Genomic DNA, 288,358 nt, shown 5'->3' on the forward strand with positions numbered 1-288,358 from the left:
TACCCTTTTAAAATGAATTTTGGATAGTAAAACAAGGACGGCATAAAACTTCTTACAGCTCGACCATAATGAAACTTTTACCAAAACTGCAAAATTTCAGACCGTCACAGTGTGCTATGAACTTCGGCTTTTTTCACTCCACCCATTTCTCTCTCAGGCTAACACAGAGAACTGATGCATGCCTTTATCCCCTCTCATTTCGATTTTGGAAATTCCCTGCTCTCCGGTTTCCCCCAAAAGAATTGCAGGCTTGCAGGTATTGTAAAATTATTCAGCACGTGTGCTTACTAGAACCAGGGCGTGGGATCACATTAGACAAGTTTTAAAATTGCTGCATGGGTTCCTGCGGCCCCTCCGACTACCACCTTACATAAGCATCTTTCAAGCACCAGTGTGAGTTGCAGTGGAGACTAAGGGGTGGGCGCATTGATCCAAATATCGACATTAATGATACTGAGCAAGGACTTGGATCAGATCGATACTTATGTCCTTGAATTTGAATTTCACTCTTGTACTTATTTCCTCAAAGAGTTTCTTCTTTATATTTAAGCACAGTCATTCTCTCTGTAACCCATGGCTGTCGGGCTCTCTCAAGGTTTAGGCCTGTTTTTGTGACGGACAGGCACACTTTTAGCACCTCTCCCTACCCATCCTGCTGCATCATTTTGAATGCCAGGCAAAAGAGAAGGCCAAATGTTTTGATGCAAACTTTTTTTGTGGAAAGCCCCATTTGGCTAGACCTCACAGAGACCCTAGCTCTGGCGGTCCCCAGGTGAATTGATTCAGAGACCTCTGCTGTAAACGAATGCCTGTTTAATAATTGATGTCTATTGGCCTCTTTTTTTATCAGATATAATGAATGATTAATGCCTGCCAGAATAACAATGATAATGATGCAACATTTACAGTATTACTGAAATAAAATGTGTGCTCTTGGTGCGTACAATAAAATAAAACTGAACCTGGAATTATTTATTACATGTTTTAAATTTTGGTAAGTTTGGACTTGTGCTTAAATTATTGTTATATCTAGACTAGGGGATTTCACCTTTCACTCTATCACATCTGAGTAAGAAGTTAATATATTTACGGACACGAAAATAGGTCAGGGCTTAAAAAAGTGAAATAGTTGTGGAGGAAATAGCATATTTATTTGGATATGCAGCCATGATTGAAATCATTTATTGACAACTATAAACACAATAACAACATAAAATTTACATTATATTTATTCGGTGTCCTTCAAAGTCTGACTTATCATCAGTTACACCAAATATTTGTTTCCCTCTTGATGCTTTTTTGTGTTCATTATTCTTTCAGGATGACTTTTCGTTTCATCCATTCTCTAACATTTGTCTCTCGTACTGTGAATAAAAATAGTGTGATGATAAAATCCGATGCGTGTTACCCACCAAATAATACAGGTACTACTGCCCATGTGAACCATATTCATTTTAAGTCAACTGTCCAACCTCAGATGCCCCATTCACTCTGGGAGATCTCACGATATCACCCTCCCACCTCAAAACATTTTCAACCCGAGTCTATATAACTCACATAGGTCACTCTTTTTGACTTCAAAACGATAATTTTCTCCCAAAGGTGATAGCTTTAAATGCTTTTATTTTTCAATTACATTTCAAAGTAGCAGTTTAGAGGAAAATAACATTAACTGTTTTTATTAAAAAACATGTTTCACTATATTGCATTGTAATGTGATGGATATGTATACCGGTAGAAATATTTGACACTTTTTTTTTTAAAGTTTTGAATAAAAAACTGATTTTGACATAAATACACCCACCCATAGAGAGCTATTGTATATATGGAAAGGTTTTGGTTGACCCTTGAGCAGCGTTCCTTCTACTGGTAGCTATCTAACACAGAGGGACGGACGGACTGTGAACAACAAGGCTCACATTGTTATGCAGCAAAGCGTTTGCCTTTTGGAAAACTGATCTTCTCCGGGATAGTAATTCTGTACTACAATTCCTTTTCCAGAGTCCACGGAAAGAAAAAACAAATTCTCTTACATTCATACATTCAGGTAAGTTTAACTTGACTCAATCATATTGAACATTTTGAATTGGTGTAATTTTAAGCCACAAAATATTTGATTGTTTAAGTAAATTCTCCTTTTAATTGCAAAATAGAATTTATATAAACCAGTAATAATTCACTTTTCATTTTCGTATTGTCCTGTATACATTCAATGGCTATTACTGTTGCAATGGGATGAAATGAGAAATGCAATGCATGCTGTGTTCTAAGCCAATATATGAGCTCCATTTTAAAGCTGAAATATGGGTATAACTTTGTTAGTAATTTTATGATTAATAAAACGGGCAAAAAACATTTTAAGCACATTTTAAGTTGTATTTATGACCTTCCTGGTGGAACAAGCTTAACAACATAAATGCTTTTGTTTTGGTAATCCCAGAAAACAAAGTCACTACTCGTAGGTGACCTTCACCCTCACATACTTTTTTTTCTTTTTTTGGTAAACTATAAAAAGGTCTCGGTATTGTATAGTAAAGTGTTGTTTTTAACGAGAGAAGTGATCGAATATAAAGTGCTTTGTTAGTTGGAAAAGTGCCCCATAAATCAAGTGTCATTTACCATTTTTGGGTCAGCATCCCTGAGAACTAAAAGATTAAAACAGGACAAATAAATGGTTTGCTTTTCTTGAGGTCATGCAAAAGAATCAATCAAAATGAGTGAGCCTTGCTATAAACACTGCAGCAGAACAGCTCTCTCAACTAGGGTTAGGTGGTTAAAAGCGTCTGCTTCAGCCTACCACCTATGTATCAGGGACTAGGGAAAGTAGTGGCACATTTCAGGCTTCAAACTTAAAGCTAAAAATCAGAAAATACTTTCTAGGAATCGATAACATGTTTTTATAATTATGTCAACATTTTATATTACATTTACAACGAAAAAACTGAAAAGTAGGCACTGCAAATAACAATATTGACTCCCTGTTCTCTCAGATCTGCTAACTTACTCCAGAAGTTCCCTGATCACTTCTAACTGATCAAATGTCGACCTTAAACACTAATTTAGCAACATTTACACACCTCCCGAAACACTCTGCAAGTAATAACGTCAAAATGGAGAGCATAAAACCACTGCATACCTACCAAGACCTGGCCGTCCCTCTAAACTAGCCCTAGCAGGTGAAAAATAATCATAAAAGCATCCAAGAGGCCCTTAACCATAATGGAGGACCTCCACGCATACATAGCTGAGCTCTGAGAGTCTGTGCATGAGATCTGTCATAGTCTTCATACATCTGCCCTTTATGAGAGAAAGGCAAGAAGAAAGCCCTTTCTGAAAAAAAATCAGAAAAAAAAGCCGATTTGGCGTTTGCAAGAAGCCACATGGGAGTCACAAATAATACATGCTCTGGTCAGATGAAACCAAATGGAACTCTTTGGGCTAAATGCAAAACGTTAACACTGCACAACACTCTGAAAACACAATCCCCACTGTCAAACATGGTGGTGGCAGCATCATGCCCTGGATTTTCTTTTCTTCAGGAGGGACTGAGAAGATCGTTAAAGTTGATGGGAAGATAGATGGAGCAAATCCAGGGCGATTCTGGCAGCAAATCTTTCAGAGTCTGTAAGAGACAGGAGAATGGGGTGCAGGTCCACCTTCCAACAGGACAACAACTCTAAGCATAAACCAAAATCTTCAATAGAATGGTTCAATACTAACAGTATACAGGTTCTACAATGGCCAAGTCAAAGCCCAGATCACAGTCCTATTGGGCATTTGTGGCAAGGTCTGAAAAATGCTGTGCATAAAAGATCAAAATCTAATCATAAGTAATGTGAGTTGTTTAGTAAGGAAGCATAGGCAAATATTTCTCTTTCAAGATGTGCAAAACTTATAGAGACACACCCAAAAAGACTTGTGGCTTTGATCGCAGCAAAAGGAGGTTGTAAAATGTCTCATCTCATCTCATCTCATCCGCTTATCCTCAGTAGGGTCGTGGGGGTGCTGGAGCCCATCCCAGTAATCATCGGGCAGTGGGCAGGGGACACCTTGAACTGGTTGCCAGCCAATCGCAGGGCACACGGGGACAGACAACTCACTCGCTCATTCACACCTAGGGTAAATTTGGACAGGCCAATTCACCTGAAATGCATGTTTTTGGAATGTGGGAGGAAACCGAAGTGCCCGGAGGAAACCCACGCAAGCACAGGGAGAACATACAAACTCCGCACAGGAAGTCTGGAGCTGGATTTGAACCCACGCAGGAGGTTCCCAAGACATGAACTGTGCCGCACATGCGCTAACCACTGCCCTGCCGTGCTGCCCTGGTTGTAAAATGTATTAACTCAAAACATTTATTTTTTAGATTGTAAATGTAATATTAATTGTTGAAATATTTTAGTTACACTTCACGAATGTGTCTCTCATGTTGTTGATTCTTTGAAAATATTTTAAGTTTTTTTACTTTAAGTTTGAAGCCTGAATTGTGGCAAAAGGACATATAATACTTTCACTAATTACTCTATATCATTGCATTATATAGCTGTAATTTTGTGAATATTTCAATTAATTAGTGGTTCTGTGTGTGCCTTGCAACCCCCAAAAGCCAAAAACAATTGTTTTGGTTATAGATGGCTTGTATACATTTAAATGTGATTACAATTTGATAAAATAAAACATTTTAGAATGTCTGTGTATCCCGAAAAATAAAATTACATTTGTAGTTAGAGCACGTAATGTGTACACATCCTTTTGATAAATAACTAATTATAATTGTGCTTTAAATTCACTAAAAATATAAATGATTCATTTAACAGTATATTCTGCATCTTTTTTCGAGAACTGTCTTTTCAGCTCTGCTCACAAATGGCTATTCAGATATTTGTAGTTGTTTTAATCGTTATATTAGCAATTATTAAGTAAGATTATGCACAAAAATGACTTAAAAATCAACTAAAATATACTCTTATAGATTTTAATTATAAAAACATTTATTTTTTTCACACTAAGGTGAGCTTTTACTACTTTTTTTTAATCCTGGGAATTTCAGGTCCATAACGTAAGAACTTTGCTCAACTTTGGATCCCTCCACAGGTGCTTCCCCTCACTCGACTGGTAAACATGGTCCCTATTTTACTCTCTAAGTCTAATTTGACTTCACTAGCGGTTGTAGCTAAAGGCGACCCGTAGCCAAAAGTAAAATGTGGCAGGGTTTTCTACATGCTTTGGCAAAAAGTGGAGGACACAGTCTCTTAATGTCAAATAACGGTTTTACTAATTATCCAAATATATAATTAAAACTCGAATAATAAACCACCAGTTAGTTCAAGGCTCAAAAATGTATGTTCTCAACAGAAATCCTTTCTTCTCTGGTAACTGAAGTTATGGAGAGAGATGTTCTTCAGCGTACCCGGGAGGCCTTTTTGAGTGGGAGAACTCGTCTTCTTGAATTCAGGCTGCAGCAGCTTCATGGCCTGAAAAGGATGTTAACTGAGCGGGAGGTGGAAATAACCACAGCTCTCAAGCAGGATATCCACAGGGTGAGTGGTGACACACTTTTCATCTCCATCAATGGCTTTCTGGTTCTGTACTTTATTACGTTATTTTGGATTTCCTATAGAGCCACTATGATACCGTCCTTTTGGAGTTGATTGGAGTTGATAATGAGATAAACCTGGCTCTGAAAAAGTTGAGAGATTGGGCGGCCCCTCAGCTAGTGGAGAAGAATCTCTTAACAATATCAGACGAGGCTTACATCCAACCTGAACCCCTGGGAGTGGTGCTCATAATTGGAGCCTGGAATTATCCGTGGGCTGTAACGTTGATGCCCCTTATAGGAGCCATTGCTGCAGGTACATACACCTTGTAGTTGGACATATGTTGATACCTATTGTTGCTGATTGTAGTGGTATCTTATTCCATCACTTTTTAGTAACGAGCAAATCAATAAGGCATTTCTTTTGCAAATCATACTGAGATGTTTGATGACTGAATTTTCAATTTGACTGCCTTATAATTTCTTTCTTTTGTTCTATTTTGTGTTTACATCAATGGAAAAGCAGTCATTGGGGTGAGGTTAGTGGGAATGATGGAAGTATATCAACTTTACAGTAATCACTCGGTTAAACGTACAGTGCTGTGAAAAAGTATTTACCTCCTTCCTTATTTCTTTGTTTTTTTGCATATTTATCGTTCACAAAGGTTTCAGATCATCAAACCAATTTAATTATCACCAAGAGACAACTCAAGGAAAGACAAAGTGCAGTTTTGAAATGCAGATTTTATTCATAAAGGCACAAATAAATCAAAAATCATCTTGCCCTATGTGAGAAACTAACTGCCCCCCCTTGTCAAATCACAAAGTAACTGTGAATAGAGGTAAAATCTCAAATTTTGGGTCGGGTTTGGACATAAAATGTCAATCATGAAGTCGGGCCGGGCCGGGCCGGGCTTCTCTCTCTCTCTCTTTTAATTGACATACAATACAAGTATGAATATTACCTTCTTCCAATTTCTTCTCTACACAATATAATTGTTTGCCTTCATGCATTAGGCGAAATTTGTGATTTAGAAACTTTTATGTTTTCCTGCAATTAGTATACAATTAAATGATAAATAGAAGATGCGGCCCTCGAGGACCTAGGTTTGCCCTCCTCTGTAAAGAAGCTAACCGAGACTTAGGAATCACGCTTGAATTTTAATATAATGTTTTCAAAGTTTGTAAAGTACTTAGATTTTAAATAGAGTTATTGTAAATGGCTGAGATTGTTGCCAAGATTCTCAGCAGTCTGACTGGATATACCACACTTTCACGTTCATGTATTTTTCCTTTTTTTTTTTTTTTAAATCAATATTGTTTTTTTTCTTAATGAATGTTTACGACCCCTGTCTTACTAAGCTGCACTCATACTGAAATCCACACAATAACTGTGTCAATATGACAAGAATGTTGAATTAAGTTGGTTGTAACACTTTCCTTTTGATACATTTTGTTTCTAACAGTCCACTCATGTACTTCCAGGTATCTACTTGGGGTAGGCGGTACTGAAAATGTTGGTATCCATCCGAAGTAAATACAGGGTCGTATCGATTGATTCCAATACCGATGCTTCTTCTTTGGAAATGTCATGATCATTGAACAATTGAAGAGTCAAATAAAAAGCAGCAATGTAACCAAAATACAAACACTGTAAAACATTGTCAAGAGACTAATATACCTTCCAATGCACAATGTGTTGAAAATAAAGTTTAGTGTAAATGAACTTTACTGTAAACACAATTGGATAGAAATCAAATCAAAATGTGTTTGTAGAGCACGTTTCAGGCAACCATTTGCAACTCTAAGGGCTATAAAAAAACTTGCATTATAAAAGAAAAAAATCCCTTATGTATGTACGTATGTACGTATGCAGGGTTGGGTAGGGTTACTTTAACTTGATTACTTTCAATTACTTTTGGATTACTCCAATACCAAATATGCTAATAAGACAAAAGAAACTAAATATGAATAAAATTACTAAATTTTGTGCAGTCTTGGGGAGTAACGGAATACATGGAACGGCAAAAATGATGTTGGCAAACTGTTTGGATTGATTTTCATTTTGTTTCTGTCGCATTTTATGTTAGTTTTGCCGGAAATCAAAGAGATCAAAGCCAGGAGAGAAAGCTTACCACCTGTTGTGAGTCATAATTTTATTCATATTTAGTCCCTTTTGTCTCTTATTAGCATATTTGGTATTGGAGTGATCCAAAAGTAATTGAAAGTAATCAAGTTAAAGTAACCCTACCCAACCCTGTATGTATGTATGTATGTATGTATGTATGTATGTATGTATGTATGTATGTATGTATGTATGTATGTATGTATGTATGTATGTATGTATGTATGTATGTATGTATGTATAATCTTACGAACAACTTACACAATTATTATAGTGATAGTTAAAGAGGGAAGACAGTATTGATGCCAAGACAATAGTATAGTTTCAAGTACCCCTTGTCACATCGGTTATGTCTGGTTCACTGCTTTGCAGATTTTGAAATTGGATTGTCTTCATTGTTATTTATATCAAAGTACCGTGCATTGCGTTCTGAGCAGACAGCACACAGCAAATACTGTTATGGGTGCAGGTTAGGGAAGGCTTTGTATGTTTAGTGGGCGTGACTGTGCTATGCAAGTGTATGCTGTCAAACAGCAGGATGGGCGCACAAGTTAATGTGTTTGGCCAAAACAAACTGGAAGGGATGGCGACAGCTAGGAGTTTTAGCGTCTCGTTACATTGAAAAGAAACTATCTAATTAAATCTGAGAGTCAGAAGAGCGCTAATAAATGGTGATGGCCAGCAGATACCCCGTTGATTGTTATTGAGTCCGGAAAGCAACTGAGGCTTTGTCAGGAATGGCTGCAGGTCGAGCCTGCTGCTACGGTTAGGCTAAAAACTCTCTCAACCCACCTTTGCCGACTTGTTGCTCACCTATGCCAGATCCATTACCCTTGAAATGGATGACTTAGAGCTACAACAGCCACATTTGGGACGGTTGTACTTGAATCATCGCCAAGACCTGGCTCAATTTTACTTGATGCTAGCGTGCAGCTAACCAGCCGCTCCCTGAAACGCTGTCTTACACTGAAAGGAAAAGCCCTCCAGTTTGGTTGGATTTATGAATTATGACAATAAAGACCATTAAACTGCAATTATATGTTCTGTGTTTTTATTTGTAATTTTGTTACATTCTTATACTTTCAGTTGGTTAGGACATGATCTTGAGGTAAGTTTGACCTTTGGGGGCTTTTATGAAGGTATTTCACGGATTTTCTTTTTCTGTGGGAGGTTCTGGTCCCCATTACCACTGTAACCGAGGGATGGGATAAATGTATCGACATTTGGCTCATTCCGCCCACACTCAGTATACGCTCTCCATTCAGTTATGATATCATTCTCTGAATTACTACTTGTTATTATTTTACAGGCAATGGTGCTGTGGTGAAACCATCTGAGATTAGCGCTAACTCATCTCTTCTCCTCGAAGCACTGCTCCCTCTCTACTTGGATAAGGTCTAAGTATAATTCGATACATTTCTTTTTCCATAAATGTATTCAACATATGAGAGGGAAAAACATGATGATGAAACTTCTCTCATCTTTTATGCCTAAGGGGGGTTATCTGGCCAAACTTGTTCTGGCCTGGGAGTGTGGAATGTCTTTTTGAAGAAAAAAAGAGTGATTTCACGCTCATTCCCAGGTGTTTTTTGTTAGTCTAGCCTGAAAATAGTAAAAGTAAGAAAAGTCCAAATGCAAACCCAAAACCCAAAATAGTTATAATATATATATATATATATATATATATATATATATATATATATATATATATATATATATATATATATATATATATATATATATATATATATATATATATATATATATATATATACTATTTATTTACTCCCAACACTGGTCGCTACCAACTGGTCAACTCTATTTTCAGGATTTGTACCCAGTGGTGACGGGTGGAGTGTCTGAGACACAGCAACTGTTGAAGCAGAGGTTTGACCACATCTTCTTCACCGGAAGTCGAGCGGTTGGAAAATTGGTGTTGGAGGCTGCAGCGCGACATATCACCCCCGTGACTCTGGAGTTGGGAGGGAAGAGTCCTTGCTACATCGATAAGAACTGCAACATCAGAGTTGCCTGCCGGTATAATGTATTTCTTATATATGATGGATTATACAGTCAAGTCACGTTTATTTGTATAGTCCAGGGGTGGCGAACACGTGGCTCCAGAGCAGCATGCGGCTCTTGGCCAATAAGAATGCGGCTCTTTGCCTCATCATATTTTCTATATACTGTGGCTCTTTGCCTTGTTTCTTGTTTTTTCTTTTTGAGTGTATTGAGGATGGACACTTTCCTTGAAATCAACACAAGAACAATACTTGTTGTATTGTAAGGAGAGGAGTGTGTTATGGGAAATCATATGTTTTTAATTGTGTGTGTCTGTCTGTCATGGCAGGTCAGTACATGGTGTGGCTCTTTGACTCTCACAGTTAAAAATTTCGGCTCTCTGTGTCAAACTTGTTCGCCACCCCTGGTATAGTCCCTTAATCACAAAATGTCTACAAAGCCCACAATTACATCATTCCCTGATCTGAAACAGACATGCTGGCAAGGAAAAACTTAAAACCTCAACACGAGGAAAATGAGTAACCTTGAGAAGGGGCCTCACATCTGGTCATCCCCCTTCCAGCATGACCAGATTTAACATTAGGTAACAGTACACAAAACAGAGTGAACATCAATCGGAAAAACATACGTAATATGTAGAAACTGATGGCTCCTCATAGTACCCTTTGTCTGACAAAAATGCTATTAAATCAAAGCAATATGTTGTATTTGCGTAGGTAGCGGGTTAACGGCAGGATGTTGGTGCAATGTTCTTGTAAATTACCGCCCCCTAGCTTGGTGAAAGCAGTAGCGTTTCTTCACGCCTTCATGCAGGCCCATTTGAACCAATTACAAATTTCATTGGCTAAAGTTACAGCGATACCGCAGCTATGTTGCAGGATGCCTGCACATTGAACACTGAAGGCATCTTGGCAGATTTCTGGACCTGGCAACAAATAATCCTGAAATGTGATTGGTTAATTGGTTTAATATGAAAGCACATGTCTGGAAGCAACGCAAGCAGGTGAGAAGCAATGAAAGGAAACTGACGGACAATTTGGAATTACTGTCTTTAAGGTTTACTATCATTTGTGGCGTCATTCAGGCACAGCACAAAAAAAAAACAGCATCAATTACTAACAAACAAGTATTGACAGAAAAAATATAATCAACATCACATGATTGTCACAATCACCTGGATCTGGAACACCTGTGTTCAGGATTTGGCGCCAACAGCCAGGACAGCTGATTGGCGCACCCTGTCCATTTAAATCCTCAGCTTCCGGAAACAAGTTGTCTGATAGTACTATGCTACCTGTTGCCATCTGCTCAGAAAGCCCGTACCTCCGACTCTTTGCCTGCCTCCTGTTTTTCTACTTGATCTCCGTTGCCGACCCGTTTCCGATATTTGCCTACGACCTGCCCTGCCCGTCCGATTCCTGATCACATTTCCGAACACGACGACGCCCTTCTTCTCCAGCCCCAACCAACAACACGACGATTCCGCCTGTCCGCGACCATTCCCGCCAAGCCTTCGCCCGCCTGTCAAGCTTCGTCAATCCGTCAAACAACGGACCGAAGAATCACGCCTTGTCATTCCTTCCTTCCAATAAAACCAAGAAACGAGTGCAAGTGATCTCAGTTTTCCTTCCGTCCCGCTTGACAATGATTCAAATATTTTTTAGGCCAGCAGAGTAGGCCTTGCAGGCCCTCACAGCAAACCACTAATATAATGGCAGTCATGCAAAACTATTCTCAAGTACATGTTTATAGTTTTTGAAGATCACAAATTTGTCACGGAGAATATGTCAGCCTAGCCTGACTCCAAAGTAATGAGGGACATTTTAGGCTCAGGTCAGGCTTGGGCTTAAGACCTTACTTCTGGGCTGAAAGTGGTGGACAAAACGTTTTCCTGTTAGTGAAAGGCTTGCTTGCCTCGGAATTGTATGAAAGATGTCAAGCTTTTCTTGAATAGTCCGCCTTGAAACCATTAAACAATATACTACCTTATGCCACTCGTTCTCAAGTTTAACGGCTATTGATGCAATTTCTTTGGTGGATCGCGAAAGCAGTTAGTCTTCATTTCTTATGTAGTACAGTAGTAACAATACTTAGGCTAGGTTTACACTGCAGAGCCTAATGATCATTTGTTTAATGTTTTAGTGAGATCGTCCACATTTCCAACTAAATGCAACTTGTAAGAGACTTAATCTCCTGTGTGAACGCCACACGTGTCCCGCCTGACGTGATGTCACCTATAATGTGCTCATGTTTGCGGAAGTACACATGGATGTTAACGGCGGAGTGTTGTCCCAGCTTTTAATCAGGAGCACTCTGTAGTCTGTCATTTACGGTATATTGTTTCCACAAAAACAAAAAACCCTACAACACGTAAAATGCACATCATAACTGAACATTTGCGATTGTTATTGAGCAGATGAATAAAAGACCGTTCTAAATATGTAAGAAACAATCATACGATTTGAAAAAGTTGTCTAATAGGAGATGAGTCTCTTTCAAACCTTGGCTTTAAACTGTGATTCCTTTTTCTTCTTTGGGGATTCGAACATTTTGTGAAAAATGGAATCAAATTCAAAGCACAACGTTCTGAATAATGCTAATAATGATGCCTTTCTTTTTCTAGTCGTATAACGTGGGGAAAATTTGTCAACTGTGGACAGACGTGTATTGCTCCTGACTACATATTGTGTGAACCGTGTGTGCAAGGCCGTGTGGTGGAATGCATCCGACAAACTCTTTTGGTATTGTAGAATTTTAAAATACCTCCTACACCAGGGGTGGGCAACTATTTGGAGTCGTGAGCCGCTTTGGGTTAAAAAATGTGGGCCAAAGGAGACCTATACCATTGTTTTCATTCATGAAATCATAAACATGCATCTACATGTTGTATTTCTTTGTTTTTAGAATAGAATAGAATAGAATATACCTTTATTGTCATTGTTACAAAATGGGTTAACAACGAAATTGGGCATGACACTCCAGTTTTACACATTCACAGTGAGGTATGAGCCAGAAGATAAAGGAACAGAGAAGATAAGGTTATAAAACAAGGGGGATAGGGCTATAGTTATAATTTACATGGTATTTACAAATGTCGGCATGTGTTTTAGATAGATAAGTTTAATCGAACTGGTTTAGAAACGTTGACAATTAAAGAAAAATAGGTCCTTGTTTTAAGCATTGCAATTCATATTTAGTTTTGTAGTATTACCGTAGTTTTAATTTTGTTGTATTCTTGCAGTAGTATTTTTTATGTATTTCCACTGTAGTACTTCTGTAATTGTGTAGTATTTTTTGTAGTTTTGTCATGGTAAATTTTTTTGGGTGAATTTGTAGTATTTTTGCAGTATAACTTTGTAGTATTATCTCTTTAGTAGTATTTTTGTCATGCAGTATTTCTGTCATATTTCTATTGTACTTTATTGTATGATAGGATAACTAACGTGGATTTTTGTATTATTTCTGTACTATTTCTGTAATATTTTTGTAACATTACTATAGTTGTATATTTGTTGTTTTTTATTTCTGTTGGAATATTTTTGTAGTAGTTTTTAAAAAATTATAATACTACTGTAGTAGTACCATTTTGTATATTTATTGGGGTTTTTTTTTCCTGAAAGAAAGCAAAATAACAAATAACGTCCCAGTTTTAAGCATTTAATTTTATATTCCGTTTTGTAGCGTTACTACAGTTTTAATTTTGTAGTATTTCTACAGTATTATTTTTTCCTGTATTTTTATAGTAGTATTTCTTATAGTATTTCCATCATAATACTTCTGTAGTAGTGTTTTTTAAATATAGTTTTACTGTAGGGATGTTTTTGTAATGTTTTGTAGTATTTCTATCGTAGTATTCTTGTAGTATGTCTTTAGTATTTTTGTACCATAACTGTAATTGTAATTTTGAAGTACCATATTTCTCTTGTAATATTTCTTCTGTTTCAGTGTTTTTTATTGTAGTATTACAGTGGTAGTATTTTTCTTGTATTCATATTTTATTTTTTTCTTTCCGAATGAAAGCAAAATAATATATTAGGACTCTTTTTTAACACAACCTTCTTAATTAATTTTGTAGTTTTTCTGTCGTAGGGTTTTTGTTTGTAGACACACCAAGGGGCAATAGGGACAAGGTTGACATTCCATTTTTTTAATAGTGGTATTTAATTTAGTATTTTATATATATTGCCATTATATTTTGACGATTTCCTTTTGGCGGGTCAAATGACTAGACAGGCCACAGGTGGCCCGCGGCCTGTAGTTTGCCCACCCCTGCCCTACACACTATGACTCTGTTACATTGAATTGAATGCATAATAATGTTTCAGGAATATTACGGCCCTGATCCCAAATCATCATTAGACTATGGTCGTATTATAAACCACACTCACTTCAAGAGACTTGTGGGTTTGATGGAAGGGTATGCACCAGTTATAGGAGGGCAATGTGATCCCTCTCAGCGGTATATTGGTAAGGCCTATTTTTCATATAAATACACACGATTTTTGTATGTATTCCAGGGTTTACTAATGAAATGATTTTTCTAACAGCCCCAACTATATTGAAAGATGTGCCCCCTCACTCCAGGCTGATGCAAGAAGAAATATTTGGTCCTCTCTTGCCCATAGTGACTGTGAGTGGCTTGGAAGAAGCCATTTGTTTCATCAACGAGAGAGAAAAACCTTTGGCTCTCTATATATTTTCCTCTGACAAGCAGGTGAGAAACTGGATATAAAGAAACAAAGAAAAACGATCTGCAGGTTGAAATATGTCCACTTGATGTTGCCAAAACCAGGTGCCTCTCACAAACTCTGTACCTGTATTTCTCTCTCTCTGTCTCTCTTTCTCCCTCGCTTTCTATCTCTTTCTCTCTCTCTCTGTCTTTTACTCTATATATATCTCTCTGTTACCTTCTTTTGCACTCTCTTTTATCTCTCTCTCTCTCTCTTTTATCTCTATCTCTCTCTCTCTCTCTCTCTCTCTCTCTTGCTATCCTTTTCTCCCTTTCTCCCCTCCTCTTTTTCTCTACTTTTTTCTCCTTCTCTCTTTCTCTCTTTCTGTTTCTCTTTGGATTTACTTCTTTCTCTCTCTTTCTTTCCCCCTCTCTCACTATTTCTCTTTTTAACTCTTTTGTTTCTCACATTCTTTCTATCTTTCTCTCTCTCTCTCTCTCTCTCCCCGTTTCTTTGTCCCACCCTCTCTCTTTTTCTGACCCTCTCTTTCTCATACTTCTTTCTCTCTCTCTCTCTCTCTCTCTCTCTCTCTCTCTCCCCGTTTCTTTGTCCCACCCTCTCTCTTTTTCTCACCCTCTCTTTCTCATACTTCTTTCTCTCGCTCTTTTTCTTTTTCTCTAATCTACTAGTTTGGCCCCCGAGAGAATGTTTGTTCAATCGAGTCAAAATGAGTTTGACACCCTTGGTATAAACATTATTATGTTCTTCCTCTCTAATTTAGTTACCGAATCTTATTGCAATATGTATTCTGTGTAGCACTATTTAGTTATTCTATATAACACGCTACAGTGGGCATTTGCATATTACACTGGGTATTTGTATATTGTATTCTTTTTGCTTTATTATTGTATTGTTCTCAGCTCAGGGATGCTGCTGGAAATGTGAATTTCCCTTCGGGGATGAATAAAGTATCTATCTATCTATCTATCTATCTATCTATCTAGTTTCCCTTTTAATAATTCTTTATCTCTCCTTGTATAAAGGTAGCAGAAAAGATGATTCGAGAGACCACGAGTGGAGGAGTGACCGTCAATGATGTTATGATGCACTACACACTCATTTCACTCCCGTTTGGTGGTGTTGGTAAGATAAGATTTCCACAAATGTTATGCGCTGCGTAGTTGCTCCCTGGTATTTAGCTTGGCCTTTGCCATGATCTTTGATTTTTGCATTCCGGAGATGGAATAAGAGCTTGCTCTGTCCACTCCACGCATCGGCCCGGTATTGCAGTACCTCCGGGAACGGTGCATTCGCAATGATCGCAGCAAGGCTTTAGGGCTAGGACCTTAGCTTGGGCTTTTGGCTGAGAGTAAGTGTCCCTGCTCCTAGGCTTTGTAGCGTATTATGAACTGACCGATAACGGATAATGGATAATGAATAACGAAGATAGATCAATAACCCTTAAAAACCCCAAAACCCCAATCCCAAATGTTTGTACGTTTGTATGTTTATCACCAAGTAGTATTTTAATGGAAACGAAAAAGAAACTTTTTTTTAGCCGGACCCTGATTAAAACAAATGGGCTGCCTGTTTCAATTAATACTAGATAAAACAAATATTGTATAAACATATTTTATTTATTAAATGAGTTGCAAAACAAATAGAATGTATAGTCAAGACATTGTGAAGGTTAGAAATGATGTTTATTTGAAAAAAATAAATGTATCCTTCAAATTTTGTTTACGTCAAAGAATGTACCATTTGAAGCAATTACATTTGGCAATCTAGCCTTTAATTTAGACAAAAACAAAGCGTTCATGTAGACAAACAAATGGTTTATTTTCAACAGTGAATATTCAATCTATGTGAAATAGTGGGTATGGACTCTGGGATACAAATGGTACCGGATTAAAAAATAACATAGGTAATAAAAACGTCCAATCCCTCGGCGGCTGACGTTACCTAGCAGTTTTTAGGGGTACTGCAGGGCAAACACTCTGAGGTTATGCCTCTATGTGTGACTGACAGATGCATTTTTAACACCTTTTCCTGCCCGGCCTGCTGCTGCATCTTGCCTGGTAGGCAAAAGGGAGGACCAAATCTATTCTCTTCTTATCAAAAGCTAAATATAACAGAGGACATTTTTTCAACTACAGAAAAGGACAATGCCAGATGTACTTTGTGCGTTTAGTTCTCTGCTATTGTGACAAATTTTATATAAACACATTAAAAACGTCATGCTATAAAGGGCAAAGAGCTGCAACCAAAAATGTGAACATATCACTGTTCCTGAACAAAAAAAAGTAAATCCGTTGTCACTATGGTAACAGAGCCAAAAGACCTTGTTTGTCACATTGTGGATTTTTCGTTTGACTCACTTGACTTTTTCTCTGTAACAGTTGTTGTAATAGTAGAAATGTGTTTTTTTGTTGTTTAAGGTTTTTAGATTGCACTCACTGACTTTCATGTCAAAATATTGTCCAATAGAAAGTATAGTTGACATGTTGACATTGTTATATGTGTGTTTTCGTTAAATTGCTACTTTTTTATTCAACTATCTTGGCTTTTGTTCAGAAACAGTTTTGATACAAATGTTTCTACGCTGTCCATACCTTTAAAATATTCTACTTGCTGACGCCACCTTCTGGCTAAAATAACCATTGCAGCCTCTGTCAATCTCCTTTTCTTGCGCATGCAAGTATGTAAAATTCTAGAACAGCTCGATTAACCTCTTCGTTTTTCATATTTTTGGGAGTTTGGGTTTGCATTTGGACTGTATATGAAACAGTCATTTTCTTACTTTCACCGTTTTCATCCTAAAATAAAAGATAACTGCAAGCACGCGTGTAAGAGCACTCTCGCCTCCTTTCCTCCAACGTAATGTGCTCAATGGTGGAAACATCAAAGGTCAACGTAAAATAAAATCGGATAGGTGAGGTGAAAAAAGATATACAAAGGCTCTTTGAACTCACGTGGGCATTTTTAACACATACATCATTTCAAATATTTTAAGGACACCTCATCCTACGCAAACCACATTTGGAGTTTGATCTGTAGTTATCTAATGGAAAATAAAACATTTTTAGTGCTGAGTTTAAACGTAAATATAAACCACTTTAAGGGGAAGTTTCAATAATTCAATGATCATGACATCGTATCACCCTTCCCTATTTCATGGATTTTCAGGCACACAGTGCATTATTAGTAGATTTTAGAAAATCAGAATTTTAGCTAATCGTTTTACTGTAGGATTTGATTTTCTGCATTGCTGCTACTTGTATTTTATTTATTTATTCATTTTTCAGGACAGAGTGGTATGGGCTCCTATCACGGCAAACACACCTTTGACCAGTTGAGCCACAAAAAGGCTTGTCTTCTCCGTTCCCTTGGCATGGAAAGTATCAACCTTGCTCGATACCCACCTCAGGACCGTCAACGTCTAAGTAGGGCACGTTTGGCCTTCATGTCCCCTTTGATTGACTTCTCCAAGAAGACTTATATTTGGGCCGTCGGTATGACTGTCCTTTCGTTTGGGCTATTCATCACCTTGCTTGTCATTTTGCTCATTGCGGCTGGTTTGAATTGTACCTGTTGGTATTGGAGGAATTTTTTTAATTAGACGAAGCAAAGTACTAACCGCTGTACTTACATCTAATTGCCAGCTTGAGTTTAGAAAACCCCCAACTGCACCAAATAAATACCCAGAGAAAAGTTATCTTTGACGTGCTTTAAAGTAACCTTATCTTAGTAAAGCAATATTTTTTTAATCATTTTTATTTCAACTTTTAGCCAATTCAGAATGCTACATCTACTTTAAAAAGGACGTGTCCTTCTCCAATCATCTGTCTCTGAGAATTCGAAGTCACTGTTGCAGTTGAAGCACCATCCCTTCCTAATCCACAAAAAAGACTGAGTGTTTTATATAGTGCTAATGATTATTTTAAAAATCAATGCATCGTTCTATTATTTTTTTCAGTTAATCGATAAAAGCGGATATTTATAAATCGTATTTTCAGTTGACTCTTCTTTGTTTAAATATTGAAATATTGAATATTCTACAATATAAAAGTATACAAAAAAAATTAAAAATCCAAGTGTTTGTCAAATAACAATTCAAAGTACATATAAATGTATGCTATACACATGCAAATATGTAAGATACTCTTTTCCTACCTCCTTATTCAAAAGATCATATTACATTTGGACCTGTCATACAAAACATTTTATTTGATTGTATGTTTAGAAAATTTGTATCCACCAAAAAATATCAACCTTCTAAACCCACTATTCCAAATTTTGTCATGATTATCATTGCACTCCCCTGTGCCCACTCGTTTGGCGCCAGCTGCTGCTGGTTGTCTGATTGGTTCCCCCTTCTATTTAAGCTCAGTGCTCTCACTCGCCCTTGGTCGACCCGTCAGCGAACCTCTTTTTTCACAAGGCAAACATTTTTGACTCTGATTCCCGTCGGTCCCGTTTTGTCACCCATTTTCCTCTCGTCCGTTCCTGATTTCCCCGTTTGTCTCCTGCTACGACACGTTTTTTGACCCCGACCATGTTTTGATCTCCCGTCCCGGCTAACGACCCGGTTTTTGACCCCGACCACGTTCTGATCTCCCGTCCCGGCTAACGACCTGTTTTTCCGGCTAACTACGCTGCGATCTCACGCTCCGGAAGATCCACTTCTGCATTCATAACACGCTTGCTCTCTGCGTCCAGTGAGCACCAGATCACTGGCGCTGCCTTTCCTCTATATTTCAATAAACTTGTGAGTAACGTTACGCGATTGGGTCTACCATTTAATCTGGATCCGACAAAGTATTTTGGGGTTGAATCTTTGAATATGCTAAACATTCCAAATGTGTAGTACATACATAAACTGAAAACTAATCTGCCCCTTATGTTGAGTTTAACTTGGCATCATTAATATTTTGGTTTTTACTTAAATTGTTTCATTAATGTATTTTTTGATTTGTTTTCTCTGTATTTCTGCTGCACATTCTGTTCCCTTGAAATTTGTCAACTTGGTAGTGTTTGACCTTTTCATGCCAGTATTGTTTGTAAAGATGCAATGTTCAATAAAAAAAAAAAAATTAAATATCAGATACTTTTTTTTCAATTTTTATAAAACGGTCTTAAAGTAGGGGCAGCACGGCGGCGCAGTGGTTAGCGCGTGTGCGGCACAGTTCTGAGGTCGTGGGAACCTCCTGCGTGGGTTCAAATCCAGCTTCCGGCCTTACTGTGCGGAGTTTGTATGTTCTCCCCGTGCTTGCTTCCTCCGGGCACTCCGGTTTCCTCCCACATTCCAAAAACATGCATTTCAGGTGAATTGGCCGGTCCAAATTGTCCCTAGGTGTGAATGAGCGAGCGAGTTGTCTGTCCCTGTGTGCCCTGCAATTGGCTGGCAACCAGTTCAGGGTGTCCCCTGCCCACTGCCCGAAGATAGCTGGGATGGGCTCCAGCACCCCCGCGACCCTACTGAGGATAAGCGGTAGAGCTAATGGATGGGGTCTTAAAGTAACATCTGCAGGACCAAAGTGGTACTACAACCGGCTTGCTTTGATGTATGTGCTTAGTGGCTCATAAATCGCGTAACACAACAAATAGATAATGAAATTAGTTGCCAACGCATTAAACAATTTTAACGATTCGTTGTTGCAGCCCCTAAGTCATGTATTTATTCTAAATAGTTAATCTTTCAGTTATACCATGATTGATTAATGTGCTTTTTGGTACTGTTTTATTCTACAATGTGTGCTGCCTTTGAATTGTTACATTGTACACCTCCGTCCATCCATCCATTATCTGCACCGCTTATCCTCATTAGGGTTGCAGGGGTGCTGGAGCCCATCCCAGCTATCTTCGGGCAGTGGGCAGGGGACACCCTGAACTGGTTGCCAGCCAGTTGCAGGGCACACAGAGACGGACAACTCACGCGCTCGCTCATTCACACCAAGTGACAATTTGGACCGGCCAATTGACCTGACATGCATGTTTTTGGAATGTGTGAGGAAGCCGGAGTGCCCAGAGGAAACCCACGCAAACACGGGGAGAACATTCAAACTCCACGCAGGAAGGTTCGATCTCATGACCTCAGACCTGTGCCACTGCGTCGCAGTGCTGCCCTACATTGTACCTGTTCAGTAAATTTTAAAAGTGCACGAAACTAACATCTGGTCTTGTCATATGTTTTAAGCTGGGTTCCCCGACTGGTGGATCATGGTCAAGTTCCAGAGCCTGAATCACATTCATCTGGACCTCCACCAAAATGTACTTAAAAGCCCTCGAGTAAAAATATATTTCGTTTTAACCAGTACAGTTAGGGTGACTAGAACCAAACTAACCAGATGTGGGCCAGCAAGTGAGCTTTTGGGGGAATGTGAGACACCAAAAATCCATATAGCACAGCCTACCAACTGTTCAGTAACATATAATACGATTTTAACAAAGTAACAACTATAGATCTCCCCCGTAAAGCACAGAACACAGAATTACTGGTAAAATTATATATATATATATATATATATATATATATATATATATATATATATATATATATATATATGAATAACACTTACTGCTAGTGAAGAGGCCTTGTAGACATTAGCTACCAATAGAAGCTTCCAATAAAGACTGTAATTAGTCAGCCTCATCATATGACCATATGAGATATAGGGACTGAGACAAAAGCCACACCCACACAATAAAGTCTTGAACCTTGTCAAGTCTCAAGTGAACATGTAGAACATAAAGTGCTATAAGAAATTAATACTGAAGCACAGACAGCAAAACCCATTCGAACAGTGCCAGGTTACTACAACTACTGCATTTGAGTTAGACAGCTACAGCAAAAACAAAACAAAACAAAAACAAGTATGACTAAAAATTAGTCCGGAGATAACAATACCAAACTATTCAGTTGTAAACAAACTTGTGCACCATAACAGTACTATGTACTTCCTGAACCGAGGAAAGCACTGATTAAGCACTTTAGATTATGTCCATCACAGCAATAGGAACCCCGGGCAAAACCCAGTCATGCTGTTAGTCAGCACCATGGAAAGCACAGGCAGCCAATGAAACAAAAGAATAGCAGCAAAACATTAAAATCTACCACCACTTTTGCTGGCCTGTGAACTGTGCTACTTAAGCAATTTTTACAGTTCTTCTTACGTTCTTCTCAGGATAATATTCTTTGCCAGATGGAGCCATTTCTAACAAAGGTTTATACAATTCCTATTCAAAGTTGGTCTTGACTTCTATTTACTGTTTTTGTGCGGCATCACAATCATACCAGGTAGTAGACTCTCTGCAATACTGTTTGGGTCCCACAGAGTCAGTTTTATGTTATTAGGGTTTTACACTAATTTTGTTGGAAGTTCAAATAAAAGAGGAATGTGTAAGGCCTTGTTTTGTGACTTTGCTGTTTATTTCTAAGTCATTATTGAAATTGTTTCATTGTGGCGACACGCACGGATGAAGCGGCTCTTGGTTCTCCCATTCAGTTGTCTTTGGACTCTATCTACGGCATTACACCACTATACCCAACAGAAGCTTGTGGATATCGGTTACCGACATCGATACAACATCACCGGCGAATTCTAGAGACCACCCGGTGCTCTGTGGATTGTTATCAAGTCCGGGAAGCGATGGATGCGGCATCGAGAGAGTAATCGAAAGCTACTGCTGTGGGTTTGTAACAACTCTTAACAACTGCAAGCAGAATTGGACCTGTATCTCACCGGGGGCAGGAGCTGGCCTTTGTCTCCTCAAAAGGCTGAGACTCCATGCGGCTCAACCTGAAAGCAGAAGGTCGGTGTCGACTGGTCCGCCATTCTTCTCAACAAACACTTCCAGCAAGAGACTTTTGGGTTCCCGTGAGGTAAAGAAAGAAAATATTTAATATCGGAAATGCTGTGAAAATAAGTCCAGATCATTTAAATAAAATGAGTGTTTTAAAAAGGTTTATGGATCAATGATTTCTGTCATGATTACCGATTCAGAGCACCTGCGACTGCTTAATTGGCAACAACAGCCTGGACAGCTGATTGGCTGATGCACTCTTTTTAAACCCCCGGCTTCCAAGATCGTTATGCGAACTGTTGCCACCAGCTCAGTAAGCCCTTATGTCCAACTCTGTTCCTGCCCTGCTTTTCTCTGCCTGATCTTCGCTGCCAACCTGTTTCCGGACCTGACTTTGCCCCGTCCTGCCTGCCTGTTACCCGATCTGTTTTGCCCCGTTACCTGCCTGTCTCCTGTTGCCGACCTCTTTTCCGAACTTGACACCACCTTTGCTCACCAGCCCCGGCCAGCTACTTGTAATTCTTGCCTGTCTTCGATCCTCCTCGCTAGACACAGAAGTGCCACTTCCGCATCGCCCGTTTCTCTTGTCCGTCAGCCATCGGATCGTTTAAGCAAGCCCTGCTCTCCCTCTTTATTAATAAAAGCTGAGAAAACGAGGGCTATTGGGTCCTGTGTCCGTTTCTGGTCCGTGACAGATTTCATTATTGCTGCTGAACTTCTTTCCCGGTTCACATTTTCTAAGATTGCAAGGGCTTGTGTCCACAATGTCCTTTTATTTTTTTGTGTGATTCAATACTCAGGGTCGGTTCTAAACACGTTAAGCACCTCGGAACCAAAGTTGGTCATGCTTTTGTCTCTCCAGATGAAACGGGACACAAGAAAGCGGCCATGCCACTCGGGTCAAAAGCAGGGCCCGACAGCTTTCACTGGTTTACCCCTGCCGCATCATAGAGGTGCCCTCCCCACCCCGTAGAACGCATCCAAACATCCCACTATCCTTTTACAACACCTCTCCACTCATTCCTATCACCAACAAAAGTTCTTGCTTCAACTACATTTAGACCTCTTTCCTCCAGTGCATTCATAACACCATCCATCCACGTCAATCGCAGCCTTCCTCATGGTCTCCTTCCATTTATTTCGGCTCTGTAGATCCTCTCCATGAGTTCAAACCAACCGAGTACTTTCATCCACAAGCTTGCTCAGTTCCGCTACTACTCCAGTTCTGTCTCTCATTTTCATTTATCAATTTATCTAATATTGTCACTCCTAACATACTCCCCAAACACTTCATCTCAAAAACATTTAATTTCCTTCTCAAATCTGCGTTCAGGCTACGAGTCTCTACACCATACAACGCAGTCGGCACAATCACACTCTCATACAGTCTCCTCTTAACATCCATACTCATACTCTTGTTGCTCATCACTCTCCTCAGAGCACCCAAAACCTTGCTTCCTTGATTCACTCTGTGCAATACCTCGCACTCCATTCCACCAACTGCAGCCACATCACAACCCAAGTACCTAAAGCTTTCAACTTCTTCCAGCACCTGTCCATGTGGCGCAACAAGGGTTGCTGACTAGTTCAAATGTTATATTTTGGGATTTTGCTGTCGTTTTGTAAAGCAGAAAAAGTGAAGTACCAGTATATCACCACTAGATGACATAGTCTCACAGGTCAGAGAAGGGTGTTTTGGGGCAAGTCTCACGGGAACTCACGTGATTTAATGAGACGTGTTCAACAAATCACTCTTAATGTCAACAAGTAAATGGTGTCGTGACAGACTGACATTTACCATCTATTTTGTAGGTGAGATGTTTATACTGGTAACACACTTACAGTGGGAATGATAATATGTGAAAATATGTTTGTGTAACGGGTGTAATAATAACTTTTATTTTATTGAAATTCCTGCTAAAATATGTGTATAGTTTTTGGTAAATGTCCTGCAATGCTGAGTCCAACAGTGCCATCTGCTGGTATGGGGTGGGGTTTGGTTTTGGCTTCTAACATGTGACCAGGAGGCGGGGTTTTGTCAGTTTAACCAGAGTACTACAAAGGTAAGACATATCTTTTGGTGCTCCACAAAATAAGTTAATTTTAAACTTTATAACCCCAGCTGACAAATCTCTCACCATGCATAGTAATGTGATTGATATTGTCAAGCTGTTTAGGTTTATTTTCGTTTTGTTTCTGTTTTACTAAATCTTAATTCCCCTTGTAGAGATCAAAGAGATCAGACCCAGCAGAAAAAGCTAATGTTGTGACTCATCCATTTGCAGGTAAATTGTACCCATTTTTATACTCATTATTGTTTTTATTCCTATTTTTCATATACATTAAAAAAAGGGATGATGTTGGTTAAAATTCAGAGTAAAGAAAAACATGTTGAATTCATTGTAAACGTTAAAAATCCACTATACGATCTCTTGCTAAAAGTATCTTGTTAAAATGCAAAGATTTATACATGTATTGTGATATTCTAAAATGTATTTTCTGTAAAGTGAAAAGAAAGCTCTTTGATATGCTTTGTTGTCAGTTTAACCAGAGTACTACAAAGAGATCAAAGAGATCAGACCCAGCAGAAAAAGCTAATGTTGTGACTCATCCATTTGCAGAAACTGTAATAATAAAAACCTCATCATCCAGTCCAGCGTGAATGTGGATCTTTGGTGGGACACGTACACCGCGGTTACATTGGTGCCGTGACCCGTGACTTCTATCAAACTCTCCGAACCGAGGACTGTCCTACCTGCCACATTGTTTCATGATGCCATCAGCTCACAGTATTTAAAATTGCTATACAGTGACGTGTTACGCAGGCTCCTGATTTATTTTGTGATTTTGACTCATTTACATATTTGAAACATGTTTAATCAGAGCACGAGTGACATTTCTGAGGGTGTAGCTGATCAGATGACAAATGTTATTCAGGAGATAGGACATACATTGGCTGATAGCATTTTCTCACGTATACAGTCACACAATACAGTAGCTCCTAGCGCTGCTGCCACACAAGATGTAGCAAACACATTGAGTAAGCCAGGTTATGTGTCAGATGTAACACAGGTTCAGGTGGTTACACAGAGAAAGGTTAAAGAACCACCATCATTTAATGGGGATGGCTCAGACTCAATAAAATTACATGAGTGGGAAGATCTAATGAAGACATTTATTAAGAAGAGTAATGTGAGACTTGAAGAGCAAGCAGAGGAAATCCAAATGCATTTGAGAGGAAAAGCTAAAGATGTAGTTAGGTTTGGCATTAGAAACAGTAATATAGACGTCTATACCCGCCCTGACATGATTTATAGTCTCCTCAGGAAACACTTTAGCTGTACCAAGTACTCTGCTGTCCCTTTAGCTGACTTTTATTCAACTTTGCCCAAACACCAGGAGGACCCCTATGACTACTGGCTGAGACTAAACAGAGCAGCTGACCTTGCCTCTGAGTGCTTGAGTGAGCAGGGCAAAACATTTGACAACCCTGAAATAGAGGTCACTCGCATGTTTATTAGGAACTGCCCATGCAAGGAACTGGCACTCACTTACAGATCAAAAACCATCGAAAAGTGGTCAGCATGTGAGGTACTAGAGGTGCTGAATGAATACCACGCTGAGAAGAGCTACAAAGCAGATTCCCTACAACAACCTGCGAATAGAGCGGAAATTGCCGTACACAAAGCTGAGGTGAACCATGGTCCAACCCTCATGCACGAGCCACCTCAGACTTCGAGCCCACAGTATGTCTCTCTAATGGACGTTATTAGTATGTTGGAGAAGGTTCTGATACGTGTTACCTCAAACCAGTTTCAAGGGAGAAGGCGAGCTCCAACCAGGCGACCTGGAGACAGAATTAATGGTTTCACTGACAAGCCATGTATCATTTGCAAAGAAGTCGAACACAGTGCTCTCTCTCATTGCCGAGACAAAAACCTTTGCTTTCACTGCCATGCCCCAGGGCATTCTCGACGTGATTGTCCAGTGACGAAAGTTGTCCCACTGCCTCAGGGAAACTAACTGATCTGCGCTTAGGGGAGAACAGTGCAGATCAACTGAGTATACCTCCCACCACTAATGTGATGCCTGACATGCAAGATAATAAATCAATTTATGAGTTGTATAGCAACAAGATACCTCCATCGAAGAAGCTGATCTTTCAGGGGTTTCAGAGAATAGCGGAGACTGACGAACTGTTTTACACACCTGTACTTGTGCAAGAAGGCCCCACTTTCAGAGCGCTATTGGACAGCGGGTCGATGGCTTGTACAGTAAGTGAGGACACAGCTAAGTACCTCCTGCAGCAATTCCCTGATATGATGAGTTACACGGCCGATGATTATGTCATTGTAGGCTGCGGTGGACACCAAGTTTCTCCCAGAGATATGTACGACATTCACGTCACAGTTTATGGGTGCCAAATGATAATACCAGTAATGGTGGTGCCAGGCCAGACAGAACAGATGATCCTTGGCAGCAATGCCATCAAATATATTTTGACTCAATTGAAAAGTACTGATGGCTATTGGAGATTAGTTTCCACTCCTGACAACGGTCTGTCCGATAACCACAGTCAATTCCTGTCAATGCTTTCCAACACAGAGAGATGGAGAGGTGATTGCATTCCAGACAAGGTAGGGACAGTAAAGATCAAGAGTTGCGTGACGCTGAATCCACGGACCGAGTACGTTATTTGGGGCAAGTTACCTGAGTTGGCCGGGGCATCAGCGGGCAGCACAGTGGTCGTTGAGCCAACTCAATCTAAGGCTGCGCCCAGACAAGTCCTTGTCGGACGAGTTGTTACTCCACTCTGGGGAGATGGATGGGTGCCTGTTAAAGTCTTTAATCCCACGGACAGAGTTGTGGTGCTGAGAAGAAACAGGAAAATTGCAGATGTGTCTCCTTGTATCGCAGCGGAAGACCTGCCCAATGCAGAGGAGGTCAAGTGCAACGTGCAGAGTGTACAGAGCAAAGAGGTCCGACCCAGGTCAGAAGAGGACATGATGCGTGCATTGGAAGCTCTGGGACTGCAAGACATTGACCTGAAGTCATGTGAGGTTTCGCTGCAGTGTAAAGACAAGCTCCTTCATATCATCGAACAATTCGAGTCAATCTTTTCTCGCCATAAGATGGACTGTGGAGAGGCCAAAGAGTTTGTACATCGTATCCACCTTGTTGATGATAAGCCGTTCCGTCTACCCTACAGACGTATACCACCAAGTCAGTATGAAAAACTGAGGACGACTCTGAACGAGATGGAAGAGAAAGGAATTATTCAGAAGTCGACTAGCGACTATGCATCTGCGCTTGTTCTCATATGGAAGCGGAATGGAGAACTAAGGGTATGTACTGATTTCAGAAGGCTTAATGCAAGAACCATAAAGGATGCCTACCCACTACCGCATCAAGCTGATGCTTTGGCCGCACTTGGGGGAAATGCCTTTTTCTCCACAATGGATCTGACGTCAGGCTACTACAATGTCCCCTTGCACCCTGACGACAAAAAGTACACGGCATTCTCCTCACCATTCGGCCTTCACGAGTACAACCGGCTCCCTCAGGGACTTTGCAACAGCCCAGCAACATTTATGAGGATGATGATGTCAATATTTGGTGATCAGAATTTCATGAGCCTATTATGTTACCTCGACGATCTGATGGTGTTTGCCCCCACAGAGGAAGTTGCACTCCAACGCCTGCAGATGGTGTTTACTCGCCTTAAGGAACACAACCTCAAGCTCGCACCCAAAAAGTGTTTTTTCCTCAGACGGACTGTGAAATTTCTCGGGCATGTCATCAGTGAGGATGGAATTCGGACTGACCCCGAGAAAGTGAGAGCGATAAATGACGTACAAGTCGCTGATCTAATGGAGTCGGATGGCAAGACGCCATGCCCTAGTAAAATCAGATCTTTTCTAGGCATGGTGATGTATTTCCAAAGCTTCATTGAAGCATGTTCTGCGAAGGCAAAACCTCTGTTCAGGCTCACATCTGAATCTGGTGACAAGCATAAGCGCAAGAGAGCCCGCAAGAAAGGTCAAGTGAAGCTGACGCCTGCAGATTGGTCCGATGCATGCCAGAACGCCTTTGAAACACTGAAGCACGACCTCGTGACAGGTGTCACTCTGGCCCACCCAGATTTTGATGCGCCGTTTATTCTGGCTGTCGACGCATCCTTTGATGGGATTGGAGCAGTCCTGTCACAGCTGCCACCTGGTGGAAAAGTAGCCAGACCAGTCGCCTTTGCAAGTAAGACGCTCTCTCGCTCCCAGCTCAACTACCCTGCACACAGGCTCGAATTTCTTGCCTTGAAATGGGCGGTATGTGATAAATTCAGCCATTGGTTGAAAGGAAGACACTTTACCACGTGGACCGACAATAACCCACTGACATACATTTTGACCAAACCAAGACTTGATGCGTGTGAACAGCGGTGGGTAGCGAAGCTAGCTGCATACAATTTTGACCTGAAGTACATTCCCGGCCCAAAGAACATCGTAGCCGACGCTCTGAGCCGTGAGCCATTTGTACGGTCATGTGTGAGTCATCGCCTTGTTACCGAGCCCTATACTTCGCTCTTGGACCAAGTCAACGGGGTGAACAACAGTACTGTGCAAGAGGTGTTCAGAGTATCCAACAATTGTCACGCTGTTGTAGACGAGAGTGCTGGGACATCAGACGAGTCAGTAAAAAGGGCAATTCCATCAGGCTCCAATGGTTCTGTGACATCAGAAGAAGTTGCTGCTGTCTTCAGTGCTCAGTCCACTGGTGGCGTGGGTCAAGTGATGGGAACAGATGCTAACTTCAATCTTCTGCAGAAGGGAGATCAGTCAACGGCACTCCCACAGAGTCAGCTTGTTGGTTTACAAGAACAGGACAACACAATAAGCAGAACCATGTACTTTGTGCATAGACACAAGAGACCTACCAGGCGTGAGAGAGCTGTCGAGTCGCCTAGTGTGATGAAACTACTGAAGCATTGGAGCAGACTCACCATACAGAATGGCATGCTCTACAAAATAAGGAAAGATCCTCACATGGCCAAGAAAATCTTCCAGTTTGTGGTGCCTGATTCATTGAAACAGAAAGTCCTTCAAGGTTTACATGACTCAGCAGGTCACCAAGGCCAGAACCGTACTTTGTCTCTGGTGAGGCAACGATTCTTCTGGAATGGCATGGAACGTGATGTTGTGAATTATGTTAAATCCTGTCAACGCTGTGTAGTAGGGAAAACACCGGAACCACACAACCGTGCACCACTCAAGAACATAGTCACCTCTGAGCCTATGGAGTTGGTCTGTATAGACTTTTGGACTGCTGAACAAGAGAACAAGTCTGTAGATGTCCTGGTCGTAACTGATCATTTCTCCAAGATGGCGCACGCCTTCCCTTGCAGAAATCAAACCGCCAAACAAGTTGCTCGCCGTCTGTGGCAGGATTTCTTCCTTGTCTATGGTTTCCCACGGCGTATCCACTCTGATCAGGGAGCTAATTTTGAGAGCAAACTGATCAAAGAGCTTCTAGAGATGGCAGGGGTGCAGAAATCCCATACCACTCCGTACCACCCCATGGGAAATGGTATCGCAGAACGATTCAACCGAACATTGGGAGATATGATCAGAACCCTTCCCCCTCAGCCCAAAGCAAAGTGGCCACAAATGCTGCAGCAGCTCACATTCTGCTATAACTGCACAGAGCATGAGACAACAGGGTTTGCACCGTTTTACCTAGTGTTTGGTAGGATCCCTCGTCTCCCTGTCGATGTCATGTTTCAACATGCTAATACCAATGATGCTGTTGTCAGCTACTCTGACTTTGTACGCCATCTGAAGAAAGATCTACATGAAGCTGCTCAAATTGTACAGAGGAATACTCTCAGAGAACAGACTCGTCATGCCAAGCTGTACAACCGTAGGGCCAAAGGATCACCTCTCGTCGTGGGAGACCGGGTGTTGATCGCCAACAGAGGTGTCCCGGGGAAACGCAAAGTTGCAGATAAGTGGGAGTCAACCCCGTATGAAGTCATATCAGTCAAGCCTGATCTCAATGTCTACAGAGTCAAGGATTGTCTGACGGGCAAAGAGAAGGTAGTTCACAGGAATTTGCTGCTCTCTGTTAGCTTCTTGCCCTGTGAGGATGATCTGGCCAGCGAATCTGAACACTCAGAGTCTGACGCTGCTATGCATGGAAGTGATGTATGCCCTGATTTACCTGACGCGGTTGAAGACAGTGATGTCCGTACAGTAAACTGGGTGATACAGGCAGGTGAAGAGCAAGTTCATTCAGAGGTAGAGGATAACTCACTAGACAGCAGATCTGATGCCCAGTCCGACTCTCGCAGTGTTGATACATCCAGTCGAGGAAGTCAGCACATCCCCGAACAAGATGTTGACCATACTTCAAGTGACAATACGGAAAGCCCATCACAGTGCTCTGAAAACATGATCCCTTTGGGTATGGGTCTCCCAGACGAGACCCCATTGAACACTGACCATCTGGACGCAGACTCCCCTGATACTGACTGTTTAGACTTGACTGCCCCAGACCTTCAAGCTCAGGTTATTGGTGCTCAACCTAACCGTTATGGTCTTAGGGTCCGCCAGTCCATCAGGCCTCCTAGTCGTCTTATTTGTCAGATGAATGACCATGTGGTAGGTGACAATCATCTGTCCGCAATATCTGCAAGTTCCTAGTTTAAGTTCAGTAGAGATGCACTTTCAGTTTGAGTAACAAAGCTTGAGTAAGAAACAAGAATTGTGCCTATGTGAGCACTTACAACTACAGGAACAATGTTTGATATTTCAGAGATGTAACAGGCATCTTTGAGTCTGTGCTTAGTTAGGAGTTTGCTCGCCTCCTTTCTTTTCACACTCCTTTTTGGGAGAGTTTTAGAACTGACATGCACTTCAGTTTGTTCCTTGTAATACTGTACCAGTTTTCGTGTCCTCTTTTTCATCAGTATTTGCCTTTTTGGCATGTGATTTTTTTTCTGTTTAGTGTAGCACTCCCATATTTAGCAGAATTTCAGGGGGGTGTATGTAACGGGTGTAATAATAACTTTTATTTTATTGAAATTCCTGCTAAAATATGTGTATAGTTTTTGGTAAATGTCCTGCAATGCTGAGTCCAACAGTGCCATCTGCTGGTATGGGGTGGGGTTTGGTTTTGGCTTCTAACATGTGACCAGGAGGCGGGGTTTTGTCAGTTTAACCAGAGTACTACAAAGGTAAGACATATCTTTTGGTGCTCCACAAAATAAGTTAATTTTAAACTTTATAACCCCAGCTGACAAATCTCTCACCATGCATAGTAATGTGATTGATATTGTCAAGCTGTTTAGGTTTATTTTCGTTTTGTTTCTGTTTTACTAAATCTTAATTCCCCTTGTAGAGATCAAAGAGATCAGACCCAGCAGAAAAAGCTAATGTTGTGACTCATCCATTTGCAGGTAAATTGTACCCATTTTTATACTCATTATTGTTTTTATTCCTATTTTTCATATACATTAAAAAAAGGGATGATGTTGGTTAAAATTCAGAGTAAAGAAAAACATGTTGAATTCATTGTAAACGTTAAAAATCCACTATACGATCTCTTGCTAAAAGTATCTTGTTAAAATGCAAAGATTTATACATGTATTGTGATATTCTAAAATGTATTTTCTGTAAAGTGAAAAGAAAGCTCTTTGATATGCTTTGTTGTCAGTTTAACCAGAGTACTACAAAGAGATCAAAGAGATCAGACCCAGCAGAAAAAGCTAATGTTGTGACTCATCCATTTGCAGAAACTGTAATAATAAAAACCTCATCATCCAGTCCAGCGTGAATGTGGATCTTTGGTGGGACACGTACACCGCGGTTACATTTGTAAATGTTGTTTGTGATGCCTGTAAAGTTTACAAAAAGTGAAATAGTACGAGTGAGTCCTCCGTTAGCATAAGCAACAGAGTGAGGTATGCTACGTTATATTATATGTTAAACGGGAACTCACCTGATTTAATGAGACTTGTTCAATAAATCACTCTTAATGTCAACAAGTAAATGGTGTCGTGTTAGACTGACATTTACCATCTATTTTGCAGATTGGGTAAACAAACAACAAAACCAAAAGAAAAAAAAAGAAAAATATATAAAACAAATGTGTAACGCCAGCTGGAGCTAGACCATCCATCTGTGTCCTGTTACACATACTCATACTCTTTTTGCTCATCACTCTCCCCAGAGCACCCAAAACCTTGCTTGCTTGATTCACTCTGCAATACCTCGCACTCCATTCCACCAACTGCAGCCACATCACAACCCAAGTACCTAAAGCTTTCAACTTCTTCCAGCACCTGTCCCATCTCATCTCATCTCATTAGCTGCACCGCTTATCCTTAGTAGGGTCGCGGGGGTGCTGGAGCCCATCCCAGCAATCATCGGGCAGTGGGCAGGGGACACCCTGAACTGGTTGCCAGCCAATTGCAGGGCACACAGGGACAGACAACTCGCTCGCTCATTCACACCTAGGGGCAATTTGGACCGGCCAATCCACCTGAAATGCACGTCTTTGGAATGTGGGAGGAAACCGGAAAATTGGAACTTTAATACTCATCGTTGCCGTTTCCAGGAAAAACAAGACTGCATACATGGCAACCTTTCGACATTCGATCCGGTAGATTTTTTTGCCTACTCATTAAACACAATCCATCTCTATAATATTGAAAAAACTAACAAGAACTAGTGCTTGCTTAAAACCGGAAATGGCAATCTTTTACCAAAACAAAATATTTAGTCCTATCAAGAATCAAAACAGACAAACATGGTGGCGAACTTAGTGTGGATTCCGCAGTGTAAAATAAAATATAATTGTAATGATAGTTCACGTATTTTTGGCTAGTGTTTATAAATATTTTCTTTTTCACTGAATGAAAGTTATTTTGTAACAGGCACTTAACCATAAGCACAGGAGCTTAAAAGATCTTTTGGAAATCCGGAAAAGGAAAATCAGTGACCCCTAGTGTCCATAAGCTAATACAAACAGTTGCGTGAGCTGCACTGACGCTTATCTCAAGTATAAATTCGATTTTAGCAAATGAAATACCTTTCCCTTAACATTGGCCACGTTTTGAAAATTAATGGGTCAATACACGCCACAAATCACATGATAATATAAACTTTTTGTGCTTTTCATCTCAAGCGTTGGCTTGTTCAAGGCAAGTGCTATTAGAACTAGCTTGCACTCGATTTTATTTAACGACGGAGCAGAATTCAAAATAAAATGTAAGGTTGTTCAGAGGCGCGGTAAACGTATTTCGTATGGATTCATCTCTTATTATTTAAATAATTCTTAATATTTGACACGATTTAAAGATTTTAAAGGCGTTTAAAAACAAACACCGATTTTATTCAATATCCTGTGATTTAAGTTTGAAATGCAAACAAGAAATGGTTGCGCCACACAGATAACTCATGACGTATTCGATACGCAGTTCATAATGTCCGGAATAATACCGTTGTTTTTTGAGACATCCTTGATCCCCAAATTAAGTCGTTTTTTTACTGATTACATTGTATTTCAAGAAGGATCCATGTGGGTATTTGGCTACGGATCGCTCATTTGGAAGGTGGACTTTCCTTACGAGGAGAAACGCATCGGTTACATTAAAGGTTTCAGTCGTCGCTTCTGGCAAGGGAGCACTGACCACCGCGGAGTTCCGGGGAAAGTGAGTGACGTCACGCCCGCCATAATCCATTTACTGTAGTTTACTTTTCATATCATAAACAAGACACAAATATTTCATCGATGTAACCGTTTATCCCTTTAGAATTTCAATATTATTATCATTTCAAATAGTATATGCCGTATGGCAATTAAGTAAGGGATTTTTTTAAATTCTTCAACTCTAGTAGTATTTTGATAGCATTCTTGTGGTATTTCTGCAGTAATAATTCTCTATAGTATTTTTGTACTAAAGTATTTGGATTTTTTGTAGAATTTCTCCAGGAGTATTCTTCAGTATTCTTGTAGTATTTCTACATTATTATTTCTGTATTACTTTTGTACTACTTAGTTTTATTTCTGTCGTGTTGCAGCATTTCTGCTGTAGTATTTTTGTACTACAATATTTGTGGAGTATTTCTGCAGTAACATTTCGTAGTATTTCTGTAGTGGGGGTTTTGTAGTGTATCACCAGGTCGATTTTTTGTAGTAGTATTTTTCAAGAATTTCTATAGTATTTTTGTAGTACTATTTTAGAGTATTCTTGTAGTATTCCTGCAGTATTATTTCTGTATTACTTTTGTACTACTGTAGTTGTATTTCCGTCGTATTTTTTGTACCATTTCAGTAGTAGGATTCTTGCAGTATTTCTGCTGTAGTAGGGTTTTTGTAGTATATCTCCAGGTGTTTTATAGCAGGCTTTTTGTAGTATTTCTGTACAACTGTAGTTGAATTTTTGTTGTTTTTTTCTGTACTATTTCTGTCGTAGGATTTGTGTAGTATTTCTGCAGAAATATTCTGTAGTATTACTGCAGTAGTATTTTGTAGGATTTCGTACTACTGCAGTTGTATTTCGATAGTAGGTATTTTGCAGCATTTTTGCAGTAGTATTTTGTGCTATTTTCGTAGTAGGACTTTTGAAGTATTTCTGCAGCAGTAATTTTCTTTTGGTATTTCCTTAGTATTAAACTAAACATATGTTAAAACAATTATATGTGCTTTTTGGTTGGATCCCTTAACCACTAGTGTCATAGGGGCACCATTTCCTGTGGTGTGTACAGCCTAGTGGTGCCGATCCCTCTCCAGGCCAACATGTGTTTTCACCCGGTCTCGAACCAGGGACCTTTCGTGTGTCAGGCGAATGTGCTAACCCAAAACTTGACACAATGATTGTTGTTTTATTTTACATAGTTTTTCTTGCTGAGAGTAAATAAGATTCAGCATCATGTTTGTAAGGTTTATTTTTGCTTAATAAAGGAAATTGGAATCATAGTTAAGGGGAGCAATTGGTTTAGACAGGTATAATACAATAAGTATACAGTAAATTTGACTGGATTTGTGACTTTTATAACAATAGATTATTTTTACTGGTATGTAACACACACTTTATTTTCTTGCAGCCTGGCCGAGTGGTGACATTAGTTGATGATCCTGAGGTAAGGAAACCTTGTACTGTATTTATTTAAAACTATCAAGAAGGGAATAAATCACATACTTGTGTTTTAATTCCAAGAATGAGCTCTAATTTAGCTGTTAGGGTGGAGGAGGACCACAAAGTAAACACAGTACAGGTGTGGATCAGTGTTTTTCAACTTCTTTTGGAGCCATGGCACAAATGTATTCATTACAAAATTGGAGAGGTGGTTAGAATAGCCCAAAATTTTACTTCCGAATAATATGACTCAAGTAGAAGTGATAAGTAGTCATCCAAAGAATTACTGGAGCAAAAGTAAAAAAGTACTATTTGAGAAAACTGAGTAAGCACAGAGACGTCTTATTTCTTGAATATTTTGAGATCACCAAAGTCCATCAAATAAACAATATAATGTATTTGATTTAAAATAGATTAAAGTAATCGAGGTCATTTCAAGTACTCAGTAAAATAATAATAGTACAAATCAAAGAAATACACAAAGCACAAGGATCACATTTAAAGCCCCAGTCCCTTTTTTTTAAACAGGCTCTGCAGCCAAGATGTTGAAAGAGCCATATTGGACCAAAATATTTTTAGTCGGAAGCCGCAACAAAATTAAAAGCCTTAAAATGAACGCAACACATGCTGTGCGATCTAATATTAGCATATTATCAAAATGACCAGTGTCAGAACCAGAACAGGAGGAGGACCCAGATGTGTAGTGTACTGAGACAGTATTGAACGGATTTTAGCAATGTTGCGAAGATGGAAGAAGGCAGTTCTAGTAATTTGCTTTACATGCATCTCAAAGGATAGATCAGGGTCAAATATGACACCTAAATTTTTAACTGAGTCACTCTGTGTGATGTGACATTTGTCAATGTTCACAGCAGTTTTTGAGAATAAGTCCCGGCATTTAGAAGGACCAATGACTAACATTTCGGTCTTTTCAGAGTTAAGACGCAAGAAATTGAGTGACATCCACTCTTTTATCTCAGTGAGACAGGCCTCCAAATTTCCACAGTTTAGTGTGGAAGATTCCTCCAACGGAAGATATAGTTGAGTGTCGTCTGCGTAGCAGTGGAAGCTGATATTGTACTTGCGAATAATATCACCTAATGGAAGCATGTAAATGTTGAAAAGTAGGGGGCCGAGCACTGAACCCTGCGGAACACCGCAGGTAACATTAAAGGGCTCAGATGTCGTTTGACCATATTTAACACAGTGCGTCCTATCTGAGAGGTAAGATTTGAACCACGAGAGGACGGCTCCTGAGAGACCAATCCATTTTTCCAACCGTTCTAGTAGGATATTGTGGCGCACTGTGTCAAAAGCAGCACTAAGATCCAGCAGCAGCAAAAGTGATGAAGCGCCAGAATCCATTGACATTAGGAGATCATTTGTTACCTTGATCAGAGCTGTCTCAGTAGAGTGGTTAGCCCTGAATCCTGATTGCATGGATTAAAAAAGGTTATTCTCCGATATGAAAGCATTCAGCTGCTGTGCCACTACTCTTTCGAGTACTTTAGAGAGGAAAGGTAGGTTTGACACAGGTCTGTAGTTACTTAATATTTCTGGATCAAGGTTGGGTCGTTTCAGTGTGGGTTTAATAACGGCGGACTTAAAAGCTGCTGGAACTACACCTGAGGAGAGTGATGTATTTATAATATTTAGAACTGAAGGCCCAAGGACGCTAAAAAGACTTTTAATAAGTGAACCTGGGAGAGGGTCGAACTGGCAAGTTGTCGGTTTGGCCGCATTCACCACTTGTTTGAGATCATCAAGTGACAGTTCACTAAAACCGGCCATTTTCCCTGGGCAGCCACCCTGTCGTGCATCTGTAAATTTCAGTCCTTTAATACGTGTGGTACTAACAATATCTTTTGCAATTTCTTCCTGTATGCATTGAATCTTCTTAGTGAAGAAGACCATTAAGTCCTGAGCAGAGTGTGTCGAACTGTCTGCGATAGCCTGTTGCCTTGTAAGCGATGCTACAGTGTCAAAAAGGGCTTTGGGGTTGTTCTTTTGAGACGCAATCACCTTCGAAAGGTAGGCCGATTTTGCAGAGGCAAGGGCCGCTTTATACTTTAACAAGCTGTCACACCAGGTTTGATGGAAAACCTCAAGCTTGGTAGCGCGCCATTTTCTCTCCCATTTCCTGCATTCTTTTTTAAGGGTTCTAGTTTCATCAGTAAACCAAGGTGTGCGTCTTTTAGGACGTGATTTTAGTTTTATGGGCGCTATTGAATCCAGCACACTAGTCAGGGTGGTATTGAACTCATTCATGAGTGAGTCAATCGAGCCATTGTATTTAGGAAAGGACGCAACTGCTCCAGGAAGGAGTTCAAAGAGCTCAGAAACTGTGCCAGTGCTTATATTGCGTCCGCTAAATCCCTCAGCTTTATTAACTCTACATTTAGTTAGCACCTCAAATGTCACTAAATAATGATCAGAGATAACAGTAGTACACGGTAGAACCATAATGTTTGAGGTTAAAACTCCTCGAGTCAGAATCAAGTCTAGCGTGTTCCCATTTTTATGGGTTGGCAAGTCAACCAGTTGAGTAAAACCAAATGCATCAATTAGAGAACTAAACGCAATAGTAAGCGAACTGTGTGGGGAGTTCATATGAATGTTAAAGTCTCTCATAATTATAATTTTGTCTGCATAGGTTACTAGTTCAGACAAAAGTTCAGCAAATTCGTCTAAGAAAGTTGTGTATGGCCCAGGTGCACGATAGATAGTTATTACATCAATTGACAATTGAGGGGACCGCATCACAAGAGCCTCAAACGTTTTGTAATTATTAGAGGTACGTGTATTAAATTTGAGCGATTTTTCAGAGATTAGCGCAACACCACCACCCCTTTTCAGCGTGCGTGCTATATGACTACTCTCGTAGTCTGGGGGAGAGGCATAATTTAGCGCTAAGTGCTCATCCGGGCGTAACCACGTTTCACAAAGACCCATACAGTTAAGTTTATAATCACGAATAATGTTATCAACAAGTAAAGCTTTTGGAGCAAGCGATCTAATATTTAACAGACCAAATTTCAGCTTTGCTGAATCATTTGACTTAGCTGAACTCTTTGTAGTCTTTGTCGAGATCTTCAAAAGCTCCCGGCGTTGTGGCCGTTCGTGAGCGCTGAGTTTAAAGCGTCGGTTGTCCGGCGAGGAATGAATGGTGGAATTAGTTACATCCTCGCGTCCATCCTCGCGTCCATCTTGCTGCTTGGACTTCACACGCTTCACACATCTACCTGCACGGCAACCACGCTTCTGTTTCCTTTCTTTACGGCGCCGCCGCCGTCGTTTATTAAGAGGAATAGCTGTCCACAAGGATGCCGGGTCTCTTTGAAGTTCGCTCGGTATATCATAGGCGGTATAAAAAGTGCCCGAAAAATCGAAATTTAGACGCCCACCCAACCGAATAAGTTCGTCCCTACTGTAAGTGTTTTTGGCCACACATGTGTCCAAAAGTGAAAGCAAAAAAGACAAGAGAACGGCAATAAATAGAAGTAAGATATCAGACAGGAAAAGACAGACGATATCGATACCAGACGCTGGAGACTGGAGTCAGATATCAAACAGGACGAGATAGACGAGATCGATACCCAATACTGGAGACAGATATCAAACAGGACGAGATAGACGGGATCGATACCCTATAGTGGAGACTCGAGTCAGATATCAGACAGGACGAGACAGACGGGATAGATACTGAACTTGATTCACAAGCAGGATACCGGACAGAGTCAAAACACACGTCTTGCGGGTGCATAGGTTGCACTCGGTGCATAGTTGATGGACTGAAAAAAACAACTGTCAAACAAAACAGTTATTTAATATATTTAAAGCTCATGCAAAGTTTGTCTCACAAATTTGTGTAATAAACAGTCAATAGAACTCATTTTCTTAAGTACCGTATTTTCCGTACTATAAGGCGCACCTAAAAGCCTTTATTTTTTTCAAAAGCTGACCATGCGCCTTATAAGGCGCACTGTATTATATGTGTTTCAATATTAAGTCGCAAAGTCTTGCAACTAAAGCAAGCATCCGCTGACTAGATTTTCCCCAGAAGGCGAAGTCGTCCGGGGTGTATGCTGGGTTTTATGTACCGGCGTTTGATTTCCTAACCTAATCATCATTTGAATCAGTCACTATTGGCTAAAGTTATTCGGAGGTAAATGGGGCGGATCCTTTTTATCATTTACAGGCTCACATAGGCTAAAGGGGCGAAACAAAGCCTGAAATTGGCCGAAAAAGATGAATGTGAATCACACGTTGGGTTGCACTACGGCATAGAGAAAACATTTTTTTACTATTCTGTATTTGTAAATATTTTGCTCTCCTGGATTTACTACACTCACGGTTTTAAGAAGACCATGGTTGCGTATCATTATTGAACGTGATGGCTGCAAGAGAACTTAGTTGAGATATGCGGCTTTATATTTTCCCGGTATCTTGTTTTAAAACAATCTTGATGTTTCTGTGATGAGTCTATTTTTAAACTAAATCCAATTCAAAGTGTTTATTGTCATATGCACAGTAAAGAACCCCGTTTCCCTGCACAATAAAATTCTTACTTTGCTGTCCACACAGTTGCCAGCAAAAAATAAAATGCAAACCAAGAAATGTTTGTTTGGTGACATCGTACGGACACCGCATCCGCACGTGTCTACGACACGTATTTGCTTCTTTGCAAGCTTTGGGAATGTTAAGGGGGTAATAAGTTTGACTGAACTATCTGACTGTTTTGTCGACGTTCCCATTGTAGCGCCTTATAATCCGGTGCGCCTTATGTATGGAAAATATAGGACCAAAAACTATTTTTTGGGGGTGTGCCCTATAACCCGGTGCGCCTTATAGTGCGGAAAATACGGTACCTTAAGTTAGATGGCTTAGTGTGTGTGCGCGCGCAATCACATATTGATACCTTATATTCTCCAAAATGGACAATTTCAATCCAAAACACAAGTAAACATTTATTTAGTTTTAAACTAGCCATTTTCCACTGCAGTGTTGTGCAAAAGTAAATCCCACAAAAATTGCCACGGTTGTTAATTGGCCCCGCCTGTTTGGCGCCAGCTGCAATTTTGCAATTGCAATTTCGATGTGATTTTTAATTTGAAAGGAAAAGTACTAGTTTTCTTTTTTGTGAGAACTTAATTATAGCTACATGTGAACTTACCTCGCAATGAGGTCTTTACCGACAGAGTATACGACTTTATCAAAATACCTACTATAGATCCACAAATAAAAACACAGAAATGCAGTTGAATACATGGTCTCTATTATCATTATAAAAAATTTCAAACGAAATCGGAGAGCTTTTCCTTTAAGAGAAAGCAAGCGATTTGGAGAGCGGCCGGCTATCTGCAGACTTTCATCGGGTATCTTCAGGTTGAGCCAGGTCTTTGCGATGATTACAATACAAATGTAATGGTTTCCCTTCAGTTGTAGCTCTAGGTCACTTTTCTCATGGGGAATGGATTTGTTGTCAATGAAATACAGCCTCCGAAGGGGTGGCTTAAGAGAGTTGTTAGCCTAGCTGCAGCAGTAGGCCGGACCTGCACCCTCGTTATTGCTTTCCCTCCCGACTTTGCCCCAGCCGATTCCTATAAGTTATAAAAATACACTGAGCATCTGCTGGCGATCAGCATTTCTTTGTGCTCTTCTGACTTTCTTCAGAGACCAATTTGATCGATGAATTTCATTCAATGAAAACTGCTAAGTTGCTTTTTTTTCAGCTGGCCAATTGTGAGCACGCCCGCCCACGACGCGTGTTTGACAGCATACATTAACAGTCTCGCAAACTTTTCCCAGCCTTTTATTGGCTAATGTCGTTAAAACTTGCCTCTGATTGGTCGGTCCCGTTTAAACCCTTACTGTGACAATATTGATTGGCCAAACTCTCCATTAATCACAAACATGGAACTATAAATCCTTGAAATAGAACGCATTGTCACATTACGTTACATTATCGATATCAATACAATATCGATTAGATTTCAGTTGCCGTAATCGTGCAACCCTAATGTCAACATTCGAACATGTTTTCCGAAGGCGCCGGTTATACTAAGGAGCCTCGTTGTCACACAGGGCCTAGGTCACAGAACGATATTATCTCTTATTCTGCTGAAACCATAGCACAATGACGCCTCGTTTTGCGATCTAGAATGGGAGATAATTTTTTTCCACTCGTTTGGGGGAGGCGATAACTTTTGGGACAAATCTGCATTAAAGAGACCAGTGATGCATATCTGAGAAAAGTTGCGCAAGTCAGCTTCGCTTTGCGCTTCCGGCAAAGTAGTTTTATACTAAAATTGTGTTAGACTTCCGATTGACTTCCACTGTCCCCTTCCTGTATCTGTCCAGGTTCCATCTCCATCCCTCCCTCTCTCGATCTTATGATATTTGGTCACTCACTTCAGGGATCAATTATCTTCCTCACAGCTGAGGTCACATGTCTCGTTTTCTTTCCTATCAGGACTCCCATTCCTCACCATTTAAACAGTTTCCCCATGGCTCTCTGCTAGTTGGTTGCCTTCCTTGTCAAGCCATTTTTTTTTTGTCTCGGCCTTTTTTCTTAATCCAGGGTAACAAACTCTTGCGTCCCCTGCTGGATCACAAGTACCGCCTAACAAACTCTTTGACCGTCCCCTTCGTTGATTGAGTTAACTGGAACACTGACCACTTGCCTGCATCTTGGATCACAACTGTTGCCTCGCTACCCATCCTCCGTGGACCCAACCCTGTCCAAATAAAGAGCTATGTTACAACACTGAACTACCCTGACTGAGTCCCTGACTGGAGGATCTAACCAGATAAAAGCAGCAGATGTGGACAATGTGCTCAACGCCATCCAGGCACAGGCAAAAAGACTATTGGCACATTAACAAATGGTTGCTTCTCTCAACACCAATAATAAGAGGTGCGTTGAACGCCAGAACATGGTTTGGAGTACCCATTCAAGGAAGAATTTCTTCACGGTGTTCAAAGCAGATTTACCTCAATCAACTGAAGCCCATCTACCTTAACCTACATCCATGGTCACCAATCCCATCCAGCTTTCCCCCAAAAAGTTATCCGGAGACAAAGATCTTTATAGGGACAGGGTTCAATCCACAGGAACTGGGGTGGTGGCCCAAGATTAAGGCCGGGGGGGTTGTGGTCCAGTAAATTCAATCAGAGAAGCAGACAGTCAAAGAGTTTGTCAGGCGTGATCCAAAAGGGCAAGCAAGGGTTCAGTACTTTGGAATCAAAATGGCTGAGACCAGAGAGCTTTGGTTGTGACAAGGAGGGCAACAAACTACCACAGAGCCAAGGGGACTGAGTGTTCAAACAGTGACTAGGGAGAGTCATGATAGGAGGAAAATCAGGACAAGTGATAGCAGCAGTGAGGAGGTATATTGAACCCAGAAGTGAGGGACCAAATACAGTAAGTTCGAGAGACGTAGAAGGGAGAAAGAGAGAGGGGGAACCTACAGATAAACAGGAACCAGAGTGCACAAATGTGACATCCAATCATGTATTCAGGGTTGTGTGTGGGGCGTGGCCTACAAGCTACCGACCGGCCGTGAGCAGGAAGTGAAGCGTTACTTGGACTACCGGGAAAAGGGCGGCTACCGCGCGATGGACGTGGCCTTCCACCTGCGTCCTCCGCTAGCACCGCCCCCCAGCCACACCCTGCTTTACATCGGTTCGCAGGACAACCCTGACTACCTGGGTCCCGCCTCCTTGGAGGAGATTGCCAATCAGATTGTGGGCTCAACGGGGCCAAGCGGGCAGAACACGGAGTATCTGTTTGAGCTTGCCGACGCCGTCAGAAGCATCCTTCCCGAGGACAAAGATGCGCACCTGTTTGGTCTGGAGATGCTTGTACGGCAGAGACTAGAAGGCTCGCCAAAATACGAGAAACAATCAGAAGATGAAATATGTAGTTAATACTTTCTTGTGTGATGAATTTGACGTGTCGATGTAAATCCCATGAAGTATTTTAAATCGACATGCTTATTGCGATCATAGGTTGTGCAGTTTGTTATACAAATAATAAATAAAATTAAAAAACTTTTTTAAAGAGAATACTTGTAAGTTAAATCACTCATCTCAGAAACTAAGGTATTTGATCACAAGACTCGGATTTTCTGACTTTGTCGTGATCAGTGAGGTACATTTAAGGGAGGCATTGCCTCACTACAAGATTTGTATAATCAGTTCCGGATAAAAAAATTGGTGTGAAGCAAAAGTAATCCTCCAAAAAATTTGAAGGAAAATAGAGTCGTCACCCTAGTTTCAGAAGCCAAAGCACCATTCTTTTAACCAAAGTACACGTTAACTGAATGTGAACCAGTGACGTGCAGTCAAGAGAGGCAGGTGAGGCACAGCTTCACCTGTCATCATGGAAATACAAAACTAAAATGCATATTAAATGGTTGTTTTTTTCAGGGTTTAAAGTGGGGTGGGCTTAAAAAGTTGAAAATTTCTGCTTTAACTTTTATCATCAATATTCTGGCCACAAAGCACATTACGCTGAAGGGAAGAAAGCGGCGGGGTTGGACGCTTAGAGAGTGATGTCACGCACGTGGTCTTCTTATGTAGGATGAGAATGGTGAAAGAATAGTGGACCGTTTCAAGTACAGTCAGAATGCCAACCCAAATCCCCCAAAAAGATTTAAAAAAATAATAGATTATTGGCACACGTCTAATAATTTCACATACTTTCACGCACACCTAAAGGAGCTGCAATGATGATTTCAGCCAGAAAATCGCGTCAGCAAGTAGAATATTTTTGAAGTTGCATAAACCACCTTTAACATTCTTTCTCATTTACAATTTCGGGATTTTTCTTTTTTTTAAACTTGCTGAATTTTCACGTTATATTATGAATTTTATTACCGGGATCAATGAGTACGTAATGTATTACTGTGCTAAGCAGATGCAGAGTGAGGCACACAATTTCCTTGCCTCATCGCAGAGGGTGATGGTGAGACCAAGGATTCTGATTTGCCACACCTCAGCTACAAACAATAGGTGAATCGTGATATTTTTTCCAAATGCATGGAAGAATTACCCTTCGATACTTATATTAAGAAGGCGCATTGCATAGACTTCCTTTATAAGTCAAGGTAAACAGTTTTTGCATAGCTAGTTTATTTATTCCTCTTTTTCTCTTTCAATCAAACTATGAGTAAAATATTCTCTAGGTGAATTCACTTGTAAATCTGACTGTGCCTCACCAGACACGAGTATCACCGCAAGTTACCGGTTGTGATGACATTTCATGTGCTCAAAGCAAACTTGCAACCTTCTGCATGTGTGAATAAGAACTGTCGTCTAATGAAAACATTTTCAATCTTGTAAAAACACGTTCACCCAAAACAAACTAACAAAGGAAGCTTCTTTGACTTGTAGTGAATAAATTCAAATTTAATTCAATTTCAATTGATCCAAAAAGGAAAACAGATTGATAGATTTCATACATCTTTCACTGAACTAGCAGATTTCATCGTGCCCTTGTTAGTCTTAAACGCACTAGCGAGAACAAAGGTCATTTCGCAAGAGTTGAAGTTTGGTTTGCATTCCAGTCTGGGCACATACTAGTTACATCGTGTAGTTTTGAACTTGAAGACTTCAAAACTTGATGCCAACATATTTTGTGCAACATTGAAGTGAATATGTGTTTTCCAATTTCTCCAGTACCCTTCAAAAAAAAAAACAGTATGAATCATGTATTATGCAGAGCCACAAATATATGTGGGATTTACATTTGAAATTTTTAGTCCTGCGTTGGCATTTATTAAGACGTGATATTTAGATCTTGAGTAAATTATGAATATATTGGTTTTTGAGACAAATCATTCCCTATATTTGTGTTGGGTAAAAAAGTGTAATTACAATTTACCACTGGGAAACGCTTCTTTCTTTTGCATGGCTAGTAATAAATGTCCATAATTTATATATATTCCTTGAATAATGCACGTTTCATAGTGCCCTGTTTAGGTGTAGTCTGCACCTGTCCCCTTGGAAGCGACCCGTCGGCGGAGATGACGATTCACGGGACGATGCTGTACAAACTAATGCCAGCTGCCTTTAATCACGAGGGAAGGAGAAATGCAGTATCAAACCGAAGCCACCATAAAGCAGACTTGTTGAGTAACATGGCAACAATTTCACCCATTTACAAGCAATTCACCCACAATTTAAGCACTTTTCAAGTCATGAAAACACAATATTGAAATTCAAGCATTTTCAATGATTTCAAGCACTCATATGAACCCTGGTACAAATTCTTCTATACAAATTTACAGACTTAAAATACATTACAGATATTACCTATTTGTTAAGTCAAAATACAAAGAATACTAATAATTAAGGATCATTTATTAACGATGCAATGTAGACATGATGCATTTATTTAACTCTATCATACAAATATTTACATGTAGAAATATTTATGCTCCTTGAGGATGTGATAAGTATTAACTTGTTCATGAGGTATAAGTAGGGACTACTATCATTTCATGAATTAACCTTGAAAGGTTACACCCAGACCGGTTTTCCCAGGTGGCTAAAGGCAGCATTTGGAATGAGTTGTTTTCTTTTCAAGCGTAGTAGCACGGCGACACCAGCAAGTCAGTGAGCACCAGCAGCTGGTCGTCTGTGAAGCGCTGCCGATGCTCCTGCCAGTTGTCGTGGTGTGTGCGCCGGAACTCCGACAAGGTCTTCTTTACCGTCATCTTGGAAGAAAACGCGACAAAAAGTCAAAATCGGGATCCACCGCAAAACCCGACAACATTGGACGCATATTCAGACCGCAACTGGAAATTGGAGTGATCTTCAAACCTCCACATTTTGTTTATAAACCAACTACTTCTGCATTCAAACTGTAAAAAGTGGGCTTGTACACCTTTTAATGGCATAATTCAAACACTTCTTAAGCACTCTCAAGGCTAATTTCTCCACTACCATTAAAAGAAGAAATCTGGTGTGAACTAATCCATAGCCCGGTTGTTTAAGGTGACTATGTGCTGCCTTTAGGGAAAACAAACAGAAAAGGTGATAATCATATGCAAAATATTACACCAGCAGCAGAATAGGGCATGGGAAATAAAACGGGGTATTTGTGCCCCATCTCATTCGTGTTTGCTGCAGTCTCTGTTTGGTTTATGTTGTATACATTTTCTTGTTATTTTTATTACGGACAGCACTACATGACGTCAAACTGTACAGATATTGAATAATTAATGCCAGTGTAGCTTGGATTTTGGTTACATGAAGTTCTCACCACTACAATTTACCACTGGGAAATGATTCCTTAATTTTTACATAATTGTTACATAATCCTTGCACTAATACACAGTTCATAGTGCGCTGTTTTGGTGTAGCATGTAGCAAACCATTAGCAAAAAAAAATCTTAGTTAAGCTAGTCATCTCTGTGAGTTACTTTTTTTATGACTTTGCAGCATGCCGTGCGTGGATTTGTTCCATGTTTTAACCCATTGTTTGTATTATCTGTTTTCGGGCAATCATTCATTAAAATGGCAGTCTCCGGGCATCACTGTCTGATGCATCGTTCTTTTTGGGTGCGTCCAGTAGGGGCAGACGACGGTTCACATGACAAACTGCCGGGTTGGCGTCATTTTAAAACGGACTTACTCAGCTTTTATTTTTCTTTGCAAAAAAAAAAAAAAAAGGTTTTGGAGTGGCCAAGTCAAAGTCCGAAAATAAAACAAATTGGGAGGCTGTAGTGTGTCCTTAAACAGGCAAGAAAACTCTCCAATATATATACAATTTTGCAAAGAAGAGTGGGCCAAAATTCCTCTGCAGCGTTGTGAAAAACTCATTGTAGACCACTTTTCTTTGCAAAACTGTTTCAAATCGGCTGTATAGGAGGATTTTCTATCATGAACTGCCCATTTAAGATCACGGTATCTCAATTGGATTTAAATCCAGATTTTGACTTGGCCAATCCAGAATATTTACTTTGTTTTATGAGCCATTCACAGGTGGACTTGCTGGTGTGTTTCGTTGTCCCGCTACATGATCCAAGAGTGGGTGAGGGCACAAACTAATGGCCGGACGTTCTCCTTCAGGATCTTCTGGTAAACACTAGAATTCATTAGCCCATCAACCACAGCAAGTTGTCCTTGTCTTGAGGCAGGAAACCAGGCCCAGACAGTCACACTGTCACCACCATGCTTTAATGTTGGCATCATGTTCTTGTCAAATGCTGTGCTACTCTTTGGCCAGATCTAATGGGTTGCACACCTTCCAAACATTTTTGACTCATTCCACAGAATGTTTCTCCAAAAGACTTGAGGATAATCAAGATGGTTTTTGGCAAATGTGATACGACTCTTTGCGACAGCAGTGTTTTTCCTCTGAACTCTCCAATGGATGCCGTTTTGGTGGGTGTCTTTTTTATAGTGGAGTCATGAACGCTGACCTTAACTGAGGCCAGCGAGGCCTGCAGTTCTTTGGATCTTGATGTAACTTCCTGGGTGAGCTGTCGTTGCACTCGGAGTAATCTTAGTTGGTCAACCGCTCCTGGTAAGGATTGCCACTGTTGCCAGGTTTCTCCATTTGTTGATAATGGCTCTGACAGTGGTTCGCTGGAACCCTACATCCTTAAATGCTTTTGTGACCTTTTCCGGACTGATTTATATCACTTTTTTTCCCATTTCCTCTGGAGTTGCTTTGGATTGTGGCAATTCAATTGTGTTTGTGTAGCCTACTTCACGTTGTCTAACAGATTAAATGTAAGTGATTTCTCCATTCAACAAAGATGGTGGCGATCAATTCTGGGTTTGGCCTGGGGAATTGCACTGCGCTTTCCCAAAATTGTGGTTAGTCACAGTTACTTTGTGATTCAATAAGAAAGGGCAATTACTTTTTCACATAGGGCCAAATGGGTTTTGATTTTTTTTGTGCCGTAATAAATGAAATCAACATTTCAAAAGTGCATTTTGTATCGTCTAGGGTTATTTCTGTGTGATATTAAAATTGTTTTGATGATCTAAAACCTTTGGAAGCGATAAATATCCAAAAAACACAGAATTTGTTAAGGGGGGGAAATCAATTTTCATGGCATTGTACATCTGCAACCTGGGGTGCTAGATTCTTCCAAAGGGTCGGATATTTCTCAGCAGATGTTTTTTTGGGTCATTTATTAAAGCCAGTGAATACCTCAATGGGCTGCGGGTCATTTAGATGGTCGCTCAGATACATCAGAATCTGCGGCATCCATTTTGGGACCTCGTATGGGCTGGACAGGATGCATGCGCTCAGACCAAGCACTCCTGCGTGGCGACGCACCAAATCTGTGCCAGAAACGAACAAAATGGCTGACCGTCAGCTTTTCTCAAGGACATCAGTGTTTTGCTTCTTAATCTAAGGTACAATTTTTGTAGGAATGATTAAAACCACTTTTATAGACTGATATAAATTTGCAAAAACTGGGTAGTCATAGATAAAAATATAAAATAGCCATAACACAAGCAAATATAATTGGCTGGTATCAACAGTAGTATCTGTGTAGATTTTGATACTTGGTATCAGCACTCGCTCTTCTGTACAAGTGAAAATAGTGGGTGGCAGCCAAGACAACAGTATTTTCCAGTCTATAAGGCGCATACCAAACCACAAAATTGGCCAGAAATTTGAACGTGAGCCTTATAATCCAGTGCGCCTTATGTACAGAAACATTTCGATGTGCATACCAAAGTATTAACATATTTGTGCAATTATTGATTAGTCGCTATTCATCACTGACCACAATTGCATGACAAGGAGAATGCACAGAATCCTAACCACCAGGCCACTAGGGAAATACATTAGATGTAATAAGCAATGGGTCTTATCTTATTATCACACTATTTTAGTCGGTGTCAGGTACAAATGTTTGAGAAATGGGAAAACAGAAAGTGATTCAAAATCAGTATAAACTTGTTTCACCTTTTCTTAGCTCAAACAAAGCATTGTACAAACGTTCTCTAATACGTGCAGCCATGCGTTTGTTAATATATTTCAGGTTGGCCGAATTACTTCCCACAATGTATTCTCATTTGGTTCAGAATCTTGTAAGCTTTGTAAAGACTTAGCGAGTCTGCAATATTATACTTTATTTCAGTGGTCCCCAATCTTTTTTGTACCAAGGACCATTATAAGGACATGGAGGTTTCGATCTATTTTGAAAGGCAACACTGCAAGTGCTACTAACAATGAGTAATCAGAGTTGGAACACACAGAAATAGAAGGTTTTTATTCTTGCTTGAATTTTTTTGTAATCATGCAAGTTGAATGTAGCATGTGCATCTTAGCTGGAAAACAGAAGTCACAATAGTTGAAGCCTTGCCTAGTGTCTTGTCAAATTTAATGACAATCTGACAAACTAAATATTGTATTTTACAAATTTTTCTAAGGGCAAGTTAAGGTTTTTCCAAAACTGGCCATTTTGGGACGACCACTTTACTACATTGCAAATTGGTATTTTACTTTGGCCAATTTTTTAGACATTGTGAAAGATTTGTAAATGTTTGACTTCTCTTTCCAGAAGTAAAATCAATGATTGTGCACACTTGCACGTAATAATGGTGCGTAACAATGAATCACGGATTGCATTGTGCACGTTTTAGGCTCTGTTTTGAATACACCCCTGGAAAATGGCATACCATTATATTGGAAATTTCATTGGCTAACCAATGTGTCAATCATCGTTCGATTTGGTTACTACTGGCTGAAGACAATCGGGGCGATATCCATTTTATCAAACAGGCTAACGTGGGCAGCGGACAGTGAAAAAAAAGCCTGTTATTGGCCGAGAAAGGTGTCAATCGAAAAGGGGGAGCTAACTACCGTATTGGGAATAATTTTACGAGCCTGTTTATTTGTAATCGGAAATAATGTGTCAAACGAAGCAAATTGTTTTTAGGCAGATTTCGATTTATCTGTCTATCATATCTTGAATCCTAAGAGTTTAAGCCTTCCAGTATGCAGCATGACGCATTTCAGTGACTGGTGACATTGTAAAGACAGGTATTTGTTTGTTATAAGTCAAGCGTCTCCCCGTCAGAAGGTTGAGGGATTCATTTTGCATTTTTTTGGTAGGTAGGACTTATACTGCAGAGAGACTTATGGTCTGAAAATATGCTACATGCTGTTATTATTTATGTGTACCCGTAGAAGCCAGCTCCCCTCTGGCTTTGGGTATGCAGGTGTGACTCAGTGTCTGCAGTTGCCTCTGCAGGGTGCAATCCAGAGGGAAGAAGTGGCATTGTAGTAAACCGCTAAGGGTGGTGCCCGCCATATCCCTCACCTACACACAAGAGAAAAGCATCAACTTTTTATCTTAAAAAAGGGATTGCGGGTAGAGCTAAAGCTACAAAACTCACTTTTCATATGATATGTAGAAGCACTACTGACATGTATCTTGATGCAGGCATGTACAGTTGTGGTCAAAGGTTTACATACACTTGTGAAGAACTTAATGTCATAGCTCTCTTGAGTTTCCAATTATTTCTACAACTCTTATTTTTCCTTGATAAAGTGATTGTCACAACAAACATTGATGAGGTTTGGTTCTTCTATGACTTTATTATGGGTTAACATAAAAAGTGATCAAATCTGGTGCGTCAAAAATATACATACAGCAACATGAATTAGCAATTTTAGTGACTTAGAAAGTTTTGTCAGTGAAATGAGCTTCATTGCATGGCCTCTTAACTTCTTGTGAGTGATTATGAGTGACTAAGGAGCTCAGCATGGATCTGAAAAAGCAAGTCATTGACTTGAGCTAGTCAGGAAAGTCACATGGAGCCATTTCAAAGCACCTGCATGTCCCAAGATCAACAGTGCAAACAATTGTTTGGAAGTATAAAGTGCATGGAACTGTTTTATCACTGCCACGATCAGAAGGAAAAGGCAAGCTTCCACCTGCTGCTGAGAGAAAATCCATCAGGAGGGTGAAGATTCAACCGAGAATAACCAAAAGGCAGATTTAACAAGAATAAGAATGGTTTGAGATGCTGCCGTGCAAGAAGGAAGCCCTTGCTTCAAAAGCCGCACCTTAAGGCTCGACTGAAGTTTGCTGTTGATCACAAGGACAAAGATAAGACCTTTATGAGGAAAGTTCTGTGGTCAGACAAAACATAGATCAAACTATTTGGCCACAATGCTCAGCAATATGTTTGGAGGAGAAAAGGTGAGGCCTTTAACCCCAAGTACACCATACCTACAGTCAATCACGGTGGTGGTTGTATTATGCTGTGGGGCTGTTTTTCTGCCAATGGAACTGGTGCTTTACAGATAGTAAATGGGATAATGAAGAAGGAGGATTACCTTCAAATTCTTCGAGATAACCTAAAGCCATCGGCCCGAAGATTGGGTCTTGGGAGCAGTAGGGACAGTGACCCCAAACACACATGCCAGCCTAGCTCAAATTGATTTTTTGATGCCATTGTGCATCTCCTTCTGTTATGTACGGACACCAAAGGGCCGTCAAAAGGCTTTACAACACTGAACTGGTGTTTTGTTGTTTTTCCCCATTGACAAAACGTGCAAGTCACAGGCATGACAATGATTCAGCGCAGGCATACCCATATTTGGAAATGGAACACTGACAAACAGTTCGACTCAAAAGGAGGCCAACTGCCAACAAGTACGAACTGCAGCTTTTTTCAGATTGACACAGATTTAGCTGCGGTAGTACAAAGTTCACAGATTGTCAACAGTATTGTCCACCTTGCTAAAAAGAGCAGAAAAGTCCTCAACACATATAGAGAAATTATGTGCTTAAATATAGACTTGGACAGTTTAATGAATGTGAATGAAGTAAAAATACAGTTTTCTCAAGTAAAATCAGGAAAGAGCAGCAATCTATTATGTTTTTAAAAATTCAAACAGATGTGTCTTTGATGTGAGAGTGTTTCTCAAATTTTTTTTTCATTGACGTCCTTGTGGTGAGTTATTTTTTAGCCTAACTAGTGCTTCACTAAGACATCTGACATTTTTTTATTAATGAATGAATGAATGGCTTTCATGGTCATTATACAATTGTACAGTATAACAAAATGTTAAATAAAAACATGTGCAAAAGGATAAAAAACGTTAAAATAAATTAATAACACAATACAGTAAATTAATTATTTATAGTAAATGTGTGCATATTTACAGAAGCAGATGGACAGTACATTGTGGTCAAGATTTCAATGTTATTTTATATTAATTAATATTATTTTATATGTTCTAATATTTTGGTATTTATATTTTACTTTACATTGTTTTACCATACATTTGAAACATATTTTAGGTAAAATAAATTATGAAATAAAAATATGAAACTGAAATTTTTTACTATAATTGTTAACTTAATTTTAAACTTATTTTACGGTAAAAATAATTATTCTACATTATTCTTATTGAATAGTCCTTCTCAAATTTGAGGATTACTCTCCATTTTTTTTTAAATCAATTCAGCAAAAGAAAGCACTTATTTAAACTATCATTATTCTTTCTTAATGACAAAGTTAAAAATTTCGTACTGTTAAAATAATCATTATGAATGTATTTATATTCATTTTCATATTATTATGTAATCAATGAACTTGTCTAGAAAAATAACTACGGAAGCATTATTTTTATTTTACGACATCTTTACCCAAATTAAAAAGCACAATTCCCCAAATTAGTTTATTTTATTCGATAAATGTTTAAAGTATAGTAAAATAAAAATTATACTCAAGGGAGAATATTTTTCTAATAATTTCACTCATTTAAAACATTTTCTTGTTTTGGAGTAAAAATATATAGATAGTTTTGGAGTAAATATGTTAAAAAGGTAATTATAAGTGAGCATCACAATTTGCCAATGGATTTTTTTTTTGCAGTGTAGGTTAAACAAAAGCAAATGATGTGATTTGGGGTATATTCAGCATTTTAAGATTTATTTTATGATGACCTCTTTAAGTACGATCAAGTACATTTGAGAACTGTTGAGAATTGTTTGTGGTGTGTGTCGGACTCATTTTGTTTGCATTGTATGTTTGAGTTTTACTATGTTTTGGATGAAAAGGGAGCTTGGACACTAATCTTCATACAGCACTTTTTCTAAGAGCAGTTAATTTACTGCTAAATTGTGCACTACAAACACATAAGGAGTCTGGAACAATCAGGAATAGATCAGTGGGCTTTAAACTTGTGGACTCCATGTGCGAGGTCCTTGTAGGCTTAAAATCGTCAACAACAGAACCCAATGTGTTCAAACCGCACTAAGATGCATTTTTTGAAAGTCACCTCGAGCTGCTCGTCCAGCAGCAGGCGCATGACCAGCTTGCGGACGCGCTGCACCTCCACAGGAACGCTGAGCAGCGTGAATAAGTTGGAGAAGACGGTGATCTGAAGGTAGGTCAGCACAGAGTAGCGTGCGTGCCATGAGCTGCTGCCGGCCATCTGCAAGGACGCACGTGAATGCGTCAGTTAGCATTTGATATACTTTCCGCCGATCGAGTTACATGTTCGTGGTGACCACCTTCAAATGTCATGTGTTAATATGGGGGAGTGTGAAGAACAGGGCCACCCTTGCCAGCTACGTGATGCATAATTCAAACGCTTATCGGACGGAATCATTTACTGGGATTCGTAAATAATCACACATAATATGGCGAATGGTAACACCATGTGTGAAAAAACCATAAAAACTGGGGTATCAAAAATCCTTTTTTGGTATTTTTTAGAGCAGGGGTATCCAACCTTTTTGAAACTGAGAGCTTCTTTTTGTAAGTAATTTGGGCAAAGGGCACCCAGTTTGATATGCATTTCTTTATTACTAGGTTGTTACTGTTAATCACAGATCCCCCTTAACCACCAGGGTTGTCGGTGCACCGTTTCCTGTGGTGTTTCTTGAGAATGTGGCCAATTCCTCTTCCAGGCTGGTTTTGAGGGAGGGGTTTGCATGAGAAGCCTCCTTAACTGACTCAATAAGCACACATTCATCATCTGGTCGCTTTTGTTTTGTGTGGCGCATCATCCCGCTCCTTAGAGATGAGCCCGATCTCAGCATTGACGGGGAGCGGCATGTAACAATACTGATACTGGGAAAAGAACTTTTTCTTTTTTTCCAGAAATGATAAGTATCACACAAAATATTGTTTTTTAAAATATTGCTAGCCAAAGTATCAGGGGGTGGGGCAGGATTGCAGAAGAAACCATTCAAATGTTAACAAAAAATTAACATTTATTTTGGCAGTTTTAAAAAACAAAACAAAAAACATTCTCATACAAAAGCTTTTGAAAGAGATGCCGTAGCGTAAGATAAAACTACCTAAAAAGGCAAGTGTGTTATTTGATACTGTATGTTATTACAAGGTTAATTATTGGAAGTGGGGTTGAATGGACTCAGTCAACCATTAAAAAACATTTTACTAAAAAAATCACAATGAATGGTGTCCTTGGGGGGGGCACCGCGTTGGAGAGGAGCTATCTCTAAAATGTAATTAATAGGGAAGATGAAGTAGTAGGGAACATAAGCGTCTCTTCTTACCACCACATTATTTTTGTTGTTAAGTCATTGTATTTGTCCTGTTTTTATTTTATAATGTTCGAAAGAAAGTTTTCATTCATTCATTGCAACATCCATTGCAGCCTGGGCATCCTGGAAGGGGGATTACCTCATGTGCGGTCCCTTCTCAAGGTTTCTTCATTTTCCTTATGTTGAGGTTTTGAGTTTTTCCTTGCCCTCATGTAGGTTTTAGATCAGGGGATGGTGTAATAATAGTCTGTAGTCTGTAATAGTCTGTGCTTTGAGACTTATTGTGAGGGCTATACACGTAAACATGACTTGACTTGGTTTGAAAACCAACATTTAATAGACCAGTTTGCAAACTTTTTTGAAATGAAATGATCTGCATTTATGTAGCGCTTTTCAAGTCAATGACTTCCCAAAGCGCTTTACAATGTGCTCCACATTTCCCAATAGTGGCCTTGTAGTGCAGCCATGTAAGACGCTAACCTGTTTATTGGGGGTATTAGGGGTTCAGTGTCTTACCCAAGGACACTTCGACATGTAACACGGACGAGCCGGGATTCGAACTAGGATCCCTTGATCCCAAGACGAGCGCTCTACCTCCTGAGCTACTGCTGCCCCCAAGCCACACTATTTTTCCATTTAAAAAATCTCAAGGTGCACTGTTTAAAATGTTTGAAAATTGTTTCCCAGCACCAATTTCATTTATTTATTTTCTCATTTATATTTTGAATTAATATATTGTCTAAATTTACAGTATAACATTGTGAACCGTGGCTCAGGGGGTAATAGAGGTTATTCATTCTGGTTAATAATCTTTCTGTGATGTAGGATTTTGAGATTTTTTTAACCCGATTTTTAAGGTTTAATATTTTGATAATTTAGTTTTTCTAAAACAAAAATTATTCTTAAAATGAGCAAAATATATTTACCAGTGTGGATAAATATTTTCAGTTTTTTTTAGTTATTAAAATCCGTGTCACCTCTTGATTAGTTTTACTTATGTTGTACTGTGTATGTCGTATATAAATATGAATATAAATCTAATCATTAAGAAAAGGTTGAATTTGACTGACCTCTTCCAGTGCTTCCAAGACGAGAGGGATGTGTTGAGGACAGAGCAGGCCCTGGGACATCAGCGAGAGGCATGTGCGAGCATCCTGTTTCATTTCATCATAACTCTCATCAATCTCCACCGGGGCAATCTGCAGAGGAGGGGGATAGAGCAGGCCAAGAAGGAGAAGAGAACAACAGACAAAAGGAAGGAGAGAGAAGGGGAGGAAATGTAAGGGTGACAGCAGCAAGGCAGTCTTGTGAGTACCGTATTTTTCGAATTATAAATTGCAGTTTTTTTATAGTTTGGCGTGTGACTTAAACTCTGGTGGGACTTATGTGTGAAGTTATTAACACATTATTACTTGGTATATCATTTCACATGGTATTGACACACTAAACCACACGAGGGAGTCTTAGGCCAGTATTGATCTTTTCAACATTTCGTTTATTGTGCAAACAATTCTGAATTATGCATTTTTTGACTGGTGCGATATAATCTGAAAAATACTGTAAATTAAGAGTGAAATAGAATCTAATAGCCAAGTGGGATGGAGCGTGCGTGTGCTTGCCTTGAAGAGAAGAGGCAGGAGTTGAAGTTGCTGCTGAACAGGCGTGGTGAAAGTCCGGCCTGCACTCGCCAGCAGCCATTTTAAGACTGCAACAACACAACGGAATCAATAACACACACAAACACACTAAATGAAAAGCAACTTCATAAAATAAAGCTGCCAGTGTGACTTCACTAGGACACTTTCAGTAGACCTTGGCCAAAAAAGGGTAGAACGAGTTACATTTACTGAAGTGAGTTTTGGGACATTTTGTAGTATTTTTAAATCACTTTACTTTTTAACTTTACTTGAGTAGATTTGTGAAGAAGGGTACTTATACTCCGCTATATTAGGATACATCGAGCCTGTCACTTAAATCCCCTCCCCGTAAGGACGCATTTGTCTGTCTTTGCTAAGGCACATTTATCGTGTAAGAGACCTCGTTTCTTTTATTGAGATATGACCAGAGACCCAAACAACCACCAGATGGCACTTGTGAGCAGAGCTAGGAGTGCTTTTTTTTACTGTACTGCATGGGCAGAGTTTATAGCTGCAGTACTGCATGTATATATTTTTTATAATCTACAGAGGGTTCACTTAAACAAACTCACTCCACAGATTTACAATTAAACATACTGGTAATTTTATTGTTGATTGGATTGACTTTGATGATCTGATTAAAAGCTTGTTCTTAAAAAGAATAGATAAGACTTTGCTACAGTTCGTCAGTACTTGAGTAGGTTTTTTTTTTAATCAGGTACTTTTTTTTTTACGTTTACTCAAATAATTATTCAGATGACTACTTTTTATTTCCACTTGAGTCATAACATCCTGAAGTAACAGTACTTTTACTTAAGTAAAAATTTTGGCTACTCTACCCACCTCTGAGCACGACATACACTGTCATTTGATGAAGTAAGAATTGAGTTAACAGCGACACGGATTTTTAAAAATCTTTGAAAGTAATTTCTCTTCGAGCTTTTCCCATTAATACCAAACAATACTGTCAGGTTTTCAATGTAAATCTCTTGAATTTCTGTCTCAAGGTAATTAGCTTGTTTTTATATTACTAAATATAAAAACAATGTTTCAAACAATGTTTACAAACACACACACATCAAATAACGTTTCAACAATGAATGTAATTATATCTCTTGTACTTTTATCAATCTTGTATTTTATTTTGAAGTCGTGTTCTGGCTCTGTACTCATTCCTCTGACGTCACGAATAAACTTCCTTCTCTTTGTCTTTGGAAACTCAGCCATGGAGCAGCGTAAGTTTTTTTGTCCCCACCATCATGTCGAATTAAACTAAATACATTTATTTTATCTGTGCAAATATGGCCACGAAATAGTCATAATAATGATTGACTTTGACAAATGGTGCCGATTACCCAGTTGTTCCGCGTTTTTTATTCCATTCGGATGGATTGGGGATGTAACAACACAAAGGACCAGACGGTTAGCATACCGAGGTTAGCATCCAAAGTCCTTTGGAATCGAGTAGGAACGGGCTTCAACGAACCGGAGTGGTGTACTTGCAGGGGTAAAATGCGTGTATTTAAATACAAATTTGGAATAATTTTAAGAAAAGCCATAAAATGAAAGAAGAAGTTGATAATTGGGGATTCATTAGCGAATTATTAAATTGGTTCGAGGGTTGTGCCTCACCGAGTCAAATATGATTGTGTATGTCCATATATATATATGATACATATATTTATATGTGTGTATGTGTGATTCATATATTGACGAGCCGATTACTGGATTCGAGGATTCGCCTCATCGCTAACGGTGTCGGTAGCCCTGAAACTAGAGGAATGGCCTCGTTTCAGTTGCTGTTAACGGAAAGTTAGACGGCAGTCTTATGATATTGGAATTTGCCACGTATATCATAGAGAGGAAGAGGGCTTAAAGTGGTTCGCTATTGTGAATATATTAAATCTCTACAGTCGGTAGAGTCCCCGATTTGAAATCGTTTTAAAATGAAAAGATAACAAAATACCCTAAGTAGACTACATGGCTTCACGGTGCACTGTCTAAAACTATCTAAACAAAGCCAATTTTGGTGGGCCTTTGTCTTGTCAAATGTTTTATGTTTGTTCAATGTTGTAAATGTTTGTATACTTTCCTGTATTCTTATTTTTCTTGTCTTATGTTTGTCTTGCGCTGGCTTTTAATCGGCCCACGTAACTGAAAAGAAAAAAATAGAAAAATACGAAGGAAAATTGCCGCAAACGAGAGAGCGCGTGCATTTTTTAAAAAAAGAGAAAAAAAGGAAGCGAATTTAAGTGCACATTGCAACGACAGAAACGTTTTGTTTTTAACAGTAAGACCGTTTAAAAATGTTGTTTTTGGGTGGAACCGAGAGCACATCGCGTTAGGAATCGAAAACGTTCGTTTTTTGGGAAATCGGCGTTTGACGCTAAGGGTGTACAACATAACGCCTGCGGGCCTAAGGGGTCCCAATAAATATTTTTTTCGGTCCAATTTTTGTTTTTGTTTTTTCAATTGGAAAACGATAAATTTAGGAGTGGTAAGTTTAGAAAACTTATGTTTGAGTTATTTTAGATGCGTTAAAAGAAGTTAATGCCAGAATAACACTTACTAAAGATTCAATAATAAAAATAAAGATAGAATATTCCGGTTTTCAGTTCAAAATTAGAAAATTAAGGACTGTAAAGACGGGGGAAATATCAAATAAAGCGAATTGGAATGGATTAATTTGAAGTAAGGGATTTTTATACAAAATTACTGAAAAAGAGCGAATACATACTTCATTTTCAATGAATATGGACAGAAAATTCATTGAGTGGAATAAAATGATAAAATGACTCGTTGTAGATCAATACACGTCATTTTTACATTTAAACTGGTAAGCTAAAAAGAGTGTTGGAAGGTAAAAGGGAAAAGATACTTAAATAAAACAATTTGCTGGAATTTGGGTATGGAAAACTTGCGAAGAAAAGTGAAAAACAACACATTATGTGAGGTTTTTGGAGTTACTCATGGTTTTGAAAAACACTATATAAATGCAAACCATTTATGATAGAATAGAATATACATTTACTGACATAGTTACAAAATGGGTTACAGAAATATTGTTAGGGAACTACCGTGAAAACACTACAAAGGAACTAAAGTAAAGTTTGATTTTACAGCAAAAGTGTTGCACTAACGATGTTTTAAGTTCTAGAATTTTGGTTCTTGTGTCATTTGGACTCAACAACCCGATGAGGAGAAAATGGGATCAGCGAAAGGTAGCACTAATAACATGATGAAGATATTACATGTGATGAACAATGGTAAGTGAAAAACCATTTTTTATGAAATTAAAGGAATATGTCAACAATAAAGGCGTTACAGGTGAGAACCAGAAAAGTTTTGTGTTCATATTCGGCCGGTATGAACCTTAACTATGATAAGTAGATCTCATCTTGTTGGAGTCCATCACAGCGATCATCGAGCAGCGATTGGAGGACACCCTGAACTGGTTGCAAGCCAATTGCAGGGCACACAAAGATAGACAATTCACTAGCTCATTCACACGTAGGGACAATTTGGACCAGCCAGTCCACTAGAAATGCATGTTGTTGAAAGAGGTAAGTAACCGGATAGCCGGAGGAAACTAACGGAAACAATGAGAACATGTAAGCTCCGCACAAGAGCCCAGTGGCTGGCTTGGAACACACACCTGTTCCCAGGTCCTTAGTAATGTAGTACACGTGCTGGCCAATGCGCCACCGTGCTACACACATATATATAATATATATATATATATATGAAACAATTTTAAAACTGAACTATCAATAATGATAATATGATAGGGATTTTGAATTCCCTGTACTAGCTTGCTAAAAGATTTATAGATCTTGGCAAAGTTATGAATCGGTGACAAATATAGTACATATCTGCGTATTCATTCAGTTTTGATCATCGAATTATTAATTTATTTGTTGATGGTAATTGCGGATAACAGGCTTGTCTTTTTCCATTTTTCTACTTTCTGTACTTCTTTCTTTAACATCTTAGTACAACATAATTCGTGATGTCAATCATCAAAGTAAATGAGCCGTAAAAGCAAGCTCTCTTTGATGAATTGAATAAGGAAAAAAGCCGTTTGTCTAATAAAAAGACTGACCGTCACTCGACAAGAATTACCCACAACAATGACGTAATCTCGAAGCGACGAGATCTCGTTAGCTAAGATCGGCGTGCAGGAAAATAAAAACTCGTATAGCAAAACCAAAATAACGATAAGGCTTGTAATGCGTTAAATCTTTGTTAAAGAGTAACTAAATGATAATGACACCTTAAAGGGAAACCGAACTAATCATTTCTTGTTGAATATGCGAATAGCAAAAGGGTAATAACTTAAAGACATGTAGTTTTGCTCCTAATAAAGAAAGGACGATTAAAGCAATGAAGATGACTAAAAACGGTCCATAATTTTAGTGTCAATCTTCTTGTTCATAAATGGACAAATTCAAAAGAGGCGTAATACGTAAAAAGATTATTTCCTTAGTTGTTCTCGTATTACAGAAAAGAAGAATTTGAGACTAGAAATCATTAATAACGTAGCTGAAGCTATTTCAGTCACTGAATGAATTTTTTCCTTTTAAACAGGAAAGAAACTAGTATTAATAGTCAGACCAGATTTGTTTAGCTTTAATCACAAGGGATCTCGAAAGGATGCTTAGAACGAAGACTAGTGCGTAGAAACAAAGATTGTTGCGCAGAATAAAAGATAATGAATAAACAAAATAGATACACTCAACAAGATAATTCATAAGTGACAAGTATGTATTGTTCTATATTGAATCAATAACAAAAGATTGATTATGATTACAGAGATAAGAAAATACAATAAGAAAAGTTATGACATTAAGTTCGATTTGGCATTTTTTGAGAATTTTTTGTTGATCTTTTCAGATTTTAGATGTTTAGTGTGAGGGTTTGGAATTTTGACAAATTTAGCCCAAAGGACAATGAGAAATAGATTGAACAATCTTGAAGGGGGTCATGAGAAATGAAATAACGGATTAGTTGATTTCGAGACGTATCATGCTAATTTAAAAATAATTGCATGGGAAATAAATGGATAGAAATTGATTAAACAAAGATAATGTCTACTAGTACTTAAATTTAGAGAAAAATTTAAGACATTGAATAATCCGGCCAATTTACTAAAAAAATCCCAGTACGTAAGCACAATGGAATTAACGAGACTCTTAAGTGCCAGTGAATTCCACCAAAAGACTCTTTCCTTTCTTTTTGAAAGTCCGTGGACTCTTCAAAGGACATACCAAACTGTCAAAAACAAACCATGGACAAAAATCATTTGCTGAAAGAGCCAAAGACATCAGTCATCCATTATCTGCGCCGCTTATCAACAGCAGGGCCAAGGGAGTGAGATGGAGCACATCCCAGCTACGCTCATCAAAAACGACATCAAGGGAGTGATGGGGGCACATCCCAGCTGCTTTTCAGACAGCAGTCGTTGCCAGTGGAATTGACAGAAAAGTCAATAAAGTCATTTTGTGTTTGACATGGACACATTTTTGAAAAAGTATTTTTGATGGGCCAAAAGCAACATTCAAATGGTGAATGTAATGTGGAATAAGCAAATCAAAAGACTGAAAGACAACAACATTCAAGAATACGTCTGCTTGAAGTTATATAGAGTCTTGTTAATACAAAGTGTAAATGTATTTGAGGAAGATTGATAAATTCATCTAGCAAATTTATAAATGCTGTCTTATTTCACTCGTATTCATAGATAGTGAACTTAGGTTTTAACTTAGGGGGGAAGTTTTGAGACACTCGGTAAAATAAAAGTTAAAACCTAGTTATGTCTGCAATTGATGAAAAATTGTCTTCTGAATAAGCTCTCCATATAACTGTTTTTTGAGATTCAAATTACGAAATTTGGACGGATAGAAAAATATTACACAGAAGAAATGTTGTAATATAACATAATTTACAATGTTTATCAAATTGATTAACAAAAATCAATTAAAATAACCGTTTACCATTAGATTATCGCCCACATTGAGAACATTTTTGGATGGTATTTTTCATTTTTGGCAAAATCATTCACTTTGAGCGTGAATTACCTGCTTTCTTTGCAAAATACTGTTATTTTGAACAAATGTACTTACTGAAAAGATAATACATAGGTTATGATTTTTACAAAAGGAAAAACAAAGAGTGAATCATAACAATAAAAACGTCTTTTCTTGGGTTAAATTGATAATTTAACAATCTATCTGGGTCATCTACCTCGAGGGGAATGGCCAGCAGCAAGATAACACATTGAAAATCAAAATAAAATGCAAATAAAAAGTGCATACAAATTTTTTTTCCGAATATGATCAATCCACAAAAAAGAAAACACTCAATCACTCAAATCAGGGTAAATGATTCTGACAAGGATAATGGTTAAACTGATTCAGTGACTAGATTTAGTGAAAAAGCAAAATTTGAAATTTAGAACTAACAATTTAAAAAATAAATTGTTAATCTGCGAGTTGGAATTTTGGGATAAAATGCTCAAAATGGATGGGGCAACTTATAGTGAGGATTTCGTTTTTCACTTATAACAAATATAAAGACAACTTAAGAAAATATACAAATCTATAAATGAATTTGTTGTTTTTTTAATTTGTTTTGAGCCATAAAGTCTCAATAGGGGGGAAAAAAGGCATAGAATAGACTATTAAAAAAAAAAAAAATTCTTACGTCTATTCTTTTTCCATCTATAGCTTTCCCTGAATATTCAGTTCTATGGTATTGATTTATGCTTCTCATCCATACAGGAGAAGGTGACCCCTGCTGATCAGATGACGGAGTTCTGTCAGCCCACAGGGAGTGTCAAACTTCACTTCTTCCCGAGTTCAGGACTCTGGGGAGTGTGCCAGCACCTTCGCCATCAGCTATGTCTACACACATCCAAATCGAAGCCTCATCATCTACAAGCAACACGTCATCACGCCAGGAGGCGTGGGGATCTTAACGGTGGCCATGCTCATGAAAAATGGCATCAAAGCTTCCAATAGTGACCTAATCTATTCTTCCAAAAGAATAGGTATCGGACTCTTCAATATCTAGAGAGATGGTGGTCGTAAAAGTACCAAAATAAGATGGTTTTGTTGAAAACTTAGGATTTTGCGGACTGCTTTGATACATTGGTATCAGCAACCACACATCACACAATTTCACTGATAATAACCAGATATTCCACAACTATAAACATAGTTACTGGGTTAATCGAAACTAACACTGATTAATTGATTAATTCTTTGAAATTTTTGTTTATTCTCTAACAAATACTTGCTAGGTCAAAGAACTTGACAATTGAGCTAACATAAGAGAATGATGTTTTTTCACACAATGCAACAAGTAGGTCAGATCATAGAATGAACGTATAATGAAAAGAAATATCAAGGTTTTTCTGATGCGTTTCAACATTAGGTCACAAACTTGATGAAGGAACAATCAGGGTAACAGGCAATATAATGTTTTTGATTTTGGGTTTTATTCCTATAGTGAGACATCCACACATCTTAACGATGCTGGTTGTCATATTGCTATAAAATAAAACAATATTTTTCCTAAGGGTTTTAGAGGTTTGTTTATGCATACAATTTTTTGATAAATTGGCACCATGCATTCTAACCTCTTGCCTAACTAGTGATGCTACAGTTTCGAAAATGATTTTGGGGATCTTTTCATTCTGTTTATCTTAATTCTCGCGGTTTCCATTAATAACCTTAGAGTTAGCGATTGCTTAACTGGAGATTTTTTCACTTTTAAACTTTTTCACCTTTTTGTTTTTGTTCGTTTTAGTTGGCCAACTTTTGTATGTTTTTGTCTGTTTTTGTTTTATCCTGTTTTTCCCAGCAAGAGACATTCCTTGGAAGCGACAATTTTTTTCCTTTTTGAAGGTTTTTTGCTTCTCCGTGTGATTACCAATCTTTTTTTTTAATTCTTCGAAATTAACAACAGGGGGGAAATGTCAGGTTTTCAATGTAAATCTCTTGAATTTCTGTCTCAAGGTAATTAGCTTGTTTTTATATTACTAAATATAAAAACAATGTTTCAAACAATGTTTACAAACACACACACATCAAATAACGTTTCAACAATGAATGTAATTATATCTCTTGTACTTTTATCAATCTTGTATTTTATTTTGAAGTCGTGTTCTGGCTCTGTACTCATTCCTCTGATGTCACGAATAAACTTCCTTCTCTTTGTCTTTGGAAACTCAGCCATGGAGCAGCGTAAGTTTTTTTGTCCCCACCATCATGTCGAATTAAACTAAATACATTTATTTTATCTGTGCAAATATGGCCACGAAATAGTCATAATAATGATTGACTTTGACAAATACATTTACGTAAATATCTCTAAATCAAGGGGCACCACGTAGTCGCTAAGAACACCTAAGAATCCCACAACCGGCACAGGTTCTCAAAATTGATCGTTTTTGCATGACGTCGCACACATCCTGAACGAAAGCAGTCGGCCCTGTTAGATGGGTCCGACAGACACAATTTGATGTTGTCACGGGTCTACACCAATTTTGTTGGATGTTCAAATGAAAGAGGAGCGTTTTTTGTGACTGTTAATTTCTAAGTACTTTTACCTGGTGAGTAGAGGCCAGAGCAAGAACCTCACTTGCAATACACCGTTTGAAAATAATGGGCGCACGCCATAAAACCAAGGCGTATATATTGTGCCGTTACCTGGGCAAAATTAGCAACAAAGAAAGCCCCGGTTTTCCCTGAAAGCCTGGCCAAAAAGAGTACAACCCACCAGAGTGGAGGGCAGAGATAGGCCCCGACTTATCGCATTGCAATCCTTAAGGATGGCCTGAGAATGCTAAAACGCCTTGCCCATGATAGTGCGCCATTCGTCGACCGAAACTAGTCCCAGGGCCAGCCCTATTTGAGCCCTTAACCTCTTCACCACACACTTTTCTCTAGCAAGGATGGGTCTTTTTCATCTTTAGTGAACGTTTGTTTTTGTTACTTAGCCCAGAATGTTTAATGACGGACAAATTCGAGCTTTGAAAACCATACTTTCGAATGTCGATCACAATAATAATGACTTGTATGACTTATACCGATCCAGCATTTTATATATATATATATATATATATATATATATATATATATATATATATATATATATATATATATATATGCTGCCACCTAATGATATGATGGATGTTAGTTACTTGGCTAATGGAAGAAAGCAAAGATTGTTCATACGTTTGAGAACATATTTGGAAATATTTTCGATTCCTTAGCCGTTAGAAATAAGGTGAACGAAAAGGTGAAAAGGTGCTGGAAGAAATTGAAAGCTTTAGGTACTTGGGTTGTGATGTGGCTGCAGTTGGTGGAATGAAGTGCGAGGTATTGCACAGAGTGAATCAAGGAAGCAAGGTTTTGGGTGCTTTGAGGAGAGTGATGAGCAACAAGAGTATGAGTATCGATGTTAAGAGGGGACTGTATGAGTGTTATTGTTTCGACTGTGTTGTATGGTGCAGAGGCTTGAAGCCTGAACGCAGATTTGAGAAGGGAATTAAATGTTTTTGAGATGAAGTGTTTGAGGAGTATGTTAGGAGTGACAAGATTGGATAGATTGAGAAATGAAATTGTGAGAGACAGAACTGGAGTAGTAGCGGAGTACTCGGTTGGTTTGGACACATGGAGAGGATGGATGAGGAGCAACTGTTGAAGAGGATCTTGATGGAGTTGTATTTATCCTACAGTTGACATTTAATATGTTATATGTGTTCTCAGCCATTTTTGAAGAGTTCTCAGCCCGTAAACTAAACTCCAGGGCCATGAGTTGTGTTTCGATGTACAGACTGTGTTTTGTTCTCACATACCAACGGATGTACCCTGACCTATGACCTGGCATCCCATAACTCAAGATTGTTCTTCACCAAAGAGCCTGGGAAAAAGGAGTTTCCCAGGACCAAGGTCACCTGTCATCATTGGATGGAAAGCAGACCTTCGAAAGAAGACTAATCAACTCTACGGAGCAAAGGCAAAAACTGAATATTAGAAGGGAGGTTTTTCGAGGAGAGCCAGAGCCAGAGCCAGAGCCGAGCCGAGCCAGAGCGCAGCAAGCAGGGCAGAGCGAGCGAAAAGATGTCTAACAACGGAATGTCGGCAGTTCTCAATATGATGATTAATAAAGTAACTAATTATAAAGAACCGATTCTCTTTGTCCTATATTGCAGAGCGTTTTATTATAAATGTTGGAAACGTGAACCTAACATTTAATTGGTCCTTCGAGCCGGATTGCTGTTGATATGCTACTGGCTGAAAAGGGAGGGGTCTGTTCTATCTTTGGTGACCAATGTTGCACGTTCATACCGAACAACACGGCAGCAGACGGAAGTCTGACAAAGGCCCTGGAAGGCCTCAGGTCACTTAACAACAAGATGAAAGACCACTCAGGAGTTGACACATCAATGTGGGATGGTTTTGGAGATACGTTTGGGAAATATAAAAAATATTAATATATGGCTATAGCCGTTTTTGCGGCAATTCTCACATTGTGTGGATGTTGTTGTATTCCGTGCATAAGAACATTGCTAATGAGACTAATTACAACAGCTCTTGCCCCAATGCAGGCAAAGATGGTACCTTTGTATGCTCTGTTGCCCTCGGACACCGATGCTGATGATGACTCTGGCAATTACCATAAAAATGACGATGGTGAAAATTGTAATGACACAAATGTTGATGATGATTGCCTGTCTCTGCATTTTCCTGATTTTTACTCAGATCCTGGTCATTATGACGACAACCTCTAAGTGTAACAACTGTTGTTGTGTTCATGATTTCTCTGTTGAAAATCGTATTGCGAAGTGACAGTTGAATGAAGTATTAAATCACCGATAGGATAAAGAGGAGGGAATGATGGAGTTGTATTTATCCTACAGTTGACATTTAATATGTTATATGTGTTCTCAGCCATTTTTGAAGAGTTCTCAGCCCGTAAACTAAACTCCAGGGCCATGAGTTGTGTTTCGATGTACAGACTGTGTTTTGTTCTCACATACCAACGGATGTACCCTGACCTATGACCTGGCATCCCATAACTCAAGATTGTTCTTCACCAAAGAGCCTTGGAAAAAGGAGTTTCCCAGGACCAAGGTCACCTGTCATCATTGGATGGAAAGCAGACCTTCGAAAGAAGACTAATCAACTCTACGGAGCAAAGGCAAAAACTGAATATTAGAAGGGAGGTTTTTCGAGGAGAGCCAGAGCCAGAGCCAGAGCCGAGCCGAGCCAGAGCGCAGCAAGCAGGGCAGAGCGAGCGAAAAGATGTCTAACAACGGAATGTCGGCGGTTCTCAATATGATGATTAATAAAGTAACTAATTATAAAGAACCGATTCTCTTTGTCCTATATTGCAGAGCGTTTTATTATAAATGTTGGAAACGTGAACCTAACAGATCTACAGAGCAGAAGTAAATGGAAGGAAACCAAGAGGAAGGCCGCGATTGACGTGGATGGATGGCTTTATGAGTGCACAGCAGGAAAGAAGTGTAGATATAGTGGAAGCAAGAGCTCTTGTTGGTGATAGGAATGAGTGCATAGGTGTTGTAAAAGGATAGTGGGATCTTTAGACGCGTTCTAAGGGATGGGCAGGGCAACCATATGACGCGGCAGGGGTAAACCAGTGAAAGCTGTCGGGCCCTGCTGTTGAACAGAAGAACGTGTTGTGTCACCCTGACCCAAGTGACAAGGCCGCTTTCTTGTGTCCCGTCTCATCTGGAGGGACAAAAGCATGACCAACTTGGGTCTCGAGTTGCTTAACTTGTTTGGGCATTTGGGTTGGCCATGGTCCTAAACATTTTGTGTGTGTTTTTTGCTACTTTTTCCCTTTTTTTATTTTCTTTGTTTTTGTATGCGTTTGTCTTGCTGTCGGTCACCCCTCTCGAGGGATATGACCAAGGTAGATAGATAGATTCCTTAGCCAGATATAATAGTTTAATTTTCTTAGATGTTCCATTAATGTTCACGATGAACATTTCATAAAAAAAATATAAAGAGTAAAATTACTTTTTGAAATAATTCATAGTTAAACATTATGGTGGATGTGGTAAAAGTGCTAATAAAAATTCAGTTTTATCAGCATTAACTCATATCCCAGATGCGAGCTAACAAAACAGACTAATGGAATGTCGCGGACCACTCTTTTCCTCTTGTAGTGAGCGTGATTAATAAAATGTAATACATACTGCAGCATAGGAAAAAGGGCTGAATTTACAGCTGTGACATCGCTTCATAAGCTTCCCACCTAACCTGGTTTTAAGGTTGTTTTTTTTAGTAATTCCCTGCATTATTTTGGTGTCCCACAATGCAACAAGTAGGTCAAAATCAGTATTCAGACCGGTTTTCAGTAGCTTGACAGCCTGAGTGCGCTCGTCGGTCTTCTTCAGGGCGTTCTCCTCGCGCACATGGTTGTGGATCGCTGCCTCGGACGTGAGGGGCTTGAGCCGCTCCAACACGCGGGTGACGAAGTCGGCTACATGGGGCGAGGAGGTGGGCTGCGTGTGGGGCAGGGCCACGTCCATCATGAAGATATAGGTCAGGACACTGGAGGGGTGAAAGGGAAAAAAAAATAAAGAACACAAGTTTTGATGAAAACAACAGAGTGGTTACCAGCTCATTTCTAAATGCAAATAAGCAAAATTTTTAACATAGTTAAATACAGCGCCGTGAAAAAGTATATGCCCCTTTCCTCATTCGTGTTTTTTGCACATTTATAACTCACACAGCTTTTAGATCATTAAAGCATTTTTTTATAATCAAACAAACAGAACACAATGAAATACAAAATGCTTTTTTAAAATGTTGGTTTCCTTTATAAAGGCAAAATAAAAAATCTAAACCTATCCTATATCCAAAACCACCCTATCTGAAAAACTAATTGAGCCATGAACAGACAGTAATTGCGAGTTAGGCCACTTTTTGCAGCGATCAAATATGTATAATGAAATGAGTCTTTCACAACGTTGTAAAGGAATTTTGGCCCACTTTTCTTTGCAAAATTGATTACAATCTGCCACATTGGAGGCTTTTCTAGCATGGACTGCCATTTAAGGTCACACCACAGCATCTCAATGTGTTAAGAATCCGGACTTTGACTCAGGCACTCCAGAACCTCTATTTGTTTTTTTTTTGCACCATTCAGAAATGGGCTTGCTAGTGTGTTTCAGATCGTTTAAATCAGGGGTGTCAAACAGGCGGCCCACGTGCCATATCAGGCCCGCCAAGGGATTGAATCCGGGCCGTGAGACAACGCTGAGAGAAGCGCAAGAGAAATCCAAGCTGCAGGTTGAATTATATCCACTTGATATTGGCAAAGCCAGGTGCCTCTCACAAACGCTGTACTTGTATTTCTTTCTCTTTCTCTCTTTTTCTTTGATGCTCTGTTTCTTTCTCTCTGTGCCTTTTTACCTTATTTTGCTCTTTTTTTTCCTTTTCCCTCTCTTTTTTTTCTCTCCCTCTCTTGCTTTTCCCGTCTCTCTTTCTCTCCATTTTCTCTTTTGATTTCTTTCTTTCTCCGTTTTTCTTTCCCCCTCTGTCACTATTTCTCTTTTTTCCCTTTAGTTTCTCACTTTTTGTATTCTCTCTCTTTCTCTCCTTCTTTATCTCCCTTTTTCTTTCTCCCTAATCTACTAGTCCGGCCCCCGACAGAATGTTAGTTATATCATGTGGCCGCCGAGTTAAAATGAGTATTTATACCCCTGTTTCAGATGACCCGAAACCTCCATCCATTCATTATCTGCACCGCTCATCCTCAGGAGGGTCGCGGGGGATCCAAAACCGACGTGATACAGTTGCAAAAAGCATAGAAATCAAGAAACGGCCAACTAATTTTCCACGGCACTGTATGTAACAACACTATTTGAGTACAGTAAGCATTTATAATCAATACCTGCCAATGCGTTCGCGAACATTCTTATACACATGTGAAAGTTTGGGTTCCAGGTAAGCGAGAAGCCTGTGGAGAAGTTCTGACACTCGCCACTGCTGCTGGGCCAGACCACCTTGGAGCACGTATAACAAACTGTCCCGAAAAGCCCAATGTTACAGATGACCAAAACAGTGCAAATCATTATCAGCACACAATGGAAGACTTACCTGGCGTCTCGGAATGAGGTCCCCTCGCCAAAGAGCTGCGTCTCCATCAGTAGTTCGAACAACCAGTGAAGCTTCCTGGGATCACGACACTCCTATTTGACCACAAACAGTTTGGTGAATTACATCAAATGTTGAAGTTAGTCATTTGAAACCTAAGTCCAGCAGATTTAAAACTATAAATGTTTGTGAACACTCTTTACTGAGACCCTAAAGATAGCAAAAAGTTTACATCCTTTTCCTCATCTGATAACCATATATTACACTTTCATTTGCGAGCTTGACCCAACTTTTAGACATCCAACCATCCATAGTCTTTCGCTTATCCGGGGTCGGGTCGCGGGGGCAGTAGCCTTAAAAGGGAAGCCCAGGCGTCTCCATCCCCAGCCACCTCCTCCAGCTCATCCGACGGGATCCCGAGGCGTTCCCAGGCCAGCCTAGAGACATAGTCTCTCCAGCATGTCCTGGGTCGCCCCCGGGCCTCCTGCCGGTGGGACATGCCCGGAACACCTTCCGAGGGAGACGTCCAGGAGGCATCCTTATCAGATGCCCGAGCCACCTAAACTGGCTCCTCTCAATGCGGAGGAGCAGTGGCTCTACAGAGTCCCTCCCGGATGACTGATCTTCTCACCTTATCTCTCAGGGATCGTGTTCTTTCGGGTATGACCCAAAGTTCATGACCATAGGTGAGGGTAGGAACGTAGATCGACCGGTTGATCGAGAGTTTTGCCTTTCGGCTCAGCTCCCTCTTCACCACGATGGACCGGTACAGGGTCCGAATGACAGCAGACGCTGCACCGACTTTCAGACACCAATTCTTTATTTAAAAAAACTAAACACGACTAATTTTAAACCAAAAAGTTCTAAATTTACATTCTACCCCTTAATCATGAAAACACAAATGTGGGAAAAATAAAAACAACCATATTCCATACAATTTTGTGCCCTCACAAAATGCAAGACAACATTGCGATTCATATTAAAGAAATTATTTTTGTCCACTATCCTTTAAAATTCCCATTTGACACCGCAAATAACCTTTCAGTGGCCAGCAACAACTGAAAAAGAAAAATAATACCGTAATCGAAAAAGGATATTTGGAATGGCCCGCATTGCTAAGTTAACAAGACGAAGTGTGGGCTAAGTCATGTTTTTTTGAAAATATGCGAAATCCTGAATGATTATGACTAAAATATTGGAAAGCAAAGTTCAATTTCAAGCAAAAGTTGCATTTTACACTTTATGCTCAGTTTCAAGGTCTGATCTGTAATCAGCAAACATCTTGGAGACATTTGCTAAAACATTTCACTCACTACAATTTTGAAAATGAAAAATTCAGAAATATTTATACAAGGAGTGTCAAAGTCGAACTAACAGAAGGGCAACTAGAAACTAACAAAATTGGCTGGATTGAACAAATGTTGAAGCATTTTAAAACCACGCAAATGGTCTTGTGAACCTGATTAAACCTAACATATTGCAGGATGATCAGATAGAAATCTCAATATATTCTTGTTGTGCTGTCAACAACATTCAATTTTCAATTGACAAAAAGATGACTTTGTATATCAATCCCTATAATATTAAGATCAAACGAAAGAAGCTGGTATTAACCAGTCACTATCAGTAGTCTTTCTACTTTCGCAAAAGTAAGCTAGGTTTACCTTAAGGAAAAATATAATAATACCAATATTCTATCATTCACTCAACAGAAATTTTGTTTTTTAAAATATAATCGGAATGAAATATAATAAAAGCCCAAAAATCTATGAACCAAAAACAACACTCTTTAAGTAGTAACATACACAAAAAAATACACGATTCTTGGTGTATAATACAATAGTAAATCAAAAATCATATCAGGGGCCCCTTGAAATCCATAGGCCTTGACTAGATATTAGTGATTTAATGCAATTTAGACGTTTATAGCATATTCAAACTGTCCGTTTTTATTATTTTCTTAATAAACTACTACTTGCTTCATTTTTTATAGTTCATAATATTTAAGCCAAAGAATATCAAAGTGCCTCTAGCAAATTTCAATTTTTGTGTAAATACTTTGTCTACTGGTATAAACGTTCTTGTCAGACAATTCCAAAGTGATTCCCCTCCCCAAAATTATTCATGCATGTCTACTTTGGCTCAGTAAATTAAGTGACAGAAATCACATTTTAGGTCGTATATGTAGTCCTCTCCATGTTTGTCAGAGTGCTGAAAAAAGCAGGTCCAAATAAATTTTCCAAATGCACATGATTAATATATTGGAACGGCAATTTTCATTGTGTAAAGCACCGGGCCTATTTGTGTGTTCCTACGCAAGCAGTGGCGATGCAGGTGCCCCAGTCGGTATAGGTTTCCACTGTGATGTTGGCCAATGCTGTCCTGATCAGCGGGCACAAGAGGCGCCACAACTTGTCCACCTAGACACAAAAACAATATTAAATTTTCTTACAAAATGGAGTTGTATTTAGGGTTTGTTGATCTTTTTCATGGCCAAATTCAAGCAGTTTTTAAGCACTTTCGAGGTCAATTTCTTAGTACCGTAAAAACGAAATCCAATGTGAATCATGTACTTTGCAGAACCACAAATGTATCTGCGATATACATATGCGATCTTTAATCTTTAATCCCGTTTCAGATCATGTAAATGGGAACCAATGTTTCGATTTACAACAGTTTCATTATACAACGTCTCGGCTAGAACCAATTAAATTGGTAAAGTGAGGTACCACTGTATAAGCTACAGGTGTGAGCGGGGACCTTGCTGAAACTCCATAGCTTGCTCCCTCTGATGAGCCCGGCTGCGATCTCGCAAACGCAGCGCTGCGAGCTCTCATGCGGGTCGACGGCTAACTGCTCCAAATGCGGCCACAGAAGCGGCAGGAAGACGTCACCGTAGTTACGAAAGAGTCCCTGTAAATCAAAGCGGTCAGCACAGGGTCACTAGGGTTTGAGGATGCTCTAAAACAGGGGTCAGGAACCTATGGCTTGTGAACCACATATGGCTGTTTTCATAACTACATCTGGCTGGTAGATAAAATGTAGCCTTATATATTCTTGTCTGTGTTGTTCGAATTATAGTATATGTTAAGCAAAATCAAAGTTGAATACAATGGGTTCGGTACAGCAAATATTTGACGCACAGTCACTTTGTTACACTTACATACCCTGCTTTTGCTGTACGTCTCTAAGGAATCCTTTAAATGGACACTCATTAAACAATATATGTTCACTCTTGAGACACTTTATGATGGAAACCCACAGAACAATAGTAATACCCCAAAAAATGCCACCCAAGCACCCGGAGCAATTTGATTGGGTGAACGGTAGGGTTGGACAGAGCTATGCACACAGTGTATGCTCCCCTGTCTCGCATGCGTCCACTCTGCTGAAGGGAAATACAACCCTAAACTTTTTGTTTGCAGGATTTTGTAACATTTTTACAAAAGAACTCCGCTTGCACCTTGTTTTGAAACCAATATTTACGACAAAAAAATGATGGTCAAAAAGAGCCTTAACAATCTGAAGTAACTGCGAAAGGGAGACAAGTTTAGAGTGGTAATTTTCCTTATGTGGGACGCAGGCTTTGGCATTACTATTATTTCATAAACTTCAATAAATAATGAAATGTCACAAAGTGAAATAAAATGCGCTTAAAATGTTGCTGTTGTCTGGGGAGCTAGTTTTGCATTTTAACTTTATTTTTTCTTGTAATAAATGGTGTGGCTATCGCTCAAAAATAAATCAAAGTATTTTGCTTTTATGGTCACAAAGGTTCCCAACCACTGCCCTAAAACCAAGAGCTGTACCTTAAAAAAGCAGAAGCGGCGCGGGTTGAAGCTGTCTTTGCCTTTGCGCTCCTCCAGGGAGAGGAACTCCAGGAGCTGCTCGATGAACTCAGGATCGGAGAAATATTCAAAGATGATCTTTTCTGCCTAAAAAAAGTCAAATATACACTGTATAATCCCATTATTCAAAGTTTGTTTTGAAGAGCATGACCTCAGTTTTACTTGAGGTTATTTTAAACATTTGACCTTTTTGGGGGATCGTGTTAAAAAAAATTCTAGTTTTTACCAAATTCCTTTGTTCAAAATAAACTCCTAAAAAACAGAATGCTGTGTTGTTAACTGAAATTAGCTTTTTGGGGGAGTTGATTTGTCCTATATAAAACAATGTCTTGAATTTTGGGAGGTCGTTAAAACAAAATGACACAATTTCTAAATAATTATTTGTAAGAATTAACCAATGTATTAGTGTTGGTTCAAAAAATGATAATTAATTCGTCGAGGTTGTTTTGAACCAGACAATTCCATTTCCTAAATGGTTGATTGAGCAAAAACAAGCGAGTTTAACTCAAAAAGTCAAGTGGATCAGTTTAATCTTGAACCAAATTGGGTTATATTTGCAGCAACTGTATTAAGACAATGTAAGGTATTGTCCTTGCTTTTTGTAGAAGCATGCACATGTTCGCATACCTCATTCATCTCTTCATAGGGCAGGTCATCTTTCACTTTTTGTGAAGGCGCGTAGACCATCATTTCTCTGAAACGGATAGAAACCAAAGCAGTTTCAGTCACATTAGACATTATACAGTGCCATCTCGAGGTCAAATATTACACACTTGGGCATTAAGCCCCAAAAGACCCCAAATCTAGGAAGCCGCTGCCTCTGTCCTCCATACCTGGGCCACGAGTAGTAGCCCACGTGCGTTTTCTCCACATGCAGCTGCGAGTCCCATGCCTCTTCGCTGAGGGGAAGCTCATTTTGGCGGTACTGTAGCCAGCCATTGGCCTGTCGGTCCCCGGCCCACGCGCCATCTGTGTCTGGGCCGCCTGCATACACAAATTAAATGCAGAGTTAAAAAATTACTTCCTACTTCTCCAAGTTTGAAAATGACCACATACACTCGCTTTAAGGGGTGTGGCAGAGTGTAGAAAAGGAGTTTCTTCTTTGGTATTATACATGTGTACTCATCATATATTATTTTTACTGTTCTTGCCTTCTGGATAATAACAGTGGCATTTGGATGTTAATATTGTGCTACTCCACTTGATCAGAAACATCATGCAGAGGGCGCATGTGTGTTTAACATACAGGATAACAAGAGTATTTATCTTCTACTTACTAATGTCTGATGGTTTAACCGCAATTTTCTTTCTTGGTCTTTTGAGCTGTTTTAGGATACCAGCCATTGCCAATATGGCCACCTAAAAGAGAAAAAAAATACTGCATACAACAAGAGAAAATACACCACATATTGAACCTTATTCACAGTTCCTATTATGCGCTTTGTTCAGCAAGAAACTACATCAGCTAGCTACTGACGAATACAATCTCCACGCAACCATATGCCAAGGCCTTACGATATTCCAACAACTGATTTATAATGATGTGTAGAAGATGGCAGACCTTGCGTATGCTTATGGAGTCGTGTATGAGGCTCTGTGTGAAGTATAGAACGGCGTCTGTGGGAAGCGGGTGGTCATCCCTGAGAAGGAGCGATAGCAGGTCTGCTGCTGTGTGCTCAAACTTCCAGGGCCTGCATCAGGGGATGGGAAGTGAGAAAGGAGGATAAATACTCATAAATTCGATTGGCGATATAATGCATTTACCCTACATTAAGAGTTCTGCTATCAGTTAGTTAATGAAAATTTCAGTCTGCTGTAAAATTGGGGTAAAACAAAACTCAGGAATGAGGTAAGTAAAACATCCATCCATACATTACCTGCACCGCTTATCCTCAGTAGGGTCGCGGGGCTGCTGGAGCCAATCTCAGCTGTCCTCGGGCAGTGCGCACACAGAGACCGACAACTCGCTCACTCATTCACACCTAGGGACAATTTGAACTGTCCAATTAACCTGACATGCATGTTTTTGGAACGTGGGAAGAAACCGGAGTGCCCGGACGAAACCCACGCAAGCACGGGGAATCATGCAAACTCCACACAGGAAGGTTTGATCCCATGACCTAATAACTGTGCTGCGGATGCGCCAACTACTCAGCTGCCGTAAGTAAAACACGTTTTAATTAAGTATACAAAAGAAAATGGATGAAATTAAAAATGTTTATATGTCCTGATAAAAGTATACATAGAGTTTGAGAGAAAATGGGACTTTTAGGTTTAACCACCAGCTGATTGAAATTAATCGTATGTTGTTGACGCCATTTTCTCTGTTGCCTTGATTAGAAAAACAGAGTGCGTCAGCGTATGCAAGTTTCTCCATCATCCAATGAAGTCGAGTAAAGCCCAGACTTCCCAGAGAAACTTGAGTTAAACACTATATGATATGGCTACTGCCAGGTTGTTTGGAAACATATCTTGTAGACATTTCTCAAAATATTATCTTTTAAAATCACATATGTAGCAGTATGCACCGTGGTAGCGTTTTCTTTTTTGGTTTTGTATTTTTATATTATCACTTTGGCAATGTGTTGTTTGCAGGGATAAGAACACTAAATTTAGGTGCTTTAGGTGTAAACAGTTTGAAAAACACAGTTTCGAGGCAAACTACCATCTTGGCTTAAATTTGCATACATTACTCACAGGTCTTTGTCTTCAAGGCAGTCCAACAAGTCATTCACCAGCTTCTCATATTTCCTGACCAATCAAAAACATATTGACAAAATGAGATTTGTTTTTGTATTATATCAATAGAAAAAGGAATTGATTTTAATATAACACTCGTTACCGCGCATTGACAACATTTCTGATTCGCTGGCGTTGAAGACCTTCCTTCAGCGTCTCAACAGAGAGTGTCTCCAAAGTCTGCAATGGCACCATTTGTTCGGCTATTTCCACACAACTCTCAGAAACCTAAACATCAACAGGGTACATACATTGGCAAAATCAGAAACTTAGGAAGGCAATCATTGCCATGCGCGTAACCAGACAGTTTTTGAGGGGTGCTCAAGCCCCTCCAATTTCAACCAAAGCAGCCCCAAAAATTAAAGCATTTTTAAAACGACGCTTGTAAATGGACTTTAACATTATTCATAGTAAACATGTTTCTTGGTTTATTAATTCTATTACATAAAGCCATCCCGTTTTTCTTTATTTAGAGCAGACTTAAAATATGCTTTCACTTTTAAGGCGTTTTGCCGAAAGCATGCGTTTCCGATTCTACATCTGCAGTTAGAAAAGTCCGTCAGCACAACCAAACAAAAATTAGCAAACTTTGTGAAGTTAAAAGCGGTCTGCTAATGGAGGAGTCTTTCCCAAGCACAGAGCTGATAAGGGTGGAATGTTTGTTAACTGTTCATTTGTTGAGCAGCGTTAGGATCGAAGTTTTATTCAGTCAATGGATATTGTGATGCGTGTAGGTTATCACCAGCATAAATGCTAATTAGTGTTAGGGAACGAATTAACATAAAGAAAGATCACTATGTATTCCTATTTCTTTCTCATGGCTGTTTATTTAGATACAGTGAAGTTGATGAAAACGGTTCTTAAAATCAAACACTTAATTATCAATTAGGAAGCACGATAATCCAGCCAGGGATGCTACAACTGTAGATAAAACCCCCCAAAAAGTAAAACAAAACAAAAATGTGAACTACGGAGCGTCAGAAATATTCCCCTGCCTTGAAATCGTTCAGTCCATTCAATTCCTAGCACCGCTCCCTTCCCACTCCTCTTTCGTTTAAGGGTGTGTGTACATCGTTTTTCTGCTAAGCACTAAGTAGAATGTGATGTTTACAAATGAGAAGTGAAACTCTTGAACTGTGTTGAATGATACAAAATCTCCAAGTGAAATGAAAAAAAAATGTAACCAGCTAGGTAAACTGGGTGCTCAGCACCCCCAAAAGATCTGAACCTAAAATTGTCACAGGCAATCACACAGATAGTGGCTCACGGTGAAGAAGATGCCGATGGTGTCGTGCTGCCGGTGAATCCGGTCAACTATGTCATCCAGGAGTTGGCCAACAGAGTGTTCATCCAGGTTCATGGCGGGTGACAGTCCACAGCGGACCAATGCCGGCCAAACGGCACCAACGCAATCCCAGTCTCGCATACTTGCCAAACTCATGGTGCTGTGCGCCGCCTGCAGGCAGTACAGCGCGCCCTTAAGGAGAGCTGATGGTTAGTAACAGGAAGCAAGTAACCGAATTCTGTAAACTGGAGATAAACTTTTTCAGAAAGGTTTGTGTGCAGGTTATATTTACCTTGAATTGTTGCTGTGTGCCAGCTGTGTTTTGTGGTGACACCAATTGTACAATTCGGGGAATCAGGTCTCTGTATGAGAAGCTGTACGTTGCCAATGCGGTGGTCAGCACATTCTGGGCCCTACTTCGTACCTGCATGAGAATTTAAAACAAAGCTGTAGTATAAGGTTACTAAATGTTTTGAGTATTCTCCTGTGAGTACATTGTACCTGGCTGTAAGTGCTAGTTGACAACCATAGAAGATCGCAAAGTAGCTCTTGGTGGACTACTTTGTATTCGCTGCCTTCCACCACAAGTTTCCTCATCTTTGAATCAGATATTGAATTCAATTTTAATACATTTTGAATTAGCTCGCTTAACTAACAAGCTAGTTCATTAATTGACATCCGGCAAGCTACAAGTTCAGCCCATTTTGGTTTGTTTGTGTGCCAATATGACATTTTTTTTCTTGTCAAATACCTCGTGCTGTAGCAACACTCTGTCAATGAGAAGCGCTCGGATATGCTGCTTTTTCCCATAAAGCTGGTTCGGCATAAACATCAATAAAAAAAACATTTATTAAATATTAAAGAATTAACACCTATCATTATTTGAGGCTCACCCGGTTCTCCAGTGACTTCTTGACGAGCGTGAAACTCTTCCAGCGGGTGTCAAACTCCTTCTTGTGTATGCCGCGGAAAAATAATAGGTCGCTGATGATCTGTAGTGAAAGCCGCCAAAGGTCGGGTCAGAGTTTCACTTTTTAAATAGGAAATGTTTAAAATAATATGTCAAAATGAGTCAGGGTTTTGCAATGTATAAATAAGAATGGAAAAAAACAACTCATTTTGATTCGTTAATCAGAGGTTATTCTAACTTAATTAATAGTTGGTTATGCCGTTTCATTTTGAGAATTTTTTTTTTCTCTGTATACTGTGTATATGACAAGTTAGTGTGGTTTTCATGTTAATTCATACAAGTATAATATTATATTATACTACAATATTTTTTCTAATTTTGATAAATTCATTAGGTTGAAAAAAAACATGTGCTTTTCAACATTTTAGATTAAAAAATATATGAAAAAAATCCATCACATGTCATATACATTTTCCTGTTAAATTCTATTGAAGCATGTTTAAAACCACCTAAATTCCAAATATAACATATTCCTGAAAGTCACAATAAATATGTCAATCTGTTAATTAAAGAAAGAAAAAACAATACAACTCAGTTTGGATACGACAAAAAAGGATGGTATACACCAGGGGTCTCCAAAATAGTGCCCGCGAGCACCTGGGTGCCCCGACAGCTGAGGTGCCCAAGGACTTGTTCTGAAAGTAACTCACCATTTTCTAGTAAAATTATGTTTTTTGTAGTTGACCGAGTCCATTTGAACCTACTTCCAATAATTAACTTGGTTGTACCATAGTAACAACATAACAAGTTATTTTAGAAGTGCATATCAAACTGGGTGCCCTTTGTTCTAATTAGTAAAAAAAAGTATCTCACAGCTTGAACAAGGTTGGAGACTCCTGGAATACACAGTCTAAGCCTGGGTGGAAGTAATAACAAAGACGAGGCACCTTAATGATGACAAAGAGGGACTTGGTGTCATCCTCTGTGTGCTCCAGGATGTGATCTGATGAAAAATCAAGTCCATAATACAGTAGGATGCTGCCAGTGTGTTGTTTTTGTGCATGTGTTCACTCACGCAATAAGAGCCTCATTGTGCGGCAGATAGATTCTCTGTAGTTCTCGTGTGAAATGTCTGCACAGGCACGGGGATGACAAATGAGCGAGTTGGCAAAGTGGTGCTTGTGCTTATTGTAAACGCTTTCTCACCGTATTCCACACCAGTGTGCAGTTTGAACTCTCCTAGGTTCACCATGGTCGGCACACTGAGGGTAAGTAGAGGGTAAGCAGCATGCATTGAGGGTCTGTGTGCGTTTTTAAGCGGCTGTGTCACGGAGACTCACAGGTCTGTTACGTGCGGTCCATCTAGTGGAGGCAGAAAGCTGCCAGCCCCAAGGAGGCAGTGCTGCACAATGGCAAGACTCTGCAACAACTCCTCCCTGTGAACAAGGAAGCACATTACACCTTAATCCTTATGCATGTTTTATTTAAATAAACATTGTTAAATATAAGCTTTTAGATCAACTAAAGTGAATTAGCTTTGCAGTTATTGTTTGCTGAAGAGCTCACTCAGAGCTATTGCTATTTCTATACCACAGTCTCTTGCTCCTTAAGCCAAACTACAGCCATGAGTCACGTGAAACCCGACTGAACTTTTTACAGCGATATGCCGCGTGTATAATAAATATATTTGCTCCTTAAATAAACAATTAAGTATTCATTCTACTTCCTGAGAATGCTCAGGTGAAACAGGCTCAAGGAGAAGCTGCTGATGAAATTCTACATAGAGAGCATTCAAATGTTCTGCATCACGTCACGGTACGTAGGATGCACTGCAACAGACAGAAAATCCCTACAGAGGATAATAAACACAGCCCAAAAGATCACCGGCTGCTCCCTGCCCAGCATGGAGGACAATGCCAGTTTTGGCTAACTGAGCTGAATTCAACACTCTGAAAGACTCACCCTAGACTACGCCCAAGCAACCACCTTTTTGGCCAACAGTTCAGAATTCACAAGGCTCAAAAGAATAGACTGAGGGATAGCTTCTTTCCCAAAGCTATCAACACACAAAACCACAGTTTTGGAACACAGTTTTAAGTGCAATATCCCAGTAGTGTATAGTTTAATTTGAGATGTGAACACTTAATATTTTTCTTGTGTTTTTTCTTATTCTGTACACTCTGCGAACTGGAGTGCAACTCAAATTTTGTGAAGCAACGCAATGATAGTATAGGTGACTCTGATTATGAAAAATAAAATAAAATGTAAAAAAGCTAAAAACCAAAATCACGAATAATCCAATTTTGGTAAAGAGTTGATAAATCCACTGCTAATAGCAATTTCACCAAACGAGCTGGGTTTTATTTAAAAAAATGAATTAAAGTGAGTCACTTTCTTGAAATGTTTATGATCCATAACAAAAATCAAGTTGGTGGCACAGTCAAAAAAAAGAAAATAAGGGGAATATATTTTCTTTAAAGATGAAACAAAAATATCGTAAGAAAAGGGGAAGAAAACCTCACCGAAATATGTATATTGCCCACCCAATTTATTTCTTTTAGATTAGTTTTAGTTTTTCACGTGTTCTAAGGGATGGGCAGGGCACCCGTATGATGCGGCAGGGGTAAACCAGTGAAAGCTGTCGGGCCCTGCTGTTGAACAGAAGAGTGTGTTGTGTCACCCTGACCAAAGTGACATGGCCGCTTTCTTGTGTCCCGTTTCATCTGGAGGGACAAAAGCATGACCGACTTGGGTGCCAAGGTGCTTAGTTTGTTCGGGTGTTTGGGCATTTGGGTTGGCCATGGTACAAAAGGTTTTGTGTGTGTTTTTTGCTCCTTTTGCCCTTTTTATTTTCTTTGTTTTTGTACGTTTGTCTTGCTGTCGGTCACCCCTCTCGAGGGATATGACAAGGGTAGCTAAATAGTTTAGTTTAAACCCTCTAAAAATGTGGTATGAAACAACCCTCTATTAAATAGGTATTTTGTTGAAAAGTACTCAAAATATTACTTTTCCATTTACACCCAATTTGTGAGTGTAGAAAGCTAGTTGTGTTTCTAAAGCACACAAAAATAACTTGGCAAATTAAAGAAAAGAAGTACAAGTGGACCTTGTGTTTTCGGATACCTCTGTGTTACAGGTTAAGGTTTGAGGTATAATACACAAAATCATTCCTAGACAAAACATTTATATTGTGGCCTAAATAGTAGTTTCCAAAACAACAAACTGATAAAAAAAACTTTTATTTATTCAATTTTTATAATTTACCACTTAATTCAGGGTCTAATCTTCTGTCTGAAATAATGAAAAAAAAAACGGTTACACACCTGCTCATTGCATGATCTCCTGAGACGTGACTACCGATTCGCTCCAACTCTGGCTTCAGAAGATTCGACAGGAGCCGGAAAACCAAGTTCTTCTCCTCTGGGCTTGGGACGTGCCAGCACAACCCCAAAGAAGCTAAGTCGCCAGGCCGGCCCCAATCCTGGGAAAAGTTATTGGAAGGCTCTTAATTACTGATTACATTTAAGCATCAGCACTTGTGAATTGAAGTACATTTCAATTGATCTAATCTAATCTAATTTGAACAATAAACCCAGATTTGTGTGTGTGTGTGTTTTCTGGCTCCAGAACGGTTGTTCTTTAGGTCACAGAGTGTCTTGAGCTATGTTTTGTGGCAAGGAACGCCCAACATATACCAACAAAATTGATAAAAGTGGTGATATGCCACGCCCACACCAAGGCAGGGCACCCTGTTCCTCCTTCTCACCACTGGGAGAGCCTTTCACCTCAGTCAACACGCGTGGGGAGGATCACAAACAGCCGCCTCAAATCGCCGCTGATCAAAACTGCAGCCTTCAAAAGCTGCTGGAAACAAGCGACCAGTGCTTGAAACTTAGTCGAAGCCTATCAAATTTGTATTCTTGATTTCATCTCCCCCTGCCAAAGACCAGCGTCTTCAGCCCTACACTCGCCTCATGTTCAACACCCCTTTCGTCAGATCCTGGAAGACTTACTTCGGACTTTAAATTTCCCATCCATCCTTACACTTGGTATCATTATTTCAACAAATCCTGTCCTGTGACATCCTGGTCTGAGTCGATTTCTTGAGTTCCTGGCACATTTGTCTACTTCTACTATTCAAATCATATCACGTTGACAAGGCATTCTACTCGGGGGGCCTTGGTTTGCTAAAAAGTGTGCGTTACAATTGGCCATTGGACTGAGCTGGTGCGCATATAAGCTTCGCTCATTGGTAGTGAGAGTTGGTGAAGCAGGGCGTCATTTTTTTCCTTAGACATTTGCTCCAGGCGGCACTTCTTTCACAGTGATGTGGCAAGCCGTACTTCTGCAAGCTATTCCTGGGCAGCGGGGGGATAAGAGTGCAAGGCAGGAGGGGTTGTTCAGCTAGCGATTCAGTTACGCCGGGTCTTTTTGGGACGAGCAATTATTGAAGGGAATTCTGGCTCTTTTTCAGGAAGCGGCACTTTCAGCTCCGCTCACTAACAACCCCAACAAACTCGACCAAGAACTATAAGGCGCACCTAAAAACCCCAAATTGGCCAGAAGTGCGCCTTGTAACCCTGTGTGCCTTGTATAAATCAAATTGAAAATACATACAGTATTTATTCGATTATAAGGCAATGCACCTTATATTGCGGAAAATATGGTTAATACACTAGCAACGTTTGGAGAAAAACATTGATTCTAGTCATGAAGTAAATGAGTGAGAAATATTTAAGCAATAAGTGAGTGGGTAACGCACTAATATGGGGAGGTCTTCATGGAAGCCTCCCGCAGTGCTGCGGTACTCGGTGGGGTAGATGAGTGTAAGCGAGCGTAGAATGTGCTCCAGTAACCCAGCAGCCAACGTATACGCCCGTTTGCAGTGCAAACGCACACACGCCCTCAGCACACGCTCCAGCTCATTTCCGTGCCTCAACAGATGCTCGCCGTCCACGCGAGTCACCTGAAATAAAGATGCACACACATACACAAAGTTTATTAAAATAGGAACAGTGCTGTACACTAAGTCACAACGTTTGGCTTGCTCTACTCCCAGGAGTAATAAAACACAACAGAAAACCTATCAATATATTCTGCTTAGCCACAAATTGGCCTGATATTATCGAGCTTGTGAAGCGCTGGGAGGTCACTGCGAGAAATGTTACATGGTCATCATTTTTTCCCCTAACAACAACCTTGCATCTTTCTCAAGCAACATCAGATACTTTTAGCAGAGATGAAATATCACACCAGCGTTACAAATACACACACAGACACACACACATTCTCACCTCTGACAACAGTTGAAGGTTCCACAGAAGTTCTTTATCAAGCTCTTCTTCAGTTTGAAGTTCCTCATCTACACACAGAGATATTTTACTAAGTATTTTTTGTTCTGATTCTTGTTCATCACTTAATATTACATGCTTTATTATTTGATTTATGTATTTTATATGTATATATATATATATATATATATATATATATATATATATATATATATATATATACACACACACACACACAAGTAAAGGAACCTGTAAATACATATTATTTGAATTAACATTGTCTTGAATATGAATTTTTAATATGACATGATGGGTACAAAAAATGAATGCTTTTTCCCCCAAAAGTAGCTGCGCTCAAAAGGACTGAACAAAATTAATTAAACTGTTATACTCTTTTTAATGGTTCATTGTGCAGGGTGTCACATTCAAAATGAGCAAATTTAGCAAAGCAGAAAAAAAAAACGGCCGTTAAAGCAACTACTTAGATTATTGTTACAATTCACTATTCCTTATCATTGCATTATTATAACTTTTATTATAAGTTTTTTTTGTCTATTTATCCCAATATTTCTTTTTCTTTTTTCTATTCAAAACCTTTATTTCATGTTTTACCCTGGAGGGCCATGTCTAATCATACAATGTTTTACAACATGACAATTAAGATGATTGTATTCTATTAAATTGCAGCAGAATTACTTATTTACCCTGCACATGTTGTTTGACAAAGCGCTAATATTAATGAAAACGTTTTATCCAATATACACGAATACACACAAAAACACAATTTCATACTGACTTTCAGTAATTTGTAAAATGAGGCTGCAGCAGTGCGGTACAAAGAGTTTGAGAGACTCGGCAGGGTGACACTGAAAAAGACAACCACACACATATATTCATAAAAGCACAGACACAATGATTATAACCAAGAACACTTGGCAAAATGAAGAAGACAAGAAAATGCGTTGAACTATAGAGAAACTCTATCGTGAACAGTAATTCTCTCTGAAAATGAGATGACTAAGCACCGAAACGTGCAGCAACACCCTCAAGCGCACCTTTGTGGCAGCTCTGCACATGTCGGCCACCATCCTGCCCGACACGCACGTCTCGAAGATGTTCGACGTAGCAAAATTGTACACTTTCTGTAGTGCCACCTAACAACCAAATAGCAAAACATGAGTGTCAGCTATTATTCTGTGTGCAGTTATGTCTATGGTTAAGTTACAATGTAGATTTGTGTGGAGCACTGCATGAGGACTGTGCTGACGGTTGAGGATAGGCCCAGCTCTACCAAGCTCTCCAACTGTGTCTGGGTATCCGTCTCCGTGTCGTCCCGGGTCTGCTCAAGAGTGCTGCTGTCAATCACTGCAAAGCATCTGCGCAAACACAATGAAAACCTACAGTCCACTCGCACATCCACAGACATCCAACAATAAGTATTCAACTTGATGTTACCTGTCCAGAAATTGCAGTACAAAGTCTTCAAACTCAGCAGAAGCAAAACACAACTCTTTTTCCACCTGAAAGGCAGAAAAACAAGAGGAACATATACTTTCTATATCCATTGCAATGGGTGCCTTGTTTGATATGAGACAAAAATTTTGGTGATTAAATACAGCTACGTTTTTTTTAAATCAGCCTCAAAAGAATGTTCAAAGACACAATTATTTAGAAATTTGCTCTACAATTGACACATTTTAATGAATCTATGTTCATAATAAGGGGATGTGCTTAACCACATTTTTTCATATTGATCAAGATACTCAATATACCTATTGAGTAGTCATCGATACAGATACGGGTTATTTAGAGACCACTAGGAAATATACAGCGTCCACAAAAAGGTGAATAACATTTGATTCATTCAATGCCATAACATATAGATATGTCTTCAGAGCATTGTCCCTTAGTGCCAAACCTAAATATATGTTGTTTTTATTTTTATTTTTAAAATGTATTATAAAGGGTTTGGTGCAGCTCATCAGTAAGTATCAAGCCTATGGGAATGGTTTCAGTATGATGAATCACTATCAGATGGCAGAAGTGGCTTTGATCAGATATTTGTTCACATATCGAGGAAGCCCCCGCTTCTTAGTTTTGCTTCCTTTATCCAGCAATTGTAGTGTCTAGCCTGCCCCATATGGCGAGTGAAGTAGTGAAGCAATGTGGTAAGGAAAACGAAGATATGGATAAGTATAGACATTTGCGATCTGTTTAGGGCCATACCACCCTGAGAACACCCGATCTCAGGAAGCTAAGCAGGGTCGGGCCTGTTTTGTACTTGGATGGGAGACGGCCTGGGAATGCCAAGTACTGTAAATCGGTCATTTGGCACACGCTCTGCTGCAACAGCACTGACTGGACCAAATAAAAGATATGATAACGCTTCAACAGAGCTTTTGTTTTGGTGACCGAAACAGTGTGACAACGTCACCAGAAACATTGGGTGAGTTATGCATAAGTTCAGTGTTCTTGCAAAAAATATTATTTTGCAAGCAAGTGCCCTTGTGTTTATGTGAAGCATTGTTTAGACATTGAAGGTATCACAAATCTTCCCATTTGAGAGAAATGTCTGGCATTGAATGAAATAAACAATAGAGAGCTATGAAATGTCTTGGTAAATCCTTTCAAATGTTACATAATGTTATTAAATGTTTTTAAAAATGAGGATAAATAGTATTTAAAACATGAAATATTAATCTAAAAGTAAATGGTTTATTTATGGTAAATTGAAAATATGCCACATTAAAGGTGGTGTATGCAACTTTAAAGATATTCTACTAGTTGATGCAATCCATCATTTCTACCTCCCATCCCCCCACTTCCTTTCCTCCATTGTAATGCGCTCTGTGGATGGAACACCATAGGTTAATGTATGATAAAGAAGATGGATGCAGTGAAAAAATGTGTATAAAAATATAGATAAGATCAGTTGGGCATTGTTAACACACACTTAATCGAGGAGATATTTAATTTTAAGCTTTTTAAGGACACCTTAAACCACGCACCACACCCTTAAAAAACAAAATGTAATGTTTAGAAAGGTATGGTCCTTAAACGGAGATTTTAAAACCCTACTTCCTTTTCAAAAACCCGACCCTCCCGGTACATTTGAAATAACTAATATTTGAGCAAAAAGAGTTTTTGAGCGTCATTGTGAATTCAGGTCATACCTCTGACAGATTCCTGTGTCGAGACGGCGAAGACGAACAGTCAACCAAAGGCACTAGCGTGGTGAATGTTGTGATGAACTGGAACGTGATCTAAAACACAGCCACAGAAATCAATATACCTTTGTTTGATACCAAATTAAATGCTGTGCTCACCATGCACTTGCTGAAGTCATTGGGGTCCACCCCTGGTAGTGAGCCCATGAGCAGAGGCAGCACATGCAAGCGGCCCTCCGGGTAGCTCCCGCTGGGGGCCACCAGGCTCCGCGCCATGCCGATAATGCAGCTGAGTGTGGCGGTGAGCGTGTGCGGCTCCGTGAGAGTCTCCATGGCTGCATACGTTCTGTATGATTGTGGAAGATGTTCATTTGTGGAAACTGACATTTATGACTCTTTTACTTACTTCTCGAGTACAGGTGGGATGGCCAGTTCTGGCGTGAGGAGCGCCAGGTTCTGCAGGGCGAAGGCGGCATCTGTACTGCCAGTTTTACTGCAATTAAAAATATCTGATATTGTCGGGAAAAAATGAATAGCTAATTTTCTATGTAGGTATGACCAAGACTTTACATCAAAGGTGTCCGACACATTTGAGCTTGGGGGCCAAATGGTAGAAAAAGCACTCTGGAGGTGCCAAAAAAGGCACGTTTGGTTTATGAACTAGTGTTTAAAAAATGTCAACCCTGGCTCTCCGGAAATACTCAATTCACTAGAAAAATTTGAGGAAATTGAGCATTTGGACAATCCTTTATTGAAACTACCTGTAAACTATTCCTTTTTAAAATGATAACATCGGGACTGGGGGAAATCTTGTTCCCAAAAGCTATCAACACACCACCAAATGACTTTCCTAAGACAGTTTTAAAGTGCAATGTCCTGGTTTTAAGTGCAATAATCCCGATTGTGTATAATTCATTTGATCTTGGTTCTAAAACAGTTGTTGTAGAAATATTTAATTTTTCGTTCGTTTAAATGTTTTTACATTGTATTATTTACTTTATTCACATTTTGACGTCATTTCCAAACCGTTGTGCAATGGAAGGTATTTCAGTTGTCATGCTTACTTTGTTACAGTTGTAGGTGCAATATCTCGGTTGTGTATAGTTGTTATTTCAGATGTGAATACTTTATATTCGGATAATATCATATACAAATATTTCATATTTCCTATATATTAATCTTTGGATTGTATATTATGCCAAGTGGAGTGCAACGGTAATTTTGTTGTAGCAATAAAATGATAAAGTGATTCTAATTCAGATTGTTTTAAATCTTTAAAAGAAATTATCAATTATAAAATGTAATAATTGATTGACTACCTATAACTTTGCTACTAGAGCAAATTTTATTCTGATTGGTATGTTGAGATAAAAAACTGCGTATTTGATTTTGTTCAAAGAAATATTTTCAATTTTTTTTTTCAATTTTTTCAATCAAAATTAGAGAACAACAATGACTATGGTATGGAAAAAACATTCTAAAAGTTACAACAGTCAGCAATTATTAATAAGTGAACAGGCCACTGCTGTGAATGCCAGAGTATAGCACTAGTCTCTCACATTGCTCTGGTGGGATTTTGGTCCATTCTTCTTCCAGCCTCCTCCACAGTTTTATGATTGTAGTGGGTTTCTTGACGATAACTTTTTCACCAAGGATTTTCCAGAGGTTCTCTATTGAATTGACATCAGGACTCTGGGTACGCTATGCCATTAATTCAATGTTTTCACCTCCAAGGAAATGTTTTACCTGTTTTGCTGTATGACATGAAGCATTGTCCTGCATGAAGACTGCATGTTGAAGGGGCGATAAACGCATGTAAGGAACTATGTGCTGTTGAAGAAAGTTCTGATTCTCATTTGAATTCACTCAGCCATGTAGCTTTACAAGGGGCCCAACTCCAGCTGCATAAAACATGACCCAAACCATGACACTTCCTCCCCTATCTTTGACTGCCTTTTTTACACACTTTGGGTTTGGTCTTTCTCAATTGTCTCACCAAACATGCTTCTTATCAGACCCAAATAATTACATTAAGCTTCATCAATTTAGTGAACTCTGGGCGAGTTATTCTCTGTTCACACAACATGCTCCTTGGCAAAGCTCAGTCTAGCTTTTTGATTAGTTTTTGCCAATGGGGTTTGGTCACTGCAGTGTGGGCTTTCAGTCCAATGCACTTAAACAGTGATACACTGCATGGCGGGACAGATCCTTACCACGTTCAGCACTGAACTGGCAAGCAATTCCACCTAAAGTGTGGACTTAATTACCTATTGACATCCTCCCCAGAGACCGTCCTCTTTTGCATTTTTTTCTCCGTGGGTAACCAGCCTTCTTGGGTGACTTGAATGAGTTTTTTCAGAATTATTCAATTGTTTGTTAATCATTCTCTAATTTTGATCTCCAGTGTGCATAGAAAATATTTGATTGTTGATGGAAAGAAACAACTGAAATCTTAATTAAAGAAAAAAATATCACATTTTGATCTGAACCCAAACCATATTTGACAATACCTGAACATGGCAAGCAACGCAGCACCCATGATGCTGCGTGTGAACTCCTGCAGGTCCTCGTCGCTCAGCCGGCGACTTTCTGGCACTAGCGTGATCCAGCTGGGTGTGGCGTAGCGTTCGCGGTGCACCCGGCGGACCACGCTTGCTGGCAGACGTTGGAGTAGGCGCATGAGGCGAGACTGATTGTGCACACAAACAAACACTCCTTTTCAGCATTATCATGTGGACATTTTGCACGTGACGGCATGTTGCATTCACCGGAATTATGAGTACCGGAGCACCAGATCAGACAGCAGTTAAATATAGTAGTTAAATAAGCAGTTGAGTTGAAACGCATATCAATAAATAAATAAATTATAGAAGAATATAACCACAACATTTTACAATGGTGATTTCTTGCAGTGCGGTGGGCTGTGAGAACACGCAAGGCTCTAAGCCCAATTTGGCATTTTATCGTATCATTTTGATGAAAACGGCGATGGATATCTGCATTCAATCGGAGGGACTGGCAGCCCTCAAAGTACTTCAGGGTTTTCACCAAGCATTTTTTACAAGGTAAATTTGATCAATTTCCGAGCAATTTTATGTCAAGTAAGTATGAGTCAGGTCAAAGACATTCAATGTAGCTACCAATAAGTTAGCTAGTGCTACTGTAGCTAAAAAAAAACCAAAAAAACTCAAATTTACGCTAAGGAAACCAAGTAGCAAACTTAGCAAACGGGTAACGCGAGTCAAACAGCTAACGTTAGGTTCACTAGTAGTGAACTCACTTTGGTGGGGAGTAAATCTAATATGTTCGTGGTTAACGTATGGTATATAGCTATCTACATACAGGTTACTTGACAGGACTCATTGTATGTCTGTAACTATTGGCTGTGGGTGAGTGAGATGAAGGAGGTGAACGAGATGCAAGCACATGCTTCCTTACTTGAAGGAAAATATTGCACAGATCCCTGTGCTATTATCCATTGTGAAAGATAAATGTTCAGAAAATGTATGAAGTGTCAGAAAATATTCTTGCCGAATTAAAGATTTTTATCTTCTATTGACCAATGTAAATAAAGTTATTCTGGTTCTGAATAATAGGCTAGACTAGTATAGCTTTTTTGTTGTTGTCTACCGTTTACTCGCCTGACCCAAGGCGAGTACTGTTTAATACGGTTTACTGTCATCCACCATGGCGTCGGCATTTTCGTCACGTGGTTATGGTTACGTGTGTTCAAAGGGTCCATTGAGGCACACTGCTGGCAAAAGTTGTGTACTGTGTGATGATGCAGAGGATGGGCCAAGTTCCCAGTGGCGTGTTACAAATTAAACGAGTGTTAAAAGCTAAACCAAACGCATGCGTGTGTGTGTGTGGGTACCGAACTATAGATGCTAACCTGCCATCGACCGTGATTGGAAGGATGATAAAAGGAAGCAATGCTGTTAAAGAGCTGGGTCAACTCCTTCTGTGCTGGATTTCTTGGTCCACCCTGCACATAAAAAGAAACATGTGGCACAACTTCAACAAGCTCCACTGCAGGCCAGCTCTCCTTGCCCCCCTTTTTTTTTTACTTAGAAAAAAAATCTTCTGGCATTACAATGTAATTGGTGAATCGTGATGTTTGTATGACTAAAGGATAGAAATCATTTTTTAATTGACAAAGTTATGGGCTATTCGGGTGGATAGAGGAAGATAGAGAAGCGTTCACTGTCAGGCCAGTTAACTCAGGCTACTATGGAATAAAGGGGATTGACATCTTAAGCTGATGATGGCATGGAATTTATAATTGATCTTTGACGTTTAAAACAGTCATTGGCAGTGAGTGAGTAAACATATTGAGCGGTTAAGTAAAACTATCTGGTCAAGTATTTTTAGAAAATCTTGCTTATTGATTTTATTATATTAACCAATTACTCTTCGTGTAACGTAACATAAGATCAAAACGAAAGGAACATCTTCCCACACCATCCCTGTTATACAGTTAACTGATTTTAGATACTTCTTCAATCGAAGCATGTTATCAAATCTTTGGATGGACACAAAAATGATCATAATTGTTGAAGGTGGTGTCCTAGAATTTTGCTACTCTCCGCCAACATCTCCTAGCTAAAATTCATTAACATAGCCTCAGTCAATTCATTCCTCAAGTACTAATAAACTTCTTTTTCAACTTTTGGGGGTTTTGTTTGGTGTTTGGACTGCATTTGAAACAGTATTTTTCTTACTTTTACCATTTTCAGGTTACACTAACAAAAAAAAAAAAAAAAAAAAAAAGAAGTGGGAACGAGCATGAAATCACTCTCCACCCCTCTGCTGTCCTCCCCCCTTTCCTGCTTCCTAATGTATTGCATGTCCCGGAACAGCAGTGCTAAAAGTAAGATAAAAGCAGATGGTCGTAGTGATTTGTCTTTTTAATAAAGGCTGTTTGAACTAAGGTGGGCATTGTTAACACATACCTAATTGAGAAAATATTCTACTATCAACTTTTTAAAGACACCTCAAACAAGGCACCCCACCTTTAGGAGGACACAAGATCAACTCAATGTTTTTTTCCGTAGAAGATCACACAAAATACTGAAATATAAAATGGCTGTGGACTCAATTAAAAACCGTGGATTCCTCTGGACACATTAAAAATAAATTATTCCAATTGTAAAACACAATTACCAGCATGGCCGTGATCCACAATACCAGGTGACCGATGTCGTATGAGTTTGTAAGGTAGCGCAGCGCCACCACGTGGTTGACACCCACAGGGAGGTTCAAACTTCGCAAGATCCTGGTGAAGATCTGAACACACTGACATTTACCACAAGAAAAAAAACAAAGTGACACCACAATTCCAGTGACAACTCACAGTTGGGATGTAAGGGGTCCAGTCCACATAGCCTATGTTGTCGTTGGCGAGGCGAGCAAACAAGTTGACCAAGTGCTGCAAGAAAAACCCAACACAAAAATTTAGAGACAAAACATTCTGAGGAGTAAAGTGTAAGCCGCACACTGCAGGAGATGACTACATCATTTAGAGTAACAAAAAAGGCTGTTTCCCATAGAATAGAATTGAAGATGTTTCCCATAGAACTTTGTGAGACCCCGGTGGTTGGACATTCTAAAGAGGGTCCACGAGCATTTAATTTTTTTCCACGTGCAAAAATTGTTATACGGTGTACACAATTTGAAATGATGAAAAAACGTATCAAATATGGGGAAAACGTATAAGTTGACACGCAAGTTATTGTAAAGCGCCACCTATTTGTGATGGGAATTCCAGTTCTTTTTAGAGAACCGGCTCTTTTAGCTCAGCTCCCAATCAACTCTTCAGATTTTTGTTGTTGCTTTTACCAATATACTACCAAAAATAATGTAAAATTATGCATGAAATAAACAAAATAAAATTAATTATCTATCTATCTATCTATCTATCTATCTATCTATCTATCTATCTATCTATCTATCTATCTATCTATCTATCTATCTATCTATCTATCTATCTATCTATCTATCTATCTATCTACCCTGGTTATATCCCTCGAGAGGGGTGACCGACAGCAAGAAAAACACGGACAAAAACTAAGAAAATGAAAAAAAGGGAAAAAGTAGCAAAAAATACACGAAAAATTATTGGACCATGGCCAACCCAAATGCCCAAACACGTTAAGCACTTGGGCACCTAAGTCGGTCATGCTTTTGTCCCTCCAGATGAAATAGGACACAAGAAAGCGGCCATGTCACTCGGGTCAGGGTGACACAACACACTCTTCTGTTCAACAGCAGGGCCCGGACAGCTTTCACTGGTTTACCCCTGCCACATCATACAGGTGCCCTACCCATCCCTTAGAACATCTAAACATCCCCCTATCCTTCTACAACACCTCTCCACTCATTCCTATCACCAACAACAGCTCTAGCTTCCACTAGATTTAGACCTCTTTCCTGCAGTGCACTCATACCACCATCCATCCAATCTCGGCCTTCCTCTTGGTCTCCTTCCATTTACTTCTACTCTGTAAATCCTCTTCAACATTTGCTCCTCATCCATCCTGTCCATGTGTCCAAACCAACCGAGTACTCTCTTATCCACTACTGCTCTAGTTCTGTCCCTCACAATTTCATTTCTCAATCCATCCAATCTTGTCACTCCTAACATACTCCTCAAACACTTCATCTCAAAAACATTTAATTTCCTTCTGAAATCTGCGTTCAGGCTCCAAGTCTCTGCACCATACAACACAGTCGGCACGATCACACTTTCATTCAGTCCCTTAACATCCATACTCATACTCTTGTAGCTCATCACTCTCCTCAGAGCAACAAAAATATTATAATGGCCTTTATTCTTTTTACTTTATGGTGACCTTTTAACCAATTTAAACTATTTTATACTAATGCAACTTTAAAGTCAAGTAACAGCAAATCCCTGATAAACAAACTACACAACAAAATAAAAATGAAAAATATCAACTCTTCAGTGCTGTTAAAAAACTTTACAAGAACGTTTAACTATTTACAATTCAACGTCTAACCAATGTTGACTGAAACAAGACACGCAACAAATATAAATTAAAATGTGTATACAAAAATAAAAATATTACTAGGTTTCTACCAAATATCGGCATTTGGGAACTCAAAGTGCAAACTTTGAGGGACTGATTCAGATTCTTCTATCAGTGATAGACGAAGCACAATGTTTTGGAGCCATTAATATAATTAAAACGAGTTTTTATACGGTATGGCAAACAATACTTTGTGATTTAAGGTAAAAAAAAACACTAAATATTTGCAGAAACCTCACAGGTTTATGAAGAATAAATGAGCACATAAATCACAGACCATTTGAACATTAGAATCACATTTGCACGCAAAACCAATTCGTTTTGGTCTCACCCCTTCCCAGCTTGGTTGATTTTGCACTGACAACCAAAGATCCATCAATTCATCAAACCATAGCCTGAAACACAAATAAAGAAAAATGAATTAAGCATCCAGGCAAGTTGAGCTACAACGTTTATGAAATCATTTCAACATTTGTCTCCATCTGTGTCCATCATTTCTCTTCTGTTAGGGACGATGGAAAGTGTTGTAGGCCTGACTAGCACATGCTATCATTTTTAAATTAGGGTTAGGGACAGCTTTTTATTTTTGTTACTGTTATAAATCCCAAGGAAGAATTAAATATCTTGCACAAACCCCAAAGATTAGATGCAAACATTTGACCAAACATCCTTAATATAATGTAAAGTTAATTAATTTTGTCTTATTTAAAGGGACAGTGTGTAAAATTTAGTGCCTCTTAGTGGTACTGATGCATCTTTCATTCAGTAAAAAATAAACTCTTTACGACACTAGGCAGAAACGCATGAACCATCATACCAATGTTAATCTTTTTAAAAAAAATCATAGGTCAGGAAATGTGTATTTCTTTGACACAGAGAAATCCTTTTATTAGGTCGCCGCCATGTTTTTACTACATCCAGCCACCACTCTGTTCTCTGTGGCACCGGTCCTCGCAAGCACCAGACAACACAGTGCCATCTAGTGGTCAAATATTACACGCAGGGGCTTTAAGCTATAATAAAGGGTATCAACATTTTGCAAAGTCATCTTTGATATTCTTTGACTTGAATTTTGTTTTTACATCAATAACAAAAACGTCAGACAAATTAAGGACACTGTGTGATACTTGGCCACTAGATGCCGCTGTATTGTGTAGTGCAACTGTCAACGTGTGCTACACAGCACAAGGAAGGTAACAGACAAATGAGACTTAAAATGACTAAATTGGAAAAAAAACCTTCTAAAATCCTTCAGACAAAAATTTCACAAGATTTTTGTTCGGGCTCCGGAAGATAGCAGGCAATCATGTCAGCTCCATCTAGGTGAGCCTCATGTTAGGTAAAAATCAATACATATTTCTTGACCTACAAGTATTTAAAAAAATGCCCTTTAAATGATAGTTCATGTGTTTTTGCTTTTCTTATCACGAAGTAAACTGTTTTATACTATTCTATAGGCGCTAAATAATACACAATGTCCCTTTAAGGTTTTAAAAAAACATTTAGGATGTAAATGTAAATGGTCTGCATTTATATAGTGCTTTTCAAGTCAATGATGACCTCCCAAAGCACTTTACAATGTGCTTTACATGTTTCCCTTTTACACACTAACTCGCCGATAGCAGCGTCAGCCATGCAAGGCTACTACCTGCTATCGGGAGCATTAGGGATTCAGTGTCTTGCCCAAGGACACTTCGACATATAACACGGAGGAGCCGGGAATTGAACCTGGCCAGGGACTTCCGGGACACAATAGATTTGCCCCTTGTGTTGAGTTAAACATGCCATCATTATAATTTTATTTGATTAATTTTGATTTTGTTCTCTGTATTTCTGCAGCACCTTCTTTTCCCCTTGAAAGTTTTTAACTCTATAGAAGAAGAAGGCTCACTTTCTTTCTTTTTAAAAAGAAACTTTTTTTTAAAAAAGGGTCTCAGAGCACTCTCTGCTAAACTAAAGTAGTATTACAAACCTATAACCTCAACAAAATGCAATGCACTTATTTGCATAGATTAAACGGGTTTAGTGGCTCAAAAATTGCTTGACACAAAGAAATCAAAGAGGAAGTAAGTTGCCAACGCTTTTAAAAGTTGATTTTAATCAATTTCATTGATTTATTTGTTTAACCCTTGTAAAATATAATAAAATATGCCTCGTATCTCTATTAGATAGATTTTTATTACACAGCTTTTTGCAAAAATAGACCACACACCCCATTCATTCCCCCAACCCCCGCACATACACACCCTTAGATACCTGGTATTACCAAAAGTTATTTGTATTCATCTAAAATCCCCCAAATGATTAACTGCCTCTCTGTGAACGGTCAAATATGAAACAAAACGTAAAAAGGCCATGTACTGTAGGAAACCAGTCCAAGACTTGGCGCAGACAAACCTCTAACGGCATAACACACTGAAGAAACACATTGCGAGTGCTCACTGCGGCGACGACCTCGAACCTAAATGACCCGCCAAAGAAAAGGCGGGAGACAAGCGGCTCGAGCTATTCCAAAAATATCTAGCTGTCATCCTGACATGACCTCATAAGTTTTGATTCACGGCGAGAAAGCTATTAGGGTACAAAGGCGCTGATGGTTCCTGTGATTTTTGCAAGGCATGATGCATGCTCAGATCTGTTTGAAGGCTTACAAGTCAGGAGTCATAGTCTAATCTTGCCAAATGGGTACTCTTCCAAAATGAAGCAAGTTTATTAAACAGGCTTTAAAAAGGTTTTTTCAAAAAACATTTTTGTTTGTGCTCCCACAAGCTTGGGTGTCTACGGTCAGAGACCCCACCCCACTCAACTACCATCTGTCAATCAGACTATGGGTGTCTGCAATAGATTTTACTGGGTCATTCCAGGGGTTTCGCATACTGTGACAAATTATTCTTTCATTACTAGAGAAAATTGTGGCTCTGTATAGTGAATTTCAGATTTCAGTTGGGAAGTTTGTTCATTTAAAGCTAGTTGCAAGCTTATCTGCTGATATTTTAGAACTCCATTTCCTGAACTCACTCCTCTTAAAGTGGACGTATAGAAGAGCCACCAGAAGGTGACTTCCCTCTTATTTTTCATTTGGTATAGAACACCTACCTATAAAGGATAAATATAATTTTTTTTAAAGATGATTTGCAATTATAAATGCTAGCAAGATTCTAAAATGTTAGATAGTTACATTGATTAAATGAAATAAGAAAAATCACTAAATATTTAATTATAGGGGCGGCAATAGCTAAGGATGGCTTTTAACCTAGAGGTTGCGGGTTCGATTCCGGCTCCTCCGAGTTAAATTCATTGGGCAAGACTCTAAACCCCTTAATGGACCCAATAAGCCGGTAGGCGCCTTGCATGGCTCTCTCCGCTATCGGTGTGTGAGTACATTGTAAAAGCGCTTTGGTAGGTCTTCAGTGACTAACTAGTCAAAAGCACTATAGAATTGTAGTCCCTTTACCATATACCATCTCACAACAATAATACTAAATTGGAAATCACTTATCTAAATGGGGGCAATTGCAATTCCAGCAAAGCAGCACAAAACTCACCGAAAGCCTTGTGCGTGCTCCTCGGGAGGCATGATGGTAGGCAGAAAAAGCTCCATCGTACTAATGGCCTTCTGCATGACCGCGTCAAACACACATAGGAGGGGACGCCACTCGTCCAGCATCTCCTGTGTGGAGGTCGCCGGGAAGTACCTAGCGAATGACATCAACCACTGAAGGCAACACGAACTGATTCTGATGCTAATAATCCTAAATAAAACTTACGGTCTGCAACTTTTCACCAAAGCCTTGAGTATATGTTCTAAAGAACTTGAAACCAAAACAGTCAGAGTGAGTAAAGAAATCCCTTAATTTAAGGGCGAAGCACAGTAATTTATTTCGATATAAGTTAACAAGGCTCACTTGGGGAACCAGACAAGTCCCAAATGTTCCGTTTTGGAGTGGACCACTTTCTCGTAGAGCTGGTGCAGTGGTCGCCATGGCAACTGGAGGTCATCCCTCGAAAGGAGCTCCTTTTTCCTGTATTTGAAGAAATCCTTTTACTCAGTAGTTGGTCTTTCCTTGAAGGGATGATGATGCAAATATGCACATAAAAAGAGCCCTTTCAGTGATGCTTACTCACATATTGTCCAGCTCAGATTGAATGTCATTTGATTTTATTTAACTTTGTTTTTAAGTAACAGATTTTGTACTCCTTACTTTGACTCATGTACTCTCCAACTTATCATTTGTCTCCCGCGATATCGATGAGAGAAGCCGAAAATCGCCCCCTGATTGTTGTCTTCTACTGTCAACGGTTATATCTTTAATTTCATAGGTAAGACGAGACACACCTTCATTTAAAAACATGCTTTTAACTCGATTCCACTATTTCTGATATGCTAGCATGACAGCCCGAACAGTAAGAGAGCACTCAATACACACACAAATACCAGTGTCTCCTAACTGTAAGATTTCAGCTGATGTATACAATTGTCTAAGAGTGTTTTCCTAATTCAATTAAAATTTAAAGAGTGAAACAATTGAGTGAACTTTAAAGGCCTATTCTTACCATGTGCAATTATTTGACAAAAAATTGATTTAGTTCAATACAAAACTCAACAAAACCACTAAACCCTCTCTCTAGACAAAGGCTAATTCTTCAGCTCATTTTAATTCACAGTGTGACGTTTGAAGACTTGATATAATCTGTGAAATAATAATAATGCCAGAGTCTGTGTCCCATATAAATATACCAGTTAAATTTGTCTCTGTCCTGTAAATACTTAAGAGTTTAAAGGCTAATTTCTGTCATAAAATGTTTCAAGGGACAAAGATATTTTGTAAAAATATCCCAAAACTCTGCGAACAAGGATACCGACAGACTTACCTTTGGCGCAGACAGCACTGGGTGAGAGACAGAAAGGAGTTTTTGCGCTCGGTGCATAGCTTCGCCCAACCCTTCTGCTCATAAAACCAAATTGCTTTGCTAGCATTTTGGGATGCTTAAAGTTTGTTCTATGGGTTTTCCTCAGAAAGCGTCAGTAAATATGGGTTATTTAATGAGCTTCCATTTAAAGGATTCCTTAGCGATGTGACACCTCTCTATTATGTATGTGTCAACAATGCCTATCTGAGTTCAAAGAATCTTTACATTTTTTTGAATGCACCTATCTGCTTTTGTCTTACATTTATCATTAGTGTTATGGTCACGGAGCACATTAGGCTGCAGGAGTGATTCGTAGCGCATGCTAGAGGGTTGTTTTAATTCTCGGATTAAAATTTTGAAAGTCAGAAAAACACTGTATCAAATACAGTCCAAATGTCAACTGAAACTCCCAAAAGATAAAAAGAGAAGAGTTTATTTGAGCACCCTACAAGCAACAAGACAGAGGCTGCGGTGAGGATTTCAGCCAAGAGAAGGCATCACCAAGGAGAATATTTTGAAGTTAGGTACACCACCTCTAAAAAGTCATGTTCATCTTTTATTAATAAACTCAAACAAGTAATTTATAAAAAAAAATGAATAAATAAATAAAAACACCCAAGATTTGCGTCCCACCCTTAATAAAAACATAAATAAATTGCTGCCCAATCTAGTAGCTGCATTATAATTTAGGTAAAATTTAGACACAGCCCATGAGACAAATTATTTAAAAACAAATAAAAATATGCGTGTTTAATGTTTTGAATCACACCCAGGGAAAAACTGTGACGAAACATCATACTAAATATGAGAATATTTGGTCTAGATTTAAATTTATTTGCAAATTTGGTTTGGGCATTGTTTTTGTGGGTTATTTATTTATCATTTTGTTTGACACCCACTTGAGGAGCTGAATCAGGAGACGTGCGTAGCTCTGCATCATGTGCGGCTCCAGGCCAGGCAGAGTGACCAACTCATAAAGCAGCTTGATGAAAAGAATGTGGTCGTCTTTGCTGAACTTCCGGCCGTAGAGCTTCAAGAACCTGCGAGGAGATAAGTAAAGGGTCGAGTCACACTTGGAGGGTCAATTAGAGGCTTCCTGTCACTAACTCACACTGCCAGTGAGGATATACTTGCACATTTCCAGGAAGACAACATGATCGCTGCCTCGTTAGCAGCCTTGGGGAGTAACGGAATACATGTAACTGCGTTAATGTACATAATTACGATATTTTGTTACAAAAAAGATGTGATCCAATTACAGGTACAGCTAGTAAAAAAATATATTATTTTGCAGGATTACAATTTCAAAGTATATTTATATATACTGTACAGAATGTGCCGATGAACTAATTGTCCATCCATCCATCCATTATTTGCACCGCTTATCCTCAGTAGGGTCGAGGGTGTGCTGGAGCCCATCCCATCCATCTTCGGGCAGTGGGCAGGGGACACACTGAACGGGTTGCCAACCAGTCGCAGGGCACACAGAGACAGACAATCCACTTGCTCATTCGCACCTAGGGACAATTTGGACCGGCCAATTAACCTGACATGCATGTTTTTGGAATGTGGGAGGAAACCAGAGCGCTCGGAGGAAACCCACGCAAGTAAGGAGAGAACATGCAAACTCCACACAGGAGGTTCGATCTCATGACCTCAGAACTGCGCCTCAGAACTGCGCCGCACACGCGCTAACCACTGCGCCGCCGTGCTACCCTGAACTAATTGTGTTTATCATAATTTCAATCACTGGCACAAGTGACAGAGATAGATGAGGTGCGTAACATCCGCATCTGTTGTTGTGTGCATGTTTGTCACATCGTGTTGCAGGCAAAAGCACTTTTCTTTTTGTCTGTATTTTATTTCTCCTCCTAGCAGTTATTTTGTTGAATTTGCGCAAGGCAAAGCAGTTGCGTGCTAGTGACGCGTTTTAGGAAATTTGAATGTCTGCTATTTGTATTTTTCAGTTTATTGTTCTTCAAAATTCATTGTACGATTGATTCATTGTTATATAGGACACTTATGAAGGACTACAAGAAACTTCCTGACCTTGCTCTCTTTAAAATTATTTGTCAAGGTTACATTGTCTAATTTTAAAGGGACAGTGTGTAATATTTAGTGCAAATAATTTTCAGTAAAAACAGAGTTTGATTTGAATACTAGGCAAAACATGAATTATCATATTATATTTTTTATTTAAGGAAAAAATCATAGGTCAAGAAATTTGTATTCGATACAGTGGAATCACCACTCTGCCGCCATATTTGTCCAGCATCCTGCTGCTACGCTGTGCTCTGTGGCACTGGCCTCCTGTCACACCAGACCACAAGGTGCCATCTTTTGGTCAAATATTACACACTGAGGGTTTAACAAAATTTTGTCGTTTTGTTTATATTACGTTTGATTTTTCTTTTATTAGCATATTTGGTGCTGGAGAAATCCAAAAGTAATTAAATGTAATCGAGCTACATTACTGCAAAATTATGGTATTCAGATGACGTTACATTTTTCAATAGGTAACTAGTAACTGTATAAGATTACAGTTTTAAAGTAACCCTTTACAATCGTTAGATCTCAATGCCTATTTCCTAAAGCAATTCCATTTAAGTTCAATAGTGTTTATATTGACTAGATCATTATTCATTCGAATGTCAATCAAAATAATTATCAATGGAAAAAGTGTGAAGAAGATAAATAGTCAAATGATTTATTTTTTACTTAAATAAAGGGATGCATCGTTTGAGGTGTCCTTAGATGAAAGTAAAGTTTAATATTCTCACTATTAAGTATTTGTTATTGTTTTCAATACCCAACTGAGTTCAACAAATCCTTGTGCTTTATTTTCCACCGCGCCTATCTGCTTTTATCTTACTTTTACCAAAGCTGTTCGGAGCGGAACACATTAGGTAGGAGGAATGGGGGTTAGGAACAGTGCTAAACTAAGGTAAAATTTTAAAAAAAGAGTTGATTTAGGCATGTCAACTGGAAGAAATGCATGAACTTACACACGCATCATAAACAAACTGACTGAGGTTGCAATAATGACAAAGCCAAAAGATGGCGGCTGCGAGTAAAAAAGTTCCAAATTCCGTACAGGAAGGGAAGGTGTGTATTATGTGACCACTAGATGTTGCTGTATTGTAAAAACTCCAACCAAAAATGAATGCTAAAATGCACAAGGAAGAATACAAACCATGGAAGCTCAGTGATCAAACCACACAATTTTTCTTCCAATTTTTTGCATGGACTTTTGCAACATTCTAAGGTACTTGTAGCAGCAAGATGCCAGACAATGATGTCAGCTACCTCTAGGTGAGGCTCATTATAGGAAAAGCAAGTGCAAATTCTTCAACCTACGAGTATTTAAAAAAACAAATGTTTATTCGATAGCTTTTGTATTTTTGCTATTATTTAAATCAATATCGTTTGTTTTGATAAATTAAAGGTCTATTGTGTAATATTTGACCACTAGATAGAACTATATTGTCTAACACGAGCAAAAAACAGTGCTAAATAAGCTCAGAGTAGCAGCAAAATGCCAGACAAACATGGCAGTGACTACTGGTAATGGATTCCGCTATGAGAAACACAAACTTGTCAACCTATGAATATTCATAAAAATGAACATTGGTGTGATAATTAATATATTTTTGCCCATTATTCAAATATATATTTATTTTCTTTACTGAATGAAGGTTTTTTTGTACTACTGGAAGGCACAAAATATTACACACTGTCCCTTTAAGTCTTTTCCTTCCCAATAAGAGGACCTAAATACATACAGTCCCTAAATGTTACTTTTATAGTAGTTGTTCAATTAAAAACAAATATATAGGCTGTAATTGTTCAAATTTCTGTGAATATGAAAACATTTATCAGAAAAATACAAACATATTAAAATAAATTCATGGTTTTATTAATAAAATGAAGATGGTTGGTTTGGCCCTGCACGAAGGTCTAGAGAAAAAAGTGAACACTTTCACAGACATAGGGGGCGGTAATTCACCAATAGGATCTGCCCGGTGTTAATTTTGATGCTTTTTATGTGTCGTAGCCTAAGATAGATAGATAGATAGATACTTTATTCATCCCCGAAGGGAAATTCACTTTTCCAGCAGCATCCCTAAGCTGAGAACAATCGAAAATAACTGAGAACAATCGAAAATAACACGGGAGCTGCTGGAGTGGCTGCCATTCGTGACGGCGCCGGAGAAACGATTCAATTTGAATCATGTACAAACAAACAAACAATTGAATCATGTACAAGAAACGATTCAATCTGAATCATGTACAAACAAACAAACAATTGAATCATGTACAACAAACAAACAAAATATTTATGTTTCAATAAGTGGAGTGTTAATAAAATGGGGGGAAAATAATTTCTGATACTGATATAACCAGGTAAAACTAATTTTAAGTTACCTGTCCAAATGAATGTTGTGCCATCTCACCTTTCCCACTCTCTCTGCTCGCTCCTGAAACTTGATCAAATAGTCCAAAATTTTACCTCATCTTCTCCGCTCACCTCGTCTAAGTAAGTAAAGGTTTTATAAAATCGTTATTGAGGGTTAGATTGATTTAGACCAGTAATTACTTGAAAAAACGGCAAATAAAGAAAAAAATAAACAAAATAAAATATATATATATAAAAAAAGGAAAAAAGTGAAAAGAGAAGAAAAAAGCTGGGAAAAAAGAGAAATCAGGAAAAAAAGACAGGTTATTGGGAGAACTTTTAATCAGTACATTACCAATAAAAATGTACAGAAGGAATTAAGAATCGAGCACAAAACCATCATTTTACTAAATTACAATCGGATTTATTTTTTCACTCTACCACAAGATGTCGCTGTTTTGTGTAACTCATTTAAACTATTTTATACGAAGCTACTTTAATATCAATTTTAAGCAACTCGGAATCTCTAGAAGACAAAACAAATGTTAATTAAAGATATTGACTATTCAGTGCAATTGTTATGCAAAACATGTTGATTTAAAAAAGGAAACAGAAATCCAAACTATTTAAACATGTACCAAAAAAACAACAACAATTTTATACCCAGCAAATTTAAAGTCTACAATACAGATTCTCTGGGGGGCGGGGGGCTATGTCGTTCCTGAACGAACCGGCTAAATCGTTCACAAACGATACATCACTGATTCAGACTCGAGTGAAGGCGTATGTGTATACTGCACGGTCATCAACTGATTAAATTCCACTGTGACAAAAACCCAAGCAAGGACATACCTAGTTCACTTAATTTAGATACCAAACTATAGTAATAACCTCCAGTACTTACGAAAAGAGTTTCTTGCACCAAAAGGCGACCCCTGGCCACAATTCCCGGACGAGGACAGCTCTGGAAAGATTCGACTTGATGTCCGCCAAAAGTTCGGAGGCCTCCTGGTCCAGCCGGTCGCCATAGGGTAGCAGGCCATTATAAACGATCTCCTTTTGAGGAACCGAAGCTGAGGGGCCGCCGGTATATCCAATGCCCACGGTCATATCCGAAGGTTTGTCTCGTCAAGACGCGAGGGAGAAGAGTCGGTGCACTGTCATGGAGGTCCTTCGCTGGCTGCGCGACTTAATCCATTCAGGGCGGAAGACGGGTGATTGTCCGAGGGGGGGAAAGTGTGTCACGGGCTAATTGAGTTAAGTAAAGCCGGTTGGTGAAATCCAGCACTGCTTGAATAGAATTAATGGGAGAGGCCGCCGCTTCCGTTGTGACCCTCAGGCGTTACCGTGTCATGACGCAGGACGCCGGGAGCATGTCCAAAGTTTGGATCCCAAGTTCCTACAAAAATACATGACACTTTGAACAAAATTGGGAATATAGTTGTAAAAATATTAATTGATAGTATGAATATCAAAACCAAAACGAAATCAATATACATGTAAACCTAAGCCAATGGCTCCCCTTATTTAAAGGGATATTGTATACTATCGAGTGCCTACTTGTGGAGCCTAAAACTTTCATCCAGGAAAAAATGAAATAAAATCTGATTTGAATACAGGGCAGCACGGCAGCTGAATGCTTAGCACGTCCGCGGCACAGTTCTGAAGTTAAGGGTTCAAATCCAGCAACCAGCTTTCTTGTGCGGAGTTTGCATGTTCTCCCTGTACTTGCGTGGGTTTTCTCTGGGCACTCCGGTTTCCTCCCACATTCCAAAAACATGCATGTCAGTGTTGAAGAAATATAGGTCGAGAATTCGTCTCGTACGCGTTCGCAGAGAATGCAGGAATCAGACAACGTCAGAGGGAGTTCTTTTTTTATTGGTACATCTTCAGCAAGAAATTCAGAAAATCTCAGATACGCGTGGTTCTTTATAGCTTTCAACACAGCATATGGAACCGGTTTGGCCCACCCCGCTTACGTAACTTCTTCGGAAATGTTTTTCCCTCAGTTTTCTCAGAAAGTATTGGCAAGTCAAACGCTTCCCTTAAGGAGGATTGTTTGTACTAATTCGTCTGCCAAGACTTTCCCGAAAGTCTGATGTCAGCACGTTTCTAATTGTTTGTACTAATTCGTCTGCCAAGACTTTCCCGAAAGTCTGATGTCAGCACGTTTCTATTCCACAACATCAGGTTAATTGGCTGGCCCGTATTGTCCCTACGTGTGAATGAGCGAGTGAGTTGTCTGTCCCTGTGTGCCCTGCGATTGTCTCGCAACCAGTTCAGGGTGTCCCCTGCCCACTGCCTGAAGATAGCTGGGATGGGCTCCAGCACCCCCGCGGCCCTACTGAGGGTGAATGATGCTTATGATTGATGGATGGATCTGAATACAAGACAAAATACCTCAAGTCAAGTCATGTTTGTTTTTTTGTCCGGCAACTCGCAGCTACAATGTGCTCTGTGGCATTTTTGTTCGCATTAGGCAATACAATGCCATCTTGTGGTCAAATATTACTCGCCGGGGTTTTAATGATTGCACTTCCCCTTATTAAGATAATAAACCTTACAAACACAACGCAGCACCTACTTCCAGCAAGATACACTATGTATAATTAAAACAAACATAATTCTGTAAAATAGTTATTTTTATCTACCAATAAATGCTTTATCGAGAAAAATAATGGCTAGTGTACCGCAAAGATTTTAGCAATCTACGATGACGTGGTCATCTCCTACCATTGACCATGATCCGTATTAAAGCTGAAATGGGCAAGACCTGATAAAAAAACAACTTTTTAGAATTAATTTCTAAAGAAAAAGTTTCCGTACAAATATTGTTTTATGGAGTACACAATTTGAAATGATCAAAAATTGTATCCAATACGGGCAGCACGGCGGTCGGGTGGTTAGCGTGTCCGCAGCACAGCTCGGAGGTCATTGGATCAAATCCAGCTACCAACCTTCCTGTGCGGAGTTTGCATATTCTCTCCTAGTTTGTGTGGGTTTCCTCCCACACTCCAAAAACATGCATAACAGGTTAATTGGCCGGTCTAAATTGTCCATAGGTGTGAATGAGCGAGTGGATTGTCTGTCTCTGTGTGCCCTGTGACTGGCTGGCAACCAGTTAAGGGGTCCCCTGGCCACTGCCCGAAAACAGCTGGGATGGGCTCCAGCACCATGCAACCCTACTGAGGATAAGCGGTCAGGGTAATGGATGGATGGATGCATATCTAAAATACGATTAACAGGTATGTTATCCATTCATTCAAATCAACAAGGTGGTTGCAGGGCTAGTAAACAATAGTCCAATTTTACTTTAAGATGCATTTAATAATTCAGTCACCCAGCATTCTGCTTCAAATGGAAATTGTGTATTATTTGACGCCTCCTAGTGGTGAAAAGGGTTCATTTATTAGAAATAGACAATATTGATTTGAATAGGCAAAAGTACATCAACTATCATATTAACATACATTTTTTAAGTAATTGTAGATCCAGCACTGCTTGAATAGAATTAATGGGAGAGGCTGCCGCTTCCGTTGTGACCCTCAGGCGTTACCGTGTTAGAGTCATGACGCAGGACGCCGGAGCACGTCCAAAGTTTGGATCCCAACTCCAAGAAATGAGCATGTATTTCACATTACATGAGCCTCACCTCTCTCTTTTAGCTGACATAATTGCCATCTTGCTGCTACAAGTACTGAAAACCTCAAAAAGACTGGGCATTCAGGTCACTTTATGTCTCCATAGTTTGTATTCTTCCTGGGGCTTTGTAACACGTGTTGCACTTTACGATACGGTGACAACTGGTGGCAAAAAATACGCACTGTCCCTTTGGGTAAAAAAAATAAATAAAAAAATAAAAAAAATAGCAAGCTAAATTATGTCTGACTTTCCAAAAAATATTTGTCTTTCGGGACAAATTCTACTTGCATTGTACCAATAATCCCACTGATGTAAATGTATTGGTCACATTCCTTAATTTCATGTTTTTCAAAATCTTTTAAAGGGACAGTGAGTTCTATTTGACAACTAAAACAACCATAAACGAGTCCTACAAAGGACAAGAAAGATTACAAACTACAAAGACTCAAAGTGAACAAGCTGCATCATATTTTTGTAATTTTCTTGCCTATCCTTTAAGTCAAGTCATTTTTATTTGTATAGCCCTTAATCACAAATAGTCTCAAAGGGCTTCTCAAGTTATTACATATAAGAATTTAGGTTATTCGTATGCTATAGAGTAGAAGTGAGTTTTAAGCTTAGATTTAAACATTTCCACTGAGGTTGCAGATCGGATCTCAGGGGGAAGAGTATTCCACAACACCGGTGCTCGGATGGAGAACGCTCTCGAACCAGCGGAACACTTCTTGGCTCTTGGGATCACCAGGAGACCGGCGCTCTCGGAACGAAGGCTTCGGGCCGGGACATAGGGGGAAATCAGATCTGAAAGATATGAGGGGGAAAGTCCATGTATGATTTTGTATAGTAATAGGAGAACCTTAAAATCGCATCTTAGGCTAACAGGGAGCCAATGCAGGTTAGCCAAAATTGGGGTGATTACTTTAAGAAAAAATGTGGTTAATAGGGTACCTTTAGCAACAAGATTACAAACAATCATGTCAGCTTCCTTTGGGTGAGTCGTGTAATGTAAATTAATATAAATTTCTTTACCTACAAGTATTCAATAAAATGCACGTTTAGATGATAGTTCACGTATTTTGAATTTTGTTCAAATCTAAACAGTTTAATTTATAATATATATATATATTTTTTTTTATGAATTTAGTTTTTTTTTCTACCACTTGAAGGCGCTAAATAGTACACAATGTCCCTTGAAAAATTCTATATACGTGTATACATCCATTATCACAGCTGCTTATCCTCAGCAGGTTCGCGGGGGTGCTTGAGCCCATCCCAGCTATCTTCGGGCAGTGAGAAGGGGGACACCCTGGACTGGTTTCCAGTCAATTGCAGTGCACACGGAGACAGACAACTCACTCGCTCTCCCGTACCCAAAGGACAATTTGGACTGGGCAGAGGAAATTCATGCAAACATGGGGAGAACATGCAAACTCCGCACAGGTAGGCCAGTATAGCTGGGTTTGATCCAATGACCAAAGAACAGTGCAGCGGATGCGCTCGCCACTCAGCCGCCCTGCTGCCTACATATATTATATATATATACACTTGTCAATTATCTTGCTGTCTTTCAGAATAGAAGACAAATTATCTTTTTGTTGTAAATTTTGCTGATGTAAATGTATTGGTAAACATGCCACAAAGTGGCTTGCACAATCCATGTGGTGTAACGATCAAAAGAACAGGTGTTTTTGGGGGGTTGACTTTGACCACTAATATAAAGTCACTATCTTGCTGCTTGCACATACTTAGCGCTTATTTCAGATTTAACGATCTATCAAATTTTATTTTAATCGGCCGGTATTAACTGACATGTATTACGCGGTTCTGCCTCAACAATGCATGCGGAGCTAGGCTACGTCACACTTGTTTACAAACACGGGAAGAGGTCTTTGTATACGGCTTGGCAGATGGCTAGCTGGAGCCCCAGAACTACAAATCCCAGAGTCCCCTTGGGCCTGCGTGTTCGGGTTAATCTGTAAAATATCAGGATCATGGCCCGCTAATCGGATTACTGTCTCTCCGCTGTTTCACTAAACCTGAACTGACTGACTCCATAAACTCATTCAATCACATTCAAACAAAGTATATGAACACCTGGTAGCTGTTATCAGGTATGTGTTTATCAAGCCCTCTATCACAGATGAACTGATTCTCAATTTAGTCTGTCTTTGTCATTGCCAAGTTGCCGCCTCGTCAATCCTTTTACTCTAAACCTGTGTAATTCTCCGACCTCAGCATCCTTAGAGCATTGTGGTGCCACTTTAGTACGGATTTAGTCGTGGGTAACGGGACAATGCCATGGCCTGAGAAGTCTAGTCCAACTGGAGATTAATTAATTAGTTAACAGGCTTTTATTTTGAAACTTTTGTCCCTGTGTTGTGGCACCCCAGTGTGACTTAAAAGTCAAAATATTGCCAGTACAAGGAGGAACTTTCTGCAAGGTTACACACTGTAAATTTATCATTTTGAATTGTTTCAGTGAGTATCTGTTTTTATCTTTTTTTAAGAGAAAGTAGGCAATTGTGGGCACCAGAGCTCATTGATGTTGGCAAACAATGATCATGACACAGTAAATTTGTTCTTATTTGTTAATGTGTGTGTGTTGGCTTTTTTGCATTTGTGCACACATCTGTGCTAATCTTTGCTTGTTGGAGTAATGGAATAAGTGATTAATAATAATAGTAATAGAAATAATAGTAGTAATAATAATAATAATTAAAACAATAATGATGATTAATAATTCCCTAAGCAGGAGACCGAGAGGAGAAAGATGAGACAATGACCTGTCCATACTGCTCCTAAAATATTAAGTCTTATTATGTTGCCATTGGGAAGCCGTGGTCATCCATTTTTGATTAACTTTGGCTTGGCTTGCAAAGCAGAATGATCGTGATTGGCTGCTTGAGTGTCTCGTTCCCTCTTCCCATCTCACTGTCTCTCCTCTATCTTCAACCGTCCCGCCCTTGAAAAAAATAATTGTGATGATTAATACAATCATATAGTTTTACTTCTCACATGGTAACGACGATTTTTAGAAAAAACGTTGTGATAACCAGACAGTTGAAATGAAACACGTTATCATTATTTGAATTTCAAATTACACAGTGAAATCCCATTAATGTCAATGCATCAACTGATAGTTAAATGCTAAGGAGAGCCTATTGGGCAGGACAACTGCCCAGTGGTGTACAACCCTCAGCAGTTCGACAGCGATCAGGACGGTGTAGGAGAACGCTGTAACAACTGTCTCTTTGATTACAACTCGCTGCAGACATACACGGATAGCAACGGCGAGGGGGACGCCTGCATCATTGACATAGACAGCGATGGTATGAAGTTGCATCAGGAGTTTGTATAAACTGATAATTTGGTTCACTGTGAGTTCCCAATAATTACATTTTGCATGTGCAGGTTGCAATTGTTCCCGTATGTGGCAGAAAATGCACAGGTGACGCCATTGATGCAGTGAAAACAATTATTGGCACCTTCCTGATTTCTGTGTTTTTTACATATTTATCACTCACTAAAGGTTTCAGATCATTAAGCCAATTTTAATATCACACAGAGACAACCCAATGAAATACAAAATACAGTTTTGAAATGTTCATTCCATTTTTTGAGGCACAAAAAAATAAATAAATCTAACCCTATGTGAAAAAGGAATTACTCGCTGAACCTTATATCGTGTTGGGCCACCTTTGGCAGAAATAACAGAAATCAAACGTTTCCAATATAGTTTTTCACAGTGCTGTGAATTTTAACCCACTCGTCTTTGCAAAATGGTTTCGAATCTGCCATACTGGAGGGTTTTCTAGCATGATTTGCCCGTTTAGGGTCACACCACAGCATCTCAATTGTATTTAAATCCAGACTTTGACTTGGCCACTCCACAACATTCATTTTGTTTTTGGCCTTTCAGAGGTGGTCATGCTGCTGTGTTTCGGACTGTTGTCCTTCTGCATGATCCAAGAGCGCTGTAGTTTGAAGGACGGACGTTCTTCCTACAGGATCTCCTGGAAAACACCTGAATTCTTTATTCCCCATACCAAAGCAAGTCGTCCTGGTCTTGAGGCAACAAAGCAGTCCTACAGCATCACACTGCCACCACCATGCTTTACTGTGGGCATTGTGTTTTTTTGTTAAATGTTGTGCCATTTTTATGCCAGATGACTATACACCTTCCAAAAACTTGATTCCTTGCCCCACAGAATGTTTCCCCAAAAGTCTTAAGATAATCAAGATGCATTTTGGCAAATGTGAGACTACTCTTTTGTTCTTTTGTGACAGCAGTGGTTTTTGCCTGGGAATTCTCCCATGGATGCCTTTTTAGCCAGTCTCTTTCTTATCGTTGCGTCATGCGTCACTACCCTTAACTGAAGCCAGCATGGCCTGCAGTTCCTTGGATGTTTCTTGAGGTTCTTCTGTAACTTCCTGGTTGAGCCGTCATCGGACTCTTGGAGTAATCTTAGTTGGTCGGCCACTCCTGGGAATATTTGCCAATATTCACAGTTTTCTTCATTTGAGGATATTGGCTCTGACAGTGGTTTACTGGAGCCTTAAAGCCTTGGAAGTGGAAATTACTTTTTCACCTTGGGGCCTTAATAAATGTAAATATTTGAAAACTGCATTTTGTATTTGGGTTTGGCTCTGTGTGATATTAGAATTGGTTTCATGATCCTTTGTGAGTGAGAAATATGCAAAAAAACACAGAATTTAGGAAGGGGGCAAATACTTTTTCACGGCACTGTGTATTCTTACACTTCCATTTTGTGGCGAAACTTGAATTTACATGTGTACAATATAATCAGGGAACTCTTATTAATCAAATTAACCTGGCTTAAGTTCTGTTGTAAAATATTGAAAGAAAGAAAAATGTGCAGAAGTCCCAAATAATCATGACAACTGTGTGTTTGTGTACAACACTGAGCAGAGAGACACCAACATAGATGGTTTTGGGGACCAGTGAGTCAACTGTCCCCTTCTGCACAATCCACTGCAGGTAACAGGGCAGTAAAGACAACAAAAATGGAGGGAAAATATCCAACATTGATGCAAGAATTTGGAGCTCCTTGGCAAAAAAATATATTTAAAAAATGCCAGAATAAATATCTAAAAGTATGAAATTGGCTTCAAGGACATAAGTTTCGTATTTGCATCGATGTGGACATTTATAAAAAAAAAAGAAAAAAAAACACGCGAGAGAGAAGCCTGAGCCAGACTTATTGATTGACATTTGATATTCTGGTTCGGGCCTGGGACCAGGCTCTCACCTCCAATTGATGGGGACAAAAAAAAATTCCCCTTCGTCCTTGCCAAGTTTACACCCTTGATTGGCTTTAATTTTGTAGTTAAACTCCGACAGCGACGTGGTGGGGGACCTAGGTGAAAACAACGAGGACATTGATGAGGACGGACACCAAAACTCGCTGGACAACTGTCCCTACATTGCCAACCGCTACCACCCCGATCATGACGAGACAGCAAAGGTGACGCCTGCGACCACAATAACGATAATGACGGCATACCTGACAACCAGGACAACTGTCGGCTGGTAGCCTACCCCGACCAGTCAGACACAGAAGGTGGGTGACTTTTTGAGCAGGGTGCTTGAAATGCTCGAATCTTTTTTATTGTGTTTTCAAGGATTGAAAAGTATTTGAATTTGAAGTAAAGTGCTTGTTACAGCTGGAAATTGTTGCCATGTTTTTTCACGAGTTGGCTTGAAAAATGATGTTGACACTGCCCTCTGGTGGCTTTGCTTTGCCATTGCGTTTCTTCCCTTGCGATTAACGGCAGCTGGTAGTAGTTTGTATGGCATCGTCCTATGAAGCGTCATCGCCGCCTTCGGGTCCAAGTGTCCAAGAAGACAGGTGCATGCTACACTTAAACAGGCCAATATGAAATGTGTATTAGTGCAAGAATTACGAATCAATTATGGACATTCTAAAAATTAAGTTAGCATTTCCCAGTGGTAAATCTCAACTGAAAATGTAAGCTCATTTCTACGCAGCACCTATATGGGAAGAGATTTGTCTCAAAAAATATTTACAAACTTATTTCAGATCCACAAATATATTCACGGTTTACTCAAGGTCAAACATTGCACATGTAAATCACAGATACAGTGCCAAGCGAATGTATTAGCCCCCGAACCTGTTGAGGGCAATAAAACTAGCATCGGTTGATTGCGGTGCGATCTTCACCCAGGCGACAGTAGCGGTGAGGCCTGCTTCAACGACTTTGACAACGACAGCATCCCCGACGCGCTCGATACGTGTCCTCTCAACCGCTACATCAAGTTCCAGGCGGGCCTGCTGGACCTAAAAGGCAATGCCCAGTCGGACCCAGTTTGGTTGAGCCACAGTCAAGGCACAAAGCTCTTGCAGACCGCCAACTCGGACCCCGGCATCACTTCAGGTGAGGCCGCCGCCTAACAGCATTAGAGTGCATTAACGTGACCAAACCCTTTTAAAATTCTTTGCAAAGGATACGACAAATTCAATGCGGTGGACTTCAGCGTGACATTTTACGTGAACACCGACCGGGACGTCGACTACGACGGCATTGTTTTCACTTATCAGTCCAGTCGACGTTTCTACGTTGTCATGAGGAAATTGGTATGAGCGCCACCTATCATTTTTTAGATATAATCAATAAATCATTTATTTAAAAAAGAAAAAAAAAATTCTACAAACTAATATTGCATAAATGTGAGGCTTACATGACCATATTTACCAGATTAGTGCCATTGTGATGCTTTACTTTAACCGAAACTTAAAAAAAAAAAAAAAAAAAAACACTGCATGCATTTTATTGACTTAATTTGACTCATCTGGGTTGCCATGAAATAGTTTTGTAATCAATGCAACTTTTGCATTGCACTTAATTGAATATTTGCACAAACAATTCATTTGAGACTTCTGGTTAGAGAATTTCTGTTTGTGGAAAAAGTGCTTTGCTAAATGCAGGTAAATGCAGTTTTTCGGATACCTTTTTACACACACACATTTATATATATATATATATATATATATATATATATATATATATATATATGATGCAATGCACCAGCAATGTTTATCATTTATATCATTTTATTTTTTTTATTTTTCAAAATAAGGCAAATACAGTATGTTTGTGTTTTCAAGATAACATAGCCAATGAGACTCACAGATTTGATTTGTCAAAAAAATAAAATATCAAGACAATAATTTTAAAAGTGGTGTCCGACTTCAAAATATTCTACTAGCTGACACCATCTTCTAGCTGAAATCATCATTGCAGCCTCTGGCCAGCTCCCTTTGTTGCGCTTGCAAGTATGAGAAATTCTTACTAAGAATTTAGGAAAGGGGCAATCTTAGATATAGTCGAGTAAACTTTAAAACAATCATCTCCTTTTCCAGCGTTTTGGGGGTTTGAGTTGGCATTTGAGACAGTCCTTTTCTTACTTCCACCATTTTCATCCTAGAATAAAAGAAAACCACAAGCAAGCGCGTGAAATCACTCTCCCCACCCCCCGTCTCCTTTCCTCCAGCATAATATGCCATGTGGCCGAAAGACCGCAGGTAAAAGTAAGATGATGGCAGACAGGTGCGGCGGAAAAAAAAAAAAAAACTTTTTTATATATATGTATATATACGGTATATATATATGGCTCAAATAACAACCCATAGTGGGGCGAAAAATATTGTATCTTTGTACTCAGTTGTGCATTGGTATTTAATTTTGAACTTTTTAGGGACACCGCAAACTATGCACTCCAGATTTAACTCATGTGTGATAGTATTGGCAGAATAAAACCCTGGTTGGTAGAAACGAGGGAAAAGACAGTTGCCAGACAGTTCCGAGGTTACAATGTTTGTTGAATGAAAGTAAACTTTGCAGCCTTTTTTTGAACGGATTATTTTCTTCTCTCTTCTTATTTTTTGTCACCCAAAAAAAAACATCAAGAAAAAATGTCTACTATGCTAAGTTTATGTCATAATATTCTAATCTTGCGAGACAATAATTCTCAAAATAAGAAAACTGCTCGACTATGTGCTATATCAGATGTATTTGCTCATTTCAAGGATGATTATTTCTATTTACTGGAGAAACGTTTGGATGAGAAAACAAAGATTTCTCTTGCGTTTGTCGTCTCTGATCTCTTTAATTTTAAATAATTAGTCATCCCTCAACGAAATAAACCAATCTTTTCCAACAATTTCATCTCTCACTGTTCACTTGTTAAGTTGACTTATGAACTTTCAATTTTTAATCAAAATCTGCATAAAGTAAATTAAAAAGCCGAAGACGAATAGTGCATGTGATTTTAAAAAATTGTGTTTGGAATCGACAAGTCTTACTCTTCAAAAGATCAAAGGAGAAAAATTGTAATCGTTGCACCCCGATCTTAACCAGGTATCTCAGGCCTACTGGAAGAAAAAAAACATCAAAGGCTTTCGGAACAGCGGGGGTCTTTTTTAAACTGGTCAACTCCAGGACGGGACCAGGAGAATTCCTGCGCAATGCCCTGTGGCACACTGGCAACACCCGCAACCAGGCGAGCATCAAATTCCGTCTGGTATTTGTCATTAAAAAGCTCGAAAAAACATGCATGTGCTTTTCTCAAGACAGGTCCGAACACTGTGGCACGATCCCAACAAATGGGGCTGGAAGGACTACACTGCATACGGCATGCATCTCATACACAGACCAAAGACAGGCTTCATCAGGTTTGGAAACGTGATAACAATTATTAATCGAACATTTTTGAGTGTAAACAGCAGAAGCGTCACTCAAATGCGGTACAAGATGCATAATGGGTTCAAGCTTGTCTTGCTTGGCCGCCTTTCTTTCATATTTTCACGGTGAGCTGAGTGAAAAAGGAGTGTGTTATGAGCTGGCCTAGCACAAAAAGAAGCTCCTTATGGTGGACAAAGCGAATATTAAAGGACGTCTCATGTGAAGGACACTAAACATGTTTATGTTTGTGAATGATTGCCACAAAGTGCTGTGATGCCAGCAATGAATACATTCATTGCTCAAGGGTGAAAAAACTGAAATAAAACGATTTTTAAAAGGCCTTCAAATGAAAAACAAACTGTACTGATGTGCTGTTTCTCAAAGGGAAATTGTGTATTATTTAGCGCCTCCTAGTGGTAAACAATAAACCATAATTCATCCATCCATTATTTGTACCGCTTATCCCCAGTAGGGTCGCAGGTGTGCTAGAGCCTATCCCAGCTATCTTCGGGCAGTGGGCAGGTGACACCCTTAACCGGTTGTCAGCTAGTCGCAGGGCATACAGAGAGAGACAACCCTTCATACACTCCTACCTAGGGACAATTTGGACTGGCCAATTAACCTGACATGCATGTTTTGGGGAATGTGGGAGTGCCCGGAGGAAACCCAAGCAGGCACAGAGAGAACATGCAAACTCCACACAGGGAGGCTGCAGTAGTTGGACTTGAACCCTGAACCTCCGCACCGTGGGGCTGCGTGCTAACCAACCAGCTGTGCCGCCCAACCATAATTCATTAAAAAACATATTGATTGGAATACTAAGAAATAAAATCAGATCCCACTATATAATAAAATACACAGACTTGTTTCAAGGCTCGTACGGGTGTGTGAAACCCTTGAAAATGCTTGAATTTTAATGTTGTGTTTTCAAGGATTGAAAAGTGCTTGGATATTGTCAGAAGTGCTAGTAAACGCTTGAAATTGTTGCCATGTTTCTCAAGTCTGCTTAAAAATGACCCGAACACTGCTCTCTGGTGAGTTTGCTTTGCCATCGCATTTCGTCTTCCATTGTGACTAATGGCAGCTGGCATTAGTTTGTACAGCAGTGTCCTATCGGCACTATGGTATGGTAAAATACTATACGTAGCCATAATACAATACAACTTTTACTTATATCTGTACATTCGAGGAAACTGTGCGGGTCAGATGTATCGACATTTCGTTCTGTATACACGTGTACTAGAATGACAATAAAGTAGATCTGAATCTGAATCTGAATCTATGAAGCATCATAACCCCATTTTTCTTGTTGTGTTCTGGGTAAATTGGGAAATTTTCTTCGAAAGTCCTTAAAAAGTGCTTGAATTTGGCCATGAAAAAGGCGTACAACCCTTTAATAGAAATGCCTAGCAAACATGAACAATATTAAGGTGTTGAGAAGGGTAAACCAACTAAAGGGGTCAGCACCAAATGTATATGTCAAATGTTTTCTTTACCAATTCTCAATGTCGTTTTTCCTCGAGCAGGGTGGTAGTGTACGAGGGCAGGGAGATCCTGGGCCCAATTTACGACAACACGTTAGTCGGCAGCCGGCTAGGATTGTTTGTCTTCTCCCAGGAACACATGCTCTTCTCGGACCTCAGATGTGAGTGCAGAGGTACAAAATAAATCATCACAAATCTTAGACAAATAACTGATTGTGTGTGTTTTTATTCATCCTAAGATAACTGATGTTTGCTGGGGACATTAACACATTTTCTTTTAATTAAATCTGTAAATTGTTTATGTCTATTTGTCTGTGGAGGAAGTGCATTTTTTGAGACATGTAACCACTATCACAGTGGCCTTCACTGACATCTAGTGGTAACTAAATGGCTGCATAACAGAAGTTAGATTTTGGGCTCAGGCCAGAACCCGCCTCGAATTTTGGTCCAGGTTCTGGTTTAAAATGTCAATCATCAAGTCGGGCTGAGCTGGGCTATTCTTTTGCTGTTTGTTCGTTTTTTTTCTGTTTTTTTCTTTGTGGAGGATCTGCACAGCATGCACTTACTTTTACTCAAGTAATTATTCAGATGACTACTGTTTACTTGTACTTGACTAATATTTTTCTGAAGTAACAGTACTTTTATTCGAGAAACGCACTCAGGCGCCAAAGTCATATTGCTTATATAACTCGATCATAAAGAGCATGCTTACCAAACTATCACTTTAACTTCAAATCACTCAATCCAAATAAATGTTCCTCTTCGGTTTCTTCTTTCCACCTCTACCCTTACGTCATTTCTGCTTCTCGCCAATAGCATACAAGCGTAAAAAACTTTCAGGCCAATTATTTCACTACTTGCATTCTGTAATCTGCTGAATGGGATTTTCTTTTCGGTGCCATTTCAGTTAGTTTAATTTTGCTGCACTTCGGCAAAATGTGTACTTTGGCGTTGAAGTTTTCATTTCGGAGCTGCACTTCAAACTTGGCCCCAGGTAAACCCGAAACCTACAGTTTGGCGCTGAGTTACGCACGGCGCCGAAGTAAAGCTTTACTTTGGGCTCGGTCCCTCAAATCAGGTTAATTGGTTGGATTTGGGCGGGTCAGATCAGTCGGGTGGATTTATTTCGGCCTGATCCTACCTCTACCATATAGCTACACTTGTACGAGAATCCCATGTATTATTATATACTGTATTTTCAGATGTTAGTCCTCTAATACAGAATGTTTTTTTTTCATTGAACAAATTCGAGGTACACAGTCTGTTGAAAATGTTTATAAATTAATTCCCGACACCATTTTAAAAGTTTTTTATTTTTTGAAAGCTTGAATTATCCATCCATCCATTATCTGCACCGCTTTTTCTCAGTATGGTCGCGGGTATGATGGAGCCCATCCCAGCTATCTTCGGGCAGTGGGCAGGGGACACCCTGAACTGGTTACCAGCCAGGGAGAACATGCAAACTCCACACAGGAAGGTTCGATCTCATGACCTCAGAACCGTGCCACACACGCGCCGACCACTGCGCCGCCGTGCTGCCCGCTTGAATTATCATGTTGCTTAAATTGACAGTATAACATTTTTCACATAATTTGTGGTCACAGTGGTTCAGGAATTAATACAGGTTAATCCAGTGTTTTTCAACCAGGGTGCCGGGGCACACTTGTGTGCCGTGAGACCTTGTCTCGTGTGCCGCTGGAATTTGCCCAATTTTATCTTTCAAAAAATTCAGGCCATTATTCATTTTTTTTTGCTTTCTTCAGACGAGGAACTGTAATAGTCATCCATATCAGTAGGTGGCAGTAGATTTTTATATACTAATTATCTGCTCATGAGGTAGCACAGTACATTTAATAACTTAATTTGTTTAACAAAGCGGTTTTAGATTGCACTGTAAAAAATAAAAACACAAATAAACCACACCATTCTTTTTTATTTAAAGTATTATTTTCTTATTTTTATATACTAATTACCTGCTTATGAGGGAGTATAGTGAAATATTTGACATAACTTTATTTTTAAACATTTTCAACGGACGGGGTGCCTCGGAACTTTTATAACTGAAAGTGTTCTTTGGTTCAAAAAGGGTTGAAAAACACTGGGTTAATCAACAGTTTTGCCTTAATTTAGTATTTTAGTATATTTCAAACCTGTTTTTCAAGTTTTGTTTTTATCGTTTTTTTCTATAAAAACAAAAAAAGTAAAACTTACAATGAGCAAAACAAAAATCTGTGGAATAAAAACCAGATTCTTTTTGCAGGGATCTAGTATTTTCAAAATAATAATAGAAAACAGCTAAATAACGTGCAAGATATTTACTTTTTTAATTTTTCATCTTAGAATCTAAAAAAAAACGATACTTAAAATGAGCAAAAATATCTGTGGAACAAAATATCTTACTACATTCTAACTTTATCCTTCCTTTTTCCACCAGTGAAATAACAAAATCTGCAAAATAACTTGCCTGATTTTTACTTCATTTATTTTTTACCGTTTTTTCTGTCTAAAACCGCTTTATCAAACAATATATATTATTATTGACATTTCCCTGTACCTTATTAGCAGATCATTAGTACTGTCTATGAGGAAAAAAAGAAATAGTAATCTGCTGTCACCTACTGGATATTTTAATAATTAAAAAACAGTGCATATTTGAATACATGTAATGGTTGATGGCACAACTTTTGAGTGGGTGTATTTCTTCGGCATACTTAAATAGCGCAAATGGGAGTTGGTTCATCACTTATAATATTGTTAGCTAGAATTGTTTGCAATTCCACAGCACATTGGTAGCAAACAAATATGCCACTGGGAGCGGCTGGAATTTAAAACAGGAACATTAACGAGCCAAACAGGCGAACAAATTGGTTTGGGTGTTTTTTCAATAGATAAGGTGGTGGCAGTGGATGCACGAATTAAATACAAGGTAGTATCGATCTATACACAACTGATACCGATATTTTTTGTTGAAAATGTCTCTATCATTGAATAATAGAACCCTTTCCCCCTTGAGTTTATAAATACGATACGCAGCACAACGATTTTAGGCACTAAAAATGTTCGATGTCTATTAAAGGAGCTGTACGGAATTTGAAACTTTGTTATTCTCTCCAGGCTTAAAGTCGTGATCGCAGCCTCAGTCAACTCCCTTATTATGCGTGTGCAAGTACATGCATTTCTTAGACATGCTCAAATAAACTGTTCTTTTTCATCATTTTGGGGGGGTGGGTTGGCATTTCGAATGTACTGGTGAAGGTCATTTCTTACTTTCACCATTTTCACTCTACACTGACAAATAGAATTTTAGAAAAACCTACGGAACAAGCATGGCGTCACTCTCCAGCAAACGACCCCCCCCCATTCCTTGAACCTAATGTGTTCTGCCGCGATCAGCAGTGATAAAAGTAAAATAAAAGCATATAAGCACAGTGAAAAATAATGCATGGGGGCTCTTCGGACTCAGTTGGAATTTTTAACACATACTTAACAGATAAAATATTCAACTTTTTGTGGACAACGATACTTTTCAATAACTCCAATAAACACTTTAAAAGTGTAAAAAGTATAAATATTTCGACTGTTTCAGAACAAAAGTTAAGAGTCTAACCAAAAAAGCAGCAATGTAACAAAAATGCAAAGTCATCACGACAACTAAAACAACTTCCATTTGACCGATACTTACAAACTGAAGTCAAAGTGAAAATAGTGTTAACAATACCCAAAAAATAAAATAAACATGACACTTGGTTCAAAACACATTTCAAGAATCAAACAGAAAAAAGAAACAAAAACACAAACACTGTATGACAATGTCAACAGTTCAACCAAAATACAATATTTTGAAAATAAAGTCAGAAGTGCAAATAAATTGGATCAAATATAAAAGTTGTAATGAACGAATAATCTTACAACCCACTAATAACATGTAGTAAGTACTACTTGTTGGTAATATACTTGCATATATTAAAATACTTTATCAATATAGAGAAAAATGACATTTGCTCGGACAATCCTGGTCTACTAGTAATCCAAGAGCCAAGAAGAAATCCGCAGGTTTAAGAGCATACTCGCGCTGCGGCCCCTTCTCAATGTTTCTTCATTTCCTCACATTGAGGCTTCCAGTTTTTCCTTGCCCTCATGTAGGTTTTAGATCAGGGGATGGTGTAATAATAGTCTGTAGTTTGCAATAGTCTGTAGTCTATACAGCCCTTTGAGACTTCTTGTTACTAAGGGCAAATGAACATGACTTGACTTGATAGTTAAAATGGAAAGATGGTATCGATCAGTATTAGATGGTGACCTTAAAAAAGTCCCTTATTTATATAAATTAAAAAATATGTATACTCTTTACATATTTTGGGTGAACACACTAAAAGTAAATGGTCTGTATCTATATAGCGCTATTGAAGTCAATGAAGACCTCCCGAAGCGCTTTACAATGTGCTAAACACTTACCCATATACACACACTCTCACACACCAATGGAGAGTCAGCCATGCAAGGTGCCTACCTGCTTATTGGGGGCATTAGGGATTTAGTGTCTTGCCCAAGGACACTTCAACATATAACACAGAGGAGCCGGGAATTGAACCTGCGACTTCTTGATTCCAAGACGAGCGGTCTACCTCCTGAGCTATAGTAAGAGTTTCTCTGGGTAACATGTGCTATATCTGTCACTAGCGATACTACTATAATTGAAATGTAATTTCCTTGTTTTCTAATTTTCCTTTGTGGAGTAAAGTTCCGTTTCCTTGTTTTGATTATGTTTCCCTGCATAGAAAAAAATTGTAACAGGAGTGGGCAATTTAAAGCTTCGACTCCAGCCCAGGCCGGCACGACGGATGAGTGGTTAGCGTGTCCGCGGCACAGTTCTGAGGTCATGGAATCAAATCCAGCTACCAGCCTTCCTGTGCTGAATTTGCATGTTCTCCCCGTGGTCCCCGGTGTCCTCTCACACTCTAAAATCATGCTTGTCAGGTTGATTGGCCAAGCCGAATTGTCCCTAGGTGTGAATGAGCGAGTGAATTGTCTGTCTTTGTGTGCGCTGCGCAAATAACTGGCAACCAGTTCAGGGTGTCCCCTGCCCACTGCCTGAAAAGAGCTGGGATGGCCTCCAGCACCCCTGCGACCCTACTGAGTATGAACGGTCCAGATCATGGATTGATGGATGTCTTCAGCCCACTCCCTTTGAGCACATGTTTATGGACAAACTTTCAGCCGTTCAGCTGTTTCTTTTAGCGAATACTTCCCTTTTGTCAAATAGTGGTTGGTACCGTTTTTCTTTCTTTTGTGCTGTGCCCAACTAAACTTAAATAACACACACATAAAGTACTGTACTCGCCAAGATTCGATAGTACAGTATCGCTATTTGGATCGATCCACCCACCTTTACTTTTCAGTCCGTTGAAGTGATTCCAAACATCAAACCAGCTCAACCGGTTCAAGTCTTCTGCGTGCGTAATCTCGTGTCCTTAAATCATGCATTTGCCACGATTTCTATCGCGTAAAACCAACAAAACTAAAACAGGGGTAAATTGGAATTAAGTATCCTGGTGGAGATTTAAACTGTGTTTTTAAGGTAGCTGCTTAAAGCGAGCACCTGTTCAGGTGAGTGACGTCATCCTTCCTAGTCCGTGATGTGACAAACAAGGAAGAAGTCACCTCTGCAACTGAACCATCGCTTCCCGTGTTTCATTTTCTTTTTCAGCTTTTTTTCTCCGACGCTATGGGGGCTGCATGCACTCGCTTCAGCGAGAACCACCTGCCGGGGCTCAACTTTGCGCTGCTGGTGGTCAGCTACGCGACGTATCTGCTCATCGGCGCCGGCATCTTCTCCGCCATCGAGCTACCCTACGAAGTCCAGTTGCGCGACGAGCTGGAGGCCAGCCACCGGGATTTCCTCGCCAACAACACCTGCGTGTCGGACGCCAACCTCCGCCAGCTCTTGGCCCGCGCGCTTGAAGCTAACAACTACGGCGTGTCAGTGGTGGGCAAGCGGGGACGCAGAAACTGGGACTTTGTGTCTTCGTTGTTCTTCACCAGCACCGTGCTGACAACTACCGGTGAGGTCAAGTGGCCCTTCTTTGAGGGCTCCATTTTGGAGGTTTCGTGGGCGAGGTTGCTGACGTCACGATACGTATTTACACAGAATGGTGGTTGAAGAAAAATAAACGATAAAATGTATACGTAAACAATTTCAGTAACAATATTGAAGTTTTTTTTAATGTAATCTGATGCCGTTTCTCGTTACCTGTAGAGAAATGTAATTGGAAACTAGGGCCAGAGTGGGCCCCTTTTTCAGCCCGGGAGTTTTCTACCCAAGGCCCACTTAGCTATGGAGGACGAATTTGAATGAATGGACCAGTCGGCAAGCTCTTATGATACATTTGGGGGAGAAATTCAGGTATAAGGTGATAAGTTAACATAAAACACTTTACAACTTTAATTCAAAGGAAAATTATATAAATATTTTCATATAAATGAAAACATATTTACCTATGTAGTTTTAGTCATTTGAAACAACAAATTGTTATGCTTTACACTAAACTCATAACTTATCAAGTATCTTCACTACACCCATTTGATGTAGGCTACTTAAAACATCAAAAGTAAAGCACTAGTCCCTTCAACTGTTTTGATGACAATGCCCGTGTCATTTTTCACTTTGCACTGTACATCAGTATGGAGACTGTGAGCTTCTTAGCCCAGTTTCCACATGTTTTAAAGCAGAGAAGCGCCGCTCACACGCAACCAGAGTACAGGAAAGGCTCAACAGGAATTTATATGCCAGCCAGATGACATGGTAGGCATCTGTGAGGAGGTTATATTGTGAGAGGTATGCTTTTTTCTTATATTAATTTCGTTTTTTCTTTTCTTCTTTTGTTTTATTTTTCCCAAGCTTTCTTCTTATTTTCCAGCATTTTCCTTTTTTTCTTATTTAATATAGTTTTTTTCTTTCCCTTTTCTCATTTTCCTTGTTTTAATAATTCTAGCCTTTTTATTTCTTCTTCCTTTTTGTTCTTTTGTCTCTTTTTGCCTTTATTTGATTTTATTTATCTATTACCACTGATGTCTTTCTTTTTAGCTTTAAAGTATTTTTTGCTTAATGTTACATAAAACAAAATCATATACAGATAAATATAGCAAAAGAGGCTTTGGGAGTGAAAAGAGCTGGCTCTTTTTAGTGATCTGAGCCATTTCTTGAGAAGAGACTGAATTCCCAACACTAAGTATATTTGAGCTACCCGGGAAATGCAGTTGACTGCTAAATTCTGCAAACGCGTAGCACCCCACACATCATGGGACACACATATCACAGGCAAAAAGTGCAGGATTAGTGAAATGAATGATAACAGTACTTTTTAATTTGTCTTTATTTTTCCTGGCTTTTTCGCCTCCACCAAGCACCTTTCTGCCCTTCATCATACCTGACTCATGAAATGTGCGCTGTTCTTTGTTCTTTTTACCGCTGCAGAAAACAAGAGTGGTGGTGGGCCAAACCAACTTCAAATTTGGGAGGGTGGGGAATTCCAGCAGATGGTAAAACTCACCTCATCTGTTGCGCTGAAAGCGGCCAAAAAGCTGACTAGAGAATGAATGCACAAGTAAAGTTAGATAGTGAAAGTGATAGATGGTTGGTTGGTTGGATTTCTTAACCATTTGGGACATGGGGTCACCATTTCCTGTGGTGTGTTTTGTGCAAGTACAGTCTTGTGGCAACCATCCCTCTCCAGGCCAACATATGTTTCCATCTGGTACGTAAATTATTTTTGTCATCCAGCCAGCCCAAACTCGACCTTGACATTCACTGACTCTTCAGGAAATCTTCTGTTCTTCCAGATTGGACACTCTGGCATTGTCATTAACGTAATCTGAATACCTAAACAAGGCAGTAATGTAACTTAATTAGTTTTGATTACTATTGGAATACTCCGATGTACCAAATATGCTAATAAAAGACAAAATAAACATTATATAAACTAAATTACAACCTTTTGTTTAAGATAAATGAACTATGTAACCTTGAAAATGAATTAGAGGAAATCAAGGTCCTACAAAAGGTGCTCAAATCTTAATTATGTAGTATTGTATATTAAGCAAAAATAATTTGGATTTAAAAAAAAACAACACATTTTTAATTTCTTCCTCTCTTCAAATATTAAAGTTTCAGACTACACAAAACAACAATAAAAAAATGTAAGTGTCGTGCTACCTTATCCAAATATTATATTACATTTGGACTTTGGAATAAAACAAGAGTATTAAATTTCATTTTGTGTGTCAAAATTTAAACCCACGTTTCCAAATGTCAATGAATTTGTTTTCTGTGTTGAACCTTTGAATATGCTAAACATTCCCAATGTGCAAATTATAAATAATATGGTTAGGAATCTCCCCCTTGTGTTAAGTTAAACATGTCATCATCATTTCTATTTTATTCTATTAATTTCGTTGCTAATTGTTTTTTGTATTTCTACAGCACTTTCCGTTCCTTTGAAAATGGTTAACTTTATAGTGTTTGATTGTTCCATGTAAATTTAGTATGGAATGATGTAAGTTGGGCAGCACGGCGGAGCAGTGGTTAGCGCGTGTGCGGCACAGTTTTGAGGTCGTGGGAACCTCCTGCGTGGGTTCAAATCCAGCTACCGGCCTTACTGTGCGGAGTTTGTATGTTCTCCCCGTGCTTGCGTGGGTTTCCTCCGGGCACTCCGGTTTCCTCCCACATTCCAAAGACATGCATTTCAGGTTAATTGGCTGGTCCAAATTGTCCCTAGGTGTGACTGAGCGAGTTAGTTGTCTGTCCCCGTGTGCCCTGCGATTGGCTGGCAACCAGTTCAGGGTGTCCCCTGCCCACTGTCCGGAGATGGCTGGGATGGGCTCCAGCCCCCCGCGACCCTAATAAGGATAAGCAGTACAGCTGATGAGATGAGATGATGCAAGTTCAATAAAAAAAATATACTCATAAAAGCGGTCTTGGGGCGCCTTCTGACAGACCAAAGTGGTACTACAACCCAATAACTTCACAACAAAAGGCAATGCACTGATATGCATGTATTTGCTACACAACAAATCGATGGGGGAATATGTTGCCAACGATTATAACTCATTCAGTGCCATAAAGTTTGAATACGTTTTCAGAAGCATTTATCAACCTTTTACAGGCCCCCGGCCTCTGTCATTAAATTAATAATATGTGGCCCTGTAATTTTGACCGCAATATAAAATACATTTATACCAAAAAAAAGAGAAAAAACGCCATTTCCCCTGATGATTGCAGTAGCTCTTTGGCCAACTTCACCTTGAATTTCTGTGAGAATTTTAGCCCACCCCATTTCCTACTGTAAATAGAAAAACGAAAGTTGACTGTGAGGGCAGCTGCTTCCAGGACAAGTAGAAATTTGGGTATTTTTTTCACCGAAACAACTGCTCCTGCCTAATTTGGCAAGATACTGTGGCTGTTTTTAAAGAAAACATTATTAGGAGGCGCTGCCAGACAAAAAATGCTGACTATAAAAATTTGACTGGAAACGAACGCTGTGAAAGTTAAGCACCTGGAAGCTGTTTTAACGGCACAGCAGGGTTTTTTTCACCAGACCCTGCGAGTCAAATGAAAATGCTACAAAGACAAGTTACGAAGCCGCGGTGCTGATCGACAAACAATGCAAACTTTCCACAAAGGGTGAATTTATGACAGAATGTTCAAAAAATGCTAGGCTGAATTATCGACCCTCACACATTTTTAAGCTTCGCAAATCTGGCCTGCTTTCTGAAAGGTTTGGACACCCCTGTTCTAATGAAAGACGAGGGTTCAAGCATTATTTTGATGTGGCCCATGCCTACATAGCTACAGAACAAAATTTTCAGAAGGCCTTCAAAATGAGTCAAAAAACCCCAAAAATGTCTGGCACCAGGACTTCCCATTTGGTCCGGAGCCTTCGCTCTGAAAATGCTGGTCTTTTAGTGATTCCAAGAGCTAAGAAGAGCACCGCAGTTTCGAGAGCGTTCTCCATTCGGGCCCCGGTGCTGTGGAATGCTCTTTCCCCTGGGATTCGATCTGCAACCTCAGTGGAACTGTTTAAATCTAGGCTTAGAACACACTTCTAGTCTATAGCTTATGAATGACCTATATTTCATGTGGACAATATCCGTGTATTATTTGGTATTGCCATCCATTGCAGCCTGGTCTTCCTGGAAGGGGGATTACCTCATGTGAGGTCCTTGTTAAGGTTTCTTCATTTTCCTCATGTTGAGGTTTTTGAGTTTTCCCTTGCCCTCATGTGGGTTTTAGATCAGGGGATGGTGTAATAATAGTATGTGGTTTGCAATAATCTGTGGTCTATGCAGCCCTTTGAGACTCCTTGTGATTAAGGACAAATAACATGAATTGACTGACACTGAATGAGTTAATGATCGATTTTTATCAGTTGTAATCAATTCGTTGTTGCAGCCCTAGAAATGACATCCTTTTTTTTCTCCAGGTTACGGCCACACTGTCCCACTATCGGATGAAGGGAAAGCGTTCTGCATCTTTTACTCTCTAGTGGGGATCCCCTTCACCCTGTTCCTGATTTCGGCATTGGTTCAGAGGATCATGCTGTTGGTCACCCGCCGGCCCCTCGCCCACTTCCCCAGACGATGGGCTGTATCCAAGGCCACGTTTGCCGTCGTCCACGCCGCTGTGCTCGGCGTGCTGGTGGCCCTCTCTGTCCTCATCATCCCGGCGTGGATCTTGTTCACTGTAGAGCAGGACTGGAATTACCTGGAGTCCCTCTACTTCTGTTTTATCTCCTTGACCACCATCGGGCTCGGGGATTACGTCCCAGGGGAGACTGACAGCACGGAGGAAAATCCTCACCAACATTTCTACAAGCTGCTCATTACTTGTAAGGACTAATGTTTTACGGTAAAGTCATTGTTGAAGGTGGGATGCGTAGTTTGAGGTGTCCTGAGAAGGTTTGAAAGCATATATTTTCTCTATTATTAACCATGCCCAACTGAGTTAATTTTCCACTGCGTCTATCTATTTTTATGTTACTTTAACCCTGGGTGATCTGGCCACAGGGGGCATTACGTTTGAGGAAGGGAGGCGGGGAGGATGGGGGGAGTAGAATAAGTTGGCGCGCGTGCTTGTGGTTTTCTCTTATTCTAGGATGAAAATGGTGAAAGTAAGAAAAGGACTGTTTCAAACACAGTCCAAAAGCATACCCAAACCCACCCAAAAAAACGCAAAAAGGAAGTTTATTTGAGCACATCTAAGAATTTTACATACTTGCATGCTCAAGAAAAGGAGCTTGACCCAGGCTGCAATGAATATTTCAACCAAAGATAGCCTCAGCAAGTAGATGGTTTTGAAGTTACTACCACCTTTTAACCCTGAGCGTGTAATATTTGACTACTAAATGGCACACTATCGTCTAATGCGAACGGAAACCAGGGCTAAGCGCACAGAACAGCAGGAAGATGTTCTAATGTTTGTCAGAAGTTGCTGACAAACATGACAGCAACTTCTGGGTAGGGATTCCACTTTGTAAAATAAATACAAATTTCTTTACATATAATTCTTTTTATAATAAAAAGCAAGATTGGTATGATAGTTCATGTATTTTTGCCTTGTATTCAAATCAATGTTTTTGGTCAATTTGGTTGAGGACTGGTCACCTCATCAAATTTATCACCTTTCGTATAAATGTGTTTTTGTGCAACATTTTATATTTCAATATTTTCAATTCCAGTCTTCAAGGTGGCTTAGTGGCCTAGCTTTTTATTAGCTTGGTAAACATATTCACGAGTAATGGAATCATGTCATATATATATATATATATATATATATATATATATATATACAGGGAGTGCAGAATTATTAGGCAAGTTGTATTTTTGAGGATTAATTTTATTATTGAATAACAACCATGTTCTTAATGAACCCAAAAGTCTCATTAATATCAAAGCTGAATATTTTGGAAGTTGGAGTGGGGCTTTTTTAGTTTTAGCTATTTTAGGAGGATATCTGTGTGTGCAGGTGACTATTACTGTGCATAATTATTAGGCAACTTAACAAAAAACAAATGTATACCCATTTCAATTATTTATTTTCATCAGGGAAACCAATATAACAGCTCAACATTCACAAATATACATTTCTGACATTCAAAAACAAAACAAAAACAAATCAGTGACCAATATAGCCACCTTTCTTTGCAAGGACACTCAAAAGCCTGCCATCCATGGATTCTGTCAGTGCTTTGATCTGTTCACGATCAACATTGCGTGCAGCAGGAACCACAGCCTCCCAGACACTGTTCAGAGAGGTGTACTGTTTTCCCTCCTTGTAAATCTCACATTTGATGAGGGACCACAGGTTCTCTATGGGGTTCAGATCAGGTGAACAAGGAGGCCATGTCATTAGTTTTTCTTCTTTTAGACCCTTTCTTGCCAGCCACGCTGTGGAGTACTTGGATGCGTGTGATGGAGCGTTGTCCTGCATGAAAATCATGTTTTTCTTGAAGGATGCGGACTTCTTCCTGTACCACTGCTTGAAGAAGGTGTCTTCCAGAAACTGGCAGTAGGACTGGGAGTTGAGCTTGAGTCCATCCTCAACCCGAAAAGGCCCCACAAGCTCATCTTTGATGATACCAGCCCATACCAGTACCCCACTTCCACCTTGCTGGCGTCTGAGGCGGACTGGAGCTCTCTGCACTTTACCGATCCAGCCACGGGCCCATCCATCTGGCCCATCAAGACTCACTCTCATTTCATCAGTCCATAAAACCTTAGAAAAATCCGTCTTGAGATTTTTCTTGGCCCAGTCTTGACGTTTCAGCTTGTGTGTCTTGTTCAGTGGTGGTCGTTTTTCAGCCTTTCTTACCTTGGCCATGTCTCTGAGTATTGCACACCTTGTGCTTTTGGGCACTCCAGTGATGTTGCAGCTCTGAAATATGGCAAAACTGGTGGCAAGTGGCATCTTGGCAGCTGTACGCTTGACTTTTCTCAGTTCACGGGCAGTTATTTTGCGCCTTGGTTTTTCTACACGCTTCTTGCGACCCTGTTGACTATTTTGAATGTAACGCTTGATTGTTCGATGATCACGCCTCAGAAGCTTGGCAATTTTAAGAGTGCTGCATCCCTCTGCAAGATATCTCACTATTTTTGACTTTTCAGAGCCTGTCAAGTCCCTCTTCTGACCCATTTTGCCAAAGGAAAGGAAGTTGCCTAATAATTATGCACACCTGATATAGGGTGTTGATGTCATTAGACCACACCCTTTCTCATTACAGAGATGCACATCACCTGATATGCTTAATTGGTAGTAGGCTTTTGAGCCTATACAGCTTGGAGTAAGTCAACATGCATAAAGAGGATGATGTGGTCAAAATACTCATTTGCCTAATAATTCTGCACTCCCTGTATATATATATGTATTTGTTTTTTGGGACCAGTGTTTTTCAACCACAGTGCCGCGGAACACCAGTGTGCCGTAATTAATTGTTGTGAAAATGTGTGTGCCTGTGCGGTCAAGCGAAAGCTATCTTTCATTTGGATTTACTTTTACCGGGGATGCAACGGCACGAGGTGGTGGTGTTTTCAATGAAACAAATATGCTGTAGCTCAAAAAAGTTGAAAAACACTGGTTTAGCGTATTGACATTCGTAAATCGTATACATCGTAAGGGGTGATGACCCCTGAATGGGACTGATTGAAATCCCGTGTGATTTTTGCTAAAAGTATAACATTTGAATACAGTACTAATATCAGTATTTGGCCCGTACATTCCATAATTCAAGGGATCAGTACAACAGTTTTTGGTACACATTTCATAGTTGAATTGTCAAGAAAAAGCTAATAATACATTTTCAGATATTCTAAAGCAGGAGTCTCAAACTCAATTTACCTGGCAGCCAACCAAGGGTCTGGGTGAGGCTGGGCCAAATGTTCAACTAGAAAAGCTCTGATAAAAATGTCCTCATAAGAAGGAATTCCTAATTTGTATGGGCTACACTTAGATTAAAGGGACATTGTGTATTATTTGACCACTAGATGTCGCTTTATTGTGTAGTTCAACCAAAAATTAGGGTTAAAAAGCACTAGGAAGAATACAGACTCAAAGTGACCAAATCACAACATTTTCACCTATAGCAGCAAGATGGCCGACAATTAGCTCATGCTATGTAAAATAAATGTAGCTTTTTTTACCTACAAGTATTTCTTAAAAATGCAAGTTTATATCATAATTCATGTATTTTTGCTTATTCTTTAAAGTAATACAGTATTTTCTAAAGAATATATATTTTTAAACTAACAATGTATTTATTTAATGTCCTTCAAAGTGTAATTCATCATCAGATACACCAGAGTTGTTTCCCTCGTGCTTTTTTACTTTCAGAACAACTTTGTTTCCTAACATTCCTCTCTGCTACCATGAATACAAATGGTGTGGTAGTGAGACAAATTTGAATGCATTTTTGCATGTAACCTATATCACTGGTGGTCTAGCGGTTAGGATTTGGCTCTCTCAGTGCCACGACCCAGGTTCAGTTCCTGCTGCAGCCAATGATTTGCCATTGTGCTCGGCAATATTTTTCAATTCATCAATTATTGCAAAAAATACAGTAATATTGTAAAACCTCATGTATAACACACACCCAAAAAAATAGTTCTTTTTCAGCTTCGAAAATGTGCATCATGCACAAATAAATATGGGTAATAAATACAGTAATGCAGAATAACGAAATCAGGATAACAGGTCATATTTATCAAATATTTTTGATTTAAAACACACAAATGGTATTTGCGCTTGGTATCAGTCTCAAAATACTCCTATTCGACATGTCTACTTTTATCAATGGTCAGTCACATTTAGCATATTAGCATGTGCATTTATTTTGTGTCCGTGTGTTTCAGTGTACCTGATCCTGGGTCTGGTGTGCATGCTGGTGCTGATGGAAACCTGCGTGGAGCTGCCGCAAATGAAGCGCATGCGCCAGCGCTTCTACCGGGAAGACTTTCGCGAGCTAGATGCCGAGACCGCCAACATCATCGAGAGCGAACACCCCGCAGACGTGTCCGAAAATGTCATACCGTCCGTATTGGAGCAGGCCGAAACCATGCGCAACGGAGGCCGGCCGGGCGTGCCGTACAAGCTAGCGTCCAGCGTTAACGGGAAGCTCAACTAGCCTGAGGAAAAATACGTGGTTGCTATGGTAAAGTGTGCTGTAAATGAATTTTCTGTTGCTCGCACAAACGGGAATGAGCTTTTATAATACCGTATTTTCCGGAATATAAGGCACTCCTAAAAAAAAAACATATTGGCCGGAAATTTGAAAATGTGCCTAATAACTCAGTGCGACTTGTACTCGGTGGATAAGATTGGAAAATGCATGCAGTATTAATACGTGTGTTACTACACGAGGGTTTGTTATTCAGCTGTTTCTGTGCAATTATTGATCAATCGCAAAACATTCTATGCAATGGGAATTGAAGCAGGGTCGCTGCTGTGAGAGCACTGGCACTTAACCACTGGATACGGGTTTAGGAACCATTTCGACGCAAAGGGCCATAAAAGCAAAATATTAAGATTTTTATTTTTTTGAGAGAGCTATACCATATTTTAAGACAAAATTCAACAAAAATTCCAGCCCAAAGCTAATTTTTCTGCGCATTTCATTGCACTGTGTGACGTTTGACAATTTGATCAAATTTATGAAATAATAACGCCAGAGCCTGTGGTCCATATCAGTATACCACTTTAAAGTGGTCTCCTTCCCGCAGTTACTTAAGATCATTAAGGCTTTTTTTTAATCTTCCTTTTTTTGTAGTGATTTCAAAACAAAGTGCAAGGAGAGTTCTTTTGTAAAAATGTTCCAATATTCTGCAGACAATAAGTTTTCAGATCTAGCTCCCCTCCGTGCGAGTGAGGAGTGAGGGAAGCATGTTGTGTGTGTGCAGATATCAGCCTATATTATCAAACTGCTCTGGCTGGCGTTATTTGGTGATTACAGTTTGTTCTGTGGGTTTTCATCATAAAGTGTCTCAACAGTGAATATACATTCATTAATGAGCTTCCATATAAAGGATTCCTTAGCAATGTACAGCCAAACAGGATCTTTTGGTGTGACATCCAGAACTGTAGTTGAGATTGTGCCATATATATATACTGGACCGAACCATATATTGATAGTGGCTTAGGACATGCCAAAACCCATTACGCTGATGCCATACATGGCCTAACAAGTGAAAATTTGCTAGGGTAAATTTGATCTCCAAGCCATATGGTCTCACGGAAAGATGGCTTGTGAGCCATAGGTGCCTGACTCCTGTACCAGACCACCAGTGATGCAAAAGACCTATGAAAATGCATTATATATAATCTTAGCTCACTATTTTTACTTGCAGTCCCAGAAATGAATGATCGAGAAACTGAAAGCAGTCCTAAAGATTTAGGAAAATGCACAATTCTGCACATATCAGATACACCCAATAGTTGTTTCACCCGTTTCTATCTTTAGGGACGACTTTGTTTTCTCCATTCTCGAACATACGTTTCTGGCACCGTGAGTAAAAACCACCGGGACTCAGATTTGATTACTGTTCCATTCAATATTTTGCGATTTGGGTCAGCGAAATTTTACAACTGAAGAATCATTACACTACATATTGTCTTAAATGTCCAACGGTTATGCCCAAAAAAATAGGTAGCTATTACTGTAGTTTTGATTCGTATGACAGACTATTTTTGGGGGGTTGCGTCCTGTCCAGTGTGCATAACAGGGCAGAAAATAGGGTACTTAGCGGTCAGCTAGAAGGCTAAAGATATCTAACGAACCCAATAAAGAGCTAGAACAAACTGTGATTTATCTTTGTGGAAATATTCACAGCAGATAAGTGCTAGGGCGTAAATCCAAAGGAAGGGTTTGCTGAATTTCCACTTCCCGTCAAAACAGAGGCTTGACAGAGGAAGTGTGTTGTGGTAACACTAGAAATTTTAAAATGACATAACTTAAGTTCGTAACCAAAATATGACGTTATTTCATTTCACAGCTGACCTCTGCCAAGGCCAGAGTGTATGTTACTTGAGAGCTAGGAAAATCCTTCCTTTAAAAACAACACTAAAACCTAATATAGGTTGTTTACTTTTAATGTAGTGCAAACCTTATTCCTTTCAAAAGTACCTTATCATTTAAATCAAATGTACTGTAGTTTCAAATGGAGGTATGCATTGTTCGGGTATTACAAAACGTAACATCCTTGTAGAGCTATATCAGATGTATTAGATGTGCAATATTGGTTTGAACACAAGGAGGGCAGCATTTTCCTACTTCAAACTTGATAGGGCTAGGCATAAGTACTGTATGCTTTTTTATGCAAGTACGTTTTACTCAATAGCGTATCTTTAGCACAATTAAAAAGGAAAGTATGTATTATTAATTGCCTCCTATTGAAAGAAAACTTATTTCTTTAAAGGGACTCTGTAATCTGTAATGTTTGAATACTAGATGCTGCTGTATTATATGATGTCACCGAGAACGAGTGCTAAAAAAGCACTAGTAAGAATACAAACTGAAAATTTTGAGTGACCAATCCGCACCATTTTTCTTTTTCACAAAGATTTTGGAGGTACTCGTAGCAGCAAGATGACAATTATGTCAGCTCCGTCTTTTGGGGGGGCAACCTGAAATATTGAAAAAGCCAATTTGGACCCCCCTAAAAAACACGAAAAAATTAAGGGCTTTACTACTATGGAAAAACTACGGGGATACTAGTATGGAAATACTACAAAGCTATACCAGTAGATACCACACACAAACTTAACAAAAGACAAGGGAGTGGTTGGCTGTGGTGAAGAACAATGTATTTTGGTCACTTTGAATCTCCATGGTTTGTATTCCTGTGCTTTGTAGCACTCGGTTTGTGTTGCATGACACAATAAAGCATCACCTAGTAGTCAAATAATAAAAACGTCCTCTTTAACTGTAGTATGTTAACTGTGCGGCTCATCAATTGTGCTTGAGACAATACCACATTTTTGTTTTTGCATATTTTGTACATTACATGCATATCAACGAAAATACATTAAAAGATATTCGCTCAATCTCGTGTGGATGATGTCAAGGTATTTTATTTGTACAATCATTCATATTGACATCGGTGACTTTTGTGGTTCTTCCAAGTACTTGCAACGTGTGCGCGTCCATGAGTGTCTTCTATATCAGTGTTTTTCAACCAGTGTTCCGGGGCACACTTGTGTGCCGTGAGACCTTGTCTAGTATGCCGCAGGAACTGGCCCAACCTTATCTTCGCTAAAAACAAAAAACACATGCCATTTCTCAATCTTGGTGCTTTCTTTTAGCAATCAGCTGAGTAACTGTAAATAAGTGGCAGCAGATTCCTTTTTTCTTACGAATAATCTGCTCATGAGGTAGCAGAGTATGTTTAATAACCTCTTTTGTTTGATGAAGCAGTTTAAGATTGCAATCACAAAATACATCTCAATTCAAATCAAGTAAAAATCTTGCACATCATTATGCTGACTTATTTTTGAGTAAAAACGTTTTCATAAAAGTTTAAAAACTGTTTAACTGTAAATGTATACGTATTTTTCTAGAAAAACCAAAAAATATAGCAAAACTTGAAAAACGGGTTAAAATATAGTAAAATACAAAATAAATAAAAATAATTTTACCACCTGAACCACAGTGACCACACCTTATATAAAACTTACACTGACAGTTTAGGCGACACAATTTGAATTTAAAAAACATGAAACGGGTGTTGGAAATACATTTTTAAAAATCTTTAATAAATGGTGTGCCTCGAGAGTTTTAATGAAAGAAAAGTGTTCCTTCGTTTCTAAAAGGTTGGAGAACACTGTTCTAGACCAGTGATTCTCAACTGGTAGGTTGCGATCCAAAAATTGACCGTGGACCCATTTTCATTGGGTCAGCAAAATATTGTTAAGAAAACAAAAACCGGATAAATTACAATAGATGGTGATAATGTTCTGCAAATGTAAGTTGACACTCGCCATTTAAAACCACAGAAAAAGACCGGTAAGGTTTGTCTACACAGAAACTGATCCGTTTATCACAGTTAATGGGGACCAGAACCCGTGCGATACGCAAAAATCCACTGGGTATCCCCTCAACACACACATTTCTAACATGTGCTCTGCCAGGCCCTGCTCACAGCAATAGTAGACTGGAGATAATGGACCATGGCTGCACAGGTGCTGTTCATTATGGAGAAAGAGCTGTCATATATGACATAAATTTGCTCTCTCATTTCCTGCTCTCAGCAGAAGTTTATTGGGAATGATGAATAGAGGCCCGAACCATCCCTTTCATTTTTGGGAGTGCTAGAATAGTACACCCCTCGACAAAAGTGCCTTGTGCTGATCCCCCCTCGCAGCAAAATGGGATTGGGGACAATGGATTGCTGCTCAACGAATGCAGTTAATTTTAGACGAAAATACTGTAACTGCTAACAAAGCCGCCAAAAGAGGTGCTCTGCCAGCCCCTGCTCGCGGCGATATGCAATTAGGGATAATGGATCGCGACCAGATGAATCAAAATGGCTGAAGCTACTAAAGTGAAGCATTTTGAATTTGATTTTAAAAAAAAAGTTTTACAGTCGACCCATCTTACAATTGTTTCCAGCCATGGGTCCTGCAAAAAACAGAGAAAAAGGGAGCCAGGGCTCCACTTACGATAGAAAAGAAGCTAAATATTATCCCTAAATTCTGCAACAGTGTTTTATCGAGCCAGATGACGGCAGTAAATGAAGATATGGAAAAGCTTCTTATGATTTGGATACATAAAAAAAGCTCTGTTATTGACGGCAGAAATTATGGGAAAAACTGCTGGCTTTTGTCACAAAAATACATTGATAAAGCCAAAAGTGGACATTCAATGGAGATGTTCGAAGACACTGTCTGAAAAATTTGAAAAGCATTCAAAGTTTTAAAGAAAAAAACAATCGCTGTTTGCGTCCCCCGACCAAACCAGCACAGTGATTGCCAATATATTTAACTGACATTCTAAAATGTACACTTTTAATTCAGTAATTGTTTTGTCCTTCAGATCTCCTTTGTCTTCCACTCAGTCGTTTTACTTCCACATCCTCCCACATTTAGTGACCCTATAACTAGGGTTTGCGGGACCTCTTGTTGGTGATAGGAATGAGTAGAGAGGTGTTTTAAAAGGATAGTGGGATGTTTAGACGTGTTCTAAGGGATGGGCAGGGCACCTGTATGACGCGGCAGCGGTAAACCAGTGAAAGCTGTCGGGCTGTTGAACAGAAGAGTGTGTTGTGTCATCCTGACCCGAGTGACATGGCCGCTTTCTTGTGTCCCGTTTCCATCTGGAGGGACGAAAGTATGACCAACTTGGGTGCCGAGGTGCTTAACTTGTTTGGTTGTTTGGGCATTTGGGTTGGCCACGGTCCAAAACAGTTTGTGTGTTTTTTGCTACTTATTCCCTTCTTTATTTTATTTGTTTTGTATGTTTTCTTTGTTTGTCTTGCTGTCGGTCACCCCTCTCGAGGGATATGACCAGGGTAGATAGATTGTTGTTTTGTGAACTATTCTTGGCTAATAAATCTTTGTCCTGTACAGTAACTTCATCTTTCATTTCTTTAGCCTAATTTCTTGTTTCATTTATACTATGTTGTATATTTATGAACATTGGTGTACCTAAAGGGCAGATGCAGTTGATTTAAAAGGAGGTTTGGTTGCGTTTGATGACCTTGGAAAAAATTAATCGAGTTTCAATTCATTTCAATGGGAAAACGTGTTTTGATTTACAACTGTTTTAATGTGACTGCTGGAACCAATTTAATACGTAGGTAGAGGTACCACTGTATATTCCATCTCTGATATAAACTGCCTTTCAGTTTATACATTTAAAAAGTGGGATTTTTTCTTGATTTGGGGGTGGCCTTTAAACAGGTTGGGATGCTGAGTGGGTCCTAAAGTAAGAGTAATAGATCACTAATTAAAAACTGGTCTAGACGACGTGTGGCCTTTTGGTGCAACTGTGCCTGAGGGCGTTGAGCGCAAGCAGGATGAGAACCAGCAGCAAGAGGACGATGACTGTAATGATGGTCACATAGCCGGCATAAGGCAGCGGCGGCCTGTCTGGTGCTTCAGCCGGAATCATATTGGTTAGGTTGAGCATGTAGCCCAGAGTCCAGCCTGCGTCGCTTCCTTTGATCTGGGGACGACAATGTAAATAAATGTTTTTTTAAGAAGGAAACATTACATAAAAGGTAGGAGTGGCTGTATATTACATTTGATCCAAAAGGACACAAAGGGGAGCAAAAAATACCTTATTTCATACATGTCAACCTTGTAATATTAAAAAGGGGTAAATGTTATCGCAGCTATGCGGTACGGTGTCATACAATTCGCTTCCAGTGGGAGTTGGACTCCACCAAGGCCGCCCTTCATCACCAATTCTGTTTGTAACTTTTAAAAACGTGGTTTAGTTTGAAAGCCTCAGCATTGCATCTCTGATTTTTGCAGATGATGTAATGCGGTAGGCTTTCTCACGCCGTGATAGTCGGCTCTCACTCAAGCAGTTTGCAGTCAAGTATGAAGCGGCGGGATGAAGATCAGCACCTCCAAGTCCGGAACTATAATTCTCAGCCGGAAGGGGTGGCATGCTCTTTAACGTCCTGCCCCAGGTCAAGTTCAAGTATCTTGGGGTCTTGCTCACAAGCGAGGGTAGGATGTAACAGGAAATTTGACAGTTGGATGAGTACAGTGTCTACCATCATGCTGAAAGGCAAAGCTTTCGATTTACCGGTCGATCTACGTTCCTACCCTTACCTGTAGTCAAAAACTGTTACGACCGAAGAGACAAGACCTTGGATAAAAACGGCTGAAATTAGTTTCCTTGGCAGGATGGCTAAGCTCTCCCCTAGAGATTGGGTGAAACACTTTGTCGTCCGGGGACACTCAGTGTTAAGCCGCTGCTACTCTGCGTTGAGAAGGGCCAGTTGAGGTGGCTCAGGCATCTGATAAGGATGCCTCCCTCGGGAGGTGTTCCGGGCATGTCCCGCCAGCATGACTAAGTATATTTCTAGGCTTGCCTGGGAAGGCATTCAGCCTCCCTGCTGAGGCTACTGACCCCGTGATCTGACCCAGCATAAGCGGAAAAGGACAGTGTGTATTATTTGACCAGTAGATGAAGAGAAAAACGAATGCTACACAGCACAAGAAAAACTGCAGAGATTCTAAGTGACCAAAGAGCACCATTTTTCTTGTAAATTCTTTTGCCCAGCTTTTTGCAAGCTTTTTGTTTTTCTGGGGTACCCTCAGTAGCAAGATGGCAAGCAATAATGTCTAATCCTTTTTGGCAAGCCTCATGTTATCTAAAATGAATACAAATTTATTGACGTACAAGTATCTAAATGCGCATCTCATCTCATTAGCTACACCGCTTATCCTCAGTAGGGTCGCGGGGATGCTGGAGCCCATCCCAGCAATCATCGGGCAGTGGGCAGGGGACACCCTGAACTGGTTGCCAACCAATCGCAGGGCACACTGGGACAGACAACTCGCTCACTCGTTCACACCTAGGGACAATTTGGACCGGCCAATTCACCTGAAATGCATGTTTTTGGAATGTGGGAGGAAACCGGAGTGCCCGGAGGAAACCCACGCAAGCACGGGGAGAACATACAAACTCCGCACAGGAAGTCTGGAGCTGGATTCGAACCCACGCAGGAGGTTCCCAAGACATGAACTGTGCCGCACATGCGCTAACCATTGCGCTGCCGTGCTGCCCCTAAATGCGCATTTAGATGACAATTCATGTATTTTCATCGAATGCAGTTTTTTTACCACTAAGAGATAAAAAAATGCACAATGCCACTTAAAGGAGATTAGGAGGAGTGGGGTATAGGTTTCAGTACATAATAGCCCAATACAATACAATAATTTATTAAAAATGTGGCCATGGTAATGAGACATATTTTATCCATTTGGAGACTATGGGCACTAAGAAAACTGTTGCAATCGATTTACTAATAAAAAGAATCATGCTTATGTGATAGAAGAGACTTGGATAGTGTGGAATGCACCAATTTATTAAAAATATATTGCCATGGTAAAAGACAAGTTTTATCCATTTGGAGACTAAGGGACTAAGAAATCAGTCACAATCTAATCCCTATCTTGAGTATCATGCAGATTTCTTGTGCATGTGTCTGTACGCAATGGAAATGGAGTTTTATTTTTATCCAAGAAGATACTGAGGGCATTAGTATGATGGCACCATGTGGAATAAAAACATTTGTAAAAATGTGGCTATAGAACAAAAAATGTTTAATCCACATGGGGTCTAAGGGCAGTAAGAAAATTGTTGGCGTGTCATCACTACTTGGCTATAATGATAGATGTAATTGTGTTTGCCATGGAAAGGACAATTTTTTTCTTCAAGAAAAAAATAGGGCCCTAAAGATAACAGCCCACTGTGAAATACAATGATTTATATTTACTAAAAACATGGAAATGTAATCAATTTGGATAATAAGGACAGCAAAACTTAATTCATGTACACATTAAAATTATGATATAAGAGCCCTAGGCGATGTATTTGTTGAAAGTTACACAATTCAGCCAACAGGAGACTAAGGGCAACACACCTTGTGAATGAAGTTGATGTTGGAGTATGTTTCAGAGGTGAAGTTGTATCCAACAGTCAGCAGCGTGATGAGGTAAGTGCCAGCAAAGCAGTACGCCTTCAAGTACTTTAAGTTTATGCGCGGATTCTCCTGCACCACCTACATAGTACAGTCATTTGAATAAATATATCAATTAGTGTGTAAATAGTAGAAATTAGAGATGGGTGGACACAGATATATCAGGAACAGTGCAGTACTCAAAGTATTTCTATAGAAAAATGGATGGAATGGTATTATTGTAATAATGAAAGTAAGAAAGACTTTCTTCAGTTTGAGGTTTTAATAATAATTTTTTTATTTTTAAAAAAGGAATACAACTGAATATTCTGGACTTGTGAGTACAGAACAATGCTGTAATTTTTCCACAGTTGCCCTATTAAAATGTCGGACAATCATTTATACACCAAAGAGGCAGTACACCGAAGTTAGTGGAAAATTCCCAAGGTACCAGCTTCACACCAGCCCTTTGTGTAGACCAGGGGTCTCCAACATGGTTATAGCCCCCAAAGAACACCTGATTAGCCTGTGGACAGGTTCTAAAAATAGCTCATCAGTGATGGGTCAGTGTGATTCTCTAGTAAACATAATTTTTATGTTTTACTGGTGATGTTTTAGTGGGAGAGTTCTAATAATTACAACCAAGCAACACAGTTGTAACAAAGGTCATGATTTTAGAAATGTGTATCAAAGTTTTAGCACTTTGAGCCTCTCAGCTTCAAAAAGGTTGGTGACTTGTGGTCTAGACTGAATTCTTTAAGTGGTTTGATAAGACTCAAAGTGAATCAGAACAGTACATACAACAATGTAAAAAACCGTATAAGGACTATATAAATGGATACAATGTCGACACAAGTGAATATGATGTTTTCCAATATATAATGGATATTCATAAGGTTCATTACTACTAAATGATTCCCTTGAAAAAATATTGATTTGATGATTAAAAAAAATGAAATTCATATAGAGTGGTACCTCTACTTCAAAATGTCTCTACATAAGAAGGTTTCAGGTTGCTTCCATGTACAAAGGCGTTTCAGGTTACAAAGACAGAAATACAGTACACGCTGCTATTAGCAGCTAGCAGAGTTTCCCGAAGGTAAACAAACGGACTGCGTGTATACCAGCATGCTCTTCATGTCACTGTCAAAGTCTGGAATTTGAGAAAACGAATCACTCTGAAAAGTGTTGACAAGGCAAGCTATCGTTCATTAGGATGTCGGCCTCGCCCATTTCCGACGGATTATCAAAAGCCGGCAAAAGCAGACGTCATTGGAAACGCAAGGCAAAAAAGGTAAATATTTTTATTATTTCCTTTATACTAATCTAATTCTGACGGTAATCTAATTCTGACATGTATTTGTAAATCAATTCAATCAATTGTTATATAATTTCTACATTTTTCAAATTTTGTTTTTAAATGCTGGGGAGAGATGGCCTTGAAGCTCATCGACACCTGACAGACCTAGTCTGGACAAAAGGCTGGTGTTTGGTAGGGTTTTTCCACTAATGTTATGTTTTTGTCATAGGTTGCCTTCTTGGTATGAAAGTTAATGTCTACCATTCTGTGAAACCATATAGCCTTGTTCTGTACTCACATGCTTGGGATATATTCTGTTTAGTGATAGTGTAATTGGGATGAAAACCTCAATGTAACTACTCAACTCCATCTTTTGTTTTTTCTGTATGTGGTATTGGTATCAATGACAACTCATAATGCTGGGTATCAGTCTTAAAGAATGTGGTATGCCCCATTCCTAGTACAAAAAGTATCACAGTATGTCTCAGTGCTCACTTGTTCCCAAGGTGTGGCACAGAATCGTGCTATCCTTTCCTTGACCGTTTCCAAAGGGATGGACGTGTCAGTCAGGTTGAAGAAGCTCATGGCGTAGTAATAGGCTGAGAACGCCTACCACCATCCGGAACAAAAAAATTAAAGATATTTTGCAACATATGGTAACAAGAAATCCACCTAGTGAAGCCTAATAGACAATAACTCAAAGGTTTATAGTGCTCGTCTCTGCAGGGAGCTTACCCCAAACTGTCCCTCAAGAGGTGGCTGGTAGACCCCGTTAAAAGAGCACTGGCTGTATTTGCATTGGCTGAAGTTGAATAGGGCCCTGAGTGCGTCCTGGCATTGTTGGAAGTTTCCTATCCCCGTGTGCTGGAAGGAGACGGGGGCCAGTAGAGGCTTCCTGTCAGACACGCAAGGGCTGTCGTAGAGAGTCGAATAGTTTTTGGTCGCCAGGTAGCCGGGGTTGAAGCAGGGGTCTTGGATTGACAGAGGACCTGACTGGCCCAGAACAAAGGAGAAATGTGGACAAACATTATCAAATTGAAAACATCTAAAATTTCCCAAATAAGCACCATCTCAGTACTCAATTGAAAATTTGCTGCCTGTTGCAATTGTTTTATTCTGAAAAGTATTTATTTTCTCCATAGTTTCAAAGATGAATCCCTCCATAACTTGTGCTTGTTGTTTAGCAAACCGAGCTTTCTGTTTGTCTGGGTGAGTAGAATGTCTTTCTAGGAAAGTTGCTGAGTCCACAAAACCATTTTTCACATCTAGGGTAACCTACCTGTCTGTGAAAGATGCTAGTTATATCTAAACTCACCCCTCCCCCTTTTTTTCTAGTGAACAGAAAAGGGGAAAGAAAAAAAATGGCTGAGTCTGCGAAACAAAGTGCTGAGTCCGTTTTTTACGGCATCTTTACCTCTAGGGTGATCTACCTAATTGGTTGTGAAAGACTGTAATCCTAAACCAAATTTGTTCTAGCATGGTGTTGATATTCAATGTCTATCTGCCTGTGAGAGTGGAATGTCCTTCTGGGGTCAAAGGGTGAGTCAACATACGGCAACCAAAAGGGCTGAGTGAGCTTTTTTGGTATTTTCACATCTAGGGTAACCCACATGACTGCATATGAAAGATGGTGGTCATATCTAAACCCCTGACACCTTTTCCTGGGTGGATAGACACACAAACAACTAAACAGACGGACAGACAGATTTTGTATTATATATATATATATATATATATATATATATATATATTACTTAGATACCCCCAAAAACATTTTCACCACCCTTGGTTTGCCAGTTTTTTTGTCTGATTAGACATTGAAATACCTCAACAACATCGAAAGGGCGTCTACCTGAGTGTGGTGTGCCAACAGCATTCGTAGGGCCTGGTCCTTCCCGTAACACAGGAAGCTGTGCGTGTAAAGGTTGTAGTCGTTTCCGTACAGCCGGAAGGTCACTGAGTTTTCCGGCGACTCGGCGCCGTCGAACGCTTTGGACACAAAGCTGATCTGAGTGGACGCCCCGCCGAGGTCCAGGGCCCCCGTGGTCTTCAGGCCCTGTGTGCGCATCACAAGTGCGTCAGAAACCCAACTAGAAAAAGAAATAACTATTAGAACGCAGCAACATCACTGTTCCAGTGAGCCAGATTTACAAATAAAGGAACTTGAAGTGCAGTAAACCCTTTCACTATTCTGTGTTTTTTTGCATATTCAGATCAGATCATCAAACCAATTTTAATATTACACAGAAGTAACCCGATAACCCATTTCAAAACTGCATTTTCAATTTCCTTGGGTTGTCTCTGCGTAATTCCAACAAACGACAGGGCTAGCTTTCAGACGACCAAAACGTGAGGCAGACGACAGCCCGCGGCTGCCGATTTAGGTCGGCCATCTTTGTACCAACAATGCTCATGCGAACCACACGCTTGTACAGCGTTTTGTCAATAATTTGAGGGAAGCACATAATCTAAACCACTGTTTTGTCCGAACACCATCAAAGAAGTTTTCGCATTCTATATGTGGAGTAAAGCTGTGGGACCGGCTGGGTGCACAGTTCAAACAATGTCCAAGCAAGACTCAGTTCAAAAAGCGGGATAAAAGCATAGTATTCTCGGTGTATGGAGAAAATGAAGGGCTTTGGCGATCCCAATGTGTTTTTCACAGATCATTTATCTACATCTGGTTTAAGTCAAGTCAAGTCACATTTATTTAATGTCTCAAAAGACTGTACAGGTTACAATTACACCATCCTCTGATCTTAAACCAACATGCGGGTAAGGAAAAACTCAAAACCTCAGCACAAGGAAAACAAGAAACCTTGAGAAGTGGCCTCCTTCCTGCATGACAAGGCTGCAACAGATTTAGCTTTAACATAGTGACAATCACTAAAAGAAAACATTAGGTAATATTTTTATTTTTCCCCCTTTGATCTTTTAATATGACGCTATGTAAATCTGAATATTCATGAGGTGGTTGGTTAATGTAAATACTCTGGAGATCTAGCTGTGAGACACAATAAGAAAGTCGAAGGAGTAGTATTAAATGAACATATGCTTCTTCCTAATCCTTTTCAGACATGTGACATTAACAGTGTTTTTGACTTCTTGTTTTGCTTTTTTCGTTTTTTTTTATGTTCATTGATTTATTCATTCCAATCACCAGGATCATTAGCATGCTCCAGCCAGCTAGCTAACAAGCTGATCATTTGTATCACGTGAGTTGAAGAAGAGAAACCTCCAAAAACGTGCAGGACAGGTTGCCCACCTCTGACTTAAAGGTGGTGTACGTGACTTCCAAAATATTGTACTTGCTGACGCCATTTTCTGGCTTGAAATCATCTTTGCAACTTCTGCGTGTGCAGAATGTGGAATTATTGGATGTGCTTGAAGAACTCTTCCATTTTTATCTTGTTTGGAGTTTGGGTTGGCAATTGGATTGTATTTAAAACAGTCCTTTTCTTACTTTCCCCATTTTCATCCTACAGATAAAGGAAACCACAACCACCTCCTTCCCTTCGGCGTGACGCACTCTGTGGCCAGAACACGGATGATAAAAGATAAAAGCAGAAAGGTGCAATGAAAGCTAAAATGTAAAGAATCTTTAAACTCAGTCAGGCAATGTTAACACATTTATAGAGAAAAACTCTTTAAGGACATCTCAAACCACGCACCCCACCTCTAAAGAGACAGTGTGTATTATTTGACCACTAGCTGTCACTGTTTGGTTTAGTTACAATGAAACGAGTGCAAAAAAAGCACACAGAAGAATACAAACTAGGAAAACTCCAAATTACCATATTTTTGCCCACTGTTTTTGAGTAGAGGCAAGATGGCGGACAATGACCTCAGCTCGCTTTAGGTGAGGCTAAAGTCATGTAAAATAAATTGTAATTTCTCAACCTACAACTATTTTTTTTAATTGTGCATTTGTACGATAGCTCATGTCTTGTTGCCTATTATTTTAACCAATATATATATATTTATATATTTTTTTTTTTCCCAAAGAAGGAAGTTGATTTTACCACAGAGAACGCGAAATATTACACAAACGTTCATTTTATCACTAAGAGGCAATAAATAATACAATGTCCTTTAAAAAAAGGCGTAAACCAAATTAATTTGTCAGTAACACAAAACTAACAGGGTTCTGTTTTTCTAGGAAGGTAGTTTGTTTTCTTCCAGGAGTAGCTAAATAATACACACTGTCCCTTTAAATTATGAATGAGTTCCATGTGCTTCTCCTTTTGAATAAAAGGAATGATAGATAGGTAATCCTCTATTACCAAAAAAAACATATGCATGCGAAAACCATTCCCGGATGGTTTGACCTGCTGTTAGCTTGCTAATAATATCACAAATTAAATCGTTTGGGTAGGAGTTGTGTGCCAAATCAAATACTTGATCTCACTATCGCCATCATTCATGAGGCAGGAGAATTGCATGCCTCAATCTGCATCTGCTCTGCACAGTAATACATCACTTTCTAATGGTATTAATAATATAAGCTGAAAATTATGTGATTTTGAAGAAGAAAATCAAAAAAATGAAAATAAAGTGAACAAACTTTAACACAAAAAACATAAGAGTTTAATATATTTGTATTTCTTATTTCAATGATGCCAGGTGAGGCACAGCCTTCCCTGCCTCTCCTGACTGCAGGTCACTAATTCAGTGCCAAAAAAGAAAACAATTTTCTTTTTTATTGGTAAAATACAAAAATAAAATATAAATTGACAAAACAAAAACGTTTATTATTTTAGGGATATATCGATTTTTTTAAAAGGGACAGTGTAATATTTAGTGCCTCTTGGTGGTACAAAAAACGTCACTAAGTAAGAAAGAACATTGATTTGAATTCTAGGCAAAAGTATATCGAACTATCATACCAATGTTAACTTTGGTAAATCATAGGTAGTGAAATTTGCATTTCTTTTACATAGGGGAATCCCAGCTTCAATCGTCGCCGTGTTTGCCTGGCATCCTGCTGCCAAGCTGTGTTCTGTGGCACTAATTTTTGTTCGCATTAGACAATACAGTGCCATCTAGTGGTCAAGTATTGAACACTGGAGCTTTAAAATAATATCTATGTTGCATTGAACTGCTCTGAATGTTTCTTTGAGGGAATTACTGTACTTTGGGTTGTTAGAATGTTAAAACCTGTTGACTTGCACGAGCACCTGTTTGAGCCGGTCATCCAAGTAGTTGACGGTAACCCATCCGAAAGCGCCCTCTTCCTGCCCGCTGAGGATGCGGGCACCCTGGTAAGAGAAGGGGAAGGTCTGAAGTGTGTCCGAAACAGCTCGGAAAACCTCCCCTGATGCTGAGCTGTTCTTCATCCTTCAGGCACAAAGAAACAAACAACAAAAATGTATTAAAACAGACGCAGGGTAGGGAAACCTGTGATGTGCAGCCAGGTTGACGCTGTGCCTCACTTGTCATGGTGGGAATATAAATTGAAAAAAGTTATGTGGAGCTACGCAACTTAGCCAAACAGCTAGGTCTCAAAGCTAACATGAAGGCGGACAAGCTCCGAAAAGCCATCAAACGTCTTCAAAAACAAGAGGAGCAAAACAAGATAGTAGACATGGAGGCTTACTCTGAACCCCAACTGGAGAAAGAGTCCTTCTCGGTGTTAGTCGACACACATCGAGGAAAAGCCAAAAGGCCACACTCGGAATCCATGAGAAGGTAACATGTTTATTTTGCATTTTTCTATTCAAATCGCTCGTATTGAAACTGTTATGCACTCTACCATAAAGCTTATTTCTGCATAATAAGCTTTACGGTAGAGTGCATAACAGTTCTCAAAAGTGATTTGTATACGGCGTGCATTACCGTTCGATTACATTCACAACAAATACAAAGACGGAATGGTTTTGGTTATATGTTCGCCATTACATTCCCGAAAAGTGATATAAAAGAGATAAAAGTGGTTATAGTAGCGAGGGGATGCAAATTTCGGCAGGGATGCATTTCTTGGCATAACACCGAACGCTGGTAAAGGGCAACCCCTCTCACGGCTGCTAAGACGCTGTTCGGCATCCGACTGCTCACAAGTGAGTATGGGTTGTTGTAAAGGTTGCTCCCGCTTCCGTAGGCAAGTAGCCCTTCTAGAGGGACGTGTCCGTGAGCTAGAGCAATTTAAGCTAGAGCTAGTCCGGTTAACACTAGCCCTAAACGGCATGCTAATCGCGGTGAGCCAATTCAGACACAAAATAAGTTCAGCCCCCTAGCTAGTCCTGCTCCACCCCGATCTACTGGCTCCCGCACCCTAGTTATAGGTGACTCCATCACCCGTAACATAAAGCTTAGCACCCCAGCCACGGTTATGTGTATTTCTGGGGCCAGAGCACCCGACAATGAGGCTAATTTGAGGGAGCGGACATGCAAATGTAGACATCAGGACAAGGCTAGCTACACCGATATAGTCATTCACGTCGGCTCTAATGATACTAAAATGAGGCAATCTGCGATTACAATGAAAAATATTGCTAGGACCTGTAATCTCGCCAGAAAGATGAGTCGGCATCGAGTAATTGTCTCTGGCCCCTTGCCTGCGAGAGGCAATGATGAGAGGTTTGGCAGACTAGTCTCGCTAAACCAGTGGCTGGCAAGTTTCTGTAGTCAGCAGGGATTTAGGTATGTGGATAACTGGCCTGCTGTCTGGGGCCGACCTGACCTGCTGAGGACAGACGGCCTTCACCCTAACTGGGAAGGTGCTCTCACTCTTTCTAAAAATATAGATTACTGTTTAAGCCTTCCATGACAGGGTACACTAGTGCAGGCCAGGTCACAGGTAATTAGTGAACCTGTAATCACGGGTGTGGAGTCTAATGCTTGAGCTAAATAGCGCTATGCTAGACTCATGCAACTCACATCGTTTTTGTAGTTTAGAGCGTTCCATTGCCTGCACCACACACCCTGATCTGTACTCTTCTATAGCATCTTCTTCTGTGCTTCTTACCTCTGATTCTCCCTCGTTAGGTGAGGTGGGAGAAGAAATAACATTATTTTCTACCACTAGTCATCCTGCTACTCCACCTGTCAACAATATTCCTGTGGTATGGAATTCAGGCCGCATCTGCCGTCGTGCAAGGCACAAGACCCGGCAGTATATCTCTGTATTATTTTTGATTGAAACATCCTTTGCTGTCTGGTAATCCTGAAAGGGGGACACCACATGTGGGGTCCCTTCTCAAGGTTTCTTCATTTTCCTCATGTTGAGGTTTTTGAGTTTTTCCTTGCCCTCATGTTGGTTCCAGATCAGGGAATGGTGTAATAACAGTCTGAAAAATAGTCTGTGTAATATAGTGTAATAATCTGTGAAGCCCTTTGAGACTCTTTGTGATTAAGGGCTATACAAATAAAAAATTACTTGACTTGACTATATTCCTGTGGAGGTTACCACTAAGGTTGCCATTAAGGTTCAAAACCCTGGAAAGAGTTCAGCTCAGTCCACAGTGCTGAAGCTTGGCCTTCTGAATATTAGATCACTAGCCTCCAAAGTTTTACTTGTCAATGACCTTATTAATGAACACAATCTTAACCTTATTGGCCTTTGTGAGACCTGGTTAAAACCAAATGAGTTTGTAGTGTTAAATGAGACTTCTCCCCCTAACTTTCTAAGTTTGCACTTGGCACGACCATGCAAAAAAGGTGGAGGCGTTGCTCTTATATCGGAAGGTAAGTTGAAATTTACTCCTGGTACCCCTACTGTTTTTAAAACGATTGTAGCACTTGTTATGAGGTCCTTAATGTCAACACCAATTTATGTAGTTGTTGTGTATCGCGCACCTGGACCATACTCAATTTTTTTGGATGAATTTTCGGAACTGTTAACAGACTTAGTAACTTATGCGGACAATGTTGTAATTACTGGTGATTTTAATGTTCACATAAACTCCCCATCAAATTCACTTGCAATTGCTTTAAAGTCACTGATTGATACATTTGGTTTCAATCAAATAGTTGATGTGCCCACAAATAAAGATAGGAACACTCTAGATCTCGTTCTGACCCGTGGCGTAGTAGCCTCAAATGCTACAGTGTTACCGTATCCTAATGCCATCTCTGATCACTATCTTGTTAAGTGTGAGGTGCTGTTTAATGGTTACTGTGATAAGGAAAATTTAGGCTTTAGCAGTCGCAATATCCGCCCAACAAAGGCTTTAAAAGAACTATTACCTACAGTAACTGCAGCCTTCCCTTCGTACACTGGGTCTGTTGACTAGCTTACAAACAACTTTAATACTGCTTTGGTTAATGTTCTTGATTCTGAGGCGCCCCTAAGGCATACATTTCGACCTAAGAAGCATACACCTTGGTTTACTGAAGAAATCAGGTCACTCAAACAAGGTTGCAAAAAAAATGAACGAAAATAGTGTACTACAAAGCTGGAGGTCTTCCGACTGGCCTGGTGTGAAAGCTTGCTTGAATATAAAGTAGCTCTTGCCTCAGCTAAAGCATCGTTTTTCTCTAAGATTATTGTTAAACATAAGAATAATCCGAAATTTTTGTTTGACACAATGGCGAAACTTGCCAGACAACAACTTAACCCAAATAGTTCTACTTATTCTGCTAATGACATTATGGAATCATTTAATAAAAAGATTCAACTAATCGGCAATGACATTTTAAAAGAGCGCTCTGTAACCTCCTCCTATCTCAAAGATGTGGAGGTGTTAGGAAGGACCGTGTCGGCGGTTGTTCAGAAACTAGTTTCAATGATTTGTCCCTTGATAGTTTAACACAGATGATCAGTAGGGCCAAACAAACTACTTGCCTGCTTAAACCGTTTCCAGCTTCACTGGTGAAGGATCTGTTTGGGATCTTAGGACCATCAGTTTTAAATATTATTAATATATCGCTATCCTCAGGTATTATTCCTGTAGCCTTCAAGTTTGCCGTCATTAAACCCACGCTTAAGCGACCTCACCTTGACCCAGAAAGCCTAAATTATAGGTCAGTGTCATATCTGCCATTTTTTGCAAAATTACTTGAAAAGGTCGTTGTACAGCAGCTAAATGACTTCATGTCAGAAAACAACCTCTATAAAACTGTCATTTAGGGCAAATCACTCTACTGAGACAGCCCTGGCTAAGGTAATCAATGATCTCCTTTTAGCAGTAGATTCCGGTGCCTCATCAATGTTACTGCTGCTGGATATCAGTGCTTTTTTGATACTGTCGACCACAACATATTACTTGTTCGTCTGGAATGCATTGGTATCTCAGGAACTGTACTCTCATGGTTTAGGTCCTACCTGTCGGACAGGATGCAATGTGTTAACTATGGCAATCTGACCTCTAAACAATCTAATGTCCCCTCTGGTGTTCCACAGGGCTCTGTACTTGGCCCCCTTCTTTTTAGTATTCATATTATCCTGCTTGGTGACATTATGCGCAAGTATAATATTAGTTTCGATTGCTATGCAGATGACACTCAACTCTATGCGCCACTGGAGACAACTGGACAGTTAAGCTGTAGAAATCTGGAGGCTTGCCTTACTGAGATTCAAAGATGGATGTCACTTAATTTTTTGCGCCTTACCCCAGAAAAAAACTGAAATGTTGATTATTGGTCCAGCTCACTGTCGTGAGTTGTTTTCAAACACTACCCTGAACCTAGACAAATGTAATATCACCCATAGTGACTCGGTCAAATATCTAGGGGTCATATTTGATCCTGATCTGTCGTTTCAGTCACACGTGAAAAATATGACTAGAATAGCTTTCTACCACCTTCGTAATATTGGGAAGATTCGTTCGATGCTGTCCCAATCAGATGCAGAGGTTTTGATTCATGCGTTTATTACTTCTCGGCTTGATTACTGTAATGTATTGCTTTCTGGTCTCCCGATGTCTAGAATCAAAAGTTTGAAGCTGGTTCAAAATGCGGCAGCTAGACTTTTGACTAAGACCAAAAAGTTTGAGCATATTACTCCTGTATTGGCCAACTTGCACTGGCTCCCAGTCCACTTAAGATGTGACTTAAAGGTTCTCTTATTAACATATAAATGTTTGCATGGACTTGCACCCTCTTATCTCTCTGATTTGATTTCCCCCTATGTTCCTGCACGGAGTCTGCGCTCGGAAAATGCCGGTCTACTTGTGACTCCGAGAGCCAAGAAGTCTGCAGGCTAGAGAGCGTTCTCCATCCGGGCCCCGGTGCTATGAAATGCCCTGCCTCTGGAGATAAGATCTGCAACCTCAACGGAAGTTTTTAAATCGAGGCTTAAGACACACTTTTATTCCAAAGCATATGATTGATGCCCACCTCACATTCTGTATTGTCTTGTCTTGTCTTTTTCCGACTGCCTGCCTGGTGGTGATACGAAGGAGATGGATGTTTTGAGATGAGTCAGCGGACCAGCGTTTGACCTGAAGCATGTGATCACCTGCATGGACCAGCTGGCAGACATGGGAAGCTGAGTCGTGGCCGTCAGACTTTCTGGACTAGTTTACAGGTTGGGGGCGTCGCTGCTGTCAAGCACTTTCCGGACAAATTTTCAACATATTACCTAGTGTTTACTATGTTTGTGCACTGTAATGCTGAATGTAATTCACCCTGGTCATCCTGGAAGGGGGATTACCACATGTGAGGTCCTTTCTCAAGGTTTCTCTTTTCTCCTCACGCTGAGGTTTTTGAGTTTTTCCTTGCCCGCATGCTGGTTTAAGATCAGGTAATTGTGTCATTGTAATCCTGTGCAGTCCTTTGAGACATTTTTGTGATTAAGGGGCTATATAAATAATTGTGACTTGACTTGATAAATGATTGTGTTTGTTCAGTGTTAAAGTTCTTTCACATTTAAAATCCCAATTTGTGGATTTTCTTTTTCCAAATTGTTGAATTTCCCCATGAAATTAATATTATTAACACAAATATGCAGGGTGAATACAACCCCTCTTTTCCAGACACAGACTCTGCCAAAAAGAAGAAACCTCAAAAGACTCACCATTCGTACCACAAGACCTTTTCTTTTTCCTTTTTCTTATTTTTGTTTCCGCTTGGATTTTTGGATAACCTAATCCACCTGAGAAACTCATCTATGCCCGTAATGGACAGAACCACACTAGTCTTCCCACGCCTGCGATGAAGTTAACCGCCGACGCCACATCTACGGCAGACTTCAAACCCCAATAGAAGTTTAATCATTTCTCCGTTTTACATCTCCCAGTGTCTGCATTTGGGTCTGTCCGACAACCTGTGAGAGAATAAATCAGCCAAGTAGAATGGGAGACTGGAGTGTTTATAGTAGGGGTTGGCTAATTGGGAGCACTTTGACAGGAGAGTAAGAGGGAGACTAAAAAAAATAGGGTAATGCTGCCATCTCTTGGAAAAGGCGAGGGGCTGCAAGCGCTTAACCATGAAAGCTACTGAAATTACCAGGCATGTAACATTAGCATACTGTTTATTTAGCCTGTTGTTCTGTTGTGCCTTTCAAGATGACACATATGTTTTTGGTGTTTGTTTTTATCAAACAAATTTCCCCCTAAAATGTTTTTCCTTCTTAATGCATTTCTGGCTGGTGAAATTTATAATCCAGAGATATTTAAAATCCCCAAATTACGGTAATTTCGACTAGAGTTGGTGTAAACTAAACGGTCTGCCTCAACTTGGTGCTGATGTAAATGGAAAAGAAAAACAAAAGCTTACTCGAGCAGTCTCATCCCTGCAGTGGCCCCCAGGTAGAGCGGCGTCTGTGCGTGACGTTTCTCAGGAATTTGCTTTTCGGCCTCACGCATGCACTCTATCAATGACTGACCGGCCTTCCACGGCTTTCCGGCGTAGCTGGAGATACCGGGACCTGCCGTGAGGAAAAGGAGGTTTCCATTTATTTACTTAAACACAAATCTATTGCACCCTGGTCATCCTGGAAGGGGGGTTACCACTTGTAAGACCCCTTCTCAAGGTTTTCTTAGTTTTTCCTTGCCCGCATGTTGGTTTAAGATCAGGGGATGGTGTAATTTTAACCCTGTGCAGTCGGGGATGGTGTAATTTTAACCCTGTGCAGTCCTTTAAGACATTTTGTGATTAAGGGCTTTTACAAAAAAAAAAAACATACTTCGACTTGACTAGTTCTACCTACGGCAGGATCGACGCTTCATATTTTGGGGAAGCTTAATAGCAAATGTGTGACCCCGCCCGTCCTACAAATACAGAAAAATGTTTTAAAATAGCTATCATACCGTTGACATTGCAGGCGTGTTTCTGCTCGGCCCGTCCCGTGTTGTTGTCCTTCTCGGCTCGCCATTGGTATATGAAGACGGTCGTGTGCGACGAGCCGGCGTCCAGCACGATGCCGTACTGTCGCCCACCCAAAAAAAACCGTTAGTGTTTACGTGGCAATTTGTTTTAAGAGAGGTGCCGCGTGATGTTTCTAATGCGAGCAGACACGCAGATAAATTGTTTAGTGCAACTGGCAGTGTTTACTCGAGAGATACTAATGTGGAACAGATGGGACGGTCGCGTCGGGACATCATCGGCCAATAAATGCCCTTCTGACAACCCACACGACCAAACTGGGAATGTTCCTTGAAAGCCACGTGGCTCACATGCCGCCAAAAAGACCAAAAGAGAGACTAACTAAAACAGCTTGGCGATATTAATTTACATTCAGCTTCAGCTCCAGTTAAGTTCAGTGCCACGACAAATGATTCCCCCTTTACCTCAATTCTGTGTTTCTTTTGCATATTTATCAATCACAAAGCTTCAGATCATCAAACCAAATTTAACATCACACAAAGATAACCCAAAATGCTGAATACTAAATACAGTTTTGCATTATTGATTCCTTTCATTAGGGCACAAACAAAAAAAATAGGCTTATATGGCCACCCTCTTGTTGAATAACAAAGTAACTGTGACTAACCACATTTTTAAGAAAGCTGAGTTTGATTCCACAGGCCACATCCAAAATTGACTGCCACCGCCTGTGTTCAATCAAGAAATTCCTTAAATTGATTCTGTGAGACAACGAAAAGTAGGCTACAAAATCTCAAGAACACAGTAGGCATGCCATGATACCAAAGACGTCTAAGAAGAAATTAGAAAAATTGTGATTGAAATCTATCAGAAGAGATAGCAAAGCCATTTCCAAGGCTGTAAAGCTGCAGCGAACCACAACCAGAGACATTAGCCACAAATGGAGTTAACTGGAAACAGTGGGAAACCTTTCCAGGAGTGGTTGACCAACTAGGCCTACTCCAACAGTGCAACAAAAGCTCATCCAGGTTGTTACAAAAGAACCTCGAAAAACATCCAAGAAACTGCACGTCTCACTGGCCTCAGTTAAAGTCGGTGTTCATGACTCCACTATAAGAAAGACACTGGCCAAAATATTGCATCCATGGAAGCGTTCCCAGGTAAAACCCACGGCTGTCACAAAAGAACACAAAGAGTTGTAAGACATTTGCCAAAAAGCATCTTGATTATACTCAAGACTTTTGGAAAAACAATGTGGTCCAAAATTGACCCTTTTGGAAGGTGTGAAACCCGTTGCATCTGGCCCAAAAACAGAACATGATGTCAACAGTAAAGCATGGTGGTGGCCCGTGTGATGGTCTGGGGCTACTGTTCAAGGACTGAGTAATTGTATTAATGTCTTATTCATTATTTTTTTTTCAAACGACTATTCAATGAGATCATCAAAGTATATCCAATCAACAATAAATTACAAATCTCTAATTTTAAGTCTGTGTGCTCAGTTATTTTGGGTGAACTATCAGTGGATTCAATATACATATATATATGTGAGTGTGTGTGTGTGTGTGTGTGTGTGTGTGTGTGTGTGTGTGACTGCAGCTACATACACTGGGCATACAGTACAGTAAAAAACGTTTCTAACCCTGCTTACAAGTGCCACCTGGTGATTGTTGGGGTCAGTGGTCAAATCTAAATAAAAGAAACACGGTCTGACAAAATAAATATACCTTGGCAGAGACAGACAGACTTACATGTATGGGAATTAGGTAACGGGTTCATTGTAGCCTAATGCAGCGAGGTAAGTGCACAGTTTCTCCTTCACAATTCTACTCAAGTGAAAGTGAAAAGTATAGTGTTTTAAAAATACTCCAAAAAGTAAAAAATGTCCCAAAACTTACTTAAATAAATGTAACCGAGTAAATGTAACTCGTTACTACCCCCCTGTGATTTAAACGAAAAACAGGTTTTAAATCAATGTTAAATTGTTGGATAAGCTGATTCTGTTTTCAATATAAAACCCCTGCAAAGGAGATTTCATAGAATGCCAGTTCCTTATTTTGACTTATTGTGCACCGTTGTTCACTGTTTTGAGTATTATATCATTGTTGCAATCGGCCAATCATGTTGCTGTTCTTTGATAAACCACACCCCCTTAGGTCTGATCTGCTTTTAGTAACCTTTAAGGTTTAATAAAAGGAGAGGGTTCAGGGGCGGGCATTTATAAAGGGGATGTAATTCCTTATCTTAAGGCTTCTCTCTCCGGGTTCTTTGCAAGTTCAAAATCGGATATCTCCTCTCTTCATTATGAGTGTCTACTAGAGTTTAAACTTTTGAATAACAACTGATAGAGTAGTGATTGAACGACAACCGACCTTGTACTTTTGCTGCAAGGGCATGTTCTGCACCACGGTGACCACCACCAGGGCGACCACGGCGAATACGCCGATCACAGCCAACAGGACCATCCCCGATTTGTGCCATGGGTTCTTCTCTTTCATGTCTGCTGCTGGGGGCAAAAAGACAAGGAATAGAGGCCAGGGGGGCACAAAAAGGGGGAAGGGAAAGAAATAAATAGGGGTTAGCGTAATGCCGGCTTGTGTCCAGATGTGCGCGTGTGCGCAAATGCTAAGCAGGCTAGCAGCCTGTGAATACACAATACCAAGACAATGCGCAGCTTGTATCCCAAGAAATTCAGGCCCAATGTCAAAAAAATACTAGGACCTCAAAATAAAAATGCACAAGAAAAATATTTTATAATCCAATCCCCAATATTTAAAATAGAAAATAAATAAAATCCCCTATATTCCATTATTTTGCCATATAGTAGCTTGATTTTTAGGAAAAACAACTACTTGAAATGAGCCAATGTATCATTTATGATAGACGGCAGATACATTTGTTCATTTCTTTCTTTTTGTTACAATATTAGTAATTTTTTACTAATATATTTTTAAATACATACTCTTAGAAAATATATATTTGTAATAAGCACATTTAACCATCATTATGATAATTTTGCTCATTCTTAATCGTTTCAAGTATATTTTTAGCTTGATAAAAATAGCTTAAAATTAGCTTAAAATTTCCACTTACTGCGGATTTATCTACTGAGATTGATGAAAGAAAATCTCTTTTCTCACAATTGCACAAAACACATAGAAATAACGTAAAAAACACATTTAACACTTACTATATTTTATAAGAAGCATACTTTAAAATATAATAAAAGTAGAAATACACAAGTTGAACGGACTGCTATACAAATAATAAGAGTAATAATAAAAGAAACAATATTCAGGGAAAAAAATATACAGACAGCAGAACACGATTATTTTTAACGTGTTATAAATACATGAAAATGGTTTGAAGTTGCCCATAGACGGCTCGGGAGAGGGATTTCACGCGTCTGCTCACAGTTCCCTTTTATCCTAGGCTGAAAATAGCGAAAGCAAGAAAAGGCCTGCTTCTTGTATAGCCCGAACGCCAATTCCAACCCCCAAAAAGATGAAAAAAGAAGAGTTTATTCAAGCGGGGTCTAAGGATTTCACATACTTGCCCGTGCAACAAAAGGAGCTTGACAGAGGCTGCAAAGATGGTCTCAGCAAGTACAATATTTGGAGGTTTTGGACACCTTTAAAGACACAGTGTTTAATATTTGACCACTAGATGGCACCGTATTGTCTGATGCAAACGAAAACCAGAGCCAGGAGTACAGAGAAGCAGCAAGATACCAGACAATCATTACAGCGACTTCTCGGTTGGGATTCCACTATGTAGAGGAAATACAAATTTCTCTACCTATGCTATTTTATAAAAAATACCATTGGTATGATAGTTCATGTATTTTTGCCCAATATTCAAATCAATTTTGTTTTTTATTGAAGAAGTTTTTGTACCAACAGGAGGCACTAAATATTACACACTTTAAACTATGTACCCCATCTCTAAGGAACCAATGAACACCTAATCAGTCCCACTGAATATTTGACTCCAGGCTGTTAAAGACCCTGTGTGTAATATTTGACCACTAGTTGGCACTGTATAGTCTAATACGAACAAAAAGCAGTGCCAAGAGCACAGCGTAGCACCAAAATGGCGGACAAACATGACGGCAACTTTGAGGTTGGGGTTTCACTGTGTAAAAGAAATCCAAATTTCTCAACATATGTTTTTTAAATAAAAAATGACATCGGTATGACAGGCAAAAATGCATGAACTAGAATTCCAATCAATGTTTTTTTTACTGAATGAAAGTTGTTTTTGTACCACTAAGAGGCACTAAATATTACACACTGTCCCTTTAAGGCAGTGGTTCTCAAATAGTGAGGCTCTGCCAAGGTGGGGTCATTTGAGATCAGGAACGTTTTATTTTTTATGGTCCGAGAATAAAGTGCAATTGCACCTCCGTTGGGGTTGTCCATCGATTCGATGATGACCATCTTCTTTTATTTGTGAGTCTGCTGATGTTTGAACAGTCCTGGATTGTGGTCGGAGACTCAGGTAAAAGAGGATACCTGCGCAATGACGGTTTTTAAAGTGGCGTAAGGGGTGCGCTTTCCCCAACGCCACTATCTTGATTGTAAAGAAGATGGTTCCAGTGGCAAGGGAGACCCTAGACGACCGGCATCTTTCTACAACTGCAGGCGGCTAACGGGATCCAGGTCTGTAGGAAACCACCTCAAAGCGTGCCGCCACCAGCTTTTGGGATCACTCTTAGTCTGGACTCTACCCTTGGACCTGTTCGGCTTGGGTAACCCTACCAGGAGTACGAGACTCCCGCCGACATAGCTCTAGGGGTCATGGAGACGCGCAAAGTGCCCCACCACGATAAGGTGGTGATCCGTGGTGCACCTCCACTACAATAGGGGGCAGCGGCACTCTCATTGGTAGTGTGCGCTCAGGGGTAAAGCATCCGCGCGGAGAGAATGAATATGAACTTTAGGCACCAAGTGTTGCAAACCTTCTAGGTTCCCAATTAGAAAAATTTAACAGGGATGAGAACACAGGCGGAGAGAAACGGGGATAATGAAGAAAATGAAAGTCTCGAGAAAGCTAAGAAGGGGAAGTTTATTGAAGCATATGTAGAAATCAGCTTCACTGCGACCACTGTGTTGGAAGAGGAAGTGCTGGTGTGCGTGCTGTGTTTAAAAATGTTGGCAGCAGACAGCATGAAGCCAAATAAATTAAAGTGTCAATTAATGACAGACCAAAATCACGCTGATAAGGGCGCAAGAGGTTTTCTTCTTCTAAGGGGTAAAGCATGAAATACAATAATTGAGAAGACTGCATTAAGGATACCCTGAATTACGCACACCCCATTTTAAGAACCAGAACACCTAACCAGTCTCTGTTTATTTGGCACTGAACCCGACTGAATATTTGACTTGAAGCCAGGGGTGTCCAAACTTTTCAAAAACTTGGCCAGATATGGTAAGCTGAAAATGTGTGAGGGCCGACTATTCAGTCTGGCATTCTTTCATTGTCCACTCCTCTCAAAAAATCAGTAACTGAGCTGAGTCATCCATGCTTTCATCGTAGCCTATCGAAAAAAGGCCAAACTTGGTCTCCCTTTGCTTGTAATTTTCTCTTAATATCTGATAAAACAACTTCAAATCTCCGTACTACAATGTTACGAGCCAGGCAAATATTGGCAAACTCCCGCATCTTCACAGGACTAATGTTCTCAATAATTTTCGTGACAAAGTCTTCTTAAAATTTACCCTCTGTGAAAAGTTTGCAATGCTTGGCGATCAGGGTCGCGCCCTCGTAGGTCTCCTTTGTAGCATTTTCATTTGACTCGCGGGGTCTCGTGAAAAAAGCGCTGCTGACGCTAAAACAGCTTCCAGTTGCTTCACCTTTTCACGGCATTCATTTTCAGTTATCTTTTGTAGTTAGCATGTTTGGTATGGCAGTGGCTCTTGAGATTATGCATCCATCCATCTATCATCTGCAACGCTTATTTTCAGTACTATCGCGGGGGTGCTGGAGCCCATCCCAGCCATCCTCGGGCAGTGGGCAGGGGACACCCTGAACTGGTTGCCAGCCAGTCGCAGGCCACACAGACAATTTGCTCGCTCACTCACACCTAGGGACAATTTGGACCGGCCAATTAACCTGACATGCATGTTTTTGGAATGTGGGAGGAAACCGGAGTAAACCCCAGAAGCACGGGGAGAACATGCAAACTCCACTCAGGAAGTTCAATCTAATGACCTCAGAACTGTGCTACACACGCGCTAACCACTGCGCTGCCATGCTGCCCCCTCTTAAGATTATATTATTTGAAAACAGCCAGAGTCTCTTGGCAAATCAGGCAGACGCAGTGTTTGGGGGATTTCTGTGAAAAATTACTCCCAGTTCCACTTGTCCTTGAAGCGGCGGACTCACAGTCAACTTTCCTTTTTTTATTTACAGGCACCATGTCAAAAATGGGGCTAAAATGATCAGAGAAAGCCAAGGTGGCCAAACAGCTACTGCCGCCATGGTGCTTTTTTGTGTACAAATGTATTTTATACTGCGATCAAAATTACTCTCAATCCACATATTTTTGATTTTATGACCAAGGCCACGGGCCAGTAAAAATGTGATCACAGGCCGTAAGTGCCCCCCCCCCCCTGGACGGGCTTTGGACATGCCTGCTCTTAGCTGTTAATGATCAACAGAAAAGGTCACCCCAATCCCGCGCGTAAAGCAACAACCCTGACCGATTTCAACACAAAACCTGCACGGCATTTGTCGAAAACACCGTCACTCGTTTTATCTTTTGAAAAAGGAAGCAACCACGCGGATTTCCTCCGTTTCCCCCCGTGTGTTTAAGGTTTTGCGACTGTTTACTGATGGGAAACGCACCGTCGTGCACGACCGCGCGTGGATCCGGCTGCAACAGGTTCCACGTGCAAGCAAATATTTAAAATGGAGAAAGTGTCCCCGGCTTACCTTCCTTGTAGACCCGACTCAAGTCGCCCAAAAAGCCCGGAAAGGACGAAGGAGCGACGGCCGTTCCAAGTGGCCGCTGGCTGAGTTATTAAGTTTGGAACAAACGCTCCTCCGCCCCCCCCCCTGGTTTCCATGGTAACACCTAACCAATGAGGGCAGCCGGGAAGCGGGGGACTCCCTTGTTTGGCTCTGGTTTTAGGTGACGTCATCACTGTGACGGATCGGGATCCCCTGCTTGGATCAGTTTGTGCGCGTGCGCGCGTGCCAGTGACTTGCATGCAAATTTTCACAGCTATTCAAAAAAGATCTCCCTCGTTCTGCACCCCCCAAGTTCTCCTCCACCCCTGTGTTTTTAAACAGAGGCACACTTTGAAAAACCGTCAAAATGACTGTAAAAATGTTAAAAAAATTGATTCTCTGCACCACCAGTTTTGTGTTGTTGTCTTTCATCCATCCATCCATCATCTGCACCGCTTATCCTCTGTAGGGTCGTAGGGGTGCCCAACCCAGCTATCTTCGGGCAGTGGGCAGGGCATAACCAAGTTTTACTACATTTATATATTGTTTTTCTGGTAAAACTGCAAAAATAATACTTAAAATGAGATTAAAAAAAAAAGTTCTTCTCTTTTTGTTCACGTTCTGTTTTCTTGTTTTATTTATTAAAATAATGAAATAACAATTAAGATTAAATGTGGTTTATCTGTACTTTATTTGATTTTGTATATTTTTTTAATACAATCTTAAACTGTGTTGTCAAACAACATAAATTCATCCATCCATTATCTACACCTCTTATCCTCAGTAGGGTCGCAGGGGTGCTGGAGCCCATCCCAGCCATCTTCGGGCAGTGGGCAGAGGACACCCTGAACTGGTTGCCAGCCAGTCGCAGGGCACACGGGGACAGACAATTCGCTCGCTCATTCACACCTAGAGACAATTTTGGAGTGCCCGAAGGAAACCCACGCAAGCACGGGGAGAACATGCAAACTCCGCAAAGGAAGGTTGGTAGCTGGATTTGACCATGACCTCAGAACTGTACCGCACACACGCTAACCACTGCGCCGCCGTGCTGCCCACAACATAAATTATTAAATATAATTTCCAGTACTCACTTATAATTAAAATGGAATATCATTTTATTTCAGTTTAAGAAAGATAAAATTCAGATGGAATACATATAAATGAAACAGAAACATCTAAAAAAAAAAGGAAAAATAACTTGTTTGAAAATGTGAGCGGAAATAAAAACTAAAATTAAAATGTATCCCATTTTCCAAAAAATTACCTGGATTTCAGTTTTTGTATCAGAAAGGTTTGAATACTTAACATTTTAGTACTTTAAATTTAAATATTTAACAATATTTTAATTTAATTTAACATATGTTTACAGAAACATATCACCAAAAATAAGAAGAGAGAAGTAGAATAGAATACAAACAAAGGAAAATACAAACGGAAAATTATAAATCTAACAATTAATAAAAAATACAATGAGTAATTAATTAATAGTTAACGAACAATTAATAACTAATTATTTTATTTAATCACTTTTAAATAACTATTTTACACTTTTAGTCCAGTAAGGAAAACCCAATTATAATTGTAAAATAAAGTTTAAAAACAATAACCAAACAAAAATGCGATGAATAAGTTTGAAAAGATACAAAAAAATGATAATTGTATGATATGTGCAGTGAGGAATAAAATTATTTGAACACCCTGCTATTTTGCTAATTCTTCCACTTAGAAATCATGGAACCGTTTGAAATGTTCATTGTAGGTGCATGTCCACTGTGGGAGAGGCAAACTAAAAAGAAAAATCCAGAAATAAATGTAAATGTCCATTTTTAAAGCACTAAATTTGATAACATGCATTAAAACCTGAAATGCAATCCTGGTAGCTCAGCATGGCAGTGGTTAGCGCGTATGCGGAACAGTTCTGAGGTCATGAGATCGAACCTTCCGTCATGGAGTTTGCGTGTTCTCTCTGCGTGGGTTTCCTCTGGGGACTCCGGTTTCCTCCCACATTCCAAAAACATACATGTTGGGTTAATTGGCTCAAATTGTCCCTAGGTGTGAATGAGTGAGCAAATTGTCTGTCCCTGTGTGCCCTGCGACTGGCTGGGAAACCAGTTCAGTGTGTCCCCTGCCCACTCTCCGAGGAGAGCTGGGATGGGCTGCAGCACCCCCGCGACCCTGCTGAGGATAAGCGGTGCAGATAATGGATGAATCTTGATCAGCCAAACAAATATGTGATAAAAATAGCTAGTTAAGACAAATGTGTCCATCCATTGTTGGGACACTAGGGACAAGTGGCACCAAAACAGCATCGTTATCAGTATTTTTTTTGTTTGTTTGTTCTTAACCATTTGGACACATTATAATTTCTGTTTGGCGGGCCAGATGAAAAAGCCTGACATGTGCCCTGTGAGCCGTAGTTTGCCCACCCCTGACTTAGAACAATGTAGGGACTGAATAACAATAGAAGAATGGATATATTGAAACAAGGTAAATCAGTAAATAACTACGTCAAGGCTCAAAAGAGAAAAGACACAAGCAAAGTTTTATGGACCGTGGACAGAGACAGAAAAGGCAGGACTCCCACTGACTGTGTTAAAGACAGACCAGAAAATTCTAGGGATAAAATTCAATGCCAATGGAGGAGACGGGACCAACTGGAATGATGTGACAGGGAAAGTTAGGCAAAGACTTGGTTTTTGGAGCCTAAGAAAACTGACAATAGAGGGGAAGGTCCTAATCATCAAAGCGATCATCCTCCCTTTACTTTTATCAATCAGTTTAGTTTTTATGCCCAAAAGAAACGTGCTTTTACAACTGGACCGAGCCATCTTTCACTTTATCTGGGGCTCAAAGTGGGAAAGAATAAAGAGAGATACAATGACAAAAAAAAAGAAAAAGGGGGAAAGGGGTGCCTGACCTCCAGCTCTTCCTGGGGAGCAAATATGTCTCCCTCCACTTCCAAAACGCTGTGGGCCCCATCGTTTTTTTGCTGTCAAAAGTGTCAATAAAATTGTTCAAACCAAAAAACACCTCGCTACTTCGCACTTCATTTATGGGTGGTTCACTACTTCGCAGATTTCATCTTGCATTGTGTTCGGCATTCTGATTGGCTAACCAGAGGAAAATGCTTTCTAATGCCAACAAATCGGACCTTTCCACCTGCTGAACCGGCTCACAAGCCACATGCAAGTCTTTGACGCTCCTCAGTGGCTCCATGGTGCTTTTTAAACAAAGTTTGATTACTGTGGGACAGAACGGCCATATGACGGTAACAAAGTATCATGCAAAGTGAAATTGATTGGGTCCTTAATTCCTAACGTTGTGCAATAAAACAGCACAATTATTTTTAACATTATTATTTTACAGTACAAAAGTAATTTATACAGTACAGTACTTTTATTTGATAAACAAATAGTTAAACCAGTAAATTGGGTTTGTTCTTGAGTAATAATTGAATAATTATTAAATAAATAAATAAATAAATGTTTGTACTTTGCGGATTTTAATGTTTCACGGTGGGTTCTGCCTGCCGTTGGCTGTCATAATCGAGGGATTACTGTATATAGATAATCAATTAAATAGGTAAAGGAGCTATAAATGACTGATATAAGAAAAAGGTTTTTGCTGATTATAAATGCACTGACACATTTTAATATAACAATAGTCTCCAGAGGCAGGATTTTTATCAGTTACAAATAAAACGGTTATCGTGCATGTCTAGGAAAAAGTCGCATGTTAGCATGTTGAGCTTATTGACACATGTCAGACGGAGCATGTCGCACATCGTCCGACAAGTTTTTGTCACCATAAACATGTTTAAGTTAATACAAGTTTCAAGTCAACATGAGTAAAAACACCACAGATAACTTGCAGCTGCTGTACAAAGTGGAAGCATGTGTGCGTTTGTGTGAAACGCAACAACACACTTTGTTTGTAATGATGCACTGACAACAGCCCATTTGCATCTGCTGTAAAAGACAATGAGATCATGCGGAACTAATATTTTCATTTGAAGAAAGAAAAAGATGACTCAATATTCTTGATATGATAAAGTGTTTAGTCAAAACATGTGCAGCAATGATGCCATTGATCAAAAACATATTGTAATCGGGATCTTCTTTGAGATCAAGAAAGTTTTTGACGCGGTTGCTCACGATATAGTAATAAATAAGCTCAGAAATTCTGGAACTGGCTACATAGCTGCTCTAAAAAATAGTTTCCCTTGGTCAAATCAGTAATCAATTAAGTGTGGTGTCCTCCAGGGATCTGTCTTAGGACCAAAGCGTTTTCACGATATATTAATGTCATATGTTCAATATCAAAATATAATTATGAGATTAAGATTTACATGAACAAAATTAGAATTGAAAAAGTTACTAAGCACAATGTGCTCAAAATTCTACTTGTTAAAAATCTAAGTTTAAAAGCTCAACGAAACACAATATAAAAAAAAAAAAACGCTGCTAGAAGTATTACCATACCGTTGTTAAAAAAATTAAACCAAAAAGCTTTATATATCATCTATTGCTATATCATACTATCTTACTTAAATGGGGAAACACCTATCCTTCAACAATAACTCTTCTATTTAAATACAAAAATAATAATAATATTTTTTTAAAACAGTTATAGAACACATACACATAATCTATTCATAGAGGCTAATCTAAAGTTACACTTATTTGAAAGTATTTTTAAATATTATATGTTCTTGTATTGAGAAGGGCTCATTAAATGTACTAATTGCATTGGTGTCTTGTATTGGGACTGCTGACTACTTAATAACAGAGTATTGTTAAAGTAAGAAACAAAGATCTCTTTTTTTTTTTAATTATTCAGTTTATTTAAAAAATATATCAAAACTAAATAGAGTGGCTTTTGAAAGTAATTGATCTCCAAGAACTTTTTGTCATATTGCCACATTTCAGGCTTCAAACATCAAGCTAAAAAAACTAAAAACTTTTCTATGACTCAAAAACGTGAAATGGAACAAAATTATTATTATTTTGATAAATATATGTACAACAACAACTAAATGAAAAATATTGCCCCCTACCATATTAGCTCAGCCAACTGACTCCACAAGTTCCTTGATGACTTTTGAATGATCCAATGTCGACCTAAATGATGAACAATGTCAAACAGAATGCAACTGTGTGTCATTAAGTCTCGGTTTATTGGACCTACTCTGTAATGGCCTCAGAGGAAAAGAGACAGCAATTTGAAGACGCAACACATCAGGGTTGTCCGGCATAAAAACTTTAAGGCAGCAATAGGAATCGACAAGATTTCACAACATTTACACATCTCCCAGAGCACTGTGCAATAATATCAAAATGGAGAGCGCTTAAAACCACGGGAAACCTACCAATAGCAGCCACCCCTCAAATTTCCGGCCCAAAAAAAGGAGAAAACTAATCAGACAGGCAACCAAGAGACCCATGATCATATTGAGTGACCTGCAGGCATACACAACTGAGGTGGAACAATCCGTGCATAAGTCAACTAAGAGTCGTACTCTGCAAAAATCTGCCCTTAATGGAAGAGTGGCAAGAAGAAAGCCCTTTCTGAATGTATACCATAAAAAGGCCTTTTTGGCGTTTACAAGAAGCCACATGGGAGACACAAACAACAAGTGGAACAAGGTGATATGGTCAGATGATACCGAATTTGAACTTTTTGGGCTGAATGCAAACCTTTACGTTAGACACATTAAACGTAAGACTGCATATCACCCTTAAAACACCATCGCCACTGTCAAACATGGTGTTGGCAGCATCATTTTCTGGGGTTGCTTGTCTTCAGTAGGGACTGGGAAGATCGTTAGAGTCTATGGTAAAATGGATGAAGCCAGGAAATCTTTTGGAGTCTGCAAAAGACATGGGGCTCAGGTTCACCTTTTAACAGGACAAGGACACTAAACGTAGGGCAAAATCAACAATGGAATGGTGGAAAACTCACAATATAAAGGTCTTGAAATGGCTTAGCCAAAATCCAGACCTCAATCCTAGAGAGCATTTTTGGAAAAATCTGAAAAAACATTAAATATTGGATACATTTTGTTCCTTTTCACGATTCTGTCTCAAATTTTGTTGATTCTTAGAAAATAGTTTGAGTTTTTTACCCATGAGTTTGAATCCTAAAATGTGGCAATATGTCAAAAAGTTTCTGGGGGAACCAATATTTTTGCAAGGCACTGCAGGTTTTAAAGTGCTAAGAGTGTTCGTTGTTTTGGCTCACAGTTGTGTTATTTCGACTATTAGGCACTGTTTATATCATTGTTATTATTGGCCAATCGTGTTGCTTTTCTTAGGTTTCCACACCCTTTTGTGCTGATCTGCTTTGTGTAACCTAAGAGATTTCATAAAAAGAAAAATCTAAGGGGACAGTCTTTACATGTTGGAATTTTTGCAAGCTCATTGATGTCTTCTTTCATTTTTTCAAGTGTTTACTAAACTATTATCAAGAAAAAACGGGGGCGTTGAGGTAAAGTTCTGGATTAAAATGTGATAAGGAAGCAGAACAAATACTTTGCATCACAGAAAGTGTTTTTCCAAGATGAGGAGGGGATGTTAAGAAACAGGAAGTCAAGAGAGCAGGAAGGCAAAAGTGTCTCAAAGTCCCCCACAAGGCAATTCAGACATTGCGGCTTAAAGTTTATGGCAATGCACTGATGTGAAACCACCCAAAAAAACTAAAAGAGGGAAGTTAGACATTACCGAAAGACAACCAGCGAGCTGATTAAGGCATTTTACTCAATGGCCAATGCAAAAAGGAAACAATTATTCAGGGTGATTATGTGTTTACTTTCCTCTTCAACTTAATATAAATGGTCTGCATTTATATAGTGCTTTTCAAGTCACTGAAGACCTCCCAGAGAGCTTTACAATATGCTTCATACTTACCCATTAACACACACTCACATACAAGTACCAACATAAGCCATGCAAGGCAACTATCTGCTTATCAGGGGCATTAGGTATTCAGTGTCTTACCCAAGGGCACTTTAACATATAACACGGAGGAGCCAGGAATCGAACCTATGACCTCTGGATCTCAAGACGAGCGGTTTACCTCCTGCAGAACTCAAAGGGTGCGTAAATTAAGTATGAGTACGAGTTGTGGGGTAAAATTCAAGTCACAACCTTAGGAACGCTCTACCTAGGAATGGGGATCGAGCACCGTGACAGCAGCAGTGCCAAGACCAGCCTTTTTGAAGTATCGCTAAAGGAGCAACTATGCTATGCGAAAGGATCTCGGATAAGATACACTGAGCTCCTGAGGGAAAAAAGAACAATATCAGCCATTTTCGGCAGGAATAATTTCATCTACTTATGGTATCTGTACTTGGTAATAGTTTCAATCTGGTGTATCAATATTGATGTGTTAAAAATGTATGGAATATGTCATGATTGCCGATTCAGGGCACCTGTGACTGCTTAATTGGCGCCAACAGCCCTGAGAGCTGATTGGCTAATGGACTCTTTTTAAACCCCCAGCTTTCAAGAGATCCCTGTCAGATCGTTGCGAACCGTTGCTCCCAGCCCGTCAAGCTCTCACGTTCAGACAATTTTCCTGCCGTTTTTCTCTGCCTGATACCCGTTGCCAACCTGTTTCCGGACCTGACTCTGCCCTGTTCTGCCTTCCCGATGTCCGACCTGCTTTGACCCGCAACCTGCCTGACACCCGTTGCCGACCTTGTTTCTGAACTTGATACCGCCCATGCTCTCCCGTCCCGGCTAACGACTAGTATTCCTGCCAATCTACGACCATCCTCGATCGACACGGAAGTACCACTTCCGCGTCTCCAGCCACCTGCTACCCTTGTCCATCAACCATCGGATCGTGGAAGCAAGCCCTACTCCCCCTCTTTATAAATAAAAAATGAGTAAACGAGCGCTATTAGGTCCTGTGTCTGTTTCTGGTCTGTGACAGAATATCCCTTGTTGGACACATTTCTGGTTTCCAAAATCACTAACACTAGCCAGTTTCCTAGAGGCAAAACCACTTTTGTTTCATATAAATATTGTGTCTGTACCTGGTATCAGTATTAAGGACTACTCAAATGTTAAGTATAGGTATCCAGCTAAAGAAATGTGGTATAGAACATCCTTACTACAAAACATTGCTGGCTTCCCAATATACAACGGGGTCCAGTTTTCTATAGAGGTACACACACTTTTGTTTCATATTGTATTTGAAACTGTTATTAGTATTGATGACTTCTCAAAAGTTGAGAATCTGAATCGATTAAAAAAAACAAAACGTGGTAGGGAAAATCCCAACTAGGGACAAGTTCCAATTTCCCAAAATACTCAAACTAGCCGATTTATTATAGAAGTGTAATCACTTTTGGTATCTTTACCAAGTATTGATATTGATAACAACGCAAATATTAAGTATCGGTATTAAGCTGAAAAAATGTGTATGGAACATCTTTACTACGAAACATTGCTGGCTTCCCAATATACTCACAATACCCAGTTTCGTATCGAGGTGTAATCAGTCTCTTTTCATATACTTATGGTATCGTTTTGATGACTACTCAAAACCTGATTATCAGGATCGATTAAAAAAAGTGTTATAGAACATCCATAATAGGAAACATTGCTGTTTTGTCGAAACATTCACATTTCAGTTTCCTTAAGAGGCACCCTCAGTTTCGTTACATATACTAATGGTATGTCAAGGTTGCCATGGCGCCCAATTGGCCCCGCCCGTGTGGCGCCAGCTACAGCTTGTTGACAGATTGGCTCCCTGTCAGTATTTAAACTCTGTCCTGTCAGTCCCCTTTTGTTGGTCCGTCTGCGAATCTCTGTTTTTACATGGCAAGCCCTTTTTTGCCGGTCCCGTTTTTTGCTCCTGTTTGTCTCCTGCTATGATCTGTTTTGATCTTGACCACGTCTGCTCTCCCATCCTGGCTTTCGACTTGTTTCCGATCCCGACCACGTTTTTGCCTTTCTATCCCGTTTATTCCGGTCCCGACACCGCCATCGCTCGCCACGGAAGTCCCACATCCGCGTTCAGAGCGACCTGCTTCCCGCGTCCAGGAATCCCCGGATCTTGGGCGCAACCCCCTTTCTTTCTTCTGATAAAACTTGTGAGAAACGTTACACGAGTGGGTCCTGTTTCCGTTCTGGTCCTGACATGGTATCTGTACCTGGTATGCGTATTGATGACTACTCGAAAGTTCAATATTGGTTCAGAGCTAAACGTATGTGGCATGGAGCATCCTTACCAGGGACCATTGCTGTTTTCCCAGAATACTCACACTACCTAGTTTCCTAAAGAGGTAAGCACCTTTGTTTAATATACTTATGGCATCTTTACCTAGTATCAATATTCATTATGTGTGGAGAGCTGAGAAGGCTGCAAACCAGCAAGGCAGCTGGTCCAGATGGAGTATCCCCCCGACTGCTGAAAGCCTGTGCGTCTGAGCTGGGAGACCCTCTACAGCGCATCTTCAACCTGAGCCTTGAACAGGGGAGGGTCCCTCAGTTGTGGAAAACATCCTGCATCATCCCAGTCCCAAAGAAATCAAGACCTGAGGAACTCAACGACTTCAGGCCGGTCGCCCTGACATCACATGTGATGAAAACCATGGAACGGTTGCTGCTGCACCACCTGAGGCTACAGGTCCGTCACGCCATCGACCCTCTGCAATTTGCTTACCAGGAGAAGGTGGGAGTGGAGGATGCTATAGTATACATGTTACACCGATCCCTCTCTCACCTGGATAGGGCTAAGGGGGCTGTGAGGATTACATTTTTGGACTTCTCCAGTGCCTTCAATACCATACAGCCTCTGCTACTTAGTAGGAAACTGACAGAGATGGGAGTTAGCTCACACCTTGTAGAATGGATTACTGACTACCTGACAGGCAGACCCCAGTATGTGAAACAGGGGGGCTGTACATCGGACACTGTGGTTAGCAGCACAGGATCTCCGCAGGGGACCGTGCTCTCTCCGTTCCTATTCACTCTGTATACATCGGACTTAAAGTACAACTCTGAGTCCTGAGAGACGGGCACTGGAAAAGCTGCGGTCAATCATGGACAATCCATCGCATCCACTACACAGCATTATCTCCAGACAGAAGAGCAGTTTCAGCGACAGACTGCTGTCACTGTCTTGTACTACGGACAGACTGAAGAAATCTTTTCTTCCTCATGCCATGAGGCTCTTTAACTCTACCCGGCAGAGTAAAAGCCCACAGTAAACCACACCACCTACATTGCATATTACCGAATCTTATTGCAATATGTATTCTGTGTAGCACTATTTAGTTATTCTATATAACATGCTACAGTGGGCATTTGCACGTCACACTGGGTATTTGTATATTGTATTCTTTTTGCTTTATTATTGTATTGTTCTCAGCGAAGGGATGCTGCTGGAAAAAAAGTTGGTATAGAACAACCATACTAGCAAATGCTTGCCAAAATATTCATACTGGTCAATTTCCTTTAAAGGTGTACTCTATTTTGTTTTATATAATAATGGTATCTGAACCTCAGTACCTGGTATGGGTATTGATGAGTATCAACATGGAAGAAATTGCGTAGGGAGCCTCCCTACTGTTTTATATACTTATGGTATGACTTGTTCTCAAAAACTGCTCTGAACATTGACAAATGTAAGATCACCCAGAGTGACTCAGTCAGGTGTCAGGTAGGTGTCATATTTGACCCCAATCTGTCCTTTCAAACACTCGTTAAGAATATTACTAGAACAGCTTTTTTCCATCTTCGCAACATTGCTAATGCTAAAATACTATGCTGTCTCAGTCGGATGCGGAGATTATAATTCATGCGTTTGTTACCTCCTGTCTCGATTACTGTAATGCACTACTCTAAGGTCCCCAGAAATCCAAAATCAAGAGCTTTCAGCTGGTATGAAATGCTGCAGCGAGGCTTTTGACTAATAAGACAAGAAAGTTTGTTTACATTACTCCGATTTTAGCTAACCTGCATTGGCTCCCTGTTAGCTTAAGATGTGATTTTAAGGTTCCCTTGGTATTATACAAAATCATGCATGGACTTGCTCCCTCATATCTTTCAGATTTAATTTCCTCCTATGTTCCGGTCCGGAGCCTTCGCTCTGAAAATGCTGGTCTTCTAGTGATCCCAAGAGCCAAGGAGAGAACCACAGGTTGGAGTGCTTTCTCTATTCGGGCCCCGGTGCTGTGGAATGCTCTTCCCCCTGAGATTCGATCTGGAACCTCAGTGGAAATGTTTAAATCCAGACATAAAACACACTTATATTCCATAGCCTATGAATGACCTAGATTTTATGTTGACAATATTTGTGTATTATTTGTTATATTGCAGTCTCGTCACCCTGGAAGGGGGATTACCTCATGTGCAGTTCCTTCTCAAGGTTTCTTCATTTACTTCAAGTTGAGGTTTTTGAGTTTTTCCTTGCCCTAATGTAGGTTTTAGATCAGAGGATGGTGTAATGTCTGTAATAATCTGTGGTCTGTGCAGCTCTTGGAGACTCTTTGTGATTAAGGGCTATACAAATAACCATGACTTGACATCTTTACCTAGTATCAAAATTGATGACACCTCAAATAGTTGAGTATCAATGTCGATGTTAAGAAAAGTGGTACAGAACATCAATACTAGCAAATATTTTCCAAAATATTCACACTGGTCAGTTTTCCTTAAAGGTGTAGTCAGTTGAGTTTCATATAATAATGGTATCTGTACCCCAGTACCTGGTATAGGTATTGCTGACTAGTCAAAAGTGAAATATCAGCATCAACATGTAAGAAATGAGGTACGGAACATCCCACTTGACATTGCAGGTTACCCAAAATACCAACAATAGCCAGTTTCCAATTGAGTGGTACTCATTTTCGTTGCAGAGGTTCTTGGTTTTCAAAATAGTGTACAATCATTTATATAAATGAAATAAGTTCGGCTACAGTTACAAAGCAGCAAGGGTGTCTGCTTTTACTCAAGTGTTTACTTCCAAAAAATACTAAAAGTCACCCCCAAGTTTGAGCAATTATTCTTCCGGGAATAATGAGAAAAGCTGCGGCGAAGCCTCAGAACAAACGCACCCTGAATATGCACCTGTTTGCAATCTCACACACACAAGCTTGTGTGTTGTTATCAATGCGCTCACCTCTTTGTGCAGACATCTCAGCGACACCACAACGTTGTGTCTTTCTCTCCCCACAACACTATCTTGCCTCTCCTGCGACTTCCTCTTCCTCTGAAGATTTTCGCTTCTCTCGGGCTTCTTATCTTACACTAGCGCTTCTCTCTCTTTCTCTCTCCTCCCCTCTCTCTCTGACACCCCTTTTCTTGATCCTCCTCACCATACACCTTTATCACCCACCTCATTTCCCCAACTTTCCATTTCCCCCACTCCTCACATTGTCGTTTTGGAGAGAAAAAAATGGGTCGTACTGTCACCCTAGTATATAAAAACCTGGAGAGCCGCAATCCTGCCAGCCTCAATAGTGACTTTTAAAAAGAGAGGAGGGGTGGGGTAGGGTGGGGGCATTATGTAACTAAATTCCAGTCCGATGGGAAAACCTTGAGTCCATGGCCACTGCAAAGTCCACTGCCGTGTTCTTCTTTTCAAATAATACAGGGGAGGGTCACAAATAAGTTCTTGATAGAATGGCGTGAAAGAGTATTTGCAATTTTTCTCTTTTCTGTGTTTTTTGCATATTTAGCACTCACAAAGGTTTCAGATCATTGAATCATTAACAATCAGGGTTGGGTAGGGTTAGTTTAACTTGATTACTTTCAATTACTTTTGGATTACTCCAATACCAAATATGCTTATAAAAGACAAAAGAAACTAAATATGAATAGAATTATGACTCACAACACGTGGTAAGTTTTCTCTCCTGGCTTTGATCTCTTTGATCTCCGGAAAAACTAACATAAAATGCGAGAGAAACAAAATGAAAATAATTCCAAACAGCTTGCCAACATCATTTTTGCCGTTCCATGTATTCCGTTACTCCCCAAGCCTGCACAAAATTTAGTCATTTGTCTTTTATTAGCATATTTGGTATTGGAGCAATCCAAAAGTAATTGAAAGTACTCAAGTTAAAGTAACCCTACCCAACCCTGATAACAATATCACTCTCTTGACAACCCAAAGAAAAACAAAAGGGAAAAAAAATCAAATCCTATAATTCTCTTTGTGAAAAAGTAATTTCCCCCACCCCCTTCCCCCCTTGTTAAATCACAAAGTAACTGTGACTAACAACAGTTTTGGGAAGTTAGATTCCACAAGTCACACACAAAATTGATTGCCACCGCCTGTGTTGAATCAAAAAATCACCTAGATTAAATCTCGCAGCCAAACAGAAGTGGACTACAAAATGTCAAGAACAAAATTGACATTTCACGATCCAAAGAAATTACAAAAAAAAGTGCTAAAAGGTCACAAAGCCATTTCCAAGCCTGTAGGGCTCCAGTGAACCACTGTCAGAGCCATTATCCACAAATGGGGAGAAATGGGAACAGTGGCAAACCTTCCCAGGAGTGGTTGACCAAGTAAGATTACTCCCAGAGTGTAAAAATGGCTCGTCAAGGAGGTTACAAGAGAACATATTAATACATCCAAGAACTGCAAGCCTCGCTGGCCTCAGTAAAGATACATGACCAACTATAAGATAGACACGGCCAAAAATGGCATCCATGCAAGAGTTCGATCCATTATCTGCACCGCTTATCCTCAGTAGGGTCACGGGGTGCTGGAGGCGATCACAGCTATCTTCGGGCAGGGGGCAGGGGACACCCTGAACTAGTTGCCAGCCAGTCGCAGGGCATCCATGGGAGAGTTCCCAGGCGAAAACCACTGCTGTCAAAAATGAACACTCGGAGTTGTCTCACCTTTGCCAAAAAGCATGTTAATTATTCTCAAGATCTCTGGAAAAACATTCTGTGAACTGATAAGTCAAAAATTAAACTTTTTGGAAAGTGTGCAGCCCGTAAAAATAGCACAGCATTTGATAAAAAGAACATGACAGCATAGTGGTGGCAGTGTGAATGTCCGGGGCTGCTTTGCTGCCTCAGGACCAGGACAACTTGGTCTGGTTGATGAAAGAATGAATTCGGCTGTTTACCAGAAGATCCTGAAGGCGAACGTCCGGCCATCAGTTTGTGCCCTCATGCGCTCTTGGATCATGCAGCGGGACAACGAAACACAACAGCAAGTCCAGCTCTGAATGGCTCAAAAAAACAAAATAAATATTCTGGAGTGGCCAAGTCAAAGTCTGGATTTAAATCCAATTGAGATGTTGTGCTGTGACGTTAAATGGGCAGTTCACGATAGAAAACCCTCCAATATGGCAGATTTGAAACCATTTTGCAAAGAAGAGTGGGCCAAAATTTCTCCACAGCATTGTGAAAGATTCATTGCCAGTTATCATAAACGTTGGATTTCTGCTATCATTGGAAACTCACTATTAGGTTCAGGGGGCAATTCCTTTTTCACATAGGGCCAGATTTTGATTTTTTTTTGTGCATTAATAAATAAAATCAACATTTCTCAACGGAATTTTGTATTTCCTTGGGTTTTCATTGTGTGATATTATAATTGGTTAGATGATCTGATACCTTTGAGTGATGAATATGCAAAAAAACCACAGGACTCAGGAAGGGGGCAAATACTTTTTCACAACACTGTATTTCCTAGTTTTATTTATTAAAGATCAAAGCGGCGCCGCCACGAGCGGCAGCCTTTCCAGCAGCTCCGCGTTATTTCGCACTTTTTTTGTGATTTATTGTTTTAAGTGTCTTCTATCTTCGGTGGTTTTCGTCCCATTTAACAACTACACTTTGGGTTTTAACGCACAAAAATGCGTTTACTCGAGGAATCAACTCCTTGCCCTGAATAATTTTCGTGCCAACGTGATGAGGGGGCCTTATTGTGGATGGAGAGCCGGAGCTAGCTAAGCGGCTTCGGTACCGTCCGTAATCAGGGTAAATGTGAACTCTCTACCAGATAAGACCGATGAACTAGCTGCGCTGTTGAAAAACATCAAAGCGTACAGGGAGAGGGCTACCCGGAGCTACCCGGAGCTACCCGGAGCTACCCGGAGCTATCCGGCTTCAGCGCTGTTAGACAGAGACAGGAGGTGGACTCGCTAACACGAAGTGGTGTATACCTTGGCAAAAAGATTAAGACAAACTTTTGGACTAGCGTGTGACGTCATCCACTCCGCTGTGGCTAAACTACAACACAGCACCCTGAGGTCATCCTGTTAATCTGTTAATAAACAACACAGGAGACTGCTGGAAGTGTGAATTTCCCTATGTGGATGAATAAAGTATCCATCTATCAATCTATCTATCTATCTATCTATTTTTCTATTAGCGCTAAAGAAAGAAGTGCAAATTGACCAGTAATTCGATTTCTGACTTCTTGATTATATTAGTATAAATGTCATCTTTAAAACTTTATGTAAAAATAATGATTGTCTGTATATACAATTTGGGGTCTGGAAGAAAATCTAAATAAATGGAAAAAAATGAGGCCAAAGAGATTTTCAAAGCTTTACACATAAAGGTGTACCTAATTTTTATTCATTAGTATTAGTCTTTTTTATTAATGATAAGAACGTGAAACTAATAAGAAATACAACCTATATATCATTAGTGTGGTGCTATTACTATTTTAGCATTAAATGTCAGTTTTAATGCAAAATTTACATTGGTATATTGTCTAATTACCAGCTAGCAGCCCTCCAGTGTTACATTGTGTTTGCTAATTGCTTCAGAAGGCTAATGAATGACTAGAAAACCCTTGTGCAATGATGTTCGCACAGCTTAAATCAGTTTAGCTAGTTGAGAAGCTATACAACTGACCTTCCTTTAAACTAGCTGAGTAACTGTGGCATTACATTTGTGGGTGTGGATTCAACCTTTAGAATGACCCGAAAAATGTAATTTTCATGTGAAACTCAACAGTCTGTTTTTTTCTCTCAGAAATGAAAGCTGTTCCATGCGAGAACATGCTAAGAAACTGAAGATCTCCTTCTACAGTGTGTACTTCTCCCTTTACAGAACAGATAAAGTAAGTGGGAGCACAACCAAGCGAGAAAAAAATAATATTAGAGTCTGTAGTTTGAGAAATAGACAATTTACAGGTCCTTAACATGCAGGTTTGCTCAATAACACCCACAAAACACCAGTTTCCCACATTGACAGTAAAGAGGCGACTAAAAGATGCTGGCCTTCAAGGCGGTGGCCAAGGAAAACCCATATCGAAAACTGGCCAAGGAAAGGAAAAGATTCATATGGGCTGTTTTTTGGTGACAAAGAACTATCTGTTCCAATCATTCTATCAGACAAAAATCAGAGTTGTGAAAATAACTGGAAACTCAAGAGAGCCATGACATTATGTTCTTCACAAGTGTATATAAACTTTTGACCACAACTATCTATCTATCTATCTATTTATATATATATATATTTATATATATATATATATATATATATATATATATTATACATGTACATATGGGTGTCCCGAACTTTAGATAACCAAGCGATTTTTCCGTTCCTATTTCAGATTTGTCTTTTCGAGCAAAAAAAGTGTTTTCTGAAAATATTGCAAATTTTGGAAGGGAATCTACACAATCTATGTTATTAAACATACAGTAGTACCTCAGTCCTGAACCATACTGCGTTCCAGGTTGTTGGTTGAGTACCGAATTTTTATTTCCCATAGGAAATAATGGTGAGCATTCTAATCCATTCCACCCATAAAAAAACTACCTAAAATATCAAGAAAATGTGTATCGAAACAACAATAAAGACCATAAATGTGAACATGATATATAATAAACAAAAAAAAGGATAACTATAAACTATTTTGTAACGGTTACATACCTTTGAACACTGGTGTGATGGCATACAGGAATGGGTGTGGGAAGGTTACTGCTTAGCCTTCCTCTTCTCTTCTCCCATTCAACTATTCGACTCAATTCGACTATTTCCGAATTCCGTGTCAGGCATCAAAATATTTTTTGCGCACATTTTTGGGTCGAACACCGATTTGGTTGAGCGTTGAGGCGGTTGAGGACCGGGGTACCACTGTACATATAATTGAAATGAATTGATATCAACCAAATAGTTGAAAAAAATAATAAAAAAGATCAAATGGAATAGACCATGGTGTCACAGTTGCCATGGCGCCCAATCGACCCCGCCAGTGTGGCTCCAGCTGCGGCTCATTGACAGATTGGCTTTCCGTCTATATAAGCTCAGTGCTCTCATTTTTCCTTTGTCAGCCCGTCACGAACCTCTGCCCCGCAAGATGTGGGTTTTGACTCAGTCCTGTTTCCTGTTGGCATTTCCTGTCCGTTACTGTTCCCGTTTATTTTTGTCCTGTTTAATATTGGTTTCCAGTTTCATTCCAATCTATTTTTGTCCTGTTACTTATTCTCACCAGTTTTTTTGTTTATTTTTGCTATCCTGTTTCATTATCTATCCTGTCTGTCCCTTCCTGTCCGGTATCGACCCCATCTGTCCGATAGCAACTCGGGCAATTGGTATCGATCTCGTCGGCCTCTGGCTTCCTATCATTTCACGCCAGACTGCTGCCTAACGTGCATGACTCCCCATTTTCCGTAAAATAAAAGCCTTGTGTGAGTAACGTTACGCATTTGGGTTCTGATCATGATCTGGTTCATGACACATGGTATCGGGAACAGATTGGAAAATGCCCTAAATATGAGTGATAAGTCGAATACAATGTGTTCAAATATAGATGATGCTGTAGAGTAAAATGAAATGTTTTTCATTTATAGTTGATGGCAAACTATAGTGCCTACCGGAGGGCAGATTTAGACAAAATCTAGCAGATGATGCTGCTTCAAAAGTTTCTTTTGAAAATATGAAATATCCAGCCTACCAAACCAGTGATAGTATTAAGAGTGCAAAAAACTCCAATCTTAGAAGTGTTAACAAATTCACAATTTGTGAGGTGACTTCTTACCACATCCTTCAAAAAGTGCAGTGAAAACAAATCCAATCTACTTCCAATTTCTCTTCTGGGGAAGTGCTCTTCATCATGTGCCTCTGACCCCAATTACCAGGTGAAGATTTTTTTATACTGATTCAAAGAACAGTTTTTGCTATATTTTCCTTTGCTAATCTCCCGACAAGTGCGCAAACATTTTTTGGGGGGTTTGTTTTGTTTGTTTTTCAAAACAATCCAAATATTTGGAGGAGGATTTTATTGCCTACACAAGTGTTTACCCACCCCGCCCTGTTGGTGTAAAAACCAACAGGAGCGGCTTTTTTATGCTATGACTTGGTCAGAAGATAAATGAACGCTATTTCAATTTCTCTTGTGCTGTTTTGAACTGGTTTTATTCCTACCTCTCAAACTGACATTTCAAGTATGGAGGTATGTTCCTCCAGAACCCATGAAGTTAAATGTTTTATGCGAGGTTCAGGCCCGCTAAGGGATTGAATCCAGCCTGCGAGACAACGCTGAGGGAAGCGCAAGAGAAAAACGAGCTGCAGGTTGAAATATGTCCACTTGATGTTGCCAAAGCCAGTATTTTTCTCTCGCTTTCTCTCTTCCTCCCTTTTCTCTCACTCTTTATCTCTCTCTTTCTCTTTTTCTTTGGTCTTCTTTGTCTCTTTCTCTCTCTGTGTTTTTTACCTTCTTTTGCTCTCTTTTTTTTTTCTCTCTCTTTCTCTCTTGCTTTCCCCATCTCCCTCCCCCTCCTTCTCTCTTTCTCTCCTTATCTCTTTCTCTTTCTCTCTCTTTCTTCTCCCCTCTCTTTATTTCTCTTTTTATGTGTTTTGTTTCTCACATTCTCTCTCCCGCTCGCTCTTTCTTTCTTTCTTTCTTTCTCTCTTTCTAATTTTCTCTTTGTGTGTCTTTTTACCTTATTTTGCTCTTGTTTTCCTTTTCTCTGTCTTTCTCTCTTGCTTCCCCCTTCTCTCTATCTTCTTTTCTCCCTTTCTCTCCCTCTCTCTTCTCTCCTTATCTCTTTCTCTTTCTGTTTGGATTTCTTTTTCCCTCTCTCTCTTTCCCCCTCTCTTTATTTCTCTTTTCATCTCTTTTGTTTCTAATACTCTCTCTCTCTCTCCACCGCCCCTCTCTCTCTCATTCTCTTTAGATTGTTTTTTCTCTCTCTTTCTTCCCCCCTCTCTTTATTTCTCATTTTATCTCTTATTTCTCACTGTCTATCTCTCCCCTCGCTCTCTCCTCTCTCTCTTTCTCCCTTTCTTTCTTTCTTTCTTTGCCCCACCCTCTCACTTTTTCTCTCACCCTCTTTCTCTTATTCATTTCTCTCTTTTTCTTTCTCTCTAGTCTACTAGTCCAACCCCCGAGAGAATGTTTGTTCTATCGTGTGGCCCCCGAGTTAGAATGAGTTTGACACCCCTGGCCTAGAGGGTTACCAGGAGACACAGAGTCCATTTCCATAGTTACGCCGACAACACCCTGCTGGAAATTGCCGAGTGCCTACAAGTGATCTAAATAATCACATTTAATTCCTATACTATTTTTGTTTTGTTGTTTATAATATTTTAACCTTTGTGTGTCTGTGTCTTGGGTGTTTCAGGTTGTTGGGTGGGGATTAAGAAAGGGGGATCTTATTGTCCGATTGTATGCAAAAAAAGGTATATAGCTCTTTGAGTGTCAATTTATTGCCTGAAATGTGTCTTAGGAAAAAAAAAATGATATGATATGATTCATTAAAACATGATCTCCGTAACGATGGAAAAAAACTATGGACGCACACTCTCCCCCTCGAAGCCTTTAAAGGCAAAGGCGAGCTCTAATGAAATCGCATCAGCGTGATAATATTTCACATGTGTCAACAATGGCAGGTCAAGATGCGATGCATTGTGGGTAGAACTAAGCAGCCTCGCTGTGTGTGACGGATGTGCATTGGTGATGTGAATTACAGTTCTTTTTAGAGAATCGGCTCGTTCAGCTTGGCTCATTGAAATGAGCCAGCTTGTTCGGTTCCTAAACGGCTCTTTAGAATATTTTAGAATTAATGATATATTGCCGATATTTATGAAAAAGTACGCAGCAAATGATTCCAATTTTGGAAATGCTTTATGATACTATAACCTGCATAATAGCCTCATCTCATCTCATTAGCTGTACCGCTTATCCTTATTGGGGTCGCGGGGGGGCTGGAGCTCATCCCAGCCATCTCCGGGCAGTGAGCAGGGGACACCCTGAACTGGTTGCCAGCTAAGCGCAGGGCACACGGGGACAGACAACTCACTCGCTCAGTCACACCTAGGGACAATTTGGACCGGCCAATTCACCTGAAATGCATGTCTTTAGAATGTGGGAGGAAACCGGAGTGCCCACGCAAGCATGGGGAGAACATACAATCTCCGCACAGTATGGCCGGTAGCTGGATTTGAACCCACGCAGGAGGTTCCCACGACCTCAGAACTGTGCCGCACACACTCTAACCACTGCGCCGCCATGCTGCTCTGTATAATAGCCGTTATTGTGAATTATTATCTCATGTCAATTTTAAATTTTTTATACTGCGTAAACAACAGAGAGATGGCGCCACCTTGACGTTGACCAGTCAGCGCCTTTGAGACAGAGAATGAGAGAGAGAGAGAGAGATAAAGAGGTAGAGAGATAAATAGGTAGAGAGAAAGAGAGAGAGAGAAAGAGAGAGAGAGAGAGAGAGAGAGAGAAATAAAGTGAAACAGAGAAAAAAAGAGACAAAGAGAGAGAGAGAGAAGTAAATAAAATGGAGAAAGCGCTATAAAGAGAGCAAAAAAGAAAGAGTTAAATGAGGAAAAGACAGAGATGAGCAAAGAGAGTTAGAGAGATAAAGAGAAAGAGTGAAAGAGAAAGAGGGAGATAGGTAGAGGAAGGGACAATCAGAGGAATGAGAGAGAAATGAGATAAAGAAAGAAGAGAAAGAGAAATAAAGAAATAATGAGAAAGAACATGTGAGTGAAAGAAAAAGAGAAAATTAGCGAGAGAGAAAGAAAAAGTGAGATCGAAAGAGGGAAATATAGAAAACCGAGAGAAGGAGAGAGGGAGAAAAGGAGTGAGAGACATAGAGACAGAGTGAGAGAGACATGGAGAAAGATAGAGAGAGAGAGAGAGAGAGAGAGAGAGAGAGAGAGAGAGAGAGAGAGAGAGAGAGAGACATAGAGAGATACATAGAGACATAGAGAGAGACATAGAGACATAGAGAGAGACATAGAGACAGAGAGACATAGACATAGAGAGAGACAGAGAGACAGAGACATAGAGAGAGACATAGAGAGAGACATAGAGATAGACATAGAGGGAGACATAAAGACAGAGACAGAGACAGAGGGACAGAGACAGAGAGACAGAGAAACAGAAAGAGACAGAGGGACAGAGAGGGACAGAGAGGGACAGAGAGAGACAGAGAGAGACAGAGAGAGACAGAGAGAGACAGAGAGACAGAGAGACAGAGAGAGTGTGTGTTTCAAAGGAAGCAGACTCTCGTACATTCGTTTCGTTCTCAAACGATACATCATCTCTGCTGTGCATCCATCACGTGAGCACACTAGTTGTAACTCGACGAGATTCAAAGTACAATGGCATTAGAATGGGAAGAGGCGTAGAGATGGGGGGAAGGAGCGTATTCATCAAAGATGACGAAAGCGCCGTGTTTACGCTTCCATACCCTATGCGGTCCCTTTACAGGTTCTCACCTATAGAATCAGTTTTCAGTTTACACAATGTAGTTGAAGAACAACCAAACATGGACAAACTAATACTATACAAACGGTGGCAGAATTAATGATGTCAGTTGTTGCTAGGCAGAGTTTAAAACATAGCCGATTAAATAATTTGCTGAATTCATTTGATATACTGCCATTTACCATTTCAATGTATCGATTCAGTTAGTGGCATTCTGATGAGTCAGCAAAATCCAGTTAGACCTCGTTTTAACAAAAGTTTCCTGTGAAGATGCCCTTCCCTTTGTTGGACTAGAAAATTCCATCTCTATTTAGTTTCTTTTTCCAGCTAAGTTTAATTTAAGCCAATCCACGCCCTTTCCCATTTCTTGCTTTGTTTGTTTGTAATAAAGCACCTAAAAAAATGCTGTTTTCACCTTTTGTTTCTTTGTCCGAATACTCGGTCAGAATTCTGAAAGTTAAATTGAATATGCGGCGGACTTGAGTAGTCTACGCCAACAATATCTACGTACATACGGAAATTCGGCGTCTCTCTAAAAGCACACTACACTGGGGAACCAACCAGAGAACTGCTTTTCTGTATGAAGCAATGAATACTTTACTGTGCATTTTTTTCTCCGCTTTTGCTTCAAAAGTGTGCTGTATTGTTAACAAGTCGTGGTACAATGTGGCTTGCCAGATTTATAGACTTACACTATATATGGATGGATACAACTGTGACGTCCACTATATATGGATAAGTGATTTGCAGTCAGGGGAGGCAGGTGCCTCACCTATCACCATGGAAATATAAAAGTAATAATATATTAAACGGTTATATCTATTCAGTGTTAAAGTTCTTTGTTATTTGACTTCACAATTTTGGGATTTTCACATTAAATTATGAATGTTATTAATACAACTGGTAGGTAATATATTACTTGGGTAAGTGTTTGCAAACACACAGTGTATTGCACGGGTGTCAAACAACCAGACAACAACCAGAGAAGCGCAATAGAAAAACAAGCTGCAGGTTGAAATATGTCAACTTGATGTTGCCAAAGCCAGGTGCCTCTCACAAAGACACTGTACTTGTATCTGTATCTCTCTCTCTCTCTCTCTCTCTCTCTCTCTCTCTCTCTCTCTCTCTCTCTCTCTCTCTCTCTCTCTCTCTCTCTCTCTCTCTCTCTCTCTCTCTCTCTCTCTCTCTCTCTCTCTCTCTCTCTCTCTCTCTCTCTCTCTCTCTCTCTCTCTCTCTCTCTCTCTCTCTCTCTCTCTCTCTCTCTCTCTCTCTCTCTTTTCTCCCACTCTCTGTCTCTGTCACCCTCCGTGTCTCTCTTTTTCTCTTCCTTTGTTGCTCTTTGTCTCTTTCTTTCTCTGTGTATTTTTAACTTATTTTGCTCTAATTTCCTTTTTTCCTTTTCTCTCTTTTCTCTTTCTCTCTTCCTACCCTTTTCTCTTTTCTCTCCTTCTGTCTTTCTATTTCTCCTTGGATTTCTTTTTTCCTCCCCCTTTCTTTTCCCCCTCTCTCACGACTTTATCTGTTGTTTCTCACGCTCTCTCCCTCTCTCTCTTTTTCTTTCTTTGTCACGCCCTCTCTCCTTTTCCCTCCCTCTTTCTCTTATTTCTTTATATCTTTTTCTTTCTATTTAATCTACTAGTCCGGCCCCCGACAGAATGTTTGTTCTATCGTGTGGCCCCCGAGTTAAAATAAGTTTGACACCCCTGGTGTATTGAGTAAAAAATTTGTTTTAAACACACCAGGTGTTCACTTTCTAAATATCCAACACACTCTGGGACTTCTTGTCATCTCTCTTTGTCTCTCTAGTGTCAGTTATTGATGTTATGATCAACACAATACATCTATTATGTACAGTATTTCATTTCTTCATATTTGTGTGTCGCTGGTATCTCGTTAGTAGCATGATAATTACACGGCACTTTTTTGTTAGTTTAGCTACGTTTCTGGTCATACGGTCATGTTTCGTAGTCAGGCACCTCGGGCAGCTACGCTGATGGAGAAAGGGGGGTCGGGTCCTGAGAGTGAGCGCGCCACTTCGTGTGTGTGGAAGGAATGAGACAGCAGAGAGAGATGCTATTGTGGATTTCGAAAAGAAAAAAAACTGAGTTAAAACTGACGAACAATGCAACGTAAAAATGCAAAAGAATCCTTATGATTTCGTCTTTTTTTCTGTAACTAACCGAATTCAATACCAGTGTCTGAAATAATGTCTGCCCAGACGCACCGGGCGTGCATCTTTTACTTCGGAGCGTACAACTTACAAAACGTCTCTGCCAGGGTGGCCGACAACTTTTTTTCTTTTTTTAATTTACAAAGAGAACGTTTTATTCCGATTTCGAAATCTTCGTTTATTTTGGAAATTTCGGAATTTTGGTAGGTTTGGCAATTTGCATACTCGGCAGCCTATCAGAAGCCTGCATCGAATAACTTCGTGCTTCCGGACTTTCCCGAGCGTTATAAAGTCGCACATTTGCATATCATTTTCCAAAGTAGACGCACACAAGAAAAATGGATAAGTGGTTAGGAATTGTTAAGATTTGTCAATTTAATAGCGCTCTTATTGCGGTAAGACGTTTTCTATTGTGTGACGTCATTACGCACGCACCATTTTTCGTTTTACTAATTGTTGATTCCCATGTTGTATTGAATGGAGCCATGTTCTTGTTTTGCTTGCTGTTGAGGAATATGCTTAAAGGCTGAACCACAATTTCCTGTTTATCTTCTCACACATGAGGAAACTGCATACTCTGACATATCCTTATCAGGAATCAAACCAAAACCTCAGCCCCAGAAGAAATATTCAAAAGAAGCGAACAAAATTTATGACGCTACAAAACGTAAACTTACATTAAAAGCATCGTGGAAAGAGGAGTTCATGTGGCTTGTAGCAGAAGACGCAACGCAAATATTGCATGAATGAAGATGAGTAAATACAGGTACATAGTAATGGCAGATGGAAAACAGCGATGTCATATACATGCAATGAATGTTATAAGTAGATTTATAAGAAACTTAATTTTAACGTGTTGTTCTGTTATATATATTCTGATTATCAATCCTTAATACTTTGCAACAAAGGTTTTTTGCGATTAGTCATCTTGTTGTGGGGCAGGCAACTTTATGGCTGGGCAGGCAACTTTTCAGAGTTGTCTGCCCTGGTGTCCTGGAACTTTTTGAGTTTAAGACACTGACAATACGGCTGCATCGGCTCGCTACAACGGGTCAGGTGTATCGACATTTCGTTCTGTGTACATTGTTACAAAGAATGACAATACAAAGGAAATTATTATTATTATTATATTATATTCCTTGTATCCGGATTACGTAACGCAGTTACATGTATCCTGTTACTCCCTAAGTTTGGTGATAGGACTAGCCAGCTAACAGCAAGTGGAGCCATTTAAGCTCTGTTTAGTCAGGACTTGATTTAGATTTGGTCATGAAGGAATTTATACATTTGACTGTAAAGGATTTTATACGATTGAATACAAGTTACGTTTATTGAGTGCTATGAAGATTTTCACCGAGTAGGATTAAGTTCAATGAGCAGTGAAAGTTCAGGGCACCCAGGTAGGAAATATTGTTTACAGGAATGGCGGGAACGGGACGTGAGGCTGATAAGATAGTCAGCACATCCAACGACACAGAAAGCCTCTCATGACTGAGGACAGCAGGCATTGTTTGAGAAACGCTCTCCGCTGTTTTGAGTTTTCCAGACATCGCGGCAAGGTGGTGGAGTCCACAATGGGCTTCATTGGCACACCCATGGGAGGAGCCGGCACACCATCTTGCAAAAAGACGTTGGCCGAGGGGAGAAGCGGGAGAATTTGGGAGAGAAGGCTTCCCAGAGACTCCAACAACACTAATTCGGCTGTATTCGATGGAGTTCACTTAGTTCAATTCTTAATGAAATTAAATCTGGCCCGTGTGAAAATGTTGGCTTTTCTTGTTCATCTTTTCCATCAATAAACGAGCGCGCATTGTTGGGTGAATGTAGGTTGTGTTTGGTTAATGGTGTCAGATAACTAATTCGAACAATTTGCTAACCGATAAATTTTAATATTTAACTCCCAACAGTCATGATGTATTGTACAAGCCCCATTTTTCTGAACAATTTCAGTTCTAATTTAGTGAATATGACGTGCGAGCCTTGGGGGAGGTATGAATGCCTTCAATTTCTACACCAAAGACTTGACAAAACACTGCAGACGTTTGCTGCACTCATCTAAAAGCGAAGCCGGTTTCAAATACGCCATTGAATTAAAAATAACTTCCATGCAAGGTTTGATGGGTAAAAAAGTGAAAATCTTTGGAGATATTTGAGGAAGCACTCAGCCTCTCTTCTAATATGGGTTTGATGTTACCTTTTAAGCAGTCAACAATCGAATGCCTGATGAAAAACAGGAGAGAAATTTATTTGAAACAAAACACTTCGTTTCCTCTTTCTTCGTGGCCTAATTGTCTACGGCAACCCTATTAACATCTACCAAGTATCCCCTAACCCTCTTAACATAATATAAGATATTAATATCACATTACAACGGCAATGTACTTTGTACTAAAAGCAGAAAAATGTAATTACGGACCTCACAAGGTATCTGGTGTAGAATAGAGGGGGGTCTTGACTGCTCCTGTAGTTGTGGCAAAACTGTTCTATGCCAGATGCTGATTGGTCAATCGCGATGCAGGAAAACGTCTTCCGGAAGACAGGAGTGAAACTTATTTAGAAATGTATCCCTCCCTCCATCTCCTGCCGGTAAAGAAAGTGATGCATAAGTTATTTTTGGTTGCTCAACAGGTCAGTTGTTAATAGAAGTGGTGAGAATAAAATGAAGTAGAACGAGCAATCAAAATACTGATTACACTTTTACACAGGAAAACAAAATCTTATTTCATTTGAGTAAAATGAACTTGTTCTGTTCAGAGAAAATTCATTTTAGATATTATTTTTCTAACATTTCCTTATTTTATGATATTTTCAGTTCAAGGCCTGCAGCTTACCTAGGCAAAATTGAGAAAGAAATCTCATAAAATAAGAAATTATATATACAAGCTGGGAATTCTACTTGGGCGAGGTTGTTGGGGCCATGGTTTGTTTAAAAAAGCGCCGGATGCCACTAGGAAGTGCCAAAGAGCCGCATGCACTCCAGAGCTGTTTGTACACGAAAGCAGATGTTTATTGATTTTTGAGTTTTTGGGGGGTGCCTTGACACAGTACCAGGCTAAAAACACTCTCAGAAGCCGGTGTACATTTTCACAAAAATTGCCTTTTCAGGGCCTATAAGCCTATAAGCCAAATACAAACGCACACATGCAAATCGGATTTTATAAGTTATATTAATATATATATCTAGCTCTCTCATCCACACCTAGGGACAATTTGGACCGGCCAATTAACCTTACATGCATGTTTTGGGGGGAAACCCACGCAAGCACGGGAGAACATGCAAACTCCACACAGGAAGGTTTGATCTCATGACTTGCGAACTGTGCCCCACATGTGCTAACCACTGCGCTGCCGTGCTGCCCCAAGAACAATACAGTAGTAGTTAAAATCTGACAACAACATAAAAAAATTCTCATCAAGTTAAAAAAAATAAACTGCTGGTTTTGTAAGAACAAATTTCAAAAGGCAAGAAAACTGATCATAGACAACAAAAATGACCTTGACACAGTTTTGCTTTCAATGGCAAGTACACTGTGATAGAAACAAAAAGACCAACAAACAAACAAATAAGCTAACAAACAAGCTAACAAACAAGCTAGGTTTTTGCCTTATTAGCAGATACAATTTTCAACTTATTTGTTTAGAAAGTTTTTTTTTTAATCCCGAATGAAAAACACAGATCATTTTCTCATTTTAAAGTGTATTTTTTAGCACCACCTGGTAAAACCAATATCGATTTGAATAATAAGCAAATATACATTAAGCTTTCATATGAATGTGCATTTTTCTAAATACTTACAAGTCGAAAAATCTGCATTTATTATCCATAACATGAGCCTCACGTACAGGAACATGAATATCTACCACCTTACTGTTACGGTCAACAACCCCCAGCAAAGTAAAGATGGTGTCCGTAACTCCAAATAGTCTTACTTGCTCATGCTATCTTCTGGCTGAAATGATTATTGCAGCTCCTTTTGTTGAACGTGCAAGTATGTGAAATTCCTTGATGCACTAGACTCACCCTTATTTACCTCTTTGAGGTTCATAGTGACACAAATTAGAGTAATATCCCAAATAACTGAGTTTTTAAATACTGTATACATGGGCTGTTATCGAATATCATCGCCCTACATTGTTCACAAGACAATGAAAATGTCTCCTCTCCCTCACTCTCTCTCTCTTTCACTCTTGCGGTCTCGTCCACTCCCTTTCACTCTTTCGGTCTCCCTCTCTCCTCTCTTTCGGTCCGTCTCTTTCTTTCTTTTGGTCCCTCTCGCTCTCTCTTTTGGTCTTTCTCTCTCACTCTCTCTCTTTCGGTCTCTCTCTCTCTTTCACTCTTTCAGTCTCCTCTTTTGGTCTCTCTCTTTCTCTCTTTCCGTCTCTCTCTCTCACTCTCTCTCTTTTGGTCTCTCTCTTTCACTCTCTCTCTTTCACTCTTTTGGTCTCCCTCTCTTTCCCTCTTTCGGTCTCTCTCCTCTCTTTCGGTCCGTCTCTTTCTCTCTTTTGGTGCCTCTCTCTCTCATGCTCTTTTGGTCTCTCTCCCTCTTTGGGTCTCTCTCCTCTCTTTCCATCTCTCTTTTTCTCTCTTTCGGTCTCACTCTCTCTCTCTCTCTCTCTTTTGGTCTCTCTCGCTCTCTCTCTCTCTCTCTTTCACTCTTTCAGTCTCCCTCTTTGGGTCTCTCTCCTCTCTTTGGGTCTCTCTCTCTTTCAGTCTCTCTTTCTCACTCTCTTTCACTCTTTCGGTCTCTCTCCTCTCTTTCGGTCTCCCTCTTTTTCACTCTTTCGGTCTCCCCCTCTTTCCCTCTTTCGGTCCCTCTCTCTCTCTCTCTCTCTCTCTCTTTTGGTCTCTCTCTTTTTCTCTTTCCGTCTCTCTCTCTCTCTCTTTCGGTCTCTCTCTCTCTCTCTCTTTTGGTCTCTCTCTCTCTCTTTCTCACTCTCTTTCTCACTCTCTTTCACTCTTTCGGTCTCCCTCCTCTCTTTCGGTCTCTCTCTCTTTTTCACTCTTTCAGTCTCCCTCTTTTTCACTCTTTCGGTCTCCCTCTCTTTCCCTCTTTCCGTCTCCCTCTCTTTCCCTCTTTCGGTCTCTCTCTTTCGGTCTCTCTTTCACTCTTTCTGTCTCTCACTCTCACTCTCTCTCTCTTTCGGTCTCTCTATGCTTTAGTCTCACTCACTCACTCACCCATTCACTCACTCTTTCGGTCTCTCTCTCTCTCTCTCTATTGGTCTCTCTGTCTCACTCTCTTTTTCGGTCTCTCTCGCTCTCACTCTCTCTCTTTCACTCACTTGGTCTCTCACTCTCAATCTGTCTCTCTTCCTCTCCTTCGGTCTCACTCACTCACTCACTCACTCACTCACTCACTCACTCTTTCGGTCCCTCTCTCTCTTTCAGTCTCTCTCTCTCTCCCTCTCACTCTCTCTCTTTCACTCTTTCGGTCTCTCACTCTCACTCCCTCTCTCTTTCACTCTTTCAGTCTCTCTCTCAGTCTCTCTCTCTCTCTCTCTCTCTCTCGTTCTCTCTCACTCGTTAATGTCAAATCTGGATCAGCAGACCAATATTTGTTGTCCCTTTTAAAGCTATATTGGGCTTTAGACGCAAAAACACTCTGGCTTTTTTATGTATTTGTTTATTTTTGCTGGTCATGAATTAGATTATTTCATCTGGATTAATATCACTACAATTCAAGCATGAATGTGGATCAGGGACGTCAAACTCCGTTTGGCTCTGGAGCCGGATCCAGACTTGTTGTTCTGAGGTGGGCCGGATGAGTAATGGAAATATCAACTCCAAATATTTAGCTTTGCTTTACAGTATTGTGCTTTATAATCTAGCCTACATTAGTCATTCACCCTTCATCTTATAATCATGGATGACAAGGGATCACAGCACATTTATTTGCAAACAGAGGGGAAAACAGACTTTCCATTTTTGGCATTGCATGTGTCAACTGGTTTATTTGCATGAATGCAGTTTTACACCTAAAGCAACTTTCCACGCTATGCAATCTCAATACTGTCCTCTAGCTTTGTATTTATTTAAAAAAATATAACTTCTCATGGAAATGACTTCGCTTCTTTTTTTTGACATACCGTATTTTCCAGACTATAAGTCGCAGTTTTTTTTTCATAGTTAGGCCAGGTGTGCGACTTATACTCCGGTACAACTTATGTGTGAAATTATGAACACATTATCATATCGTTTCACGTATTATTTTTTACACTACAGCTTGTATACTTGTGAGACATGGAAGAGGAAACGACGCATTGCCTAAACTTCTGGCTCATCAGCATGAATCTTTTGCAAATGTTCCTTCGGATGTGCTTTTTTATTTATTTATTTATTTGTTTATTTTTCACAAAGGAGTGAACCTGCGAAAACTGAAGCGCAAAGTAGAGAAGGGTCTCTGTACTCGATCCGGCCCGTGGGTTGTATGTTTGACATAACTGATCTAGATCAGGGGTCTACGGCCTTATTTGAGCTACTTTTTGCTACTTGTTAGAGCGAAGGGCACCCACTTTCATATAAAACAAGAACAAATCACCTACTAGTATTACTACCTACTATGTGGTTATTGTTATCATCTGGTTAGTTATTGCAAGTAGAAAAAAGGAAGAGCGGAAAAAAAGAAAAAGAGCGTAAAAAAAAGAAAAACAAGTGACAGAAAGAGCAAAAGAAAGAGAAAGATGAAGAAAGAGAAAGGAGAGAAAGGAAGAAAGAGCAAAAGAAAAAAAGTGGTAAGAAAAAAACTCAGAAAGCGCAAGATAGTGAAAGAAAGAGAAAAAGAGAGGAAGAGAGAGAAAGTCAAGTCAAGTACAGTCAAGTCATTTTTATTTGTATAGCCCTTAATCACAAAGAGTCTCAAAGGGCTGCACAGACCACAGATTATTGCAAACCACATACTATTATTACACCATCCCCTGATGTAAAACCCACATGAGGGCAATGGAAAACTCAAAAACCTCAACATGAGGAAAATGAAGAAACCTTGAGAAGAGACAGCACATGAGGTAATCCCTCTTCCAGGATGACCAGGCTGCAATGGATATTGTAATAACAAATAATACACAGATATTGTCAACAAAAAATATAGGTTATTCATATGCTATAGAGTAGAAGTGTGTTTTAAGCTTAGATTTAAACATTTCCACTTAGGTTGCAGTTTGGATCTCAGAGGGAAGAGCATTCCACTGCACCGGGGCCCTTATGGAGTTCGCTCTCCGACCTGCAGAACTCTTCTTGGCTCTTAAGATCCCTAGTTGACCAGCGTTTTCAGAATGAAGGCCCAGGACCAGAACATAGGGGGAAATTAAATCTGAAAGATATGAGGGAGCAAGTCCATGCATGATTTTGTATAATACCAAGGGAACCTTAAAATCACATCTTAAGCTAACAGGGAGCCAATGCAGGTTAGCTAAAATCGGGGTAATGTGATCAAACTTTCTTGTCTTAGTTAAAAGCCTCGCTGCAGCATTTTGTACTAGCTGAAGGCTCTTGATTTTGGACTTCGGGAGAGTAATCGAGACGGGAAATAACAAATGCGTGAATTATAATCTCCGCATCCGACGGACGAAGATCATTAGTTACCTTAACTAGGGCCAGGAGAGTGATTAGTTCTGAATCCTGATTGCATTGATTCAAAAAGAATGTTCTCGGATATGAAATCATTCAGTTGCTGTGCCACTACTTTTTCAAGTACTTTAGAAAGAAACGGTAGGTTTGACACATGTCTATAATTACATAAGCTTTTTGGATCAAGGTTGGGTCGTTTCAGTGTAGGTTTAATAACAGCGGACTTAAAAGCTGCTGGAACTACACCTGAGGAGAGTGATATGTTTATAATATTTAGAACTGAAGGTCCAAGGATCCCAAAAAGACCTTTAATAAGTGAACATGGAAGCAGGTCGAACAGGCAAGTCGTCGGTTTGGCTGTATTCACCACCTGTTTAAGATTATCGAGTGACAGGTCACTAAATCGGGACGAATTCCCTGGACAGCCACCATGTCGTGCATCTATAGATTTCAGCCCTTTAATATGTGATGTATTAGCACTGTCTTTAGATGTTTCTTCCCGTATGCATTGAATCTTCTTATTAAAGAAGACCATAAAGTCATGGGCTGAATGGGTAGAACTATCTGAGAAAAACTGTTGCCTTGTTAGCGGTGCTACAGTGTCGAAAATAAATAAAGAAAGAATGAGAGAAAGAAAAAAAGAAAAAAGAAGAGCAGGAGAGAGAAAGAGAGTGACAGAGAGATACTGAGAGAGTGAGAGTGTGAAAGAGCGAGTGAAAGAGAGTGAGAGAGAGAGAGCGAGAGAAAGAGAGAGAAATAGAGACATAGAGAAATAGTTTGAGAGAGTGAAAGAGAGTAAAAGACAGGGAGAAAGAAAGACAGAGAGAAATAGAGGGAAAAGATTGAGAGAAATAAAGAGATTGAAAGAGAGAGAGAAAGAGAGAGAGAAAGAGAGCAAATGAACGAAATAGATGGGGTGAAAGAGAGAGAGAAAAAATAATGAGAAAGAGTGAAAGAAAGAAAGAGAGAGAGAGAAAGAAAGAGAGAGTGAAAGAAATTTAAAGATAAATAAAGAGAGAGAATAAGAGATAGTGAAAAAGAGTGAGGGAGTGTGAGAGCACGAGTGAAAGAGAGAGAGACAGGGGACAAAGAGAGAGACAGAGAGAGAGACAGAGAGAGTGAGAGAGGGACGAAGAGAGAGACAGAGAGAGAGAGACAGAGAGAGAGACAGAGAGAGATACAGAGACAGAGAGACAGAAACAGAGGGACAAAGAGAGAGACAGAGAGATAGACAGAGAGAGACAGAGACAGAGGGACAAAGAGAGACAGAGAGAGACAGAGACAGAGGGACAAAGAGAGAGACAGAGAGAGATACAGAGGGACAAAGAGAGAGACAGAGACAGAGGCAGGGACAGAGATAGAGAGAGACAGAGGCAGAGACAGATAGAGAGACAGATAGAGAGAGAGAGAGAGAGAGAGAGAGAGAGAGAGAGAGAGAGAGAGAGAGAGAGAGAAGAATGTGAGAAACAAAACACATAAAAAGAGAAATAAAGAGAGGGGAGAAGAAAGAGAGAGAAAGAGAAAGAGATGAGAGAAGAGAGAGGAAGAGAAAGAGAGAAGGGGAGATAAAGAGAAGGGGGAAGCAAAGAGAGAGACAGAGAAAGACAGAGAGACAGAGAGACAGAGAGACAGAGGCAGACAGAGACAGAGAGAGAGACAGACAGAGACAGCGACAGCGACAGCGACAGCGACAGCAACAGAGACAGCGACAGCGACAGCGACAAAGACAGACAGCGACAGCGACAGAGACAGACAGAGACAGACAGAGACGGACAGAGACAGACAGAGACAGACAGAGACAGAGACAGACAGAGACAGACAGAGAGAGAGAGAGAGAGAGGCTGGACTTAATCAACCACTGAAAAAAATCATTTTACTCAAAAATTCCAACATGCTGGTGGTGTATTTACAGAAGAGGTCCGGGGGAACCTCAGCTATCCTCAGGGGGCAATCGGGTTGGAGACCCCGCATCCAGCATCATCTCCCTGTCTATTCTGCATTCGGGGGGAATTTCCTTTTTGTGGAAAAAGAGTCACGGGTAGTGTGAGTTGGGGACACCAGGTGCACGGTCATGCGCATGTGTTACACGCTGTGCTGAGGCCTCGAAGGCAACTGAATGCTGCAATGGTCAAGAAACTAGATAACAACTTGGAATTGAGATGGGATTCCCTGAAATGGGACGATTCCGCCCTGCCTTAAGGCCCTAGACATTCTCTTTTTTCGGGGGAAAAAACAAATAAACAATCTGGAGTGGATAAGTTCAACAGTTGTGTCAAATAATCAGAAAGCATATATATATATATATATATATATATATATATATATATATATATATATATATATATATATATATATATATATATAATAAAACATTTAAACTAACTGAACACGGTAAGAATATTAGAATGTGTTACTGTACAACAGGGCTGTCAAACTCATTTCAACTGGGGGCCACATGCTAGATAACAAAATCTGATGGGGACCGGACTAGTAGGTTTAAAAGAAAGAAAAGGAGAGAAAAAAGAGAAAGAAGGAGAGAGATAAACAGAGAGGGAGAACTAGGGGACAGGAAGAGAGAGAGACAAGGTAAGAGGGACCAGAAAACGGAGAAAGAGTGAGACAAATAGAGAGAGTACAATAGAAAGGGCACAATAGAAAGCGAAAGAAAAAGACAGAAAAGAAAAGAGAAAGAACATGAGAAAGTGAGGGAGAAGAATTAAAAAGACAGAGTGAAGAGAAAAAGACAGAGAGAAATAGAGGGAAAAGATTGAGCATGAGAATGACTGAAAGAGAGAAAAAAGAAGGGAAGAGCAAAAGAGAGAGAAAAAAACAGACAGAGAGAGAAAAAATGTGAAAGAAAGGTCAAGCGGTTGAGAAAGAGGGTGAGAAATTTACGAAATAGAGAAAACAGAGAAAGACAGACAGACAGACAGAAAGGAAGGAGAGAGAAAAAAGAAAGAGAGCAACCCTAACCCTAAGAGAGAAATAGATAGAGGGAGAATAAAAGCAAGCAAGAGAGAGAGAGAGAGAGAGAGAGAGAGAGAGAGAGACTACAACAGTTGCTTTGCAAGTGGTGCCTGTCTTGGGTCACATCAAGTGGACATATCTAAAACTGCTGCCCATTTTTCTCCTGCGCTACTCGCAGCGTTGTCTTGCTGGCCAGATTATAACCCTCGGCGGGCCGCGGGGCGCTTGTTTGACACCTGTGCTGTACAGTATCGTAATTACAAGTGTTTCTCAACTGGTGGGTCAGGACCCAAAAGTGGGTCACCGGGCCTTTGCCTTGACAAAATAATCATTCAGAATATAACGAGGGTCAATTACAATCTTTAACAGTCGATTGTAACAATACCCTGCTCGATTGCTTCTTCCTGTTCAGTCAATCGGTGAATTTGAGAGGTACCACATCTCATTTTATTGTGACTTCTTGGTTTTATTTCCTTTTTCTGCCCAAAGTAATGGATCCTACGAGAGTTAGTGGTAAGTGGAAGGAAAAGTGGGAGACAGTGACAACGATTGAGTGGGAGGAGGAAACTATTGTGAGATACGGAAAGGGTATACAAGTGTCCATCATTGAAGCGCTGTTGGAACGTACAGGAAAAGGTTTGAAATGTTATATTTTTGCTTATTAACAGTTCATTAAGCTTTATTAAGAACATAACTGAATAATTATCAATGTTTAGGTCCACGCTTTATTTATATTTTGAATTTCTAGTATGTGGCTATTTTAAAGCAGTTTGCTTATATGCACGGTTGGGTAGGGTTACTTTAACTTGATTACTTTGAATGACTTTTGGATTACTCCAATACCAAATATGCTAATAAAAGACAAAAGAAACTAAATATGAATAAAATGACTAAATTTTGTGCAGGCTTGGGGAATAACGGAATATGTGGAACGGCAAAAATGATGTTGGCAAGCTGTTTGGATTTATTTTCATTTTGTTTCTGTCGCATTTTATATTAGTTTTGCCGGAGATCAAAGAGATAGAAGCCAGGAGAGAAAGCTTACCACGTGTTGTGAGTCATAATTTTATTCACATTTAACCTACCCAACCCTGCTTATATGTGACATAGGTAGATGACTTGAAATTATTCAATACGTATTCATGGACAAAACATAATTCCATTACGTCGTTCAGATGTTTTAGGCCTGCAGAGAAGGCCTTGCAGGCCCTGGCGGCCCACCACTGCTCGAACGCAACACGAGAGAATGATACGACGGGCTAACTTAAAGCCCCAGTGTGTCATATTTGACCACTAAAAAGCACTGTATTGTCCAGTGTGATTAAAAAACAATTAAAGGACGCGTAGCAGCAAGATGCTAGACAGTCACGGAAACGACTTCGAGGTAGGGGTTTCAATATGTGAAAGAAAAGCTAATTTCTTGACCTATGATTTTCTTTTAAACATGATTGAATAGTTCTTGTATTTTTCCTAGTTTTCAAATCAATGTCTTTTTTTTAACTGAATGTTTTTTCCACCACAAGGAAGCCTTAAATCACACACACTGTGCCTTTAAAGGGACAGTGTTTATGTTTTGACTATGAAACGAGCTGTATGGTGGAATGCAACCTAAAATAAGTGCAATAAAAATGGAGGAATACACTCTACGGCAGGGGTGTCACACTCATTTTAACTCGGGGGCCACACGATAGAACAAACATTCTCTCGGGGGCCGGACTAGTAGATTAGAGAGAAAGAAAAAAGATAAAAGAGAGAGAGAGAGAGTGGGTCGAAGAGAGAAAGGGAGAAAGAGAGAGCGAAAAAGATAATGTGAGAAACAAAAGAGATAAAAAGAGAAATAGTAAGACAGGTGGAGAGAAAAAGAAATACAAACAGAAATAGAAAGAGAGGAGGGGAGAAAGAGAAGGAAGAAGCAAGATAGAGAGAGAGAGAGAGAGAGAGAAAAGAGAGAGAAAAGGAAAAAAGGAATAGAGCGCAAAAGAAGGTGAAAAGACACAGAGTGAGAAAGAGAAAGAGAAAGAGGAAGAAAGAAAGAAAAGGAGAGAGAGAGAGAGAGAGAGAAATAAAGTGAGAGAAAAAGGGAGGAAGAGCAAAAGATAAAAAGAAATACAAGTACAGCGTTTGTGACAGGCACCTGGCTTTGGCATATTTCAACCTGCAGCTCGTTTTCCTCTTGCACTTCCCTCAGCTTTTGTCTCGTGGGCCTGATCCGGCCCACGGGCCACCTGTTTCACACCCCTGCTTTACAGCCAGTCAAAGTAACCAAAACGCACCATTCTGTTCTTTTTTTTGCCGCGCCTATTTGAGGATTTTGCGTACCCGTAGCAGCAAATTGGCTGCTAATTATGTCAGCTCCTTAAAGTTGTGTAAAATATTTTCATATTTCTCGACCTACGAGTGTTTAAACAAATGCACATTAAAGTAATGGTTCATCTTTTTTTTTTTTTGCTTATCATCTAAATCAATATTGGTGTTGTATTCTCAATGTATGCAGTTTTCTTCCACGAGGAGGTACTAATCACTACCTTTTAAATGTTCAGCGTTCATTGAAACATTAAAAGTGCAGGAGGAATCATCTTCAGTAGCAAAAAACATCGATGGAGAAAATAATAAAGACTAAACGGTAGAAAGTAGCGGAAACAAAAGTCCAAAATAGAAACTTGATGTTAATACATAATTCATATGCTTTCTTGACACATCACTGACCTTTTAGCTTGTGGCAGGTTACCATGGCGATGAAGTGATGCGGTGACTTTTGGAGGGATTCCACAAAGGAGCTTTTAGAAGGATCTGCGACCGAAAAACAGGAATTTCAGACGTGCATTCTAATTATATTGGGGCGGGGGGGATATTTTAGGTTGGGGGGGTTGACTGGTTATTTGAAGTCATTTGGGATCATTGGACGCTCTTCGGGGGTCTCACTTTTCGTTTGTGAGCATCACATTACATTTTGTAGTGAGTAACAACACTATAACTACGAAATTGTTGCTCCTTATTCTCCTTTATATAGTGCATTTCAAGTCAGTGTAGAGCTTCCAAAGCGCTTTACAATGTGCTTCACACTTACCCATATTGAGAAAAATGCATTAAATCAATTATGCATGGTACATTTGATTGATAAGAATACATCTGCATAATATTGGGGATGGGCAGCTCGGCAGTGCAGTGGTTAGCGCGTCCGCGCCACAGTTCTGCGGTCATGAGATCGAACCTTCCTGTGTGGAGTTTGCATGTTCTCCCCGTGCTTGCGCGGGTTTCCTCCCATATTCCAAAAACATGCATGTCAGGGTAATTGTCCCTAGGTGGGAATGAGCGACTGAGTTGTCAGTGTTCAGAGTGCTGCTTGAAGATAGCTGGGATGGGCTCCGGCTCCCCCGCGACCCTAATGAGGATAAGCGGTGCAGATAATGGATGGATGGAATATTGGGGATAGAAGAAATTATTGTTGCCGGAGTAATTCTAAAACCCCAATGATGGGATACGCAACCCTGTTTCTAGACATTTTCACTTCACGGTGTGGAATGTGATCTGACCCCTCTTTACAGAATTTTGCTCTCTATACCACATCAAAACTAATTATTTCAATTTATTCAACAAGCTCAAAAATGTTGAAAATTCAAGTTGCGCATTGGTTCATATGACGGAGTGCCTGTAAGTCTATAAGATGCTTATTGGTCGACGTCATATAAAATGCAATTGGTTTGCCTTATGGTATTATAAAAATGTTTATATATGCTATTGGCTGAATTACCTCCCACAATGCCTCCCTCCCCATTCAATTCAGCTTTGTAAAAAGTCAGTGATACAATACTATATTTTTTGCTAGCTACGGGTACCGAGACATGCAGTGATGGTAAAGAGGCGAGTAAAACATAATGACCGTAGAAAAGACACTTGCGATTATCAAGAAATACAAAAAAGGCCCATGAAATGCTACCCTCGTTAAGTAGCATGGCCGTAACCAATCAACGATGATTTTGCATACTTTTAAAAATAGCGGACGTAAATGGCAATGTTTTAATGGAGGAAAGAGAAAGGGCTGCGCCCACGATCCGGTGGTCACTAGATGCGGGAAACAAGTCGCTCTCGTACTCGGATTGTACTCCAAACGCGGAAGTGGAACTTCCGTAGCGAGCGATGGCGGTGTCAGGGACGGAAAAAAACGGGTCGGTAGCCGGGACTGGGAGGGCAAGGTGTGGTCAGGGTCGGAAGCGAGTCGTAAGCCAGAACGGGAGAGTAGACGTGGTTGGGGAACAAAAAGAGGTCGTAAGCCGTGACAGGAGAACAGACATGGTCAGGAGCAAAACAGGTCATAGCCAGATGGGAGCAGAAACGAGACAGGTGGGAGTCAGGGTCGAAAAAGGCTTGCTTAGTATTCACTGAGGTTTGCAGACGGACTGACAACGGGGAACCGACAGGACTGGGTTCAAATACTGACAGGGAGCCAATCAGAACCCGCGGCAGTTGGCGCCAAAAGAGCGGGCACAGCTGAGTCACACCAGTAATCATGACAGTTAAACCACAATGGATTTGTTTTAAACAAGTGAAAAAGCATATAAGGACAATATCCTGAGGATGTGATGCTCCTCCGGTTCTTGCACCTTATCTCCTCTCTTCTTCATCTGTCTCCTTTTTCGTACAGATATCTTTCAGACATTAAAAATATGTATTCAGTCATTCAAATAAATTATAAGTAATAAAATAATCAATAATCTACCTCTGTTTTATTACCAAGAAGATAATTTTGTCAGGACCAGAACAGAAACAGGACCCAATTGCGTAATGTTTACCACAAGTTTTATTGAAAGAAAGAGGAAGGGCTGCCCCCACGATCCGGTGTTTGCGGGGCGCAGGAAGCAAATCGCCATCCCACTCGGACTGTGATCCGAACACGGAAGTGGATCTTCCGTAGCGAGCGATGGCGGGGTCAGGGACGGAAAAACTGTTCGGAAGCTGGGACTGGAAGAGTAAAGCGTGGTCAGAAACGAGTCATAAGCCAGGACGGGAGAGTATACGTAGTCCGGATCAAAAATGGGTCGTAAGCCGGGACGGGAGGATAGACATGGTCGGGATCAAACAGGTCGGAGCCGGAGACAAACGGGAGCAAAAACGGGACAGGCGGTAGTCAGGGTCGAAAAAGGCTTGCCTTGTATCAACAGAGGTTCGCAGACGGACTGACAACAGGGGACTGACAGGACTGGGTTCAAATAGTGACAGGGAGCCAATCTGTACCCGCAACGGTTGGCGCCAAATGAGGAGGCACGGGTGATTCACATCGGTAATCATGAGGAATTCAGTATCATAAAAATCTGTATATATTTTTAATACTAAATGGTTTATAGATAATCTATCAAGATGTGATAATGTAGACAACTGGTGAGAAAATACATAATTATCAGAATACATCTTGAATTGTATTCTGGACGGGATGTTTCTAACTCCAGCCACTGTTCATATGTGTTAGTGTGTTCCCTCTCTACCCCTCTCTCTCTCCTAGCGCTGACGACCAGACACAAATAAATTAGGAGGAGGTTTGGTGTGTTTCGCTGGAGTACATGAACATTGGACCTTTTTACAGAAAAAAAACTGCACATGTCCATGCTGGTGCTGGGAGACACACACATAGCTTACACACACACACAAAACAATTAAGTAGGCTGATCGTTGTTGCATTCAGTTAAATGCAGCTAAAATGAGAAATAAGTCTGTTGATGAGAACTCAGTCATAGTATCGGGTGGTAAAATTGTTGTTCAAAATAACCACTGTGTAATATACAGTACTCTCGACGTAATACACCAGAGCCTCCACAGACTCCGCCGCTATGCCGGAAGTGACACTATCCGAGAAAACGAGGAGCAAGGAAGAGTGTCGCTAGGAATCAAATGGACTGATCCATTTCAAGGCAGTGGGTATTTCCAACGCTGCGTTGTTCACATATTGATCTTGTTTTGGTTTTTAATCTGGTATTTTTGGTGTTTCTGTAGTAAATTTGCCTAATATACGAAAGGTCACCAGGTGGAAATATTTGAGGGATGGGGTGCCACTAGGCTGTACTAGCCCAAGTCATAGCACAGGAAATTGTGTCCCTACGACTCTAGTGGTTAAGCGATCCATCACCACCTTGCGTTTTACATCATATTTCAGTCCATCCCGTCCTTTAAAAAGGAAAAGAGGGTGTTTTAAAATGCTATAATTTCGGGGGTGCTTGGGTTGAATTTAGGGGTGCTTGGGCACCCCCCAAAAAGAGCTGTTTTTTGGGTGTGACTATCACGTGGTTTTCAATGTAGGCGTCACGAGGGTTGGGTAGGGTTACTTTAACTTGATTACTTTCAATTCTTTTGGATTACTCCAATACCAACTAGATAGATAGATAGATAGATAGATAGATAGATAGATAGATAGATAGATAGATAGATAGATAGATAGATAGATACTTTGTTCATCCCCGAAGGGAAATTCACATTTCCAGCAGCATCCCTGAGCTGAGAACAATCGAGAACAATCGAAAATAACACGGGAGCTGCTGGAGTGGCTGCCATTCGTGACGGCGCCGGAAGAAAAGATTCAATTTGAATCATTTACAAACAAACAAACAATTGAATCATGTACAAACAAACAAACAAAATATTCATGTTTCAATAAGTGGAGTGTTAATAAAATATTTCTGATACTGATATAACCAGATAAAACTAATTTTAAGTTACCTGTCCAAATGAATGTTGTGCCATCTCACCTTTCCCACTCTCTCTCCTGCAGTTGACTTGCTGCTGCTCGCTCCTGAAACTAATACTTACCTCTTTGTGTATTATGCAGTCCCTTCTCAAGTTTCTTTGGTCTGGTATTCAGGTATCTGAAATGTTGCTTGACCCAAATTGGTCACTATCACCTAAAGCAGGGGTGTCAAACTCATTTTAATTCGAGGGCCACATATACTCAAAGAGCGCTTCTTCCCCAAGGCCAATAACTAGGGCGGACCCATTAACCGAAATGGAATAATGCTAATAAAAGACAAAATAAACTAAATATGAATCAAATGACTAAATTTTGTGCAGGCTTGGGGAGTAACAGAATACATGGAACGGCAAAAATGATGTTGGCAAAGCTGTTTGGATTTATTTTAATTTTGTTTCCGTCACATTTTATGTTATTTTTGCCGGAGATCAAAGAGATCAAAGCCAGGAGAGAAAGATTACCACGTGTTGTGAGTCATAATTGTATTCATATTTAGTTTCTTTTGTCTTTTATTTGCATATTTGGTATTGGAGTAATCCAAAAGTAATTGAAAGTAATCAAGTTAAAGTAACCCTACCCAACCCTGGGCGTCACACATTGAAATCAACGTCACATCAACCCTTTTATCCGAATATAAAGTGATAAAAATATACACAGATGAGTAAAACAAGAGTTATCTTTTTGTTTTATCCGTTTGTAAACTTTTAGCTTTCTAAATTGTTAAAACTGCTTTGAAAGGAAAATCTCTCAGGTTACGTTATTCTCGTGTAATAACAATACTATAAAAACTATTCGTCAGGCTTTTCTAAAGATAGATAATACTGCCCTCATGTGGTTTTGAGTATTAACTACACTGCAAAAAATATTGCATTATTTATTATATCTTCAAACTTATTCTCCCCTTGGTTAGTTTTCTTTTTGGTATTATTTTTATTTTACTATATCTTAAGTTATTTCATATGAAAAAGTAATAAAATGAGCCATATTATCCGATAAATTAAATGCCAACTATCAGTTTTTTTATGAAACAACGAGTTATATTTTGGCCCTCTTAGTGGTAAAAACTTTTCTGAAAATACCCTATTGAGTTTGATAGTAAGCAAGAATACGATACACGTTAAATTTACATTTTTAAGAAATAAATAAATATGTTTATTAACACATTTCTGTTAAATGTATAATAAAGTGAAGGCAACCTTCTTTTCAGGGGGCAGAGTATATAATTTAGCGCCTCTAAACATTAATAAACATTAATTTAAAAAGTCATTATTAAAAAAAAGGTAAAAACACATAAACTATGATATAAACATGTTTACAATATTTGTAGGTCAAGAACATTTTTACATTATTGCCCACATATTTGTTGCTAGTTATCCAAAAGCCCCCAAAATCTTGCTATAGGCTAGGCAAAAAATAAACAAAATGCTGCAGTTTGGTAACTAGTTTCTATTCTTTCTTGTAGCACTCGTTTTCCATTGTATTAGACAATACAGCAAAAAACACAGACCGTCCCTTGAAAAAATATGTTCCGTTTCAAAAGAGTGAAGAAATACCGTTTATTTATTCAATTTGAAATAGAAAAAGAAACAAATGAAAACTAAAGAAGAAAAAAAGTATTTCTCAATGAAGTATTAGTTTTGCAGTGAACATAACTGAAAAAAACATGACTGATTGGGACAGTGTGTATTATTTGTCATGTAACTGGAATTGAGTGCTAAAAAAAGAGGAAGAATACATGGTACGGTGACTCAAAAAGACCAAACTGTACCATTTATCTTCTTTTTTTTTGTTGCCGAACCTTTTGCGAGCTTTTTTGAGAAGTCAGAACATTTTTCTACCCTCTGGGGGAAGCAAAATAATTTACACTGTCCCTTTAAATGTTCTAAGTCACCTGGAGGACATATGTCAAACTCCAGATGTAGCTCTCCACATTATTTTATCTGGCCCGTAATAGCTTAAAAGGCCTGAGTGTCTAAAAATCACCAGGTCTAGAGTGCTTTGACCCAAAACTACATCTCCCACAATGCTTGTTGACTACCATATCCTTGAAGAGACACGCCAGTGTTCCCGTATCAATGCCAATTGGTGGAATTAATATAGAAGTTATCCTAAAAATCTTTAGGAATATTATGTTATATTTATTTTCTAATAGACATGCACAAGCTACGGTCCGGGCTTCTGAATACGGCCCACCAAAAGAATATTGTAAAAATAGAATGTTAATTAAGTGTTCCTAAAATGTTTTTCTGTTTTGCTGCAATACTCCAGAACCAAAAACCTGCCTTTTTTTGTTCTTTGTCTTGTTTTCTACTATACATCGATTTTTTTCCTTACCTTTTTCTTAAAACTCTGGGCAAAATAACACAAAATTGTAAAATTAAAAAATATATTTAAACAAAATTTCAATGTAACTAAAAATATATCACCGTGAAAATTGAGATGGCAAAACATTATTGAATGGGAAAAAAATAACCCGGAAGATTAATTAAAAATATATCTATGGTTCCGTATTGTACCCTTAGTTTATACCTTAACAAGCTGGGAATTTTTCATTCAAATGTTTAGTATATTTACTATTTTTACCATGTCTTCTTTAGTTATCAGTGAGAAAATTGTAACTAGAAATAAAACAAACTTGGGTAAGAAAACAAATCTCCAACAGCGATTCTATATTTAAGGGAAATAAATCAAAACACAATCAACACAGAGTGAACAAGTTTGCCCAAATTACAAGAAAATCCTCACAAAGTTGAATTTAATGCATCCATGGAGTTATTTTACAAGTAAAAGCTTTACCGTCACACAAGCCATCAATTCTTTGCCACCTTTCAAATCAAATTCATCTCTTCTTACGCCATTTTAACTCATATTTCACTTCGTGTCAAAAAATGTGGTCCAATTAGGCTTCGGTATAAATGAAATATACCACAAACAAACAAAAGAGGTATCACAATCTTGTCAGTACACGTCTGATCTGTGTGCTTTTCTTTGCCACTTTGAGGGCGTCAAAGACACCGATGAACACGATAAATGCCAAGTGTGGAAACAAAATGGTCAAAGGTGGCTTTAAGGTACATCGATACATATACAACCTTTAAAAATATAACACGGACATTCGCAGGTAAAATATCATACAACGATAAAAACCAAACAAATGGACACTTTTATATATACTGCAAAATATAAATTACCAGTTTTTTTATTTACCTCATGTACAATTCTTTTTATATATAATACAGGCAGGACGGAGGTTTAGTTGGTTAGGACATGAAAAAATAGAGGCTTTAGAAAAAAAATATATAATACAAACAAAAAAAAACACAATCAGAACAATGAAATTGTTGATAAGGCCAAACATCAGCTCATTTAAAATTGGCATAGTCGGAGAAAATGTCCACAAAGTCTTGTACCACCCTGTAGCAGAAGTCGTACTGCTCCTGTTATACAAAACAAACACACCGTAAATTAAAAAAAAAATGGATGAACACAAATAATGACTTCATTTAATAGAAAAATGTTGTACAGAAAAAAAAAGAATCGAATATACCTAACTTTTTACTCTTACTCATGTATAACTCAAAAAAGGAGGCTATGTAATAGTTAAACACTAGATGTAGCTGTAATGAGTAGTGCAACCATAAAAAGAATGCTAAAAAGCACAAGGAAGATTACCGTATTTTCCAGACTATAAGTCACTCAGGGGGAAACTTATATAATAAAATCCAACACTAAAAACATACATGCCATCTTGAAAGGCAATTTCAAATTAAAATAAAATAAAGAACACAGTAAAGTATCGTTGCACGTACGGACATATCTTAGACACGCTCATATACGTCAGTAAAAACGTAAAATATTAACAGTTAACGTATTTTCACGACTATAAGGGGCACCGGGTTATAAGGCCCACCCCCCAAAAATAGTTTTTTTGTCATATATTTTACATACATAAGGTGCACCGGACTATAAGGCGCTACAATGGGAACAGTAACAAAACAGTCAGATAGTTCAGTCAAACCTATTAACCCCTTAACATTCCGACGGCTTAGAAGAAGCAAATACGTGTCTCAGACACGTAGGGACGCGGTGTCTGTACGATGTCACCAATCAATCAAATGCGTCATTCCACAAGTCATTAGGAAGGTTAAACTCTTAGAATTCAAGATATGCTGATCATTTAAAAATATAATAACACAGAAACATCACTGTCAGTCTGAAACACGATACTGGGATAATATAAAGCCAGGGTAGCTCACCAAAGTCGTCTTGCAGCCATCACAATCAATAATACGCAACCATGGTCCTCTTACATCTGTGAGTGTAGTAAATCCAAGCGTGTAAAATATTTACACACTCCAAAACACGCAATAAAGCCGACAAATAAAAGAAAAAATCCGCCGAAAAGCATCTTTGCATTGATAGACGTTCCTTGTTGCTAGCTGTCTGTTTAGCCCCATAATTCCTGTTTACAAATACTATTAAAAAATGTTTTCTCCATGCCGTAGAGCAACCTAACGTGTGATTCATATTCATCTTTTTCGGCTAATTGCAAGCTTTGTTTTGCCCCGCTTTAGCCTATGCGAGCCTGTAAATGCTAAAAAGGACCCGCCTCCTTCACCTTCGAATAACTTTAGCCAATACAAAATTGATGATTGACACATTGGTTAGGAAATAAAATGCCGGTATATATATATCCCAGCGTACACTCCGGACTACTTCGCCGACGGTGGAAAATCTAGTCGGCGGCTGATCCATACATAAGGTGCACTGCATTATAAGGCGCATGGTCAGCTTTTGAAAAAAATAAAGGCTTTTAGGTGTGCCTTATGGTCGTGAAAATACAGTACTCAGATAACTCTAAAATAAAGAAATATCAGCTTCACTCCAAATTACTAAATCCAATGAAATAATTATCTTCATTGTCTTTTATACCGGTAAACAACTCCCTTCACTTAGCAGGTAGACGAAAAGCTGCTTCCTCTTTCTGCCTCTACGCTGCGGTCAAGGTTGAGATCATCAACAGAGGTGTAGAGTGCCCTCTTGCGGTTTAGTGTGAAAATGATATGTGAAGTGATATGCAGTACCAGCAATAAAAATGTAAAAAAACGTAATGATTTTATAATGTGTTAATAATTTCACATAAGTCTCACCGGAGTATTAGTCGCACCCCCAATCAAACTGTAAAAAAAAACCCTGCAAATTATAGTTCGGAAAATACTATAAAAACTATGGAGACTTGAAGTGACCGAGCCACATTTTTATTCATTTCATAGCATTTGGTAGCTCCGTAAAAATACCGTATTTCCCAGACTATAAAACGCACCTAAAAACACAAATTTTCCAGAAATTTAAAAGTGTACCTGCCTTATAATCCGGTGCACCTTATATAACAGAAAATATGGTGTGTAAAATTGGAAATGCATAGTTACAATTGAAATATACTGCATATGTTAACTGCTCTGCCTTTAACAGGGATCAGAATGGAGATTTTCATTTTCAGCTGAAATAGCCAGGGTCCAGGGCGGAGCCCGGTGGGGGGCTCAGGGGGGCGAAGCCCCCCTGAAGTCAACAGCATTTATCTTATTTGCTATGTGAAAATTGCACTAGAATGAATTAAATCCAACAAAACAGAAACCATGTATTATATATATATATATATATATATAAAAATTAAAAAAATAATAATATATTGACATTAAAAGCATTCGTAATATTGAACATGATCATGATGATACAAAATAATCTATTTTAATCATGTTTATAACAAATTTTAAATTTTGTTTATCCTGTTCTAAATATTGTATAAACACAAAAGATAAAATCATTTCATAAATAAATAGATTTATAAATACCTCAGATTGGGATTTTCTGTCACACAGGGGAACCAGTGGTTGACTGCTGCTAGTATTTGAAGTGGAAGGATTTGAAACGGCCAATAATGTTGAACCGGTGGCTGCCGATTTTAAATGCGGATCAGAGTGCATAATTTGATCGCCGGCAAGCTATTTTTGCTTTGTGCTTGTTCATTTTAGCATGATCGATCAGTGCCACACAACCTCGCGTACCATAATTGATCAGATCGACACAGTATAGACACTTTGCTTTCCCTGGAACATCACACTTTGCGATGAACTGGCTCAAAGTTTCTGTAACTTCCTCGATCTTTGCGCCGATTTTAACGTTTACTGTGACAGTCTTCTCCAGCCATGACCACTTAAATTTATTCTCGATTCCTTTATCAATCTCGGAGACAAAAGCCTCGTCTTCTTTTCTTAGTATTTTCATATTTACTTTTTCAAACACTCATTTCACCGTTTGAAAAGACCGGAAGGAGCGCCATGTTTGAGAAAGCCAATGCTCTGAACAAAAGCTCCGCTGATTGGTTATCAGCGAACCTATCGACCAATGGTCTAAATGCTAACTTGGGGTGATGAAACAGTCACGTATCATAACTCACCCCCCCCCTCAAAATATTTTCTCATCGAATTTAGACGATTTACGGGAATGACCTTTGGGGTTCAAAAACAGCGGAAATCCGCGGATCCGCGAAAAATTCTGATCCCTGCTTTAAGAAGCATATAGAGTGGTCTTCAAGTTTCCTCTTGTGGAACTTTCAAACGCTAAATGCAAATCCTCTTTTGTATAAAAGATATTGTCTTTACCTGAATGAAGATTTTGGTTTATGGTAACATTTAGTACAAAATTACGTACTCGTTTGAATTGTTGGTAAATAATACTGCATACGGTAACTGTTCTGCCTTCGAGAAGCATATAGAGTGGCCTTCGAGGACTCTCTTGTGTTTAACGTGCTAATCGTTTGTTGCTAACATTAATTTTATTGATGAAACCAGATGTCATAATGTTAATTTATTAATTTTGAAATCAATTGTTTAAATTTAATTGTATTTGTTGTTTTATGCAACCCTAGCTTTTACCGTAGTTTTCAGAGTTTGTATGCCTTTTTTATGGCCAAATACAAGCACTTTTAAGGACTTTCCAAGCCAATTTTCTTATATCTCCAGTAACATTAAAAGTGGAAATCCAGTGCGAGTCATGTATTTTGAAGATCAACAAATATATCTGCGATTTACATATGCATTTTTTAATATGGCCAGTGCATTAATCAAGGCATATGCATTTGAGATCGAGTAAATCAGCAACATATTTGTTTTTGAGACAAATCTCTCCCGATAAATGAGTTGGGTAAAAATGACAGTAATATGTAGCTTACATTTTCAGTTGCAGGAAGTTTCTTCTCATTACCATTGAGAAACGCTACCTTAATTTTTTAATACATTTCCATAATCAATACGTAATCCTTGCACTAATACACATTTCATAGTACTCCGTTTAGGCATGGCATGCACCTCTCTTCTCGGACGTGCCCCATAGGGGGCGATGATGCTTCATAGGACAACTCCAGATAAACGAATGCCAGTTGCAGCTAATCACATGAGTAGAGGAAATGCAATGGCAAAGCCACCAGAAAGCAGTGTCAGCGTCATTTTTAACCCTTACATATTTAATGTTTTTGATGATTTTGACGAGTTATCTATAAAAACATTACAAGAAAATACTGAATGTATGTAAGCGTAGCTAAGGTCCCCCTGAACATTTTGAGTGGTAGGAGGTAGAAAAAATGATAATAATCAGAAATTAAGTTATTACGCCGGAATAGAATGGCTATTCCATGGTCATAATACCTCAAGTGTAGATAAAAATATTTCCAACCCCAGGTGTTATGCAGACTTGTTGAGAAACATGTCCATAATTCCATGCATTTACAAGCACTTCCTCAAATTTCAAACATGAGTATTCAAGCATTTTCAAAGACTTTAAGCACCTGTATGGACCCTGAGTTTTAATTCCTTGAGCCTTATCGTCCAGTGCGCCCTTATATATGACAAATAAATCCCAAAAGATTTTAGTTATAGTCTAGGAAAACATGGTAATCATTGTATTCGGCTTCTCGTACTCACCACTGTCTGGACCATGTGCGGCCGCTGCATGCGTAAACTCTTGACGGTTTGGAAGACATCAAGCAGGCCTTCCGCTTTGACGCGCTCCAGGATGTTGCTCAGTGCAATAAACGTACCGGTCCGCCCGGCGCCGGCGCTACAAAACAACACCACGGCGCTAGCGTTAGCGCCACATGCCAAATTCACTCTCTACGTTCCGTCATGCATACTTCCAAGTAGCAGAAACACACAAGGCAGAACTGCCAAATATTGGAAACCGTATTTCCGAATGGATGAAAATAAATTTCGATTTAGGAAACATTTTCAGAGTAGCATTAAGCGCTCCATTTTACATCAAAAGTTGTTCTTTGACAATGTTACTTAAAGGTTGTCTCCGTAACTCCAAAATATTCTACTTGCTGACGCCATCTTCTTGCTGAAATCATCATTGCAGCCTCTGTCATGCTCCTTTTGTAGCGCGTGTAAGTATGTGAACTCTTTAGACGTTAGGCTGAGTTAGTATTTGGACAATAGTCCTTTTCTTACTTTCACCATTTGTATCCTAAAATAAAAAAAAAACATGAGCATGCGCAGAAATATCAATCTCCTCCCCCATATTTCTTCTTTTCCTTTCCTCTAGCGTAATGCGCTCCGTGGACGGAACACCAAGGGTAAAAGTAAGATAAAAACAGATCGGTGCAGTTGGGCAATGTTAACACATACTAAGTGGAGAAAATATTCGATATTGAACTTTTTAAGGACATCTCAAACTATGCACCGAAACAGCACATCAAACCTGTTGTTGAATCAAATGTCCAGCAGATGGCAATAAAATTGAAAAAAGCGTATTTATATGTAAACTAGTGTAATAAACTACCAAAACTCCATTTTATTTGGTAGCACTGATTGGCAACCATTTAACGAGTTGTAATAAAAATATTTATATCCATTTGTACTGTTTAAGCCCGAGGGTGTAATATTTGACAATTAGATGGCACTGTATTGTCTAATGCAACAGTTGTAGCAGTAAGAAAACAGACAAACAGGCAACTTCTGGGTAAGGATTCCACTATGGAAAAGAAGTAAAAAATACACGACCCTCAATAAGGGTTTTCATTAACGCACTTCCAAACAAAAAAGAAAATCACCATAGCTACATTTCGCACCGCATATTTCCTTTTACATTTTTTTTCAATGATACGAGTGTGTGTCTGTTCATTTTTTGCTACCTGGGAGCAAGCTTTTTTTGTGAGATGTTGCACCGCCCCCTCCGTACCTGCAGTGCACCACAATGGGGTGGTTGCCCGACTGCTGCTGCTGCCGCTGCACGGCTGCAATAATGTCAATCATGCCTCGTCCCTCCCCCGGAATGCCCACCTCAGGCCAGCCGTGGAAGTGGAAATGACGAATCACGCGGGTCACCTTCTCCTATTGTAGAAAAGCCAGGCATATAATTCTTATTGAAAGAAACGAGTACCGTATTTTCCGGACTCTGAGTTGCAGTTTTTTTCCCATAGTTTGGTGCGACTTGTACTCCGGGTGCGACTTACTTGTGAAATTCTCAACACATTAGTACCGGTATTTCATTTCACATGTTATTTTCACACTAAACCGCAAGAGGGTGCCAAAAAACGAGTAACGTCGTTTCTGAAATTAACAGGGATGTCTTTCGTGTAACGTTCGTACGAAATTATTCGGCCTGTTCTCTTTGATTTTAAATTGCCTTCTAAGATGACATGTCTGGTTTTTGGTGTTGGATTTTATCATTTGAATTTCCCCCAAAAATGCGACTTCTACTCTGGTGCGACTTATACAGGTAAATGTAGTTTTCTTTCTTTATTATGCATTTTTTGGCTGGTGAGACTACTATGGAGCAACTTTTAGTCCGGAATACGCATTTGTTAAATGCGCTCAAATTACCTCTTCTCTTTTCATCTTTCTGGGTATATAGGTTGGAGATAGGACTTCACAAGAAGCATTCCTTTTCTTACTTTCACCATTTTAAGCGCCACTAACAAATAGACATTTTAATAAAACATGTGCAGGGACACGTATTATGTGTCTCTCCAGCACTCCGCTCAGCCCCTTTTTTTCCCTGGACATCTTTGGCAAAAGTAATATAAAAGTAGATAGACACAGTGGAAAATAAAGCATAAAGGCTCTTTGAACTCAGGGACACTCTTAGGTACAAGTCAAACAACGCAGTGTACCTTAAATCTACTTATAACATTAATTGCATGGATATGGCATCGCTGTTTTCCATCTGCCATCAGTATGTACCTGTATTCACTCATCTTCATTCATGCAATGTTTGCGTTGTGTCGTCTGCTACAAGCCACGTGAACTCCTCTTTCCACGATGCTCTAAATGTACGTTTACGTTTTGTAGCGTCATACATTTTGTTAGCTTCCTTTGAATCTTTCTTCTGGGGATGAGGTTTTGGCTTGATTTCTAACCACTTAACCATTTTTCTTGTGTTCTCTGTGCGTCTACTTTGGAAAATTATATACAAATGTACGACCTTATAAGGCTCGGGAAAGTTATTTGATGCAGATTTCTGATTGGCTGCCGAGTATGCAAATTGCCAAACGAACTGAAATTCCGAAATTTCCAAAGCGAACGACGATTTTGAAATCTGAATAAAGCAAACGTTTGATTTTTTTTTTCTTGAAAAAGTTGTCGGCCACACGGGCGGAAACGTTTTGTAAGTTGTAAAACCGACGTAAAAGATGCAGACGTTATTTTAGACACGGCTTATAGCCTTTTTTTTTTTGTTCAATTTGGATTTAATATGTACAGCCGGCCCAGTTAAAAAAGAAATCCATGTACATCACATTTTTACTTGCCACAATCGAACGACTTGTTCGAAGAAAACGTGGCAAAGCTTGCAGATGTTCTTACCGGCAAGAAGGTGAGTACCAAGTCTCGTAGACTGAAGGTGTCACACATGGCGTCGCCCTTCATCTCTACCTTGTAATCACCGTATGTCTGCGACTCCTCACTGGGCCAATACTGGTAACATTTGTCCTAAAAATGACACGAGTACGTGTTGATTTGATGCAAACGATCCTGAAGAAGATAAGCCGTACCTGCTCCCTCTCCTGCAGCTCGGTCAGCATGACAATGGAGTGACACTTCCACTCCCAAACCATCCTCCAGAAATCCTCCACCGTGTGCTGCAGTGGGCCCTGCGTGGCGATGAAGTAGTCCTTTTGTCTGTAGCCCTGCAGACACAAGAAACAGCAGACATACAATCAAAGCTGAACTGTTGAACTTATAAAAATGGCAAGGAAACAATAACTGCTATGTTGGCTAAATCTACTGAACAGCAGTGGTGGACCGTGCAGTTTACCCCTACGCATTCACTCTAGTCTGAATTAGTGATGCGTTTTTCAATTGTTCTGTATTTTAATTTTGGGGAGACATTTGTAAATATTTTAACTTATGTTTCCTGTGTTTTTCATTCGTTGTGTTTTACATAACAAATGTATAATTTATTTTTGTATTACATAGTTTATTTTTGTTTCACTGAATACTCAATATTTTTAATGAACATTTTGTTGTGTGTTTTTCAGAGATGTTGAGTTGCTTGAATCTGACAAGTTGCGTAGTATAAAAGAGTTAAAAGATTAAGAGTTGAATAAACACAGCAACATCTAGTGGTAGAGTGAAAAATAAATGCTACTATAATTTAGCATAATAATAGATTTGATTCTAATTTAATAATTCATTTGTGCACAATGTTAATTAACGGGACTCCCTTTCTCTAGTTTTCCAGCTTTTCTCTTCTTTTTAGATTTTTTTCCCGTTTATATTTTTTTTCTTTTGTTTATTTTTTTGCTTTATTTCCCCCTCTTTCAAGTCATTACTAGTCTGAATCAGTCTAACCCCTAACAATTATTTTATGGCAATAAAACCTCTTTTGCGGCTTCAGCTGCAACACATAAAAAAGCATCAATATTAACAGCTAGCAGTTGGCGCAATAGTTTAATTACCACCCTATGTTTCTCAAAGCGGTAACGTTTCTCAAGTCTGTACCTTCATACAGGCTCAAATGAACCGATTCGAGATTTGATTGGCTAAACCTACAGTAATACCACAGCGATGTTGTTCTACGAATACGCCTTCTCAAAGAATATTGAAGGCCTATTTCTGAGCCTAGCAACAAGTAATACTGTGGTTGGTTTAATGCTTGGATATAAAAGCACACTTCTGAAAGCAGCCAATGCAGGGAAGGAGCAATAAAAGGAAGGGGACAGACAATTTGGAATTACTGTCTTCTATGTTTACTATCATCTGTGGCTTTAGTTAGGCAAACCACAAAAAAAAAAAAAAACAGAATGAGTCATTAATAGCAATTATTGATGGAAAAAATATAATTAACATCACATGTTTTAGCGATTTTTAGGTCAGGCCCTTAGGGGCCAGCATTGCTTAACAGTATGAAAGGTATAAGATGCTTACGTCTATAAAGGATGCGTTGACGTAATCGGTAAACTCCTGACCCCTCCTCATGGAGAGGATCACTCTGTTGAAGTCGTCTAAAAAAAGTAAGACAAAGGTAGTTGAAAACAAAGGAATGAACACTGTTCACTACTCCTATTACTCTTCCAGAGCTGCCAAACGTTAGAAAAATATTTCAGAATGGATTAAGAGAATTTTCAGTTATTTTTAAGTCAAAAGTGCTTCTTGCTTGGCGCACACGAAATTTGGTGCAATGCCTTTGGCTGCAGAACGGCAATGGCGCTGTGCTCCTGCACACTTTACGCCGTTTTACGCTGCGTCATTCTCTGTTCTGCTTAGTCGTTTACATCACGGAAACCTCAACGACCTGACATTGGCGCCAATGAGTGTAGCGTTTTTGATGGATAACTCCCACTGTTGCTCAAATAATTTCTTTACATTGAAAGAGCTGAAATATTGTGAGTCGCCAATATTGAGTAAACTATCGTAAAACCCCTCGTTTTGCTTCAGTTATATATTAGATGAATAATGTTGGAAAAACGGCCACTAATTTCTCCTTTAGAAGGGCATCGTAAGTGTTTCCAGATGCCTGAACGATGAGCGCATTTATTGTAGAAAAAAGCAGCTTGTTTTCCTAGGTACCGCGGACACTTGTGGAATTCGGCGATTGAGCTCAGAAAATATCAAACATGTTTAAAGGTGGTGTCCATAACTTTGAAATATTCTACCTCCTGATGCCATCTTCTGGCTTAAATAATCGTTGCAGCCTCTGTCAAGCTACTTTTGTTGCACGTACAAGTATGTGAAATTCTTAGAAGTGCTTTAATAAACTCTTCCTTCCACATCTTTTTTTGGGGTTTGGCTTGAGATTAGGATGCTATTTGAAACAGTCCTTTTTTTGCACAATTTTTATCCTAAAGAAAAAGACTGAAATCACTATCCTCCCCTTCAGTCTTCAGAGCAATGCGCTCCTTGGCCGGAACACTGAGGTCAACGGTAAGATGAAAGCAGATAGGCGCAGTGGGAAAAATATATAAAGGCTCTTTGAACTCAATTGGGCATTTTTAACACATAAAAGAGAAAATATTTAATTTAAACCTTTTTAAAAACACCTTAAACCATGAACCCCACCTTTAATACTCGACAACATTGGCGCTGCGCCATTTTCCTCGAATAAAGTGCCCCCGCACACCTGATGCCAAAAGCAAAATGCCGATCGCCAGTGTCATAGTGCGCAGTAGGCATTTTGTAGTTTGTAGAAAATGTGTTTTTCGCTGCTCTTACAAGGAATGATCTGTAGGACCCTGTTCTTCTTCATGTTGGCGGGCAGGTTTCCCGTTCTCATGTTCTCCTTCATGATGCGCATATTGGTCAGTTTCTGTCATGCAAACACAAAAGATTAACATAGAACATTTTTCAAATATAGAATTTTCCCAGTTAATGGGGACCAGACCCACTCGTGAATAGTGCAAAACTGCGAAGTAGTGTCGCGCCTTTTTTTCTAAACAAAAGTGAACCGTAATAATAATAATAATAAAACATTGTATTTCAAAGTGCCTTTCAGGACACCATAGGTCACTGTACAAATGAGTAGGACATAACAATAAACGACAAGTAAAACAAGAGTAAAACAGCCAAGTGATAGTGAATAAAACACAGAGTTAAAAGGGGCGGTGTTTGAGGCAGATGGTCAAGAAACGGCAACTCTGAAGAGGTGAGTTTTGAGACTGAATTTGGAGGTGGACAGTGTCACAGAAGTTCAAGGTCAGGCGACAATGAGTTCCAGAGCTGGGGGGCTAACAGCTGAAAGCTCCGTTTCCCATGTAGCTGAGGCGGGCAGGGGGTATAGTGAGATGGAGGGAGGAAGATGATCTAAGGGTGCGGGGATGGCATGGCAGTGTGAAGGATGTCGGAGAGGTAGTGAGGAGCAAGGTTATGAACGGCCATGTAGTTGGCAAGCAGGATTTTGTAATTGATTCTATGGTACATTGGGAGCTAGTGGAGTAGCTAAAGGACAGGGGTGATGTGATGACAAGAGGGGGTCTTGGTGATGAGGCGTGCAGCAGAGTTATGGACCAGCTCAAGTTTATAGAAGGATTATGGAGGGTTAGGTAAAGGAGGGAATTGCAGTAATCGAGGCGTGAAGTGACAAGGCTATGGACGAGGATGGCCCTTGTGTGGGGTGAGGGAGGGGCTGAGACGTAAGGAGGCTGGCCAGGTGATGGTATTTATATGAGAGTTAAAGGAGAGTGTGCTTTCTAGGATGGCACCCAGACTCTTGACCAGAGGGGAGGAAAAAACTGAGAAATTGTCAACAGAAAGAGAGAAGGATCCAACTTTAGAGGGTGGATTTGGTGCCAATAAGAAGTAGTTCTGTTTTATTGCTGTTCAGTTTTAGGAAGTTGACGGTGAACTATGATTTTATATCAGAAAGGCAAGAGTTGAGGTCAGTATTTTATATAAGTCGATGAGAGAAAAGGAGAGCGAGAGAGAAACAGAGTGAGAGTGAAAGAGAGACAGACAAAGATGGAGAGACAGAGAGCAAGTAGGAGACGTATTGATTTTAAAAGGTAAACAGTCTTATAAATTAGTCGGGACAAATTGTTTCACAGATGCACCAAATGACGGATCGTTTAGGTGGCATGAGAGGAACACAGAGCAGGTGACCGGTCACAGTACAGTAAGAAAGTTGCTATGATATGAATCGGCCAATCATTGTGGACCTCAAGACCAAGGGTGCTGGCCAATCGGCTTTAATCTTGGCTGCTGAAACGGTTCTCAGTTGTGGGAAAGCCTCCATTGGATTAAAAATAAATAAATTAGATAGCTTTAATTGAATATAGAAGCGAGGGGTCTCTGTAATGAATAAACTAGTAGCTTTGGAATGTGATTTAAAATCCAAATTCAGTTACCCTGAACTCCTCCTCCAGGCCGAGACGGTCTCCTTGATTAAAGGTGTTGTGTAGCTTGTGCAAGTGTCCCTCCAAGGACGACACATCCAGCTCTGTGTCCCCGTACAGGAAGTACTCCAGCAGAGCCTGGTAGATGAATGAGTACTGCATCTACAGGTCAAAAAAGGAGCGATTGTCACCCCACTCCGAGGAAGAGAAGTTTCAGGTCGCCTCGACTCACGTCTGTCTGGATGAGTTGTGAGCGCTGCTCTCGGATCTTGGAGACAAAGCCGAACACGTCAACTTTCTGCTCAGCGTGCATCATGTCGATCATGCCGTCAATCACAATAAACGTGCCTGTCCGACCTACGCCGGCGCTGGACACAAAGAGCAGCAACAACATTTGGAACATTTTATTTGATTCCTTTTTCGACAAATACATTAAGAAACACACCAAATTTCCTCTTAAGTTTTGAAAAATGAAAGTAAAGTAAGTTTAAGGTGGGAAGCATAGTTTGAGGTGTTCTTAAAAAGTTGAAAGTACAATTGTTTCCCTATTAAGTGAGTGTTATCAATTCCCAGCTGAATTCAAACAGCTTTTATACATATTTTCTCAATGCCTATCTGCTTTTATCTTACGTTTACATATGGTGCTCCGCCCACGGAACGCATTAATTACAATTTAATGCATTATATTATTTTCCTAATTTTAAGTAGCATATTTTCCGGACTGTAAGGCCACAAATTGGCCAGAAATTCAAAAGCTTTCCTTAAAATCTGGTGCATCTAATCGAATGGAAAATGCGATGGATAAAATTGAAAATGCATAATTACAGTGAAACAGTACTGCAAAACTGCAGTTCAAATGTAGCAAAATCAGACAAAAGATACTTAAAATAAGCATATGAATCTGCCAATGTAACAAATAATCAATAATGCTCTAGTTCTCTTCGATAACAGATATAATATAAAATATTATATATATATATATATATATATATATATATATATATATATATATATATATATATATAATATAATAATATAATATAATGTATATATAATATATTGTGTGTATATATAAATATATTTCTGTGTACTACATGCTATACATTGCAAAAATTAATACTATTTGTATTCTTGCGTTCAACTTGTTTTTCAACCTACTATAACTGAAAAAGCTACTACAGGTAAATTGAGTTAAGCAGATCATTTTTCCTCATACTAAGAATTCTTTATCAGAGATTAAAAAAGAATAAAGATTAAATCGAGTTAAAATACATGCCATCTGAAATAAGATCACATGGCTAATTTTGAGTATATATTTCCTTTTTATGTAATGAACAGGTTTAAAATATTGGGGGAAAAGAGAAAAATATTTTCAGCCATTGAGCAACACATCAACAAAATCTCATACACAAATATAATAATAATAATATATATATTATTTTATTATTGTAATAATATATTTATTATTATTAGATATTATATAACAAAAATTATTACTGCATTGTTATGAAAAAATTGTTTATTTTAAGTATTTCTTCCTATTCTAATTTTCTTTGATAAATTTGCTCATTTACCGGATCATTGATTCACTATTAATATTTTAAAAAATACTGTCTGGTAAAGTTTTCTTTTTACAACTGAAACAGTAAAACAGATAAAATGATCTTTAAAAATGATCTTGCTGATGAGATCATTTATTTTTTGCATACACTGTTTGTGAGCCATAATCTTGGTTTATATTGATACTATAACATTGTAAGGCTCCACAAACACCAATGAGTGTTTGCTATAATCAAGCATGGCCAAGTGACCAATAATCGGTCAGTTTTTTTCCCCTAATATTTTTTTTTTATAAAGATTGGTCGGATACTTATCATTCATCCTCAAAGATAGTTGTTACATGAAACATCTGTCAATTGCATGGCCTGTGGGACAAATGTGGCCCGCCACATCAATTTATGTGGCCCAAAAGAGCTTAAAATGCATCTAAAATAAGGAAGAGTGCTTTGACCAAAAACTACACTTCCCACAATGCCTCTTGAGTACGATACATGCCAAGTGACTCATTGACAAATAAATGTCAATGAGTGCAATGGAGAACTAAATGATCCCAAAAATGTTGTTTAAATAAATCTAGTTTATAATAAATATGTGTAGAAACTTTATTCAATGTAATGTACTGTCTCTAATGAGTTATTTTACAATAAACAGTAGTTACATGTATTTTACATACCATTCAATTACGTTTAGTTGTAACGTGGAACCTCGTTTAAAATGAGTTTGACACTCCTGCCCTATCGCATGACTATTAAGTACGTACCTGCAGTGGACAACGATAGGCCCTGCAAAGGGTGGATTGACCGCCTTGACCTTCTTGAGGAACTTGAGCATGCCAATGGGCGAGAATGGCACCCCAAAGTCAGGCCAGCTGGTGAAGTGGAGTTGCGTGACCAAGCGTTGTGTCTTTGAGGCATCGCTGGATTGCTACGAGCAGAAATGTGACAACCGTCAGCAAAGAATGAAACTGTGGTGAGCTTGGGTGCTAGCGTACATATTGTATGCAGAACTTGCGGATGGTGTAATCCACCAAGACTGTGAAGTCTTCTACTGCCACACGCACGTTCCCGTAAGTCCAACAACCTTGATCCGGCCAGTACTGGTAACACTTGTCCTGTAAGGGCAAGGGCTTGTCATAAAGAATATCACAGTTTGAGGTTTTTTAAATCAATTAATCGGTACTGTGTCCATTTTCAGGGTATTTTGGGAGACCCTTGCACCTCTTTTCCTGACTGATAACCACTCACTTCCTTTCTCTCCTTCAAGTTGGTCAGCATGACAACCGTAGACACCTTCTGTTCCCAAATCATCCTCCAGAAATCTGCTACCGTGTCCTCTTTTGGACCTGCCACCACAGAATCTTTAAAAAATACATTCTGCTATGAGATGACTTATATCAACTCAAGACAGGATCTTACCTTGTGCCGCTATAAACTTGTTCTTAACAGTAAAACCCTGTTAGAAGCACACTTTTGTTATAATGGAAAATAGCTGGTGATCACAATTGTTAATGTTCTGCTTACGTCGATGTATGAAGCGTTGATGTAATCGGAGGCGGGGCATCCTTCCAACTGAGTCAGAACTACCCTAGAATGATCATCTGTGGGAGAAAATGTTGTTTCAAGCCTTTCGGATAAATTATCGTTGAAATATTTTAAACAATGCCTAGTAAGGGTTCGATTAGTGTGGCCTAGCATAGAGCTACCAAACACTGTTCATTTCTAAACAAACAGTTGACATTTCTGAAAAATATGAACTGCAAGTGAGGTTGATTACTTTTTGATTGCCCCTTTCATTCGTATCGCTACAATATGGCACTGCAAGATGTCAACTAAACACCCCCACCCTATTAAATTATGTTCAAGGGCAAGTTATGCTAAAAATGGATGCAATTTGTAGAACAGCTGTCCACAATCAGAGCTGCTCTCACAACATGTGCTTTTACTTCACAAAAGGAAATTACTTATCCCCAAATTATATTCGAACATTTCAAGGAAAGTGGCCAAACAATAAATAAAACAGCTGGTTCAGTGAGTAGTTTGTTTCATCCTGGTATGGATTCTCCGGCTCTGGCACCTGGATGTAACACTGCAGGGAAATCTGATTTTAGGGGGACGGACGCGACCCGTTTTCGAACTGTTAAAGTCCGTCTGAACTGCACACATCCGATTTTTTTCACTCCAGACCCAGGCCACTTTCATATGTGGTCCTAATTCAGATACATATGTCATTTTTGGAATGAGACTGCTGTGTGAACGGTCAATATGCATTCATGCAACCTGCACATAATCGATAGGCGGCAGACATCACTATTCTGTGTTCAACGAGGCAAGAGGAAGTGGACATACTAACAACCATGGTGGACAAAAATTTACACCTTCATGGAAGATGAACACTTTTGTAACTAACGGTGCAGCTAAGATCGCATACAACTGGATCCACAACATTTCGCTCTATGTCACTAATGTAAAAAAGCAGTGGAGTTCAAGTTTAAAAAAATAGTATCCTCTATTGGTAGTTAACAATATTTACATTAAAATCACACCACAAGGAGAACATTTAATGGGTGAAAAGCGAGGTTTTGGATTGAAATAAAATTTGAGGGGACAACGCTCCGCCGTAAACTTAAATGAGTAGAATAGAATAGAATAGAATAGAATAGAATATACCTTTATTGTCATTGTTACAAATGGGCTAACATATTGTGACAACGAAATTGGGCATGACACTCCAGTTTTACACATTCATAGTGAGGTATGAGCAAGAAGATAAAGGAACAGAGAAGATAATGTTATAAGACAAGGGGGATAAGGCTATAGTTATAATTTACATGGTATTTACACAAGAAATGTCGGCATGTGGGATGTTACATACAGGGTTGTCGTGATAACGTCGGTATCGTAACGGTTGTGCAATATTGCATTGGTGCAAAGTCATCATAGTGCATAGTACTTCTGCAAACACTAAGCGCATTGCGTGTGACATCACATGTTCTCTTCTGCGCATGTGGGACACTTGTGGCGTTCACACGGGATATCATATACAAGGTGCATTTAGTATTAGATCTCACAAAAACATTGGATTTTACCCCAAAAATTGAGCATTGTGACCCTAGCTAGAGTGATCAATCGAGGAGCAACACTAAAATTAAGTTTGATCAGGCTAATCTTAATTGCATAGAGCAGACATTGTCAAACTACAATTTTTGAATCTGTTCCCCCTGAAATAACACAGTAAAAATCTTATCTCATCTCATTAGCTGCACCGCTTATCCTCAGTAGGGTCGCGGGGTGCTGGAGCCCATCCCAGCAATCATCGGGAAGTGGGCAGGGGACACCCTGAACTGGTTACCAGCCAATCGCAGGGCACACAGGGACAGACAACTCGCTCGCTCATTCACACCCAAGGACAATTTGGACCGGCCAATCCACCTGAAATGCATGTCTTTGGAATGTGGGAGGAAACCGGAGTGCCCGGAGGAAACCCACGCAAGCACAGGGAGAACATGCAAACTCCGCACAGTAAGTCCGGTAGCTGGATTTGAACCCACACAGGAGGTTCCCAAGACCTTAGAACTATGCCTCGACACGCAATAACCACTGCGCCGCCGTGCTGCCCCACAGTAAAAATATAATGTTAAAAAGGTAAGACACATATATATTTTTTTCTCTCTAGGTCCACGTTTCCCCAAAAGGTGACACACTGAAACCACAGTAAATGTTCTGAGAAGGACACCATCTATTCCTAGTTATATATTTGGAGACTGGAACTACAGTGAGGCTTCCGCACATGGAACAGATAGTCCTATCTGAGTTTCCCCTTTTAGTTTTGTTTTCAATTTTTTTTAATTTTACATTTAAGCCATTCATTCAAAATGAGTAAAAGAAAGAAAATGAAAAATGGACAGTGCACAGTGCAAGATTGGAGAGGTGACGGAACGATCATGACGATAATTAGCAGATGCGATGCAACAGTTTTGAACTAAGTTTCAAATGAGCGCTAATAATTTGATGACAGACAAGCGTGGTCCCCTTTGAATATCCGCAGGTTCGAGAGCGTTCTCCATTCGGGCCCCGGTGCTGTGGAATGCTCTTCCCCCCAAGATTCGATCTGCAACCTCAGTGGAACTGTTTAAATCTAGACTTAAAACACACTTCTATTCCATAGCATATGGATAACCTGTATTTTATGTTGACAATAGCTGTGTATTATTTGTGATTGCAAAATCCGTTGCAACCTGGTCAGTCCTGTAAGGGGGGAATTACCTCATGTGGGTTCCCTTCTCAATGTTTCTTCATTTTCCTCATGTTGAGGTTTTTGAGTTTTTCCTTGCCCTCGTATAGGTTTTAGATCAGGGGATGGTGTAATAATAGTCTGTGGCTTGCAATAATCTGTGGTCTGTGCAGCCCTTTGAGACTCTTTGTGATTAAGAGCTATACAAATTAACATGACATGACAAGCTCACAAATAATTTTTGCTTATTTTTTGATGAAAGTCACTGAGTTGTATTCTTAGAAAGCACAAGCCCATCAATGACCTTGGTGTCAGTTGAATCTGCTTGTGAACTCCCCCCCATAAATAATTTATTCTTTGTAAAGCATCTTAACCGAACACAAAAGTAAACTGCGCTCAAAGCCAACATTAAGATGATGCAAATGTTATGGCTTTATTTTTCTGTATTTTGTGAATGTATTCATATTGTATACATTTTACTTATCAAGAAAAAGAAAATTGAATTTAACAAACGTGATCAAATCTAGTGCTTGAAGAAGGGACATGTTATATCATTTGGGTTTAATTCTTACAGTTTCGAGACACAATTTGCGCATACTTGAAATTATATCTACTAATCTAATTATTTTCCCTCCTGGGTCAGCCCCTCTGCAAAATTTCAGAACCTAATGTTTCCCACGTGTCAAAAACTTAGCCCATTCCTGGTCTACAGGAACTACAATTATCCAAAGTCCAACTATATTTACTCACATTGGTTAACAAATTAAATAAAAATATCACCACATATTAAATCATGTCTGTAGATATTTGATCAGAAAATATCGGTATCAGTATTGAATTGGAAGATTTTTTTTTTTCATCGGGACACCCCTACTTCTCCGGTAAATTTACGTTACCTGTTAGCATTTTTATGAAGCAATATAAATTTGTTTGTAATATTGGAAAAATATATATACCATATTGGGGCATAAAGAGTATTTTCTACACCAACAACATACATTCATATTTTGCTACAAAAGTGAAACAAAAACCGAATTGCTTCCCAACCCTAACTGATAACCAATGCTCATAATACTTACAGGGAAGAATGTTGGGATATCTGTTTTTGTCCTTGTTGTTGTCCTTGTTGGCCTCCTCGTACGTCCCATGGGTGTGACCCCCGGGCAGCGACTGGAGAAAAATTCACAACAAAAGTGTCACAAAGCTCATATAAAGCAGACAACCTACTGCTGCATTGCATTACTCAGTTATTTCTCTGAAGTCATTTCCTTGGCTACAAATTACCGTCAAACCCATTTTGCTTGTTAAAACGTGGGATTCTTCTGTTATTACATGCTAAATTTAAGTCATAGCTGAAACGGAATACTGACTCAGATGCTGAAAAAGGAAATGGGTATTTTTTATTTGAGCACGTATGCATAGGTCATGGGAAGAAAGAAGTCTGTGTTTTGACTGATGTAATATGTAAGGGAAACTCATTCAAATTCAAGTTAGTTAACACCTGAAATGAAAATCTTATCTCTGCAGATAGCCGCATTGCAGCACATTGCAATTCAGACAAGGATAGCTTTTAAGGAGAAGATGAAGATGAGGGCTCAACTCCCACCGACAAAATCGAAGCACGCTCAAGAAACGCAATTTATCTAGTTACTTCTTAAATGTAAATGGTCTGCATTTATACAGCACTTTTCAAATCACTGAAGACCTCCCAAAGCGCTTTACAATGTGCTTCACGCTTTCCCTTTTTACACACACTAACCGATAGCAGTGTCAGCCATGCAAGGCAACTGCTCATCGGGGGCATTAGGGATTCAGTGTCTTGCCCAGGGACACTTCGACATATAACACGGAGGAGCTGGGAATTGAACCTGCGACCACTTGATCCCAAGACGAGCGCTTTACCTCCTAATTATTATAGGAAGCTGTTTCTTACTTTTTTTAATGTTGGACACCGGTGGTTTTAAAGGTAGGGTGTGTCGTTTGAGATGTCCTTAAAAGTTAATAATTTTATTCATGAAGTATGTTATAACGATGCCCAACTAGATTCATAAAGCCCTTACACTTTGGAGTTCGACGAGACCCCCTCTCGGGGAGTGATGGAGAGAGACGTCATGCTCGTCCCTGCAGGTTTTTGTTTCTATTTTTTATTAAAAACGCCAACGCACACCCCCAAAAAGATGAAAAAAAAAAGTTTATTCAAGCGCACCTAAGACAAACATGTCCTTGCACCACATCATTGACAGGCTGACTAAGGCTGCAATCATGACTTAAAATCAGGAAATGGCGACAGAGAGTAACGTTTTCAGATCCCGCACCCCACTTTTAAGAAAACCAAAACCAACGGAGGAAAAAAAAAAACATTGAACTAGCAATCCTTGAAAATGCGATACCTGTAATGAGCACAATATGTTTTGTAATGAAAGATCAATACTGAAGCAGCAGAAAAATATTGCATGTTGGCATGAACTTTACCAACATTTCCAGTTCCTCATATGCCCCCCTTTGAAGAGAGAAAATCCATATAAATTGTACAGGTAGACTGCATAATCCAAAACTTATATATATATAAAATAAATATATATATATCTATATATCTATATAGATATATATAAAATATATGATGCGGCTTGCTCAAAAGAATGGTAAATGGTCTGCAATTATATAGCGCTTTTCAAGTCAATAACCTCCCAAAGCGCTTTACAATGTGCTTCACACTTACCCATTCACACACACACACTCACACACACACCAATAGCGGCCATGCAGCCATGCAAAGCGCCAACCTGCTTATTGGGGGCATTAGGAAAAAAATTAAATAAAAATAAAACAATTTATTTTTAAAAATGTTTCTTTTTATGGCTTTTGGTGTCAAAACAGTTCCCAACCCCTTATTTGGGGTAATCATATTCAAGTTGAAAATGTATTATCTACAACTTTGATGGTGTATAGCTTTAAAGTAAATGGTGACGCCTGGCCTTATGAGTAATTTGGCTGGCAGCAAGAGAAAGTTAGCATTTTATCCTTTTTGTTTTTTTTGTTGGCTATTAACTGGACTCACAGGAGCTGTTTACTTCACACTAATAGGTATCCATGAAGAAAGCAGACTCGTTTTAGGGTATCACCACTCAAAGCATTGGCCAATTCTATTTCAGCTGCTCTCTAGTGCCCATCTTAAAATCAAGAATATGAAATTAGAGGTATTGTTTTCTGGTATAAATGACTAAAATGGTTGAGCTTCCTACATCCCTAAAAAAAATCCTGTTAAGTTTTTAATGAACTATTTGGAAAAAAAGTATGGTTCACAACCATCTGTAAACACACCATCAGCCGTTTCTTTTTTAACCAAATCATGATATTTGATTACTCGCCCCACATGTTATGAATTACTGTCAACAATTGTCTGTATAGAATTAGGATTGTCTTTATTGTCATTGATAACCTAGTGATCATTCTTTACGAGACCACACGGCACTCCGGTATGAACCCATATTAAACACTTACACGAGAAAAATAAGAAAAATGTTAGTATATATATGCAAACATATTTCTGAGGTTTACAGGTTGCCTCATTGTAGTTTATCCCACTTTTGCTACATTTAATGTTCGTAAGAACAATTTTTCACAAGGACCTCAAAGAATAAAAAGCTCAAAAAGACTTACGTTGTACTCTTCGCGGAAGAGTTTCCCATCGTCAGCCGAGCGCAGCCGGTACTCGTCCTCCAGGTGCTGCACTGCAAGTGCCGGGTAGTTTTTGGCAGCCGATGAGGACCTGCCCAGGAGCACCACCGTCGCGTCTGTGCAAAGTGTCAAAACAGTCTTTCCAGAGAATTCGGTGCGACTTTCTCATATGGTCAACAGGAAGTCAAGGACGGACACAGTGAAGCAGTGTAAAGGACACACCGCGGCTGCTATTGTAACATTTTCATCTCTTCCATCATAATAAAACGTACCTTGCTCCTCCAAGATGCCATTTGGTATCTTCTTGTCGACTGTAGTGACCGCTGCTTTCCTCTGTTTTTTTAACCTGAAACAAACGCACTTATATATCAAATCAGGTTTTAGGAAAGAAAAAGAAAACATCCTGCCAAAAAAACCAAGCCTGCCCACCATCTAAAACTGGAGAAGGTAGTCTTTCTCATGAGCTAACGTGTATGGAAGCTACGTTACTGACTGACTCACTGGCTCGGCTGTCACAGGGAGGCAACAAGTACCGCTTCCTGACTTGGGCTCCACCTCGGCGACTAGAGGAAGTGTTTGTCACCCATGGCGCTGCCTCGGAATCTGGCCACAAGCCAATCAGTGAGGGCCCACGGTTGTGAAGGAGGGGCAAGACAGTGGTGTTTGTTTATAGGTATTTATATAAAGTCAGCATACTTTTACTCCCAACAAACTAAGCCTCAATTAAGTCTACACGGTTCAGTAATAAGTAAAACAATAGAATAGTTTGGATTCTGTGTGCTGCCTGTTGCTGTGTACGTAGGAAGAAGGAGGAGAACTTAATCCAAAAAACAACGGTGGTAACTGGATTTGCTGTGTTTAGCCTTTCAATAAATTGGTATAAAGCTAAAATAAAATCTAAGCTGCACTTTGGTAAAAAGGAAGATACAACACAAACAAAATTGCATCAATGAAGACGCAGGCACTCAGACTCAGTTCTTCTATCCTCTGCAAAGAACTAATAATCTGTCCAAAGTATGTACCTCAATGTGCCTAGTGCAAAATTCCACATCTTGTATCAAGACTCTGCTTTCGCAAGCTCTTTGGTGTTTACCTGAGGAAGTACCAGGCTAACAGCACGACGATAAGTAGCAGCAAGGACAGGACCAGCACTGTGGGGAGGACATGCTGGCCTGTGGATGGGACGCCCTCTGAGGAAGAACATGTACAAATAATTCAACAAAAGCACCTGAATTGTGTATGTTGAGAATTTCGCTGTAGCCCATCCGCAGTCACCCTCAAAGTGATAAGTAAAATTATTTTTAAGAAACTAAATAAGATGCCAACTTTTTAAGATATTTCTAGCAGTACAACCTCTAACAGAAAAATGGTCACATTGTTAAAATTAGCTGATTGGTAGTCATTCAGGGGTAGCCTGGCACCCAAGAGTCAATAAGCCGCATTCCTAAACAGTGAATTTCTTTACTGGAGTCAAGTGATGACTGAATTATGTGCTGCTTACCTTGCGTATGGTTGCCATTGCTGCTTGAATTGGATGATGTTGTGGTCGCCACCAAAAACAGAAGCATTGTGACTGCCGGGGAAAAACAACAACAAGACGGATATTAAATTTCCCCATATGGGAACACCAAACAGAGAAAAGCCCCATTCAGATTGGAGGAATGTGCTCATCCAGTGAGAACGAGTCACAATGGGGCAATACACTCATATCCTGCTCATTCATTCCATCTGCACTTATCAAAAAAAATACAACTAAAAACCGCACTGTGAGCGACCGCCAGGAGGCGCAGTTGTTCAATGCTTTGAAGCCCAGCATAGCAGGGCTCGTTTTCATTGAGAAACATTTGAATGACACAGTCCAACGTACTTTTTTCCCCGCTCTTTTTCTTTCCCTTTTTTGGTTGTTAAGAACACCTCGTTCCATTTGTATGTGTTCTTGCTTTTAAATGCTGTAACATTATGGGTTCATTTATTTAATATCTGTTATTTTACGAATGTATTTTTACAGACTATTGAGTGAAGCCTCACAATATCACAGTTGTCTTTTAATTATCTCCAGACAATGATAAAAGTCTCCAATTTCTAGATAGCGACAATGTTCGAACAGATGCTTAAGAAGACTTTATAAGTGCTTTTTAAATGAGCAGATTTACTGGTGTGTGGCGAGAGTGGCTATGCTGTGCCAAAACCCCCTGCAGAGTGAAAATGAATTGCTGTAAACGTAATGTAAAGGGTAAAGAGAAAACATGCATAATACATGCACACGAGAAATTAATAATTCATTAACAAAAATATGAGTAGCATGTGCACTAAACGAGGTTATGGCAACATGCTGTCGAGCAACATTGAGTTTACATCCTAGACGCTATTTAAGAGCTTCTTCTGCTGCTGCTGGGAGAAGACTTAAAAGCAACAGACCTTGAGAAGTTTCATTGTGTTTTCAAAGCACTAAAAAGTCACACTGTGTTCCAGCCTCAGTAAGATGGCATCTGCACCTCGAGACTGCAGGTGTGCACTGCAGCTGCACTATGAGAAAAGGACAAGGTGGAGGAGGGCCAAGTGTATAATCAATGAGGTGTTTGTGTTTGCATGCGGTGGGATGCCGCAGTATCCCATGATAAGGCATTTGGGGGGGGGGGGGGGGGGGGGGGGGGGTATCTGAAGACGCTAGAGGAATTTGGAGTCAGCACCAGCTGAGCGAGGGAGCAGAGGGTTCAGGTCAATAACACTTGGCAGGGCTATTAATAAGAAACACATATGAGGCGCCGCCCTCAGTTGAAAGACTGATGACGGCATTCTAATGAGGAAAGAAGAGGAGGTGGGACTGAACCTCCTCCCACTTGTTTGGCTCTTGGTGAAGCTTATAGTCCAGTGCAAGAGTTGGACTTTTAGGCGTGTTCATGCAGTCATATACTTGACTGGAAAGTCCCCAATATGAAATGTAAACATTTTCCTGCCCCTGTACAGACTTAGACTCTTCAACCTTATAGGACAGCCGGGGCATGGCTCAACCGCTGCGATTTGCCCTCGACTTTTGTCCAAAATCCAAACTTTGTTTCAACTGGAGTCGTCCATCCTATGTAACCCTTTAGGGTGACAAGGCTGATATTTCCATCAATTGTAACTGTTCATCCTTTGGTCTCCAAGCTATTGACGTCTCATCCCTGCTTGCTTAAGCATCCTTTGAGGATCTTTTCCTTCCATTCCCGAATGTCCCTGACATTCTATTCATAAAGCGGAGCATTATTCAGCTTAGTCTTATTTTTCTGTATATACAGCGCAAGTCTCCAACAAGACTTTTCCTTTTTTTTTTAAGCAAGAGTCATCGTTTAGTTTGGGTCAGACAGTGGGCAAATGGCTACTGTGGCGTTTGTGCATTGTACTCACTCCATTTAGCACTCAGCGGCGAGTCACCGGCCATAACAAAAATGGGTCATGGGAGATTTCAGCTCGGGGAGTTTTTTTTTTTTTTTTTTTCAGGCGCCTTTCCTTTGTAATAGGAGGCATTTGCAAAAAGACTCTTCGGGCAAGGTTATTAGCCTGGCCAGACAGTTTGTGAAATGCAGGGCTATCTGATGGTGAATATGCATTTGGGAGAGCTCACACGAGTCAGGATTTATTACAACAAACAAGCACTAAAATCTTTTGACAGCTTAGTTAGTTTAGCTGTCAGCTGATGAAGTGATCAGAAAATTTGTGGACACACCATACGACTATTTGAATAATCAAATAAGAATTCAATTAAATTAATCAAAATGATTTTCATAGGTTAATTGAGTAATCAGATAAAATAAGAAAAATAGTATAAAAAAAGAACATTTGTTACATAGAAAACATGCGTTCCTGACCATCTAATTACTGGTCTGGGCCGTATCGTGTCGAAAAATTTGAAAAAAGAAATGTTGATGATAATTTTTCAAAGTAAAAGCATATTGCTGCAGTAATATTTTGACTACATTTCTCCAAAATTATGTTTTTGAAAGGGATATACAAGGAAAAGCATCAAATATAGCCATTTGTGACCAATATATTTTGCAGGGTTGAACCGTGAGGGTCTGCAAAGCCTTCTTTGCTGGCCTGAAAAGCATTTGAATAATGTGGTAATTATATTTTGTTTATCAATACTTGTAATTATTGATTGATGCGTTTTTTTGTTGTGCTGTCCCTAAATAAAGCCATCAATCCATCCATCATCTGGACCGCTTATCTTCAGTAGGGTCACAGGGGTGCTGGAGCCCATCCCAGCCATCTTCGGGCAGTGGGCAGGGGACACAAATTTCAGGATTACTTGTTACTAGGCTAAGAAATCTGCCAAGACCCCTATAAATTTTATGTGCAGGCGACATGCAGCATAGCATAGCTGTGATATAGTTGTTGCTTTAGCCAATCAAATTTCAAATTCGCTCTGATGGCCCTGCATGAAGCCCTGGAGAAATATTATTGCTTTCACAAAGCTAGGGGGGCGGTAATTCACCAAATCGATCGCATCAAAGGCACGCCATTAACCCACTGCACAAGCCAATACAGTAAATTGTGTGGATTAGGTTTTATTTTATTTTTTTCATTAACACGCAATGGCTGAAGGAGGGAAAAATGGATTTGGTTGCATAAATACTGTCAAAACCATTTTCAATACGAACCTTTCGAAAAAAGCTGGACATGGTTAGACAATTGCAACAGGGAAAATGTTTTGTCTGCCGCTTTCAGCCCACAAACTATGACTGGTATATCAAACATAGGGAACTATGCGATGTTTGTTTCCCTCTTTGCTGAGAGACACAGATTTACGTAACGACCTGTCCACTAATGAAGTTTTAGTGGGGCGTCGGGCAAAATACAAAACAACATAATCACGGCTATTGCTGAAGTCATGGGGGAAGAGATCGGAAGGGAAGTTATTAATAAAACACATCTATTATTAAGGGCTGTTCGTTTCTGTTATGGTGGATAAGACGACAGGCGCGAATAACAGTGGGCAGCTCGCACCAGCATTGCGTTGCATTGCGTTACGTCACAAACAAAAGTGTCAGTGGTGTGTTTCATCTGATTTGAAAATGTTACAAGTGAGAAGCGAGCAGACATTGCAGTTCTTATCCAATTTCTGGTTGAAAATGAATGTCCAGGTAAAGATGTAGTACAGTGTTACGACAGTGAAGCCTTATGTCTGCTAGATTAAATGGAGTGCAGGATAAAGTTGGGGAAAGCGCACCGATGGCTTTCTCAAGTTTTCTTGTTTTTTTGCTTCACACATGTAATGGCATGCTAAAGTCTATAATTTTAAAGTAAACAACACAGAATCCCTAAAAAAAAGAAAAATAAAAAAAATAAAAAAATACATTTTTTTGAGCCCCTTTGTTCACGAACGACACATAACTAATTCAGACCGGAGTGAAGGCCCAAGGGTAAAATTCACGGTACCCAAAATAGAAAATGGTTGTAGGAGTTTGTGTCACAGTTGAGATGCATCACTTGACATTTTACTACTGCTACTTGATTTAGGGTAGTGTTATTGATGCATGTAACATTTGGGGGAGGGTTCAGAAAGTGCACATTCATGAATTTTAAGGCAATACTGCTGTAAGTCGTAATTGACAATACAATTCGCTTGATCACAATCTCATCGCGCTGAACCAGTTAACATGATGTGCCATCATAATAGAAATTTAATCGAAATCAAGAGCCTTTTGTCCTCAGTCTTAGCAGTGCCAGAAACTAAATTTCTGCTTTTTTTGTCCTGAGTCACCATCAATTATAAAATACATATATTGTACGTCGGCTAAAAGCTTGGAGACTCAACAGTGGTCCTTTTGGTGTTTACAAACCAGATCCTTGTCTTTCAGAGGGTGACAGTGGCATACGAGCAACTGAACAAAGTTTCCACTGTAGTACAGAGTCCCCCTGTCTCCTCACATGCATGGGCCCGGGGAATTCGAACAGTGGGCAGCGGGCGCCACAGGGAATGTGAGGAGCTTGCAGTAAAGGTACATTATGTGCTCTGAAAGGCCTCCAGCTACTAGACTGTTTACCCGCTAGGGCGCGATTATGTCTGCGGCCTAAGGTAATCCCGTACGTCTCATTTTCCTTCGGAATTGGATGTGAACGCTGACAAACGACGCTACGGCGACAAGCCTCTAAAAGGTTCATGAGTCAAGCACTGAGATACTGCTTGACATTAAACAGGAGCCGTAAATGTGGTTTAGCATGTAAATTATACACCAGAGTGATTGTGTAATGCGCTGCTAGTAATTAGTGTCTTGTAAGCGCACAATGTTGGTTGTTGATCAGGACAAAAGTCTGCCACAAATAACCAGTCATTGATGACCATTTGAAAGAGGTTTTAATTGCCTATCAATGTCGCGAGATGTAGAGAATCCAAACGAAGATCAAGAACTTACTTGGAATTTGTTTGTTGGCCCTAACATATCACAATCTCACACCAAACCGAAGCACAAAATATTTTAATAATTTTTCAGCAAACAGCAAGGAATCAGCTCATATTTTAAAAAGGCAAGTAAGTGGATGGAAATATCCAGGGATATAATATTATCAGTACTTTGTTAAAACTATTTACATCAAATAGTGGTTGAAATAAAACAAAAGCAATAAAATGTGTTTGATATCTGTTTTGCTTCAAATAAATCTACTGTGTTGCTTATGTTGATGCATACACCACAACCTTGGCCACACGGGGGCAGAATTCTGCTAAAATTTAAGTGGCTCCTGCACATCACTTATTCAACACTTTTTTACCCATATGCTCTCCTCCAACTCTGTAGAAAAAGTTCATTTTTTCTGGACATTTTTGAGAAATATTCTTTAGGTAAAGTGACTGTAACCCACCTAGTAAAGGCCCGCGGGCTGAATCTGGCCCATGAGATCATCCTGCTTCACTATTGTATAAAACACAAATAATTGTTTTGTTTTTTTAAATGTAAAAAGTAAAACGTTGGTTAACAGATTTTTACACTTTATTGCACTTCAATCAGATTTATTTTCAAAAATATTTCAGTTGAGTGAATGATGGAAAGTTGCTATTTTTTTTCTATAAAGTAAATTTTGTCCGCTTTTGCTTAAACACTGACTAAAGGCTACGGATGGTGCCAGAACAACACGTGTATCTTTTTTTCATGTTGAAAATCGAAGATTACGGACTGAGCCATATGAAAATATTGCTTGCTTTATCGGATTGCATTGGAATATATTTGTTAGGTTTTCAGCAGAATCTACTAGGCTCACTTGCCATTTTTTTTAATTTTGCCTTCTGTCCAATTGGACTTCGACACCCCTCATGTTTAGGATAGCTCACGAATGTCAAACCCAGTTTTAGTCAGGGAAGTGCTCCAGATTCAGTGTCTATGTGGGCCGGATCCGCAAAAAAATGTCAATGCCAAATATTTAGCTTTGTCTTCAGTGGTATGGTTTATCATTCAGTCTACATTTGTAGGCTACCCTACAAATTATAATCACGGACGAAAATTGATCTTTTCTAAGGACAAGACATTCATTTACAAACAACGGAAAAAAACATTTTCATGTATGGCATATAACACATTGTTTATTTTAACAGTTGAATAAATGGAGCTTCACATCCAAACCAACTTACCACAGTAAACAAACTCAAGTGGGAGGTATGAATGAAAATATCCTACCTTTAATTGTCATACTGCTTTAAAATATATATTTTTAAATGAATAACAAATAAAGGTTTTAGCAGTGAACGGGCAATAACATCAGCTACAACCACCAGGCCGGGTCTACTGAAGCGGAGAAACTACTGCACACTATTTTGATAATGATCTGTGCAAATAAATGTAATACCAACAGACATTTTCCCCTATTCTCTTATTGCATTCCTGCAGTCTGTATGCTGCTGCTGGTTAATAAAACTTGACATCTTTTTGGTTTTACAAGTGGCTCAATATCAGAGGTCAAATCCTGGGTAGCAGCACATTTAACAATGTCATTCAAGTATTTGTTAGTTAACCCTGAGCGCCGCATTGTTTTATTATTGTCAATCAGAGAGAAACCTGTTCACAAAGATAAGTGGACGTCGGCTCTTCTACACCTTTACTGCCCTCTAGTGGCAAAAAGGGGAATATGATTTGTATTCATTATGAAAAACATCATAACTTTAGATAAAAATGAGCTATGTTTAAGCTTGGAGGCCTTAGGGGTAGGGCGCCCGCCCAGAGACTGGTAGGTTGCTGGTTCAAGCCTCGGCCGGGTCATACCCAAGACTTACAACATTGATACTCATTGCCTCCCTGCTTAGCGCTCGGCATTAGGGGTTGGAATTGGGGGGTTTAGTCACCTAATGACTCCCAACACATCAGTTGGGTTGAGCGAGGGGGCGTAAATAAGTGTTTTTATCTGAATAATTCTGCCAACAGAGAGTTTATATCTTGTATATCTCTCACAGTTGCCAGCCAGTCGCAGAGCACACAGGGACAGACAACTCACTCGCTCATTCACACTTAGGGACAATTTTGGCCGACCAATTAACCTGACATGCATGTTTTGGAATGTGGGAGGAAACCGGAGTGCCTGGGGAGAACATGCAAACCCCGCACAGGAATGTTGGTAGCTGGATTTGAACCCATGACGTCCGAATTGTGCCACACACGCGCTAACCGCTGCCGCGCCGTGCTACCCCGCTCTGATATATATAAATATATATATATATATTATATATATATATATTATATACACCGTAAATTCCGGACTATAAGCTGCTACTTTTTTCCCAAATGTTCAGCTCTGCGGCTTATTCAGTGAAGCGGCCAATTTATGGAATTTTTCTAACGGCCACCAGCGGCGCTAGAGTCGGCGGAGGTCACTCCCGGGCCGCGCGACGGAGCAAGTTCGGCCGACGCGGCGTCACACGGCGCGACGCGAGAAAAGGCGGCGGGCGTGATCGGGCTACCCCCGCAACTGGGGGGAGCCCGCTCGTCCGACGAACCCAGTAGCACGGCGCGACGGCAGGCGGCCGTCCGCGCACGGCGGGCGAAAGGCAGCGGACGTGCACGGGACCCCCGTAACTGTGTCGGTGTCGTGCGTATCGCGCCCGAAAGTACCCGCGCTGCGGGTTAGGGGCTCGCTCGCGGGAGCAACCGAACGGCACCCGCGGTGCGCCGCAAGTAAAAACCCTGTCGTGAATTTGTCTCCGATCGTCCCGGGCGGACGTAAAATCGCCCAGCTGTACGACTCTTAGTGGTGGATCACTCGGCTCGTGCGTCGTTGAAGAACGCAGCAAGCTGCGAGAACTAATGTGATTTGCAGCTGCGATTGGCTGGCAACTAGTTCAGGGCATCCCCTGCCCACAAGGATAAGCGGTGCAGATAATGAGATGAGATTTTTTTTTTTTTTTTTTTTTGAAGGTGCGCCGCTATTTCGCAGATTTTCACTTTTTGCGGGTGCTTTTGGTCCCCATTAACCGGGTCTAAAAAATAATAATTAAAAATAATAATAATAATAATATATATTTTTTTTTAAGGTGCGCCGCTACTTGGCGGATTTTCACTTATCGCGGGTGGTTTTGGTCCCCATTAACCGCGATAACCGAGGTCTTACTGTAATATACTTCTGCTCTGATTATGGTTGTAATTGCTTACGTATGCTGCGCCACCGCTTGTACACACAAGACATGGACCAATATGTAGCACAAGGTCACAGAAATACCCTTTCTGTGGGTAATCTAGCATATCAATTTTTTCCCAATCCACCAGTTGAGAAGCAGCACACTAGTAGCCGATAGGAAGGAGCAGTATCCCATTCTGCACTGCTGCTCGCCAATGTGGGTCGCCAGCTCTCCTTCGCTCCCTCGCACGCTGTCCATTAATCAATTTTGCCTCCTTCCCAGGGGCTGCGACTCCGTGCCGGCTAATGACCTTGGAGACCTGCTGCGGCATCAACCGCTTCCTATCCATTCTTCAGCTTCATCTTCATCTTCATCTTCATCTTGGAATGGGTGAGGGAAATATGTGGGGACATGCTCATGTTGGCCAACCTTTGCTTGACAACCTGCCATGTGCTTTTTTTAAAAAAAAATGCCACTGGCAGGTAAATACAGATTTTTTTTTTGTAGAAAATTGAAATTGATTTAGTCTGTGTGCTAAATCACATATTGTATTTGGTTTAAAAAGGACATCAGTGATTTTTTTCATCATTCAGATTTACACCTCTTCACATTACATGCACCAAATCTGCTGCCAGGCAGTCATGAAAAAAAGCGCACGCCAGTACTCATTCCGTTTGTGCTTTAACATCATGTGTGGATGCCAACACGTTTGTGTGTGTTAGGGTTTCAAATGGATTTTACAAAGAGAATCTCACGATCCATATAAAAATACATTTTTCACCTCTTTGGAATAGGGTTCCAGCAGTGCTTCTTAATTATTTTCTGTTTAATATTAGCTCCTCCCCTATGGTGGGTGGGTTTTATTTTTGCACTGACATTCCTCAACCTCAGCCAATTGCTCCCCTTATTAAGCAATAATAAACACAACGTAGCACTTATTTACACACAGCTGGAAAGAGTATGTAGACTAAAAGCAAAGATAATTTGTGTAAACAAGTTTATTTACCAAATAAACAAAAACAATTATTTCAGCATCTTCCTGGGTTCTTTCCCCAATTGCAGCAAATTTCGTGTCGCTTACTACAATAGCAGTGCCACGATACGCACAAAGAAATAAATGCATTAAAGAGCATATTTGCTAGTGTATCGCAACAAAATTAGCTATCTACAATAACGTTGTCGTCTGTGAAGATTGTATACATTTGACTATAAGGGATTTTATACGATTGAATACAGGTTACATTTATTGAGTGCAATGAAGATTTTCACTGAGTGGGATTCAGGTCACGCTGTTCCAAATAAGGAACGTTTTGGCTGGGAGATTTTGATAACAGGACTCTCACGGGGGACGGCAGGCGATGTTTGGAGAACAAGGCCCTGATGACGTAGAATTGCTCAGTGTTGTTTTGGGTAATTGCAGACATCGCAACGCTCTTCCCTGAGATGGTGGACCCCACGTGGTAGCTTTCCTGGCACGCAGATGGGAGGAGCCGGCTCACCAGCTTGCGGAAAAAACGTGGGCCGAGAGAGGGAAGCAGGAGATCGAGAGAGGAGGCTTGACAGAGACTCGAGCGACACTAATTCGGCCATATTCGATGGAGTTCACTTAGTTAAATTGTTTAAGAAATTAAATCTGCCCCCGTGTGGAAATGCCAGTCTCTTGTTCATTTTTCCATCAAGAAACGAGGGCGCATTGTTAGGTGAATGTAGGTTGTGTTTGGTTAATGGAGTCAGATAACTAATTCGAACAATTTGGTAAACTATACATTTTAATATTTATATCCTAACATCTGCTACAAGTGATTGAGATAACCTGGATTAGAGGGGGACTTTCCTTTTTCCTTTTATTTCTTTTGTTTTTATCTTTGTCTCTCAGCCAGTCTTTTCATCCCTCTTTGATATTTTTCCAGGGTATCACCTGAGAATCCGCTACACATTGTGTCTACACCTGTTGTGTGCTAAGCAAGCATGACCAGTGCAAATGAAAACAAAGCTCGATGCACACACTTTCGTAATGAGAGTGGCAACCCCCCTAGCATAGTGAAGGTGGAACTGCACTTTGTTATATGTTAAAAAAAAACAGGTCACATGCACCTCTCTTGAGGGAGCTCAGCGCCCACCATTATTCGAGAATCACTGGGTTACAGTTTTTCATGTAAATTCAAACGACAAATTGACAAGCTAACCACTAGTTAGAAAGAGGCACACAAATTATCGCTATCTATTTTTTGTGAAATGATGCTAATGGAATTGCCTTGGTCCCACATGCTGTCAACAACGACAAATTGAATTGTCTTCCCACTTCTGGTCAAACTATTTTCAGTGTCACGTATTGGGAGGGCTTAAAATGGACAGAAAAGTGCCTTGACACACATTATTATCCGTAAGTGTGTAGAAATTGACTGTAGCTGTAAATAGATTAGAAAAAGACAACAACCCAAATGAGGGAAGTGGTTGGAAATTCAGCACCAGTGTTGTCTTGGCAACAAGGCAGATGTCAAATTTCAGACCCTGGTTAAGCACTCCATTTTATTTTTCAACCATTAAAATAAATAGAGAATCGTCCTGATCCATATTTAAAATTCCCTTTATATTTTTGACATTACATACAGTACATTCATAAGAAATGTATAAGTAAGTAGACACTGTGACAGGGTTTGTGAACCTTTTAGACTCAAAGGGCCATGAAAGCAAAATATTGACATTTTTCTTTAAAGAGTCATGCCATAAATTAAGACAAAATTTAACAAAACCACTCTTCATACTAGGGATCGATACTAGGGCCGATACTGGTACCGATTATTAGTATTGAGAGGAGGCTGATGACTGATATTTGATACTGATGTATTTAGGAGAGTGCGTTGTGTGCAGAGATCCGACCACCTATACTGCTCATCCATTAAAATTGCTCTGGGTGCTTGGCTTGTGAATTACGGCATTTAGTTTGTTTTGGGGATTTTCATAGAAATGAGTCTCAACAGTGAACATACAATGTTTGATGGGCTTCCATATAAAATATTCCTTAAAGACCTACAACCAAAGGGGGGTCTCTGTTGGTCAATATTTGCCCTATATATTTTGGAACGAACAAATAACTTCCTAAGTTGCTTCAGCTTTATATACACGGAAATTAGAAAATCAACTACTAAAATCTATATTCTATTCTATCTCTGAGCCAGATGTAATCATGGGAAGAGTGATATCTGGCTTGCAAGACATACATTTCCGACCCCAGCACTACAGGCTACTTTGATTAACACATTCTTTGGAGAATACAACAAATATATGCCAGCATAATTCCTCTACTTAAATCCCTTAGAAAAACTGCATAAATTAAGAATTCAGGGTCCCTTGAGTACACTTAACATGTTCTTTATATGATTGTCATAGCATTGTAACTGCTCAACACGGCCAACGATGAAAATGAGTTGGGCAGCCCTGAACTCTGCGCTGTCAGTCTTGCGTTATGCTCGCAAACGTCAAACCATCTCCGAATAGGCGCCTTAACTTCCTGGCTTGCATTAATTATTCATGCAGTGCATTTGACAAGAAACTCTAAATGTGCTCAAGGTCGTCACACTAAATGGCTACTTTGTGCTTTTGCCAAAAAGACAGATTAAGGCCATCATGGTGATTTTTTTTCTCTCACAAATACCACATTTGAATTACATGTGTAGCACAGAGGTGAGAGAGGTGATGCTTAATTGGAAGGAATTTTTTTTCTATTCAAATTGTGATCACTGTGAAATACAGAATGGTGGCAAAAATAAATACAATGACAATTTAAATAGGAGACATTTCTGGTGACTTTTTCTGCATAAGAGTATCTGTGTTGCTATGAGTTATTGCTGTAGCCGTTTGCTGACGACCCCACCCCAAATCCTTATTTTGTTCAATTTAGAGGAGCTTACATCGTCATACTAGAAAATATACGCTTTAAAAATGTAAGGTATACTAAAACTGAAAAAAGCAAGGGATCCGTGCACTTTGCTGTATTTTTTAAAAAACCAATGGGGAAAAAATATATCCCTTTTTAATACAAAATTTAAATACAATATGATTGCATATACTGAATACCAGTTTCATTATCAATTCGTATGCCAAAATAACAGTGCGCCTTCATTCCCTGCGTGAAGGCAAGAGTGGGACAGCAAGTGAGAGGAAGGAGGGAGGGCAGCGGTGGAGAAACGAGGGATAAGCGCCGCCGCCACCTAACAAAAGGCTCCTTGATTCTTGAAGAAGAGGAGGCGACGTGAAGACCAAAGCGTGGGACAAAGTGAAGGGCCTACGCAGTGAGAATGAAAGCTCTGTTTGACCAAACACTTTTTTTAGGAGAAAGAAAAAAAGGCACAACTGATAGACTGGGATGTTCACGTGACTCGAGTGCAAACAATCGCTGTTGCCATGGCAAAGTAAAACGTATCAACCTTCATCTCCAAGATGAAGCGAAGCTCGCTGCCTGCGTTCTTATCTCACTCACTGAACAAATATTGGTGGGATTTTAAATTCAAAGCCTAATAAAAGACATATTGAATTTTAAAACAGGATCACAAGAGAAGTTCTTCAGGAGGACACAAAACTAATTCTAGTAAAAAGTGTAGGAAACATAGGACAGTTGTGTAACACTGTCCCACGGAATAAATTGGCACTTTTCTTGCCCATGTGTGAAGCTTGAGATGAGAAATTCATCCACAGGTACTTCTACTCAAGTGATAAATCAAATGCTAATTCCCAACCATTTACCTCTACAAACCAAATAAAAACATCGGATTATTTTATCTAAACGTCTCAAACCAGTTTTTGTATCAGTAGCGAGTTCGAAATCAGGGCTGAAGAAGCAAACCCCTGTATGACAGAGTTGTGAGATTGTGGAAATGAGATCAGAAGAGCTTTTAGCAGAAGTTAGATAATAGCGAACGTGTTGTGGCTCATTCTTGACGGAATTCAAAAACAATAGGCAATGCAAAAGTACCACATATGGTTTCTCTATTAATTTTTTATCAATGTACCTCCATTGAAATATTTTACTGAACAGCCAAGTAACCATGTGACGTTTTTTTTTTCTTTCTAAAACTATGGGGGTTTGGTTAACATTTTCCCAGTTCACTAATTGTTTTACTACCTTGGTATTTCTCTTCACTTTCAAAATTCTTATAGGTGGGGTGTTTCATTTGAAAACTTCAGCCTGCAATCAATCACATGTTTTGCATTTTTCTTAGACACGCTCATTTAAACTCCTCCTTTTTTCAACGTTTCAGAGGTTTGTTACGCCCTGAACAGGCCTGATGTAAGTAAAATTAAAGCAGAAGGGCGCAATGGAAAATAAAGCATAAGGGCTCTTTGAACTCAGTTGGACTTCCTTAAAGGACAAAATATTTAATCTTAAACTTTTTAAGGACACCTCAAACTACACACCCCGCCTTACACTCTGAGAATAAAAGAATTATATATATATATATATATATATATATATATATATATATATATATATATATAATTTTTTTTGCGTAAAAAAAAAAAAATCAAATTTAACTTTATCAATTTTATTTTCTTTCTTTTTTTTAACATGTTTAACATGTAGGTAAAGTGAGATTTTATTTTAGTGGAAAAAAAAGAAAAAACATTTTTAATTGGTAGTGTTTTGTGATAACAATATACTAAATAAGAAAACAAATTCTGAAAATTAGCAAAATTGTTTGTCAATGAGACAATATATTGACATTCTTAGTTTGTATTTTGAATTGTGAGTAGAAGGGAAGCAAGTTTTCTTTATACTTTATATCATAACAAGTACCATTTGATGTGCCTAAAAGTACCCGGAGGGGTACAGCAACCCCTATTTGTGAGCCAGTGACACTGAATAGTGAAGATTTGATATGCGGAAATTTATATGTAGAAGATGTTTGACAACTCATTGGAGTCAATGGGAAAAGGCATGAAAAACTTCCACACAAATATCAAAACCAAAGACTTATTTCTCCAGTTTGAAATGTGAAGACAAACATTTTTGTGTCAAAGTAACAGCATCTCTTTAAAAAAAACGTGATGTTCTGACACAAAAAGAGAAGAAAGGTATTCTGCAGTAAAATTATAACTAAAATACAAAGTGGCTAAACTGTTTTCGGGAAAGAAGGTCCCGGCCCCCAGGAGTGCCATCCCTACAAATAAAAATCTTCCTTCCAGTGGGGGCTGCTGGATTAAAGATCAGTTGTGTTACAAAGATTATGCATGTGTCTGCAGAGCAAGCACATGCCCTTCTCCATCTGCTATGCGACACACCGTTTCCTGTCCTTTGCAGCCAACCAACAAGTCAGGCCTTCCTGTAGCGCTATGTTGTGTTACAAGGGAAACAGTAGTGAGATAGCCTCACATAGAAGGAATGAAAGGAAAATCCCTGGATAGAATAGAAACACTGTAAAATGGCATTCATATCGGATCCATTGTTATTCCTGAGACGTGACACCAGGTTATCACATTTTACAAGATTGCCATTTCCACAAAAATATGTCCCAAACAAAGAAGAAGCAAATCTCTTTCTGGATGACCTTACCATATTTATCGGACTATACGTCGCTCTGGAATATAAGTGGCACCAGCCAAAAAATGCACAATTAAGACGAAAAAAAACATTTGTGTGTCGCACCTGGAGTACAAGCTTTATTTCAGGCATTTTTGGGGTAAATTTATTTGACAAAATCCAACACCAAAAACATAAATGTTATTTTAAATGGCAATAAAAAACGAAAAATAAAATAGAGAACAACAGGCTGAAGTGTACGGTATACTAACGTTACATGATTGCCATGCCTGGTAATGCCAGTAACAAAATAACATATCAAGGCTTATTCAGATAACTCTAGCATAGAGAACATGCTTACTAAACTAAGTTTCACTCCAAATCACTAAATACAATAAAATTTGAATCCTCTGTGTGACTTTTACCGGGAAACAGTTCCCCCAACTCGAAAGGTAGACAATAAGACGCTTCCTTCTTCCGGTTCTACAACGCTTACGTCATAATCATCGTCCACTTTTCGTTATCTCCAAACTTTCTTTCTGCTGCTTGATTACGGTTTTCAGCTGCATATTGCACCATGTGCTGCTTATAATCTGCAGAATATGATTTTCATTTTGTTGCCATTTTTGTTTAACTTTTTCAGTTGTTTCTATGAATTAACGGTGTTGTGGCGAAAAATGTCCTTCCCACACCAGGGCAAGGTTGAAATTATCAACACAGGCCTAAAGCGCCTTATAGTGGTATAATGTGGAAAATAACATGTGAATTGATATACCGGTAATAAAAATGTAAAACTCTATGATATAATAATGTGTTAATAATTTCACATAGAAGTCGCACCCCTGGCAAAACTATGAAAAATATGTAACTTATACTCCCAAAAAATATGGTAATTGTTTTAACAAACTCCTCTTCAGTTTTTTCCTACCTGTTGTCAAGAAAAAACATTTAATGAAGTAATACGATATTGACACATACCTATTTACATTAATAGTTCTCATCTCATCTCATTAGCCGTACCGCTTATCCTCATTAGGGTCGCAGCGGGGCTGGAGCCCATCCCAGCCATCTCCGGGCAGTGGGCAGGGGACACCCCGAACTGGTTGCCAGCCAATCGCAGGGCACACAGGGACAGACAACTCATTCGCTCAATCACACCTAGGGACAATTCGGACCGGCCAGTTCACCTGAAATGCATGTCTTTGGAATGTGGGAGGAAACCGGAGTGCCCGGAGGAAACCCACGCAAGCACGGGGAGAACATACAAACTGCGCACAGGAAGTCTGGAGCTGGATTTGAACCCACGACAGGTTCCCATGACATGAACTGTGCCGCACAAGCGCTAACCACTGCGCCGCCGTGCTGCCCACATTAATAGTTACCAGCTTCAATTCTCGAGAGTATATAATCAAGACTCCGGATGTTTTCCTTCTTCAATACATCAGATTAGTTTGATCGGCCTATCAGAAAGCTCTGCACAACCCTGATCTGAATGGGCTAAATATAATCAGGTTCAGTGGAGGAATAAAACATCCTAAACATGGACAGATGCCACCTAGGACTGTTTGGGAGTTGGCTGAGGCAGAACACCTAAAGTTAGTTTATATGAGCAAAATTTGAGTTGTAAAATAAGCAAATCGTTTAAAAGAATATTTTTCAAATCATCACAACGACTAAATGTATATATGAATTTTTGTAAAGAAAGCTGATAATTCATCCTCACCCAAGACGATCCCTGTCAAAGTGAGCCAAATCTGACTTCCATGGCAGCTGGGTCACATGGCGTAGGGCGACTTCCCGTGGTCACATGATCCTCGAACGATGTTGGACTCAGGAAGATGGTGATGTTGCTCAACAAGCCCTATAAGTATGGGCACTACCTTGAATTGACAGGATGGGAAAAAAAACACTTTAGTTCATTCGAATTTCAAAGAACCTCATTCTGAATATGCTCCCTCCCATCGAAAACGGGTTTCAAATAGCCTACTGGTGCCATAAGATAGCAGCAAAGTCATACTTGCATTCTGCTTTTAATCTATGTGTCAAGTACAAATACCCAAACACCAGTTTTCCGTATTTTGATCTCTCACTTGTCGTGCAAGTAAAGTCATGTTTATTTGTATAGGTCTTAATCACACAAAGTCTCAAAGGGCTGCACAAACCACCAAAATAACATTTTACTTTTACAGGTGTACATTTTTCAATGCAGATTTCTTCCTGTGCAGGCCATTGTGGTCAAAAAGTGTTCATCTCTCAAGCATTTTCAGCGCCTATGGTTTTTTCTTGATATAGTATTGTAGGATGATCTGAGGCCGTGGCTGCAAACCACGGCCACTCACAGGCAACTCAGTTTGCACATAGAAGCAAAAACTGTCAACTCCATCTTGATATAACAGACTCTAGCTTCTTTGCCATGAGCAAAGATTTGAGACAGAAACACGTTGAGTTTTTATAACAATCATTTAACTTTGTCTTCTAACCTGCTAGCAGAATTGACACAACGCTAAATGCCATAGACTAATTAATAGTGGTGATAATCCTTTAATCAATAGATTTTTGAACACAAATGCAGTTGATAATACATTTTTGCCGGCACATATTATTTCAACTGTGATAAATGTACAACAGTGTGACTTTGCTTATTGCGGTAGTTAAAGTGAGCGAGTGTTTGTCTGGAACTTTCTATCTCTAATTAGATAAGGAAGCTAAAAATGTTGGAGGAAAAGCTGAATTCTTTGAATTCCAATTAATTATTTTCTGACTGTATGATTTCATAGACATGCACTGCCAATATTCTCATGTTGGCAAGAGCAAGACAAATGGTGTTTACATTTATTTTAATAGGGAAAAAAGGGCTGTCATCTTTTGAAACACGAAATATTATCATGTGGATTGTTGTTCCTTTCAAAGAGAAATGCAGCATGAAGAAAGAATGCTTTTGGGAGTGAAATGTGGGCGACAGTTGCTGCATAATTATGTTGTTTGGCTCCATGTGGAACGTCATAAAACGGCAATGACGGTCACACGACGTAAATGCGGCGAGAAGGCCTCCGTCAAATTAGTTTGAAAAGTTCACCAAGTTCGTTTTTTGTTTTCCCGCAAAACATCTAGACATCAGATGTCAGATCTCATGCTTTCAAAGGCAAAATAACAACAAAATCATCCCAGATTTGTAGCCTTGTTCCACATAAAGCCTTCCTCTCTCACATTATGACCACGATAAATTTGATCCCAAAATTCTGTCGGTATTCCATAACCGGTCGCCATCTGATCTATAATCCCTGTGACCCTTGGGGAGAAGCCCAGAATGAGGCTACAACGACACAGGGTGGGGTTGCTTGTGGCACAATTCATTCACCCGGAAAACAACAATGACAAAATTATAACTTTGGAAATTTCTAAAATGCAGCCAGGAAATCTTTCACCCTTGCTGCTCCTTTTGCTCCATGCACCTGTCAAAAATTAAATAAATAAAAATAGGGGGGGTTGTGGCAAGCGGTCGTCATGGAGACGGCTGCGCAGGAGAGCTAGATTTACAGAGCAGCGGGCGGGGGGGTGTTAGTTCTCGCCTTGCTCTTTAGGCGGTGATGGATGAACGCGCAAAATCAACTGTATGTTCTCCCTTCTCAAAGAAAGAGGTCATCAGGAACAGCCTACATGGAAAATGTGCGATTGGAAAGGATACATAGCCCTTCAAAGGTCATATTTTGGAAAAAAAATTGTCATTGTCATCATTTAAATGTTATGTTTCATACTAGAAGTACCAGAAATCATTCAAGAGTGATATATCCTGCCATTTTTCTGAAAAATAAGGTGATCTTGAACTTCGCCAATTATGTTAAACAGTGTTTCAAACGTAAAAAGCTTTTCCGTGTTATTTAACAGTGTCATGACATGATTTTTATGGGCTAGGTCAATGGTTCTCAAATGGGGGTTGTATAACCCTTAGGGCAGGCATGTCCAAAGTCTGGCCTGGAGGCCAGTTACAGCCCATGATCAGTATTTTACTGGCCCAGGGTCTCTGTCAAAAATAATAATATGTTCCGCCAGTAATGTTGGCCTAAGTATAAAATACATTGGGACAATTTTTGGGATTTATTTTATAAATCCCATTTCACCAGACGATGGCAGTAGTCCTTTGGCCACCTTGCCCTTGGGCTTTTCTTGAGAATTTTGTGCCCACTCCATTTCCGACAAGGCAACTGCAAATAAATAAAAAAAAGAAAGTTGCCTGTGAGGGGCACCGCTTCTAGGACAAGTAGAAATTACAGTATTTTTTCACCAAAATCCCCAAAAAACTGTCTTCCTAATTTGCAGAGCTGCTGTTTTCAAAGAATATAATATCAAAAGGCACTGCAACACGAGACATGCTAACTACAAAAAACTAACTGGAAACGAACACTGAAAAGGTGAAGCAAATGGAAGTTGCTTTAACGGCACAGCAGCCCTTTTTCACAAGACAAATGCGACAAAAACAAGCTACGACGTCGCGGCGCTGATTGCCAAGCACTTCAAACCTTTCACGGAGGGTGAAATTGACTGTTCAAAGAATGCTAGGTTGAATATTCAGCCCTCACACATTTTCAGCTTACCAAAACTGTGCCGCTTTCTGAAAAGTTTGGACACCCCTGCCTTATGGGGTTTATGAATGCACTCCAGGGAGTGAGTGAGATTTTCAAAATAAATTAAGAACATTAGTTACATACATATTATGACCTGCTTAATTTATATCCGTCCATACTTAAGAACACAGCAAGTAGATTTTTTTTAAATCAATGTCTGGCAGAGCAGTGTGCATCAACCCAGCAATGTGCTTGACTGCTTTGGCAGCAAGATGGCACAGTAATCTAAGCACTCCAGTAACTAGATAGCAGCAGAAGGCACCTTTGTCATGGAGTTATGATCGGTTGGTCAGAATATTACCAAGTCAAATGTTTCCTGTATTATATTCAGATATCTACACTTTTTTTTTTTAAAGTAACTGAAGTCTGGGTTTTCTATTTCAAAACAAAGGGTCTTTTTGTATTAAAAAGAGTAGGTCATTTTCTGTTAAGGTTAAAATACTGTGTCACTTATTTGAAAGTGGGGTGCATCGTCTGAGGTGTCCTTAAAAATGTTGAAAGTAAAATATTTCCTCTATTACAGGGAGTGCAGAATTATTAGGCAAATGAGTATTTTGACCACATCATCCTCTTTATGCATGTTGTCTTACTCCAAGCTGTATAGGCTCGAAAGCCTACTACCAATTAAGCATATCAGGTGATGTGCATCTCTGTAATGAGAAGGGGTGTGGTCTAATGACATCAACACCCTATATCAGGTGTGCATAATTATTAGGCAACTTCCTTTCCTTTGGCAAAATGGGTCAGAAGAGGGACTTGACAGGCTCTGAAAAGTCAAAAATAGTGAGATATCTTGCAGAGGGATGCAGCACTCTTAAAATTGCCAAGCTTCTGAAGCGTGATCATCGAACAATCAAGCGTTACATTCAAAATAGTCAACAGGGTCGCAAGAAGCGTGTAGAAAAACCAAGGCGCAAAATAACTGCCCGTGAACTGAGAAAAGTCAAGCGTACAGCTGCCAAGATGCCACTTGCCACCAGTTTTGCCATATTTCAGAGCTGCAACATCACTGGAGTGCCCAAAAGCACAAGGTGTGCAATACTCAGAGACATGGCCAAGGTAAGAAAGGCTGAAAAACGACCACCACTGAACAAGACACACAAGCTGAAACGTCAAGACTGGGCCAAGAAAAATCTCAAGACGGATTTTTCTAAGGTTTTATGGACTGATGAAATGAGAGTGAGTCTTGATGGGCCAGATGGATGGGCCCGTGGCTGGATCGGTAAAGGGCAGAGAGCTCCAGTCTGCCTCAGACGCCAGCAAGGTGGAGGTGGGGTACTGGTATGGGCTGGTATCATCAAAGATGAGCTTGTGGGGCCTTTTCGGGTTGAGGATGGATTCAAGCTCAACTCCCAGTCCTACTGCCAGTTTCTGGAAGACACCTTCTTCAAGCAGTGGTACAGGAAGAAGTCCGCATCCTTCAAGAAAAACATGATTTTCATGCAGGACAACGCTCCATCACACGCATCCAAGTACTCCACAGCGTGGCTGGCAAGAAAGGGTCTAAAAGAAGAAAAACTAACGACATGGCCTCCTTGTTCACCTGATCTGAACCCCATAGAGAACCTGTGGTCCCTCATCAAATGTGAGATTTACAAGGAGGGAAAACAGTACACCTCTCTGAACAGTGTCTGGGACGCTGTGGTTGCTGCTGCACGCAATGTTGATCGTGAACAGATCAAAGCATACTCATACTATACTTTGTTATCTCATTAGAAAACATCAAACAATGACAAGCTCCATGATGAGAAAGACATCATGCATGCCACAACAAGCAGCTGCCATCACTGAGAGCATCCTCAACATGATCCTCATTGACATCCTCACATTTTTGCATTGCAATGCAAAGATCCCAAAGAAGCAAGAGTTAGTGAGCAAGGGTAATGGTGTTTACTTTTTGCTTGTTTACGTTGACAATCATGTTACTGGGTTTTTTACATTTCCATTTATTTCTTGTTTCAAAAGCTAATGTACCTTAAACAACAAAAGTACCTATTTTTTCACCTTTCTAAAGGCTATCTTGTTAATTTTCGGGTGTATACCATCGATTTGTATGTGTTATTGTTTATTGTTAAGTTATTTGACAAATATTTGGAATGTTAATGTCGATATGTGTCACTGGGTTTTCAGATTTGCAATGATTTCTTGTTCCAAAAATTTGTGTCCCTTAACAAAGATGCCTTTTTTTGCACTTGATTAAAAAAGAATATAATTGCAGGTTTATAGCATACTTTTGTATGTATTTTGTTTGTAATTTGACAAACACTTATTTTTTAATTGTTTAATATTGTAGAATATTCTGAACTATTCTCTTTTTTGTCCGCAAAATTTCAATATTTAAAGAAGAGGAAATTAATAATTTGATTAATTCATTGATTAATCAAAAAAATAATCGTCAGATTGATTGATTATTAAAACAATGGTTCGTTGCAGCCTAGTTACATCAAAATGCTTCTTATATTACCGCTGATATGACATGTTATTTGGTAAACAGGATGCAGCGAAAGGAAAGTCTGCAAAATAAAGGAAGAGACCTTGAGGACGACCTTGGCAAAAAAACATACCGGATTTGGGTTATTGTTGGATTTTTTTTTAACCCAGATAGATGGCCCCACAGCTGTCTACTGCATCATCTTGTGCTAGCGATCTATGCAAAAAATTCCACTGCACTAGTGATGGCTATTACACATTTTTCAATTGCAAAAGCAGGAGGTACGACGCAGCTTTTCTTGTGCCAATACAAATGTATACATTCTATTGTTTTTGTTCTTGATAAGACCTGTATCGGAATTATCATAACCTCTCTCTTCCCCAAAGCTTGTGTGTTTGGATTTTCTACAACACGAACTGCATCTTCGGAATGAATATTCATTAAAGTGGTGTTCCAGGATGTGTTGTGAGGGCAGGGGGCGTTTTCAAGTCTCTCAGACAGCGTTTATGTTAGAAAAATTGCACACCCACACGCTGCTCTTCGAAAGACATCTGTGTGTTTATCTGCCTGTTTTGCGTGGAAGTGTTTGTGGGCCACTATATTTCACATGCACCTGTGAGAAATATGATGGGAATAGCAGATCATCGCAGGCGGGTTTTTTTTCTCTGTTTGCCAGACAGGTCAGATGCTCTCAGAAATAAGCGAGCTAAGTCCAGACTCTCACACTCATTGGCCGTTTCTGTAGGGGGTGAGGGGAATTCCTCCTTCGGTGATTGTCATTGTTGGTAGCTGACTCACAAGCAGGACATGAAACAGTTTGGATCACCTCTGCATGCGTAACCGAAAACTGGATGTGAAAAAATAGCCAGCTTGTATAAACAAGAAAATTCAAAAGGCACAGTGTCAACAGTTTAAGGTTGACTACTCCAAATAGACAATCCATTCATGCACTTCGAGCACATTTCTTATTGTTTAAAAACTTAAATCAAATGTATTCAATGTATACACTAAGGTATGTATTAATGTATCAATTCCGTTTCAATGGGACTGAGACAGATTGAGGACCACACAATTGCTTGAGTAACTACCAAAACAGAATCTGGATTGGGGGTCTTCCTTCCAGGACTACATTCAAAGGGAAACAGTGGGGACAGATCTTCCTGTCACATACTGCAACAAAAATGCACACGTCACACACATTGCTTGGCTGCTCAGCACGTTAAGCCAGATTATCGGCAGGGAAAAACCTCCCTAAAATACCATATTTGGGAAATTTGACCTAGAACATTTAAAGTGGCCATCACATGTCTCCACTTGTCAGCCTCGCCGAAAAAGTGATCCACAGACTCTTTAGACTTTACACTTCTGATAAAACAATTTTTGCAAAAAGGATATTTACGAGGGCCAAGCGATTGCTTCCTTAATCAAAAACATGTTTGAACTTGCCGGTGAGGTTTTATTTGCTCAAGGCACACACAGAAAAACACACCCGCCGTTAGGAATGTAGGAGCATTGTTAGAGAGTAGGAAATAAAAATCTCAAAAGCCGATTCTGGCGCCCTCCTCAAAAGGCATCACAACAGATCTTAGAAGCTCAAAGGAATACTGTAACCAGGCAATCAGTCTTACACACAACACTAGGCTACCACTACCCTCAAAGTCAAAAGTCAATTGTGGAAATAGTCCCCAAATACTACAACCAGAGCGCTAAACGGAAGGATCACCACTGCAGTTTCACAAGTAAATTGCCAGTCATTCAATTAATTAAATCAATTTTGTCTTCATAAATGTTTTAGTGATATATCCTTCCCGATCTACTCAAACTATTATGACGTACAAAATGTGAATACAGTGTTTCCTTGTTTATCGTGGGGGTGAATTCCCAAAATATCCCATGGTAGGTGGTATCCGTGAAGTCAAACCTTATTTTTTTGTACAATTATTACACAAATATATACTCTATTAAACATCAAAACTAAAGAACAAACCCTTTTTACTGCCCATGTATTTGCTTGACAAATAAAAATACTGTATACTGTACCTGTAAATATTATTCTATTTTTTACCATGACTCTTTAAGACTCAGATTGCAGAACACCGTGCTTGATGAAAATTCGTGAAGCAGCAAGGTAAAACGCGTTATAGTGAGAGATTACTTTATTGTAGTTTTATCTACAGCCAAAATAGAAAAATTAAGATGAGAAATGTTAATGTAGATCAAAATTACCCTGAATGATAATGCTGAGGCGTCAGGGGTATAATGAGTGCTATTTTGTTCACTAGTTCTCAACATCATGAATGCTAAAATGTTGTGATTATCCTTTTTTCTTTATATTATCGCTGTTTAATCTACTTCAATTTCCCATTCCACAGCTAAAGTCTTTCTCTCTTCAAAGTATTTCATTTTAGGTTTTATTTTTATTAATTTGAACAGTATCGTTGCAGTTAGGTAGAACTATTACTGGGGCCTCTTGCGGAGAAAATATGTTGTTGGTTTTGTTTGAGAAAGTTGAATATTGTGTAAAGTCTGGAAACATGCGAGAACTTCAAAAGTGAAAGCGTTTACATTTTAGATCCTGTGGTTTTGTCACACTTTAGACCCTTTGTCAAAGTTGTGGATTTTATGTAATCAAAACAATTAAATTGTAGCAATATTACATTTTATGATAACTGGTGTTTTAGTTTTGTTTTTTTAGATGTTCCGGATTTTAATTTGAATTGAGTTGTATTCCACTTGCTTTGCAGTGGACTCTGAAACCACTTTATTACTTGATAATGCATGAAAGCGTGAGCCCAGGTCAAAAACCCAATTGACAAACCATCAAGCACCTAATTCATTTAAAACCCTAAACTGGGTTTCAAAGCACAACTGCGGGCCTAAAAATACAACTTGTATTTGGTTCATCAAGTAAACCTAAAGAAACGTATTTCATCAACATACAAAAACCTGATGACAAGTAGACTGAAAATCCTTTAATTATAAACAGGTATCATTAAAATAGGAACACATTTTTTCCCATCTAATATCAAGCCGAAATGCAGCTCAAATGACCGAGAAATTACTAAAATCTATGGATGTTTTTGTTCTGGAATAAATACAAAATAAAACTTTTGTTTAAATCATGTCTTCTCTCTGAATACACCCAAAAGACAAAATGGCCATCTGTCTATTCATTCGTTAATATTGTTTTTCCTCTAAAAATATTAAAATTGTATGTGTTATACTCTCAGAGCAGATGGAAATGCTCAAAATGATCCAATTATGAATAATTGATAAGTGTAAAATGAGTGTCCTGATTAAAAGTAGGGAAAAAAAATGTAGTTATTTAACTGAGACGATTAAAATGACAATGCGGGACTTATAGTTATAACATACTAATTTTAAAAAGGATCACTTGACTAAATGTCATAGAAATTAAAAGCGTGAGTGTAACCGAATTAAAACTGAGAATAAATTTAAGAACTGTTGATAACTGTGCAGTACACATACAAATCGTGTAAGTATTAGCGGAGACTTGACAATTTTGGAAGACAATCTCATTCTTACATCAGCCGTCATTGAATAACTGGCACACGCTGTGGTGTAAACAAAAGCAGAGCAAATAATAGCCCATAGAAAGAATTGGATCCGTGGGTGTTTTGGAACCGGATCTCAATCCGAGCAGTGGATTACATCCCTCTTGATATATTCCCGTGCCCGTGCAATCCACAATCACTGACAGGAACAACAGAGGTAGGGGGGAGGAATAGAAACGTGTGGATTAGAGAGTCATTAATACCAAATCTGGATTAACGGCGATCCACAGGTCATGCAAAATATCTCCAGATTAACCGCAGCGGGCCAGAGACAATGGTGCTTTTTGTTACTGGCGGACAACAAAAGGATGACTCATTTCAAACAAGGTCAACAGTGATTATACGACTGGGGGTTGACCACACCCACAACCTCCCTAGCACAGAAACCAGACATGACTTTGGACAAATCAAAAACTCACATGGGACGACAGTGGTCGCTCATCCCTTCAGAAGGCAGATCAATTCTAGCAAAGCAGACATGTTCTATAATTACGGAGACGTTGGTTTAGCATTTGGCGAAGAGGTAGGCAACTATTTGTAGTCGCGGGCCACATTGTGTTAAAAAATGTGGCCAGGGGGCCAATCCTAGAGACACATCCAATTTATTTTCATTTAGGAATAAATATACATGCAGAAATTAAAATTTTATATTTCTTTATATTTATCTTAAATACATAAGTTTCATAAAATTGGTTTTAAATGCTCGAAATTAAGGCAAAATCACACATTAGGTCCCCGTTTTAAGCACTACCTTTAGCAGTATTTTTGTTCTATTTCTGGAGTGTGTTCTGTAGTATTTTTGTATTATAGTATTACTGTAGTGGCCTTTTTGTATTATTCATGTAGAAGTACATTTTAAGTATTTCTGTAGGGTTTTTGTAGCATTTCCATGTTAGTATTTTTGTAATATCACTGTAGTTGCATTTCTGTAGTCTTGTTTTTGTATTATAGTATCCTGTAGTAGCGTTTTTGCAGTAAACACACAAAGGGACAATGGGGATAAGGTTGGCACCCAAAATGTTTTATGGATTAGTAGTTTTTTTTTTATACATACATACACACGTGTAAAATTATATATGTATGGCAGTCCCCTTCTTACGAACAACATACGTTGCGATCGTTCGTAAGTTGAATTTGTTCGTAATTTGCTTCAGTGCTAAATTTTGTATGCAATATATGTTTACGGCTTATATAAGTATGTATAAGGCTTGTATGAGTAAGCTGTATTGTTTTGTATTGAATAATAAACATTTAATAAAATAATGTGTTCTATGAAGATAAATAAAAGATAAATAAACTTCACTTTTATCTTCATTATAATAATATATATAATAATGAAAATAAATAAAGTGAAGTTTAACTTAACTTTGGTAGATGAGCTTCAAGGCTACTTCCGCATTCGTGGTAAAAAGTGGCCGAAAAAAAACGATCCAACCATTTTTTTCAACCAACCGCCTCTTCTTTACACTTTACACAAACCATATTGAATGGATGCAAGAGATTTTATACAATTAAAATGTAACAGTTCTTAGCCTGTAGGAGATACAATACGTTTACACACCAACTGGGAATAGGAAGACGCGTTTCTTCTTCTGGGTGATCTCTCACAGCGTAGCGGCGGAAAGCAGCTCTTCAGTACTGTCCTGTGCTCGGAAAAAGGTGCACAATACAAAATCTAACTTGCAGCAATGTCTGGATATTTTTCGACATCCCGAGAAAAACGTTTGTATGTACCGTTGTTCGTACCTTGAATGTTCGTAAGTAGGGGAGAATCTGTGTATATATATATATATATATATATATATATATATATATATATATATGCCCACCCTTGATTTAACGTATTTGTGGACAAACTTATTGTGAGTAATTTGCAATAAAAACACTCAACAGTAGTAGTCAGCAAGCAGATTTGAATACCACATGAATAATATTTCAAGCAATGAATCAAATAAGAGATTAAAGCCGAGCAAAGACGTAGTAGCTAAGGGGATTTGTTTATGATTTTGCGAGTTGTCAGAAGCAAAGAAAAGCAACAAATGCATGACAAACTACAAGATGCCGGGTGTGTCTTTCACAACAGAGCCAGGCAGGACTAGGAACGGAGAGAGGGCGGGGCGCTTTGTCTACTTGACATCAAAAACATCAGAGACACTGCCAGTCAGATAAACCACCTAAGTGTCTTCTATAATTATAATTTATTCATTTAGATTGCTCCCAGACGTGCCGCAGCCTTATTCAATCCAGGCTCATTCGAAAGACAAATTCGAATCTTTGGGTTGATTTCAAGATTTAATTGCCCTGCGACAAAAAGGGTGGCGGCTGATGTAAAGATGCGAGCGTGTCGCCAGCTTGATGGGTGACGCTCTTGATGGTCTAGCAGTATATTTTTGCATGTGCATTCATAGCACCTCAATTGATCACACAGCAATTAGTGGTGTGGCAAATCATAGAAGGCAACCATTGTCATGGTTACAGAATCAATACTGTTTTTATGCCCAAATGGAAGCCTTTAATACAAGCAGGTTCCAATTCTCACTTTACTTCTTTAACCCAAGATTTGATTTCACTTATCTCTAAACCAGGGGTCAACAATATTTCTAAACCACTCTTGCAATGCTGTCCATATCAGACATAAAGAGGTGAGAAGGGTATGGAGGAAATATCATATTCATTTGTGTATAACACGCACTCCCAATTTTTTATTAAAAATAGTAAGGACAGGGCAGCACGGTGGAGCAGTGGTTAGCACGTGTGCGGCACAGTTCATGTCTTGGGAACCTCCTGCGTGGGTTCAAATCCAGCTCCAGACTTCCTGTGCGGAGTTTGTATGTTCTCCCCGTGCTTGCGTGGGTTTCCTCCGGGCACTCCGGTTTCCTCCCACATTCCAAAAACATGCATTTCAGGTGAATTGGCCGGTCCAAATTGTCCCTAGATGTGAATGAGCGAGCGAGTTGTCTGTCCCTGTGTGCCCTGCGATTGGCTGGCAACCAGTTCAGGGTGTCCCCTGCCCACTGCCCGATGATTGCTGGGATGGGCTCCAGCACCCCCGCGACCCTACTGAGGATAAGCGGTGTAGCTAATGAGATGAGATGAGAATAGTAAGAACATTTTGCTTGACTTTGTCTCAGCCTAAATTAAACATTTAAAGTGACAAACATTGTTGAATACAAGCAGCCATGATTCAAATAGTTTTTTGAAAACTATGAACACAATCCCAACATAAAATTTACAATGTATTTGTTTCATGTACTTCAAATTCTGATTCATCAACAGATACACTAAAGAGTTGTTTCCCTCGCCCTGCTTTTTTGCGATTATTTACATCTTTCAGGACAACTTCCTGCTTCTCCATTCGCTAACATTTATCTCTGGTGCTGTGAATAGAAATACTGTAATAATGAGACTTTCTTCACAATGCCACGCCATCCCGCACCCTCAGATCATCTTCCTGCCTCCATATTACTATACCCACTGCCTCCCTAAGCTCCATAGGGAGCAGAGCTTTCAGCCACTCTGCCCCAAACTCTGGAACTCATTGCCGCCTGGCCTTCGAAATTCTGCGACCCTGTCAACCTTCAAATCCAGACTCAAAACTCACCTCTTCAGCCTTGCATACCACCCCTTTTAACTCTACTATGTTTTATTTGCTATTTATTACTTACTTGTTTTAATTTTGTTTTATTCTTGGGTTGTGTCTTACTATATGCACAGCAACCTTGGGTGTCCTGAAAGGGGCTTCGAAGTACAATGTTTTATTATTATAAAGTTAAATGCACATTACACACGAATAAACACTGTACACTGATTTTATTTCAAATGCACCCCCTCAAACATCAGATTAATTCTGGAAAATCTCACAATACCTTCAAAACATGTATCCACAGATCTATACATTCCATGTAGGTCACCATTTTTTACAACAAAGAGGTGAATTTCTCCTAAAGAGAAAGAGATATTTTCATGCCTGTAATATATTGCTATTACGTTTTTACCATTATCGAAAATAGAGCCAAAATAAGGGTCAACCAATCACAAAAAACAAAGTCCATTACATATATAATGATAGGCTGATCCCAAGTATCCATTGTAAAATTATCGTTTTTTGAAAAGACACAGATCATGTAAATGATTCCCTAGGCCAGTTAGATAGCACTTCTATGAAACACTTCCTAAAATGTTGCTTAAATTTTTCAATTTCCCCCAAAACAGAACGACCCAGCACTGGTAAACTTTTTTTTTTTTTTTTCCCAGAAACTGCCCACAGGCTACCCAGGACTACTTTGTGGGCTACCTGGTACCTGAGAGCACTATGTTACCTCAAAACTACACGTTTTAAGCATTCGTCTTATTCCCAAAACCACTTGGATTTTGTCAGTTTTATTGCCACTTCTGTCTCTTTGAAGCTCATTTCAGATTAAGAGCTGGTTGAATTGAATTAACTTGACAAATATTTTTTTTTTCTTTCCAAGCAGCAAAGATACCCCTTTAAAAAAGGCAGTGAAAGTAGAAAGATCCAGCCATTGTTAAAAAATAATTGATCTGCCTCAGCAGACGGTAGCCACTTACACCCTTCAAAAACAGTCGCATCAGCAGGTTGCTTGAAATTGATTCCACTTGAAAGTGAAGCTTCATATGGTGACATGAAATGACACTTCGGTAGTGGCGTTTGTGCACCACTAATGCTAACAAACAAGAAGTGAACCCTGATGCTACAAACATACTCAAAAAAAGCAAAGGGGGGGGCTTGTGACACAAAATAATTGAGAAGCACTGGTTTATAAGAACGTTGGTCAGACGCGGTCATGAAAAGGTTGCAATAAGAAGGCGTGATTACGAGAGAGGCGTTTCCTGTCTCCCGGGAGAAGGGCGCATGATGATACAATCCACTTCCTGCCTACTTGCTGGGCTTCTCATATTACACTGCCTTTCATGTCGGGCGTCTGGACGCAATTAACAGAACGTAAGCATGACTTGTACAAACACTGTGGGCTTTATTAAAAAAACATTCACAAAAGAACATAAATCCTACTTCGTCTAAAGTGTTTCTCAATTGGTCTGACTTTGGGACCCACCACCTCACCCTAATTTCAAACCACGACCCAAAAAATGATTTTAAAAAAATCCACTATGCTTATCTATTGAACAACTGTCATAATTTTCAGACATCTTGGTACTACAGGATGGCGAAGAAAACAAAGCTTCCAAGAAAAACAGTGCAGTTTGGTCACTTTGAGCCACCAGAGTTTTTTTCTTCCATGTGCTTTGTAGCACTCGTTTTTGGTTGCACTACACCAGGGGTGGGCAAACTATGTCCCAGCGGGCCACATGCAGTCTTATCAGGCCTTTTCATCTGGCCTGCCAAAACAAAATGGTAAAAATATAATGACAATAGTATATAAAGTACTACTATTAAAAAAATGACGTTTGTGCTTATTTTTTCCCCATTATCCCTGTGTGTGTCCACAACAAAAATACTACTAGAAAACTTCATATCAAATATAGTGCTCAACAACAGGGTCCTAATATATTATTTTGCCTTCACTCAGAAGATAAAAATATACTTTATAAAATACTACAAAAATATGACAACAGTAATACTATAATCCAAAAATAGTTCTACAGGAAGATTACAACAGATATGCTACAAAAATACAAGTACAATAATATTACAAAAATACCTTAGAAACATTAAGAAATACAGCTATGGAAATTCTGCAAAAATATTACACAAATACTAAAAAAAATACTATGAAAATATTTCTACAGAAATATTACAACAGTCCTACTACAAACATACAACTACAGTAATAATATAAGAATACTCCAGATATACTAGAAAAACTCTACAATGGAAATACTACAAAAGCCTGACGGCAGAAAAACCTCTCCTATCTCTGGTTTAAACTGCATAATCCTTTCTTTCAATAAATTTGAGAACTGGATTTTTTTATTTGATTTGGGTCATGGCTTGTAATTGGAGGGTACAGTGGGTCCTGATGTCGGACCAGTTAAGAATTAGTGGTGTAAAAGATGCTTTAATTGGGAGATGTTCAAGATGTTTGCCAGTATTTGGGTATTTTTTGCTAGTCATGCAGAAATTGTTGAGAAATATGAACTGAAATAAGCCAAAATAAGAGTGAGAGTTACTTTTTTTAGGTTTCTATTTAAAGATAAGTCATTAAATTGTGTCATGTTTGTTAACGCGATGTCAACACTAAATTTTGGAGTGTTGAATGTTATTTGTTCCCTTGTTATTGTGTGTCTGACCTTTGTGGGGATCCAAACTAATAAAGAAATTGCTTTATTATTAACAGAGTATTTTATCACGTCGTCTGAAATTTCACGGAAAGCTATCTGACATGCGGCCCCTGCAAAGGCTTTGACACAACTGTCATCTTGCTCGCAACTCCATTCGCTCGTCATGATTGCAATTATCTGCTGGAGTGTCGTTGATGCTTTTAGACAATAAGCGGACGGTTTGCATTCTGCGTCTTGTCGCTGGTGAGCAAGCGCATACAAGCTTGTGGTTGTCACACACAGACGACATGCTTCTGCATGCCTTCAAAAGCACACTGCTTCCGATTTTGCTGTGATTAAAAAGGATGAGATAATGCAGTACGGATGACACAATTTGAGGTATCCAATCTGTGTTTACAGGGTCTGCAACAAATAATTATTTGAATACAGTGGTACCTCTACTTACGACTTCAATCAGGTCTAGAAATTACATATAATGAAACCGTTGTAAATCTAAACATGAATGAAATGAATTGAAACCAGATTAATCCATTTCAAGGTCATCAAATGTAACAAATCCCCCATTAAATTAACTGCAACTGCCCCTTAGGTATATTTATGTTCAATCGATATAGTTTAAACAACAACAACAACAACCGAATAATAATAATAAAATGTAAAATGTCTTGGCACTTTTTTCCACTCACTGAGCGGAAAAATGCACCCCCAGCGTAAAATAATTATAACAATGCCTGTGTCCAAAATTAACAAATAGCAGTTTAAACTAGTTTCCTCTTACAGCTATTAAAGATCATTGAAGCTCATTTTGACCTTCATTTTTCCCCATGTAAATATTGCTTTCAAAACAGATGCAAGGAGAGTTCCTTTGTAAAAATGTCACAAAAAAAACTAGATGAAAAGTTGACAAATGTATTTCCATTCAGCTCAATGAGCGTGTGTGCAGAGATCGGGCCATCCCTACTGCTCACCCAATCAAATTGCTCTGTGTGCTTGGCTGGCATTTTTCGCTGTTTACAGTTTATTTTGTGGGTTTTTTTTAATCATAAAATGTCACAGCAGTGAACATACATTATTTAATGAGCATCTGTCTAAAAGGATTCCTTAGAGACATACAGCCAAAACGGGGTCTGTTGGTGTGTCACTGTGACTGTAAAGTGTTGATGAGACAGTGCCCTTTAAATACTTGACCGTAAAAGCTTGTGTAATCAGCGTTGCTTCGGCTATGCACGCACCAAACTTGACTTAGTGCTTACTAGAATTGAAACACTACAGAGGAAATTTACCAGAGTAGGACTATTTCCGAGTCATATGTACTTATGAAAAGAGCCGTATCTGTCTCGCCAGCCATAGGTTCCCGATCCATGTTCTATAGAAATCACTTCTGAACAAGTTGAAAATATCTACCGAGGCGAAAGGACGCCTTATCTTCTGAACATTCGTCTCCTGTTTTATCCTTTGAGAATTTGACAGTTCATTTAAGCAAAATAAGCTTTTATGGTAGAGCACATAAGAGTTTAATAAATGTGACATTCGGAAGATTACCGTTTTAAATCGCAGATAACCCAGAATAAAAACAATCAACTGTCCATTGATTGGTAAGAAAAGGCAGGGTCATTGCACCAATGTAAATATATTCAACTTGCTCAAAAGTGATTTCTATACAAGGTGCCATGTTTTACTGTTCTATTACATTCCCAATAAATTATAATATGAGGTATTTTTAGTGATGTTTGCATGAGGAGTGTCCTCTCAAAATGATTGCTCTAAATTGTTTAGAACTAACAATAAAGGACATTAGACCCCACTGTTTTCAGTCCGACATCTGATATTTTTAGTCCAATAGCAACAATCAACTAGTAAATAGTCAACAATACCGATCGATAGCAAGCACTGGATACCCGAATCATTGAAAAAAAAAATCCCTTTAAATTAAAAATGTTAGATTATTTTTTTAAATGGCTTTAAATTCCACCATAATATTGCAAATAATTAATAACCATTTAGTATAATTTAAAATTACCATTTGTTGTTAAATGGCCACTAAAATGGGCAGATCATAGTGCTATCAGCTACTGTTGTGAGTACCAATACCTAAAAGGGACATTTTTTAGCACCTCCTAGCGGTAAAAACATATTTTCATTGTTTTAAAAAATGCATTTGAAAATAAGCAAAAATACATGAACTATTGTATAAATGTGCACTTTTTTGAAAAATCCTAAGCATCAAGGAATAAGAATTTATTATACATCACATAAGCCTCACCATCATTCTGCTACTGGTACCTGAAAAAACCCAAACTTCGAAAAATGCTGGGCAAAAAAATGTAAAAAAATGATACAGCGTTGTCTCAATGAGTCTCTGTAGTTTTTATTCTTCCTTGTGCTTTTAGCACTTGGTTTGGAGTGCATGACACAATACAGCGACATACATGTATGGTGGTCATGTAATACGCACTGTCACTTTAAATCCCAACAATAATCCATCCATCCATTTCTGCACCGCTTATCTACACTAGGGTCGCAGAAGTTCTGGAGCCCATCTTAGCTATTTCCGAGCAGTGGGCATGGCAACACCCTGAACTGTTGCAGTTGCACACAAAGACAGACAACCAGCAACCCAGGAGTTTATTGGGGGAAACAAGTGGAATATTCTGTAATTACCAAGTCAATCTCCAGATCTCAACCCAATCGAGCTTGAATTTCACTAGCCCTAAGGCGGAAAGACCAACAGACAAGCAAAACTCAAAGATGTTGTGTAAAGGCCTGGCAACGCATCAAAAAGGAGGGAAAAAAACATAATATTTCGGACATCGCTGTTTTTGGTAGTAAAACTGATTATTTAGATTAGTTGATTGCTGCTTGATTTATTACAGACTGAATCAAAGCTTTCCACTCCAATACTTTGAGTAAATAGTAGCGAAACACTGGCATGGGCTCTAGAACCCCCCCGCGACCCTAGTAAGCGGTGCAGAAAATGGATGGATGGATTAGCAAACTAATTTTGTATAACAGCATCTAAATACAAATATGTTGTACATTCGAATTTCTGATGTGAAATTAAACGCATCTTAAATCCCCGGTGTTTAGTATTTAACCACTAGATGGCACTCTATTGTCTAATGCTGCCAAGGCCACAGCATAGCAGTAAGATGCACATGGCGGCGACTTTTAGGTAGGGATTCCATTATGTAAAAGAAAAACACATTTCTCGACCTATTATGTTTTTATCATAATCAACATTGGTATGATAGGTTATAAACTTTTGCCAAGTATTCAAATCAATTTTTTTTTTTGATGAATTAAAGTTTTTTGTACCACCAAGAGTCATTAAATATTACACACTTCTCTTTAAGAAATGTTAAACATTTAAGATGTATTTGATCTACTAAGACATCTGTGTAAAAATGAACACTAATAAAAATGCTTTTCTAACAGTGTTTAGTGTTGATGTTTACTATGTTTGTGTACTGGGACTCAATGCTAAATCTATTCCACCCTGGTCATCCTGGAAGGGGGATTACCACTTGTGAGGCCCCTTCTTAAGGTTTCTTTTTTCCTCACACTGAATTTTTGAGTTTTTCCTTGCCCGCATGTTGGTTCAAGATCAGGGGATGGTGTAATTGTAATCCTGTGCAGTCCTTTAAGACATTTTTGTGATTAAGGGCTATACAAATAAATGTGACTTGACTAGTGTTGTCCACGGGTTCCAGACTAAAGGCAGCCTCAAAAGGATTTGCAACACAATATTAACAACAAACCTTTTATTTTAGATTATACTGAATTGTTTGATTACTCTTGAGCCCCTAAATTGTGGTGTGTTTGGTCAAAGATGTATGCAATTCATTGTCGGTCTAATGTTGTTCAACTAATTGATATTAAACAATACAGTCAGCACTTCAATACTGGTCCAAAAAAATCGTTTTAAGACGAAGGTCCTAGCACGAAGAGTCCAACTTGTAAAAATTGCGTGTCCAGTCAAATGTTTTCGAGCCTAACAGTAAACCCAAACATGTGTTTCCGCAATATCAGGTGCTTTTAGGTTCAGGGCGTTGGGGTGACTGAGCACCCAGAGTGTCTGACTGTTTTTTGTTTTTTTTTTTTCATTTCACTTAATGTGATTTAGGATCATTCAACAGTGTCACTTCCCATTAGTGAACATCGTATTACACTTTGCGGTTAGCATTAACACCATTACTACGCCATTCCAAGGTTTTACTCATTTATTTTTAATAGAGTACTCACACACATACACATACAGAAACTTGTGCTGTTTGTTTATTTCATTTTAGAGGCTCCATTTTATTCTATCAACTTACAGTGTTAACTTTAAATAGGATCATAAAATGACCACATTTGTGTTATGATGATATATCAGTTTCTGACATTTGGGGGCTGTAAACTGGTTGCACAGTGTACATGTTATGTTCTCAATGTCTCAGTTGAAATAAATGTCATCTTCCGGATTGACCGACACGGACTGATGTGCATTGTTTGAACATCATTCATGGTTTATTGTCACAGAAATGTATGATTTAAGTTGTTTTTTAGCAAAAGAAATTAAATCGCAATCGGCGATTATGCCGAATTGCAATTATCGATAATCGTGATATAAATCGAATCAGCACCTTGTTGTCGTGATACAAACGAATCATGACCAAAGCATATAGTCACTGTATAACATACTCTGACCATAAACACCGGAGCCTCCACAGACTCTGCCGCTATGCCGCAAGTGGCACGAGCCAAATGAAAGAGGGGCGGGGAGGGGGGAGAGAGCAGGGCTTGGAATTAAATAAACGGAATCATTTCAAGACATAGGTGTACTTATGACGCGGCATTGTTCACATTTATGTTTCCCATCTATCGTTTTTCCATCTTATTAAAGGCTTTATGGATCAAGAGATTGCAGGTTCGATTCCCGGCTCTTCCGTGTTACATGTCGAAGTGTCCTTGGGCAAGACACTGAATCCTTAATGCCCCCAATAAGCAGGTCGGCGCCTTGCATGGCCGCTATTGGTGTGTGAGTGTGTGTGTGTGAATCGGTAAGTGTGAAGCACATTGTAAAGCACTTTGGGAGGTCTTCATTGACCTGAAAAGCACTATATAAATGCAGGCCATTTACCATTTACCATGAAAAAACGGCTGGTTATACCCGTGCTGTGAACCCTAACATCCGTAATATTGGAATTAATAATGGTCATTTATTAGGATTCAAAAGCTCTTATTCCAGTTTGGTAAAATTGCAACCATTAAAGGGCACATGATACTAATATCAACCTCTGTCGGGATGAACTATACCTTAAGAAGAATTGGTTAGGGCAACGATACTTAATCTCCCTATTAAAAACACTTGCCACTGCCTCCTCGGGAACTTATCCTTAATGCAAAACAAAATAGTACCTGGCAAGGATGCTGACAGCTCGCCATTGACGTCTCAGGGGAAGCCTGAATCAAATTAATCGGGCCATGAATGACATTAACGACAACTTAAAACACGCGTTGGTCGTTCCGATGCTCTGGTAGAGAAGACGATAAACCGACTCAGTGGCATGAAAAGGTGGAAACAATTATGAAGGAGTTATCGAAATGTCATATTTTTTGTTTTTTATGACGCTGGAAAATCCACATTTCACGAAAGCACCTCGAAAGCGTGACAGACAGGTGGAAGACGGCGGGGTGGGCAACAATGTCAGCAAAGACAGCATGACGACGACCAGTTAAGCGAGAAAATTGAATTCAACTCACCTGGGAGGTTTCAACATATGTCCTCGAAGAGTTTCTTGGAGGGGACGCGGGGGGGGGGAAAGAAAGCGAACAGAGGAAGGTTCGGCGTGGCCGGCTGTCAACGTGAAAAGGAGGAGTCATCTCGGCAGCCAGCCAGTGTTCCTTCTAACGAGCTCAAAAGTGGCCGCCATCGCTTTCTTTGTCCAAAACGAGAAGAATGGCGACACTCTGTGGCTATTTGAAGTGCTACAACAACAGACGGTTCCCGGCTTTTACTCTCTCTTGGGAGAAAACACGTGACAATGAGTAACACGTTAGTTTTTTCCCCCAACATCATCAATTATCATATAAAACCTTCATTCATCCATCTGCACTGCTTATTCTCAGTAGGGTCACGGGGGTGCTGGAGCCCATCCCGGCCGATTCCGGGCAGTGGGCAGGGGACAACCACAAAATGGTTGCCAGCCAGACATGTCACCCGCTCATTCACAATTTACCTGACATGCCTTTTTTTTTGGAATGTGGGAGGAAACTGGAAACCCACGCAAGCACGGGGAGAAGACGCAAACTCCACACACTTCTAAGGTCATGGGATCAAATACAGCTACCAGCCTTCCTGGGTGTAGATTGCATGTTTTCCCCGTTCTATCGTGGGTTTCCTCCAGGCATTCCAAAAACAGGCATGTCACGGTACTTGGCCGGTTCAAGTTGTCCCTACTTGTGAATGAGCGAGTGAGTGGTCGGTCTCTGTGTGCCCTGCGACTGGCTGGAAACCAGTTCAGGGTGTCCCCTGCCCACTGCATGAAGATGGCTGTGATGGGCTCCAACACCCCCTGTTGATGATAAGCGGAGCGGATAGTGGATTACGGCACACAAATCCCTTATTTACCTGCGTAGTAGGGGCAGCAGCCTGGCGGTGCCCATCTGTCTCCAGATAGGGGTTTCCTCCCCCACATGAAACAGATAGCACTGGTTTCCATGGTTACCAGTGACAGGAGAAGCCTGCTGATCTTACTCGGATAAGGCACCTTCATTATCTGGTCACCGTTGTTATTCAGTGTAAAGCATCATCCAACTCTCTAGGGATGAGCCAGATCTCCGCATTGAAGGGCAGCGACATGGGACAATACTAATTCTAGATCTTATATCACTGAGGGGAAACTTTTGAGTATCACATCGTCGTTGCATGACTTGGGGCAAAAAGTGCAGTTCTTTACATTAAAATGATTTATAAACTGTTTAAAAACTGGCCACAGTCGCCATCTACTGCTGGTTGTGCTAATGTGAATCAGTAAATACTGTACACTCACCGCCAGACAAGTTTAAAGAAATCTGTTTACTGAATTAGAACACGCAAACTGATTTTACACTGAATTGTAGCGTATATGACAATGTGGTAAGGGAATAAGAATATTTCCACACCAGATTTTTTTTTATTGTAATCCTTTTTGACATGCCGTGTATTTTAATATGTGATCATTTTTAAGGTGCTGGTACAAATTACTTGTGTTTCCTCTGGACCTAGCGACTACACGAAAGCAAATTCTGCAATGGGCGTTTTCTTTTGTTCCACGTCCGCTTCGTCAAAACAAAAATAGGTCCAAACAAGTGATGTGCCGCCCTTCTTCAGTGATAACTTCGTTTCTTCTCGTTTGTTGACTCTGGGACTATGTTTACGGAGTCCGCCATGAAACTCAATGAGCTCACACGGTAGGTGTAGCATAGTGTGGCGCTTGCCAACTTTGAATCACGTTTATTGGGTTGTGCTATTATTAAAACTTGCCTCTGATTGGTCGGCGATTTTAAAACTCGAACAGTAACAATTGTGGTTGGCCAAAACTCCATCACTCACCGCAAAACCCGGAAAAACTGCAGTGCTTTGCAGTTTCACAACCGCACTACGTCACATCGTGATGATGATTCGATTTCGGTTAATTGTGCAGCCCTAACGTGTTATGCACCAATCGTCAAACAAACATTCGAACTTCTGACTACGACTCCGGACTGCCGCCCCCTTCTTCCTCACTGCCCTCCCCCCAGACCTTTCCACCAACCCCAGGGGGGCGGTACCGCCCACTTTGGGAACCATTGATTTAGAGAAACTGATTGCTGCTTAATCAATCACAGAAAAAAATAAAGCATTGTATTCTTTTATTTTAGAGGGACAGTGTGTCATATTTAGTGCATCCAAGTGGTACAAAAAATTTCATTCAGTAAAACAAAACGTTGATTTGGATACTAGGCAAAAAAACATGAACTATCATACTAATGTTTATGTTTTATTTAAGATAAAACCATAGGTTGAGAATTTATTTTTTCTTTCACATAGTGGAATCCTACCTTAAGTGGCCACCATGTTTGCCTGGCATCTTGCTGCAATGCTATGCTCTGTTGCATTGTTTTTCCTCACATTAGACGATACATTGCTGCTTATAGGTCGAATATTACACACTGGGGCTTTAGGTAAATATTAGCTAAATATTTTAAGCATTTAAATAAATATATGCTTCATTCTAATTTACGGTGTGACATTAAACGCATCTTAAGTATTGTTAAATGTGTACAATGCATTTGAACTATTATGACTTTTGTGGAAAAATGTACACAACTCAAATTATTTTTCTAACTGCGACGCGCAGTCAGGAGAGCCAGGTGAGACTGAGCCTCACTTGTCATTATGCAAATATAAAATAAAAAAAAATATCAAATTGTTCTCTTTATACAGTTTTAAAAGGACAGTGTGTAATATTAAGTGTTTCCTAGTGCTACAAAAAAACCTTCGGTAAAAAATAAAAAACAAACATCGATTTGAATAATAGGCGTTAGCATGGTAGCTGAGTGCTTAGCATGTTGGATTCCCCAGATTAAAATCCAGCTACTGGCCTCCCTGTGAGGCGTTTGCATGTTCTCCCCGTGCCTGTTTCCCCGGTTGCCTCCTACATTACAACGACATGCATGGCAGGTCAATCGGTGACTCCACATTGTTTCCTGGCAAACAGTTCAGGGTGTCCTCCGCTCACTGCCTAAAGAAGGCTGGGATGGGCTCCAGCACCCCCGTGGCCCTTCTGAGGATATACAGTGCAGAAAATGGATGGTTGAGTAATAGGCAAAAAGTGTAATGCATTGAAGGTAAAAGTGAGATAAAAGCAGAAAGGCACGGTGGAAAAAAATAAATAAAAGCTCTTTGAACTCAGTTGGGTATTGTTAACACATACTTAATGGAGAAAATATTTACTTTTAAACTTTTTAAGGACACCTCAAACTACACACCACAACTTTAAATACTAAGTGGTACCTTGGAAAAGCATTTGAACCTTTTGTTTTCTCGATATGTAAGATATAGTTCTACAACAATAGTATTAATTTCATTGGAGAAATATATCCAGAAATTCCCAACTCTTGAGTAATGTGCTTCCAGGGCATCCATGCCAAAATGTAAATAATTAATCTCTTGCATTTTATGACCCACGAAGTGGACTTAAAAATCAGGCAGGATCACCTGATTCTTTAAGAACTACAAATAAGTAAGTCAATTATCAGATGCCTTTATAAATTTATGAAAAAAACCTTCCTTCTATCTGTTTTGTGGAACTCAAATTTGAAGCCTTTGTTACCATGGCAACCACCTATCCGTTTCTTGGGATAATCAAAGGTCAAAGTCAGAACCAGGTTGATTTTATGACCATCGTTTCACTCCACCCCTGAAAGATAACCAACTCGCACACACAAAATTCTTCATTTTGATCGCTCGAGCGCAGTATCAGCCATGCCATCCAAGAACAAGACCCTCCACTTTCTATCCAGCGCACTGGTCACCTGCGTGTCGGCGGGCATTTTAGGCTTCGCCATGTCCACTTCGTGGGCCACCAAAAGTTTGGTGTGCGACCGCGACAGCAGCGGCTTCTTTAACGGCTCCGCCGCCGTCACGCTGGAGCTCTTTGACGGCAGGCTGGAGCGAGCCATCTGTCCCCTCTTTGGACCACCCGTTGACTTCGAAGGTTGATATTTTTTGAATAATTGATTACCATAATTTCCGGACTATAAACCGCAACTTTTGTCACGCAATTTCAACCTCTGAGGCTTATGCGAAGATGCGGCTAATATATGCACTATTTTTAACGACCACCAGGGAACAGAAAAGGTAAGAGTGAGCATACCTGTCAACCTGTACGGTTTTGCAGTACAAAGTACTTTTTTATGCATTTCAAGACGAGTACGACGTACAAGGAAATCTGTACGGAAAAACGCAAATTTGTCAATCGCATGCGTCTGCTGCCTGGGGATTTCCCATCATGCATCATTCCGAATAAAAAATGTGGTGTACGATTATTTTGTATTTTGTACGGGAAAATGCGATAGTGCAAAACAGTAACAATAAAGCAATAACATAATAACTGTAAAATGTAAAACGTAAACACACACCAAGTAGGACCACCTCTGAATTCTTTAATGTTAAGTTCTTGTGCCAGCGCTGTTGCCTTGGAGCCGTGGAGGTTGACAGGTATGAGTGAGACGAGTGGTGTTGAGGAGGCAGAGGTGGGTAGACTAGCCAAAAATGTTACCTAAGTTTGTTACAGTTACTTCAGAATAATAAGACGCAATAAAAAGTAAAAAGTAGTCACTTATATAATTACTTGAGTAAAAGTAAACAAATACTCAAGTACTGAGTAACATTAGATACATCTTATTTTGTGGATGTTTTAAACAACTATTCAATCAGCTCATCAAACCATCAAAGTCCATCTAATCAACAATAAAATGACAAATCTGTGTACCCAGATGGACCCTCTGTGGATTATATATATATATATATATATATATATATATATATATATATATATATATATATATATATATATATACCTGTCAACCTCCACGGGTCCATGCCCGTACAAACTGTCGTATTTTCCCGTACAAAATACAAAATAATCGTACACCATTTTTTTTTTCGGAATGATGCATGATGGGAAATCCCCAGGCGCCAGACGCATACGCACAGTAGCATCAAACCGCTCGCTTCGTTTGCAACGAAAAAAAAACATACGAGATAGAGGCTTCCGCGGCGAACTCCTTTGACTTGATTGATTTGCCGTTTCGTGATAGTCTGTGTATACCGGATGGTACCCATCATTGACAAATTTGCGTTTTTCCGTACAGATTTCCTTGTACGTCGTACTTGTCTTAAAATGCATAAAAAACGTACTTTGTACGGCAAAACCGTACAGGTTGACAGGTATGATATATAGTATACACACACATAAAAGGCTACAGCTATATACACTGCGCATACAGAACAGGAAAAAACGATTTCCTAACTTTGCACACAGGTGCCACCTTGTGGTTGTTTTGGTCACTGGTCAAATCTAAATAAAAGAATTTAAAAAATGAGGTTTCTGACAACTGTACCTTAGCAGAGACAGACAGACGCGTACTTATGTGGAGGGGATGTAAAGGGTCAATGTAGCTTTAGCCTAAAGTAGTGAGGTAGGAGTACGCTTTCTTCTTCACCAATCTACTCAAGTAAAAGTTCAAAGTATTGTGATTTAAAAACATTTCTAGAAGTATAAAATGTCACATAACTTACTCAAGTAAATGTAACGGAGTAAATGTAACTTGTTACTACCCACTTTTGGACGCAAGTCACAACCGCTTATACGATTGCAATACCGTTGCAGAGCCATCAACATTATAAAAGACACTTACCACACCGGTCACCACCTCTTTGACCTGTTTCCCCCTGGTAGACGCTACAGTACATGGCCTTTAAAACAAGGACAAACAAGCTCAGAGATAGCTAATTCCCCGGGGCCATCACCACCCTAAACAAGCGCACAAAACTGTGAAAAGATATCTTGCGAATTATTTTTGCATTTTTTTTGTTGCTGCAAAAAACACTGTAAATATTTTTGTAATATTTATCTTGATAGTCTTGATCTTTTTTCCCTCATTAAAGGTGGGGTGCATCATTTGAGGTGTCCTTAAAAAGTTGAAGGAAATATTTATTTCTCTACTATGTGTCAAATATGCCCTACTGAGTTCGAAGGGCCGTTAAGAAAAAAAATTCCACTGCGTTCATGTGCTTAAATCTTACTTTTACCCTATTCGTTCCGACCACTGAGCAGATTACGCTGGATGAAAGGAGGCAGTGGAATGAGGGTTATTTTAGTGATTTCTTGCGGGGTTTTTTTTTTAATTCTAGAATGAAATAGGTGAAAGTAAGACAAGTACTAAAGTCCAAATGCCAGGGCAAACCCCAAAACAGATGAAAAAGGAAGACTTCATTCAAACGTGTCTAAGAATTTCACACTTTCACGCACAATAAAACGAGCTTGACAGAGGTTGCAATGAAGATTTCAGCCAGCAGATGGCGGCAGCAAGTAGAAAACTTTACAGGCACTCACTTTAAAGTCTTTATAAGATGTTTAGCCTGGAGTGGCATGTCTAAACTAGTTGCCTACAGTACGTCACAACGACTGTAGGCAATCAATGACAATAAAGACAATTCAATTCAATAGACAACTGGAATAATAATAATAATAATAATAATAATTTCCTTGTATTGTCATTCTGTGTAACAATGTACACAGAACGAAATGTCGATTGCACCTGACCCGTTGTAGCGAGCCGATGCAGCCGCAGCCAACAGAGGGCGCCGCCGACCACTTTTTAAGTCTTAGGAATGACTCGGCCGGGGCGCGAACCACCGACCTCCCAGTCTCAAAGCGGGCGCCTTACCATCTAGGCTAAGAAGTTCAATGTACAGTAGCGTGCTTTGTACGTTAAAAAATTAGCATAAACTGACCCTCGTTATTAAAAATGCGTTAATACAAGCATATAACGCATCTTTCAAGTCGAAAACAGTCGAGTTGGCTAAAAAAGAAGGAAATAGAGCTTGCATACGATAGATACAATCCCCTTAACCACACATGTCATCAGGGCACCCTTTCATGTGATGTGTCTTGGGCAAAATATAGTCTGGCAGCACCCACCCCCATCCAGGCTAGAGATAGATAGATAGATAGATAGATAGATAGATAGATAGATAGATAGATACTTTATTCATCCCCTAAGGGAAATTCACATTTCCAGCAGCATCCCTGAGCTGAGAACAATACAATAATAAAGCCAAAAGAATACAATATACAAATACCCAGTGTGACGTGCAAATGCCCACTTTAGCATGTTATATAGAGTAACTAAATAGTGCTACACAGAACACATAATGCAGTAAGATTCGGTAATATCCAATGTAGGTGGTGTGGTTTAATGTGGGCCTTTACTCTGCCGGGTGGAGTTAAAGAGCCTCATGGCATGAGGAAGAAAAGATCTCTTCAGTCTGTCCGTAGTACAAGACAGTGACAGCAGTCTGTCACTGAAACTGCTCTTCTGTCCGGAGATAATGCTGTGAAGCGGATGCGATGGATTGTCCATGATTGACCTCAGCTTTTTCAGTGCCTGTCTCTCAGCTACTGTTGTTAGGCTGTCCAGCTCTTTGCCCACAACAGAGCTCGCTTTCCTAGCCAGTTTATTGAGACGAGAGGCATCCTTCTTCTTGACGCTGCCTCCCCAACACGCTGCCGCATAGAAGAGGGCGCTTGCCACTACTGTCTCATAGAATATTTTCAGGAGCTTTTTGCAGATGTTGAAGGAGGCCAGCCTTCTGAGGAAGTAAAGTAGAGGTAGGCAGGCATATCACGAGGGGCAGATCCAATAAGCCAGGGGTGTCAAACTCATTTTAATTCAGGGGCCACACGATCCTCTTTGGGGCCGGACTAGTAGATTCTCTCGGGGGCTGGACTACTAAATTAGAGAGATAAAAAAAAAGAGAGAGAAAGAAATAAGAGAAAGAGAGGGAGAGAAAAAGAAGTTTGGACAAAGAAAGAGAGAAAGAGAGAAAGGGAGAAAATACGCTGTTTTATTTAATTTCTATTACAGTAAGTGTCATGATTACTTATTGCCGTCACCTGTGCCCGCTCGTTTGGCGCCAGCTGCTGCTAGTTGCCTGATTGATTCCCCTCCAATTCATACCCAGTACGCTTGTCAATCCGTCAGCAAACCTCTGCATACGCAAGGCAAGCACTTTGACTCTGGCTCCTGTCGATTTTGTCTTCATCCGTATCCTACTCGTCTGTTCCTGATTTTCCGTTTGTCTCCGGCTATTGACCCGTTTTTGACCACCGAACACGCTCTGATCTCCCGCTCCGGCTAACGACCCTTTTTTGACCACCGACCAAGCCCTGATCTCCCGCTTTGGCTATCGACCCATTTTGTCCATTTGACCATACTCCGATCTCCTTCTCCGGCAAATCCACTTCCGCATTCCGATCGCGCTCCGATCCCATGAGCTGCTTGCTCCCCCTGTCCAGCGAGCACCGGATCGCTGGCGTTTGTTTCCTCGATATCCCAATAAACATTTGAGTGAAACATTACGTGTTTGGGTCCACAGTAAGGAGCTAAAGCTCTTTTAAACTTCTGCAAAGACAGCCAGGTGCTATTTTTTTTATAATGCCTTCAACTTTGCGTCCGTGCCCAACATTTTAGGTAAAAGACCAACTGGATGAGTTTTTTCAATGTTTTCTGGTTGATTAATGGTAGTTGGCAAATACAGTTTTGGTAATTTTTGGATTTTAGTAAATCATTCTTCTGAATGAGGGGGATTGCACAAAACTGATTCAATTGACTAATGAGTAGAAAATAATTGATCAAGGTATATCTTTAAAGATGCGAATGAAACGTTTATTTACTACATTTGGGGTGCTAAGAAAATACAAGGTAATAAAATAGATTATTAAAAAAGTTTTGGAAAATCAACTGGAGCTTGCATTTTTAAAAACTGATTTAAAAGGGAAATATGAAATGCTAACATGCTAACAGTTCATGCACTAACATTCAGCAAGGTAGCAACGTTAGCCGAAATGCTAACATCAGGTTTTGTGTTTTTCTGGCAGTGTTCCCCAAATTGATGGAGATCAAAGGAGTCCCGGTGGTGCTACACGCCATATCTTTGTTCCTGCTCGTATTGTGTTTGCTGTGCTCGGCCCTTAGCATCCTCATCTCACTCTACAACAGCGTTAGCAACCCGTACGAGACTTACATGGGGCCCATCGGCGTCTACACTTGTAGTGCTATCAGCGGTGAGTTTCAGCTTGTGTTAGGATCCTTCACAGCGGGTGGCCATTTTGCCACTTGCGGGTCAAATTAAAATGGCATCAGTTGCTCAAGTAACAACAAATCATGGCTCTACAGATTTCTCCAGTTGAGCTGTGATAGGTTCGTTGCAAAAATTGTACCTCACTGGCAGAAAGTTTTGATCATTATCAGTATTATTGTCCTTATCCAACTAAATAAATGTAATTATTTCTTTTAACATAAGATGTAAAAAAAAATCCATTGATATGGTAAATGGCAGATATTTTTTCTTATTGAACTCATTCGGTGCCATAAGGTATACATACATTTTCAGAAGCACTGTCCCTGAGTGCCAAAATGTAAAAATACAGTTTATTGTTTTACTGTAAAAAAATATTCCGAAGGCTTTTGCACTGCTGATCAGTAAGTATCAAGCTACTAGAAAGGGATTCAGTGTGATGAATCACCTCTAGATGGAAGAAAAGGCTTTGATCAGATCTTTGTCCACACATCAGGGAGCCCCAGTTCCTTGTGTTGCTTTCCTCTATCCAGCAATTGAGAGTGTGCGGGCACTGTTTATGCAAAAGTTCAGTGTGCTTGTGATAAAATTTTATTTTGCAAGCAAAGTGCCCTTGTGTTTATGGAAAGCATTGTTTGGATATTGGAGGTATCACAAATACAAAAAAAGCACAGAAGTGAAGTTCTTTTTGAAATGGATCCTTTCACAAAATACAAAAACATTTTTCTCAAAAGTTTTCTTGGAATTTAGTACTGTAAAAATGATAATGACAATATTAAAAGCAAGAAAGATCAATTTTTTCCAGTAAAAAATGAGGGTTCAAGCTCCAGAACAAAATTTTCAATAGGCCTTCGAAAAGGAAAATGCGAAAAATGGGCTGGCACCTGCTCCTCCAATTTATGTACAAGTAATATTTTTTCTTGTTAAAATGTTTTAAACAATATTATCTGACACATCAGCAACTTTTAAGTATTTGTTGTAGCATTTTATTATAAAAACAAATGAAAACAAGTTGAAATTAGTAAAGTTTTACTGTATTTCCGTTTCATTTTTTTAAAGTAGTAAAAATAATCAACTTTTATTTCTCTTGTTTTGACTGAAATTCAGTCCCAAAAAATAAAATGGGTAAAAAAATTTAACATATTTATTGCTATATTTTTTTTCTTGTTTTATTTTTTTATATTGCTAGAAAACTTAACTTAAAATACACTTAATAATACTATGTACTAAGATAAAATATAAATACAATAATCCACTCTATTTGTCGTGATTACCTAACTGGAGCCACCTGAGGTAATCAGCTGGCGTGCTGGAACGCGCTTTCCTGATTGGTGGAAGCTTTCTACTTAAGCTGTCAGCGTCCAGAGATGAACGTTCGAGTGTACTCCTCGTTTCCATGAGTGAGCCTTCAACATTCAAGGTACCCACGGTCCCTTTGTGTATTCCAAGCCTGCTTCTCGTTGCCTGACCCTTTTCTGTTAAAAGTTTACGACCTACTCTCCCGCCCCGGCCACCGACTTACCTGCTACGTTACTCGTCACGCGTTTCACCACGGAGCTGCCATTTCGTCCAAAGAGACTTTCTGCCACCAAGAGACGACGTCCCAAGCCTGCTCCACCGACCCTTGTCCAAATAAATTATAAAACTGACGCGATTGGATCCGAGTGCTTGTTCTGGTCTCTGACACTATTTTAATAGTTTTTTTTTTGTCAAAGTAGAATAAATACTTGAATGAGTAATTAAATTAAAATTATCTGCCACGTCGGTAAACTTTAAAAGGGAGTTTAAAATAAAAATAAAATAGAAATAAAATAAATAAAACACATTAAAATATAAAATAAAAATGCATAAAATAAAGAGAAAATAAAATTTGATTAAATGAATTAAATGAATAAAATAAAGATAACAATTACAAAATAAAATAAAATAAAAACCAAATAAAAAATAAAATCAATTCATCCAGTCTGCATCTGTTATCCTCACTAGGGCTCGGGGTAAAATATAAATTTAAATTTAAATTTAAAATCCATTTTCTTGGAGTGCATGGAAAACAGGTTAAAAGAATGAAAAAAATGATTGACTAGTTTTTTACTAGACTATATTATAATATGCTAATCATGTAAGTAATTACTGTGTTTTGTAATTGCTCTGGCTGTCATGTTTAGGTTTTGAGTCCCAGGCCTTGATTTTCTAGAATTAACCATGTCTTTACTCTCGCACCCCTACTGCTTTGGAATGCACTTGACACCCTGATTGTGCGATTTACTTAAATAAAAAGTATTTTGTTCTCCTGTCCGCAGCGTGCTTGTCAGTGGTGGTGCTCATCCTATTCGTGGTTAACTTCAGCACCACCACCATCGCGGAGGACCTGGTGAGGAGTTTCGCTGAGAATGTCCCGGTGGACCTGAAGGTCACGTCGTCTCGGATGCTGCTGGGCTACTATTTGTTAATTCCGTACGCGGCCACGTCGCTGATCGCCATTGGCCTCATCTACATGTACGAGCACAGCGCCTACACGCAGCGGCGCGAACAGCAAAGACCCACCGAGGATGCCCCCAAAGAGATCATGATGTACTAAAACCCACATTTACTCGTCCGCTGAATGCCCATTAAAAAAGAAAAAACAAGTCATATAGCAGTCGGGCCAGTGAACGAGTAAATCCACGAGTGGTCTGTTAACTTATTTTTTCCACAAATTTCCAGGTAGAGTATGGAGACCAATCCTACCACATATAGAAATAAATGCGTAAATACCTACAATGTAAATAAATAAACACACAAATAAATCACGTAATACAGTGGTACCTCGTTTTACGATCAACCCATCTTAAATCTTCTGTCACGGTTGCCAGTTCAAGCTCAGTTCTCTCACTCTTCCCTTGTCGGTCTGTCAACGAATCTCTGCCCCGCAAGACGTGGGTTTTGACGCGGTCCTGTTTCCTGTTGGTATTTCCTGTCCTGTATAGTTCCCGCTTATTTTTTCCTGTCTAATATCGGTGTCCAGTTTCGTTCCCGTCTAGTTTGTCCTGTTTAATTTTGATATGCTGTTTTGATATCATCCTGTCTGTCCCGTTGTTTAATATAGATTTCAAGTTTCATTCCCGTCTAGTTTTTCCTGTTTATTTTCGATATCCTGTTTTGATATCAATCCTGTCTGTCCCGTTGTGTCCGCTATTGACCCTATCTGTCCAATATCTGCTCAGGCAATTGGTATCGATCTTGTCGGCCTCTAGCTTCTTATCATTCCACGCCGAACTGCTGCCTAGCGTGCATGACTTCCCATTTCCCGAAAAATAAAAGGCTTGTGTGAGAAACGTCACACATTTGGGTTCAGATCCTGTTCCAGTTCACAACAGCTTACAATCGAAGCTAAATATCATTGCAAAATATTAAGGTGAGACAGCATAAATGAAGAAATAAAAAAGCTTCTTATGATTTAGACACGATAAAAAGCTTGTTGGGGACACACTCACCTTATCAACGGCAGAAATCATGAAAAAAAACTGCAGGTTTTTATCACAAAAAGACATCTCGATAAAGCTGAAAGCGAACAATCATTGGAATGGTTCGATGAAAACTGTCTGAAACATTTTACAAACATTCGGAATCGCTATTTTATGCGTCCAGCGGCCAAATCGGCAGGGAGTGGAAAAGCGTGCCAAGACATTTAACGACCTTTTTAAATTGTATCCTTCTCATTTGTTTGTTACTGTTGTTTTATAAACGTTTCTCCCCTAATAAAGCTTTCTACTGTACAGTAACTTCATCTTTTGCATATCTTTAACGTTAATTTTTGTTTTATTTATACTATGTGGTGTATCTATGAATATTGACTGAACATGAGTGTACCTACAGGGCAGTTGCAGTTGATTTAACAGGGGTTTGTTTGCATTTGATGAGTTCAGAACATCTCGATTTACAATGGTTTCGTGATATAACGTCACTGCTCGAACCAATTAAATTCCTAAGTAGAGGTACCACTGCATATAGCAGTTGGGGCACTGAAAAAGTAAATCCAGGGACGGTCATTTAACTTATTTTTGCCATTTTCAGGTGGAGTATGGAGGACTGATCTTGCCATACATAGAAATAAATGCATAAATACCCACAATGCACTGTAAATAAATGAACACACAAATAAATCACATGATTACCTGAATCCATCCATTATCTGCACTGCTTACCGTCAGTAGGGTCGCGGGGGTGCTGGAGCCCATCCCAACTATCTTTGGGCAGTGGGCAGGAGACACCCTGAACTGGTTGCTGGGCAGTCGCAGGGCACACAGGGACAGACAATTCGCTCGCTCATTCACACCTAGGGACAATTTGAAACGGCCAATTATCCTGACACGCATGTTTTTGGAATGTGGGAGGAAACCGGAGAGAACATGCAAACTCCACACAGGAAGGTTCGATCTCATGACCTCAGAACTGTGCCGCACACGCGCTGACAACTGCGTCGCCAGAGACAAGAACACATTCACATTTTTGACTCTTTCTGGGAAATTGATACAGAGGAAGGGATTCCTATCCCCCTTTCTCAACCCTACTGTTTCGTTGTAACGTCTCGTTGGGAGTCATTAGGTGACCAAACCCTATTGCCATGTGCCAAGCAGGGAGGCAATGGGTACCCATGTCGCAAGTCTTAGGTATGAGGCTCGAACTAGCAACTTCCCAGTTTCAGGGCGGGCACCCTACCCCCAAGGCCACATGCATGTCAGGTTAAATGCCTGGACCAAATTGTCCCTAGCTGTGAATTTGCGGGTGAGTTGTCCGTCTCTGTTTTAGTTCAGGGTGTTTCCTGCCCACTGCCTGAGGATGGCTGGGATGGGCTCCAGCACACCAGGGACCCTACTGAGGATAAGCGGTGCAAATAATGGACATTTATGTTATGCAGGTATTACATGCCTACGACCCTTCTAAAGTGCAGATAATGGATGGATGGATGGTATTACATGATTTTATTTCTGCGTTAATTTAATTATAAGGCATATGTGTGTAGGTATTCATTTATTTATACATATGGTAGGATTTGTCCTCCATAGTCAAGGGTTGAACTGTAAATAGAGATCTTAGTTCTAAATATTAAAATTGGTTAACTAGATGATGGACAACATGCTAGCGATACTTATGCTAATATATAGCAAGCTAGGCTTTTTGGGGCTCGAGATGGATTATGTTCTGAGCATGTGCACTTGGCCAAGGGGGGACAGGAAGCGGGCCTCTGTCTGATCTGCTGATCTGGCACTTAGTCATCTATTATGTGTGTCTTTTTTTGGGAGCATCTCTTGTATTTTTTCAGTGACCTCCATGTATTTGAAGCAACACACTTTGTTAGTTTTAATGCCTGCCTATTTCAAATAAAATGTCCTCTCCTCTGTCTCTTTTGTATTTTTCTGCGTGAAGTTGCACTAACGGCCAACAACAAGGCACTCAAGTGGCAAAGGGAAACAAATTACGTTTTTCAAGTAATTCTATGTACTCGAGGCAGACAACGAGGCACTTTAAGCAGCATTTGTTAGCTGTCAATAAAATTTCCACCTCCCTCAATTTTTTTTTATTTCTCTGTGGGACGTCGCACTAACGGACAACAACAAGGCAGTCAAAGTGGCTGGAGTCACCAAACGTTTCTCAGGAATCTCCGTGTACCAAAAGAAGAAGAAGCACTTGTGAGCTATACTCTCTGACTTTTTATCCTCACTAGGGTCTCAAAGTTTCTGGAGCCCATCCCAGCCATCTTCAGGCAGTGGGCACTCTGAACTGGTTGCCAGCCAGTCATCTGACAAAAGTACAACAAAATTGGAGGGTTTCTCTTTTTAGTGTAAGAAATTGATGTTGAGAGCCGGCTAGCTGCATGCCAGTATTGAGGATTGCCTCTTAAGCCAGGTCTCTGCAATGATTTAAATACAACTGTCCCGAATATAGCAGTTTCGCATGAGTTGTACCTCCAGGCCATCGGTTTCATGAGTAATGGATCTGGCTTTGGTGACTAGCCAGGATCGGCTGGGGTGCCTTAAGGTAGCAGTAGGGCGGACCTGCAGCCTCGCTATTGCCTTTTCCCATGACACCGCTTCAGTCACTTCCCTGAACCTATAACAATCCATGAAGCATCTGCTGGTAATCACCATTTCTTTGCACACTTCTTACTTGCTTCAGAGTTCGATTTAATTGGTGAAGTGATTTAAAATGTAACGAGCCGCTAAAAGCTAGCTGTAGCCTTTCTCTGGACTTTCGTTTTTGTTTTGTTTTTTTGCGGCCAGGGTGGATACATTGACTTGTGCGCCCATCCAGCTTTTTGACTGAGAGCATACACAAGCCTATCACATTTGTGCACAATCCCGACCGACATGACCCCGCCCACAAGTATTGAAACCTGAAACCCAACAAATTAACTTGATTGGCCGGACCGCGCCCAAAGCAAACACGAAATTTCATATTTTCGTTAGGCCGGCGTCGGACCAATTATCTTGATTTTGTAGTACTGGCCCGAAAAAACCCTAAATTTCATATTTGATTCGTGAGGACTCGGGATATATAAGTTTCAATGCTTTCCCTGATGAAAATTTAACGGCCTGCAATTTTTTAGTATCACTTCATCCTGATGTATTTTGGGCAGGAAAAACGTAAGATTTCTTTAGGTTAAAATAATGTACATATTTTTATGAACATGATAAATGCATTTCAGCAATGAAATAACGCTGATACACAGAATAAAAGCCAATTAACGAGAGCCCTTGATGCGCACTTACTTAATTACGCGGACAAACGCTGCAGCCCACTATACTTTAAATAGATTAATGCAGCTCAAATAAATGAGAAATTGTTATTTCTATAATTTGAAAATGGGAAATTAAAAGAAATGATTGAAGAGCAAAAGCACAAAGTATAAAATAATTGAGGAATAACATTCTTTAGTTCAATTATTTGCATCTAAACTGTCACGGTTGCCATGGCGCCTAATTGGCCCCGACTGTGTGGTGCCCTCTGCGGCTTGTTGACAGATTGGCTTCCCTTCTGTTTAAGCTCAGTGCTCTCACTCACCCTTTGTCAGTCTGTCAACAAACCACTGCACCCGCAAGACGTGGGTTTAGACTGATATCCAGTTTCGACATCAATCCTGTCTGTCCCGTCCTGTCCGGTATCGACCCCACCTGTCCGATATCTGCTCGTGCAATTGGTATTGATCTCGTCGGCCTCTGGCTTCCTGTCATTCCACGCCAGACTGCTGCCTTACGTCTTCCGCCCAACGATCGCCGAATCACTGGCGTTTGGGTTAACGTGCATGACTGCCCCATTTCCCGTAAAATAAAAACTTGGCAGAAACGTCACGCATTTGGGTTCTCCTCCTGTTCCGGTTCTCGACATAATCACCCACAAAAAACACCTGCTTTAAGAAGTGTTGAAACAAAACAGATAGGAACTCTTTCAGGAGCATTTTTTCATAATTAAAAAAAATCTCACTAACTAAGAACAGGAGTGCTGTAAATGAAATGAAATGATCTGCATTTATATAGCACTTTCCAAGTCAGTGAAAACTTCCCAAAGCGCTTTACAATGTGATTCACATTTTACCCGTTCATACACTCATACACCAATAGCGGCCGTGCGGCCATGCAAGGCACCAACCTGCTTATTGGGGGCATTATGGGTTCAGTGTCTTACCCAAGGTCGCTTCGACATGTAACACGGACTAGCCGGGATTCGAACCTGCGATCTCTTGATCCCCAGACGAGCTAATGCCACCCCAAAAGAGTAATTTGACATTATTAATAAACAAACAAGATAGATAGAAATACAGTCTTAATAATTTAAATTAATAACAACAACAATAACGTGTTAAGACCACTATAAAAAAACAAAGGTAAACATGCATAAAAGTAAGCTTCATAATAGTTACATAAGACTTAAACAACAACAAAAAGAAAACACTATCGGGTTTAAATGAAAAGGAATAGTTCAGGGAAATACAATAAACTTCAAACATGAACCATTGTCGGGTCATTTTTGACAATCAATATCACCATCTATAGAATACTTGCTGCTATGCTGGTCTCGTTTGGTACCAGTTTCCGTTTGCACTTGACAATACAGTGCGGTCTAGTGGTCAAATATTACACAATGTACCTCTGAGGAGTGTGACTCTCCGTTTCTTCTTCTTCTTTGTATTATTTTTTTCAAGGTAAAGGACCACGACCCAATGAAAAGTGAGTGATCTTACATGCGTGGTCAAGGTTTTGTTTTACTCCAGGAGGAAAATGGTGAAAGTAAGAAAAGTACTGATTTACTTGCTTGCCTAAGGCTCAAGGCTCACAGATCCCTCAACCACCAAGGTTGTAGGAGCACCTCTTCCTGTAGTATGCCTTGGGGCAGGTAAAGCTTGGTGAGCTGCTTTTTTGGGGTAGGGGCTTTGCTCCGCCACATGTAACATAAAGCACCTGTTTCCATGATTGCCGGGAGCAGGAGAAACCTCCTTATATGACTCAGATGCTTCAATTTCATCATCTGGTCGCTGTTCTTTCTCTGTGAACATTGTCATCTTGCTCTTCAGAGAGTAGCTGGACCTCGGCAATGAGGAGCAGCGGCGTTTGCTGACAATACTGTTGGTTGGTTGGTTGGTTGGTTGGTTGGTTGGTTGGTAGGTTGGTTGGTTGGTAGGTTGGTTGGTTGGTTGGTTGGTTGGTTGGTTGGTTGGTTGGTTGGTTGGTTGGTTGGTTGGTTGGTTGGTTGGTTGGTTGGTTGGTTGGTTGGTTGGTTGGGTCCCTTAACAATTCGGGTCGTAGGTGCACCATTTCCTGTGGTGTGTTGTGTGCAAATACAGCCTGGTGGCGCCCATCCCTCTCCAGGCCAACATATGTTTCCACCAGGTCTCATACATGCAACAAAAGGAGCTTGACAGATGCTGCAATGATGATTTCAGACAGAAGATGGCGTCAGCAAGTAGAATTTTTGTTAAGTTACCGACACCACATTTAATATATGCATAAGAACTGTAAACAAATGTCAATTTGATGAATTGAAATGGGCTGCGGGATGCCTTTCCTACATGGCTGTGACCAACACCTTATACCAATGACTCGTGGCTATGTAAAAGCAGATTTACTGATATTTCAAAAGGTTAAATTAAATGATTTAGGGTAATTCTGAGACGGCATAAAATTGCTTGCTACCGGTCTTTCTCTTGCGTACTGAACGCATTACTGTACTTCCCGCTTTCAAAATGACCAGGCGCTTGGCTACAGTGACTTCATCGCACCGCTAGATGGTGGTGACAACATATTATTTAACCCAACAATGAAATTATTCTCATATAAAACATTGTAAAACAGAACATAATGATTTATTTAGAACAATGTTGAAATGAATCAATTCCACCAAACGTAATAAAAATGGGAAGAATATTGATATAATAAAGCAAAATGAGGAAGGGATGGTGGGGATTCCGGAGAAAATGTTTGCGGTCACAGGGCCGGATTAAGATTTTTTTCAGGTTAATGGATTTAATTGCAAATGTTGTTCTGACCCAGCAGATGTGCGCTGGATTATTTATTGATCACCCCCACTCCACCCCCTCATTGCATTCGCCATTAATTCGATTAAATGTTTTCAGGAAGGGGGTTGATAGGTGTCCGCCAGTGTGCCACCCCAATCCCCCCTTCCCGGAGGGGCCAAGATAGCGATGCTTGTTTGAATCTCAGTTGCCATGGCAACTGCATCTGACCTACATAAGGGCTGGGTGGAAGGAAGTATCTCTACGTGAGATGTCACCTTGTTTTTCTTCTTCTACGCTGAAAAAATAGCAGACGGAACATTTTTGGTTACTGGTTTAAAAAAAAAAAATTAATAAAAAATGACAGGGCCTAGCGAAACTTAAGCTAAAATCTTGAAGTCTGAAATATGGCAAAACTGTATGTCTTGGGGTACAATACTATTGCAAAATATCATAAACAACAATGAAAAATCTTGACTCCAGACTAGTATTTAAGTCTACAGCTGCTTTATTTTGAAGCAAGCCTGAGTAATTCTGCATTAATGAACCGCTTCAAAAATCGCATTAGATTTCCATTTTGCCAAAAGTCGTAATGAGAGGATTTCCAGACTTGAAATGGGGACCTCATGAGCAGCAGTCAAATGCTCTAACACTGAGCTACACCCAGACACTTCATAAAGGTTTTTCAATATAAAGCAATGGTATGAAAATATCCCAAACCTAAAATACATTAAATACAAGAAAATGACTTGTATTTAAGGAGTTGTACTGGAGACCTCTTGATCTGCAGTGAAGTGCTCTAACACTGAGCTACACCCCCTCCAAGTCGCAATGTTTTTCCATATAAGGAAATGGTAGAAAAAGATCCCAAACCTAAAATGCATTAAATACAAAGAAAGGTTCAACAGGGCACTCAGAATTGAACTGGAGACGTCGAGATCAGCAGTCTAATGCTCTAGCACTGAGCTATGCACCTCTCATATCTACAATGCTGTTCTGTTTAAACGAATGCTAAAAAAGATCCAAAACCTAAAATGCGTCAAATACAAGGAAATAATTAAGGGGGTACCCAAAGTTGATCTAGGGACCTCTTGATCTGCAGTCAAATGCTCTACCACTGAGCTACACCACTGATTCTTCAGAAATGTATTTCCATGTAAAGCAATGGTATGAAAATATCCCAAACCTAAAATGCATTAAATACAAAGAAAAGATTGAGTTGGTACCCAAAGTTGAACTGGGGAACTCCTAATCTGCAGTCAAATGCTCTACCACTGAGCTACACCCCTGACACTACAGTCAGGCTTTTCCATATAAAGCAATGGTATGAAAATATCTCATCTCCTCTCATCTCATTAGCTGCACCACTTATCCTCAGTAGGGTCGCGGGGTGCTGGAGCCCATCCCAGCAATCATCGGGCAGTGGGCAGGGGACACCATGAACTGGTTGACAGCCAATCGCTGGGCACACGGGGACAGACAACTCACTCGCACATTCACACCTAGGGACAATTCCCAACCCTAAATTGCATTAAACACAAAGAGAATATCAAGGTGCTACCCAGAGTTAAACTGGGGACCTCTTGCTCTGCAGTGAAAAACTCTGCCACTGAGCTACACCCCCTCACATTGACAGAGATGTTCCATTCAAATTGTAAAAAAGATCCCAAAACTAAAATGGATTGACTACAAAGAAAATGTCTACAGGGCACCCGGGATTGAACTGGGGACATCTAAAACTGCAGTCAAATGCTCTACCACTGAGCTACCCACCACTCATATATGCAATGTTGTTCTGTTATAACGAATGCTAAAAAAGATCCAAAACCTAAAATGCATCAAGTACAAGGAAAGAATTAAGGAGGTACCCAGAGATGAATTAGGGACCTCTTGATCTGCAGTCAAATGCTCTACCACTGAGCTACACCCCCAACAGTGCCGTATAAAGCAATGGTAGAAAAAGATCCTAAACCTAAAATGCATTAAATACAAAGAAAAGATTGAGTTGGTACCCAAAGTTGAACTGGGGAACTCCTAATCTGCAGTCAAATGCTCTACTACTGAGCTACACCCCTGACACTTCTGTGAAGTTTTTCCATTTAAAGCAATGTTATGACAATATCCCAAACCTAAAATGCATTAGACACAAAGAAAATATCAAGGTGCTACCCAGAGTTAAAGTGGGGATCCCTTGCTCTGCAGTCAAATGCTCTACCACTGAGCTACACCCCCAACACTGCCGTATAAAGCAATGGTAGAAAAAGATCCTAAACCTAAAATGCATTAAATACAAAGAAAAGATTGAGTTGGTACCCAAAGTTGAACTGGGGAACTCCTAATCTGCAGTCAAATGCTCTACCACTGAGCTACACCCCTGACACTTCTGTGAAGTTTTTCCATTTAAAGCAATGTTATGACAATATCCCAAACCTAAAACGCATTAGACACAAAGAAAATATCAAGGTGCTACCCAGAGTTAAAGTGGGGATCCCTTGCTCTGCAGTCAAATGCTCTGCCACTGAGCTACACCCCCTCACATTCACAGAGTTGTTCCATTCTAAAGAATAGTAAAAAAAAATCCCAAAACTAAAATGCATTGACTACAAGGAAAATTTCAACAGGGTACTCAGAACTGAACTGGGGACATCGGGATCTGCTCTCGAATGCTCTACCACTGAGATATACTCCTCGCATATCTACAATGTTGCTCTGTTTAAACGATTGCTAAAAAAGATCCAAAACCTAAAATGTATCAAATATAAGGAAAGAATTAAGGGGGTAGCAAGAGTTGAACTAGGGACCTCTTGATCTGCAGTCAAATGCTCTACCACTGAGCTACACCACCGACTCTTCAAAAAAGTTGGTATGAAAATATCTCAAACCTAAAATGCATTAAATACAAACAACATATTAAGGTGGTACCCAAAGTTAAACTGGGGACCTCTTTCTCTGCAGTCAAAAGCACTTCC

At 39.6% G+C, this 288,358-nt stretch overlaps 7 protein-coding genes and 3 pseudogenes across 21 annotated transcripts; 7 read left to right on the forward strand and 3 right to left on the reverse strand.

Annotated features, from left to right (window-relative positions):
- The first annotated feature begins 1,898 nt into the window (after positions 1-1,898).
- Positions 1,899-17,989, forward strand: LOC148347036 (aldehyde dehydrogenase, dimeric NADP-preferring-like). 3 transcript variants are annotated; one of them, XM_088323284.1, is made up of 11 exons: positions 1,899-2,047; positions 5,356-5,540; positions 5,621-5,852; positions 8,971-9,056; positions 9,490-9,698; positions 12,307-12,424; positions 14,009-14,150; positions 14,231-14,397; positions 15,274-15,321; positions 15,397-15,496; positions 17,659-17,989. In XM_088323284.1, exons 2-11 carry the CDS (start codon positions 5,385-5,387, stop codon positions 17,970-17,972), a joined length of 1,572 nt encoding a protein of 523 aa, XP_088179410.1. In that variant the 5' UTR covers positions 1,899-2,047; positions 5,356-5,384; the 3' UTR covers positions 17,973-17,989. The 3 variants fall into 3 exon arrangements, with proteins under 3 accessions (XP_088179410.1, XP_088179411.1, XP_088179412.1); XM_088323285.1 differs by having other exon boundaries at positions 5,383-5,540; XM_088323286.1 differs by lacking the exon at positions 15,274-15,321.
- On the forward strand, positions 15,534-15,668 carry LOC148347037 (U2 spliceosomal RNA; annotated as a pseudogene).
- Positions 17,990-23,904: 5,915 nt separating the features above from the next.
- chac2 (ChaC, cation transport regulator homolog 2 (E. coli)) lies at positions 23,905-43,285 on the forward strand. 5 transcript variants are annotated; one of them, XM_088323988.1, is made up of 4 exons: positions 23,905-23,968; positions 33,724-33,863; positions 35,260-35,295; positions 42,813-43,285. In XM_088323988.1, the coding sequence occupies exons 1-4, from the start codon at positions 23,914-23,916 to the stop codon at positions 43,218-43,220; spliced, it is 639 nt and encodes a 212-aa protein (XP_088180114.1). In that variant the 5' UTR covers positions 23,905-23,913; the 3' UTR covers positions 43,221-43,285. The 5 variants fall into 5 exon arrangements, with proteins under 5 accessions (XP_088180114.1, XP_088180113.1, XP_088180116.1 ...); XM_088323987.1 differs by having other exon boundaries at positions 23,912-23,968; positions 33,721-33,863; XM_088323990.1 differs by lacking the exon at positions 23,905-23,968 and adding an exon at positions 33,151-33,180.
- Positions 43,286-45,350: 2,065 nt separating this feature from the next.
- On the reverse strand, positions 45,351-105,506 carry LOC148347039 (proteasome activator complex subunit 4B-like). The gene is made up of 47 exons (XM_088324166.1): positions 105,075-105,506; positions 100,674-100,814; positions 98,769-98,885; positions 98,631-98,675; positions 98,409-98,558; positions 95,195-95,258; positions 93,168-93,242; positions 92,978-93,100; positions 91,707-91,799; positions 90,325-90,503; positions 88,221-88,307; positions 87,974-88,160; positions 87,821-87,910; positions 86,103-86,167; positions 85,873-86,023; positions 85,703-85,801; positions 85,444-85,513; positions 84,651-84,718; positions 84,119-84,322; positions 82,680-82,837; positions 80,697-80,792; positions 80,563-80,618; positions 80,432-80,488; positions 80,304-80,359; positions 79,340-79,438; positions 79,198-79,260; positions 78,948-79,043; positions 78,739-78,870; positions 78,429-78,638; positions 77,265-77,389; positions 77,120-77,173; positions 75,984-76,113; positions 75,700-75,781; positions 75,256-75,406; positions 75,050-75,116; positions 74,384-74,509; positions 73,335-73,487; positions 72,890-72,994; positions 70,578-70,669; positions 70,372-70,503; positions 68,821-69,026; positions 56,419-56,504; positions 55,870-55,998; positions 53,566-53,721; positions 50,452-50,590; positions 48,463-48,596; positions 45,351-46,012 (listed from the first exon to the last, which is right to left on the reverse strand). Exons 1-47 carry the CDS (start codon positions 105,278-105,280, stop codon positions 45,878-45,880), a joined length of 5,439 nt encoding a protein of 1,812 aa, XP_088180292.1. The 5' UTR covers positions 105,281-105,506; the 3' UTR covers positions 45,351-45,877.
- Positions 105,475-118,267, forward strand: LOC148347040 (uncharacterized; annotated as a pseudogene).
- A 5,194-nt stretch (positions 118,268-123,461) lies between these two features.
- Positions 123,462-136,105, forward strand: LOC148347041 (potassium channel subfamily K member 1-like). The gene is made up of 3 exons (XM_088324164.1): positions 123,462-124,082; positions 128,499-128,903; positions 132,919-136,105. Exons 1-3 carry the CDS (start codon positions 123,746-123,748, stop codon positions 133,188-133,190), a joined length of 1,014 nt encoding a protein of 337 aa, XP_088180290.1. The 5' UTR covers positions 123,462-123,745; the 3' UTR covers positions 133,191-136,105.
- A 9-nt stretch (positions 136,106-136,114) lies between these two features.
- Positions 136,115-174,503, reverse strand: entpd1 (ectonucleoside triphosphate diphosphohydrolase 1). 6 transcript variants are annotated; one of them, XM_088324159.1, is made up of 10 exons: positions 174,290-174,499; positions 157,573-157,703; positions 155,185-155,302; positions 154,652-154,802; positions 148,174-148,333; positions 144,849-145,052; positions 143,732-143,989; positions 143,492-143,605; positions 141,661-141,798; positions 136,115-139,223 (listed from the first exon to the last, which is right to left on the reverse strand). In XM_088324159.1, exons 1-10 carry the CDS (start codon positions 174,303-174,305, stop codon positions 139,017-139,019), a joined length of 1,497 nt encoding a protein of 498 aa, XP_088180285.1. In that variant the 5' UTR covers positions 174,306-174,499; the 3' UTR covers positions 136,115-139,016. The 6 variants fall into 6 exon arrangements, with proteins under 6 accessions (XP_088180285.1, XP_088180284.1, XP_088180287.1 ...); XM_088324158.1 differs by having other exon boundaries at positions 157,573-157,706; XM_088324161.1 differs by lacking the exon at positions 174,290-174,499 and adding an exon at positions 162,137-162,259.
- A 31,408-nt stretch (positions 174,504-205,911) lies between these two features.
- Positions 205,912-266,905, reverse strand: ptprea (protein tyrosine phosphatase receptor type Ea). 4 transcript variants are annotated; one of them, XM_088323741.1, is made up of 21 exons: positions 266,776-266,905; positions 245,865-246,021; positions 229,549-229,620; positions 229,141-229,237; positions 228,320-228,393; positions 228,030-228,163; positions 225,449-225,539; positions 221,660-221,736; positions 221,555-221,591; positions 221,384-221,481; positions 221,131-221,250; positions 220,900-221,063; positions 218,812-218,947; positions 218,592-218,741; positions 216,964-217,057; positions 215,680-215,756; positions 214,305-214,439; positions 214,117-214,242; positions 212,492-212,643; positions 211,237-211,372; positions 205,912-206,694 (listed from the first exon to the last, which is right to left on the reverse strand). In XM_088323741.1, the coding sequence occupies exons 3-21, from the start codon at positions 229,613-229,615 to the stop codon at positions 206,620-206,622; spliced, it is 2,040 nt and encodes a 679-aa protein (XP_088179867.1). In that variant the 5' UTR covers positions 229,616-229,620; positions 245,865-246,021; positions 266,776-266,905; the 3' UTR covers positions 205,912-206,619. The 4 variants fall into 4 exon arrangements, with proteins under 4 accessions (XP_088179867.1, XP_088179868.1, XP_088179869.1 ...); XM_088323742.1 differs by lacking the exon at positions 266,776-266,905 and adding an exon at positions 256,331-256,349; XM_088323743.1 differs by lacking the exon at positions 245,865-246,021 and having other exon boundaries at positions 266,776-266,840.
- On the forward strand, positions 237,250-237,403 carry LOC148347044 (5.8S ribosomal RNA; annotated as a pseudogene).
- A 3,615-nt stretch (positions 266,906-270,520) lies between the features above and the next one.
- On the forward strand, positions 270,521-278,480 carry clrn3 (clarin 3). The gene is made up of 3 exons (XM_088324134.1): positions 270,521-270,752; positions 275,703-275,888; positions 278,203-278,480. Exons 1-3 carry the CDS (start codon positions 270,521-270,523, stop codon positions 278,478-278,480), a joined length of 696 nt encoding a protein of 231 aa, XP_088180260.1.
- The last annotated feature ends 9,878 nt before the right edge of the window (positions 278,481-288,358 follow it).

This window comes from Urocampus carinirostris, chromosome 19 (assembly GCF_059441175.1).
Source record: "Urocampus carinirostris isolate Australia breed hairy pipefish chromosome 19, RoL_Ucar_1.0, whole genome shotgun sequence".
NCBI classification, from domain to species: Eukaryota; Metazoa; Chordata; class Actinopteri; order Syngnathiformes; family Syngnathidae; genus Urocampus; species Urocampus carinirostris.

Excerpts from the sequence above, each read along its gene's own strand:
- LOC148347036 (XM_088323284.1), top strand. The coding sequence starts at position 5,385 with ATGGAGAGAGATGTTCTTCAGCGTACCCGGGAGGCCTTTTTGAGTGGG. Across the intron at positions 15,322-15,396 it reads TCCCTTCGGGGATGAATAAA|GTAGCAGAAAAGATGATTCG; the intron begins GTATCTATCTAT and ends CCTTGTATAAAG. Across the intron at positions 15,497-17,658 it reads ACTCCCGTTTGGTGGTGTTG|GACAGAGTGGTATGGGCTCC; the intron begins GTAAGATAAGAT and ends TTCATTTTTCAG.
- LOC148347039 (XM_088324166.1), bottom strand. The coding sequence starts at position 105,280 with ATGACCGTGGGCATTGGATATACCGGCGGCCCCTCAGCTTCGGTTCCT. Across the intron at positions 88,308-90,324 it reads GCGTTGCTTGCCATGTTCAG|TAAAACTGGCAGTACAGATG; the intron begins GTATTGTCAAAT and ends TTTTAATTGCAG. Across the intron at positions 86,168-87,820 it reads GACACAGGAATCTGTCAGAG|GTGGAAAAAGAGTTGTGTTT; the intron begins GTATGACCTGAA and ends TCTGCCTTTCAG.
- entpd1 (XM_088324158.1), bottom strand. Across the intron at positions 145,053-148,173 it reads TGGATGACCGGCTCAAACAG|GGCCTGAAGACCACGGGGGC; the intron begins GTGCTCGTGCAA and ends ATGCGCACACAG. Across the intron at positions 141,799-143,491 it reads GTGCCACACCTTGGGAACAA|GTGGTGCAGGAGAATCCGCG; the intron begins GTGAGCACTGAG and ends TGTACTATGTAG.
- ptprea (XM_088323741.1), bottom strand. The coding sequence starts at position 229,615 with ATGCTTCTGTTTTTGGTGGCGACCACAACATCATCCAATTCAAGCAGC. Across the intron at positions 217,058-218,591 it reads GCCTGGAGGAGGAGTTCAGG|AAACTGACCAATATGCGCAT; the intron begins GTAACTGAATTT and ends TTTGCATGACAG. Across the intron at positions 212,644-214,116 it reads TGGTACTCACCTTCTTGCCG|GAGAAGGTGACCCGCGTGAT; the intron begins GTAAGAACATCT and ends TTTCTACAATAG.
- chac2 (XM_088323986.1), top strand. The coding sequence starts at position 33,636 with ATGTCCGGAATAATACCGTTGTTTTTTGAGACATCCTTGATCCCCAAA. Across the intron at positions 33,864-35,259 it reads ACCGCGGAGTTCCGGGGAAA|CCTGGCCGAGTGGTGACATT; the intron begins GTGAGTGACGTC and ends ATTTTCTTGCAG. Across the intron at positions 35,296-42,812 it reads CATTAGTTGATGATCCTGAG|GGTTGTGTGTGGGGCGTGGC; the intron begins GTAAGGAAACCT and ends TCATGTATTCAG.
- clrn3 (XM_088324134.1), top strand. The coding sequence starts at position 270,521 with ATGCCATCCAAGAACAAGACCCTCCACTTTCTATCCAGCGCACTGGTC. Across the intron at positions 270,753-275,702 it reads ACCACCCGTTGACTTCGAAG|TGTTCCCCAAATTGATGGAG; the intron begins GTTGATATTTTT and ends TTTTTCTGGCAG. Across the intron at positions 275,889-278,202 it reads CACTTGTAGTGCTATCAGCG|CGTGCTTGTCAGTGGTGGTG; the intron begins GTGAGTTTCAGC and ends TCCTGTCCGCAG.
- LOC148347041 (XM_088324164.1), top strand. The coding sequence starts at position 123,746 with ATGGGGGCTGCATGCACTCGCTTCAGCGAGAACCACCTGCCGGGGCTC. Across the intron at positions 124,083-128,498 it reads CACCGTGCTGACAACTACCG|GTTACGGCCACACTGTCCCA; the intron begins GTGAGGTCAAGT and ends TTTTTTCTCCAG. Across the intron at positions 128,904-132,918 it reads CTACAAGCTGCTCATTACTT|TGTACCTGATCCTGGGTCTG; the intron begins GTAAGGACTAAT and ends CGTGTGTTTCAG.